Source organism: Aquarana catesbeiana, linkage group LG05, assembly GCF_042186555.1.
Source record: "Aquarana catesbeiana isolate 2022-GZ linkage group LG05, ASM4218655v1, whole genome shotgun sequence".
Lineage (NCBI taxonomy): Eukaryota > Metazoa > Chordata > Amphibia > Anura > Ranidae > Aquarana > Aquarana catesbeiana.
In genome coordinates, this window is record NC_133328.1 from 113440751 (window position 1) to 113729108 (window position 288358).

A 288358-nucleotide genomic window follows, 5' to 3' on the forward strand; every position below is an offset into this window, starting at 1 on the left:
TCATTGTCCTGCTGCATAACCCAAGTACACTTGAGCTTGAGGTCACAAACTGATGGCAAGACATTCTCCTTTAGGATTTTCTGGTAGAGCTCAGAATTCATGGTTCTATCAATTATGGCAAGTCGTCCAGGTCCTGAAGCTGCAAAGCAGCCCCAGACCATCACGCTACCATCACCATGTCTGACTGTTGGTATGATGTTCTTGTTATGAAATGCTGTATAAAATTTTTATGCCAGATTTAACAGGATGCACACCTTCCAAAAAGTACAATTTTTGTCTCATCAGTCCACAGAATATTTGCCTAAAAGTCTGGGGGATAATCATGTTTTTTTGGTAAATGTGAGATGAGCCTGTGTTCTTTTTTTGTCAGCAGTGGCTTTGGAACTCTCTTTTCCCCAGTCTTTATTATTGTTGAATCATGAACTCCGATCTTACCTGAGGCAAGTGAGGCCTGCAGTTCTTTAGATGTTGTTCTGGGTTCTTTTATGACCTCCTGGATGAGTCGTCGTCATGCTTTTGGAGTAATTTTTGTAGGCTGGCCACTCCTGGGAAGGTTCACCACTGTTCCAAGTTATCTCCATTTGTGGATAATGGCTCTCACTGTGGTTCATATACATGTACATGTACATTACTCTTTTTCTAATCCGTTCTTAAATTTTTTAAATTGTGGCATGATGGGTGGCTTTTTGTGATCTGTTAGCGTGCTTCACTTCGTCAGACAGCTTCTATTTATCTGATTTCGTGATTCAACAGGTCTGGCAGTAATGAGGCCTGGGTGTGGCAAGTGAAATTTAACTAAGCCTTCCAAAAAATTGTGCCAACCACAGTTCAATTCATGATTCAGCATGGGAGGGGGCAATTACTTTTTCACAGGGCGAGGCAGGTTTGAACAGCTTCTTTCCTCTAATAAATGAAATCATAATTTAAGAACTGCATCTTGGATTTACTCGGGTTATCTGTGTAATATTAAAATTTGTTTGATGATCTGAATAATTTAAGTGTGAGAAATGTGCAAAAAAATAAATCAAGAAGGGGGCAAATACTTTTTCACAGCACTGTATATGCGGTGGGGGGTCTTTACGATGAAGAAAAACAGTACACTTCTCTGAACAGTGTCTGGGAGACTGTAGTTGCTGCTGCACAAAAAGTTGGATTGGCAACAGATGAAGAAACTGACAGACTCCATGAATAGAAGGCTTATGACTGTTATTGAAAAGGAGGGTGGCCATATTGGTCACTGTTTTTTTTTTAAATGTCAGAAATGTTAATTTGTAAATTTTGAGGGGTTTATTATTCTCACTTTAACAGAAGAAAAGAAACACGTGCAATGGGAAAATTTTAGTTTTTCATTTAGTTGCATAATTCTGCACACAAATACATAAAAAAGAAAAAAAAACTCACTCTTACATTCTTAAATATTCAGGTTTGAGGTTTATAAACATTTTGGAATGACCAAGAGCACTGTAGTTCAATAATGAAATGAATCCTCAAAAAATGCAACTTGTCTAATAATTGTGCACACAGTGTATATTGATTTCTCGTTTATACTTTGTTTATAGTCAGAGATATGTGTATTGAATTATTTAGATCATTTATATGGTCCTGATGAAGCGGGTGTTCCCCTAGACGCATAGACCAACGGAACGAAACCATATAACTACAATATGCTCATGCTCTGTACTTTGTGGTATACACAAATAATTTAATGGATGTTTTATTTATGCCATATAATAAATATTGATATTTTTACATCAAATCAGTTTGGGTGTGGTTCTCACAGGCATATACAAAGTTTCTCTGTGGCTCTAATCACTTTGTATGTGTACATGGGATGATGCCTATGGGAACCAAATAGAGTACTTGCATATGGCATCTCGCCTTCAATTTTCAAGTTAGCCAGCCCTAGCAATCAACAATGGGAATGATGACAGCACAGGAAGGGAGAACGCTGCACTAGCTTGTAGGGATGGGGGGTTTGAGGCCTAAATACTCAAATCTGTGCATAGTGAGGGTACGCCACTACCGGGTGCACCTGATCGGTCTTGCCTGTGTATGACCCGGTTTGTCCCCATCACTACTTGCCTGCCTGCTGTGAGCCTGCGCCTATATTCCTCTGGTGCCTGCCTGCTTCCAGCCTGTACCTGTCTGTCACCAGTGCCAGCCTGCTCCTGTTCACTAGTGTTCATTTGGCACTCCTGTGGCCTACTGACAGTCTTCCCATGCTTAAACCAGAGAGTCCGTCCAGCCCTGCTGCTAGCAAGACCAACAGGCACTCGTGCCACTCTGTACTCCTGCGCCTTCTGCCATCTCTATTAGGGGCCCTGAGTCAGAGGTGCAAGAGGGCCTTCCTCATTGTGTCAGGCTCTTCTACCAGGTAGGTGACACACTAAAAACACACCTAATGGAGTGCGGCTACTGCCTAGGAGGATATCTCCTGTCTTTTGCCAGTGATCAATCATCTGAAGGTGGCCGCTTAACCCCATCATAATGAAGACAAAAATACTGTGTTCTAAGATATACGATACAGAAACTACTTTTGTTAATTTCACAGACAACACGCAAACAATGCAATCACTTTAACATATACATTTTTATTATTATTTCAAACATTTTGCACCCAACATTGGTGCATCTACAATTCAAATAATTTTTAAAGATAAAAAAAAAATTACAAAGCTGTATTCTTTTTAAAAATTTGTTTTTTTTTTAAACCTTTGTGAAAGACAGGACTTATGAAAAACAATCAAAAAACAACATTGTGTTTAGAGAAGTCTTGACCCCACAAAAGGTCCCTGAAACAATACATGAACATATATTTGTGTTTAGGTTTTACATCTTACTTATAATAAAAAATAAAAATAAAAAAAGAATACAATTCAGCAGGTATAATAACATGTAACAACACGCGGGTTATGCTCCACATCAAAGCAGCCTTCACTGTGATTTTTTTTTTTTTTGCGCAGGACTCAACTTTTTTTTTTTTTTTTTTTTTTTTTTTTTACATAGTTAAACAACATTTTAAAGTGTCTAGGTCACCTACACACAATGGAGCCAAAAATTAGCTTGATAACAAATCCAAGCCTACTCCAATTTCACTAGGAATGAAAATCAGCCATGTTGTGGTGATGTCACTGGTTCCTATTGATGTTGCAGGCTTCTTTTGATTGGTTATCCTGACATAATGACTTCATTTTATAGAAGTAACAGCTACACTTTAAAATATCTCTTGTGCTAGAAAACTGTGTAATTTGTAAATGGCAAAGTTAAACGCAAACATTGAGTACTATGTACAAGAAAACTCTAGGATGAGGTCATGATTATGTTGTTTGCTATTTTAATATATAAAAATGAACAAAAAAGTCTTGCATTTGGGCATTTTAGTGTAACAGGCCTAGGACAGAGCTACGTTCATCTTAAAGAGGCTCTCATGACAAACAGCAACAACAAACAGTGCTTGAAACACAATTAAACTGAAGCTTGGAAGATTTTGCATACTATATGCAATCAGGAATCCTTCATTCCAAGCAAGCAAGGACTCCAATAAGTGCAATTATAGTGAAGGTTCCATATCTTAAAATTTCCACAATAGATTGCTGCTTTCGAAAAAACAAAAAACAAAAAAAAAAAAAAAAAAAGAAACTCCAAATACATAACACAATGGTTTACTTTCATTCTTTACACTCTAACCAAAAGAAAAAAAAGTCAATACTGTTTCATTTTCTACTGTACAAGCAAACCCTAATGCATATACCGTCCTTGATGACTGGACAAGCTGACATGTTGAAAAACATTGCATAGAGTCATAGAGATATAAAATAAAATAAAAAAAAATATTAATAAAAACACAAGATAAGGCACAGGTTGTTTTCCTAGTGCTTGGAAAGACGGTCACTATATCAATGTAATATTTGGCTTCCCAGGCTGACAAGGAGAAACAAGCAAGCACAATATTAATATATTACACAACTTTGCTTTTCTTACTGCAAGTCCTTAAACCTTGCATTGTACAAACAAAGCTAAATGAACACAATCTATACATGAGGGAGGATTTCACTGGGATGAACAGGTTATCATATTAAAGATAAACAATTTGAGTTTTACTTTTGGGGAATACAATGGTCAATGAGATTTTTTTTCTCTATATGAATGGAGAACAAAGGGGTTAAGACGGATTCTGTGCCTCAAGCTTGCCTCTCTGTGGTTAAAACAAACATATTCATATCTCACAGTCACTGTGGAAAAACACGGGGACATCTATAAAATTAGTGCAATCTAAAAACAGGACATTATTTGAGTTATTTGTGTTTTTGCCCCCTGACATGTATGCGTTTTATATACCCAGTTTGGTTTTTCTACACTATAATCCTAGTAATCCAAAATGCAGAACTACAAACTTTCCAAATTTTGTAATTTGTGAAAATATTTTGGGTACCATTGCTAAAATGAAAATGCTAGTTGTTGATGAGCACCTGGCTTCAATGTTTTCTTTTTACTGATCAGCAAGTAAAGTTGCATACTTGGTGATCAGAAAGCAATAAATGGCAGAGAATCAAGCATGACCACTAAGGAAGCAGCATTCTCAAAGGCAATAGCAGCCTAGGTATTTCATGCTTTCCTTTAAGCTTTAGCAAGTTTCATAAATGGCCCCCAATGTAGTGCCATGAGCACTGTCGGAAACTGTTAAACATAACAAATCATTGACTACCTGTGCACATTTTAGCACCAGATTAATGGGTAGATTTAAAAACTGCAATCTTTCACATGATAGTTTGAAACATATTTCTAATAAACAATTTTAGTGATTCAGTAATTTATAATCAGAGGATGGCTAGAAAAGTGCAAAGGCCCCTCTGGGCCACTCTTGAGTGACAAAGCCTCATTGCATTATACATTGTGACTTTAAAAGGGGTACTGTACAGCTGTTTAATGGATAGCAACGACCCATACTGACATTTACTTCACAGATTTTTCTACAGCACTGCAGGACAGGAAATCCTAAGAATGGCTTCTCTCCAGAAAAATGGATTTGCTGAACCACCACGGAAGCCATTTCTTCCCATTTCAAATAATCCACTACTGCATATGCATTTATACATCATGAACCACACAGCTCTTCCTGTTTTCTGGGCTGCTGGAAGACAGCCTTCCACTAGTTCATGTCCACCAATGCAGACTTCCCTTTTTCATGGCAAAAGCATTAAAATGGTAAAATATTAGCTAAAAGAGTAAGCCGCGTCGACTGCATTTATTACGAGACACATGTTCATAGTTCACTGAATTGAAATGCATTCAGGAGTTGCTGCATTTAAATACTCCACAGAAGATATAATAACATGGGTGACACTAAGCCCATAAGCATGCTTCACTCTTCACTCATTCGCTGGCACAAAATTTGTTCAGAACAATTTCCTAGTAACAGGACTCAATTGTGAATAAAACTAGACATCTAGAAAATATATTTCCTTTAATGACCAGTCACTTGCTTTCCATTCCTGTATCAATAAAACTTACAGCTGCAAGCGGACTGTTACCTATGGTCATTTTATCAAATCCAGTTGTCACACCCAAGTAAGGATCAGCATATTATTTTTAGTTTACAAGCAAAGAAATTAGAGTATGTGAGGCAATTCATAGCAATCAGATGTCAGCTTACATTAGCATGCTTACCAGATCCTTTCCAAAGAGCAGAAAATACTCTATACCTGGACTTCACATTAATAATCAGGTTAGCATCCTGTGGGCTTAGTTGATTTTGGGTTGGGCCCCTTTCACACTGAGGCGATTTCGCACTAACAAAAGCACCCGAAAACCTGTTCCCATTAAAATCAATGAATGCTTTCACAATGGGGCGGTGGAAAATCTCCTGCAAGCAGAATCTTTGGAGCTCTAAAAAAAAGCGCCTCAAAACCATCCCTCTCATTAAAATAAATAGAAAGCACCTCAAAAGCGCCTCTAAAGCACCTCAAAATGCTCAGTGTTTTCCTGGCAGTTTAGAAGCGCCTCAGTGTGAGTGCCCTTAGGGTTTTTTTTTGTTTTTTTAAAATGTCAGGTGCATGTAATCAGGAACAGATATATCTTGATATTCTATATCTTATGGAATTGGTTATTTTGGTCAGGAAGAGTACGATCTGCTGCTTAGCAATAAACTGATTTATTTAAATTTAGTACTTGCCAAAGAAAATCACTGTTTGCACCAGGATTATCTTTAGACAGTTGTACGAAAAACGATAGCAAGCAAGCTTTGGTAGGTTGCCAATGAACTGACCACAGAGTAGAAAAATGATCAACTGGAGAATTCAAAATGACTGGTCTTCACACGACAGTTTAAAAAATGATAAAATGCCTTATAACTAAAGTGTAGAGAACAACTTTAGGCAAAAATTTGGACTGGATAGCACATGGCCAGCTTTAGTGATTGTCATAGGTTTAGAAGAAATCAGCTGAATATAGCCAATAAAGTTAAGGATAACAGTGTACTTGAAAACAAGTTCACACCTTAAACTACACACTGGTTGATAGAACCCAACTGTCCAGTTAATGTCTACGAATCAAAAATTCAGTAAATCTCAAGCTAATGTGCTGCAATACTATATACTAATAAGCATGTAGTCTTTAACTGTAAAGGTTGTTCTCACATATTTTAATGGGTATTAACAGGTTTGTGAACATAAAAGGTAGAAGATGGCAAATATAATCATAAATTGTATATTACTGCCACTAATCAATCGTTCTAAACAAACCAGTGAGACCAACAGTGATCCAACCTGAGAATCAAATGCCTTGATCCATCTAGCAACCACATGTAGAACCTGTCCCTTGGCCAAAACAAAGGATATACAACCAAACTGTTGATTTACTTTGGTCTAAAAAGTAAACCATTAAAAACTATGAACTAATAGTTTAAAAGAGGGTTTTAAACTTTAAAGAGGACATTGCATATGCTCAATGTCTGGGTTCAGACAGCGAAGACTGCTTCTAGATAAGAAATCAGTGAAATAAGTGCAGGTCCTTCAATCTGCAGCATATCCAAAACTCAGCCTTTTCCCGAAGGAGGGATGACCTGGGATTTGATAAGGCAAGCAGCCATTTTAGTGTTCTTGTCTTGGCTGATACTGAAGAGTAATGAGCCACCTCTATATTTGACCAATGTCAGAGTTTATTCTAAACGAAGCATTATGTGAGGATGAAAACAGCAACGTCAGATTTCTCCATGAATTCGCTCGGGCTCTGGTAGACTTTGATCATGGACTGAATAGCAGCATAAGGCAGGATTGTACTGTTTTAATGCTGGCCAAGTTCCCATGAAAAAATTGGTGTTCTGTCTAACCAAATCCTATTACGGAATTATCTTCATTTTGCTGAATTATTCTGTAAGTGAATATCCTAAAGGGATTATAAAATCAGTTCAGAAGCTCTGTTTTCTATGGATTACATTTACATTTTCAGTGGCCCACTCAGATGTAGGTACACCCACTTTTATAAGCGTAGCTCTAAATCCACATCCATGATGTGCAGATGGTCATGAGGAAAAATATGCACACTGACATGAAAAAATAGAACCTAAGGTTCATCAATAAACCTTATACAGAGAATGGAACTGACATTTTAAGTGCTTCTGTTACATGTTTTCTTTGTAGAATTCATAAAATTATAAAGGTAAGCAAAATTTATATAAAACTATATATCATGCCATAGTACTCAAAGGGTTTAAGTGCTCTATTAAGAAACATTTTGATTGTACAGCAGTGGAGAGGTAAATAAAATTTTGCCTTATCTTGTTGCTTATGATGTTATATATTCTAGAACTGGATAGCAAAAATACGATGACTTAATATTTCACTAAAAATAACATGAACTTTGAATCATGGGAAAAGCAGAGCCATTCTGCTTAATTCCATAATATGCTCTACTTCCATGTATGGCCTGGCCAGCCCTGTCCAATGTGTAAGCCACTGGAGGCCTACAAAGTGCAAATAGCCCAAATAAACGCTTTAGGATGTAATGTGGCTTTTAAAGCATGTTCAGCATTAAGTCTTCTTTTATTGAGGCCAACAGAAGCACACCTTAAGTTTACTATACACATTACAATTTGACCATACAAACTTGGTACAATCAACTTTAGATATACCAAAACTATGTAATATGAGGACCTACCCAAACTATCCAAACAATATGTATGCAATCAGGCAGGACCTTGAACTACATAGCTATTGGTAGATCTAAAGGAAGTTGTATAATCAGACTGCAGTGTGTGTGGTGTTTTACGGTGCGCACAAAGGTGGTTCTCCTCACATTAATCCACTTGACGGCATGTCTGGAAAAAGTTTGGAGCTTGCAGGAAGATGATGTGATGGTAAATGTGGAGCGGTTTGGGTGCTGTTTACCATTTCAATTGGTGCTGTATAGGTTTCATTCAGGTTACCTCCGACAAAACCATTTTGGAACTGCTAAAATGAATAAAACAAAACATGAACATATTATGAATATATACAACAAATAATTAAAAGAAAAATGCATTAAAAACACAATCTTTCATTTGGTAAAGAGGACAACACTTACAGTATTTATCAAAGAGCAGTGTTGTCTCTAGGACAGGAAGTGTGTTGGGGCTGCAGAACACTTCTTCCTATCCTCATCTCTACAATCTGCCTATGCATCCACCCTCCGCCAACTTGTATGCCTTTTGTACACACCCAACCTACAGTATAACTCCCAACATAGGGGCCTAAAAGAGCAGATGAGGACCAGGATGATAATAATAATGGTATGGTGTGTGTGTGTAATGTCCCGTACACATGGTCGGATTTTCCGACGGAAAATGTGTGATAGGACCTTGTTGTCGGAAATTCCGACCGTGTGTAGGCTCCATCACAAATTTTTCATCGGATTTTCCGACACACAAAATTTGAGAGCAGGATATAAAATTTTCCAACAACAAAATCCGTTGTCGGAAATTCCGATCGTGTGTACACAAATCCGACGGACAAAGTGCCACGCATGCTCAGAATAAATAAAGAGATGAAAGCTATTGGCCACTGCCCCGTTTATAGTCCCGACGTACATGTTTTACGTCACCGCATTCAGAATGATCGGATTTTCAGACAACTTTGTGTGACCGTGTGTATGCAAGACAAGTTTGAGCCAACATCCGTCGGAAAAAATCCTAGGATTTTGTTGTCGGAATGTCCGAACAAAGTCCGACCGTGTGTACGGGGCATAAGTGTTGGGGGGGGGGGGGGGGGGGGGATTGGTTACTGGACAACAGGTGAACAGAATTTCTCCCATTACTGTTTGTGTTATATTTATGGTAATATTTTTATTAATATTTTGATCATAGGAGAAAAAAAATACATAGTGGCTGGGATTGTATTTACTTCCTGTATTCCTATAGTGCTGACACATTCTGCAGCACAGTAAAGAGTAATAATAGATAACCATGGAAAAGCAAAACATCACTTCCAATTATTTATTTCCTATTTTCCAAAAATACAATACAAAACCACCTTCAACCCATAAACCAGTGATAGATATTGAAGGACAACTCCACAAAATTCAATGAAGCAATTAACAATGGAGCAGGGGCATGTGAGCATGGTGTGGAGCTTCTGGGATGCGGTCTCTTGGGCTTCTTTTACGCTTGTGATTAAGGTTTGATGGAGGATTTCTGTGGCTGGAATCACAGATGTGGGCAAACAGCTGCAGTCGGGAATCCTGTTCAAAGTAATGGCTGTCCGCCGCTGTTTTCATGTATCCGCACATTGGTTAAAACGTGCTTGGGACAGATGATGGGTCCTGGGCTGATTATCTGTCCCTAACTGCTGGATATGTGGTTATATGCAAACAGCTGCCTCCGGGTACTCTAGTTTCCTCCACACTCCAAAGACATGCTAATAGGTAATTGGCTCCTGTCTAAATAGGCCCTAGTACAGTGATGGCGAACCTTGGCACCCCAGATGTTTTGGAACTACATTTCCCATGATGCTCCACTACACTGCAGAGTGCATGAGCATCATGGGAAATGTAGTACCAAAACATCTGGGGTGCCAAGGTTCGCCATCACTGCCCTAATATGTGTATGTATGAATGTGAGTAAGGGATCTTAGATTGTAAGCTCCTGGAGGGCTATGAGTAAGCACTCAGTTCCGAGTGTGAAACGCGTCAGCTGATCCTGTACATCCTGCATGATTGTCTTGTACTTCTGATGGTCCCATTTTAATAATAAAGACAAGTTTTCTACTTCATCCGGTGTGTGGCATCCAGATCTTTCTTTTCAACATTTTCTCCTGGAGGGCAGGGACTGAAGTGAAAGTATAATATATATGTATATTGCTGCGTAAAACTGACAGCACTATACAAGTATCTGTAATAAAATAAACTAGAAATAGAGTGGCCACACTCCATAGCAAAATGCCAACATCTGTGTTTATTGATAGATTTGATGCACAGCAAAACACCAAAACTCCTCCCACTGATGTGTTTTACTTCTAAAGTGTATGTTTCCCTAATTTGTTTTTTCTATGGGTATGTTCACATATGAGTATTAATAAATCATAGTCATTTTTATGCACTTGTTCCAGCTGAAGTGGCTGGCTGATCCCGCCAGTCATCTTTTTTTCTTGTTCTAAACTGACCACGCAAAGCACAGACGCTGATCTGTGCTTGCATGGTCAGTTTGCGTCTTTTGGCTGGCCATTCAGAGGTACAGGATGCTGTGCAGACACAACACATGCCTGTATTCCATAGACCATCTGGTTGCCTTGCCTCTTCTCTCAATTACAGCCTGCCTCTGGCACATACACCCAGCGCAGTCACAGCATGCATCTTGCTTCAGGCTGAACAGCCTATAGAAAACAGGCACACTGTGTCTGCACAGTGTCCTGGAACTTCAAACGGCCAGCAGGTGTGATGTATTAAGTGACCCACCTTCTATCAGGCAGAAGAGATGCATGGTCACGTGGCAGAACTTTTTAGCCTTGTAAAAAAGGTTAAAAAATAAAATTTCTGAAGCTAACCAAATACATTTTTGGTGCCTTCATAGTTATAATTGTATTAAAAAGTGTCTATAACATTGTGTTTTCACAGCTACTTTAATGAGCTTATTAAAGCTACAAGTAAGCTTATCATGAGTGAAAAGCATCAGCAGGAGAAGTTCTTGGGGTCTGCTGTGCATCAGAAATATCAAACACAGGCTACGGCCTTTTACTTTCAAATGTAGCTACTCTTCTTTTCAGCCACAGGAATCCACTGACAGTATATTTGTACAGTGCCTTGAAAAAGTATTCATACCCCTTGACATTTTCCACATTTTGTTATGTTACAACCAAAAAGTAAATGTATTTTATTGGGATTGTATGTGACCAACACAAAGTGACACATAATTGTAAAGTGGAAGAAAAATTACTAATTTTCAAAATATTTTACAAATAAATTATCTGGAAAGTGTGGCGTGCATTTGTATTCAGCCCCTCTGAGTCAATACTTTGTAGAACCCCCTTTCGCTGCAATTACAGCTGCAAGTCTTTTATATCTCTACCAGCTTTGCACATCTAGAGAGAGTAAACTTTTTGCCAATTCTTCTTTGCAAAACAGCTCAAGCTCTGTCAGATTGGATGGAGAGCGTTTGTGAACAGCAATTTTCAAGTCTTGCCACAGATTCTCAATTGGATTTAGATCTGGACTTTGACTGGGCCATTCTAACACATGAATATGCTTTGATCTAAACCATTCCATTGTAGCTCTGGCTGTAGGTTTAGGATCATTGTCCTGCTGGAAGGTGAATCTCCGCCCCTGTCGCAGGTCTTGCAGACTAAAAGGTTTTCTTGTAAGATTGCCCTGTATTTGGCTTCATCCATCTTCCCATCAACTCTGATCAACTTCCCTGTCCCTGCTGAAGAAAAGCATCCCCACAACACGATGCTGCCACCACGTTTCACGGCGTGGGGTTTTGGTGTGTTCAGGGTGATATGCAGTGTTAGTTTTCCGCCACATTTTTCTTTTAAGACAAAAAGTATAATTTTGGTATCATCTGATCAGAGCACCTTCTTCCACATGTTTGCTGTGTCCCCCACATGGCTTCTCGCAAAATGCAAACTGGACTTCTTATGGCTTTTTCAACAATGGCTTTCTTCTTGCCACTCTTCCATAAAAGCCAGATTCGTGAAGTCCACAACTAATAGTTGTCCTGTGGACAGATTCTCACCCCTGAGCTGTGGATCTCTGCAGCTCCTTCAGAGTTACCATGGGCCTCTTGGCTGTTTCTCCGGTTAATGCTAGCCTTGCCTGGCCTGTCAGATTAGGTGGACGGACATGTCCTGGTAGGTTTACAGTTGTACCATACTCTTTCCATTTTCAGATGAGGGATTAAACAGTACTCCGTGAAATGTTCAAAGCTTGGGATATTTTTTATAACCTAACCCTAACATCTCCACAACTTTATCCCTGACCTGTCTGGTGTGTTCCTTGGCCTTCATGATGCTGTTTGGTCACTAAGGTTCTCTAACAAACCTCTGAGGGCTACTGAGATTAAATTACACACAGCGGGACTCTATTTACTAATTAGGTGACTTATGAAGGCAATTGGTTCCACTAGATTTTAGTTAGGGGTATCAGAGTAAGGCTTCATGTACACTGCTGCTGGTAAATGGACGTTTAGGAGCAGTTGGGTGTTTTTTTTCAGCTGCCCCTGAACTCTCCTCTATGTTATCTTATCAGTACATGTACACAGGGTCGCTTATAGTCATCAGTTGAGTTTAGAAGCATTTTTTGGAAAGCAAAAAAATGTGTTCGGGACGGATGTTCAGAGGCATTTGAAATACCAAATGCCTGTAACAGCTTGTAAACGGTAACTTATGTTTAGCCACGTTCTTCGTTTACAGGCGTTTTTAATAGGAGATACATTTTTACCTAATTTAAAAAAAAAAAAAAACACACTCCTAAAACGCAAACGTGGCTAAACGCAGCATGTAAACGCGGCAAAACGGAAGTTATTAAACGTTGGTTACTATCTGACAAGTTAAATTGTTCAGGAGAGGTTTTGAAATGCCCCGTGTATATTAAGCCTAAAGGGGGCTGAATACAAATGCACGCCACACTTTTCAGATATTTGTAAAAATATTATAATTCAAAAACCATTTATCATTTTCCTTCCACTTCACAATTATTTGCCACTTTGTGTTGGTATATCACATAAAACCCCAATAAAATACATTTACGTTTTTGGTTGTAACATGACAAAAAAATTGAAAATTTCAAGAGGTATGAATACCTTTTCAAGGCACTGTAAATACTTTGCTTCTCCAATTATTCATGGCCACTGCGCATCTGGATATATTTGGGAACCGCTTATTTTGGTGTGCCCACCCTTCAGTATTTAATAACTATATTAATCCATGCAATCATGTAGGCAGGTACCGTTTTCCCTTTGCATGTCAGGGGGAGCTAACCGTTGGTGCCCTTTTGTGCGCTGGTCTGATTGGACTCATCGGGTAAGCCAATTTTTTCCATTGACTCTAATCATTTTTCTAATTTGATGTTGGTTATAGAATTTTGTTCTGCATTATAATCCACTATTTTAACAGATAATCTACTCTTTAAAATACTCCTGAAGAATTGGATGATCCACGAAACATGCTGAGAAAAACTAGATTATATATGTTCAAAATTTGACCATTTGCATTTTGGTGTTTGATAATATTGTTTTACCGACGTTGGTCCTGTTTTTTTGAGATGGCCATCAGTGTGCCCCTTTTTGAGGCATAATAATTGTATATGTTTTTAAATATCTTTTATAATAAAGATATTTTTTTTAAACTGTAATGTCTATGGTTGTACCATGAAAGTCCATATTGCCTCCAATTTTTTCCATTACATAGTACCTTGAAGGATGTAGGTACCGTTTATCAGTACACCATTTTTGGCACAAGTTTTCCATTAATTTTGACTTGCCTGTAAATTCCAAATCTTGGAGTACGGTACACGACACAGGCAGAATATGCATACATCATGGATTATAGGCACGTGCCTTCAGGTGATTGGACACTGGCAAACATTTTGAGGACACGTCCCCTGGGCACCATCCCTATAGCCCTACCCTAGTCTGAGTCCTCAGTTTTGTAGCAAGCATGGAAGAGTAAACCAAGGAATAGAAGGGAGGTGGCCTGTATCCTGTACTGTACTCCAAGATATGGAATTTACAGGCAAATCAAATTGTATACTATAAGACACAAGCAGAATGTTCATACTCCCTATTCATTGCTTGGTGACAGCCTATGAAGGGTTGGCACGTAGAACTGTACCAACAAGCTCAAAAAGGACAAGGCGACCCAACCTCAGAGCCGCTGAAAGAACTTAGCAGCCAAAAGCTGCATCAGCAGAAGATTGGACGTCTATCTGGTAAAAATTTGAAAAAGTGTGAAGAGAAGACCAGGTGGCAGTCTTACAAAACAGAAGCTTGGTGATGATATGCCCAGGACACGCTCACTGATCTGATGAAGTGTAAAAGAGCAGGGGGAGATTTTGCTTTGGGAATGTAGGCTCTTGCATTTAGGTTTCATATCCATCTTGCAATGGTGGACTTTGAAGCAGTGTGTCCCCTTTAAGGTCCAGAGAACAAGAAACACAGGGAATCTTGTCTGTCTGAATGGAGCAGTACCTTGAGGTATATACTAACTGACTGACTATGTCCAGGCAATGTAGAAAGATTTCCTTTGGATACTTAGGAGCAGGGCATAAGGATGGGAGGACAATGTCCTCATTGAGGTGGAATGCTGAGACCACCTTCAGGAGAATGGATTTTCTTGGGCTTTTTTTTTTTTTTTTTTTTTTACAGAAAATAGTGGCCAGTTCAGAAACACATCTGGCAGATGTGATAGTGACCAAAAAGGGTACTTTACAAGATATAACCTCTAGGGGGATATCCCTGATTTCTTTAATGGGTGGTTTCTGCAAAGCACAGAGACCCAAGCTGAGAGCTCAAGGAAGCACAGGGTGCTGCAAGTGGGGTACAATACGAGACACACCTTAAATTAAGGTTCTTACAAGGGAAAGTAAAGTCAGAGGCCTTTGAAAAGGGATAGATAAGACAGGGACCTGACCTGTAAGTGTACTTAAGGACAAGTGTGAAAAGGCCAGAATGCAAGGTACAGCGTAATCTCTAGGAATGGGGCGCTTGTTTTCAACACCAGACAAAAAAGGAATCCCAAGTGCAAAAATTATCCTTCTCGAATGGGCTTTCCTTGCTTTTAGCAAGGTAGGAATGGCACACTCAAACGCCTCTTAAAATCTAATTTGTACCCTACCCTTGGACAGTCTTTGGTTGATTTGACAGAATTAATCGGTGAAGAGATCCAAGGAAAATTGACATAGGTGCAGAGAATTCTGCTTTAGTCAAATAGGCCGCTGGTTGCGTGCCTGAAACAGAGCTAGAATCAGATGCTGAGACCAGTGTTAGAGCCCGTTCTTGTTCCAGTGCAAGGGACAAATCCTCACTCTGAAGCTGAATGTTGTGCAGACCTTTGGCAAAGTGAACGTTCAGCTGCAATTTTGTATTGGCTTCCTTTCACCTGGTGCCCGTCATAGCTACAAGTGAAGGCACTCCCATGTAGAGAGTTCAAGGAATAGGGTAAAGTATAGGGTAAATACTTAAGTCCATAAGGAATACGAAGTAACCCAGGAGTAGCCCATCCTGTAACGAGTCCATGTGGTGAGAGGGTGGAAGGAAGCACCTAAGTCCCTAACAAGGGCTCAAGGTGAAAGTGGAATTAAAGTATGTGACCAGTAGTGTGATGTAACACCTAGTCATTCTTCTTAGACTAAGCTCCAAGTGGCTGACTTTTAGCATCAAGCTTGAAGAGTTTACACTGTGCAGTGAATACAACTAAAACATAGCTCTGTTTAAGACAGGATGACCCTGTCTTACTTGTCCATGATGCTGGACTGTAAACAAAGTCCAGGCTTTGCTTGTCATCGCAGGCATACCGACGAAAGGCTCTTCAGGGATCCAGGGCCTAAAGCAACATTGCAAGTTGGCCCCACAGTGTGGAGTCCCAGGTACTGCTCCCAAGGCTTTACCGAGGTTGCCCCAATCCACTGCCTCTTTGCTGGCATTGGAAGACAGTAGCTGCTTGATTGAAGATTAAGAATACAAAATAGTAAAGAAAAATAATAAACTAGTTAAGCCAATGGTGGTCTTCTTTGTGAATAAGAAACAGTCCATCACCTTCAGACACTAGTGCATAAATTAAGAACTTATGGAGTTGGGTTATAGAAGAAGCATCAAGGGAGTGTGTCCTCTAAAGCTTTGCTAGTGCCCAATCACCTTTAACTCACAATGTATGAGTATTTGTCCTGTGTCTTGAACTGTACAATTAAGATAATGAAATGCAGACTGCATGATCCCGATTAGGATTCATAGGGTGTTTTTCAAACTGAACAGCTGAGGACACAAAGGATAGTATAATTTACACACTACAATGACTCCACTGATTAATGAATTTGTGCAGAGATGTTCATTAAAAGCCAAAAGAAAACCCACTCATCTTGAAACAAATACATGCTTATGTTAATTCAAGATATTGGTCTATGTTTAAGCATAGCTGTTCCACAATTAAATACAATAAATCTGTAAGAAATAAGTACATTTCTATATATCTAGACATGTATGCTTACTTTATTTATTAACTGCTGCTGTGCTGGCATGACGGCATTATATTGCATCTGATTCATACGAGATGGCTGGGGTTCCTGGAGGCACTGATACATGGATACAGCACCAGAGTAACAAGGCTGGGCATTCATTATTACTGTCTGTGCATTTACACCACAGTCTTGCATTTCAGGAGCCTGTGATAAACATTCCATAAGACCATCCAAGTTTGTGGGCGCAGAATACACTGCCTGTTCCACATTTCCAAGATCAAAGTCCATCTGTGTAACGCTCGATGGCAGTGGCACTGAGGGTATTGTCTCCTGATAAGGCATATATTCCTGTTTGCAAGCAAATGTAGTACTCGTAAGTTCAGATTTATAATAGTCTGGGGCTATACTGTTGAGGCTAGGAACATATTGCTCAGCTGGTTGACCCCGATACGTTAAAGGGACACCACTTATAGAATTCCAATTTGGAAGAACACCATTAACTTGCATGTGTTTCATTTTTTGACACAGCTGCTGTGGGATCATATGGTTGGGCTGTTGTGGACGCATTTGTGCTGTGTTTAAGCTGCTTTGTACTACATTGCTGGAGTCCTGTATGCAAGGTATTTGCTGAACAGAGTTCATAAACATGCAATCTGGTTTCCTGTTTAAAGAATCCTGAACATAATTTAAAATTTCATCCGCCACATCGATTTCCCCAATATCTGGATAATCAAATTCATTTCTGAAAAACTCTTCATCTTGCTGTATCATCTCAAGGTCCTCAAAATCAATCCCCAGGCTTCTCATAATGTTGTAAAGCTCATTGTTTTTGCCCTCAGAGAAGCCTTCTGCACGGTCTGACAACACCACTGTACCCTTTCCCTGGAAAAAGGCTGCTTCCCCTTGCTTTATATTGTTGTTTGTAGCAGGTAGCCGATTGTCCTGACAAGCACTGGGAAAGCTGTTGCTCAGTTCATTTCTGCCATCTTTGAAAACGTTCTCAAAAGAGAAGGTGTTTGGAGCTGGAGGACAAATGTACAGAGGCTCATCCTGTTGTCTCAGCATGGCACCAAGAAGGGAGGAAGGATTGACAGGTGCCTCGTTTGCTGTTGCTTTGGTAGAGGAGCCTTTACTTGAAGAACTTTTAGGTTTATTTTGCGAGGGGCCCATGAGGCCTGGAAAGGGAAATGAGGACTCATACAAAACTGCCTCGCCAGTCGCAAAAATGAAAGGCAGCTGTGTGCTTCGCTTTCTTAAGTGCTCTGCTCCTTCTTCCTCTCTGAAAACAAAAACAAACAAAAAGCACACTGAGGATGTAAAATTCATTTTAACAAAAGTTCTTTTAGCAAATCTTTGGTTACAAGTTGTGTATGGAATACTCTCAGACTTGGATGTAGTCTCCATTTCAACGTTGACATATATAAAACACATTCATTATGGGTTACTGCTGCAGCATGGTATATGATGTACCTCAGGTGCTTGTATAAATGCAGATTAACTTGGAAAGAGCAGAATACAATATAGCTGTACAAACTTTGTTTTGTATGAATTAAAATTTGGTTACCACAGTGGTTTCTTCTTGCAAAAGTTGTGAAAGAAACTTATCACTACTTTGTGTAGCTCTTAATACAAACAATATTCAGTTATAAAAATGCTGCCATAGTTTACACTGCTTCCAACCTCCTGACATGCAGAAGTTTGGCCAGTACTGCTGTGGCTGCTGATGGGAATCTTACACTGTAAAAATCAATCCCACCATGTACAGATTTGGGAAGGGGAGTGAAGGTGACCCCCTGACATGCCACATTTGGCATGTCATTTTTTTGGGGGGCGGGTGGGAGAGGATACCCTCTTTTTAGAGGTGTCCATCTGCCACTTCCTCCTGGGGCTCTGCGGTGCCGGAAGGAAGTTCACCTCTTCCCCCTCCCTCTGTACAATCATCTGGGACACGTCACAGGTCCCAGAAGATTGCCCGGCCAATCACAGCACGCAGCACGGCTCACGCATGCGCAGTGCATGCCCGGCTGTGAAGCCACAGCCAGGTGCCCACAGTCAGAATGCCGGCACCACAGAGAGGAGGGGGAGAGGAGCGGGGCTTCATACGCTTGCATCGCTGGACTGTGGGACAGGTGAGTGTCTGATTATTAAAAGTCAGCAGCTACACTTCTTGTAGCTGCTGACTTTTATATGGGTGGAACTCCGCTTTAAGTTACACTCACTGCTTATACGAGTGGTTACCAGCCCTATTTACATATCCAAAATTCTTTTACTGAAATGTCAAACACCCCTAGAGAATCAAATGCAGGCTGCAGGTTCCAAATATCTAGCTTGGCATAGTCAAAGGAAAGGGGTAAAAATAATTTACACAATATATGTCATGTTATAGGCATTTAACATTTAAAGAAAAACTGCCATTCTAAAAACTATCCAAATTATTTTCTACATAATGTAAGAATTATCTGCTTTTAATAATAAATGTAAGGATTAAAGCCATATTAAACCCAAAAGCAAACATTATATTGCAGCTTAGATGTGATAGCTGAATTTGTTTTCTTTCCCATGCTTCTTTCTATTTTCATCTGGTGTTTCAGCCAGTAAGTCTTTTTCAAAATACAAATTCTCTTGCATATGTATCAGTTACAGGGATGGGACAAACCATTTAACAATGGCAGGGGTGCTTACAATGATCAGCTTCTATTTATTCATGCAAAACCTTTATCACAAAAGGAAAAACAAAAACTGTTTGCTGTAACTGCTTATAAAGTATTAACTGGAGTTTAGCTTCATTTTGTTAGTGTATTTAAATGTGCTATTACATCTAAAACTTCCCTCCCCCCAGACTGACAATGCTGCTGTCCAAATGTGTCCCCTGAGCTCATTTATACCAGAGCTGGGGCACTCTGAATCAGGAGGTGCGCTTTACTGGTCAGATCATCAGAGGGAAAAAATAAAGAAAAAAAATGCCTAACAAAACAAAACTAATGCATCCACCACATCTGATAAGCTGCAGAAATTACATTTTTGGGTTCAATACACCTTTAAACTGTACCCAAATATGGAACAGAGGTGTAAAGTCCTTACTTCTAACAATGTAGCAAGCACCTCCACAGTTAGGATCTTAGATAGATCACCCCCAAATCAATGAGTGCTCTGGCGCACAATATGTAACTAGCAACTGCAAAGAATTCGGTATAGCTTTCTGAAGATATTTAGCTTGCATCAGTAACACTTTAATCAAACCACACACAACCTGACACTTAGGCCTCATGCACACTGGACGTTTATACAGCGGCTGTTTTTGGCTTCAGATGTTTTTCTCTACAGTCAATAAACTCCCCACCATGTTATCCTATGTGTCCATGCGTTTTTTGGCTTTAAAAAAACCCCAAAACTAGTGGGTTCTGAGAGGAGTTTTTCAGCTGTAAAAATGCTCTAACGTCAAAAAACGCTGACAAACGCTCACCAACGTTTAACTTTTTTGATCCATTGAATTTTTTTTTTTTTTAAACGCAAAAAAATGCTAATGTGGAAAACCGCTAAAAAACGCAATTGCAAAAATGTTAAGCGTTGAAAAACTCACTGCAAAGCTACTGGTGTTTTTATAACGTTATTTTAACATCCAGTGTGCATGAGGCCTTACTGTAAAAATATTACCAATTGAAAATAGCTTGGGGATAATAAGGGTCTGAAGTATTTGTTACCGTACAAGGATTTTGCATCAAGTTGCAAAATGTTATAGTTTAGCAACTCTGTCCTTTTCATTACTGAAAAGAGAATAGTCTTGTATAATTGTAGCTTATAAACTCTGGCTACACTTTAAATAAAAGCATTGGCAATGTAATGTCATGATGATATGAAGAAGCACTGGTAGATGTGGCACTACCTCTTATTCTGAGTGAGACATATGCCCATATGTGTGGTCAGACTAATTCAGTAAGTGCAAAGTGCAATAATAGAGAAGAGAATATACCAAGTAATTCTGCGCTGCCCAGAAAAACAAAACAAATAAGCAGCTAACACGGCCAATAGGATATATGCATATGGAAAGAAGACAAAATAAGTGTAGCGCTAAATAATCTTAAATGTCCAACATAGGGACGATATAGTCCAACGGGTGAAAACATCTAAGTGAAACTTAGAAGGAAGTTCTCCATGTTTATAAGAATCATAATAACTAATAGTCCATATAAATTGCGTGACTTCATGTGAGGAACAAATTAATGAATGCGTAACATCTGAAGTGAAGACAAAAGAAGCACACCACCACCGACAATAAGAAGGCTTACCGGATCTACTGGACCCAAAAAGACATACGCCCAATTGGGTCAAAACAAGCTTGGGTGGTGGGTGGTTCTAGGTAGTCCACAGGGGTTGTGAAGATGGAAGTCTTGGAATGGTGTGTCCCTCAGAATGATGTTAGGAAGCAGATGGCAATAGTATAAGGTGGAAAGGAAGAAAGGAAGGCCACATAGTGTAAATCCATAAAACAAGTAGCAAATTTATTAAAAAAAAGAGATACACTCACATGTAAATCTTTAAAATCAGCGCTGTAAATGTGTGGCGGCAGTGGGGTCCTACCCTAAGGGCCCCCTCTGCCGCCACACATTTACAACGCTGATGGGACCACCCAAGCCTGTTTTGACCCAATTGAGCGTAAGTCTTTTTGGATCCAGTAGATCCGGTAAGCCTTCTTATTGGTGGTGGTGTGCTTCTTTTGTCTTCATTTCAGATGTCACGCATTCATTGATTTGTTCCTCACATGAAGTCACGCAATTTATATGGACTATTAGTTATTATGAGTCTTATAAACATGGAGGACTTCCTTCTAAGTTTCACTTAGATGTTTTCACCATCTGTTGGACTACCAACATATCATCCCAAAGTGCAATAATAATGTGCAAAACTTTAAGTGCTCATTCACACCATTAAAACGTCCTCCAGATCCATTCCAAATTAGTTTCTGCATGTACGTTTTTGATGCATTTTGGTATGTATTCAAGATGCCTTTTTTCCTGTTTTTTTTTTTCCCACTGTACTGGAGTTTGGTGCGTTTTTGATGCATTTTTTATGCTTTTTACCACGTTCCAATACAGTTCTGTGCAGGAAAAAAGAAGCATGTTGTACTTTTTTCTGGAACTGAAAAGCACTGAAACACACTGCCCTGATGTAAACTATGTCATTGGAACCCATATATAAACTACTTTCCATACGTTTTTGATGCAGAAAAAAAGCACTGCATGTGGTGTGAACAAAGATATCATTTTACTGTAGTCAGCTGTATAAAGGGTGCCTTCTGACCGGTTGTTTGCTGCACATAAGGTTTGCTGCAGCACACTTTTCTGGTTGGTGTTTGCTGAATGATATGACCATTGACATGAGCGGAGCATGACTTATTAGTCTGGGAATAACATCTAACAAGAACGTTCTATTATTAGCCTGCAGAGCTACAGAAATCCCACATGACATGAAATGCTGGTGACAACCCCAGCCAATATCTCAAAAACAAGAACTCACGTAAGAGGTCTTTGTGTTGCAATGATGTAATCTGGTCGCCCATTTTTATAAACGAGACGTGCATTTGCTTGTACCCAGATCCATATGTTATTTTTTCCGAGAAGTCTGAACACAGTCATACCACTCTCTCCAGTCTTGATCACTGCAATTAAGGAAGTGAGTTGCATTGGTAATCATGGTAAAAAAGAAGTCTGTATTAGGAAACACATTTCCAGCAGCTATAGTGAAAGTAACAGTACAATTCACATTCATGAAAACAGGAAAACAGGGAAACGTATTCACCTTCCACTGACTAATCTTGTCTGTTTTTTCAGAACACCAAATATTATTTATGTATTATCTTTGGGAACACACACTACATCTCCTCCCTGATAAAGTTCTTAGCTGTCATAATATCAACACCCATTATTAAATTTATCTTGCGTTGACACATTCACATGTGACCTCAAAACTGCAGTTTGGTCTTTCACCTAACTAGCGAAATTGTACAATTTGTGCAAAGCTTATACTTTCAATACTATGAGGCAATAAATCCTCCACTAGATCTTTAGAATGGTACACAAAAACAATAAATTATGATTTGTTTTAAAGCCCCAACACTCATGTGTTTAATGTGTGTGCCCGATTATTGATTTATAAACGTAGGAACTTTAGTATTACAGAAATTCAAAGTCTAAGATTCCATCAAATTGTGGTAAACAGTGAAGGCAAACTAAAAAGCCCAAAAAGCGATCCACAAAAAAGCACCTGGTCCCAACCATGAGGAATGCTGAGAAGGGGGGGGTATTTATTGCTTGTGGCTCCAACGACCATTGTAGGTGGCAAAACTCAGGATTTATAAGCTGGAACATTTTTTTGGTGCATATGCACACTTCATGATCACCTGGTGAGAGGAGTTAATAAAAAGAAATGCTTACTGGGCAATTTAGGGAGAGTGTACCCCATTATGTGAACACTGGTTAGCGATGCTTGAAAAGATCAAGAGGATTTACAAATAAATTTGGTTTCTGGTAGGCATCCTAGTAAAGGCTAGGCAGAGGTAAGGAGAAATCACAAAAGCAGTTGAAATGTTAAAGCAGAACTCCTTTCCCTCTCCTGTATTAAAAAATATTGCCAAGTTCTTCTCTCCACCCTTCAGCGCGGTCTCTGGCTACCTCCTTGGCTACAGCCAAGCGTCACCAGTACTTATGTAGATAAACAGTCATAAACAGTCATATAATTCTCCTTTTTCCTGTGATGTTCACCATTACACAACATTATGCAGGCTGGGCTTACAATACTTCATGGCTAAGCAACACCTACAAGATTTTTATTTATTTTTTTTAAAGTTTGAGGGGTCCTTCAGGGAATGTGAAGTGGGCAAATAAAGTGATACTAAATTCAATATTTCTTTTTAAAATAACAAACATGTCATACTTACCTGCTCTGTGCAATGACTTTGCACAGAGCAGCCCCGATCCTCCTCCATGTCCCCCCTGCCAGCAATCCTGGCCCCTCCCCCCGCTGAGTGCCCCCATAGCAAGCGACTTACTATTGAACAGTCGTGCATGCATCGTGCAATATGAGTAAACAATGAGCAAATCTGAATCTTCAACATCAAATTAAAACAAAAACAAACTGCTCTATATAACAAAAATGATTGTTCTAACATCTAATCTAATCGTGGAAAAAAGATGGTTGCCCTTTAACACGAAAACAGGCTCTTTGTGTGAGTAGCAATAGCCCATTTAACGCTATGATTGCAGCCATTTCATCCAGGCATGACAAAAATTACAGTTTATTTTCTGTGTCTTACTTCGAACATGATTCTCTGCACAATACAGCATATCTGCAGCATGAATAAACTGATATCCAGTTCCTCTAATGCACAGCTCAGATTCTGTGTATCCCAGCACCACACTTCCTCTGTGGAGAAAATTAATAGGGTTAATACTATCTGATACATAAAGGAAAGATGAAAACAAAACAAAAGCAAAAGGAGATTGTAGGATGCAAGCAAATATCTATATATCTATATAGATATATAGATATATATATCTATATAGATATATATATCTATATATCTATCTATCTATATCTATATATCTCTATATCTATATATCGCTATATCTCTATAGATATCTATATATATTATAGATAGATAGATAGATAGATAGATAGATAGATAGATAGATAGATAGATAGATAGATAGATAGATATAGATATCTCTATATCTATATCTCTATATCTACACATATACACACACACGCACACATCCCGTAAAAGGTGGTGTAAATAAAACAAACCTAACCACCTATAAAATGTGTGGTCAAAATGTACCCAAACCCTTTAAATTATCTGTTTCATTTAGTAATATTCTCAAATGTAATTAGAGGTCTGCACACTTCTGAGCATATCTGCCCCCAGCCACCCACCAAGAGATAGTAACAGGATGGATGAGGTAAGTTAGTGCATTGTGGTTTACTCCTATACAACCTAGTATATCATCAGTCAGTGTCACCCAAGAACAAGGTTCTAAAGGTCCTGCCACACACAAAACAAGGTCCCACGGGGGCCACATTCACTGGACATTAGTGTAGAGATTAAAAGTAGCTCCTCTTCATATCTTACTTTGCATCACACCCTATTGGGGTGAAGTCTAGTCTGTGCTTTGTTCTGAAGATAAAGTTTTTGGTTCGGATCTCCAATATGGAAGGTGATTGCAGCGGTGTAGCCAGGGTAAAGAGTGCAAGCTGAGGGGGTACTAGCGCTCCGTCTTTCCCTTTCTTGTTTTGTCCATGGAGATACTTCAGACGTCCTTGAAAATTCATAGCCTGGAGCACAACATATAAGAATATACTCACTATTACGAGAAACATTGAGAGGCTCATGAACAGTAATTCTATTTTACCCATTTCCTGTAAATTGTCTGCCAATTAAAGGAAAACCAAAGAGGTCATAGAAATTGATATGAAAAGCACATTCACAGATTTCTGCATACTGTGTACTAAATTAACAGTCTGGCAGTTAAAAAAAAGGCTTTATCTTATTAATTTTGTATCAGCAATATAAAAGATGCAGTTAAAGCTATGAGGACCGGTCATAAGAACTTCTCCACATAAAGGAGTAATGTGGAGGCTCGCAATTCTAGGGAGAAAAGCTGAAGTCATAGTGCAATACGTCATCAGGCTGCATCCAAGACAGCACCCAAAGTTAGTGTCAAGTAAAGTATGGAAAAACAATATAGATTACTGATCATGAACAAGGTGTAGTTTTTAACGAACAATAAAAAAAAAAACTATTTACATATTTTTGTTATTAAAAATGTTATTTAATGATCTGTTTGGTGGCCCAATTGGAAAGATCACATACCAAAAATCCAGAGGAATTATCTAAAAGACATCTTAGCCTGCAGACAAAGTTCCTTTCCATGAAGGATGAATTCTCAGGTGGAAGCTGGTCAGGATTATACAAGTTTGTCATCATGGTGAACCCATTGTCACCTGGGCAGAGAAAAAACAAAACAATATTTTATTATTCTACGAGTAAAGTTGTAATCGTAAGGACATTTTTTTCTAGAAATATACACAGATTTAAAAAATAAAAATTGTACAGGGCAAATTATCACTTCTTCCAACAAGAACTCGACAGAACATTTAGAAGTTTCTAGTGGCATACCTGTTCACACATTTAAAAATGACCTACTACTACTTTTCACAGTTTCTAATGTTGGGAGGGGGGTTCTGATGTGTAGATTAGAAGATCTAAAAACACCAGAATAATTTGTCTGTGGCCATTCTGAAGAAAGATTACTGAGAAATAATGGAAGCCATGATGTGGCTGCATACTGTTCATCCTTCAAAAGCAATGACAAACTGAGGTGGAGGAGGAGTCAAGCACAGCTCCTCTTCACTCCTTAGACAAATAAATGACCAAACCATTATAATTTTAACATGGACAACATATTTTACTGCAATTTCAAAAAAAATTCCCACAAAGGAAACCTGTGCTTAACTTATTCTTGGCTAAGGCCTCTTGCACACTGCAGCGTGAAAGCTCAGTACAGCTTTTTTTTCTTCTGTGCTAAAATACAGCCCATTAATTGTAATGTGCCTATGCATGCAGATGCGCAAACAAGCACCGTGTGTTGTTCAGAAAAGAGAAAAAAAAAAAAGAAAAATCTGCATTTTTGGTCAGTAGTTTACATCTCATGCATGCAAGTGCACGAGATGTAAACTCAACTCCAACTCAAAAAACCGAAAATAGTCATTTTTGACTTGTCTGCAAATTCCTTATCTTGAACAGTATTCACAGACCATGGAAAAAACGCTGCTACCTTCAGGTTATTGGAAACTGGCAAAAACAATTGCTAGGGCCACCCCTAAAACATACTCAAATTAACACCGCCAATCCCACAAGACTTTTGATGTTTTTAGCAAGCAACATGATCGAGACACTTGAAATGCTTTCAAGATAAGAAATTTGCAAGCAACGCAAAATTCCTAAAATTTTAATTGCATATAACAGGACACAGGACTCGTATTCATAGATCATGGGATACAGCCAAGCAATAAACTGAGAGGTGGATAACAACATAGCAAACAGAACTACCAACAATAAAATTAAGGGTTATAGAACACAAACAAAAACACACCTGAGGCATCTTGCAGCCGAAGCTAACATCACCTGAGGCCTGAACATCCACTTGGTAGAACTTGCAGAATGTATGAAAATTCTTCCAGGTGGAAGCCTTCCAAATCTGGGAAGTGGATACTTAAAGTGGTTGTAAACCCCATTCATGAAATCTGACCACATATATCTGTAGTATTTAATTGTCTCTCTCCAAAGTTCTAAGTTCCGTTTGTCTCTGGTGCCGACACATGAGATAACAGTAGCTAAAAAATTTGTCAGGGAGGGAACTTAGAAATAGATTAGCAGAGAGCTTGTCTACTCAGAATACAGGTCTGCATGTTCCTTTGTTCCTCTGCCTATGTAGAGGGGGTGTGCCCATTTCCTGCAATCAGCTCTCACACAATGTAAGCCCATACTCCCCACCCACTGTTGAATGAGGAAAAAAGATTTCTAACACGATCTGCACTTTTCAAAGAGTGTAGAAAAGGGAAGACAGCAGATATACAAGTAAAACTTATGTAGGAGGATTTGTTTAATGTCTGTGTATCATCTGAGGCTGTTCCCTTCACTGGGTGTAAGTGAGGGTTTACATCCACTTTAAAGCAGTGCTCCGTCCAAAAGGGGAAGCTCTGCTTGTCTACCATCACCCCCCCTCCGCTGCCACATTTGGCACCTTTTGGGGGGTTGTGACAGGTATTTGCTTCCCACTTCCAGCTGAGTTTGCTGCCCCTCCTCCTTCCCCCACAGCCGGCCCATTCACATGCGCAGTAAGGAACCGGCTGTGAAGCTGCAAGATATCACTATCAGTTTCCCTTAGTGGAGATGGCAGCGGCAGCACCCAATTGAAAAATCAGCTCAGGTAAAGACACCACTGGATTCCTGGACAGGCAAGTGTCCTAATATTAAAAGGCAGCAGCTACAGTATTTATAGCTGCTGACTGCCGGAGCCTGGAGCTCCTCTATAATGCTGAAAAGTCTAAGACAACACCAACCCTGCTGAAATGGGATCTGATAGGAATGGAGGATCTCCTAAAAGCATAAGCCCTGGAGATAATGTACATGATCCACTTGGCAATGGTGGATTAGCCAGCAGAATGCCCTCTACAAAGGCCCACAGGCAGGACAAAAATGGACTCAAGTCTTGCAAACAGAGGCTGTGGCTGTCAAGTATACCTCGACAGCCCTGATTACAATTAGGCAATGCAGGGCAGATTCCTTGTCAAGTTTTTGAGTAGGAAAAGAAACACAATGTCCTCAGTGATGTAGAAAGAAGAGACCACCTTAGGTAGGAAAAAAGTTTCAGACGCAAAACCACCTTGTCCTTGTGCAAAACAAGAAATGGCTCTTTACAAGAAAGCTGCCAACTCATAAACACCGCTAACGAATGGAATGGCATCCAAGATGGTAATCTTAAATGTAAGGTCTTTCAATGGAATGTCTCCTATTAGTTCAAAATGAAGACCAGAGAACACCAGGTTAAGATCCTCAAGTGACACAGGAAGCCACATTGGGGGATTAACACAAGCTAATCCTTGAAGAAAAAAAAAAGAGGAATTTTTAATTACCTTATCTTGGAGTACAGTACAGGACACAGGCAAAGTAGTCATAGAAAAATTGTAAAAAAAAGGAAAAAATTGCACATAGAGAACAAAATAAGCAGCCAACACGTCACTGGACATACAGTGTAAAATGGAAATAAAAAACAAAAGTGTGGCGCTAAGTGAGCAAGTAAATAGTGTGTGAACCTGAAAAGGTGAGGTAGGCAATGCAAAATTGAATGTGAACAAAACCAAACCATAAAAGTCCAAAGTGAATAAAAAACATCTATGGAAGATCCATTAAAGTTCAAAATAATGTGAAAAGGTCTTTCTTGGATAATCTGGAAGGAATCTTGAAAATACAGTCAAAATGGTAAAGTATTCACACTTACCAGATTTGATGGACACACGTACCGTATAGCACGTGGGTTAAACAGTCTCTTGAGGGAATGACCTCAAACAGGAACTCCTGCCACTGGAACAACGGTAAAAAAAATTCCACCCATTGCTAAATGGGGACTGCCAGGTATCCATGATGGACTCCAAAACTCAGATTCATCGCATGTTTTGGAGTCCATCATGAATACCTGGTCCCCATTCAACATTGGGGGAATCTTTCTTACCATTGTTCCAGTGACGGGAGTTCCTGTTTGAGGTCATTACCTCAAGAGTGCCTGTTTAACCCACGTGCTATACAGTATGTGTGTCCATCGAATCTGGTAAGCGTGAACACTTTACCATTTTGACTGTATTTTCAAGATTCATCCCGGATTATCCAAGAAAGACCTTTTCACTTTATTTTGAACTTTAATAGACCTTCCATAGATGTTTTTTATTCACTTTGGACTTTTAGGTTTTGGTTACATTCAGTTTTGCATTGCCTACCACACCTTTCACACGCTATTTACTTGCTCACTTAACGCCACACTTGTGTTTTTATTAGAGTATTCATAGACCGTGAGTTATAGGTTCATACCGTCAGGCAACTGTACACTATAAAAAGTTTCTTCTAGGCTGGGCATATGGGATGCAACTTGAGTAGAGATGATGGTGCTGGGAAAGAAGCCTGGCGTTTGGAACTCTGGACAGAGATTGCCATTTTAAAGTTGTTGATTGTGCGAGGAATTGTGGCATAGTTGCAGAAAAACGTGCCTTTGATTGAAGTGTTCTTTAATTCATCTTAAAGTTAGCACAGAGCTGAGCTTCCATCTCAGTCCACACTTTTTTTTATACAGTGCCTTGAAAAAGTATTCATACCCCTGGACATTTTCCACATTTTGTCATGTTACAACCAAAAACGTAAATATATTTTATTGAGACTTTATGTGATAAACGAACACAAAACAGCACATAATTGTAAAGTGGAAGGAAGATGATAAATTGTTTTCAAATGTTTTTACAAATAAATATGTGAAAGGTGTGGCGTGCATTTGTATTCCACCTTTCGCTGCAATTGCAGCTGCAAGTCTTTTTGAGGATGTCTCTACAAGCTTTGCACATCTAGAGTGAAATTTCTGCCCTTCTTCCTTCCAAAATAGCTCAGGCTCTGTCCGATTGGATGGAGAGCGTCTGTGAACAGCAATTTTCAAGTCTTGCCACAGATTCTCAATTGGATTTAGATCTGGACTTTGACTGGGCAATTTTAACACATGAGTAGGCTTTGCTCTAAACCAGGGATATGCAATTAGCGGACCTCCAGCTGTTGCAGAACTACAAGTCCCATGAGGCATAGCAAGACTCTGACAGCCACAAGCATGACACCCAGAGGCAGAGCATGATGGGACTTGTAGTTTTGCAACAGCTGGAGGTCCGCTAATTGCAAATCCCTGCTCTAAACCATTCTATTGTAGCTCTGGCTGTATGTTAAGGGTCGTTGTACACATAAAATACATTTACGGTTTTGGTGGTAACATGACAAAATGTGGAAAATTTCAAGGGGTATGAATACTTTTTCAAGGCACCGTATTTCACTTCTCAATGGAAGTCAAGTTATTCAATGGTGAAGCAACAATAAGTGTAAACATCTCACTTTACTGGTCATAATGAAGCCATTTTATGCAAGCCTCAGAATAATAACTGATTACATGAAGGGAATGGCTTCAGTTTGGTTTTGTTGCATGTAAATACCCAAATTTGCATAGAGGCTTTCATGTCATTCAGCTAGTGCACAGACACAATATTATAAATATGCTTACTACCCTTGAACAAATTTGCTTCCCCTAAATACTGTATTTCCTTATAATCTTGCAATGTATAATTAAAAATACACAGTATGTCACACCCAGACCTATTTAAAATACACAGTGCTTGTGGAAAACCACCTAAAGGAGCTCTTGATGCACCTCTTTCCACCAAAGAAATCGCAACTGTCACAAGTTGCCCAGGCCAAAGCTCCAGGTACTGATGAGTTAGCTCTCTACACGCAGTACAGTGCAACCTTGATTCCCAGACTATGAACTCTTTTTATGAGCATATTTAATCTGTCTTCTCTACCTCTGAGAGAAGCATGTATTGTCCTTATTCCCAAACCCAGTAAAAACCAGGAATACTATTTTCCTTATTACATGTTGATAATAAAATCCTAGGCAAAATCCTTGCCATCCGTCCCAATAAGGTTATCCTCTCACTAATACACCCCAACCAAACAGGCTTCATGCCTGGCAAAAACACCACCTTTAATACCAAAAGTCTCTTTATGAATCTTCAAGCCTCTCATGATTTAATTGGCACGAGAGTTATAGTCGCCCTAGATGCAACCAAGGCTTTTGATGTGGTGGAATGGGGTTATTTAATGGCAATTTCTGAGGGGTTTTGGTTTCAGTCTACACTTTATTTAAATGGGTGCAACTATTGTACTAGGCCCCAGAGGCTTGGGTGTCCACGAATGGCTGGGTTTTTACCCATTCCCCCTTAATCTGGGTGTGTGTCAGGGTTGCCCACTTTTCCCACTCCTACATGCCCTTGCAATATCCCTTACAACCAATTCATCTGTTCGGTATTGGCAAATGGGTTCCTTAGTAGACACCACTGGACTTTATGCTGACAACATGCTATTATCCATTGCAGTGCTGCATGGATTGAGAGGGTCAACAGTGGCCAATTCTTGTACCAACACAAACACCTCTGGAACTTGGCCTTGACCAAATCGAACACACAACAAATTGCTGTCTGAACTTCTCACAATTGTTAGTCCAGAGAAATGGGCCTCTAAAGATATTATTTGCATCACCTCTATACCCTAGATGGTCTCAAACCCTTTCAGCTATTGAAAGGAGGAATTCTTGCTTCCTAATTCCATGTTTTTCAGATACCTACAGTTCAGATACCTACAGTTGAGACACGCCTTCAGAACCCAGTTCTCCAACACCCTCCTGGATGTTGACACCTGCCCCTCTACTGATTGTGGTCTGGAGCCGCAAAAGTGAATCTCCACATTCTACAATATGCTTATTACACCCTCAGCCACAAAACTTGCCCACCAGACTAAATCTCACTAAAAAGTGGATGTAAAAGATATGAATGATGAAGATTGGAAGGAAGCTTTAGATGATTGTAAGCAGGTATCTCCCAGACTGTCAGATTGCTTAACACAACTATATATAATCCATAGGGCCTACTTAATCCCGTCTAGATTTACAAGTGTTACTCAACACATAGCCCTTTAGGCGCTCAGCTGCCCCTGGTACTTTTTTCATGTATTATGGGCCTGCCCAATAATTCAGGGATAATGGCAACAAAGAGTGCGGTTCCTTCACGACACCATGGCATCTCCCCTCTCTCTAAACCCTAAACATTGCATACTTGGGATACTTTTTGGCTCTGAAGTAAATACATTCATGACTCCATGAAACCCTATTCTGTGCAAAGAAATTGATAGCCAGGGGCTGGGTTTAAGCAAATTCCTCTCACTTTCCAGGCCTGGCTTAAAGAGATCAATGCTTCCCTGCCCAACAAAAAATGTATTTATCTTCACAGGGTGTCCCTTCAAATATCATAAAATATGGGACCATTGGCTACAACAGGCCAACACTTGCATAAAATCACCAATTTAATTTACCCTGACCCAAACTCAATGGCATTAGTGTTCCATCCACCCAGCTTGTTCTTCCTAAACTAACCAACTCTCCTTACGATGCCATTTTAACTACTTAGTAGAAGCTGTAATTATATTTATGGAATATGTGCTATAATGCAATGATGCCTCCTCATTGGAGGCCTATTCACCTGCATGAGTCTACATGTACTGCTGCTCTGACCCCTATAAGTGCATAGCTGCAGGTATAGGTTTATCTACCCCACATTTGTAATAATCAAATCCCAGGCTGTTTTTCTCATATACTTGCACATTCTTTTTTATGCTGTATATTCTGTGCTGTTGATACTTTCAATAAAGAATGACTCTCAATGAAAAAAAAAAAAAATACAACTACTGAAGAACAGGGTGATTTCTGTACCTGGTGATCTCTGGGCATCTGCTGAAGGCAGAACAGGATCCAATGCCCAGTGCAGCTGACGCTGAAATTCGCTTCGATCTTCTGTGTGAATCAGCTCAAAAACACTTTGGTGAATTACATCAGACTAAAAGTAAAGATAAAAAAAAAACATTTTAATAGAAAGGTGCTGTATTATTAAAAACAGAGACAAAACATTTTAAAACAATTGGATGGACAGTACCATGGTAAAAATCTTTCAAGGCAACACTCGTTCTTGTAGGTTTGTACTATACAACTACTAAATTAAAGCTCACAATTTTCTAAGGTGGGTGGCACAGTGGTGTAGTGGGTAGCACTCTCGCCTAGCAGTAAAAAGGGTTGCTGGTTCGAATCCCAATCATGACACTACCTGCCTGGAGTTTGCATGTTCTCTCTGTGCCTGCGTGGGTTTCCTCCGGGTACTCCGGTTTCCTCCCACACTCCAAAGACATGCTGGTAGGTTAATTGGCTTCTGTCTAAATTGGCCCTAGTATATGAATGTGAGTTAGGGACCTTAGATTGTAAGCTCCTTGAGGGTAGGGACTGATGTGGATGTACAATGTAAAGCGCTGCGTAAATTGACAGCAAAATATAGAAGTACCTTAACCCTTTCCCGCCGAGCGTACGCAGATGTGCGTACTCGGCTTTCCGGGGTTATACCGGGATGATGCCCGCAGCTGCAGGCATCATCCAAGTACCATGTTGTAGAGCGGGCGATTGGCTATCCATGTATAACAACCGATGCGGCTAAAAGCCGCTCGGCTGTTATACCAGAGGAGCAGGAGGGGACCCCCCCCCCCCCCACATACGGAAGTCGCGCCCGCATATGTAAACGGTGTTCAAATCACACATGTGAGGTATCGCCGCGATCGGCAGAGCAAGAGCAATAATTCTAGCACTAGACCTCCTCTGTAACTCTAACCTGGTAACCATAAAAAAAAATTTAAAGCGTTGCCTATGGAGATTTTTAGGTACTGTAGTTTGTCGCCATTCCACGAGTGCGTGCAATTATAAAGCATGACATGTTTGGTATCTATTTACTCAGCGTAACATCATCTTTCACATTATACAAAAAAATTGGGCTAACTTTACTGTTTGTTTGTTTTTTTTTAAATTCATGAAAGTGTCCCTTTTCCGAAAAATTTGCGTTTAAAACACCGCTGCACAAATACCGTGTGATAAAAAATATTGCAACAATCGCCATTTTATTCTCTAGATTCTTTGCTAAAAAAATATATATAATGTTTGTGGGCTCTAAGTAATTTTCTAGCAAAAAATACGGATTTTAACTTGTAAACACCAAATGTCAAAAATAGGCTTAGTCATGAAAGGGTTAAATAATAAGAAGAATAATAATAAGGTGAACCATGTATTGCAGCACTCAAGGATGTGAAGGAGACATTCTGGTTGTTCAGATGCATTTTATACAGCATAACAGGCAATGCTTACTATAAGGCTCTGTCTGGTTGAAATCTCAGACTAAAGCTAGCTATAGATGGCTCCTTTTTTGTTGTTTTTTCATTCAACCTGCGGGCTGAATAAAAAAAAATTGAACAGGTTGTTCAATCAATACAAACGAGCACACAAACTGGTCTTTCCCCTGTAAGATCCCATTTCTAACACAGACACACACCGGTCTTTTCCCTGTTTTTCTTCTCCAGCACACACACACACACTATTTTTACAACCAGAAGCTCCTTAGTCTGCAGTCACACACTCCCACCACACATACTGAATACTGTCCGTGACCTTCCACTAAACATTGCTCAATGAGCCCAGACATACAGTCAGAAGTTTCAGCATCAGTCTCTGCCCCCTACGGAGATGTGTTGTTTCTGATAACTTGCAACTGAGCTGTCCAGGATTGTGGATCCATACCAGCATTATGATAGCTCTCACGTACACTAGCCAGTCAGTTCTCTAGCCAGTCTTACACCAGCAGAGTATGTGCAATAACCCAACAGTGACCATTCTACAGTGTATGTGCAACTTTTCAGTGATCAGCCGCCAGAGAGGAGGGGTTAACCCTTCAATCCCTGAGCTTCAGGGGGTCACACTCAATTACAGTGTCACTACTAATAAACGGGTTACATTTTGGTATCTTCATTTCATTCTCCATTGTCCTCAATTCCACTGACATACTCCTATTTTAGTTTCTAGGACACTTCTGTTTGTTAGATCACCAACCCTTTCAGCTCTGGAATGGACACATTTCTTAGCTTGTTGTACAACGTCAATAATTTGGACGCTGTGTAAAATCTGCATAAAAGCAGAATGCAATACTTTCATAGACTCATATTTTATCCATTACAGAAAATAGAAAACATCAACTGTTTTAATTTTGAAATTATTGGCAGCAACTTGTCTCAAAAAAGTTGGGACAGGGCAACAAAAACCTGGCAAAGTGGTACTAACAAGGAAGAGCCGAAGAACATTTTGCAGCTATTGACAACAGGTCAGTAACATGTATGGGTATAAAAGGAGCATCTTAGAAAGTCAGAGCGTCTCAGACGTAAAGATGGGCGAAGGTTCACCAATCTGTGAAAAGCCGCATCTAAATATTGTCTAAAGATTTCAGAATACTGTTCCTCAATGTAAAATTGCAAAGACTTTAAATATATCGTTTAATGTACAAAATATCAGCAAACGATTCCAAAAATCTGGAGAAATCTCTGTGCGCAAGGGACAAAATGCAGTATTGGATGCCCACGATTTTCCGGCCCTCAGAAGGCATGATTCTGTTGTAGACATCATTGGATGGGCTCAGGAATATTTCCAAAAATCACTGTGCCATCAAAAAAAGACAAGGTAAAGCTCTATCATACAAAGAAAAAGCCATATCTGAATATGATCTAGAAATGCTGCTATCTTCTCTGGGCCAAAGCTCATTTAAAATGGTCTGCTGCAAAGTGGAAATCTTTTGGGCAACCATGGGTGCCACGTCCTCCAGACTAAAGTGGAGAGGGACCTTCCAGCTTGTTATCAGCACTCAGTTCAAAAGCCTGCATCTCTGATGGGATGTGATGATTAGTGCATATGAAATGGGCTTACACATCTGTATAGCCACCATCAATGCTGAAAGATACATCCAGGCTTTGGAGCAGCATATGCTTCCATCCAGATGATGTCATTTTTTAAGGAAGGCCTTGCATATTTTAGCAGAACAATGCTAAACTGCATACTGCATCCATGACATGGCTTTATAGGAGAAGAGTCTGAGTGCTTAACTGGCCTGCCTGTAGTCCAAACCTTTCATCAATTGAAAATATTTGGTCCATCTTGAAACAAAAAATACAACAAAGACCCCGGACTGTTGAGCAGTTAGGATCCTATATTGGGCAAGAATGGGACAACATTCCCCTCCCAAAACGCCAGCAACTGGTCTCTGTTCCCAGACGTTTACAGAGTGTTATAAGAAGAGGGGATGCTTCACCATGGTAAACATGGCCCTGTCCCAACTATTTTAGATGTGTTGCTGCCATCAATTTCAAACCCAACTTATTTTATTTTTTTCTTAAGATGGTAATTTTCTCAGTTTAAATATTTGATATGTTTTCTGTTTTCTATTGTGAATAAAATATGGGTTTATGAGATTTGCAAATCATTGTATTCTGTTTTTATGTACATTTTACACAGCGTCCCAACCTTTTTTTGGAATTGGGGTTGCAGAGTTTCTAAGGAAATTATAATTGGGCTGATCACACACACAAAGACTATTGTTCCCCTTTAATAAAAATGTAGCTTTCACATGTTTTGTTTCAAGCATCTAGCAAGCTCTGGGGAACTGAGTTGGCAGACACTTAAGCTGGCAATAGATGGATCGAAATTCAGCCGGTTTAGCAGGGACGTGTGGCTTTGCCTGATCAACTTCTAACGGGCTTATTGGGAAATTTTGTACTCAGCCAGCCAAAAAGTCCTGCCATCAGAATGCAAATGTCCCAGTGGAGAGAATTCTTCCATCCATCTCAAATTGTGTGGATGAAGGAATGTTTTTTTTTTTCTCATTCAGCCAGCTGGCTGATCACAAAAAAAAAGTCACCAATAATAAAGCTTGCTTAATGCCTGTTAAATACTCTTGTTAAGACTAGCGTTTGCAGGGTAACTCCTGCTTAAACATCCTTTTAATTCTGCTAAAAAATACATTTAGAGACAACTTGATTTTTGTTTGGATGATCCATTTATGATAGCTTTAAAAACAAATTACTGTAATCTCCAAAGAACCCAGTTAATAAAAGTTTCTTTTTGCATCTAGTGACCATTGTAAACAAACTGGAAGATTAATCATTTCTTTTATCTATATTAGCTTGCTTTTACTTAGAAAAAGCCCAGGGAATAATTCATGCCTATATGCTATAGCTGCATGATTCTGGCTAAAATGAGAATCACAATTTTTATGTTTTAAATAAAGATTACGATTCTATCACGATTCTCCTGGCGTAACATCAGCTTTCATATTATACAAAAAAATTGGGCTAACTTTACCGTTTAGTTTAAAAAAAAAATTCATTAGTGCATTTATTCCCTGAAAAATTGCGTTTGAAAGACCGCTGCTCAAATGCAGTGCAACAAAAAAATATTGCAACAACCACCATTTTATTCTCTAGGATCTCTGATTATATATATATATATATATATATATATATATATATATATATATATATATATATATATATATATATATATATAGTGTTTGGAGGTTCTAAGTAATTTTCTAGCAAAAAAATTATTTTAACTTGTAAGCAACAAGTGTCAAAAAAAGGTTTACTCTTAGGTCAGTTTAAGAGGTTAAACTGACCTCATTTGCAGACCGAAGTTCATTCCTTTGATCCAAAATAACTAAATGATACTTTATTTATTAGTTATCTCCCAGCCTGACAATGTTGTGATAAACTTGGCAGGCTGCCTGTTTTTTTTTGCTTTTGACAGCTGTCAGCAGAAAACTCTGCACTGAATCGAAGAAATGCTGTATTAAGATAGCGAGGGGGGTTGAATCGAGATCGCAATTTTTTAACGAATAATTGTGCAGCTCTACTATATGCCATTACTCTCAATTTGTGTGATTAGTTTTAGTATAAATCTGTTGTCATTTACATATGACTAGTGCAGTATGATACCTCAAAGGGAATCGAAGGTTGGATAAATGGGATTGACCACTGCTCACCTGTTTTTGCTTAGGCCCAGGGGCAATTTCTAATGGTTGATTCCCTGCACAGTAATGCTTGGTACACACAATGAGATTAGACAAATTATTATTTATTTTTATTTTTTTTGCATGCTAGTCTCATATCGAAAATAGAAGAGGTTACAAAAGCTACGAAAATTCTCGTACAACAGAATAAAAATTCAGAAGGGGTGTAATGTATTGTATTCGTTTGTATTTTCGGACAGCAGCTGTACTGATTAAAGGAAAATCGTATGATATGGTATTGTACGAGGAAAACATTATCGTACGATCATCTTCTGAATAATGGGGTGCCTTGTGAAGGCCTCCACAGCTTACGCATATATTTGCAAACTAAACCCCTGTTTTTAAACGCAAACTGTTAGACAGGTTATCTTGGTTGGTAGCAGGCTGGCTGACGAGTGGAGCTGGGAATTTTCTTTGGTTTTGTTTTACATGCAGGACCCTCTCTGTCTGGACAATGCTGATTGGCTCTGTGCTGATCACATGCAACCCCCCCCCCAAGAAAAAAAATAAAAATTCTCCAGCAATACACACACAACTGAGCATGTGCAGATTGTCCCCAAGGCTCGGGTTCTATCAGGAGATTGATTGGGGACTGTGAAAGGAGGGGAGTACCAGAGAAGACAGGATCAAACAGCCTTTTTACAGAATGTGTAGGATTAGCCCCTTAGCTACCACAGTGAGTATACTAAAGCCTACTTTATGGCATATACAGACTGATTTTACTGTTGTGGGTTTAGTAACACTTTAAATCCTGAGAAGACTGGTTCAACTACTGTAAGTGAAATCCAAACGTAAAAATATGGTGAAGTGATCGTTTAAAATCTCCCCAAGGCTGCTATTAATTAACATGAATAAGAAACTGGAAGACATCCACTGACATGGCTCAGGAATGCTGGCATACTGTGCTGGTTTTACCAGTACTAGCAGGGTTTTATCCAATATCCTAAATGTCTGTTTACTTTACTGAGCTGCTCTTACCACAAAGAGCAGTTTGTAATGTTACTGACCTTGTTTCTGCTCTGCATTTTTCCTGTAACTAGTATTGCGGGTAAAAGAGAATGTTTCACTATTTTCTCGACTACGTTTTTTTTCTTTAGCATGCTTTATTGCTTCATTATCTTCAGTTTTTTTTTTAAATTTTTTTTTTTATTATTGTTTAGACCTCCAACCTAGTGATTGGGATTTGTTGCTTTAAGAGTTGCTTCAGATGGAATTACTATTTTGCATACGGTATAATATTTCAATCCTGTCATTCTACTGACGCCATCTAATATAATAGAAACAAAAACCCTGAAAAAAGCTCTATGTTTTACTTGGCCTGTGAAAGCATCAACTGTGCCAGCTGATACTGAGGAAATACCAAAGCAATCAAAGTCATAGGTTTTAATTAGAACTTCACACGCAACTTTTTCAAGGCTTGGACGTTCCTGCCGGAAGAAAAACAGGGGTACTGAGCTCTTTTAACCCTATGGGTGCATTGAGCAGCACAATTTAGTCAGTGATTAATTACCCTTCTTGTACAAAACAGCTTCAAGTATTATTACTTAATGCATAATCTTTTCAAAAAACATCTGTAGTATTCTAACCAGAGTGCTGTCTAGTGGCTAATCTACAAATCTCTATATTCAAAACTTTGACAAAAATATGGAAAAGCGAGTCTGCAGGAATGTGAAAGCCATATAGAAAGTTTTTGTTTATTTAAAATACAAATCGCAATTCCAAAAAAGTTGGGACACTGGAAAATCTACATAAAAACAGAATACAATGATCTGAAAATCTCATTAACCCACCTTTTATTCACAATAAAAAGTAGAAAACAGATCAAATGTTTAAACTGAGAAAATAGGGTAGGTTTAATATTGATGGTAGCAACACATCACATCTCAAGTTGGGACAGAGTCATGTTTACCATGGTGTAGCATCCCTTCTTATAACAACGCTCTAATCTTCTGGGAACTGAGACCCCTTGCTGGAATTTTGGGAGCGGAATGTTGTCCTATTCTTGCCTGACATAGGATTCTAACTGCCCTACAGTCCTGGGTCTTTGTCATATTTTTAATTTTAAGATGCACCAAATATGTGTTAGTTGGTGAAAGGTCTGGACTGCAGGCAAGCCAGTTAGGCACTTGACCTCTTCTACTATGATGTCATGCTGTTGTCAGAGATGCAATATGCAGTTTAGTATTGTCCCGCTGAAATATGCAAGGCCTTCCCTGAAAAAGATGTTGTCTAGAGCAGTGGTTCTCAACCCTGTCCTCAAGTACCCACCAATAGGCCATGCTTGATCTTGCACAGGTGCTTTAAATCAGAGTCAATGGCTTGGTATTTTGGACAGCTATTTGATCTAAGAGAAATTCCCAAAACATGTCCTGTTGGGGGTACTTGAGGACAGGGTTGAGAACCACTGGTCTAGAGGGAGCATATGCTGCTCCAAAAACCACATATGGGAGTAAGTCACATATGTGCAAGTCACAAGCAAGTCTCAAGTCTTAACCTTCAAGTCACAAGCAAGTCCCAAGTTACTGTGGCAAAAAGCAAGCAAGTCAAGTCGAGTCCCTGCTAGAAGTCAAGCAAGTCAAGTCATCATTTATTTTGGTCAAGTCACAAATTAAGTCAAAATACTGATCTACCCCATTTCCACCTTTAAATGAGTTAAAAGTCAGTTTTCAGGAAAGTTTTTGTTTTATTTTCAACATTAACAAAACTGCTTAGTGCTTTTTTCTTGGCATATTAAAGAAACACTTTGAATGCCCAAACAGCAGACAAGGAGCAGAACACTCGGCAATTAAATGGCCAACAAGCCTGAAAAAATGTAGTCCTTGCTGAGGGGGAAAATAACTAAGCTCAAAGTTTGAACTTGACACAATGCCAACATCTGGACACTTGAATGGTGATGAGAATAGCCACTTAAAATGAATTTGCATGTGCAAAAAATTAAATTGGAAAGTACTTTCTCGCTCAGTTGTGAGCTATGGGGTTGCATTATCACCCCACCATGGCTGAACACACGTTCAACAGGTGCGCTTGATGCAGGGACTGACATAACTCTTACCGCTACCCTGAACAGCTCCAATGGCATTTGGCAAATGCTGATTGGCTCAGAGGCGGTGGTGGGCGGAGTGTGTGGGTAATATTTTCGGGGGGCGGGGGGGGGGGGGGCTGGGTCGTGCCAAGTCATTGCAAGTCAAATAGCCCAAGTCAAAGTCAAGTCGCAAGTCATTAGTGACAAGTCAAAGTCAAGTCGAGTCATTTATTTAATTTTGTCAAGCAAGTCAAGCAGGTGACTCAAGTCTGACTTAAGTCAAGTCATGTGACTCAAGTCCCCCACCTCTGCCAAAAACTGGATTTATCTTTCAGAATTGATGGTGCCTATTCAGACGTGCAAGCTGCCTATTCCATGCACACTAATGCACTCCATATCATCAGATATTCAGTCTTATGAACTGAGCGCTGATAAGCAAATCTGCCCAAAGATAAGGAAATTACCATCTTGGGCAGTTATCACAGGAACAGGTATCATTTAACTGCCTTAAAGTGATTGCAAAGGTTCGTTTTTTTTTTTTAAATAACAAACATGTAATACTTACCTGCTCTGTGTAAGGGTTTTGCACAGAGCACCCCCGATCCTCCTTTTCTGTGGTGCTCTGGCAGGGCTCCTGGCTCCTCCTCTTCATCGGGTGCCACCACAGAGAGCCGCTTTCCACGGGGGCTCCCGTGCGGGCGCACTCACGATTCCTGCTGCTGTTTCCATTGACACAGAGGGACTTGGCCCTGCCTCCACGTCACTGGATTTGATTGACAGCAGCAGGAGCCAATGAGGATCCAATGAGGAACCCGAGACAGTGGCTTGAGCCGCAGGGTCATCCTCATCGCTGGAGCGATCGGGTTTAGGTAACAAAAAAGGGGTGTCTGGGAGGCAGCTTAAGGTGAAAAACCATGAGACTTTACAACCCCTTTAACAAATTGAAATTTCAGATTTACATTCCCATTTTTTTTCCCCATGACTGCGGTCACATCACCACATTTTTTGACCTGACAGAGGATTTTACCCTTCTCTACTCTCATAAAAAAAAAAAAAAAAAAAGTTTTTTCCTTTACATACACTTTAAAAGAAAACTTGTCATTGAGGAAAAACAGAAGATGCCTAATCTGACCCCTTTGTAAAAATTGTAGTTACCCAAATGTCATGTTGATTCAATGCTTCAATACTTCTGAATCACGAACACAGAGCAAGTATGCAAACCAGAATGTATGACTTCAATGGCTGCAAAGTATATTCGGAACAAGCACTAAGAAAATACTGAAGCTAGTGAACTACCAACACAGCCAGGCAATTGGCATTTTTAAAGGGAAATCAGCAATGACAGCTTTCTGTCATGGCAGAATTCTTTTAATAGATATTAGCTTACATAATTGGGGTGCACTTTATAAAATCATAATTAATCAAAACACTGCTATTAGTAGACTGAGAAATAATGTGTCATAAATCAAAAAAGGTTGTGTCAAAGGTCCACACATTTCAGGTTTCAGTCTTAGGCTAATAAAGTTTGGTTTAAATTTTACACCAAATAACCGGTGGGAAACTTTTCCACGCTCTGAACTTAAAACTGAAAACAAGAACAAAGCCCAACCCAACATCTCTACAGTGCGATTCTTCAATGCACTATCACTCCTGTGCAGCTCTTGTATAAGCCTGACACATGACTAAAGAGCGGACATAGGTGACCTGATCTGTTGCCCGAAATGACACTGGAGTGAGGATCAGGTCCTTTGGGGTTACCTTAGGGGATGATCATTTGCACTTCTGATTGTCGGAAGTGCTTGTTATGGATTACAGGGATTTTAGAGCTTGTTGGAAAATCTCTGCGTGACCTGACAGATTCTTCCTTCTTCTGAATGAGAAGAGAAAAGGCAATCTGTCAGGTAAAGTGCAAAAGAAACAGCGGTAGCTCTCCCACTGCTAGGTAACTCCCATGATATTCTTAGAGAGACATCTGCCTGTCTTTGCCTAGCTTAAATTGGACCTTATATTAGATCACAACAAAAATCCATATGCTGATAGTAAATGTAAATGACAACTGCCTCAAAGCAAAAACTGATTGATATAAATGTTGCTGTGCAAAACAAGCTGCTGATGTCAACTGGGGATAGAAGCAAACACAGTTTATGTTTAGGGACAGCTCTCTAAAAACAGTGGCAATTCCAGAAGATAGTATAATTCTGGTCACTTTACTCAAACCTCCAAAAAATGTAAAGAACAATGGGTGCAAACTGAAAGAGCAGGTTAACATGAATAACAATAATATGGGAAGAAAACATACTTGCTGAAACCCAAGATAATCCTGAACGGTGGATGAGGCAAAGAAGACAAGGCCATCTGCAGTAACCACCAAGACAAATCCATTGAGTGCCTGAAAGAGATGAAATCATAACATGAATACTTTGCTACTTTTTTATAATTCTCAAAACTGCCAAATGTAAAGTAACTTACAATGTGTGACCTGACTATACAGTACACAGAACTCACAGATGTTTGTTTCGTCTTAAGAAAAGCAGGTTGTGCCCCACCGAAAAGTCTATGCGTGTTAAAGTTATGTTCACAAACACCACTCCTACATATTGTATTTCTGTGGGTACATCTTTTAATCGAACTGTACATACTACATAAGCTAAACACAAGTTTGTTGATACTACGTAATGGTGCATCAATAACCTGTCTACCATTATTACAGTATGTAGAAGATATATAGCTGCATAGGCCAAATGCCAACACCACCCAAAAGGATCTGATAACTATGAGAACCTAGAATTATATGTTGGCCTCTTTCTTTTGTGGGCTCCAGTGTTAGGATTTACCCACCAGTTATGCTCAACAACTGGGACACCGCAAGGATGTGCAATTCTTCCTCAAGAATTCCCCATTAAGGAAAATGAACAAATAATGTGGAAACTTAGTTAAAAGAGTGAGACATTTTCCTTGAGATCTTGGAAGAGGGGGGTGCTCAAACCAACAGTGCCAAAGTGCAGGAAAGTGTCTTTCATAAATATCAAATTCATTTCAGGGCTCATCAATAAAAAGAAATAATCAGGAGCAATACGATCAATGTTGTCAGGTGCCACCGCTTATTAATAAGTGGACGCTTACCAGAATTCACAGGGGTTTCAACTTATGCATAGACCACAGGTTGAAGGTAAAAAAAAATGCTTGAATTCCCCCCCCAACACAGTCAGTGTTAATAGGGGAATCCCTTCTGCTGCACCAGTGTATCCTAATAGCGCGTGGTTTCCCTGCCGTCAGAATGAAAATTATTACTGCTGGTGGCTATAACTGCTGGCTGTGAACAAATTTAAAAAAAAAAAAAAAAAACCCCACAGGCTGGTTGCACTGAAGTCTATCAATCCACAGTACAACCAGCCTGCCAAAAGATGGATCAAAATATGGCAGGTTCAGCAGTATAAAGTTATAATGTGATCATCTTTTTTTTCCAATCACTTTCACCAGCATCACAGAAAGACAAAATTGTTACATGAGGGGGCTTATCCCCCTTCAAACTTGCTTATGAGGGGGACAGAAAACACATTGCATTAGGAATCTGATAAACAAAAAACACATACAACGCAGAACCAGCTGGTATGGTATTATACAGGAACATTTTATGCCACTTTTATCTTCATATTAGGTGTAGGGTCACATATTTGCTCACTTCCCACAATATGGATGCGGAGAACAATAGTGGTGCAATTCCAAAGATCCCACCAGATGTTAGATTTGAGAAATGCATAGTACCCTTGTGGGAGATATATGACCTCTATGCAATGTTTCAGAGTGTAGATAGGGGTTATGGCGCTCCCTTATGGGAGGTATATAAGTGAATACAGTGATTACTAATAAAGATATTATAATGAATAGTAAATACCATACACAAAGATTAAATTAGTGCAATAAATCTTGATGCTCATATATTAATACCATCAAAAAAATGAAAAAAGTGAAAAAATGAAAAAATGATGAAAACATCCCATTCGCATGTAATGGGCAAGTGTAAAGTATTAATCAGTTGCAGGTGCTAACCTATAGGTGCTAATAATATATATAGTGCATGTGCAACTCTGTATTATTCCAACGTGTCCCAAAAATAAATGACAAATACAAGCCAATAGGAGAAATAAATATAAAAGGAGAAAATGAGATAAAAAATGCGGGAAAGCTCTTCCTGGTTTCGGCTTCACCCATGGTGTAGTGTTTGCGGTTTTTATTCTTGTTCCCAGTCGGGGATCAGTATATTTTAATAAAGCCTTTTAAATTATACTACACTATGAAGTGACATCTTTTCTTATGAGGATTTCTCTGGCGATTCCCCTTCTTGGACGTGGTGGTGTAAGGTGTTATGGATGACTGACCTGGGAACTCTGGGACAGAGGATAAGCATATTTCAGCAACCACGGGATACCAACCAAGAGGACGGCATTGGAATCTTATAGTGTCTGTCACCCCTGCAGGGGTATTGGGAGCCGGTGAGTGGGGAGCCAAAAGGGGGAGCACAGAAGTCACGGATATCCTTCTCTGTGGGCACCACAGTCACCAATGCAGTTGGAACTTTGTTATGATATATATATTTTTGAATATATCACCTTTGATTAGACTTTGTGTATTTTACCCCATTTGGATTTTTTATCTCATTTTTTCCTTTTATATTTATTTCTCCTATTGGCTTGTATTTGTCATTTATTTTTGGGACACATTGGAATAATACAGAGTTGCACATGCACTATATATATTGTTAGCACCTATAGGTTAGCACCTGCAACTGATTAATACTTTACACTTGCCCATTACATGCGAATGGGATGTTTTCATCATTTTTTCACTTTTTTCATTTTTTTGATGGTATCAATATATGAGCATCAAGATTTATTGCACTAATTTAATCTTTGTGTATGGTATTTACTATTCATTATAATATCTTTATTAATAATCACTGTATTCACTTATATACCCCCCATAAGGGAGCGCCATAACCCCTATCTACACTCTGTTACATTCGTTAGCCCTTTGAGGGCCTAACTAGGGGAGGCAGCACACCTTTTCCTTAGTCCTTCCTCCCTTTTCTTTAATATTTCTCCTCGCTGTCCTCTTCTCTTTATAGAGGGTTCTACTTTCCCTTCGCCTTGTTTCCTTCATCCCCACCTTCCCCCCTCTCTTCTTTCCTTTTCTCTCTCTTTTTCTCTGTCCTAAGTGCAGAGATTTTGTGGTTTCTATGCAATGTTTGGCTTATCCTTTTTTTTTTTTTTTTTACAAGGTTTACATATGGATATGTTTATATATAATCATCTTTTTCCTGATATATATTTATATTGATTGTTATGTACTTTGTAGGTGGTGCATCCCATGCTGGATGTTAGGTGGGATAGCTGTTATGCTTGGCACAGAAAGCCCCTCTTGCTGCAGTATTGCGGGCTTGGGGGGCTCTATATCAGTAGACTTTGGCAGCAGGCTGTGCTGGGTGCTACATTTCTGTTGACACATTCATTCTGGTGTGCCAATGGGCGTCTGCCCACACTGTGCCCCCTATACTTGCTGATATATTGCCCGCATTGGGAGTTCCAAGATGGCCACAACACGCAGTGACAATTTTTAGTCTGTCAATGTCGTTTATAATGCACATGATGGTGGGGTGTCCAATTGAGGACAGAATTTTAGGTGCACACATACATGGTATCTTAACTGACACTCCGCTCGTTTCCTATGTAATTTATGATATTTTTAGTTTCTTCTTCAGCAATTTCCTGCTTTGTGCCATATAAAAGGGAGATCCCTAGAGGCCTGGTTGCCTGTACCTTCCATGGTGTTTGAGTGTTGCAGCCGGCCATGTTCTTGGATGGACCCATTTTGGGCCATGGTCAGGGTCAGTTTGTTTGCCTCTTAATTATTTTTGTAATATATTTATTTCTTTTTTATGAGTCCTATGGTTAGCATGTGTACACATACACTAATTATATATATTTTACAGATCTTTCAGCTACCACATGGATCTCTGCATTTACAGTGGTCACTTTTCCCTTCTTGGGAGCCTTTCGCCATAGGGATTGCTGCACCACAACACCAGGCTTATTGTTTTTGACTTTCATCTGTAGTCTTATAACTGCTAACCTCTTTATGAGCTTGTAAAATGCTTTTTATTGTTCAGTTTATTATTGTTATACTTTATTCTTGTAAAATCAAGTATATTTATGCCCTTGAGGAAGAGTGATACTTGAAGTGTATCGAACAGTCTAAGGCTAAACCTACATGAAGTGTTTTTTGCTCTGTAATAAAGATGTAATAAACTGAGAAAGTCCTATACAGCCATGACACAATTTTTTGGATGGACAAGATAAAAGAAAAACTTCTCTCACATGTGTGTTTATTATTCCAAGATGCAACAATTTTATTAATTGTGTTACTTAGACACAGCGCATTTTATAAACCACAACATAATAGTTTCTTCTACATTACACACATGGGTCTGATGCATGAAGCTGCAGTATCATATTCTGCCTGCTAATGGTGACATTTACAGCATTACTGGACATAATAATAATAATACATGATTCAGATAGAATATTCAAGGGCTGGGAAATAAGGGGTTTCCCAGCTAGAAATGTTTTAATTGAGCAGGGAACATATTTTCCAATTCTGTGCACGATAAGAACGATCATAGTGGCAGTTCTGCCACTTGATCGTTCTTATAGGCGACAGGAAGGGACGACCCCCCCCCCCTCCTGCCGCCATCCGGTGCTTCTCCGGGCTCTCCCGTGCCATCGGGGGCCCGGAGAAAGAATCGATCGGCGCCGGATGACGACGATAAAGATTTCCGGTGACCAGGTGGTCACCAGTCATCTCTATGACCGTCGGAGGCCCGGGCGCGACGTTATGACGTCACGCCCGGGTTCCCAGAAATAAACAAAGCCGCGATCACGGCTGTCAGCATGAGATCGGTGATTTTTTTTTTTCGATCTCATGCTTTCCAGCCTGGAGGAGAGATGTGGGGTCTTATTGACCCAGCATCTCTCCATAAAGAGGATCTGTCACAATAGATTCCTATTACAAGGGATGTTTACATTTCTTGTAATAGGAATAAAAGTGATCAAAAAAATAAAAATTTAGTAAAATAAAAAATTTAAAACGCTCCTGTCCCCGGTAGCTCGCGTTCAGAAGTGAACGCACATGTAAGCCCCGCCCACATATGTAAACGCCGTTCAAATCACACATGTGAGGTATCGCAGTGTTCGTTAGAGCGTGTGCAATAATTCTAGCACTAGACCTCCTCTATAATTCTAAACTGGTAACCTGTAAAAATTTTCAAAGCGTCGCCTATGGAGATTTTTAAGTAATGAAGTTTGGCGCCATTCCATGAGTGAGCGCAATTTTACAGCGTGACATGTTAGGTATCTATTTAGTCGGCGTAACATCATCTTTCACATCATACAAAAAAATTGGGCTACCTTTATGGTCTTGTTATTTTTTAATTCATTAAACCGTTTTTTTTTCCCAAAAAAAGGCGTTTGTAAAATTATTGCGCAAATAAATACTGGGCAAGATAAAAAGTTGCAATGACCGCCATTTTATTCCCTAGGGTCTCTGCTAAAAAAAACATATAATGTTTGGGGGTTCTGAGTAATTTTCTAGCAAAAAAGATGATGATTTTTACATGTAGGAGAGAAGTGCCAGAATAGGCCCGGTATCGAAGTGGTTAAAGGGGGATATGATCAACATGTACAAATATATAAGGGGTCCATATAGTGAACTTGATGTTGAGTTATTCCCTTTATGGTCAACACAGAGGACAAGGAGATTTCATCTCCAAATACGGAAAGATTTCTTCAAGAGCTGTCAAAATGTGGAATAGACTCCCTCCAGAGGTGGTTATGGCCAGCTCAGTAGATTGCATTAAGAAAGGCCTGGATTCTTTCCTAAATGGACACAATATAACTAGGTACTAACATTTATAGGTAAAGTTGATCCAGGGAAAATCTGATTGCCTCTTCAGGGTCAGGAAGAAATTTTTTCCCCTGCTGTAGCAAATTGGATCATGCTTTGTTGGGGTTTTTCGCCTTCCTCTGGATCAACTGTGGGTATAGGATTGGGTATATGGGATTGTTTGATATTTTTTATTTATTTATTTTCATGGTTGAACTAAATGGTCTTTTTTCAACCTGACTAACTATGTAAAGATGACAGCTTCCTTGGCTGAAAACAATAGGAGGGTTTACTTACACTTAAAGATCTAAAAATGAAAGCTGCAAGCTGGTTGGGTGCCATGCACTGCTGCTCCAGACTCCGGATGCTCCAGTCTTGGTACATTTCCTTCACTGTAACTAACTGAATTTTAGCAACTTGAGTGAGCTGCGTGCAAACATGCTGACAAGGATAGATATATCGCTGACAAAAAAGAGCAGACTGAGCAGAGAAATGACTTCATCAGTCTACTGGTACAAGTCTTCACTGTTCAACCAGCAGGCTGGCGGCGAGGTGGTGTCAGCAGTGTAATGCTTAGCTGTGACAGAATGCTGTGCCATCCATGAGGCTGCACTGTGTTGCAGGGTTGTGCACATGTCATGACAGATTAATAAAAGGCAGGCAAAAACAGCTCACATGTAATTTATCTGCATATTTAGATATCTGCCTAGAGCTCATAATGCCTTAAGCACAGTAAAATCAGCTTCATGGTTTTTAATTTATAGGTACCCAGAAATGAAAAATTAGCATGTGGTATTCCTTATTCTCATATACACTGACCATCCAACGTTAGACTCACTAACAGGTAACGTGAACAACGTTGATTATCTCATTACCATAGCATCTGAAAGTTTATGGGATATATTAGGCAGCAAGTGAACATGTTATCCCTGAAGTTGTTGTGCTGAAAGTAGAAAAACATGGGGAAGCAGAAGGATTTTAGTGACAATCACAACTGGGCCAGAGAGCAATGGAAGAAGGTGGCCTGGTCTGATGAATCGTGTTTTCGTTTACATCATGCGGATGGTTGGGTGCGCATGCGTCGCTTGGCTGTGGAAGAAATGGCACCAAGATGCACTATGGGAAGAAGGCAAGCAGATGGAGGCTTAAAGGATCTGCTACTGACAGCCTGGTGCCAGATACCACAGCATAACTTTAGAGGTCTGGTGGAGTTCATGCCTCAAAGGGTCAGGGCTGCTTTGGCAGCAAAAGGGTGACCTAATCAAAATTAGGTAGGTTTCCATAATATGTTATGATGGATGGTAATAATCTTATGGCTTATCGGTATACTGTATACTACGTGCAAAAAAGAACAGTGGAAATTGTGAACTGATCTGATACATTATGATGATTACATGAATTCTAGGGATGCACCGATACCATTTTTTTTACAACGAGTACAAGTACTGATACGTTTTTTAAGTACTCGCCGATACTGATTAGCGATACCTACCGCAACTGTTTTGTTTTAACTTCAGCTGTCAACAATGGTACAAAGCATTGAAAAGTTATCTACAAATAAAATAATTTTTTTTTTTTTAATTTAGCGCTTTTTCAAAGTGAAATGTGTAAATATATGTTAATATATGTTTAAAAATATTCACCAACAAAGCAGACAAAAAAAAGTTAATTGTTTATCGTTTATAAAATAGACGTGAAAAAAAAAAAAAAAAAAAATGCAGGAAAACAATTAAATGGTGGAGAATAGGATAGGGAGTTAATTAAGGCTGATTAGAGTAAATTGAGGGTTATTAAGGGGTTAAACAGAGGACCATTTTTGTTCATCCCTTTGATCTGCAGATGAAGAAACATAAATATACAAAAAGAAACAATGTTTCTTTTTATTTTAGTGTTTCAGGGCGGAGCAATGTTGTTAAACATTGCCGCCTGCTTTTTTTTTTTTTGACAGCTCCAATTACCAGACTTCTTTAACAATGGGGAGACCCACTGACAGCTCAAAGAAGCGAGCCTGAAAGTATCGGTTTCAGGTATCGGTGCATTTGCACGAGTACCGATACTTGTGCAAATACTCGGTATCGGCACCGATGCTAGTATCGGTGCAACCCTAATTAATTCCCTTTTAAAAATGTAATGCTCAGATCCATTACCTACTATAACTTCCACATATTCACTGCAAAATTTTAGTTACTAAGCAAAAGTAGTAAAAACACTTTGTGCAACCGTTAATTTGTATTAAACGTGATAATTCAGGTTAGACTGGCTTTAAAAAAAACACAAAAGAATGCTACTATGCAAAGTTTTTCCATAAATGCCGATGTAATATAGCCTCATTAGACTTTAAAAAAAAAAAAAATCTAAAACTGTGAAAATGGGAAGTACAGATACAGATATAGCAGGGGCTTGACAATTTTGCTTTGAAGAGAATACATGGAGGTGCTGGTATGTGAAGGGAAAAAAAAAAAAAAAACAAACACTTTAACTCTGCTGCGTGGATCAAAATCACACTCAAAGTCGCATTAAAGTCATGTGACTTTAAGTTGCGCATGTGTGAATTATAAAATAAATCCCAAGTTTAAAGCAGTAAATACAATTAGTAAGAATATATTTTTAATACAAAACACTCTGAAAATGCAGTTCATGTATGCAAATACTTGCACATGTGTTACGCCTTGCATTATATAAAGGTCAATTTTATCCACTTGCCATCTTGCCTAGTCTGTTATGCAGCACTACTGGGAGTCACAGCTAGGAACTAAACTGAATAAAAATGAGTTTTAACAAAATGCAGCATCAGCAGCCAGAGATGGAGCACACATTTTTACTATACAAATCTACAAAAATAGTTTTTGGACATACTTCAGCTTTAACGGTTTTGAAAAATGCAGCAGTCAACAAAAGTGAAGGTAGGACACAGGTAGGACTTGGAGGAGCCACGTTGTTCTCTGCAGTAATGCTCCTGGCCACTTATGCAACTACAGGAGGAGAGGTGTGAAAATCCTATGGCCTCTATGCTTTGCAGCTAGAACAGCTGAGACCAAGAGGTCAAAGAATCCCAGTTCCTATACTGTGCCTACACATCAGCTGGCAGACCTTCTGGATAAGCCACAAAGCACACTGGGGGAAATTTACTAAAACTGGAGCATATAAAATCTGGAGCAGCTGTGCAAAGTGATCAATCAGCTTCTAACTTAAGCTTGCTTAGTTAATCTTTGAAAAATAAAAGCTAGAAGCTGATTGGTGACCATGCTGCTCCAGATTAGGTCTGCTCCAGTCTTCGTATATTTCCATCATAGTTTTTCAAGTGTGCAAGACATAGCTTTAATACCTTGTCTACACAGTTTAGTCCATTCGTTTGGGGAAAAAGTAAAGAACAAAGTTTAATTTGCTCAATAAACACACAACAGAAAAATCTGATTTGGATAGGGCCGCCTCTTAGTAAACAAGTAGACAAGACGGCTCCTTTTGTGATAAGTCACGGAAAGTGCATTTATCTGCACATACAATCAACATAGCCTATGCCTTGTTGATAACAAACAAAACATGTAAAAATTGGCAGTACATCTACTTGCTCAGATTAACTTCCAGTAAGAAGTAGTAACAAAAGCCAAAAAGTACTTGGACAGCTTTGTGATCCAGTTTTATGCCTGATACAATGCAACCTTAAAAAAAAGGTCTCTCTGAAAAGCAGCGGCATGATCATTAAGAGTATGAACTTTTTTGCAATGAACGAAGTAAATATAAAATGTGATGAGCTGAGTAAACATAAAATGTGTAAAATGTAGCTTGAACTTTTGGCTGCTAGACCAGGATAGGGGTTGAGTGTAAGCAAGAACGGGGTTGCTTTCATGTGACACATTTTCCAAAGCACACTAAGGCTGGGTTCACACTAGTTCCGGATGCGGCTCGCAGCAGGGGTCCCGTTCTCCATTTCATGGACTAATCAGGCAGAATTTTTGCCTGAACTCGGACCTGAAAACAGAGCCAAAGATGCACAGGACTCCAGTGCAATCCACTCCGCAGCCGCCCCAGAGATAGTTGAACCTGCTCCATAGAGAGCCAGTTACAATCTCCTGTCATGCGAATTGGATGTTGGGAAATCTGCATCCTATTCGCACTAGTGTGAACCCAGCCTTAATGTTTGTAAAGTACTGTAATCTGTTTTAGGAGCCTCTGGTAAAGCTATTTTGGGGCTCATAGAAGCACGTGCAGCATTTTACCCCTATTGTGTTTAAAACTGACCATGCAGCCAGCACTTCCTGGGCAACACAGGAGAATAGGACTATTCTCCACTATATATAGCCAGACACTGCAGGCTGACCACAAAGGAAAGCAATTCCTTTTTCAGCACTTGAGTTTATTGAGCCATCTGGTCCTGGTTTCAAGAAGCTTATACTAGCATTAAAGGAGAAGTACAACCAAAGCTATAGATCACAGGAGTGCAATTCGTTTTGCACTCCTGAGACTCATTTTCTGAAGTCCGCTCTCTGCTGATATCACAGACGTCGGCCCAGGGACCGCGTCATCATGACAATGGAAGTTGGGAACCACCAGGTCCCTGGACTGACACCCGGCTCAGCCTCCCAGCAAGCTGCAGAGAGTCCGAGATGGCCGCTTCACCCCTTCCACAGATCAGCGCTCCAGTGAGCGAGGAGGGGGCAGGGCAAAGCAGAGAGCTGCTGACTGCAGCTCTCTGTTCAGGGAGCTGTCAGAACCAAGCAATCTGCAATGTTCGATCGCTCGGTTCTCAGTGCAGAGGCACCAGGGGACAGAAGCAGCATCAAACCGAAGCTGCATCTACCTAGGCAAGTATGAAGCTTCCCTCCAACCACTTTGCATATTATTTTAATATATACTGCAATTCTGTACTTGCCAAATATGCTGCAGAAATCTCCCTCCACCAAGTCTGGCTGCAGCCATTTTAACTGTGGGCAGCTGAAGCCTCTGCCTGTTCACTTCCTGGATTTACACAGACACACACCTCTGCAGCTTTCATAGGCCCTCTTATGTCCCCCTCCCTTCCTGGCAAACTCTCATGAGAGTGAGCGAGAGAGCTGGGCATGTCGTCATAAGTCTAGGCCAATGCCCATACAAGATACAGAAAGTGGGTTGTATAAGGTATTTACTGGCAGAAAAAAAAAAAAAGTTACACTATCTAAAGTTAAAACAACAAGGGTGGAAGATTTAATAGATGGAAAGATAAAAACATTACTGAAAGTCCACTTTAAGGATGCATGAGAAGAGGCCCTGATGGCCAAGATCATACTGCATAGATGTGTCAGTTCTAACCTGCCAACTTCCATCTACAACTGCCAGCAGCCTTCTGAGAACTCTTGAGTATTAGCTGTGGAGATCTACTAGATCTGCCCCAAGTCCTACAATAAAAATGTTCTTATAAAGTAAAGTTTAACCACTTGCCGACCACCTCACGCAGATATACTGCGGCCGAATGGCACGGGCAGGCAGAGTAACGTATGGGTACAATACTCCCCTCCCGCGGGCGTGATCGTGCCCCCCCCCCCCCCCCCGGTGCCGAGGTGGTCGGCATCGTTCCAGGAGCGATCCGTCCTGAGGGGGAGGCCACTGATTCATGGCCTCTCCCTCACAATCCCTCCTGGCAAATGAGAAGCTTCCTCTGCTTCTGTAATATAAACAGAAGCAGAGGAAGTGATGTCATCTCTCCTCGTGAGCACTTTTCGTTCCGGCTTCCGAGGAGAGAAGACATCTACTGTGAGTCTGCACCAACACTACAATGACACTAGCACACATAGGCACCCCCCCCCGCCCCTGTCACAGTGACACCAATAGCAGCCCCCCCCTCACCCCCGTCACCCCCTTTCACAGTGACACCAATAGCAGTTTTTATTTTTTTTTACTGATTACTGCATTGGTGTCATTTGTGACTGTTATAAGTGTTAGGGCAGTTAGTGGTAGGCTCCTTTAGATCTAGGGTACCCCCTAACCCCCCCTAATAAAGGTTTAACCCCTTGATCACCCTCCAGTTAAGCCTTTCATCCCCTGTCGCCAGTGTCACTAAGCGATCTCAGCTAAGTATTTAAGTTCACTGTCAGCTTTTTATAGCGTCAGGTACCCTCATATACTACCTAATAAAGGTTTTAACCCCCTGATTGCCCGCTAGTTAACCCTTTCACCAGTGATCACCGTATAAGTGTTACTGGCTCTGGTTAGTTAGTTTGTTTTTTATACCCGCCGTTTATTACCCAATAAAGGTTTAACCCCCTGATTGTCCGGCGGGTGATATCAGTTAGGTTTTAGGGTCATTTAGGGTCAGTTAGGGTCTGCGTCGCCCCAGGCAGTGTCAGATTAGTGCCACTACTGCTAACACCCACGCACGCAGCATACACCTCCCTTAGTGGTATAGTATCTGAAGAGATCAATATCTGATCAGATCTACACTAGCGTCTCCAGCAGTTTTGGGTTCCCAAAAACTCAGTGTTAGCAGGATCAGCCCAGATACCTGCCAGCACCTACGTTTTGCCCCTCCGCACAGCCCACCCAAGTGCAGTATCGATCGATCACTGTCACTTACAAAAAAAACAACACACAACTGCAGCGTTCGCAGAGTCAGGCCTGATCCCTGCGATCGCTAACAGTTTTTTTTGGTAGCTTTTGAATCAGTCAGGAGCTTTTTTTACCTGTGAGTCTCACTACTGTACCAGTAAATTTAGAGCCAAAAATGGAAAATTGAAGGTACACTAGTGAAGAGGCCTACGTTTCTGAGCATGACAGATAGTGAAGAGGAAGTCACTCATCTATCAGATTCAGGCTCAGAATACGATCCTGTAGACGACAGCGGCTCCATGACAGATAGCTCTGACGGAGTTGTGGTCCCTGCCAAGGTCAGGCGTACCAGACCCCGATCTTAGAGAAGTACTAGTGCTGCTCATCCTTCTGGTGAACTGGCAAGCACCAGCGGCCTAGTACACCCTGGTCGTAGTCAAACCAGCACTGCAGTAACACATGGTGAGTCCCATAAGTGCAGTTCAAGCTGGTGAGGTGGCAAGCACAAGTAGTGTCCCGCTGCTGCCAAGAAGACAAAGACAGGCCCGTCGAGCCCATAGTGCTCTTCCTGCTGCATTCGCCAATCCTAATTGGCAACCCACCACCCGTACGTTCCCCATTCACTGGCCAACCCGGCATTCAGGTGGAAACATTTGATTTTACGTCACTTGATTTTTATTCACTGTTTTTCACCGAAGAGCTCTACAGATCTAGTGTGGACCAAAGTAATTTGTATGCTGGTCAATACATCGCCGCTAATCCCCAGTCCTCCCTTGCCAGAGATTGGAAACCAATTACGGTTTCCGAATTTAAGACCTTTCTGGGCCTATCCCTCGACATGGGCATAGTTAAAAGAGTATGTTGCGGTCATATTGGTCCACAGGGGTACCATTTGTATGTGGACAATTATTACACGAGCGTGCCACTTTTTAGTCACTTGTTTGATCATCAGATTGAGGCATGTGGCAAGGTGCGATCTAATCGCCGGGGCTTTCACCAGTGGTTTGTAGATTTCAGTCTAAGGCTGGGAGAGAGAGCATGCTTCAAGTATAATAATTTGCTCGCTGTGAAGTGGAGGGATAAAAAGGAGGTTTTCGTTCTTACCTCCCTTCATGCAGACACGAATGTCCAAATTCCTACGGTGACTGGTGTTGTGGAGAAACCCCTCTGTGTCCACGAATATAACCAAAATATGGGAGGGGTGGACCTCAACGACCAGTTGTTAGCACCGTATCTAGTTGCCCGTAAGGCCAGACGCTGGTACAAAAAAGTATCTGTTTATTTCAATTGGCTTTGCTGAATGCTCATGTGCTATACAGAGCTTCAGGACGGACTGGATCCTTCCTTAAATTCCAGGAAAGGATCGTCAGAGCCCTTCTGTTTCCAGACAGTGCTCCACTTCACCTTCCCAATCCAAATGCAGTAAGCTGGCTGCATGAGAGGCATTTTCCGTATGTCCTCCCGAGTACCCCTACCCAACGAGCCCCCCAAAGAAGATGTCATGTCTGCAGCAAGCGCGGATATAGGCGTGACAACTGCTATTATTGTCCCTCCTGTCCTGACAATCCTGGTCTTTGCATTGGTGAATGTTTTGAGCGCTACCATACACTAGTTGAGTATTAGCGTAGGGTACAGCACTGCAGACTAGGACACACTTTCACAGGATCTCCCAAGATGCCATCGCATTTTGAGAGACCTGAACCTGGAACCGTTACAGTTACAACTGTTACAAAAACAAAAGTGTAAAAAAAAAATATATAAAATAAAAAAAATCAAAAATAGTTGTCGTTTTATATTGTTCTCTCTCTCTCTCTATTGTTCTGCTCTTTTTTACTGTATTCTATTCTGCAATGTTTTATTGTTATGTTTTATCATGTTTGCTTTTCAGGTATGTAATTTTTTTATATTTTACCGTTTACTGTGTTTTATTGTTAACCATTTTTTGTTTTCAGGTACGCCATTCAGCTGCAGTGCGGATTTATTTATCTTGACAGCAACAGCGTTTGCTCCCACGATACATAAACCCGTGACTCCAGCGCTGTTAGAGGTGATTTCACCACCACATTTAAAAAAAAAAAAAAGAGCATATATGCCAAAGCATGGGGGCAGCAGGGGTGGAGGAGCGATTTGCTCCTAACTTTTGGGGCGGATGCCCCCATGCTTCGGCATATATACATTTTAGGCACAGATTGCTTTAAAAAAATGTTTTATTTTTTACTATGTGTTTTTTGTATTTGCTTTGCAGGTGTGGTACTGTAATGTTACTTTGTTTTATTGTTAACCATCATTTGCTTAGCTGGTACGCCATTCAGTTGCAGCGCGGATTTATCTTGACAGCAACAGCGTTTGCTCCCGAGATACATAAAGCCGTGACTCCAGCGCTGTAGGAGGTGATTTCACCACCACAGTTAAAAACAAAATGGTGCATGTATGCCCATCATTAGAAGTGGGTGGATGAAGGGAGGTATTTTAATGGTGGGCATACCCACCAACCAATCTTTTTTTCGTTCAGCCCACAGGCTGCATGAAAAAAAAAAAAAAAAAAAATTTCAATATATGCCCAACAAGGACCAGCAACGTACTGGTATGTTTGCTGGACTTTGAGTGGTTATACCAGAATGATGCCTGCGGGTTTAGGTATTATCTTGGTATCCTTTTTAGCCAGCGGTCGGCTTTCATGTAAAAGCAATCCTAGTGGCTAATTAGCCTCTAGACTGCTTTTACAAGCAGTGGGAGGGAATGTCCCCCCACCTCCCACCGTCTTCCATGGTTTTCTCTGGCTCCCCTGTCCCAACAGGGAACCTGAGAATGCAGCCAGTGGTTCCGCCAGCTGACCATAGAGCTGATCAGAGATCAGAACGGCTCCAATCATACCTATGGCCTAAGAAACCAGAAGCTACGAGCATTTCATGACTTAGATTTCGCCGGATGTAAACAGCGCCACTGGGAAATTGGGAAAGCATTTTATCACATCGATCTTGGTGTGGTCAGATGCTTCAGAGGGCAGAGAAGAAATCTAGGGTCTAAAGGACCCCGGTTTTTTGAAAAAAGAATACCTGTCACTACCTATTGCTATCATAGTTGATATTTACATTCCCTGAGATAATAAAAATGATATAAAAAAAAAAAAATGAAAATAACAGTTTAAAAAATAAGATAAAAAAAAAAAGCACCCCTGCATGTGAGGTATCACCGCGAAGGTCAGATCGAGGGCAGTAATTTTAGCAGTAGACCTCTGTAAATCTAAAGTGGTAACCCGTAAAGGCTTTTAAAAATGTATGTAGTTTGTCACCACTGCATGTTTGTGTGCAATTTTAAAGCATGTCGTGTTTGGTATCTATGTGCTCAGCCTAAGATTATCTTTTTTATTTCATCAAACATTTGGGCAATTAAGTGTGTTTCAGTGCATTAAAATAAAAAAAAAGTGTTTTTTCCCAAAAAAATGCGTTTGAAAAATCGCTGCGCAAATACTGTGTGAAAAAAAAATGAAACACCCACCATTTTAATCTGTAGGGCCTTTGCTTTAAAAAGATATATAATGTTTGGGGGTTCAAAGTAATTTTCTTGCAAAAAAAATATTTTTTTTTTTCATGTAAGCAAAAAGTGTCAGAAAGGGCTTTGTCTTCAAGTGGTTAGAAGAGTGGGTGATGTGTGACATAAGCTTCTAAATGTTGTGCATAAAATACCAGGACAGTTCAAACCCCCCCTCAAATTACCCCATTTTGGAAAGCAGGCACCCCAAGCTATTTGCTGAGTGGCATGTTGGGTCCATGGAATATTTTATATTTTGACACAAGTTGCAGGAAAACGACATTTTTTTTTTTTTTGCACAAAGTTGTCACTAAATGATATATTGCTCAAACATGCCATGGGCATATGTGAAATTACACCCCAAAATACATTCTGTTGCTTCTCCTGAGTACGGGGATACCACATTTGCGAGACTTTTTGGGAGCCTAGCCGTGTACGGGACCCCGAAAACCAAGCACCGCCTTCAGGCTTTCTAAGGGTGTACATTTTTGATTTCACTCCCCACTGCGTATTACAGTTTCAGAGGCCATGGAATGCCCAGATGGCAACCCCCCCCCCCCCCCCCAATGACCCCATTTTGGAAAGTAGACACCCCAAGCCATATGCTGATAGGTATGCTGAGTATTTTGCAGACCCCGCTTTTTGAAAATTGAAAAAAAGAAGAAAAAAAAATTTTCTTCTTTTCATTCTTCATTTTCAAAAACAAACGCGAGCTGCAAAATACTCACCATGCCGCTCAGCAAATAGCTTGGGGTGTCTACTTTCTAAAATGGGGTCATTTGGGGGGGGGGGGGGGGGGTTGTGCTATCTTGGCATTTTATGGCCTTCAAAACTGTGATAGGTAGTGAGGAGTGAATTTAAAAATTTACACCCTTAGAAATCCTGAAGGCGGTGCTTGGTTTTCGGGGCCCCGTACGTGGCTAGGCTCCCAAAAAGTCCCACACATGTGGTATCCCCGTACTCAGGAGAATTCCACATATGCCCATGGCATGTTTGAGCAATATATCATTTAGTGACAACTTTGTGCAAAAAAAAAAAAAAATTTAATTTTCCTGCAACTTGTGGCAAAATATAAAATATTCCATGGACTCAACATGCCTCTCAGCAATTTCCTTCAGGTGTCTACTTTCCAAAATGGGGTAATTTTTTTTTGGGGGGGGGGGGTTGTACTGCCCTGCCATTTTAGCACCTCAAGAAATGAGATTCATAAACTAAAAGCTGTGTAAATTCCAGAAAATGTACCCTAGTGTGTAGACGCTATAACTTTTGCACAAACCAATAAATACACGCTTTTTGACATTTTTTTACCAAAGACATGTGGCTGAATATGTTTTGGCCTAAATGTATGACTAAAATTGAGTTTATTGGATTTTTCTTCTAACAAAAAGTAGAAAATATCATTTTTTTTTCAAAATTTACGGTCTTTTTCTGTTTATATCGCAAAAAAAAAAAAAAAAAAAATCACAGAGGCAATCAAATACCATCAAAAGAAAGCTCTATTTGTGGATAAAAAAAGGACGCAAATTTCCTATGGGTACAACATTGCATGACTGCGCAATTACCAGTTAAAGCAGCGCAGTGTCAAATTGTAAAAAGTCCTCTGGTCTTTAGGCAGCCAAAAGGTCCGGGGCTTAAAGTGGTTGTAAACCCTTACAGACCACTTTGACCTACAGGTAAGCCTAGATAAAGGCTTACCTGTAGGTCCAAGAAATATCTCCTAAACCTACATGGTTTATTAGATATTTGCAAAAAGACAGACACCGCTGGCGCGCAGGCGCACTGAGCATGCAGCTAGCGGCGGCTCCCGTGCGCATGCGCGGGAGTGACGTTATCGCGGCTCCGTCCAATCACAGCGCCGGGGCCATGATACCCGGAAAGAAGATGGCCGCTCTGTAGCAGAGGTGACATCGCAGGCTCCTCTGTCAGGTAAGTGACACATAATGGGCTACTATGCGATGCATAGTAGCCCATTATGCTTTACCTTTGGAGGGAAACAAAGAGGAAGTAAAACCCATAGGGGTTATCTATAAGGATATACATGCCTCCTGCATATATCTTTACCTGTCAAATGTCTCCCCTCTGTCTGTTATGAGACCCGAGAAACTGCAGTTTCTGTGGGTGGGTCTGTTGTCTGGAGCTCGGTGGGTGGAGTCGTCATGTCAGTAGACTCCCCGCCCACCTCTACACTGCCCTTGTCAATATGCATTTTTTTCCTGTGTATTTCTTACACTGAACTTCTGCTATGATCTCTAACATCCAGTGAAAAGACAGGAAAGTAACCACATGACTTCAGCATATCAAATCATGCTGAGGTGTGGAACAGCCAATCCTTGCAGAGCTGCTGAAGAAAGGAGTGGGGGTGGGAATTAAAAAATAATGCCTGTGTCTTAGGCTAGTGCACGAGATATGTAAATCACCTGTCACTCACAGCAAGGGGGAGGATTTGACAAAGTTTTTCTCTGTTTGTCAAGATTTATCTCACTGAACAATAAAAGAGGATTGCTCAGAGATGGATTAACTCTTTGAATGACAATTGTGCAGTCATGCAACGCTGTATCCATATGAAATTTGTATCATTTTGTTCACACAAATAGAGATTTAATTTGCTGATATTCAATCACCACTAGGTTTTTCATTTTTTGCTAAACAAAAAAAGACTGGAAATCTGGGGAAAAAAAAGCTTTTCTTTGCTCTGGTTATAAAATTTAGCAAATAATCTTTCTTCATAAATTTAGGTCAAAGTGTATTCTGCTACATTTCTTTGGTGAAAAGAACTCAAATCAGGTGTATATTTAATCTGTAGGAAATTTCACAAACCCATGGCATATATCTGAAAATCCAATCTCATTTCTCAAGGCCAGAAAACACTAGGGCAGTATAAATATACCTCAAATTATCCCCTTTTGTAAAGTAGACAGTCAAAGGTATTTAGTAAGAGGCATGGTGAGTTTTTTGAAGTTGTAATTTTTATGGAAAATACGGTCACCAGTACAGTACAAAGTCATCATATAACTGGTGTGGCGGTGATCAGGGACACTGACTGGTGACCGTATGTAACATACAGTGACCAGAGCAATACCGTGTTACCATAGTAACACACTACCACTCTGGGGAAGTGATCAGGATTTTTATTTTTTACACATTACGATTGCTAATCTAAGTTCATTTCACTGGTATAAGCAACCATTTTTACTGAAACTGATCCATTCAGTGTCTTTGGTTGTGATCAGCTGTGACTGGCCAAAGTTAATCACATGGTACAGATGGGCTGATCACTGTCACCAATCACAGCTAGCAACACTATTGTATACAATGGATGTGGCATGAAAGGAAAATGTGATCTGCTGTAATTGGTCACAGTGATTACATGACACTGGCAGGGTATATCGATCAGTTATCAGCTGTGTTCCGCAGACACAGCCGGTAACAGATCATGAAGCTGTGCATCACCTTCTGAGAGGAAGTCACATGATATCCACTTATGGTTGCCACCTCATCCCTTTAAACCCGAACACATATTAATTACACAGGTTCTGTGGCTGATTAAGGTGGTAATTAAACTCACTTGGTGCCTTATCTGCATTTAATTAGCCTCAGAACCTGTGTAATTCATATGTGTTCAGGTTTAAAGGGATGAGGTGGCAACTCTATATCCACTCCAGAGGAGAAAAGTCCCCCCCGGCCATCAATCTGCTATAGGCAAGGCAGGAAGGTGTTAATGAATGACAGATATTATACAATCCCTTTTTTCCCCATTCACAAATTAAATATTTAAATTGCCACCTATACACTACATTATAAACAATGAGACCAATTTAGAAAACAAAAAAGAGTGAAGCTGTGGTCTGAAACCAGTTAGATTCATGTTCTATATACAGTGTATCCAGACCCCCTTCACTTTTTCAGTTTTGTTATGTTGCCGCCTGATACTACAGTTGCTTACCATTATTTCTTCTTTTATTAATCTACACTTAGTACCCCATTATGACAAGGTGACAAACAGAATTTTAGAAATGTTTGCAAATGTATGAAAAGGGAGAAACTAAAATATCATATTGGCATAAGTATTCAGGACCCTTTGCAACAACACTTGAAATTTAGCTCAGGTGTCTTCCATTGCTGATATGTTTCTAAACCTTGATTGGAGTCCACCTGAGGTAAATTTAATTGACTGGACATGATTTGGAAAGGCACATTTTTACCTCTTTATAAAAGTCCTCACAGCTCACAATGCATACTGTATCAGAGCAAAAGCCATGAGGTCAAAAAGAACTGCCTGCAGAGCTCAGACACGATTTTTTCAAGACACAGATCTGGTGAAAGCTACGAAAAAATTTCTGCTGCGCAGAAGGCTCCCAAGAGAACGGTGGCTTCCATACTTCTCAAATGGAAGAAGTTTGAAACAACTAGGACTCTTCCTAGAGCTGATCGCCCAGCCAAACTGATTAATCGGGGGAGAAGGGCCTTCATAAGAGAGGTGACCAAGAAATCGATGGTCGTTCTGACTCAGCTTCGGAGATCCTTTGTGGGGATGAGACAAAGTTCCAGAAGGACAACCATCACTGTGGCCCTTCACCGATCTGGGCTTTTTGGCAGAGTAGCTAGACAGAAGCCCCTCCTCAAACACACATGAAAGCTCACTTGGAGATTGCAAAAAAGCACTTAAAGGATTCTCAGACTGAGGAACACGATTCTCTGGTCTGACGAAACCAAGATTGAATGGTTTGGTCTCAATTCTAAATTGTTGTGTGAAACCAGGCACCGCTCGTAGCCTGCCCAATACCATCCCAACAGTAAAGCATGGTGGTGGCAGCATCATGCTGTGGGGGCATTTATCAGCAGCAGGGGCTAGTCAGGGTTGAGTGAAAGCTGGATGAAGCCAAGTACAAAGATACCCCCAATGAAAACCTGTTCCACAGCGTTCAGCACCTCAGACGGGGCCAAAGATTCACCTACCAACATGACAATGATCCTAAGCACACAGCCAAGACAACACAGGTGTGGCTTAGGGACAACTCTGTGAATGGACAAGAGTGGCCCAGCCAAAGCCCCGACTTGAACCCTATTGAGCATCCCTGGAGAGACCTGAAAGTGGCTGTCCATCGACAGTCCCCATCCAAACTGACTAAGCTTGAGAGGATTAGCAAAGAGGAATGGCAAAAAATCCCCCAATCCAGGTGTGCAAAGCTTGTCGCGTCATACCCAAAAGGACTCAAGGCTGTAATTGCTGCCAAAGGTGCTTCAAAGTACTAAGTTAAGGGTCTGAATACATAAACACGTGAAACTTAAGCTGTTTTTTCTTTTTAATAAATGTACAAATATTTCTAAAATTCTGTTTTCAGTTTGTCATTATGGGGTACTGAGTATAGATTAATGAGAATGAAAAATGAATTTAAACTGTAGTATTAGGCTGCAGTAACAAAATTGAAAAAAAAATAAATAAGAGGAACTGCAGTCTGCTCACATAATTTGTAATAAAAACATCTTTGCCATTCTGAAGCTTCCCTCCAACCACTTTGCATATTATTTTATGTACACTGTTATTCTGTACTTGCAAAAATATGCTGCAGAAATCTCCCTCCACTAAGTCTGGCTGCATCCATATTAACTGTGGGCACCTAAGCTGCTGCCTGTTCACTTCCTGGATTTACACAGAGGCACACCTCCAGCTCTGCAGCTCTCATTGGCCCTCTTATCACCCCTCACTTCCTGGCAAGCTCTCGTGAGAGAGGGGGCTGTGCATGATGTCATAAGCCTAGGCTAATGACCAGACAAGAAACAGGAAGTGGGCCGATTAAGGTATTTACTGGCAGAAAAAAAAATGTTTTACTATCCAAAGTTAAAACAACAAGGGCAGAAGATTTAATATATGCAAAGATGAAAAATGACTGAAGGTCTGCTTTAAGGGGGTCTGAATAATTTATGAATGCACTATAGTTTCTATGGGCAAATCTACTATTTTTCAACTTGCCATTGATGACAACATCATGGCTGGCAAAACTATAATAGCTTCTAAAGCACAAAAAAAAAAAAAAAATAGTTTTAACATAAAATCATTGATAAATAATACCATTTTATATTTTATTACTACATCCATATGAAAGAGTCTTCAGCATCTTTAATGTATGAGAACATTTATACAGAAGGATGTAAATCTCTAATCACATTGCTATGTGAAAGATGGCAACAAACTTCACTGGTGCTTTTAAAAAGAAATCGTTTTTCTAACCTTAGCACTGTAATAGACATGGACTCGGAATGGAATGGAACTGTTACACTAACATTTCAGCAACTATTCACCATTCAATGTTCAGGTCAATGATTTTGCCAAGCTGCCAGTTGTCATGTGTTGATGCAGGGTCAAGCACTGAAAAGGACCCTAATCAATTAAATGAATGGAATCCATGTTATGGCTTCAAAAATGCATGTATTTAGCCACGGATCTGATATACTTTTCTTGTTCAGTATAGGGCTGAGTTTTGGAACAGCCAATTAACTCATGTCAAATGCATTACTACACATGCACATTTTTGAAAGTCTGTCAAGGTATGTTTAAGTATTCAGCACCAAGTAAAAAAGAAATAGTTAAAGGAAATAGTCAAGAAAAAAAAAAAAAAAAACACTTCCTATAGTCAAAGAATAAAATACTTTTTACATGGGATGACTTTCTACGATAATGAGATGATGTGCTGATGACCAGATCATGGTCTAATGACACTCATGTCTTCAGGAGACACCCCCAGGAGATTGTTCAAATAACTAGCTACTACTATATTACTACAACACAAAATGTCTGACCGGTTTAAAGAAAACCTGTAGTGAACAAAATATGTAAGATGCCATTGCGGAAGTCTCCTTATGAAGATGCCAATTGTCCAACACCAATGTTGCCACTTGGTAGTGTTAAAAAGTATAGCTTGTACTTGGATGGTCATTTTTATGTGTTAGGTGTTTTATACTACTGGGTTAAGGTTGTGGTTGCATCTTTTGTTCTTTTTTCCCCATGGCCATCTTGAGGTTTCAGTTGTTTTATGCTGCTGAGTAAAGGTTGTGGCTGTGCCTCTGGGCTTGTCCTTATGAGGATTTTGAAGTTTAGCTGGGCATTATGGTACATGCCTAAAACCACAATTGAGTCTCAGGAAGATTATATACAAGAGGAGGAGTCCTGAATGTTGGAAAGAATGGTGCCATATTATGGTATTATGATTTTGATATGAGCACTAGAGGACTTTTTTTCTCACGTGGATTTTCATATTTGTTTGCATTTACATATATTATATGTACAGTACTATTATTATACACATATTTGGAATTGTTTTCATATATTCTATTTTAGCGCAGCTCCATGTATTGAACTTGAAAATTGTAAGTAGAGGTTGACCGATATATCGGCCGATATTTGGCATTCTTTAATTAACGGCTTTGGCCGACTGTGCTGATAAAAAGGGCAGATTTAAAACTTCAGCGCGACTATGACGTAATAGAAGTCAATGCAAGTTGCCTGAAATCTTCCAGTGGAGACTTCACTCTCCTATCTGGGCAGTCTGCCAAGTCTGAGAAAAGAAGCAAAGAGATACAATGTTTATACTGATCAATGGACTGAACTCTGTGTGTAGGAGTTTTCAGTTTAACCATTTAGACTAAATCTTTTCTGACACTTATTGCTTACAAGTAAAAATCCTGTATTTTCTGCTAGAAAATCACTTAGAACCCCCAAACATATATTTAGCAGAGACCCTAGGGAATAAAATAGCAGTTGTTGCAATATTTTATGTCACACGGCATTATTTGCGCAGCGGTCTTTCCAACGCAATTTTTTGGGAAAAAATACACTAATGGATTAAAAAAGATAACTAAACCAGTAAAGTGAGCCCATTTTTTTTCGTCCAAAAGTTTTGGTTACCTGTTTTTGTGTATTTAATATATAGTTTTTTTTTTAAATCTAAATTATACATACAAGTGAGCTGATTGGAGGTTTGTTTTGTTTAACCACTTGCCTACTGGGCACTTAAACCCCCCTCCTGTCCAGACCAATTTTCAGCTTTTAGCGCTGCCACACTTTGAATGACAATTGCGCGGTCATACAACACGGTACTCAAATGACATTTTTATCATTTTTTTTCCCACAAATAGAGCTTTCTTTTGGTGGTATTTGATCACCTCTGCGGTTTTTAGTTTTTGTTAAAAAAATTGAAAAAGACTGAATTTAAAAAAAAAAACATTTTGGTATTTTTAAAATATTTTGTTATAAAATTTTGCAAATGGGTAATTTTTCTCCTTCATTGATGTACGCTGATGAGGCGGCACTGATGGACACTGATAGGTAGCAGTGATGGGCATTGATTGCTTACACTGATGGCAGCACTGCTAGGTGGCACTGATTGGCACCACTGGTGGGCATTGATAGGCGACACTTGTGGGCATTGATAGGTGGCACTGGTAGGTGGCAATGGCAGGTGGCACTGGCAGGCACGGATGAGGCATATGTGCCTCCTTCCTCTTCGGGACCGATGTCCCTTTAACATAAGTCGGTGATCGGCTTTTTTTTCTCCTCACGCTGTCAGCGCGAGGAGAAAAAAAAGGGATTACCGAGCTTTTGTTTACATCATGTGATCAGCTGTCATTGGCTGACAGCTGATCACATGGTTAGGGGCCGGGATCTGCGATCATCCGAGTCTCCGTGACTCAGTGATCACAGGGAGCGCACCGCGCGCCCTGCAGGGGAAGACGTCCCATGACGGCCTCCCGGAAATTGAGGCCCACGCTGTGGCCGTCATTGGGCTATGGCCCGGACCTCAAGTGGTTAATAAATGTTTAAATGTAAGAAATTTCTGTATCACTTAAGGCTACTTTCACACACGAGCGGGCAGGCATTGTTGGTAAAACGCTGCTAGTTTTAGTGACGTTTTACCATTATTTTAGCGGCGCTATTCGGCTGCTAGCGGGGCGCTTATAACCCAGCTAGCGGCCGATGAAGGGGTTAAATGTGCCCATGTAGTGCCGCTGCCAAAGCACTTTGCAGGTGCTTCGGCAGCAGTACCCATTCATTTCAATGGGCGGGAGTGGTGGAGGAGTGGTATACAACGCTCTATAGATGCTGCTTGGAGGACTTTTTTTTTTTTAACATCCTGCCAGCGCATTGCCCCAGTGTGAAAGCACTCGGCTTTCACACTGAGACTGCAGGGGAGCCGTTTTGCAGACACTTTACTGGCGCTATTTTTAGCCCAAAAGCGCATGAAAAATGCCCCAGTGTGAAAAGGGTCTAACTATTAGATTTTATGAGATGAAGGGGAAAAAAATAAAAATCTGCCTAACATATCGGGCCAAAAAAAAAAAAAAAAAGATCGGCATCATATATCGGCCATCAGCCGCTGCGATTTCTAAATATCAGCATTAGCCAGAGAAAAACACATATCGGTCGACCTCTAATTTTAAGTAGTATTATACAATAGTAAATCGTTTCAGGTGAAAATTATTTTACATGTATATCACAAACTAAAAACATAAAATGACTTAACTCAAACGAGAACATTATCACTACATAATTAAACTCTGATTAAACTGAGCCCTATAATGCAACTTATCACAATATTCAAATAATCCCTAAACCTACTACTCAAATCCTTACCATATTCTCTGTCTAGTTCCTGATTAACCAGTCAAAATTTGCTTTGTGGGTGGCCCTGTTGGCACCTTCCCATCCGACATCCTTCCATTGAAAAGCCAAAGGTGCCAGGTGGGAAGCTTTTCAAACGAATAGGCCAATCAGCCAGGCCCATCAGAGCTGTCAGAATACAAGAGCCACAGCCGAAGATTCATCCATCCATTCGTACATATAGAGTGAACAGAGGAAACTGTTTGATTTTTTTTTTTTCTTGCTCAGCCGGCCTGGCTAGCCTTAGCATTTGCATTCTTGTAAACCCCATTAAAAAAAAAACAAACATTAAAATAAAAGCATGAGAGTTAGGCCTCCTGCACCCTGGACGTTTTAAAAAAGCCAATAGCATTAGTAGAATAGTAGAATTAGTTGTTCAGCGTTTTTGCAGTAGTGTTTTTCAGCTGTAGAGTTATTTTAGCTTTTTTTTTTGCAAAACTATACTCCCACAAAATCTTATGGCTCAAAAATGCTGATAAACGCAGAATAGCTGTATTTTTCAGTGTTTTTACAGCTGAAAAACTCCACTTAAAACCCACTAGTTCTGGAGGTTTTTTTCTAGCCAGAAAACGCCCCTGCCAAAAAACGCTGATCCATTACTGAATTTATCATGGATAGTATTTGCATAGATTTAGAAACAACCCCAACTGATTTGGACCTGTCAGTTTTTATTTAGCGGTTAGGTACTATGCGCCTACTACTATTGCGGGAAGGCATATCATTTAGGAAAGACAGAGAGCAGCCTGATCTGCATACATTCGCTGAGTAGGTTGCCGAAACTACTGAATCAGTGTGACAGCCAGAAAATTTTAGAATAAGAGGTGGCAATGAAAGCCTTTGCCTTGAAAAAGTATTCATACCTCTTGAAATTTTCCACATTGTGTCATGTTATAACCAAAAAAGTAAATGTATTTTATTGGGATTTTATGTGATAGACCAACACAAAGTGGCACATAATTGTAAAGTGGAAGGAAAATAATAAATGATTTTCTACATTTAAAAAAAATAAATATGTGAAAAGTGTGGTATGCATTTGTATTCAGCCCCCTTTAGTCCAATACCCCGAACTAAAATCTAGTGGAACCAATTGCCTTCAGAAATCACCTAATTATTAAATAGAGTCCACCTGTGTGTAATTTAATCTCAGTATAAATACAGCTGTTCTGTGAAGCCCTCAGAGGTTTCTTAGAGAACCTTAGTGAACAAACAGCATCATGAAAGCCAAGGAACACACCAGACAGGTCAGGGATAAAGATGTGAAGTTTTAGACAAGGTTAGGTTATAAAAAAAAAAAAAAGATATCCCAAACTTTGAACATCTCATGGAGCACTGTTCAATCCATCATCCAAAAATGGAAAAAGTATGACAATTGCAAACCTACCAAGACATGGCCGTTCACCTAAACTAACAGGCCGGGCAAGGAGAGCATTCATCAGAGAAGCGGCCAAGAGGCCCATGGTAACTCTGGAGAAGCTGCAGAGATCCACAGCTCAGGTGGGAGAATCTGTCCACAGGACAACTATTAGTCGTACACTCCACAAATCTGGCCTTTATGGCAGAGTGTGAAAATATATAAACTAAATATACGTGCTCACGCTAATGGTGTATCCAGAAAATATATATAATACAAAATGCAGCTGCTATACACAAAGTTCTAATCACTTGGGAAACATATATACATATAAATATAATGCTCGCAAACACAATGGGTGAAAATACAATAGATGATGAACAAAACAAAGTCCAAATAAAGCGACTAAAGGTGCTCCAATCCAAAGTGAAGGAAATATAAGGCGCTTCAGAAATATTCAGGTGTACAACACCCCCTCATGTATCCCCGCTCACAAGATCAGAACGACCCCCAGTTTGTCAGTCTGGTGGGTCACTTAAAGCTTGGTAAAGATATCCTGGGATGGCAGATATGGTGTCAGGTCATCAGGTCCAGAATTCCTTTATGAACTTTCTCAGCCAGAGAATAGGTACCCTTCCTCTGCTGCTTCTTGTTTCTCCTCTCTACTTCCTCCTCACTCACCTCTCACCCAGGAATACTAATGTACACCACACTTTTAACATATTTGAAAAAAAATTCGAAAACCATTTATCCCAATCTTAATCTTCACAATTATGTGCCACTTTGTGTTGGTCTATCCACAGGGGTAGGCAACCTTGGTACTCCAGTTGTGGTGAAACCACGAATCCCATCATGCCTCTTTCCTCTAGGAGTCATGCCTGTGATTGTCAGTTTCTTGCAATGTCTCATGGGACTTGTAGTTTCAAAACAGCTGGAGGGCCAGGATTGCCTACCCCTGGTCTATCACAAAAAAATCCCAATAAAATACATTGACTTTTTTGGTGGTAACATGACAAAATGTGGAAAATTTCAAGGGGTATGAATGCTTCTTCAAGGCACTGCATCTGCTCTGGTGCATTATAAGAACTGCATGAGGGCGAATATACAAAAGATGTCGGCACCTTTTTATCCCAACTCAGTACACAACAACATTGCACTGTAACTACGACTGTTGGAACTAGAAAACACTGTGCCAACCCTGGTCAGGTTGCACTGAAGAATTTCCTATGCACAGAAATACTAAGTTACTGGTAATTCATTTTTATTTATTTTTTTACCAGAGATTTCATATTAAATGGTAACTCAGACCACAGCATTCATAGTTCATAGGACCTGATCGGACTCTTTATGTGATATGTGAAAGGGGCCTAAAAGTGTAACACAGCTATGAAAAACAGTAAACAAATAATTAATGAATTCAAAACATGCAACAACAATTTAAAATCTGATAATGAATATTGTGAATCAGAAATAATGTGTATAGTACAAGACACGGGAATTGATTCATAGACCATGGGTTTTATGGAGCTATTTATCAACACCATGCATTACAAATTTTATTCTGGTGTAGGGAGGGGGCAGTTGGCCCCATCCTTTGAGACTCACATGGCTGCCTATGAGTGCAATGTGATAATGTGGGGCTTGCGTTTCCCTGTTTGGAAAATACCTATGAGTGCGCAAATATTCTGGGGGTTTTCTATGACAATACTTATCCCTAATTTGCTGATTCTGAGACAGCTGCTACATTGGAAATACTGAATTACATAAAATTTGGTTAAAAACCATCTGAAGAAACATCTGAAATAATGTTTGGCCCAATTTCAAATAATCTTTCCCTTCCCTATTTCGGTGTTGCACAAAAAACTTGGGCAGATTGCATATTAACCAATGAACAATATGTAAAGTCTAGGGCACAAAAATTAAATGTGTATGATCAGCTTTAGAATAACCAGGTCAACTATTCCAAACTGGCTACAAACCTTACTATTAAACAGTGCCATCTAGTAAGTTTTGGCTGACACAAATTGAATAACCCTTTATATTAAACTATATTATAACCCTTTATATTAAACTTCCACTGAATTGTATGTTTTAATGTGTGTGGTGGCACTGCATGAATTACAACACTGGAAAGAAAATGTACTATAAGAAATAGAAAAAAATCATGTCGTATCGAACAGTCTGATCACCATAAAGGCTACTGTAAATTTTAAACATACATACTTGTAACAAAAGTTCTCCTTCAAATGAACGCAGATCTTCTCCTGGTTTAATGGCTCTTCGATTGTCACCGATTCCATTGCCGTCTGTCTTAGAACCTTGTAGTGCAACTGTGGAAGAAATACAGAAAGAACATCAATATGTGCAATACAATAATTACAGCAACTATAAAGAACATATAATACAGAAATAAAAGAATATAAAACTATAAATATAGTAATCAATCATAATCACACAGATTTCAGGAATTATACCCAGCTCAAAAACAATCTGCGCAAACAGTAGACAAGTGAAGTGCAAAAGGAAATATAGATATACTTCAGGGGAAACAGACACCATGAACAATGGTCAAAACTGATATTTCAGTATAGTCAGTTGCTGGGATTCTAGCAGCGAGTCCTGTGGCTGTTCTCCATCTCCTACAAAGTGGGTGTTACCAAATGTTCCATTGCATCCTGTTAAAGTATTCATAACAAAAATACATTCAAATCTTCCAGATAGTGGAAGCCCAGAAAAACTACAGAAACTCAAAAATTTAAAAAAGAGAAGTTTGGGTTATTTATTTTTTTTTTTTAAATCATACCTACCTAGGTGGATGCAACATCGGTCCGATGCTACATCCATCCAAGCTCTGCCCTGGCCGTGTTGTTTACTCCATAATGAGTATTGTATGAGCCATTCATAAAATGCAGTGTCCTTCATAGCATTCTCTACATAATGCTCTGCAGAACATTGCATGATAAGCAGCGAGACCGGTCGCGACTGAGGGGCCAAATGATCAACAGGCTTTCCTCTTCCTGTGATTCCCCCCCCCCCTCCTCTAATTCGTTGGGCTTCACTTGTTTTGGAGTAGTCTGCAGTAGTGACTTTGTCGTTACCATGATAGCTGGGCAGACAAGGTCTCCATTACAATGAAATATACTCTGTAAAAAAAGGAAAACAGTCACAATTATTAAAAAAAAAAAAAAAAAAAAAAATTGCTCCACAAACCATAATGTCATTTTATGTCCATTCTTTTTTACCCGGCTGATTTATCTTCTCTTACAAACATACAGAATATACAACATGAACTCCATCAATTTCCTATAGTCCTATGCCATGAACAGCATAAAGAATATAGCCATCTATTGATTTCTAAGGTTTTGAACTGGCAAATGTACAGTACACTGTAAAGCCAACCTTATGATGTACAACACATATCTTGCACATGTCATTTTAAACACAGTGAAAAGCTTTTGCGTTTTTTTTTTTTTTTTTTTTTTTTTAGGGAAAGTGAAAATGGTATAAAAAGCTGCGTGAAAAAGGTGTAAAGTGAAATTCACTGTACAATTAAGACTAAAAATGTGTGAAGTTTGCCTCCCCTGTGTAAACTGAAATACAATTCTGATTTCACAGAAAATAAAGCAGTTGGTTTGGTCAAAGAATTCAAGGTCTACAGAAAATAAACAGAATGAGAAGGCAAAACTCAAATATTTGCCTTTACATCTACTGTAGTGAATCTCTCCCAGAAATAAACAATGGCAGCGTGTAAGGTATTCGTTCTGATATTTTTATTTTTATTTTTGTAACTGCTTCATAGTCCGGATATTAAATGCAATAGAGAAAAAAGCCCACAGAGTTAAAGCCACTTAATGCTTTATTAATATATGCAATAGTCCTCCGAAAGTTCGCCCCTGCATCTGTCTGTATGGCAAGAAACTAGAGAGAACTGTGCTCTGCTAAGGGATCATCACATGGGTTTTTTCCTGAATAATCAGTGCTGCCGGCTATAGCCAACAACACTGATTACTGTGTTCTGACAGTGGAAAAGGCTCCCCAGGTCCCTCAGAAAAAAAGTGAGTAATGTATGGGCAGCTTAAGTGAGAATTCATCATAAGGAAATGGCAGGGTTCTCCTTTGCAATCATCTTTCTTTAAAATGCTTGGTTTTCTCTGGTTCACACTAGCCCACGTGATAAAACGCAGCGTTTTACCATGCAGCCAGCTGCCAGTTTAAGTTTCAGCATGGAGTGATGCGATAATCATTTCAGCGCATCACGTGGTTTAATTTATTTTCTACCTTTAAATAAAGTAGCAAATGCACTGCAATACCACCGTATGTCTTAAAGTTGCACCAATGCCGTATTGGTGCCAATATAAAACATTTGCATGAGTAATTGTACTCGTGCAAATCCGATACCTGAAAACGATGAATGGGCTCAAATCACACTGCAAAGAATCGAATGTGATTTGAAAAGGAATGCAGTGTGATTCCGGTCTGAATCACATGTGCTTTCACATACCGCTCCTGTGTGAACCCAGGTTTGCACCAGATTCCTGTTCAAATTGCATGCAATTCTTTGCAGTACAGTTTGAGCCCATTAATTGTGTATGGGCTCAAATCGCACTGCAAAGGTATCATATTCATCAGTATTAGTACTGGTAAAAAATGATACCAGTGCAACCGTAATATATTATGTAATATATATATATATATATATATATATATATATATATATATATATATATATATATATATATATATATATGTATATGGTCTTGTATTGAGGCGGCTATACCAGGATCCAGCAGGCGATTCCCTTTCAGGTATATACAGCCACTATCACTGTTACATTTGGTAAAAGTGTTCCAACCCCTCCCACACACCTGCTGCCTTTACTGGGCTTTCCATCGCACCAGTGGGCCCAGGACCGGTGTGAGTGGTTGCAATGGATGCCATGCACAGAATGAGAGAAGATTCTGTAGTTCCTCCCCCCTCTGTGATGTCAAAAACCAGAAGAAAAGAGGATTTGGGCACTTCCGGTTTGTTTGTTTACAAGTCTTTACTGGCTTATAAAGCATATTGGTTTGATTAGATGTTTTGGAGGCCAGAGAAGAGATCTCTCGATATAGAGGAACTGTCACAGCCCATGCGATCACAAGTGATGTTGTTCATTCCCTGTGCTAGCAATAAGGTTGATAAAAAAAATAAATTTTTTGAAGCGGCCCCGGCCATTCGTGCAAATCTGCCCCCCGTAAGCATATGAAAACGATGATCACACCACACGTGAGACATCGCGAACGTCAGAGTGAGAGCAATAATTCTAGCATCAGACCTCCTGTGTCTCTAAACTTGTAACCTATAATGGCTTTTAAAATGTTGCCTGTGGAGATTTAACGGGTGAATACAATTTTAAAACATGACATGTTGGGTATCTATTTACTTGGCATAACATTAGCTTTTATGTTTTACCTAAAAATTGTCTATTATATTCCATTTATGTGCACTAAAATTCATCTTTTTTTTTTTTTTTTTTTGAAGATTTGTGTTTGATAAACCCCTGTGCAAATATCATGCAACATAAAAAATTTACAACAGCAACCATTTTATTCTACAGGGACTCTGCTTTATATATATATATATATATATATATATATATATATATATATATATATATATATATATATATATATATTTTGGGGTAATTTTCTAGCAAAAAGAAAAAAGCGAATTTTTACATGTATGGAGAAAAATGCCAGAACTGGCCCAGTTTTGAAGTGACACTTTCAGGTCTCAGAATATTGCACTGCAGTGCGGTGACATGAAGTGCCACCCAAGTGCACTGCAGAAAAATGCGAACATGCTGCATTTTTCCACACTGCGCTGCACATCATCTCCAGTGTCATGATGTGATTGGGGTACACAAAAAACAATTGGTTTTCTTTGTGCCACTGTGGCGATTTGCATGTATCTAGTGCAGGAAAATCGCCAGTCACCACACATATTGCGACCAAGCCCTAAATATTCTGAGGCACTGGAACAAGCATAAGGCATATGAAAGTGGTTGTAAAGTCAGAAGGTTTTTGATCTTAATGCATTCTATGCATTAAGATCAAAAACCTCCTGAGTGCAGCAGCCCCCCTCAATACTTACCTGAGCCCCATCTGTGTCCAGCAATGTCCACGAGTGCCTCACCCGTTCGGGACTCTCCCTCCTGATTGGCTGAGACACAGCAGCGGGTGCCATTGGCTCCCGCTGCTGTCAAAGTCAGTTAGCTATTTAGGAGAGGGGGCGGGGCCGAACCGGGGCTCCGTGTTTGAATTGATATAGGGAGCTGTGGCTCTGCTCAGGCGCCCCCATAGCAAGCTGCTTGCTGTGGGGGCACTCGACAGGAAGAAGGGGCCAGGAGAGCTGAAGAGGGACCCAAGGAGAGGAGGATCTGGGCTGCACTGTGCAAAACTACTGCACAGAGCAGGCAAGTATAATATTTAAATCAGGAAGGCTGGCAACTCGGATGCTCTTGAATAAAAGTACTTTATTAGTTACATGGGTACAGGCTATACTCTAACGCATTTCAGCTAAGTAGCCTTCATCAAAGCATACATTTGTTACCAATACCAATTTTTAAATCAAAGTAAGCCCTCCAAATGGGGCGGGTGCATCCTGATCAGAAACAATCAAATCAATTAAAAACACATGGAGAAAAAAAGAAAGACACAGCAGGCATATGAAGGACATACCATGAACAAATAAAACATGTTCTGCCAGTATTCCAACGAATATATCAAAAGAGTGTAGTTATGTTAAGAAAAGATTTATGCCCATCCTATCATTCAAGCCATATGGTTTTCTAGTATTTATGGTATGGATCCACCACACTTCACGTTTAAGCAGAATATAATGAGTGTCATCTCCCCTTTTTTAACCTGTTCAGCACCAATAAAAGGTGTCAAGATTGCCATGGTGTACTTCTCGGAAATGTTTTGACACATTTGAAGTGTCATTCACATGTTCTGAAATTCCAAGATTCTAACTCTCAACGGGTGTATAGTACACCCAACATATTGCAGGCACCACATTGAATTACATAAACCACTGATTTAGAATTACAAGTAATATACTGTTTGATGGTATATGTTTTCTTAGCAGAAAAGGAAAAAAATGGAGGTACTTTTTTTTATGTCTATGGCACTGCCTGCAGGTATTATGGCCCCATATATATAGGATCCTATAGTGGAAAGCCAAGTCTGTGGTTTGTTTGGCTCCTGAGAGCTAAACAAACCGCATTGAAGAATCTGCAAGCAGAATCTGAAGGAGGATCTTTTGGGATACAGAAATCTAGCATTAATATGAGGGATAAATCTTTTTAACCCTCATATTTTATGAGGGATAACAGAAGTGACATTGTGGATTCTTTTCAGAATATTGTGGAATCGGAACTGATTAAATTGCAGGAATCATGTCAGCAACATAACATTAGAAACAATATCAATTTGACCAAGAAAGAAACCACAGCCCTAAATGAAAATGAGATCTGACTTAGTGATTCGCCAGGCAGATAAGGGGGGTACTGTAGTCAATTTAGTAAATCAAACCCTTTATATCTTGCTTGTTAACTACCGACTACCTGATTATTGCTTAATAGCATATGAGTAATTTAATGATATAAAAAGGAACAACCTTGGGACCTTCTGAGCACAACTACTGTAACTTGCAGGCTCATAATTATTGTTAAAATATGAGAAAGAGCGCATATACATTGACTAAAAAAAAAAAATATATACTGTATATGTTTTGGCAGAGTTCTACTCGATAAACAATTGTCTTCATAACAGCTATTATACTACACGAGTATAAAGGCAGGCATTATCCAATAACCCAATATCTAAAATCTCTACAAAGCAATAGTACAATTACCACGCTCGCAATTATGGCATCACTTAAAGTGCATCAGTTTCACATACATTTTACAAGCAGGGAACAGAATTCACTAAATATGGTGTACTGTGAGAAACACTTCAGTGAACAAGGCTCAAGCCTGACTTATAACTTCTACATTAGAAAAACCAAAGCTAAAATTGTTCAGAGGCCATTTTGTCAGAGAGGTCATGGAACATGCATTTATGAAAGGATTTGATTGTTTTTATAAGGTTATGGAAATTCCAGAGCTAAAAACTTGAACTAAGGCAACTGATTTTTACCTTCATTATGACCACAAATTAACAATGTCAATAAAATGAAAATAGAGGTTTGCCATTCAGACTATCAACTGTTCATTTTGTGTTTAAGAAAGCATCACATAATGCTTGTACTTTAACTGTTAGTTTTTCTTCTCTGAGAGTTACATTTATTGTAAACCTCAGACATGAAATATGAACAAAGCATATCCCTCTATAGTGTGTACTAAATTAAAAGTAATAAGTGTCATTTCTGTATGCTGCTTCATTCCTATGCTATCAGCATGAGTCAGCTCTGACAAGTTGACACCAAGAGAAAATTAGTGACAGGGGAGGAACCTCTGAGTGAAAGCCTCAGCTCTGTTCCTGTGTGCTGTTTAGGGAGAGTGTGTCCTTTCCCTCCAATCAGCTGTCAGAGCTCCCCTCCCTGAGCTCTGCAAAGTGTAAATTCAGCTCTTCGTCCCCCTTTTTCTGAATTCTCAGAAATGTATAAGAGTATTTACAACCACTTTATGGGAGAATACTAGTCCATTCACACTGGGCTGCCTTAAAGAAAAGAAAAAAGAAAACCATAACAAACATGTCTGTACAATGTTGCACAGAGGGGCCCCAAACCTCCTCTTCTCAAGACCCCCGCCGGCATTCCTGGCCCTTCCTCTCTGTCCAGCGTCCCCCATGGGAAGCCCACTGCTGCATCCATTGACACAGACAGCGGGACTCAGCCTCGCCAATGGCCCCCAGTGCCCCAGCAAAGCCAGTGAAACGGAGAGAAAAGCTGCTGATGTGCACAGCGTTGGACCGAATGAGGGCTCAAATAAGTAAAAGGTAGGGGGTGGGGTGGGCGGGGTGAGGGGGGATGCTAAGAACAACTTTAATGCAACGCAAAGCGTAAATTAGCCCCTCACCCTCTGTCAAAGTCGGTGACTTTGAAATTGTTATATCAATAGGTTTAGTTTCCGCTTTAACACCTGCTGATAGTCATTTGATTCAGATGCATGGCCAGTAAACAGTAAAAGCAAGTGGTTGAGCTGTGGTTTTGCTGCCCACCTAAACAAAGACATATTCAGGGTTATCTACATGCTGCATCAAAAATTAGACCCCACTGCATTTGGCAGGAAGTACCACCACTGAACGCGACCCATTAGGGGCAACATGCAAGAACAAGCCCTTATTTACATTCACAAAAACACATGCAAAAACATGAAAAGCCGAACCAATATCACAGTTAAGCTGCATTGTTTTTGTCCAGTCAGACATTTCTGACCCCGCAGTAATCGGTATCGCGCACAGTGGTGTCTGTAAGACGCTACTGTTCTAAAATATCAAACTCATGATTAGACTTTTAAAAAAAAAATGTTTAATACATGTAAACCTTCGCTAGTTGAATTGGTCTTTATTGAGTTCAGATAGTACCACAAATGATAAAATATAGAAAACGGGAATAGTTTTACACAAATGAAACATTATAGGAGACAGACTCAAAATACTTGTAGCAGAGGCCTGTAACAGCAGCAGTCTCTTAATATTGTTGTATCAACACAATCAATTATTTATCTCTTCAGGGAATAAAGCCTGGCTTAGCAATTCGCTACATTTTCAACAGCATATTCCACTCACTGGAAAAAATGTACCTGCACACCCGAAAAAAAGGACAAATGTAAAATAAATAAGCATCACGGTTGCCCAATATGAATTCATTCTAAAATGGATGCAAACCCAGATAGAATTTATTTGCAAAAGCATTGTGTATTATAAACTATCATTTTTGGCATAAAACACTTTTTTCCAACTTGATGCTGCAGATCTCCAGTCTCCCGCTTCCGGTCTGCATACACTTGCTCCACCATTGATTGCACATCATCACTCAGCTCCAACGCCCTGATGGAGACAACAGTAAACCAGGCCTACATACTGTGTGTCTGCACAGCCAATAGTACTCTCCACCATGGGTACAGGTCGCAAGGTGAACAATGCAGCAGAATAATTGGGAGTCAGTTGTTACCCCATAACAAATGCCTGAACAAAGGCCTTCATTGAAGATTCAGCAAAGGTTAAAGTGACTTAAAGTAAACATTTTTATTAAAAAAAAAATAACAAACATGTTATACTTACCTGCTATGTGCAGTAGTTTTGCACAGAGAAGCCCCAATCCTCTTCTTCTCGGGTCCCGGCCAGAGCTCTGGGCCCCTTCCTGAGTGCCTTCATAGCAAATTGCCTACTGTGGGTGTTCACTTGTGCGAGCTCGATCCCAAGCCAGCTGTGTCCGTAAGACAAAGAGCACGGCACAGCCCCGCCCCCCGGCTCATTGGCTGCAATTGACAGCAGCTCCTGCATCTCAGCCAATCAGGAGGCAGAGACCCAGGAGAGCCTTGGGTCTCATACACATCGCTGGATCAAGATTGGGCTTAGGTATTAGGTGGGGCTGAGGCGGGAGCTGCACACTGAAGGTTTTTTACCTTCATGCATAGGTAAAAAACCTTCAGCCTTTAAAACCACTTTAATTTAACAAAGCTGCAGAAAAAAAAAAAAAAAAACAACATTAACATGTGGCTGGGTTTGATCATCTTTAGGCTCCATGCACACTGGACGTTAAAATAACGTTCTAAAAACGCCAGTAGCGTTGCAGTGAGTCTTTCAACATTTTTGCAATAGCGTTTATTAGTTTTTTGTTTTTTTTTCAATGGATCAAAAACATTAAAAAATGCTGGTGAGCCACGTTTTTGAGCGTTTATCGACGTTTATCAGCGTTTAAGTTTTTAAGCATATTTTGTGGTCAGAAAAACAGTTCCTGAATGCAATTTTAGGGCGTTCAGACAACTGCCCATAAACTCCACTGCTGATAAATGTCCAAAAACATCCAGTTGTGCATGGACACATAGGATAACAAAGGGGAGTTTATGGGCTGTTAAAATAAATAAATAAATAAATAAAATGCCCAAACTCCCAAAAACGGGCGTTTATGAGCTTCAGTGTGCATGGAGCCTATAGATGTAAAACAAGCAGTACATATAACCTTAGAATCCAGATATGGATGGCTCACATTTACTACACTTCTCCCTTTTTGTTATAACTCACATCTTCATGGTACGAAAACCCCAACCTCAGGGATAAGGTGATGCAAAGTGTTATTATTATACAGGATTTATATAGCACCGACAGTTTACGCAGTGCTTTACAACATTAGGGCAGACAGTACAATTACAATACAATTCAATACAGGGGGAATCAGAGAGCCCTGCTCGTTAAAGCTTACAATCTAGGAGGGAGGGTCAAGTTATACAAAAGGGTAATAGCTGTGGGGGATGAGCGAATGGAGAAAATAGTGCAGTTGTTAGATGGAGGCAGGATAGGCTTCTCTGAATAGGAAAGTTTTCAGGGAATTCCAGAGGATGGGCGAGGCTCGGGAGAAGTCCTGGAGGCGGATATGGGAGGAGGTGATGAGAGAGCTAGAGAGCAGGAGGTCTTGGGAGGAACGAAGAGGGCGATTAGGTTGGTATTTTGAGACTAGGCTAGTGATGTAGCTGGGGGCAGAGTTGTGGATGGCTTTTTAACTTATTGTTAGTATTTTGAATTTAATTAGTTGGGTGAGTGGCAGCCAATGGAGGGATTGGCAGAGAGGGGTAGCAGACACTAAGCGGTTTGTAAGGTGGATGAGTCTGGCAGCAGCATTCATGATGGACTGAAGGGGGATAGTCTATTTAAAGGTAAGCCAATGAGGAGTGAGTTGCAGTAGTCAAGGCGAGAGATAACCAGGGAGTGAATCAAGAGCTTTGTGGTTTCATTGGTTAGAAAGGGACGTAGTTTAGAGATGTTGCGGAGGTTGAGGCGGCAAACTTTGGAGAGCGATTGCATGTGGGGCCGAAAGGAGAGTTCAGAGTCCAGGATAACACCTAGCACGCTGACATGTGGGGATGGGTAGATGGTTGTGCCATTGCTCTTGACAGATAAGTCAGGGGAAGAGGCACGTGGGGGAGGAAATATTATAAGCTCGGTTTTGGACAAGTTGAGTTTGAGGAAGTGGTGTGACATCCATACAGATATGTCTGTTAGTAAGTTATTGATCGTGAGGAGACTGATGGAGTGAGTTGAGGGGTGGGGAGATAGATTTGCGTGTCGTCAGCGTAGAAATGATATTGAAGCTGACCCAGGGAAGAGGTGTAGATTGAAAATAAAAGAGGTCCAAGAACAGAACCTTGGGGGACCCCAACGGAGAAGGGAAGAGGAGTGGAGGAAGTAGAATTGTAAGTGACACTGAAGGTGCGTTGGGATAGGTAGGATGAGAGCCACTGAAGAGCACAGTCACGGAGACCGAGGGAGTAAAGTTTTTGGAGGAGGAGGGGGAGGTCAACCGTGTCAAAGACAGCTGAAAGGTCCAGAAGTAGGAGTATAGAATAGTGTCTGTTGGTTTTTGCAGTTAGTAGGTCATTTGTGAGTTTTAAAAGAGCAGTTTCTGTGGAGTGTTGAGGGCGAAATCCAGATTGAAGGGGATCAAGAAGGTTATTCTTAATGAGGTGGTCACTCGGTTGTAAACCAGGCATTCAAGGAGTTTAGAGGAAAAGGGGAGATAGGAGGGCGTAGGTTAAGATTGGTAGGGTCCAAGGACGGCTTTTTAAGTATGGGGGTGACCAGTGCATGTTTAAGAGCAAACAAGCTTAGAGATGGTGTCGTGGAGAGTAGAAAGAACTAGCAAGCAAACATGCCATCCTAAAAGCACCATAAAAAGGTGGGTGACAAACCCATATATAAAAGAAAAAAAGGTTTCTGTGTTCCCAGGCAACCTCTGAATCCCAGTATAGTGTATATAGTGACAATGTAATGTGGATGCACAAAGCACCAGTAATGCATTGTGGGGCTTTGAGGCCATCTTAAGTTCTGCACTGCCTTCAGAGTGCACCTGGGTTTTAGGGTTCCTCAAGCACATACAAGCCATTCAGACACAGGTTTTATATGCACATGCCTGTTGGGACACATTCAGCATTATGTCAAAAAGTATAGCAATTTATTTTCTTGCCAGGTTGCGCAAGCAAAATAGTAATTTTGGTGGTAACAGATTCTATGCATTGGCAGGTTACTTCTTTTGTCACTAAAAGAATGTCTATACACTTTGCTGCCTGAAAAGTTTCCAGATAGCATGATGGCTCCCTCGCACGTTAATATACCTTTGGTCATATAGATATTGGGTACAGGAACATAAAAAAACTGGTGACATGGAATAAATGTCATGAAATGCTATTTTCTTTGCATGAAATTCACGAGCTGCATATGGTTGCCTATCTGAGCATTAGGGTGCATTCACTCAGGCAACTAGCCACAGTGCTAATGACCTGCAGGAATTGCTGCCAATTTTGTTACAGTGAGCGGCTAGCTGCGGCCGCCGAACCCAGTACACTTCAATGACAGCCCACCAGTGGTCACAGCTATCTATAGCTAACTGCCCAGCAGCGTTTACCGCAGGTCATTGCAGGATGTGTGGACAGACATTGATAGCTGTGGTCACTGGGGACCTTTCATAGAAGTGAATAGGGCTCAGTGGCCATGGCTAGCTGCTCACAAGTGGCAAAAGCAGCAGAAGGATTTGACAGATTCCTGCCGCTGTCATTTGCACCAGAGCTAAATCGCCTGTACGAATGTAGCCTTATATTTCCAAGTCAGTTGTACACATTTCAACCTACTACATGAGACTGAATCGGCATATACAGAAATAATGTGAAAATGGCGTCTGTGCAGTCTGGAAACAAAGCACATATTCCAAAACAAGGACACACAATCAGGTTCTTGTGTCAATAGAAAAAAAAAAATCCTAGGTGTGTTTCAATGTATATTTCCAGTTAAAAGTAGTAGATAAGGTGTTCACAGTACTATGAAAAGACAAAGTAAACATTCAGACATGCTGTGAGAACTGGAGACACTTTAGATGCAGAAGAGGTTAAAGGTTGCTCTGCTGCACTTTGAAGGAATCTATTTCCTGTAGTGTAACCTATGTACAGTAAAAATATAACAACTACACAGCTATCAAGGTAAACTCACATTTCCGAGTTCCGATTTTAACTCATTTTCTCTCAACACAGCAAAGAATGATTTCACATGACAGATATTTCCTCCAGCTCTGCAATTCATATTTCCGCTCATTTTCCAACAAGATGACAAATGAATGGCTTCTCTAGGCTTACGTAAGCAGCAAAAACATTCACATCTATTAACAGGATCTTCCATTTACATTAATATTTTTTGCTCAATCATCATGCAGACATTTAGATATAATTATGTGTATAACATGCGCATAATTATGAAGGATGACACATATCAAAGAGCATGGATAGTAGATGTACTTTAGAAATGCATTGTAGTTTACTCATTCACAGATTGCTGTGAATAAATGACGCGGCTGTGTGAATGGAGCCCCACACAGCTGTTCTGATTTTAATATGTGACAGCAGGTTTAGGGGGAGAGTAACCCTCGCCCGCTGTCACAGGGGAGGAAGTGCTGGAGCATGTTATACCCTTAATACAGGTGTAACATGTTCAAAACATGAACTTATCCTTTAAATGCAGGTACTGCTGCAAGTCAAAGAAAATCATACCAAATGCATACAACTTGATATTCAGGAAACATGTCTACCTGACATTAAAGCGGAGTTCCAACGACATTTTTTTTTCAAATTCATATATACAACATAATATAGAATAATGGAAAGCATTATTCCTATACATTGCCCCGCTAAAATTATTTTAGATCAAAAATCACCTTAATTTTTTTCTTTCTTGGCATTTCCCATCTTGTCTGTGGGCTGCGAAGCCCACAAGCATAATCTTCCGGGATTTGGTGCTGCTGAAAAACCAGCATGCACCACCCGTTCTCCCGCATGCGCAGTATGCACAGCTCGCAGCGCAAGAAACTTATCAGGTTGCCATCACAATGGGCGGAATCGTCTGAAGTACTCACCTCTGTTATGGCAACGAAGATACGGTTTTCAAATCTCGCAATGATGAGTGTCAGCGGCGAGCCACACTGACTCCTGGGAATTATGACACAAAGCTCCCAGGAGACAGGGCGCCGCAGGAACAGAGATATCCACGGGTTGGAGCAATATGGAAAAGCTTACAATCATGGTAAGCTAAAAGAAAAATGAATGCTTATTGAAGAAAACAGTGATATATAGATTGAGATAACGTTTATAAAGTGGGTGGAACTCTGCTTTAAGGCCCAAATAAGTTGGCATACCATTTTGGTTCTGGGTGCAAAAGTGTGTCCAGTTCTGGTTAAATGGTATTTATACCCCAATTTCAGTAAAAGTGGTAAACTCCTAGTGTGGAACAGAGGCAAAGAAACAAATGTCTGGTAGAATGAAACATGGTCTGATGGCCCACAGTGCATTGACTGTTCTGGCCATCAAATGCAACAAACCGGTCTTTCATAACCTAAAAAAAAAAAAAAAAATGACCATAAACTAAAATGTCTAAAAATAACCAAATAAATGGAGAAATTATATGCATAAATTTTACTATTATGTTAAAAAAAAACAAAAAAAAACAAACGCCATACTTACCTGCTCTGTGCAATAGTTTTGCACAGAGTGGTCCTGATCCCCCTCTTCTGGGCTCCTCTGCTTCTCGGTGTGCCATAGGAAAACGCTTCCTATTAGCCCACCTTTACAGAGCGTACAGCTCGGCCTCGCCCAGCCCCCCGTCACAGGATTTGATTGACAGCAGCAGGAGCCAATGTCACTCTCGGGCACAGCACTGGATCGAAGTCAGGCTAAGGCAAGTTTGGGGGGGGGGGCATGGTTATCCTGTGCAAAAGAATCTTTTTTAACTTAAAAGTGTTACTAAACCCAGGACCCTGCATTCACTATATTTGGTCTCCCACAGTACATAGAACATGGAAATAGTTTTAGTAAATATATACTGCTAGATACTTTTTCTCATCAGCAGTTAGAGCAGTCTTGTGACTTCTATCAGTGTCTAGTTAAAGCTTGTAGGAGGAGCCATCTCCTCTGACTGTCCAATGAGGATGCAGGACCCCTGATTTTCTGCCTGGGACAGTGCTGATTGACCCTGTGCTGATTACATTCACCCTCCCAAGAAAAAAAAAAAGAAACTCTCTAGCAATACACACCAAACTGAGCATGTGCAGAGCGCCCCCTAGACTATGTGCTATCAGGGGATGGATTGGGGACAGTGGAAGGAGGAGGATCAGAGAAGACAGGATCAAAGAGCTTTTTTGCTCAATGCAGAGGATTAACCCCTTAGGCACCACAGTGCGTATAACAAGCATGCTTTACAGACTGATTTTACTGTTGCAGGTTTAGTAACACTTTAATGCATATAATGCATTAAAGTAAAAAATCTTCTGCTTTTAGAACCACTCTGTGCGTTTTTTTTTTCACACAGCTTTCCAAAAATTGCTCTCCAAAACCTTTTAGTTACATGGCCCTGAATGTTTTCCCAAACAGGCTGGAATATTAACATTACCAACTATACGCAAACAATTTCATAATCTAAGAGTCAAAAGTTCAATGTATCCGAGATTAATCACGCAAGCTTCTCTAGTTTGTTTTATGTAGTCATCGTGTAAAACTCGGTTGCACCCATTATTGAAGAATGGTTATCAAAAAAAAAAAACATATGTAAAATTAACTTTAATTATTATAACTAGTTTATTGTAAACATTTAGAACAGTTGCTGTAATAAACCATCTATGCACAATCATCTTTTGCCGAGAATTGATTATGTTTGTTTTTAGTTCACGGAGGCCTCATTTGCACTGGCATTGACAAACCTGCAATTATAAGCATTTATAGGACATTTGTAAACTCATATACATGTATATAATTAACCTTAGAGAAAGGCTTTTGTTTAAATTACTGGTTTGGTGACAGGGTCTCTTTAATCACTTAAGGACAAAGCCTTTTTTTGAGATTTGTTGTTTACAAGTCCGCCCGCTCGTGGAATGGCGACAAACTTTTACCCTTTAAAATCTCCATAGGTCGAAGGTTAAAAAAATTCTACAGGTTGCATGTTTTGAATTGCAGAGGAGGTCTAAGGCTAGAATTATTTCTCTCGCTTTACCGATCGCGGCGATACCTCACATGTGTGGTTTGAACACCGTTTTCATATGCAGGCGCTACTCACGTATGTGTTCGCTTCCCAGGAGCCAGTGCGCCACAAGAAATTACGTGCATCTCCGCGGAGGGAGGAAAAAGGAAGAGATAGAGAAAGCCTTGGAAACAAGGTAAAGCAAAAGAAAAAGAAAAGAAAAAAAAAAAAAACTCCCAATGCTGTTTTAATCAGAAGCGGATGATGTGCAGATTAAAAAGTGAGTGAAACTTTGCTTTAATGAAGAATTCCAGGTATGGATATCTTTGCATAGTTACTGGAACAATGCCTATTCTATAGATGTGGAATCCCTCTGGAAGCTGTACTACGGATACAAACAATAAACATCATACAAAAATGTGGTATCGTTGCGATTGTCAGGAAAGGAAGAATTTCTTTTGGGTGTTCTTTGGTGGCAGGTTAAGATCAAATGAAAGCCCAATTTGTCCTGAAAAAAACAAAAGGTATAATTCACCTGGATGCACAAAGTATTGTTTTACGGACACGTGTCAAAGTTGCAAAATTGTGCTTCGGCATGAACATTTGTTTAAGCTAGCTAGTATACACTGAGAATTTTTCCCATCTTGAAATGCTACAAACAAGAGTTTTAAGATTAAAAATACAGTAAAGAAAAAAAGTTATGCAGACCTGTCAGGACTTCTTTGCCTGGCTGGCTTATTGTCCAACATTAATTGTATCCAAATCTATATGGAGAATGGAATTACCCATTTTCTATCAAACCAATAGGATATCACAAATGCTGGGGTAAAAATTACTAAGATGTAGGACAGAATGGGTAGAACATAATAAAAAAAAGCTCTATACCATTTTACACAATTTCCAATGCAATTTGATCTGCATTGAAAATGAATAATTTACAGAGTCACTGACTTTTAGTTAATCACTATTGTTCATGGTACATTTTACATGAGAGCGGTGAATTTCAGCCTTCTCTAATAAAAGGGACGTATGATGTTGGCTCATATCCTCTACTAATAAACACCGTTTATTCTGATCGTGTACAAACCCTTGTAAAATAGAAAAACAAACAAAAAAAAAACACAATACAAGATTTCCAGCTTGGCAGAAATGCAGCAACAAAAGTGCTCAACAATTGAATTTGTGTACGTGAGCTTTTCATTCCACCTCTCATCGGTGCTATTTTTGATGGCAATGGAACAAATGTTTAGAACAGTCTTTTCTCTGTAATGAATTGCATTGTTTTTTTTTTCAGGATTGTACCTTCTCCTGAGTTGCTTCCTTATGGTGTGCAGTAGGGGATTGCAAGGGAAATGGGCTGTGTGTGTGCGCACGGTTTTTGTGTATGATTTTGTATTTCAAAACTGTTTAGCAAAGAAATTTTTCTAAAAGACAAGGGCCTCATGCACACAGGGCATTTGCCAAGCTTTAGATACCCTAAAACTGTTCCACTGGAACCATTTTAAAACCAAGGATGAAAACTTTTAAAATGAATTCTGCAATTATTATACATTGCCTTGCAAAAGTGTTCACCGCCATTGAATAGTTTTTCCTGTTTTGTTGCATTACAACCTGAAATTAAAGAGGTTTTTTAATTCACCCCACCCCCTAAAAAAGGGGTAAAAAGGCCGATACCACCGTAATTTTAGGGGCATGTATTTGTTAGCTTACCACAATCATGGCGCAGATTCTCAACTGGATTGATGTCTGGGCTTTGACTAGGTCATTCCAAGAAATGTAAAAGGTCTTCCTTTAAAACCACCCTAGTCCCTAGTACAGTCTTAGGCCCCTTTCACACTGGGGCGGTATGCAGGCGTTATTGCGCTAAAAATACCGCCTGCAAACCGCCCCAAAACAGCCTCCGCTGTTTGTTCAGTGTGAAAGCCCGAGGGCTTTCACACTGAAGCGGTGCGCTGGCAGGAGAAGAAAAAATCTCCTGTCAGACGCATCTTTGGAGCGGTGAAGGAGAGGTGTATTCACCGCTCCTGCCCATTGAAATCAATGGGACAGCGCGGCTATACCGCGGCTATAGCCGCGCTATACGAGTGGTTTTAACCCTTTTTCGTCCGCCAGCGGGGGGTTAAAACTGCACCACTAGCGCCTGAATACCGTGGTAAAACAGCGCTAAAAATAGCGCTGTTTTACCGCCGACGCCCCCTACCGCCCCAGTGTGAAAGGGGCCTTAGTGGTATGTTTAGGGTTATTGACCTGCTTCCAGCAGGTGGACCTCAGATATCTGGCAGAATGAAACAGGTTTTCTTCAAAATTTCCCCTGTATATTGTGCCATCCATCTTTCCGTCAATCCTGAAAACTTTCCCAGTCACTGTTGGGGTGAATACTTTTTTTTTTTTTTAAAGAAATAATTCAACTATATTTTAATATCAGCATATATAATATAGCATCTGCACAGTGTTTGTTTATATGTTGAATGCTCATTTAAATAAGATATGACAGATCATATGTATGTTTGCAACATTGCCATGCCTTAGGAATTATCTCCAAGGAAATCTCTATATTTTCTTTCTATACACGATATCATTGGTCAGTAGTAAAAATGTAATTTGAGATGACAAGTTGCGTGTCACAAAAGGTCTTTACGCCAACACACCAAAGATAACATCTTACTCAATGTAATCTTCTATGTTATAAGATTTAGGAAAATAATGTTGTTAAAGTGGTGCTAAAGGCATTTTATGCATTAAGATAAAAAGCCTTCTGTGTGCAGCAGTCTCCACAATACCTACCTGAGCCCATCGTGATCTAGCGATGTTGCATGAGAGTCTCGGCTGCCCCGCTGCTGTCAATTAAAGTCAGTGAACCAATGAGGAGAGAGAGGGGGGCTGCTCTGTGTCTGAATGGACACAGAGCAGCGGCTTGGCTCGCATGCCCTAGCAAGCTGCTTGCTGATGGGGCAGGAGAAATGGGCCAGGAGCGCCGGTGAGGGACCCAAGAAGAGGAGGATCTGGGCTGCTCTGTGCAAAACTACTGCACAAAGCAAGCAAGTATAACATGTTTGTTATTTTTAAAAGACAAAAAAAATGAGACATTAACCGCTCCCCGACCAGCCGTCGCAGTTATACTGGCTCCCCTGTGCGAGCTGTAGCTATACGTCGCTATACACTTGCGGGGTCGGGATAGCAGGCGCGCCCGCTGCACAGTGGGGGTGCCGATGCTGGTGGCCGACGGTCACAATGACCACCAGCCACGAGCGATCGTGAGCAGGAGAGACAGAACAGGGACAAGTGTGTGTAAACACACACTTCCCTGTTCTGAGTGACAGATCATGTGTCCCTATTAGCTAGGAACCACGATCCGTCACTTCCTCTAGTCAGTCCCCTCCCCCTTCAGTTAGAACCACCTCCCAGGGAACACAGTTAACCCCTTGATTGCCCCCTAGTGTTAACACCTTCACTGCCAGTGACATTTTTACAGTAATCAATGCATTTTTATAGCATTGATCGCTGTATTAATGCCAATGGTCCTAAAAATGTGTCAAAATTGTCCGATGTGTCCGCCATAATGTTCATGATAAAAAAAAAAAAAAAAAAATCGCAGATCGCCGCCATTACTAGTAAAAAAATAAAAATGTTATAAATCTATCCCCTATTTTGTAGACACTATAACTTTTGCGCAAACCAATCAATATATGCTTATTGTGATTTTTTTTTAACCAAAAATATGTAGAAGAATACATTTTGGCCTAAACTGAGAAAAAAATTGCTGCTGCTGTGTCTCAGCCAAATCAGTAGGGAGAATCCCAGACGACCAAGAGACTCAGCCAGACCTTTTAGAGATTTTACTATCTCTGGAGGAGCTACAAATAGTGACCAGGTAATCCCCAAATCAAAGCACCTGGAGATAATGGGATACAAGTGGAAGCACGCAGATACCCTACTCCCCAAACTGTTGTGGTTTTCTAGAGGCGATACAACCGGAAACTCTTCCAGAATCCAGAGTCGATATAAGATTTTTATTTTGTGAGCTGGAAAAAAACTCTGCAGACCCACATTCATATAGACCCATTTCTTTTATCACATGATGTTATGTTTTTGGCGTATAGGCTTTACAAAATCATCTATAATCCACTCAGGCAGGCTTTGTGCCCCACAAATTCAGACAGTGTATATAGCTGCCTGTTCGACAGAAGCGAGTCTCATACCCGGCTTCTGTCAAACGGGCATGTTGGAAAACCAGCATCCAATCAACCCTGGGAGCCAATGGCTGGGTTGGCAGTCCCCCTGTCAAAAAAATAACAGCACAGCGGGGGAGATCACCACACTAACATCGCTTAGTACGGCAGCCTCTTTTTTTTTCTTAAGGAAAAAAACCTTAATGTGTGTACCCAACTTTACATACTCTCGACATTTGCCTCTATGTCAACTGCCTGACTTTGCACAATTTTCTCGATTTCCAAGTCTGCTATGTATAAGGCCATGCAGCTGTCAAAGCAGGAAACGGCAAAATGCAGAAAACAGACTTTCCATAAGATTTAAAGTAAATTTCAGCTCAAATAAAATGTGCCTGACCAAGGAGATTTAGAGAAGAGGCTGTGCAATGCAGAGCCAAGATTTCACTTAATCGGTGTCAGGTGGTTTAGGTTGGTGTAGTTGCATTTTAATATTTAAAATCATCTATTAATTTAAATATAGGTTTACTTTTATATTTCAACTAATTTTAACTACAAAAAAGCCCCTACATGATAGTGCTCTATGTAGACATCAGTGGTATAATACACCTCTGATGTATCCTCTGCTTTCACCTAGTACAAATTGAGGATGAGTTCACTTGCTTACCTGGTGCTGCTGTCTGTATTGAACAGCTCTGAACCCAGAAGTGCTCAGAGCCTGGCAATCTCTGGTCCAGCCAATGAAGACCAGTTAACAGAGCTCACTGATCTACACCCAATTTCCTTCCACATTCTTCCTGCCTCTTCCTGGGCTCACAGTGCAGAAGTGTGCTCTACAGTTTTGTTTTTTTTTTATTCTCCAAGCAAAAAACAAATGTGTGCGTCTCTCGCTCTCTAGCCATCTATCTGATTGCTGTAAGAACTGTAGAGCTTGGAAATTCACTTTGATTTTTTTCCACTGTTTTCGTGGAAATGCATTGTTGCAATCCATTTAATTTGCTAGAAATATTCTATAAGAATAAGCTTGTAAACGTGGATATTCTGGGCATTTCTGTTATGCCAGTATTGCATGCTTTAACAACAGTATAAGTCAGTGTTTCTCAACTCCAGTCCTCAAGGTGCCCCAACAGGTCATGTTTTCAGGATTTCCATTATTTTGCACAGGTGATTTGATCAGCTTCACTTCCTTAGTAATTACCACAGCCATTTCATCTGAGGGAAATCCTGAAAACATGACCTGTTGGGGCGCCTTGAGGACTGGAGTTGAGAAACACTGGTATAAGTTACTTGTGTCAATACCACAAATCCTGTTTTTTACTTAATTGCAGTGATCCAATTAGAACTAGAAAAAATAAAAAGGATGAGAGGGAGACCATAACTGTACCTGAAAATAATTTGTTACAGAAATGCAAAATAATAAAGAAAAATTAGAGTAATAAAAGAACATTTAGAATCAGTAGAGTTCCATGTCCGTGACTTAAGTATTGAAACTGAAAACTAGGTTCATCCTAAAAGTTTGTCACATAAACCACATAAACCAATATTTAAAATCATCTATTAATTTAAATATAGGTTTACTTTTATATTTCAACTCATTTTAACTACAAAAAAGCCCCTAACTAACCAGTTTTGTGGCAAAATTTTACAGGAGGAGCTGCCAAAGTTTACTTTTCCTATTAACAAGCTGGAGATTGGTTGCTTAGATTCCCTAGCAACCAATCACCAGCTTGTTAATAGGAAAAGTTAACTTTGGCAATTTCCGCTCGCCTGTCCAGTGCTGTGCTCCGCTGCAAGTCTCTCTACATCCTAAATCAGGGAAAGTGTCATTCATTGGGTTTTAATTTTTTAATACTATAATATAGCATTAAAATATTTACTTAAGGCAGTAATAAGGTGTGCAGTGCCTATAGTAAGCCAATCATTGTGTCCCTATTTTATTTATGACAGTCCGATCAATGACATATGCTTATTGTTAAAGTTGTTAATATTTTTTTGTAATGTAATTCTACATAAAACTTTTAACAGTGTAATTTCATGAGATAATTTACGAGGGCGTGTTTAGGGGCAGGGTAGGGGTTGGATGGGGCAACTGGTGGCGAGTAGCTCAGGACTTGAAATTTTGAGCCCTGTTAAATGTATTCAACATTTCATAAAAATATTTCCAAAGGACACCAATAACTTGCTATATACAGTCTAAATGAAAATGTGCCTAACAGTAAGGTACAGACATGAAGTGATGTCATACTCCCAGCCAAAACATAAGCAAAAGACTATGAAGGGTACTAGTTTTGTAATAATTGAAGGTTATCTACTAAAAAAAACAAGGCATGCTTGCTTTGTTTAAATATTTACATAAGCTAGACATTGACATCTGACCACAAAAAGGTCAATAGGCAAACTACACAAAACCATAAAATAACCAGTACAAAAAAAAAAAAAAACCTACAAAACTATGCTTCAATTTCAGAATACAGGACAAATATTTAGATTACCAATGGCTCATCATTGCTATATGTGATGCTGCTGTTTTGTTATTTGGTTTTGAACAAATATTCAACTGAATCATAGGTTATGCAGTAAATATTTATCCCTGAATGTGTTTTAGCACAAGAACTACTACAGCATTGAGAAGACATTGCAGAACAGGAAGGCAGAGTGGCTATGACAGGGCCTGACTCACATTTAACCTCAAATTGCATAATATATAATTAAAAAAACATTGTAATAAAAAAAAAAAAAAAACAAACATTGGTCTTACGCACTCGTTTTTTGTCAAAATTACCATTTTCTGACCTAGTGATTAGACTGACTTTTATAATCAAATGTTTGATTACACACACAGTGCCTTTAGTGCCGGTTCACACTAGTGTGATGCAAGAACCCTGCAAATCCATTGTGGGTTCCCACATTGCACCTGAATCGCACAGTGGTCCACACTGAGATCTGCAAACCACTGCGGGTGTAAAGTTAACAGCACCCCCAGATTGGTCAGCAGATCGCAGTGCGAACTGTGAAATGGTGCAAGAATTGGATTGCATAAGTGTGAACACCCATGTGATCCAAATCCAGTGCAGACCAATAAAAGGGTCCTGCACCATTTTGGTGCAAAAGTGATGCAATTTCAGCCATACAGTTTGTATGGCTGAAATCGCATCGCATAGATATTACATGTGATCTGACCAGCAATGCGGTGCGAATCACATGTGACGTCTTGCATCACACTAGTGTGAACCGGGCCTCAAACAGGAGGAATGTGTCTATCGCTGCATATGAAGGAAACCTCTGTTACTGTAATCTGCCTTGCTGTGTGCTCCATGTACTGTGCCCTGCTGTGTCCCATTCCCATGTAATTTGCCCTGCTCTCGCCACCATGTAATGCACCCTACTGACCCCCATGCAGTGTCCTGCCTCCCCCCCCCCCCCCCAGACTAGAGCATCTGTGCAGTAAAAAGCAAGCACAAGTTTCACATTAAATAGGTATGTCTTAATACTAATTCTATTCTATACATCAACAGCTCGGTGACACAAATGTTCTGTGAGCTGTAGATGTGATTATTTCAGGGGTTCCCCCCAACACCTCAAACTTTTTGCCAAAGTAAAATGTTTGAGAAACCCTTGTACGCGATCAGCAGGACTGAGATGCATACAAAGGATGAAAAAAAATAAAAAACCTAAAGGCTGCATTCACACTTGAACGGTGTGATTTTCAGGGGTTTTCCCACTTTTTTTTTTGCATATACAAGTATTTTAAAAACATTTTGAGCATTTTACATGTGTATTGATGCTTCAAGTGTTTTATTGTAGCCAATTTACAATAATTATTGGTAGTAGGAGAAGGAGCTGAATCAAAGGGTAAAATGTACTAAATAATCCACAAATAGTCCATGATTAGTCCAATAATCCATAAGGGGTATGCATATGCATATGAGTCCGTATTGAAATTAAGAATAGGAGGCGGCAGCTAACCTCCGAGTACAGCCAGCTCTGCATAAAGGACAAGAAAAGTGAAAAAAAAAAAAAAGGGAAGCTTCGCCTAAGTGTAGAGGTTAAAAATTAATTTAATATCCATTAATAATGCTTTATTTTCTCTTTGACAATTTATTAGTCTTAGATACATATTCTCCAGTTCAATATATTGATTGACAATATATCTATATGCTGATTATAATCAATCAACGTTTGTTTAAACAAAAGCTGCTGTTATCGCTTTAAGATCTTATGAGGATATGTTAACTGATCCTGTTCAATTGTTATACCATTTCTGAAAATATCTTGTGTGGTATAATATTGTGAATTGTTTTTTAAAAAATCTTTAATAAAAAATATTTGAAAAAAAAAAAAAATGAATTTAATAGCACAAGGTTTAAGAATCACTTACAAGATATTGTCGTATAACAGGCTCATCAAAATGAGCATCCGCAATGTCCTCACGCAAAGCAGACTCTTCCCTCGGCTCCAGCATCTTCAGTAGGGGAATCAGGAAGTGAAGCTTTGCAGCTTCACAGCCGCAAAGGGATGTAAACATCCCTTGTAATAGGAATATGACATGATCGGTCCTCTTTACAGTGAGATATGGGGTCAATAAGACCCCACATCTCACCTCTAGGCTGGAAAGCCTAAAATAAAAAAAAAAATAAAAAAAACGATCACCGCTTCCCAGCCGAGGCGGCGCCGTTTTTTTTTTTTAATGCAGAGGCCGGGCGTGACGTCATAACATCGCGCCCAGCCTTCGAACGATTATAGAGACTCCGGCGGCCATCTGGTCCACCGGAAATCTCTATGATCTACATCCGGCGCCGATCGATGAGGTGAGTCGTAGAAGCACCGGAGGGCGGTGGGAGGGGGGGGTGTCCCCTTTCGCCGCCCGTAAGAACGATCAAGCGGCAGAACAGCCGCTATGATCGTTCTTATGGTGTACGGAATCGCCGGCTGAAAATGCCGATATCTGAATGATGTCTGTAGCCTCAGGCATCATTCAAATATAACCCCGGAAAGTCAAGGCTGTCATATGACGGCCTAAGGATATCAAGTGGTTAAATACTGTAAGTTGCAAGGTGGGGTCTCCATGGATCGGACTGGTTTTTCCAGATCAACCTACAGATGCTCAACTGGACTGAGATCTGGAGAATTTGGAGACCAAGTCAACACCTCAAACTCGTTGTTTTCCTCAAACCATTCTGCAATTCATCAGACCAGTCCACCTTCTTTCGCTGCTCTGTGCTCCAGTTCTGATGCTCATGTGCCAATTTTAAGTGCTCTTGGCTGTGATCACGGGTGAGCATGGGCAAGGATTGGCTGTGGCTATGCAGCCCCATACACAATAAACTGAGATGCACTGTGTGTTCTGACAGCTTTCTATCAACATTAACTTTCTCGGCAATTTGAGCTACAGTGGTTTTTCTTTTGCAATGTTTCTCAACTCCAGTCCTCAAGTACTCCAACAGGTCATGATTTCAGGCTCACCATTATTTTGCACATGTGATTTGATCAGTTTTACTGCCTTAGTAATACCACAGCTATTTCATCTGAGGGAAATCCTGAAAACATGACCTGTTGGGGGTACTTGAGGACTGGACCTAAGAAACATTGTTCAATTGAATTACAATACCCAGCCCAGTTTTCACTCCTCATGTGCATCATATCCTATGGAGGGAAAAAAACTGCGCTAGTCTGAAATACATTAAGGGTGGACAAAACCCCCAAAAAGCTGCAATTAATGTGAGTTAAACACAAGCAAAATAAAAAAGATGAAATCGCGCTAAAGTCCACAGTGAAGAAAATGAATAAATTAAATATATGAAAAAAGTCCCAATATTGCACCAACGATGTAGATGGTAGTTCACCAATCAATTGAATCAGCATAAAATTAACACCATGTGAAATACAAGCTTACCAGATAGCAAGCCAAAACTTGCAGATGGCCGTAACCCCAGCCTGAGTTGTAGATCTTGTACTTTGAACCAAAACGAGTAGAATTCACTCAAAGCAGGTACGCGGATATCGGTATAAATCAAAGAATGAAATATATCATAGTGTGATACTATAAAGGCTATGTAATAATAGCATGAAACAAAGAGAAGCTATCATTTGGAATAAAGTACCTGCATTCCTATTCATTTTTCAACTGCAAAGAATATATATCGTACATTCACTCTTAAGCCCTTTACACACAGACTGAACGTCAGGCGGCATCGGCCAATTCCATAGAAACCGGGGAGATTGTTGTACTAACATCGGATAGTTAGTACAGCAGCTCCGACCTGAGCGATCAATTGTTTTTAGTTCAGCCCACTCGGTTGAATGAAAAAACTAGCAGTGTGTACTAGGCTTAACACTGAATAGCAATAGAAAAAGGAAGAAGAATGAAGTGCAAACAAATGGGTTCCCTGCAAAGAAGATAGTTACTGCTCCCGACAACCCGTATGTTACTAGAGGACACAATAGTGACATAGGAGTTTGTAGACTGAACAACCTAGCTTCTGGAAGTGTTGGATTCTGATAGTTCCTCGGGCAACAATTCTCTTCAATATGGTGGAGATTGTGGTGCAGGGAGGTGGGAGAGGTGAGGACTTTTACTTTACCAACAGAGTCACTAGAAAGCATTCTTAATAGAGAGAAATGTCTTTTATCACCTTTATGAGATTATGCAAGTTAAAGTGGTTCTAAAGGCAGAAGTTTTTTTTATCTTAATGCATGCTCTGCATAAAGGTAAAAAAAACCCTCTATGTGCAGCTCTGCACGCCAAAACTTAAAAAAAAAAAAAAAAAAAAAAAAAGAACCTTGCAGTAGAAAACCCTTTTATTTTCTCAGAGATTTAAGCCTCATACACAGGATCGGATTTTCGTCCGGGAATTGTGTGATGGCAGACTGTTTGCCTAAAATCCGACCCTTAGTACACTCCATCAGACAAATGTCCAACTTTCCGCCAACAAATGTTGGATGGCAGGCTAGTAAATTTTCGGCGGACAGCGGTCTGTTGTCAGATTTTCCATCGTCTGTAAACAAGTCCGTCACACAAAAGTCCAAAGTACAAACACGCTTGCTTGGAATCAATGCTCACCAAACACGACATTAACAGAAGATGCCCAAAGGGTGGCGCTCAAGAGCTGAAATTTCACGTAGTACGTCACTACGTTCGTGTTTGTTGGCATGTTTGTTTGTTGAATTGTGTATTGTTTGTATGCAAGACAAGTTCCCGGCACACGCCCTTCGGACAAAAGTCTGACGTTTGGTCTGCTGGAAATCTGATCGTGTGTACGAGGCTTAAGAAGAAACCAGGTCGCTTGCATGATTAGAGACCAACCGTGTGGAGACCAAGCTTTTTCCAGAAACATATATTCCAGAGTTACAGCTTGAATTATAAAGAAGACACATGGTTTAGTAAGAGAGGTATTACAATCGAGCACAGTGCACTGTCATGACGAATGTATAAAACTACATTTACATTGACCGTCATTATTATTTAGATTAATATATAGTGCCAACTGTTTGTGCAGCACATTACAAAATAAAATGAGTCAGTAGTTACAATACAATTGAAGACCAAATGGTTAGGGGTGCCCTGCTCGTAGGAGCTTACAATCAAAAGGGAAATGCAAGTGGTAAAAAAGGTAACAAAAACAGGTATTACAAAATAGAAAAAGAAAACCTATTTTAATACTATAAAATATATATTAAGTTTACAATACATTAGTACATTCCTTGCTTCTGTACAGTCTGAACCAATGTACTGTTCCTGACCTTGGGAATACTTGCACTGCAGATATCTTTATCTTAAGGACAATTTTATGTTCTCAGGGAAAAAAAATAGCAACAGCTAGACAGTACACTGAATCAGGAATTCTATAAAAAAAATTCCCATCCAACGTAAGAGATTGCATTGGCTGTGTCCTATAAATAATAGATGCATTTTTCTACTCCAGTGAACTCACTCGACCTACATTATATGCCGTTACTAACCTTGCCAAGGTTAGAGAGTAACCTATAGCATCTCTGCTTCCCGTTCTTTATATAGACTTTTAATAGATTTCCTTTTCTATTCTAGCATCAAAGGCCAGGAAAATGCATCTTCCCTTAAGGTTTCATTGCACACTACTGAAACTGATTTTTTTAAACAGGTACAAACTGGTATAAAACATGAGTGACATGGAAGTAGGGAGCAAGAAAAGCCTGGCCAGCCTTAAAACATACCCATTTTACCCGCAGCAGAAAGCTTTATACTGGAAATGGTTTTGGAGAACATTAAAAGGGACAAATTCCAGAACACATCATGTTTCCCTATACTCCAGCTGAGAGCAAAAGGAAATATATAGCATCTCCTAATAAAACGATCTATACAAGCTCTTTATCGGCCATTAAAAATGCAGTCTGCACAAAAAAAAAAAAAAAAAAAAAAAAAAGAAGTGTGTACACTCCTAAGCAATAAAACATGGGATAATCCCTTCCACTAGGAAACAATAACTGTTACACATATTTCAAAAGATAAATCTTTGAAACAACATATAGTATTCTTTATTTTACTGTAAACAGAAACCACCATGTGCTGGGTGATAGACTGACATTTTTACAAGCGGGATTATGGCACCATTCACTCGGAGGTCACATGACATCATTCTCAACCAAACGGAAATGTCTTAAAAAGGATTGCTGACTCCGTGCAGTTTTAAAGCATGTGAGGAAATGAATACAATGGAGTACAGAAGAAAAGCTTCCCTACAGACTCACCTACTCCGTTTTTTTTTTTTTTTTTTACAAAACAATTTAAGAAATTATGAGTTACAAATTGATATATGAGCTTCATCCTACCCAGGGGGGGTATCAACATTCACATTGGTCCAGTCTAAAAATCCATGGTTTAGGAACAAACAATTCTATTTTCAAGCATTTACATAGAATGAATATATTGTATAAGGATAATAAGGTTAAGAGTGTAATTCACTCAAAGATTGCTTATAAAAGCTGTATTTTAGGTAGATTTAGGGTATGGATTTTATTGCATAGTTATGCCCCGTACACACGGTCGGACTTTGTTCGGACATTCCGACAAAAAAATCCTAGGATTTTTTCCGACGGATGTTGGCTCAAACTTGTCTTGCATACACAAGGTCACACAAAGTTGTCGGAAAATCCGATCGCTTTAAACGCGGTGACGTAAAACACGTACGTCGGGACTATAAACAGGGCAGTGGCCAATAGCTTTCATCTCTTTATTTATTCTAAACATGCGTGGCACTTTGTCCATCGGATTTGTGTACACACGATCGGAATTTCCGACAACGGATTTTGTTGTTGGAAAATTTTATATCCTGCTCTCAAACTTTGTGTGTCGGAAAATCCGATGGAAAATGTGTGATGGAGCCTACACACGGTCGGAATTTCCGACAACAAGGTCCTATCACACATTTTCCTTCAGAGAATCCGACCGTGTGTACGGGGCATTACACTGGTCAAGCTTGGATCAATGAAAAGTGCAACTGCATATGTCATTCCTGCGCGGTTGGTGCGGGTAGTCACTGCTACAGTAATAACAGCAGTTTTCCAGGTCAAATGCAGAGTGGCTGCCCTTCTGCATATTATCACAGGGGGTCAATCATCTACTGTCATTCACAGATTGACTTTTGACATATTAATTTTTTTCAATGAATACAAAGCATTGAACCAAAACCTTTTACCTTAATGCATTCCCTGCATTAAAGTTAAAAACGTTTTGCCACTTGCGGTGTTGCAACCCCAGCTCCCCTCCTCCCTCTTCCCTCAATACTTACTGGAGTCCTCTATTGATCCAGTGCTGTGCCCGTCAGCTGGTCTTCCCTACTCTCTCTCTGCTTTCACAAGCTTGGCTGAGAGCAGCAGGAACCATTGGCTCCCACATATGGTTTTGTGAGGTATTAAAGGGATTGTGAAGTCTTGTTTTTTTGGGTTTAAAACAAAGCAGCATATTATACTTACCTGCTCTGTGCAGTGGTTTTGCACAGTGGCCCAGATCCTCCTCTTCTCAGGTCTCTCCTGGCCCCTCCCTCCTGTTGAGTGCCCCACAGTAAGCAGCTTGCTATGGGGGCACCTGAGCCGAGCCACAGCTTCCTGTGTCCATTCAGACACAGATCCGCAGCCTGGCCCCACCCCTACTCTCTCCTGATTGGCTCACTGAATTTGATTGACAGCAGCAGGAGCCAATGGCACCATGCTGCTGTCTCAGCCATTCAGAAAGGAGAGTTGAGTTAGCCGAGACACTCCTGCAACATCGCTGGATAGAGATGGGCTCAGGCAGGTATAAGGGGGGCTGCTGCACACAGAATGCAATTAAGATAAACAAACCTTCTGCCTTTACAACCACTTTAAGTTGTGAATGGTGAAATTACTCCAACACCTAGTCATGAAAGTACAGCAGGTTATTGCAGAGGGAACAGACTCTTTCAGTGCTGAAATGTTTGTGCAGGCATCAACATGTGCATACTTCCTCCAGAAAAAAAATCTGCATCACCAATGGCATAAATAAAGAGGCCCAAGCCCCCCCCCCCCCCCCCGTGGCCAACATGCTTAGAATACAGCAGAAATAACACTTACACAAAATGGCCACAAAACTACAGATTTTACTATAGAAAATACAACATAGGCAGCCCCAGTAATTTAAAAACTCAACCTAGTACAAGTCTGCTAGGAGCTCACAACAGACACAGGGACAGAAACACTGCCTCAGCTCTCTACTAGGCTGCAGTGGTGAGCAGAGCGTTCTGACAGCGGATGAGTCCCGCTGACACACTTCTGCTGTCGGAATACAATGCCACAGTGGGTAGGATTTCTGCATCCACCTCGAATGTGTGGATTGGGGGTATTGATTCAATTTTTTTTCCCATTCAGCATGCTGGCTGAACAAAGAAAAAAAAAAAAACCGAGCCATGTATGGCCAGCTTTAGAGAGGTCTTCCCTGTTTGGTGGGATTTTCTCTCATTTCCTGTTATGTTTCCAGGACAGTGAAAGAGAATGATGTAACTGGCCTCCATCCCAAATTTGAACAAAAAAAAAAAAGAAAGTTTGGTCGGCGGGACTTTGAATAAGGCCAATCACTATATAGAGTAAGCATGTGGGATTTTTAAAACACAGTATTGCTTTTATGGGTTCCAACAAAAAGGGGGGAGTTTTTTGGGGGCTTTGAATGAGAGATGTATACCAAAGAGCAGTCTTGGCAAAGAACATTTTATTAGACCTTATGAAATCACGTGCAGCATTCTGAATGACACACAAAAAAAAAAAAAAGCATACATAGAATCACATAAACGCAGGGCATGCTAAAAACCACATATAAATATTGATGCCATGGTACTTGGCATATCATGGGGTAAAGGCAAGTCCTGCACAACATGGGCCACTGGAAGGGCTGGATGGTGTTGGAAAATCTAGAGTAAAACAATATAAGAGACATAAAATCATCTGTATGGACATCATGCATCTATGTAAGCCAGACGCGTTTCGTTGTGTTATACCAACTCTTCAGGAGGAACGCAATGGTGATCTATAAAGAAACATAACCATATGGTATAATATTGTAGCTGAATAATAGGAATAAGTAATGGGTGTAAGGGACAGCATGGATATCCCTATAAATACTCACCTCAACTGCAAAAATGTGAACAGAGGATCAGAGCTGTTAGAAAGCTCTGGCATGGGAGCTGAGGTAGAGACACGTGGACAAGCAGGGAGCACTGTGGATTCACCAAGGTCAATGTGCAAATGTAGGTGACAGTGAGCCAACACTTCTATGGATTGAGATCAGTAGTATATATTGAATGTATAATATTAGAGGTCGACCGATATATCGGCCGGCCGATATTTGGCGTTTTTTACTTAATCGGCATCGGCCGATTGTGCTGATAAAAAAGGCCGATTATAACTTCAGCCGTGACTTGCAAATGACTTCTGTAATAGAAGTTAATGCAAGTTTCCTTAAAGCGGCGTTTCACTTAAAAAAAAAAAATTAGATGTCAGCAGCTGCAAATACTGCAGCTGCTGACTTTTAACATAAGGACACTTACCTGTCCAGGAGTCCAGCGATGTCGGCACCCGAGACCGAGCCGTCCCTCGATCCTCGGGTGCTGCCGCCGCCATTCACACTGAGGGAATCAGGAAGTGAAGCGTTGCGCTTCACTGCCCGGTTCCCTACTGCGCATGCGCGAGTCGCGCTGCGCTTTCTCAATGGTCCCCGTTGTGTTGTGGGAACTGTGTATTTCCCACAACACAACGGGGGTGGGCGGGGTGTCTGCGGCTAGCTGCGGCTAGCTGTACCCGGAAGTGGGTGCAGATACCTGTATTATACAGGTATCTGCACCCCCCTCCCCCCTGAAAGGTGCCAATTGTGACACCGGAGGGGGGGAGGAATCCGATGAGCGGAAGTTCCACTTTAGGGTGGAACTCCGCTTTAAGTTATCTGTGGAGAGGATTCTCTCCTCCTCTGGGCAGCCTGCCAAGTCTGATAAGAAGATACATTGTATCTCTTCAGGTTATTTTATCAATAGACTGAACTCTGCGTGTAGAAGCTCTCAGTTTAACCATTTAAAGACTAAATCTTTTCTGACACTTGTTGCTTACAAGTAAAAATCCTGTATTTTCTGCTAGAAAATCACTTAGAACCCCCAAACATAATATATATTTTTTTAGCAGAGACCTTAGGGAATAAAATGGTGATTGTTGCAATATTTTATGTCACACGGTATTTGCGCAGTGGTCTTTCAAACGCAATTAAAAAAAAAAAAAATACAGTAATGAATTAAAAAAAAAAAAACCTAAGCAGTAAATTTAGCCCATTTTTTTTTCGGCCAAAAGTTTTGATTACCTGTTTTTGTGTATTTATTATTTAAGATATTTTTTTTTGTTTTTTGTTTTTTGTTTCTAAATTATACATACAAGTGAACTGATTGAAGGTTTGTTTTGTTTAATGTTTGAATGAAAAAAAATTTCTGTATTACTTAAGGCTGCTTTCACACTGGAGCGGGCATGCGTTGATGGTAAAACGCTGCTAGTTTTAGCGGCGCTTTACCGTCATTTTAGAGGTGCTATTCGGCTGCTAGCGGGGTGCTTATAACCCAGCTAGCGGCCGAGGAAGGGGTTAAATGCGCCCCTGAAGCGCCGCTGCCAAAACGCTTTGCAGGCGCTTCGGCAGCGGTGCGCATTCATTTCAATGGGCAGGAGTGGTGGAGCAGCGGTATACACCGCTCCAAAGATGCCGTTTGCAGGACTTTTTTTTACATCCTGCCAGCGCATCGCCTCAGTGTGAAAGCACTCGGGATATCACACTGAGACTGCAGGGGAGCCGTTTTACAGGCACTTTACAGGCGCTATTTTTAGCCCAAAAGCGCCTGAAAAACGCCCCAGTGTGAAAGGGGTCTAACTGTTAGATTTTATGAGATGAAGGGAAAAAAGAAATCGGCCACATATCGGCCACCGCGATTTCTAAATATCGGCATCGGCATCGGCCAGAGAAAAACCCATATCGGTCGACCTCTATATAATATTATTGATAAGAAGTGTGATAAGTCCATACACCAGGTCGGATGAAGGGAAGAACTGAGCATAGATGAAAAAACATACTCAAAAAAAAAAAAAAAAACACCAAATATGAAAGAGGAAGAAAGAAAAGAAAAAGAAAAAAGAAAGAAGAAAAAAAAAGAAGAAAAAAGAAAAAAGGGTAAAAGAAAAAGAAAGAAAAATTATATCCTGGGTGAGATAGTGAAGGAACCAAAGAGAAAGATGAACAAAGTGCTAAAAGTATAGGTGAAGCCTATGGTGATTTACCTTGTTGGTTCACATGCAAATTGGGAACCAAAATCACAAGTGAATGCTTACATATGAGGTGTTGCCAAAGAGACACAGACACCAAGTGAGGCAAATTTAAATGCTCCCAGCTGATACAGCGTGTCCTGTCCAGCGTCACGTGGGCTCAGGTACCTCCCCAATGTCAGCCTAGATGGAAAGAAAAACCTGCTCATGCGGTGTGACATCAAAAGGTGCCGCACACACAGATCGGTAACGTGGCGCTGATGTGGTAGGGGGCACCCGCCTAAGCCACCACCTCCATCCACCACAAACAGGGAGGAAGGGAACAGGCGGAAGAGGGAGGGGCACCAAAATCGCATCGCAGCTCCCAGGGGACAGACGAGCAAACAGCCTAAAAATCCATGTACACACTAAACAAACCCTACCATGTGGAACAGGGTACTAGGAACACAATATGGTGGATTGAAATAAAAAAAATAATATATATACACGAGTAGGTCAAGAGAATCAAAAGAATATAAAGTATAATAAAGCCATGATGGGGTATATCATGAATTGCAAAAATGCAATTGAAATGTGCTTTGCAGACTGCTGCATGGTAAAATACACCTCTCCATCCCTATATAAATATATTAAGAACAGTTTGGAACTTAGCATAAAACGTTTTATGCCAAGTTCCAACAGATGATTTTGTGTCTCTTAAATTGTTTTACTCTAGATTTTCCAACACCATCCAGCCCTTCCAGTGGCCCATGTTGTGCAGGACTTGTCTTTACCCCATGATATGCCAAGTACCATGGCGTCAATATTTATATGTGGTTTTTAGCATGTCCTGCGTTTATGCGATTCTGTGTATGCTTTTTTTGTGTCAGCACGCTGCACATGATTTCACAAGGTAGAATATAAAATGTTCTTTGCCAAGACTGCTCTTTGGTATACATCTCTCATTCAAAGTCCCCAAAAAACTCCCCCCTTTTTGGAACCCATAAAAGCAATACTGTGTTTTATATCCCACGCACTTACTCTATATAGTGATTGGCCTCATTCAAAGTCCTGCCGACCAAACTTTCTTTTTTTTGTCTCCAGGACAGGAGACAGCTATGGGAAAATCTCCCCCCAACAGCGCACACACACAAAAAAAAAAAAGTGTAGTAAAAACTCTTCTTAAACTCAAACCAGCTGCATGAAATTAAAGGATTTGTGCGTTTCAAATCTAGAAGAAGAAAAAAATACAAGTTTTGATTCTGATGAGTTTTGGTGAGTAAATATCAAAATGATTCCTTCTTTCTAAGGAAAATCATCATTTACAGTAATTTCTTCTTAAAGCCAGCCAACTGCCTTTTAATCTGCTTGACTTTTCTGAATATTTTACAAAGCTATTCCGTCTCTTCAAAGCTTTACCACACCGTCATTAAAATAAAAAAAAATAAACTGAACATGTGGCTTTCATACAGTCAATTCTGGAAAATGCCAGAAAAGTTTCCATTTTTTATTTTTTATTACACAAAAGCGAATGGAAATGGCCGTAGGTTCTATGTAGGTTTTTATGTGATATTCAGCACTTGTCATTATGTAAATGGATGACCTGAACCTGCGCTTTTACTTCAATGGCCCATTACTTCCATGAGTTGTCAGATAAATAAAATAAAAAAAGTCAAACAGATAACTACAATTAAAAATCATTTAATGTTCACACTGTAAAAAAATAAAAAATAAAATAACAGGCATTGATATCTAGGGTAATATTCATGTACCATTTATGAAATACAGGAAGCATTCATCACTTTTCTATCAGTGCTATTATTGCCATTAAAGTGGCTGTAAAGGTTCAAGGTTTTTTTTTTACCTTCATGCATTCTATGCATGAAGGCAAAAAACCTGTGTGCAGCAGCCCCCCTATACTTACCTGAGCCCAATCATAATCCAGCAATGTGCACGAGAGCAGCGTCTCTCCTGGGTCTCTTCCTCCTCACTGGCTGAGACAGTAGCGGGAGCCACTGGCTCCCGCTACTGTCAATCATAGCAAGTGAGCGAATAAGCAGAGAGTGGGGGCGGGGCTGAGCCACACTGTGTAAAAGGACATACAGAGCGTTGCCTCGGGAGCAGGCCTGCTCGGGTGGCCCCATAGCAAGCTGCTTGCTATAGCTGCACTCATCAAAATCTTAATACTATTTTTCACAGACTCCCAAGTGAAAATTGGCCATTCTTCTTGAACCCCAAAACAGGATAATTGATGAGCAGCCTCATGCTCTCTAGCTCCCTCATCACCTCTAGGACTTCTCCAAAGCCTCTAGCACATCCTCTGGAACTCCCTACCCCAATCTGTTTAACCATTTCCTACTGTCCACAATTTGGAGATCACTAAAAACTCAACTCCTCAATGAAGCCTATCCCAAGTCTTCTTAACAACTGAACTTTTCCTTTCTCCATCAATTAATTCCCACACAGTTACCATTCGTATTGCTTTCTCCTCCCTTTTAGATTTTAAGCTCTCACAAGAAGGGCCTTCCCAATCCTCCTCTCCTGAACTGTATTGCAACTGTACTGACTGCCTTTATATTGTAACTTGCAAACTGTTGGCAGTATATAAATCCCATGCTTTAAGTATGAGACATGTGGCTCTTCTACATGCAAGTTATAACATCTTTTAGATGCCCCTACTCTTGTCCTGGGCCATTTACAGAACTACTTTTTATTTTGGGAATTATTTTTTACAGAATATAAGCTGTTCTGTGAAAGAACAAAGGAAGAGGGGGTGGCTACTACACAATCACTTCCCTGTATGACAGCTGCAGCTCCGATATCCACAGCACACAAGAAGCACAGCAATCATTTTAGTATCTGGCATGAAATAAAAAAAAAAAAAAAAGAAGATTTTACAGTACACAGCAGCTTTTTTTCCCCTTTCGCACAAAAGAATTCATGGAGACGTCTATGTCAGGATTTCAGCTTTAATTCATTAAGGTAAAGAGCAATGTGCACTTTAGACATATCAACCAATCATCTTTCATTATCCTCTGAGGAATGGAATGTATAAAAATGTTTCCATAGGTTATTGACCACCACTGCATGATTAAAAATATTGAATGTGAGGAGGTTTTGTGGAATGCTTTCAGCCATTGCTAAGTAAGACTATTTATATTTAGCAAACAATGAAAATTGTGAGGTTCATGATGACAGGGGAGGTGCTGTGTGCAAGTCCCCCATCGAGTACATATTTTGGGTCTAGGGTCCATGAATAGCAAAAGGAAAACAAAATCTTTCTACAAACAACTTCAGACCTTAAAACTACAACATTTTTCTATCATCAAGCTATAATTACATGCAGGAAGCCATAATGACCATCCCTTCAAAGCAAAGAAATCCAAGTACAATTTACAAGGACTGTATGGAATACAGGATAGATTTTTCAATTCCTAACCCTACTCCTTCTACTCCTATTTTTTTCAGGAAGAAGATGGCCGAAACTCTGTGCTTGCCGCTCACTACTATCACTTCTAAACATAGAAGCTCGGCTGCCGTTTTCAGAAGTGGCAGGCTCCTCTCCTGGCGGCAGCACTGAACCCTCCCTGCCCGGCACATACCTCTGAAAGCAGAGGAGGGGGCAGGGAATGCACACAACCACGCCGGTCTGGCGGCAGCACCTACTAAAGCCTGTGCCTGCCGCGCAGCCACATTCTCCTTCTGAGGCAAGCTGTAGATTGTGATCTATTAGGTACTATTAAGGAGGGGGGTTTGGGCTTGAGAGGAGAACTCTCTGCTGGAAAAAAAAGGGGACAATTTGGGTGGAGGAGGGTAACTTTTGGATTAAAGTGGCCAGTGAGATACGCTCTCTGCACGCGGCGCAGTCCTGAACTGGGACGAGGCGGTTTTGTTGAGGTCCTGCACCTATTCTCTGAGGGAAAAGAAAAAACCCTGAAAAAGTAAATCTTTAAAAGTAATCTTACTTCTTATGTTACCCGGGCTGTATAATAAGCCACAAGCAGAAATATATAGTAATCAGATTTAACAAAGAACAACTTTGTTTAATAAGTGAAATTAGCCAGTAACTAGCTAATGCTGTCTAGAAAACACTGCTGTCCTGCTAAAGACCAAAAGACCACTCCAGTTCTCCTAAAAAGCATGCAAACCCTAATATGATCTTTTCTTATTGGTTTCCTTTTGGCCTGTTAAAATTGTTATATCCATTTGAAAAGTACAAAAAAAGCTTTGGAAGAAAGGATTCGGGTTACTCCTCCCTCCAGCCTGCAGGTGGCAATAGATAGCGCTATACAGTGAGGGAAGGCTGCCGTTCTCCCTCCGTCTCTATCCCCTTATCACATAACTGGAGGAGGACGAAGATGTTTGACAGTACCTGCCATTTCCCTGGATGTATAACCACCCATATGGAGAAGACCCTTCTATGAAGGCTTTGAGGACTCCAATCACCGCTGGCTTCCAAGGCCCCTCCTCCATTGGTGGGCAATATAAGCTGGTTTGACCCATAAGAACGTATGTTATTTTGGGTTCAAACTTTCTGGTAAGCCTCCGTTTCACTCTGGTGGTGGTACTATTATATTGGCATTTTCATCTTTCATCTACCATATCGGCCATTCACACGGTGATCAGAACTGTCTTATTCCAAATTGGACTGCGATTAATCACCATACACGATTAATATTTGGAGATTCTTAGAGATTTTATCGCTTTGCTATTTATTTTTCCACTGTATATGTTATATTTAATTTCACCATTATGATTATTTAATTTGTCACCACAGCGTTACACTTTGTTACACTTGTTGTGTTAGCTGCTAAATCACCGAGCAAGCGCAGAGTTTTTGGGTTTATTCTTTCCTTACACGTTGTCACAGCATAAGGAGAGGAGATCCGGTAAGTGTGACAGGAGACATTTACACTGGTAATCAGGACACCGATCTTCAGTGTCACAATCATCAGCCCACCAGTGCTCATCGGCGCGGCTTAACAGTGCACATAAGCCAAGGAGAAAAATTGTTTGCAAAATTTTATAACCAAAACTTTTTTCTTCCAAAGCTTTACGTCTTTAGTCTTTTGTTTAGCAAAACATAAAAAACCCAGTGGTGATTAAACACCACCAAAAGAAAACAGTCTTAAAAAAATTATACAAATTTCATTTGGGTACAGTATTGCATGACCGCGCAATTGTCAAAGTGCAACAGCTCTGAAAGCTGAAAATCGGCCGGACACTGATACTGGCTAAAGCTGGCCATACATGGAACAAAATTCAGCCAGTTCAGCAGGGACTGGCCAAATTTCAATCCATGTATGGGCTAGCTGGTTGTACACCAGTCGATCTATTGATTGACTTGTGTGTAATCAGCCTGTCGGGGTTTTAGGGAATGATCAGCACTGAATGCTATAGCCGGCAACCTTGACCATTGTATGATCATGACATGTATTGCCTATTTTATACAAGGGTTATAGTGCTGTAAAATGTCATGTCACGGGCAAACCTACCAATATCATAAAATATGCCGATGTACCTATTGTTACTTTTAAAATATTTAGAGGAAGTTGGACGTGTTTTACAGTGTCTTGCAAAAATAAAGCCGCTATAGATCAGGCATTTTAGTGGTCCTAGAGACAAATAAAACCCTGTAAAGAGTCTCATGGATGAACAGGAACATGCTACAACTTGCAGTTACTGTATGAGAAGGAGGAATGTTAAACAAAGCATTCTTTGTAATGACTTCTACACACAGACAGAAATGCATGCAGCTCACTGCCAGCATTAAACAACTCATTTTTGTTTGCCTAGATTTCTCATATTTCTATGATGCTGGTATGAGAATATCTCTGCCTGAACACAGGGCTGATTGTAAAGCATGTAAAAGTATTGTGCACAGAGGCCAATAATTCCATATTCTTCTTGCTTTCCTTTAAAAGCATTCCCCAGACACAATCACTCAGGCCTTCTGGTTCACTGCACAAAGTGCTCCTCCAGCAACGCATTCTGTATTTCTGAACAAAGCCATGTGGTTTCCGAAACTATCTCATCATGTGTCCGAGACTAGAGATTGTAATATTAAATTTATAAGCCAACCCAACAATCATTTAATACAGGAGTTGGTCAGCACATAAAAAGAAAAAAAAAAGAAAAAAACAAAAACAAAACTACTACAACTAAAAAAGGATAATATAAAAAGAAACTGAACACAGGCTTTAAAAACTGGGCCAAGGCAACCAATGTTCTGAATAAGAACTGTGCCCAAGCACTAAAAATACAAAAAAAAAAAAAAAAAAAAAAAAGACTGTCTAGGCATGCACCTTAAATATAAGCACCAACAAGTGCCAGCACAAAAAAAAGTGCTTCACATTCCCAATAGAAAAAAAATAACCATAACATGTAATCTAAAATACATAACCACTGAAATATTAGCATAAAGATAGTAAATCAGAATGACAAAAAAATATAAAATTGCAGTCCTAAAGTGCAAACAGGTGCCAAAATAATTGTGGGCTCAAGCACTGGGTTTCTAAAACAAAACAAAAAAACACTAATCTGAGAATTCTAAATTGCTTTATCAATACCCAGCAATGCAAAATAGCAATCTAGACCACAAATAGGGAAGTAAAAAGTTTTGCAATGTGTAAAATGCATGCCAAATGGTACCAACAAAACTGTATCGGTTCCCCATAATGCAAAATAACATTAGACACACAAGAAGTTAAGCAGTTTAAAACCCCCAAAACAAAAGATCTATACATTGCAGCTATTATTTAGATGTTGTGGCTACATTAGTTTCCTTTTTTTAAGCATTTTTTTCCTTCATTTTTACCTGGTTTACTGGCCAGTAAGGATGGGCTCGGGCGTGTTCGCACACTCCACGTGCAGAGCCCGCCAGGAAGTCGGCACGCCGCTGCGCTAATCACAGGCAGTGAGACATTTTCCCGATGTGCAGCTGCAGAGATTGGGAAATGTCACTGCCTGTGATTAGCGCAGCGCCTTGACGACTACCTGGTGGGCTCTGCACGTGGGGTGTGCGAACACGCCCAAGCCCATCCTTACTGGCCAGTTAGATTTGTTTCACATGGGCTTGAGCTTGCATTAAAGCAATGTCAACAGCAAGCATTTGCAAAGGCTTTGCAGAGCTTTCAGCAAGCTTTGTTGAAGCTTTTAAAGTAGGATTCAGCTCCAGTTTAGAAAAGTTGTGCACAGATCCTAATGGGATTGTCATTTTAAACAAGCTGCTAGCAGGCTTCATCACTATTTGAAGCTTGTTAAAAGTCTGCTAGCAGCTTGTTTAAAGTGACCGTTATCACTCCCATTATCTCTGTATAACAATTCCAATAAAGAGCTGAAGGGCGCTTTAAAGCCTTAGATAAAGCTGCTTAAGCACTTCAGCCCCCGGAAGATTTGGCTGCTCAATGACCAGGCCATTTTTTGCGATTCGGCACTGCGTCACTTTAACTGACAATTGTGAGGTTGCGCGATGTTGTCCCCAAACAAAATTGACATCCTTTTTTTCCCACAAACTGAGCTTTCTTTTGGTGGTATTTGCTGGTTTTTTGCTGGTTTTTATTTTTTTGCGCTATAAACTAAAAAAAGCGACAATTTCATGGAAAAAAAAACCCACAATATTTTGTACTTTTTTTCTATAATAAATATCCCCAATTTAAAAAAAAAAAAAAAAAGATACATTTTTTCCTCAGTTTAGGCCGATATGTATTCTTTTACATATATTTGGTAATAAAAATCACAATAAACATATATTGATAGGTTTGCGCAAAAGTATAGCGTCTACAAAATAGGGGATAAATTTATGGCATTTTTATTATTTTTTTTTTTACTAGTAATGGCGGCGATCTGCGATTTTTATTTAGGGCTGCGACATTATGGCGAACACATCGGACACTTGACACATTTTTGAAACCATTAACAATTATACAGCGATCAGTGCTATAAAAATGCACTGATTACTGTGTAACTGTCACTGGCAGGGAAGGGGTTAACATTAGGGGGCGATCAAGGGATTAACTGTGTTCCCTGACTGTTCTAACTGTGGGGGAGGGGACTGGCTATATGAGATGACAGATCGTTCCTAGCTATTAGGAACTCAAAATCTGCCTCTCCTCAGCTTACAGAACAGGGATTTGTATGTATCAATCTGCTTAAATGAGGAGAGAGACAGCAGCAAGAGCCGCTGTTCTCATGCACATCACTGGATTGGGCTCAGGTAAGAATAAGCGAGGGGGGGGGCTGGGGGGCTCCTGCAGCAAAGAAGTTTTAGAACCACTTTACCTCAGCCTGGGTGGTCAAAGAGACACTGTTTCCCCATCAGATCCAATCCCTTTCTGATTGACAGCAGGCAGTGGGAAGAACCACAGCCAACAGCCCCCTATTCGATATAGAATTTCCCCACTGCCTGCTGTCAATCATAAGGTGAGAGCATACCTAATGGGGAACTAGTCCTTCAGCTTCCCCATTAGCATCACTGGTTGCTAGGAGCCCATCAGCTGTGTGAGGTAGAGAGCGTCTGTTTTTATACTTACCGCATTTGATCCAGTGCTGTTGGCTTCCACTGCTGTCAGTAAAATTCTGTGATTAAAGAGCAGGGGGCGGGGCCAAGCCATGCTGTCTGTCTCTGGCTGCAGGCAGCGTGACCCGGGATCTAGCCCGTGGGTGTGCCACAACAGGAAGCGGCATCCTATAGTGGCACACTGAAAAGGAGGAGGAAGTCAGGAGTACCGGCGAGGGACCCGAGAAGAAGCGGTTTGGGGCATCTCTGTGAAATTCAGTTGACTTTACAATCACCTTAATTTAGTGCAGAGGAATCGCAACTTTGAAAAAAGAACTGTGGCTCGTGTTAGTAAAGCTACTGAACCTGGCAGAAGGGAATTTTGAATCTAGAGGCAGCCATACAGCCAGGAATGTGTTGTAAATGCTTTATTGAAATACTCTCCTGACTGGTTTGTTCTCAAATACAATCAATAAATCAATGAGAATGAGCAACAGTATGTGAGGAAAGGAACTGGGTGAGAAAAGGCCAGGCTCTACTGAAAAGTTAAGGTAACTGAAGGCAGTAAGATATATAAAAAAAAAAAAAAAAAAAAACACCTTATACAATGGCAACACTGAGTAAAGCAACAAGAGGATGTTCTTACACTAGCAGCAAGGTCTCGCACAGGCAGAAATTAGAAGGAAGACAGGCATTTTCAGATGTGCTGTCCAAGCTCTTTTGTTGAAAGCTCAAACAGGCAACCTTTAGGACCAAAACAAATGCAGTGCTCAGCCAAGAAAACTTGAAGACACATCATGGTGACTTCCCTTTACAAACAGAAGATGTCCAGTGGCACCGTCTGCTCAGACTTGGCAGAAACCAGAAGGACCCTGGTATACTATGTACAAATTGGGGAAGCCTAGTCAGAAGTGATCTTTGTAGAAGAATTGCAACTAAAAAGCCATAAGTCAAACTTGGAAGCAAGGCCTCCTATGCACAAAAATACAAGAACTGGCGTGCAGAAAAAAATGGAAGCGGATGCTCTGGATTGAGGAGTTCAAATGTGAAATACTTGGATGTAACAGAAGGTAGTTTGTTTGATGAAGGCATGGACAGTGATACAAGGGTGAGTGCCTGAAGGCAACAGTAAAGCATGGTGAATGTTCCTTCAGGTTTGGGGCTGCATTTCCACACATGGGTTTGGGGGATTTAAACAGAATGCATGGTCTCCTCAATGTAGAAAATAAGCCTGTGCCCGTACTGATTGAAACTTGGGCAATTCAGTAGGAATCAACCGAATTTCAATAAGGGTGTGGCTGTTCCTGCTCGACAGAATTCGATCAATAGATTGACTTCTGTCAAAGCGTCATGTTGGAGATTTTTTTCTGGATCAGCAGCTGCGGCTATCTTTGCATTTGGTCATTTGACCTGCAAAGCGACCACCCGAACAGGATAAGTAAAGCAATCCTATCACTATAGTACAGTATATTATTGTAAAGTAAAAAAATTATAAAATTACTAACACCTTGTAGAAGATGATGCATAATACCTTTCCAACTGGCTGGGTTGGGGTCTGGAGTCAAAGTTTTATTTTATAGTTACATAGTCAATCTGGTAGAAAAAAGACAAGTCCATCCAGTTCATCCAACAGAGGGAAAAAAACACACACACACACACACACACACACACACACACACACACAGAAACATCTATCTATCTATCTATCTACACACACATACACATACACACAATCCTATACCCACAGTTGATCCAGAGGAAGGCAAAAAAAAGCACCAATAAAACATGATCCAATTTCCTCCAGCAGGGGGAAAAAATCCTTTCTGATCCCTCATTATCTTAAAGCACTACAGGTGCTGCTGGAATATGACACTTTTGTATTCAAGATACCTAGTCCCCCTCCAAGCACTGGTCCGCCAGCCCCATTTTACTACAGGACGTAGTGATATAACTTCCAGCAGGAGGAAACATAGTGACCAATCAGGGACCAAGTATCTAATATCAGTCTTTTTCCTTCGTTTTTAGAAATCAGTCCCAAGCAGATGGACTCTTTACAAGTACATAACAACCATTTACTTTGAAAGCATGCAAAAATCAATGATTTTAATATTATGCTGAATCAATATGGTCTTAAAATTTTACCAAGTAACTGGCTACACTTTGATGCAGGGGAATACCTTGACTCGGTAAAAGCTTGCAGCACAGCACCGAATTAAGCTTTCATTGATAAATACTTGGACTGTACTTCAAAGCATATGAAACGCCACCAGTCTGTTTCATAGCTCTCAGCAGGAGAAAGAAAACCAGGTCATATATCCTCTGGAGGCTGTAGCTAGGAGGCAGCTGCTTCTAAATTAAAATGTGGTAAGCTAAAGGAATATGGATGGAAAATGGTTTCTTTTTTCCCCTTCAGCCTTAATTTTACTAACTTTGCCATTTTAGTGAAGGAGTGAAGGATAGTTCAACTTTCAAAGGATCAAAAATAAATGTGTTTGTTAAAACTGTTTGCATTATATGTAAGGCACTTCCTATTGATAGCTAACAAACAAATGCAGAATACTTTGTAAAATTCCCATCGCTACTTGTATTGCACAATCCCTGCTTCGAATAAAGAATTCACCAAAGACAGCAGCTGACATTACATTAGCTTCTAGCAATGGGGTGCTGTAGTGTAGTTTTGAGTATGGGGCTGTTGGTGGCAAAAATAACTAATAATTAAAAAAAAAAAAGATATGTTGCCCAAAATCTAAAATTTACCCCATCTCTTAAAGCAGAGTTCTGCTAAAAAAAAAAAAAAAAAAAAAAAGAAAGAAAGAAAAGTCAGCAGCTACAAATACTGCAGCTGCTGACTTTTAATAATTGGACACTTACCTGTCCCAGGGTCCAGCGATGTGGGGGAGCGAAGACCCACTCATCTCCCCCTTCTCTCTGCGGCGCCGGCATTGTAAGTGTGGGCGCCCGGGTGTGGTTTCACAGCCGGGCACCCACTGCACATGCACAAGCCGCGCAGCATCTGGGACCTGTGACGTGCCCCAGATGATTGCCGAAAGGGAGGGGGGAGAGGTGATCTCCCTTCCGGTGCCACGGTGCACCGGGAGGAAGTGGGAGTTGGGACCCTAACACCGCCCCCCCCCCCAAAAAATGACATGCTAAATGTGGCATGTCAGGGGGTCACCTCCCTTAAAGCGCAAGTTCCATTTTTTAATTTGATGCTAAAACTTAAAAGACTTAAAGTGGTTGTAAACCCTTACATATACCCAATGCAGTGAATGGCCTCAGGTCATGCACAGAGATGAAACAAATCCTCCTACATATGTTGTACCCGTCTATCTGCAGTTTTCTTTCCTCTACATCTATTCAAAGCCCAGAATTTATAAGTTTGTCTGAGAGGTTAGAAAAAAAAGGGAGCAGAGAGCCGAATTTACACTCTACAGAGCTCAGTGAGGAGAGCTCTAAGAGCTGATTGGAGGGAAGGGACAAACCCCCCTCCTCACAGCACACAGGAACATAAGCTGAGGCTGTCAAATCAAAACTGCAAGATTCCTCCCCATCACCATTTTTTCCCTTGGTGTTAGGAAAACGTGTCGGAAGTGATTCATGCTGATAGCAAAGGAAAACAAACAGCAGATAGAATTGACACCTTTAACTGAGACAAGTACACACTATAGAGATATGCTTTGTTCATATTTCATGTCTAAATTTTACAACTACTTTAACCGCTTTAGGTCCACCCTGTAGCAGTTTTACCGCCAAAGGGCAGCACCTGTGCGCCAGATCACAAATTTCCGGGTAGGGGGCGCATATGCGCACTGTCGCTGGCTCACCTCCGCTGATTACACACAGCGGAAGTCGATCGGCAGGTACAAGGTACTCGTTGTTCTCTGCCAACTGCTGATCATCAGGCAAAGACAGAACTGCGATCTGCCTATGTAAACAAGGCAGAATTATAGCACAAAAATAAAAATGTAGAGGTAATCAAATACCACCAAAAGAAAGCTTTATTTGTGGGGGGAAAAAGGAAATACATTTTATTTGGTTACAGCATCGTATGACCGCGCAACTGTCAGTTAAAGCAACGAAATGCCGTATCGCAAAAAAGGCCATTGACCCATGTTGGGTCATAAACCCAACAATAAATATCAAACAGAAAAATGAAGAAAATGGGCATTTAAAGATGACCAGCCGATATTTGATCTATACATCACACCAAATTAATAATACATACCATATTTTATTACAAAATCACATAAAAAGTATCCATAAGGGGGCAGCCCCAAAATGATATCACCATACAGAGTATATATATATATATATACATACATATATATATATATATATATATACACATATATATATATATATATATATATATATATATATATATATATATATATATATATACACACACACACACACACACACACACACACACACACACATACATACATACACAGTGAGGGAAAAAAAAAGTATTTGATCTCCTGCTGATTTTGTACATTTGCCCACTGACAAAGAAATGATCAGTCTATAATTTTATTGGTAGGTTTATTTTAACAGTGAGAGACAGAACAACAAAAATATCCAGAAAAACGCATTTCAAAGTAGTTCTAAATTGATTTGCATTTTAATGAGTAAAATAAGTATTTGACCCCTTCGCAAAACATGACTTAGTACTTGGTGGCAAAATCCTTGCTGGCAATCACAGAGTTCAGATGTTTCTTGCAGTGAGCCACTAGGTTTGCACACATCTCAGAAGGGATTTCGTCCCACTCCTCTTCGCAGATCCTCTCCAAGTCATTAAGGTTTCGAGGCTGACATTTGGTAACTCGAACCTTCAGCTCCCTCCACATATTTTCTATGGGATTAAGGTCTGGAGACTGGCTAGGCCACTCCAGGACCTTAAAAGAGAAGTATAGCCAAAGCTGGTTATGCTGTACGTCTCTTATGGATCACAGGAGTGCGATTCACTTTGCACTCCTGTGACCCATTTTCAGCAGAGAGCAGGCTGAAGTCCGCTCTGCTGACGTCACAGAAGTCGGTGCCTGGACCAACACCAGGCTCAGCCTCTCAGCGAGCCGCTGAGGGACTGAGCCAGCTGACACCGCCCCTGCACAGCTCAGCGCTTCAGTGAACGAGGAGGGGGCAGAGCAGAGAGCTGCAACTGACAGTCTGCAGCTCTCTGCTGGGGGAGCTCTCAGAACGATGTTCGATAGCTCAGTTCTCAGTGCAGAGGCGCCGGGGGACAGATGCATCATCGGACCCATGCTGCATCCACCTAGGTAAGTATTAATCTAAAAAAAAAACCCAAACCAATACTGCTCTTTTAATGTGCTTCTTCTTGAGCTACTTTTTTGTTGTCATTGTCATGCTAGAATACCCATCCACAGCCCATTTTCAATGCCCTGGCTGAGGGAAGGAGGTTCTCACCCAAGATTTGACGATACATGGCCCTATCCATCGTCCCTTTGATCTGGTGAAGTTGTCCTGTCCCCTTAGCAGAAAAACACCCGCAAAGCATAATATTTCCACCTACATGTTTGACGGTGGGGATGGTGTTCTTGGGATCATAGGCAGCATTCCTCCACCTCCAAACACGGCAATTTGAGTTGATGCCAAAGAGCTTGATTTTGGCCTCATCTGACCACAGCACTTTCACCCAGTTCTCCTCTGAATCATTCAGATGCTCATTAGCAGACTTCAGACAGGCCTGTACATGTGCTTTCTTGAGCACGGGGACCTTGCAGGCACTGCAGAATTTCAGTCCATCACAGCGTAGTGTGTTATCAATTGTTTTCTTGGTGACCATAGTCCCAGCTGCCTTGAGATTGACAAGATATTCCTGTGTAGTTCTGGGCCAATTCCCCACCGTTCTCATGATCATTGAAACTCCACGAGGTGAGATCTTGCATGGAGCCCCAGACCAAGGGAGATTGTCAGTTGTTTTGTGTTTCTTCCATTTGTGAAAAATTGCACCAATTGTTGTCACCCTCTCACCAAGCTGCTTGGCGATGGTCTTGTAGCCCATTCCAGCCTTGTGTAGATCTACAATCTTGTCCCTGACATCCATGGACAGCTCTTTGGTCTTGGCCATGGTGGAGAGATGGGAATTTGATTGCTTCTGTAGACAGGTGTTTTTTATACAGGTAACAACCCGAGATTGGGAGCACTCCCTTTAAGAGAGTGCTCCTAATTTCAGTTTGTTACCTGTATAGAAGACACCTGGGATCTTACTGATTGATAGGGGATCGAGTACTTATTTCACTCATTAAAATGCAAATCAATTTATAATTTTTTGGAAATGCGTTTTGCTGGATATTTTTGTTGTTATTCTGTCTCTCACAGTCACTATATATATATATATATATATATATATATATATATATATATATATATATATATATATATATATATACACATATACACACACACACACATAAAACTTCAATTGCAATTGTCATGAATCCAACTGTCAATGCGTTTTAAAGTCAATGCCCCTTCTGCAGGACTTCACATGAGACACATGAACAGGGGGAGGGAGGGAACACAGACACCAAAGATCCCACCATACTTACAAAATCCAACAAACCATCTCTCCTGTCACATCTGTTGGTTTTGTAAGTATGGTGGGATCCTTGGTGCTTCTGTATTCCCCCACTCTCTCCCTCTTTCATGTGCCTTCTCCCCAGCTGGATAGAATAATTTACTTGAATGTGAATAATTTTATTATAATTGGTGAACGCATGTATACAAACCCCTTGCATCAACCTGTGCAGCATATTCATGCTTGTGTTTTTGATTTATAGATTCAAAATGATATGTAACAAGGCATCTGTCATTTGGAAATGTGAAATCCTGAAGAAGTCCTGAAGTTATATCCATGTTAGAGGATGTTGTGATAAGCATTATTTCTAACTTTGATGAAAATCGTTCAATTTATGATTATGTGTGTCCTGTCAAATTTTTTTACAACTTTGAAATATTTCCACGGTGGCCTTGATGAAGCAGCTGAGGACTGTGAACTGTGTCGGCAGTTACACAGTAAGATATACCATTATTCATGCATCTGTATTGATTTTAATATTTGGTGTATGATTATATTTGTAAATTTTACATGGTTACTATACATTAGTCTACCATTCATTTTAATCAAATTGAATAAATACATTGTTTTAACTGTGTTGTTGACTCTAGAATAGTCCCTTTATTTCTGAAGGGGATCCTTCAAATGTTGCTTCTATGGCATTTGAAATGTGGCACTATATGCCTATTCCCTGAGATGTGGTAAATTTGGTTATAGTTTTTTTTTTTTTTATTTCTGTTTGTTAACCTACTAATTAAGAATGACCTTGTCTTGGGCACCACTACACACCCATTGTGTAATTTTATTTTCCTATAGGTTTCTAAGAAGCGTGCAATGATTTTGTATTATTATATAGTGCATAGACAAGTCAGTATATGATTTATCATCCAACATCTCTATCAGTTTTCCTAATTAGGTTGCCTTTTGTGAAATCAATTTATCACAAAATCTAAACTGGGCGCACATGAAATGGTTAAATAACAGCCTTCAACTTATTTCAACTCAGATTAAAATGTTTTTCTTTCAAAAAGATATCTATTGTTACTGGCAGAAAAATAGGCTTCCTTCCAAACCAGATGATACGATTGCACATTTATATTTTACTTTCCTCAGGAATTCACACGCCCCCTGTTCGCATCCTGTTATTCACAGACCGCTTCATCTTAGCTCGAGCTATAGTTTGAGCAATAAATAGAGCCAGTCAGTCAGTCAGTGAGTCCCCGCATCCTAGCCAACAAATTACAATTGCTGTACAGTATATACTTACACAGGAGGTTACATAACAAAGTAGCTTCAGGTAATTATTCCTGAGAGATTCCATTTTTTTTCTTCAACCTAATGCAAACATCTTGAACACCTCGATTATAAACACAAAAGTCTAAACAGTTCCGCCCTACGTTTAAGTTGAACTGCCCATAGTATTTGGTCCCTGCGCAGGGCAGCTACATTGCCTAACAGTGTACATTACTGCAGTTCAACAAGTCATAGGGAAACTATAAGTAATTTCCTCCACTTCCTTCATATTTCATCTAAGTGTAACATGGGGATGATAAAGGAAATGTTAAAAGATGTTTACAGATTTAATAGGTTGTGTTTGGGAGGTGACCTACAGGCATGGTACAAAGCTGGAGCTGACAAGGTTATAAATATTGGTTGTAGTTAAATATATCATATCTTCCTGAGCTAAACGGGGTCAGCTGGTACCAACGGCCTGTTAGTATCAGCTGACCCTTTTGAGCTCAGACAGATATGATATATTTAACTACAACCAATGTTAAGCAATGTCCATACCAATGACAGCTCCAGCTTTAAGTTCAAACTGACCCTGTCACTGATCTAAAGTGATCCTGGGAAATCATTTTCTGAAGTCCGATGGGAAATGGACATTTCCAAAAAAAAGTGATTCTCTTTTCAACCCCATGTAGAAAAGCAAAGTTAAAACACAAAAACCACCAATTAGGAGAAAATAAGTATTTTCCTTCTTTCCTAATGTTTAATATAGAAAAACAAAACATAATATCAGAATAAAACATTACTCAGATCTTACCTTCAAAAAAGCCCTTGGCCCTGAGAAAACTGACACTTAGCCTGAGCACAGAAAGTTTATCAAGTTTAGATATGATCTCCTGCGAGAAGGGCAAGAGGCTGGCTAATCTGTCAAGTTCGGTATTGAGACGGTCCCTGTGTCTCTTTGACGGGTTCGACTTGACTCCATCAGGCGGTGTTGGCTTGGCCCTACCAAGAAGAAAAAAAAAAATTATAAATATCTGATCAGTAAGAATATGCTTTACATAAAACACCAAATGTCTCCCCCTACAGTCTAAGACCTGCTTATCTGATATATACACACACACACAAACACAACTAGAATGGCATGTAAATGATCTTTTGACTGTACAACCAATTCCAGAAACATTAAATATGTAATATCTTATCCCTGAAAAAAAAAGAAAAAAGAAAAACTGTCACAGAAGTCTTGCCACATTACAACACAGTGGGGTTGACTTAAAGGAAAAGATTGTGTTTACCCAGTAAACTAGTATTACTAAACAAAGTTCACTATGAATACCCAATCAAGTGCAAGCGAAAAAATAAAATAAAAAATTGTTGACACATGATTGGGCAGTCAAAGTGAACAAAGCTTCATCCTTTCTATCAACTTTTCTTAAAGAGGAAGTAAACCCTGATGGGTTTTACGTCCTCTTGTGCTTCCTGTATAGCCTGCAAATTAAAAGCATAATGGGCTAGTATGCATCACATACTGGCCTATTATGTGACACTTACCTGCAAAAGAATCCAGTGATGTCCCCTGTGTAGGCAGCGTCCATCTTCAAGCCCCTCTTCCTTCCGGGCTGCGGACTCCGGCTCTGTGATTCGCCGGAGCCGCGTGACGTCACTCCTGCACATGTGCACAGTAACGGCACACGCTAGGAAAAAAACAGCACGTTTCTTCCCCGCGCATGCGTCGTTCACTTCATCGGTGGACTACAAGTGAAATATCTCCTAAACGGTGCACGTTTAGGAGATGTTTTCAATACCTATAGGTAAGCCTTATTATAGGCTTACCTATAGGTAGAAGTCCCAGAAAAGGGTTTACAACCACTTTAACCCCTTGATGCTGACAAAAGACATATATGCAGTCTGACTGGACTGGGCCTTTTGCCGTGGGGCCTCATATCTATGTATCTGTCTTTTTGCTGGGAGTGAACCACACAGCGTGCTCCCAGCACAGAAACCGAGGTCTTAACGGGAAACCCCAGTTCCCATACAAATGATTGGTTGGCTACCACAGTGATCAGTCACTGTGAAGCCTGCCCAGTGTTTCTTTCTCTGTGAATGGAGAGGAAAGCTACATTGCATCTTTGTCTCTCCTTGTAGAGAGGAAAAAAATAAAAAAAGAAAGAAATGTAAAACAAATAAAAGAAAAAATACATACATCAAGGTTTGATCTAGGTTAGTGCCAGGGTTAGTGTTTGGGTCAAGGTCAAAGGTCAGGGTTAGTATATTTTGGGCAGGATTTTTTTTTTCAAATTAGTATTAGCATTAGTGTGTTTTAGGTAGGATAAAAATAAGATAAAATGCACAATTCGCACTATTGATTCTGGGCTGTACTATGGGTACAAACAACAAATAACATACACATATGTGGTATCTCTGCGATCATTAGGAGCAGGAGAATTTATTTGGGATTGTTCTTTGGTGGTAAGTTAGTTATGGTACTAACAAAAAATATACAGCTAAATTAAAAAAAATGTTTTACTATTTTGGGCCAATTTTCCTTTACTAATAAAAAAAAAAAAAAAAAAATCAGGAGATATCCATAACCATTTACAACCAAACTAAAGCACAATTATCCTGAAAAAAAACAAGGTATAATCCACCCAGATATACAAAGTAGTTATAATGATATGGGCGGCACAGTGGTGTAGTGTGTAGCACTCTCGCCTAGCAGTAAAAAGGGTCGCTGGTTCGAATCCCAACCACAACAAAACCTGCCTGGAGTTTGCATGTTCTCCCTGTGCCTGCGTGGGTTTCCTCCAGGTACTCCGGTTTCCTCCCACACTCCAAAGACATGCTGGTAGGTTAACTGGCTTCTGTCTAAATTGGCCCTAGTATATGAATGTGAGTTAGGGACCTTAGATTGTAAGCTCCTTGAGGTTAGGGAACGATGTGAATGTACAATGTATATGTAAAAGCGCTGCATAAATTGACAGCGCTATATAAGTACCTTAAATAATAATAAATAATATGTACAGTTTTATGAACACGTTAAAGTTGCAAAATTGTGCTTTGGCATGAATATTTTTCTCTTAGGTGTGAAAGGGTTAATGAACAGCCTATGCTTCAGTGTTTCTGTACACCTTCCATACAAAAGCTTTTCAAAAAATACCAGTTATACATCACCTTGATTTTAGGTTTTAGAATGCAGAAAATCCTGTTTCAATGTGTCAAAAAAACCTAGTCCTGTACCCCTATTATTTTGTTTCCATACACCCAATGAGTATTTATAGAGCTGGTTTGGAACCCCACTTGTTATACTCCTATAAAAAAAACACCTGTTTAAACAGGTGATTGAACAAATACTGGCAAATTAATGAGCAGATACTTATAGGGAATATATAGAAAATTAAGGAATGCAGCACCTTCAGGATTTAAATGTATAACCAGTAAATGATCTTCCACTTAAAATATGAACTATTGCTACAGCAACTTGTGTGCATAGTCTCCCCGCTAACATTTTGTTCTCTTAGTGCTAGCTCACATCAGATGCAGTTCCATGCGCTTTTTTTCTACACTAAGACCCCTTTCACACTGTGCCGCCCATAGCGTCGGCGGTGAAACGCCACTATTTTTAGCGGCATTTTACCGTCGGATTTTACCGTCGGCATTTTGGCCGCTAGCGGGGCACTTTTAACCCCCCCGCTAGTGGCCGAGAAAGGGTCAAAACCGCTCCGCAACGCGCCGCAATAGCGGCGTTTTGCCGGCGGTGTAGCCACGCTGTCCCATTGATTTCAATGGGGAGCAGCGGTGGAGGAGCGGTAAACACACCACTCCTAAGAAGCTGCTGGCAGGACTTTTCCTGACAGCGCACCACTCCAGTGTGAAAGCCCTCGGGCTTTCACACTGGAGACAATGGAGCAGCTGTTTGAAGGTGGATTGCAGGTGCTATTTTTAACGCTATAGAGCCTGCAAAACACCCTCGGTGTGAAAGGGGTCTAAAAATGCATGCAGTGTTTTCCATGTGTTCCAATGGCTCTGGTTCACAGCAGTGCAGTCAGTTTCCGGTCAGTTTCTGGTCCATATTTTTTCTGCACAGAACTGAAACCTAGCAAATTGTATCAAAAGCGCACTGGAACTGCGTGTGGTGTGAACTGTAAGCAAAAACTAATCCGGAAAGTATGAATGCATTTTTGTGGTGTGAACTGGCCCTAAAAACACAGAGCATCTGGACCAGTGTGCGGATGGACCGGAGGAGTCAAGATTTCTAAAGGTTTCCTGCACTACAGTTGCATCAGCCATCAGAAGGAGTGGCGCGTTGTGACTGCACCAGCTCGGAACGGACTGAGACCACGGGAGAGGAGCCTTGAAAGCATCTGGACCTGTGTTGGTGAGTGGGCACTTGCCCAGATAAATGGGGCACTGCTGCTATTTAAGCTAGTTCCAGACTGTTGCTGGGATCTGTAGTCCCACAGGAGTGAGTTCATCCAGACACAGGCTGTGTACAGTACAACTTTAAGGTTGTTTTCTCTGTACTGCAAAGTAATTATAGAGTGGCAACCTTTATTAAAGAAGAAGCTCTGCAAGTGTATTCTATGTGCAAACTTTCAGTTACCAGCACATCAGTTCAATTATTAATTTACTACCTGCTTGTTTCCGTACCTGGATTTGCAAACACCACAGTATAATATAATTAAGCTAGCTGAAGAGGAAGAAGAAAAGAGACTTTGTCATTTCCTATACAGGATCATCACTCCAGGTTCACAGAGGTGAACAGTGTACTTCAATCTAGGGGGAGCCTTTGAGTAAATTATATGGACAAATGTATTGTGTTTCACTGCTGCATGGTGCTTAATGATTTTCTGCAGGTTTGGTGTGTGCTCTGAGGTTGGAGTGGGAAGGTGCTCAATATTAGGGCCTTATATTGAGCATAAGTCCTACTTTTTGCCTGTCTGCATATGCTCCTCAAGTGACCATTGAGTTTTGGTTTTCACATACACCTCGATTGTTACTACCTTCATTCTTTATATTGGAATGACCCCTGTGTTTAATGAGCAAAACAAGTTTCTTTCAGTAAACTGTTTATGTGGTTAATTTACAACTTGTGTGAGACTATTACAAATCAGCTGGTGGAGTGACGAAGACCAAGGTGACTGTAAATATACAGTACAGTGTTTTATTACTGTGTTTCTCTTTGCCATTGGGTCTTATACTAATATTACCATACAGTTTTGCCAAGGGGGTCGAGAGGCAGAGTGCAGACCCAATCAATTATCATCAGCTCCTTAGGGGGTGAGTGCTAATATAAATATATATATATATATATATATATATATATATACACACACACACACACACACACACACACACATATATATATATATATATATATATATATATATATATATATATATATATATATATATATATATATATATATATATATATATATATATATATATATATATATATATATATATATACACACACACACACACATACATAATATATATATACACACACACACACACACACACATACATACATACATACATATATACACAGTGGGGACGGAAAGTATTCAGACCCCCTTAAATGTTTCACTCTTAGTTATATTGCAGCCATTTGCTAAAATCATTTAAGTTCATTTTTTTCCTCATTAATGTACACACAGCACCCCATATTGACAGAAAAACACAGAATTGTTGACGTTTTTGCAGATTTATTAAAAAAGAAAAACTGAAATGTCACATGGTCCTAAGTATTCAGACCCTTTGCTGTGACACTCATATATTTAACTCAGGTGCTGTCCATTTCTTCTGGTCATCCTTGAGATGGTTCTACACCTTCATTTGAGTCCAGCTGTGTTTGATTATACTGATTGGTGGACTTGATTAGGAAAGCTACACACCTGTCTATATAAGACCTTACAGCTCACAGTGCACGTCAGAGTAAATGGAACTGCCTGAAGAGCTCAGAGACAGAATTGTGGCAAGGCACAGATCTGGCCAAGGTTACAAAAAAAAATTCTGCTGCACTTAAGGTTCCTAAGAGCACAGTGGCCTCCATAATCCTTAAATGGAAGACATTTGGGATGACCAGAACCCTTCCTAGGTCTGGCCGTCCGGCCAAACTGAGCTATCGGGGGAGAAGAGCCTTGGGTAAAGAAGAACCTAAAGATCACTGTGGCTGAGCTCCAGAGATGCAGTCGGGAGATGGGAGACAGTTGTAGAAAGTCAACCATCACTGCAGCCCTCCAACAGTCAGGGCTTTATGGCAGAGTGGCCCGACGGAAGCCTCTCCTCAGTGCAAGACACATGAAAGCCTGCATGGAGTTTGCTTAGAAACACCTGAAGGACTCCAAGATGGTGAGAAATAAGATTCTCTGGTCTGATGAGACCAAGATAGAACTTTTTGGCCTTAATTCTAAGCGGTATGTGTGGAGAAAACCAGGCACTGCTCATCACCTGTCTAATACAGTCCCAACAGTGAAGCATGGTGGTGGCAGCATCATGCTGTGGGGGTGTGTTTCAGCTACAGGGACAGGACGACTGGTTGCAATCGAGGGAAAGATGAATGTGGCCAAGTAAAGGGATATCCTGGACAAAAACCTTCTCCAGAGTGCTCAGGACCTCAGACTGGGCCGAAGGTTTACCTTCCAACAAGACAATGACCCTAAGCACAAAGCTAAAAAAAGAAGGAGTGGCTTCACAACAACTCCGTGACTGTTCTTAAATGGCCCAGCCAGAGCCCTGACTTAAACCCAATTGAGCATCTCTGGAGAGACCTAAAAATGACTGTCCACCAATGTTTACCATCCAACCTGACAGAACTGGAGAGGATCTGCAAGGAGGAATGGCAGAGGATCCCCAAATCCAGGTGTGAAAAACTTGTTGCATCTTTCTCAAAAAGACTCATGGCTGTATTAGATCAAAAGGGTGCTTCTACTACATACTGAGCAAAAGGTCTGAATACTTAGGACCATGTGATATTTCAGTTTTTCTTTTTTAACCCTTTCATGACTAAGCCTATTTTTGAAATTTGGTGTTTACAAGTTAAAATCCGTATTTTTTGCTAGAAAATTACTTAGAACCCCCAAACATTATATATATTTTTTTAGAAGAGAGTCTAAAGAATAAAATGGCGATTGTTGCAATATTTTTTATCACACGGTATTTGTGCAGCGGTGTTTTAAACGCAAATTTTTGGAAAAGTGACACTTTCATGAATTTTAAAAAATCCAAACAGTAAAGTTACCCCAATTTTTTTGTATAATGTGAAAGATGATGTTACGCCGAGTAAATAGATACCAAACATGTCACCCTTTATAATTGCACGCACTCGTGGAATGGCGACGAACTACGGTACCTATGAATTTCCATAGGCGACGCTTTAAAATTTTTTTACGGTTACCAGGTTTGAGCTACAGAGGAGGTCTAGGGCTAGAATTATTGCTCTCGCTCTGACGATCGCGGCGATACCTCACATGTGTGGTTTGAACACCGTTTACATATGCGGGCGCGACTTCCGTATGCGTTTTCTTCGCTGCGCGAGCTCGCGGGGACGGGGGCGCTTTAAAAATTTTTTTTTATTTATTTATTTTATTTATTTTTGTACTTTTATAAATTGTGTTTAAAATTTTTTTTTTTTTTTTTACTTTTATTGCTGTCACAAGCAATGTAAACATCCCTTGTGACAGTAATATGTGGTGACAGGTACTCTTTATGGAGGGATGGGGGGTCTAAAAGACCCCCCATCCCTCCTTTACACTTCAAAGTATTCAGATCGCCGAAAACGGCGATTCTGAATACTGTGTACTTTTTTAAATTCGGCGCCATTGGCAGCCGAGTAAATGGGAAGTGACGTCATGACGTCGCTTCCGCGTTTACAATTAGAAGGCTGGAACGAAGCCGCTCACAGCTTCGTTCCAGCCCGCCCCCAGCCGCCGGAGATTCCCGAATGGACACCGGGCCTCCCGATCGCACGGGAGGCCCGGTAACAGCGGCGGGAGGCGGCAGGAGGGGGGGGATGTCCCCTCCCGCTCCTCCGGTATAACAGCCGAGCGGCTTTTAGCCGCATCGGTTGTTATATTCGGGTAGCCGATCGCCCGCTGAAAACAACGGTACCGGGATGATGCCTGCAGCTGCGGGCATCATCCCGGTATAACCCCGGAAAGCCGAGGACGCATATGTGCGTTCGGTCGGCGGGAAGGGGTTAATAAATCTGCAAAAATGTCAACAATTCTGTGTTTTTCTGTCAATATGGGGTGCTGTTTGTACATTAATAAGGAAAAAAAAGAACTTAAATGATTTTAGCAAATGGCTGCAATATAACAAAGAGTGAAAAATTCGAAGTTCAGAAACCGCATTTCTTTTCTGTAGTGCTGCACATGTCACAACGCAAACATTCACGTTTTAGTAATGCAAAGGCTATATTTAGTAAAACAGATGAAATGAGGTTCCATGGGAAAGGGGGAGTTTGTAATTTTCATCAGTTTACACTTTATTTAGTGTACAAATCTGGTTGTTATAGAAACTCCATTAGAGGGAGGCAGGTTCTCAAATTTAGAGGCTAACTGCAAATTGTCTTACGTATTTCCTTATTCTACTCAACATGACTGATGTCTGGGCCTTTGCCAAATCTGGCAAACTGAGATAATGTTTACAGCGGCCTGGCAGTGGTTTCTCCTCATTACCCTGGCCATTCAATTCTATCCTGATCACAAAAAAATAATCCAGTTTATATTTGAAGTTATCTCAACCCAAAAAACAAAGTATACACTGCATTTTAGCAAAAAGAATGCTGGCAACTCGATTGCTTCTTCTTAATTCTTTATTGGGCACAAACAGCAGTGCGACATCAAAACACTAACATGTTTCGGCAAAAGCCTTCCTCATAGCATACAAATTTACAATAAAATCAAGTTTATTTAGGAAAAGGTGTCCATTCCGACAAAAAAGGGGGGTGGTACAGTCCAATTTAAAATCAATTAACAATTAAAATCATGTGAGGTTGGTAGAACCAGAGAAAAGGGGGAGGAAAGAATGGAAACACAGACTGAAAACTCTAGGGCAAACAATTATTAACCCCCTGTGGAATCAAATTATATTATTTTTAAAACAAGTTCACATCCATTCTACTGTTCATACCACTAGGAAATAGAGTATTCAATCTGTGTATCCACCACACCTCCCGCTGAAGTAGGGTATGATGTGTATCCCCCCCCCCCCCCCCAACAGATCTCACTTTTTCCAGACCGCAAAAAGAAAGACTCCAGATTACCACCAAGGACTGTTCTAAAATGTTTAGATACATTTTAAATATTTTTTGCATTGCTATTTAAAGTGTCATTGTAGTGTTCTGATATTCTAATACGTAGATTGCGGATAGTGCATCCCACATACTGTACAAGTACTGCAATCAATTAGGTAGACAATCATCTTTGAGTTACAATTTATAAAACTTTTTACTGGATATATTCTACCTGTTGAAAAAGAAATAACAGTCCTTGCTTTTTCTATGTCTTTTACACTGTTTACAGGTGTTATAACCACAGGGATAGGAGCCCACTGTCCCCAACCATGAAATGGAAGGGAAAGTGGAACGAAATAGAGAAGGCGAAAGCACAGTAGCCTAAGTAGGAGCTTTCCTGCTGGAAAAACTGCACCCCTGTCTTAAAATACAATGCAACGTTTTATCCACATATAGGACAGGGAGGCAGTGTTTTATGATAGAAACAATCTGATTGTATTGTTGTGAGTAAGTGGTCACAAAGTGAACACCTCTCCTCCCACTGGACCGTTGCTTCTACTGAAGAGGAATTCCCAATCAGATCACCACGTTCTCTATTTTCTGCCAATCTTCTGCCTCTATATATTAAATGTCTGCTATATCCTCGCTCTCTCAACCTACTGGAAACAATGTTACATTCATCAACAAAATCCTTATCAGAGGATCAATTTCTCCTTGCTCTGATGAACTCACCCATTGGCAATGCCCGCACTGTATGTGCTGGATAACAACTCGATGCCAACAGAAGCGAGTTACCTGCACACTGTTTCCTGTAGGTTCTGGTAGAGACTATTCCACTATCCACACTTCCCACCAAAGTCAAATTATTCAGCTCATCATCCTATAAACATGCGGTAGAGCTTGGGTGAGTTTTTGTCTATATTAACACTGCATTTTACCAGTTCTTGAGATGTGAGTCTAAGACCCCATACACACTATTTGATTTTCACCTTCAGATTTACCAAAACCATGTAGTGCAAGGGCCTGCCGATTGCATACAATTTGAAACTTTTAATGTTTGTATTATATGGTTTTGGTAAATCTGAAGACAAAAATCTGCAGAAAATCTAATAGTGTGTATGGGGTTTTAGGCTAGGTGCACACTTGTGTGGGGGTTGCGGTTACAGTATAGTGAATAAATCATACCTGTTCCCGCACCAACCCGCAGCCAAAACGCACAGGGCTGCCATTCGTTTCCAGCTGTGGGAAGTCACATGATTCAAAAGAACCATGCGATTTCCCCCTGGCTACAGTAAAAGGCACAGGAACATTTTTCCTGCATAAAATGCAGGCACAGCAGCCTATTCAAATAAACGGGGCTACCGTTCCTGTGCAGTCACGGCTCTCAGAGCCACTAAGTCTTTTTCTCCTTTATTTTTCACCTAGTTATCCTGAAAACAACATTTCCTGTCCCTTGATGTCTATATCTTTTTCTTCACTGTATCTATGGAAGCAGCCAAGGCTGTCATACAGCCTGGACTTCAAACATGTTTACCTTCGTTCATCTCCGTTACAGAGTGGATTGATGGGACTAGTGGATTACAAAATAAAGAAGGTCTTTGTGTTTTTATTTAAGCTCACAATAAGTGGCAAGGAAACTGCATTTCTGGCAAGATTAACAGGTATATTCCTGTACATGCAGAGAATGTCCTTAGCCTGCAAAGTGAAAATGAATGCAGCCACCACATCTAAGGGGCTGTTTCTGAGTTTAGTTATGCATTAATTATAGAAAATCAGTGCTTACATAAGTACATTTTTAGCAGCCACAGTTTCAGAGGAGAATATTACGATCTTCCCTTTGTCACTCCTTAGTAAGAACAGTCTGCAGAAACTATTAATGTACATACAGTGGCCCTCTTTTTGCTTATAACACAAGCTAGGTAGTCAATGTGCCCAGATAGTTACAGCTAGTACCTCATTTTGTAAGCAAATCCCTTCCGGCACCATTTCTAGTTTCCTCTGAAGCTGGCTTGACAGGCTCCTGAATTCTATATGAATTTGCCCATCCCTACTATTAGATAACGGCAAGGAGGAAGACTGCATATGTAAAAATTGTATTAAAACGTCAGCAGTTTAACCCTATGTTAAAAAAGAACAGAGAAAGCTTGATCATTTACTACACACTGATTTTCAGCTGTTACTGTAGAAGGCAGAATGCACTTACATAAAAAGGAAGTCAGATTGTGCAACTTACTTGATGATGAAATATTTACTTATGCATATTTATTATAATAGTAGCTCTACAGAAGCAACTAGCAAAATAGAGTGTAGGCGTATATTTGAGCAATAGAAATATCTAAAGTATATATGTAAAAATAAGAAACAACTCATCGACACAAATACAACTGTGTAACAGTGGGACATAGCTTTTCTGGGATTTTCTATACATAAATTATGACATCCCAAACAAAGCACTTGTTGTTTAAGAACATAAAAGGCAACTGAAGCGCAAAACAGCTCTTTGGTATAGCATTACAGCATACGGCATCTGTCATAGAAGAAACGGCTGTGCTCTAACTTACAGTCTTGTGAGCTATGACACAGCAATACATTTTGTTTGAACAAAGATTAAGTCCTGTTTTATGTTTGTAATGTCCTCCAATTAAGTTCAAAGGAATGTTACTATACTGGGGAATTCCAGGAGCCAATGCCTGGAGACTGTATAATGCTAGTTCAGATTTGTGGGGCAGAAAATTTTGACATTTAACAGCTATTAAAGTGGAACTAAACGTTTTCTTTTAAAAACTTGCTTGCAGGTAGATTGTCATGACACATAGGCTCTGTATGTCGTTTCAACCAAAAATGTTGATTCTCCGAGTACTAGCACAATTCTGCAGCACACCATGAGTGCCTGGAAGTTACGTCATCTCCGGATGGCCAATCAATACAGCTGAAGATTTCAAACTAGAAAGAATGGGAGAAGATGGAAAGAATAGGGTGCCAAGGGAGAGTATGGATGTCTCATCATCAGATGGGGGCGCTGTCTGTGGTAAGTAACCCATAATGCAAACATTTTCTGTGCATTTGCGGTTACATGTGTTCCCAACACATTTAGTGCTACTTTAAACCAAAGTATTACATTATGGCCTGTAGTGAAATTTTAAGATAAATCTCCATTAAAATTATACTGTTCTCTATAAAGTATTTAGCGTACATATGCTAAATAAGCAATAAAAGCATTCAAAGCAAGCCCTCATTCATCTCTGTATCTATAAGCATTGTGGAGAAAACTATTTTTCACCATTTACAACACAGGCAGTGAAAGTTCCACTTTTATCCATGACAGCAGACCTAGGCATTGTGCCAGCCCTCTAATGTAAACACACAGTGGGCTGCAGGTCTCATTCACATGGGCGCAAAGGCTCAGAGCATGAAAAACCTTTTTTTATGTTTCTGGAGAAACATGGAGCTCCATACAGGTAGTCTGTGTTAGTCATTGGAAATGCAGTAGTTATAAAGACTCTCACACATAACTGAGCTTACCAGGTATGCAGCAATGGGTGCATGGCCCTGGACGCACAGACTGTCTGCATTCAGGACCGTACGCCTGTCTCTGCGTACCTGTCAAACTCAGATATATGTATAGCTACTGCTTCATTGTTAAAGAGGAGCTCCAGTCTCTTGTGTAAAAATTAAGAGTCAACATCTACAAAAACTGTAGCTGCTGACTTGTAATAAACAGCCACTCACCTGTCCCATGATACAGCTCTATGCTCACCCGGGCTAGTTCTTCAATAGTCTTTGGGTTCCCGACACCGGCATCTTAATTGTGGGCACCTGGCTGTGACAGCTTGTGGCTTCACAGTCGGCTGCCCACTACACATGTTTAAGCTGCGCATTCTTCTTAGACATTGGACCGGGGGGTGGGCTTTCGGAGTGCAAGTGGGAGTGCGTACCTGTCAAACCCCCTCCCCAAAACTGCCCTTCTTGAAAGAGGGGGCAGGAGGCCTTAAAGCGGAACTTCCCCCTTTGGGTGGCGTTCTGCTTTAAGTAACACAGGCTACCTGCATATACCTCCAAGCTACTCTAGTCACTTACGGCTCTTCATACTCCACAGGCCTCTGAGTCCATAAGTATGAACTCTTAGAAAGTGACTTTATATTAATTAATATGTTCACATTATGGGCACAGGTGCATTATAAAGTGTACCAATTAGTGATTTTAACCAAACATTCAAAGTGTCCCAAAAGCTGCACATCAAGACAGACCCTCTGTGTAATGGTTATTGGCAGTCTCAGCCTGGACCCCCCGCAGGTCATGTAACCAGCACGTTTCACTCCGCCCCCTGGAGCTTAATCGTGGGGGCGGAGCAAAACACATTGGGGGGGTGGCCTGGTGGGATCCAGGCGTAGACTGCCACTCACCACTACACAGCGGGTCTGTCTTGATGTGCAGCTTTCGGGACTATCTGGATGTTTGCTACGATTGTTTGGAGCATAGACGAGCTCCCTTCCCGGCCAGTACCCACAGAAGTGAGCACAGGATTAGTGTTCCTGCATAGCCTGGGCAGGTCACATTCACATCTTTTGGTTCGCAACTAGTAATTTTAAACAGAATAATTATTCGGAATAATTATTCAAAAGACACATAATTCCACCTTTTACAAAAAATAATACACACACACTAACAAAAAAAAAAAAGTGCATTTATTTTTATTTTTTTTTGCCACTAGAGCTTGCAAAGCATTGCATCCACAATCAATGGATCGTGCATGCAATACACAGGCTTCTGCAGACTATTCCTCCAGCTGCAGATCCACAGGGCTGGAAGAAGTTATCAATGGACTACAATTGCAATGACTGCCTCAGTGGCAGATGGGACTTTTAATCACTCCATTTATAGATCTCTGAATAAAAATGACAGGATAACACCCCAAGGTTTAGTAAGGAAAGGAGGGGGGAAGTTAGGGGGTGAGGAATTGTGGAATGAGTCTAGGTTTATGTTACACCCTAATTATGGGTGTAACATGAAGCATGGTCAGAAAGGTGGACTTAGCCGTAGTCCTTCAATTCTAATCATGTGACTATGCTTAGGCTAAAGAATGATGTTATTTGTTTGCTGCAAGAACGAGAAAAGCATTTCCTCCATCTCCCATCGATGTCATTGCCAATAATATTGTAATTTTCTGGCAACTCACAAGATGAAAGGAGTTAACAGGGCTTTGATCTATGTGAGACATGTATGCATACAGCCCAGCACATCACTACTGCTCAGGACCACTCTCCTCATATGAAGTAGTTTAAATGGTTAGTTCACCTTTACCAAAAAACTGCCTATACAGATAAACAACCTCTTTAGAAGAACAAACTGTGCACCTTTAACTAAAGTTGAACAATGCCCTTGCTATAGGTTTAGGCAATTTACGTAATTCACGAAGCCTGAGTGAAAAATTTCCAGGACAATGCTAAGAGAGGCCCAGCTATGACTGTTCACCTTCAGCATCACAGAAGTAAGCTTTAAAACTCTCAGGGCATCAGGGGAAAGAAAGCACATGTGAGGGGGTTTGAAAGAGAAACCCAAATCACTATGTGTGTGCCAATAGGAGCTAGCATTAGGGCATCTACCTAAGCTATCAAAACTTTGACATTGAGAGATTATGGAATTATGCAAGAGTGTGATGTGATGTGATGTAATGTATAATGTGAGAAGACGATTAACAAGGAAATAGATTAGTGTTTAAACTCTGGTTAAAAAATGTCCAATTCAAGTAGAGCAGAGGATCAGGTACAGAAACCTTTTATTATTCTCCAAGACTAACGGCCAATGCAAGGAATAGGTTTTAAGTTGCCTGGGGGTGGGCTTTAGGTTATTAGCAAGAACCCCCATAACTAAAAAAAGATAAATAAAGATGGAATATTTTTATACAATCATGCTGTGGAGTTTAAAACCATTTGTGAGGATCTTATCCTCCATGATTAGTAGAAGCATTTCCATTTAGATTTGGAGAGTAGATGGACGAGGATTGTGATATCTAGGTGACAGATTTGAGCCGTGTAGATGCTGACCTGACCATAGAGCAGGGATATGCAATTAGCGGACCTCCAGTTGTTGCAGAACTACAAGTCCCATGAGGCATAGCAAGACTCTGACAGCCACAAGCATGACACCCAGAGGCATGATGGGACTTTTAGTTTTGCAACAGCTGGAGGTCCGCTAATTGCATATCTCTGCCTTGCCCAACGTGTCACTGGTCTTCTGGAGAAAAAGGAAGATGATAGCAATGACAAAAGGACTACTATAATCCCTGAGAGAGGAAATAAAATAACCTGCATATGTTACATTTAGACACTGCTTAGCCAGCAACATGACAAAATAGATCTAAAGATAGGGTTGCCTTATAGAGAAACCTACAAAAAGGTAACATGGTCAAAGCTGCCCTAGTTGACTTTTGTTCTTAACCACTTCCATACCGGGCTTATTCTGGCACTCCTCTCCTACATGTAAAAATCATCATTTTCTTGCTAGAAAATTACTCAGAGCCCCCAAACATTATATATGGTTTTTTAGCACACACCCTAGGAAATAAAATGGCAGTCGTTGCAACTTTTTATGTCAGACGGTATTTGCGCAATAATTTTTCTAACGCCTTGGAAAAAAAAAAAACTGTTTCATGAATTAAAAATAACAAAAAACAGTAAAGTTTGCCCAATTTTTTTGTATAATGTGAAAGATGATGTTATGCCTCGTAAATAGTAGGGCTGAAACGATTAATCGATAATAATCGATAATGAAAATCGGTGTCAACGATTTTCATTATCGATTAGCTGGTCTATCGGCATGCACCTTCCTCTCTGCCAGTCCCGCCTCCGTCCCCGTGTTAAAATCCCATGTACAAGCCAGTGGCGCCGCAGTATTCTCATGAGAATACAGCGGCACTTATGTGACCAGGCACGTCCGCCTCTCTCCTCCTCGCTGACGTCAGCTTCGGGAATAGAGAGAGGCGAGAAGCAGCCGTGAACGCTGAGCTGAACCTGAGATAGCTACTTTGTTGATATTCGTGGCCCGGACAGGACGTCATAACTTCACTCCCGGGCCTCCGACGGTCATAGAGATGATTGGTGACCATATGGTCACCGGAAATTGCTATGCTCTTCCTCCGGCAGCAGTGGATTCTTTCTCTGGATCCCCGATGGCACAGGAGAGACCGGAGAAGCACTGGAGGGCAGCGGGAGGGGAGGACGCCCCCTGCCATCGCCTGTAAGAACGAGCAAGTGGCGGAACTGTCGCTATGATCATTATTATTGTGCACAGAATCACTGGCAAAAAAGAATGATATCTGAATGATGCCTACAGCTGCAGGCATCATTCAGCTATCCCCACCGAAAGTCAAGGATGTCATATGACGTACTGAGAGCGGGAAGTGGTTAAAGAGGAGCTCCAGTTTCCCCCATAAAAATACAAATGTTGCAGCTGCTGACTTTTATTATAAGGACACATACCTGTCCAGGGATCCAGTGTTGTCCTCACCTAAGCAGATTCTTCAGTCGGCATCAGGTCCAGGCGCTGGCATGATAAGTAAGGGAAAGCGGCAGTGAAGCCTTGAGTCTTCACATCGTCTCCCACTGCATATGCACATTGTGAATGGTCTTGCAGTCTTCTGGGACCGGTGATGGGCCCCAGAAGGCTATGGGGAAGGAGGAAGGGCGGACTTCCTCTCAGATAACTGAGGCAATCTGACCTTAAGTTGGGGCATGTACCTGTCAAAACCAGGTACCTGCTCCCCCCCAAAGGGTGCCAATATTTAAAAAGGAAGGCGGGGGGAGGTCCCCTTTTGGATGAAGTTCCACTTTCAAAGACAAAGGCTCCAGGGCTGTCCTTAGGGCCACTAATTTGGTCCTGAAATAGTCCCGTCACAATAGGGTATTAGTCTTATGGCTTCGGTTCAGTTGGTGTGTGCTTGGAAAGAGAAAAAAAATAAATAAAACAAACAGGACATATTGCATTTTTTGCACAGCATGTTCCAGCATGCTGCAGCGCATAATAGAAAAAAAAATGTGTGCATGTGCCCATGCAGGCACTATGGTGTGAACAAGTCCTTAAAGTGAAACTAAGCACTATCTTTTCCAATCAAGGAAGCAGGTATATTAACCCGTTTGATCTTCAGTTGCCATGGTGCTGCACATGTGATCTGCTAAGACACAGCCATTTGAGGGCTTGATAGAACGGTTGGAAGCCAACATTGGCACACTAGCAACTGTGACAGTTACCACCAGAGGCATGTCTTAAAGGGTTTGTACACCCTCGTTTTTGTTTATTTTAAATAACAAACATGTCATACCTCCACTGTGCAGTCCATTTTGCACAGTGTGGCCCCGATCACCATCTTCTGGGGTCCCCCGGCGGCTCTCGCGGCTCCTCCCTACATCGGTAAACCCCCTGGGAGAAGCGCCTTTCCCGGGGGTTACCTTGCGGGCGCGCTCCTGAGTCCAGCATTTGCGTTTATTGACACAGAGTACCGGACTTGGCCCCGCCTCCCGGCGCCCGCGTCACTGGATTTGATTGACAGCAGCGGGAGCCAATGGCTGCGCTGCCATCAATCTATCCAATCAAGAGCGGAGAACCCTGGGAAGAGAGGTACAGCGCGTCGCCACCAAGGGATCGACCGGCTCAGGTGAGTAAAATGGGGCTGGTCACTGTCAGAAGTTTTTTCACCTTAATTCACAGGATGAATTAAGGTAAAAAATCATGAGGGTTTACAACCCCTTTAAGGCAGTATTAAGCCCAAAAGCAAAACATTATATTGCAGCTTATCAATTTTTAGATGTGATGGCTGCATTGGTTTAATTTTTTTAGGCTTTCTACCATTTTCATCTGGTAACCTAGCCAGCAAGTCTGCTATTCAACAGCACAAGCTCTCCAGCAGAATGTATCAGTTTACATGGAGCAACCCATTTAACACTGGCAGGGGTGCCTAAAATGATCAGCTTTTATTTATTCTGGTAAAACCTTTAACCCAAAAGGAAAACAACTGTTTACTGTACCTGATTATAAAGTGTGAGCTGGAATTTGGCTTCAATCTAAATACACTAGTCAACAGGGGTGGTGTGACCCCCGTGCTCACATTATGTGTTTTTTGTTTTTGTTTTCATTTAACCTAGTGACGGTAATGGGAAAATAAAGGATTTCTAATTTCATAGTATATATAAAGAAATTCTTTGGTCCATTTTTTAGAGACATCATATGTCATCAGAGTACTTTTACGTTATCTTAATCTGATCTGCAGTCTCGTGTATATTTGACACTGAAGCTGTTAGCATGTTCATCAGCGGCAAATCATGATTGGCTGTTTTTTAATATCATTGACTTTTAAGACAGATCTCTTAGTCTCTGAGCTGATGGTAGCCTTGATTTTTTTGCTTGGGTCAGTGGACAGACATTCTTCCTATCTGGGCCGTCAATAAATCTTTATTCTTATTTTTAATTACTTAGTTTAAGTCCTTGGTCGCCCAATTCAAACATGGCGGCGACGGCTTCGGAGATCTTGATCTCAGAGGGGGGCGTTACCTTTGCCTTATTTACCCATTTAGGTGGTGTGTCAGCATGCCGCCCGTACCCCAGGAAGATGACAGATTTGTCGAAACGGCGTAGGGAGGAGCGGCGTGCTGATGTCACCACCATACCACGCTGATCCCGGAAGACACGGGCAGCATCTGAGAGCCGGCCGGCTTGCATTGTTTTTAATACGCTTTTACACTGTAAGTGCATTTCTTATATTTTTCATTTTAATAAAGTTTAACTGTATTACGCTATGGAGCATCTCTTTTTCTATTTTTGGGATTTGAGCATTAATACCCTAATCCTGTGAACTTCGGAGTGGGAACTTTGCAGAGACCCAGTGGCTGGGGGACACAGCCACTTGCTTGCATGATCTCTTTGACAGGAGATCTAACCATCTGGTAAGGGGCGTTTTTGTCTGAGGTGGAGGAACTTCATATATCACCACGCTCCCCAGGGAGATATGTTTGTGCATGCCTCACTCTATATCAAGATTGGTGCTATCTTCCCTTACCAATAAGTTATTTCTCGCATAAAGACTGTTATTTGAAAGTATGGACTTTGCAGCATTATATGATCCTTGATTCTGAGTTTCTACTGTTTTATTTATTCATCATGAATCGTGCAGTCTGTGGAGTTTAGTCTATATTGTTTCAACAATATTCACATCAGTTTTTTTTGTATGCATTTTTTATCCATTTTGAGTGTTATTTATCACCAGGAATGTTCTTGGTATAATCACGTTCACTTATTTAGCAGCGCAGCCTATTCCATTTAGCTATTTGAGGTGGGGGTTGTCTTGCATTTGTGGTTGCAGCAGCACTATTATTTGTTTTTCACAGACACATTGAAGATTAATTAGAGGGACAGCGCAGTATAAATTTTTTTGATTTTAAATACACTAATACATCTAACAATCCCCCCCAGACTGACAATGCTGCTGTTTGCTGTGCCTCATTCCTCCAGAATATTGTCTCACTAATACAGGAGGTATGTTCTGGTGAACATAGTGGGGGGGGAGAAAAGGAAACTAATGCAGCCTCCACATCTAATGACTGGTAAGCTGCAATGTAACATATTTGTGGTTTTGGGTTTAATACTGCTTTAAATGTAACAGTTTTGCAAAAAAGTTAAAGGCCAAGTTCCCCTTTAAGAAAAAAAATGAATACAAATAAATGCACATATTCTTGCAGGGAAAAAAAAATGTGCATTTATCATTTTTTCCTACAGGAGTCTGCAAAGCATTGCACCTGTGATCAGTGAATCGTGGGTGCAAGGTCAGGCTCCTGCAGACATGTCCTTCAGCTTTCTGCCTGTACCCCAGTACAAACTTCCAGTGAGAAAGCTGGAGGAAGGGTCAATGGAATAAGAGTTCGCTAATCAGCGCACTTGTAGTCCACTAACAACTACAAGCCCTCTGCCAAGGTGGCAGACAAAACTTGATTTGCAAAGAGAATTTTCCTTTAGCTAAGTGACTGAGGTGAAGCTCTGCTGACCTCCATCATCCAATCATGTGCAAGCAAAAATACAAATTTCACCACATTCACAAAGCTAAGGGATCATTTCCTTTGCAAAGTTAGCAGCCTATTTGCCTTTAGCAAGTCCCTATGCATACAGGACATTTAATACTAAGAAGACTTCAAGTCAGTTAGCCTTCCGGAACAACATCAGCTCCCTCCAACCTTAAGTGCCAACTTGGGCATGCAGAGACAAAATGAAATTGACGTGTTTTTGCAGGCAGCATTAGGCTCAATTCACTGAGATGGAGGAGTTATCTTAACTCTTAGCTTATGTATCTCATAACTTTCTTCTAAAAATGTTCAGTTTACACAATATTTCGTTTAGATGTGCAAAAAAAATTTTCACATGAAACAAAGCCTCCTTTTCTCACAGTTTTTTTTTTTTTTTTTTAATCTCACAACTTATTTCATCACCACCTGAAAGTTTTATTTTTTCTTCTCCCCTTAACCACTTACAGAGAGGAAGATTTGCCCCCTTAATAACCAGGCCAAAAAATGCAATAAGCTTATATTGATTGATTTGCTTAAAAGTTATAGCGTCTACAAAATAGGGGATAGATTTATGGCATTTTTATTATCATTTTTTTTTACTAGTAATGGCGTCGAACTGCAATTTTTAGTGGGACTGCAACATTGCGGTGGATAGATTGGACACTTGACACTTTTTTGGGACCACTGACAGTTATACAGTGATCAGTGCTATAAAAATGCACTGATTACTGTATAAATGACACTTGCAGGGAAGGGGTTAACACTAGGGGGAGATCAAGGGGTTAAATGTGTTCCTAACTGTGGGAGGATAGGATTCACTGGAGGAGGAGACAGATCGCTGTTCCTAATTACTAGGAACAGACGATCGGTCTCTCCTCTCAGAATGTGGATTTGTGCGTTTACACACATAAACACACATCAGCGTTCTGGCTCTAGTGCCCGCAACCGCCAGCCACGCGCAGTATGCGCCCGCTATTGCCCTTAGAGGTGCTGACGTACACCTACGGCAATTCGTGGGATCGTGCTGACCTGCAGCAGTATAAGGACGGCGGCTGGTCAGCAAGTCTTTAAAGTGTTGTACCCATAAACAAAAAAAAAATGGATCCTGTTCCCTTAAAGCATGTTACACAGCACATTGCTTGTGCTGTGTAATTTAGTCCCCTGTATCACCTGAAATACATGGCTGATCCTGCCTGGTTCTGCCCTCCTCGCAGTAAACTGACCATGGTATATCACAGCTGCTGAGCCCTGACACCGTGGTCAGTTTATGTGCCTCCGTCATCCGCAGATGATCTCTGTAATCCTCCCCCCTCACCTCTCTAACTGTCAGCTCTTACTAGCGCTGCTCTGCTCCCCTCCCCACTGCTACAAAACTATGTGAAGTTTATACCATCCCCATTGTTAGAGAACAACCTGTGTCCTAGTGCCTGTGCTTTATATTAAAAAAGAAAAAAATATATATATGTTCTACCCGATTTCACAGTGCCTCCCGGCTCTCTCCTCTTCACTTCCCCAACTGACGTCAGCGGGAGTTCTCGGCCCCACCCACTGGAGCTGCCAGATGGTGAGAGGAGAGCGCCGGGAAGTGTTGTGAAATCAGTTAGAAATTGGCATTTTTTTTTATAAAGCACAGGCGCTACGACACGACACAGGTTGTTCAACAATGGGGATGGTATAAACATCACACAGTGGCTTAACAACCACTTTAGTCCCTGAAGTCATTTTTTTTCAAATTTTGTGTTTACATATTTCAAAAATCATTTTAGGCCTGAAGATTACTTAAAACCCCAAACATTTAATATTTTTGAAAGCAGACACCCTGAAGAATAAAACAGTGGTAGTTCCAATTTTTTTATGTCACGTGATATTAGCGCAGCAGTTTATGAAATGCAAACTTTTAGTAAAAAATACACTAAGGTTAATATTAGGGCATATAAGCACAACAATTTCTTGTTTGTGAAATATAAGAGACGAGGTTGCGCCGAGTAATTAAATACCCAATGTGTCAAGCCTTAAAATTGTGTCCATCAAGCGAGGAAAAACCTTTAATACCCTACATTTTGCAAAAGCAACGCTTCAAAAGCCCTTACAGGCCACCAGTTTAGAATTACGCAGGAGCTCTGGTGCTAACATTTTTGATCTCACTCTGGTGTGTGTGGTGATATGTAATATGTGTAGAGCAATCACCATTTTCATATGTAGGCACCCTAACGCATGAGTTTTCAAATATCTGTGCGTGTATGTGGAGGTGGAGGAGCTATTTTTTATTTATTTTTTTGCTTTTTCTATATATGTCCCTTTAAATGTTATAAGCTTTTTTTCCCCAACATAACTTTTATTGAGCAATAGCCCCATATGTGATAGCATATAGGTGACAGGTTCACTTTATGAGACATGCGGGGTCTATTAGACCCTGGATGTCTCCTCTGTACTCCCTGACAGAACACACTGCACTGTTTGTGGAAGACATGCAAGCACACCCCCAGCCGGTATAACAGCCAGGAGTGTGTTTAAAAGCACGTGTTTCCAGTGCGGGGAAAAACGCTACAGTTTTGCCAGCCTGACACCAGTGATATTTCAAGGAGTGCTAACCTTCACAAACTTTTTTTGTTACCATCAAAATATCCCAAACCAACAACATAATCTGCATGCAGTAAATTCAGCCAATCCAAATGTAACGCCTTTGGGGGGAAAAAAAAAAAAAAAAAAACAAACAAGATCAATTGTACAATTAAAAGCAAATAGAGGTCATGAAAACACAGCATGCATTATGCTTTTGTGAATTAATCATATTGCCTGGGTGACATACAAGACACAGACAAGAATAAACACATGCATGTAATTGAATACATGACCACATTACCATATTAATATACTGGATCTACTTGTTATTTAAGCACTTAATGCACAATTAAAGGATTAAGTAATAATAAAGCTAAGAAGGACATTAAAAGCTTCAAAACAACTATATTAAACAAATGATGGCATTAAACAGCAAATTACTACGGTTTTTCAGGTTTCACCATTTTTGCTTTAGAAACACAAAAACACCTCGCCATACCATATAAATAAGGGAACTAATCTAAGACACTTAAATTAGGATAGGATACCACGAAGGTACAAATTCTAGCCAAGGCCTCATCTACATTCCACGCATTTGACTGAAAGACTGCACAGGTAATAGATACTGATGCTTATATTTATGCTGTGGTGTGCACCTTTACAAATGTTATTTATGAAAAGCGATTCTCAAGAAATTGATTCCTACAAATACAGTATATACTGTATGTCTTACCTCACTGAAATAGCACTATGAGTCCTCCATAGGAATAATTTAACATGGCTCCTTCGCTTAAAATCGCGGAGGCCCTACTGACCCATCTGATGTGTGACTGTAGAAAAAAAATGCACCCTGAATGTGCTTCCTTAGCCACTCCTCTCCCAGCCAAACAAAAGCTCAGCTTTACTGGGCCCTGTTCACACCTGAGCGATCTATAGCTGATAGTTTACAGATCAAAAGCGCTCAACAAGCAAAAGCCTATTGTTTTCAATTGCTCTTGTTCACATCTGAGCATCCTGTTGCTTGTAGAAAAAAACGCCTGACATTCAAAAAAAGTACATGAGCTACTCTTCAAGCAGAATTGAGTGTTTTGTCCCCCGTAGACCTCAAAAGAAACACCTGAAAAGCGCAACATGAGATTTTTCAAGTTTTTTTTTTTTTTTTTAAGCGATTTGTTGCAGATTTTCGCCTCTTTTTTTAGCAACACGCCATACCTGTTAGTTGAAAAACGCCTGACAAAATCTGCAAACACATGCAATTCTGCTCCAAAAAATGCTCAAAAAAAAAAAAAAAAAAAAACACTGAAAATGTGGCGCTTAGGTGTGTGTGTGTGTATATATATATATATATATATATATATATATATATATATATATATATATATATATATATATATATATATATATATATATATATATACACATATACATATACACACACACATATACACACACACATATACACACACACATATATATAAAAATTTATTTTAGCCTCCCTAGAGAATAAAATGGCGGTTGTTACAATACGTTATGTCACACCGTATTTGCGCAGCGGTCTTGCAAGTGCAATTTTTTTTAAAAATACACTTTTTTGAATTAAAAAAATAAGACACCAGTAAAGTTAGCCGAATTGTTTTTTATATTGTGAAGTATAATGTTACACTGAGTAAACTGATATGTCACGCTTCAAAATTGCACCCGCTCCTGGAATGGCGATAAACTTTGACCCTTAAAAATCTCTATAGGCAACGTTTAAACATTTCTACAGGTTACCAGCTTTGAGTTAGAGGAGATCTTTTTTGCTAGAATTTGCCCAGGGCTAGCATTTTCAGCTTCCCACATTGCCATTTTATTTCAAAGTGATCACTTTTTATCTGTGTATGGTGTTTTACTTCAATAAAATCCCATTTGTTTGATCTACACCATGTGGCGCCCCCCTTTTTCTTTTTCACGCTAAACCATCACCTCCGGATCATCCCCCCTTGGATTTTGAGGGACAGTCGTTCAACTCTCGCTTGTGTCTATCATCATCCATCGGGGCTCGCGGCCTACAAGACATCACATGATCTGGATACCACGGGAGATCCTCCCCATGCCTTTCTGATGTACTGCCATAAGGTATGTGCGTCCTACGGATCCGGTAAGGGTACCCTCTCATTTTTTACTGAATATCCATACATCGCCTGATGTTCACCGGCATCTTCCAACTTGAAGAGATATCCCTTTAACACTTTTCATATGGACTTTTCATTTGCTGTTTCATATTTCACACAGGACATTTGATTATAATTTGATGTTCACAATTTTTCACATCTGCAAGGGTGTTCATTTTAGAATTATATGTTTATTATCACATGTTAGATACTTTTAGCGCTGCACTTTTTGTTATTTCTCATAAGATTGTAGTGCTGGCTGCTATTGTTTTTTTATGTGTATAGCGCAGTATTTTTATATTAATTCCTAATCAAAAAAGGAGCAGAAAGGAGAATCATGGGACATGTAGTCCCGAGGACTGGCAAACCCATTACAATACTAAAAAGAGAAACTGCTGCCCCCAGCATGCTCAGCTGAAGGGGAGGGAGAGAGAACCATGGGTGGCAAGTGACATGCTGCATCTGGTGGCAGGTGACAGATGCAAGTGACACGTTTAGGGCTGAAACAACTAATCGATTAATTTCATAATCGATTAGTTGTCGATTAATCGATTACTATTTTCATAATCGATTAATCGCCCAGTAACATAATGGAGTTAAAAAAAAAAAACTAAAATGAGCCCTTTATAGTACAAAAAGAGCAAATAATCGCTACTGTAAATATTACTTCCACAGTTCTACAGAAAAAAAAAAAAAAAAAATGAACCTCTTACAGTAGTGATTATCTGCTTTTTTGTACTATAAAGGGCTAATTTTCGATTTTTTTTAACCCTATTATGTTATTAAAGCGGAGTTCCACACAAAAATGGAGCTTCCGCTTTTCGGAACCCTCCCCCCCTCCGGTGTCACATTTGCCACCTTTCAGGGGGGAGGGGGGTGCAGATACCTGTCTAAGACAGGTATTTGCACCCACTTCCGGCATAGACTCCCATGGGAGTCTATGCCTCTTCCTGTCCCCACCGCGCTGTCTCCTGGGAAACACACAGCTCCCAGGAGATAGCGGGGGCCACTCACGATGCGCAGCGCGACTCGCCCGTGCGCAGTAGGGAACCGGGAAGTGAAGCCGCAACGCTTCACTTCCCGATTCCCTAAGCTAGGATGGCGGCGGCAGCTGCCGAGAACCGAGCGGGTTCTCGGCGTCGCCTGCCGACATCGCTGGATCCTGGGACAGGTAAGTGGCCATGTATTAAAAGTCAGCAGCTGCAGTATTTGTAGCTGCTGGCTTTTAATATTTTTTTTTTTTTGCGGTTTGGGTGAACCCCCGCTTTAACGTCTTAGACCTGGTTCTCATCTATGTGTTTTTTGCAGAAACGCACTACAGTTCATTTACATGGTTTCCTATGGGACACGTTCACATCTATGCTTTTTTCAGCCGCTGCGCATTTGGAAAGGGTCAGGGACTTTTTTGGTTTAATATACTTCAATGGAGAAGCTGCAGAAAAGCATGTAATGCGTTTTTTGCAGCAATGTTTTTTTAATCTGTCCAACAAATTGGCCAAAAAAAGCAAATCGCAGCAAAATCACGTGCGCAAAAATCAAAAACGCACAGCAAAAAGCACTACAGAAACAAATCAAAAGCAAACTGCATAGGTGTGTACCGAGCCTTATGCTGGCCACACCGATCAATTTTCAAACAAGAATATTCTGACGAAAAATGTTTTTACATTTGCTGAATGAAAGAATGTTGTTTGAAATTTTCACTTGTTTTTAACATTGTTTTTAAAATGAATGTAATTTCTGAACGAAAATCACATACACTGTCTGAAAATTCCTTTGACCAAGAAATTTTCTATTATTTACAAATTTTCCTGTCACTGTGGTTGAAAACGAACGTCGATTATAATGATTAGAAAATCGAATGAACGTTCTTAAAAATTGCATTTTTTTTGAAGGAAGACATTGTTTTGTTTTTTAATAAAAAATTTTGATCTGAGTCTGATAATATTTACCAGATTCACCCTTTAACAGTATATATCATCTAATAGTATATACAGTACATCTCTTCCCTAATAGTTTAGGACCGAGCCTCTGAGATTTGTTGTTTACAAGTTAAAAACAGTTTTTTTTTTTTTTGCTAGAAAATTACTTAGAACCCCCAAACATTATACATTTTTTTCTAACATCCTAGAGAATAAAATGGCGGTCGTTGCAATACTTTCTGTTACACCGTATTTGCGCAGCAGTCTTACAAGCGCACTTTTTTGGAAAAAATACACTTTTTTGAATTAAAAAATAAGACAGCAGTAAAGTTAGCCTAATTTTTTTATATTGTGAAAGATAATGTTACTCTGAGTAAATTGATACCCAACATGTCACACTTCAAAATTGCGCCCGCTCGTGGAATGACGACAAATTTTACCCTTAAAAATCATCATAGGTGATGTTTAAAAAATATTCTACAGGTTGCAAGTTTTGAGTTACAGAGGAGGTCTAGGGCTAGAATTATTGCTCTGGCTCTACCGATCACGGCGATACCTCACATTAGAGCTGCACAATTAATCGTCAAGAATCGTTATCGCGATCTTGACTAAAGTGTTTCACAATTCTTTCTATGCATAGAATTCTCTCTGCTCTTCTGAAGCCATCAAAAGAAAGGAAGAGAAAAACTGGTCAGTCTGCCAAGAATCACAACATTCTTTATCAGTTGAACTTAAGTATAAACATTGTAACAATTTGTGAATGGTATAGACTTGGTGTGTAAGTGAGGAAAGTTTAACCACCTAAACACTAAACCTTTTTCTGACATTTGTTGAAGTTAAAAATCATTTTTTTGCTAGAAAATTTGAATCCCCAAACATATATACATACATATTAGATATCTATCTATATCTATCTATCTATATTAGTAGAGACCCTAGAGAATAAAATGGTGTTTGTTGCAATATTTTTTGTCACGCTGTATTTGCGCAGCGGTCTTTCAAATGCCTTTTTTTGGGAAAAAATTACTTTAATGAATTAAAAAAACAAACAAACAAAAAATAAAAAAAAACCAACCAGTAAAGTTAGCCCGTTTTTTTTTTTTTGTATAATGTGAAAGATTTTACGTTGTGAGAATCGTGATCTTTTTATTCTAAGCATAAAAATTGTGATTCTCATTTTGGCCAGAAACGTGCGGCTCTACCTCACGTGTGGTTTGAACACAGTTTTTATATGGGGGCGCTACTCACGTATGCGTTCGCTTCTGCATGCGAGCTCGTTTTGACGTCGCTTCCGCCCTGCAATGTCATGGAGACGGGTGGGGGCCATCTTACCCTTGCACAGCCAGTGAAAGGACTGGATCGCCTCCACCGCTACCAGGGGCTCCGGTAAGCGGCGGAGGGCACCGAAACACGGCGGCCCTCTCCTGTCATCCATAAAAGTGATCTTGCGGCGAATCTGCCTCAGAGACAACTTTTACCTTGTAGCCGACCGCCGAATACGAGGATACCGGGGTTATGGCAGCTAGCAGCTGCCATAACAACGATATCTGTCCTCAAAGTTAAGACGTATATTGGCGTGCGCTGGTCGGCAAGTGGTTAAACAGTATATCTGTATATACTAGTATAATAGTATATACAGTATATCTCTTCAGTCTGTTATTCTCAGAGTGGAGTCGATATTTTGCTCCCTAACCATATAGTTGGTTATTTATATTTACCACTACATAGAGATATTTAAGAATAAATTGCCTTTTTTTAAAACTTTACATATTACCTAAATTATATACCACACTTTTTTTTAAGGTCATTAACCAATTAATAGAAACAATAAAATCAGTTAACTAATCGATTATAAAAATAATCATTAGTTGCAGCCTTAGACACGCTGCACTTGGTGGCAGGCGCCAAGCTCAGGGTTCCACCGATTCTGCATTATAGGAAGTTGAACTATTTCATTATATATTACGATGTAGTAATAGAAATAAATTTGATTCAAGCATGGTGTTGGGATGATTTAAGTGCCAACACCTCCTTTGGAAGGATTATTTATTTTTCCTTGATCAGCGTTAGAAATGTTGAAGGAGCCAACGGGAGCTGCAGACTTTTACTGCATTCAAGTTATTTATTTCTTGTTTCCAAATCCCTACATTGCTAAGTAGTAGATTTGTGAATGCTGGTAAAATTCAGGATGCAGTTGGCATGCTTGCAGTTACTTACTGAAACAAGGGAAGACCATCACCAATCGAAAATATATATATATTTTATATATAGATTGAAAAAGTCGAAAAATTGACTTGAAATTAAACAAATGTAAACTCAAGTTTAGAGTTATCCTCAGGTGTTGTCCCATTGACTCGTTGCCATAGAAACATTTATAAAGGGGAGGAGTTAGTAAGATGACCACGCCCATGTGGGGGATCCAGAAATATTTCTGCACCCAGGTAACAGTGACCCTAGGATCGGCCCTGCTCCAGGGGGCCCGTGCAGCCTCCCTGTCCCATTCTGTTTTACACTTGGACAGGAGGGGTGACAAGGGCAGCATATACAGGAACTGATCCTCTCCATTTTCCTCCTACAGCCGCTGAAATCCGGCTTCTCCTCCTCCCCCTTCTGCTGACATTTAGGGGCTGTGGGAGGAAAATGTTCATTATGTTATTCAAAATAAAGCATTCGAACCATTTCATTGGCCCAGTCTTCAAAAGGTTGCACACCCCTGTACTAAACCATCTGATAAGGGACAAGAAGGAATATTATGGAGCAATGTAAACCATGTAACTTCTTTCTTCACAGCTGAAAATGTAAAAAAAGAATTCTAGGAGATCCATTTCCTGGTTGGATATTAGGCTGTAAAATATTAAATATGAAGTATTTATAATTTACACAAAAATGATTACACATTATAGTCCTAGATATAATAAAAAAAAATAGGTACAATAAGACAGTATATGTGAACTATAAACACTGTGTACAGTGCATAGAGCAATGGTATCAGAAGGGGTGGACCTGAGGAAATATATAATCATTATAATTAGAAGAAGCTTAGTAACTATTACAGCAGAGCAGAAACCAATCCCTTGATAAATAGGAAATATATATTCCCTATAGACAGTCCATCTAGCAACCCTGAAACAACAAGTGAACAACCATATAATTTACTCTATAGGCAGAATCAGCACACAGATCTGTAAGTAATATTATGGCATTATTTTATTAGAGGAGAATTGTAGTGAGAGTCTGAATGACCCTTTATGAGTGAGCCAATAAAAAAAATGCATTGCCCTAAGCCCAATATTTCCTTTCATATTCTAATCTACAATCTTCATCCCATATTCTAATTGGCACAAGAAAAAAAAAAACTCTGCAGCATCTCTGTTGGTTACAAATAATAAAGCCCAACTCCAGGCACAGGAAGAAAAAAAAAATGACCCTTGCAGAGGTACCCCTGGGAAGACACAACTTATCAAAGTCCAGTAAAGAGACACTGTCAAATTTTTCTTTGGCCATGTGTTTGCCAAGTGAAAATGCATTTTTACAATTTTAAGTTTACAATTTTGTGTTGGGCTGCATTTATAGGTACCTTTAGCCATCAAGTTGGACACACTTGTCCTAAATGAATGACAGTGAGCTAAAGCACCATGCATCAAACTGCCATTTTTTTGTAAAATATTTATTTTCTCATTTTTTCCCCTTGTTGCGGCCTCTTGCAGCCACCGCCTGTCTACTTGTACTTCAGCGATTGCTGCATAACAGGGCAGGTTTGCCAATAGTGACGACAGTGGAGCACGTCAGGCACGTAAGTGTGCAGGAAGAATTTTTATCATCTTCATAAGAAATCAGTGTGATGATGCAGGAGTCTGAGCCATACCTTGTCACCCTCCAACAGGAAGTGACTGCACAAGGACTTTCACAGCAGGACCCCCACACACAAACACACACACACACACACTATCTGCAGATTTCAAAATATAACTTGGGGGGGGGAGAACATGCAGCCACTGAGAAAACAGTATTTTAATTCCACATGTCTATAGTTCACAATACACAGTGCTTTATTAAATGTATCATTCAGTGAAGGGTTACATCTATTCTAACAAGAGCGGATACAATGTTTCTAAAACATTCGATTCATTATAACTTCCATCACTTATCCTGTAATTAAAGCTAACTGAGACCATTCTAGACACACATCTGACAAAAACAGAATATGGAATTTTGTTTCCATCAGACTGGTACAGTATTGGTGCTAGTTATCCACACTCTACAGAACAATTTGTGCCCTCAATTAAATGTCCCAATTTATTCTGTACACTTTTTTCTATTTCTTTTTTCACAGAGTACTTTAAGAACAATCAAAACTGGCTACTGAGAGCAAGAGTCAACCAAGCGAAAACATAATTAAAGATGAAAAGGCTTCTGATAAGAACAAGCCATTTCAAATGCAGCTATTTATGATCTTTGAAGTGTAATTTGCAGAGCCCAAAAAGCTCTGTGATTTGCTTAACTGGTCAATTAAATAACCCAAATTAATAGCACCACACTTCTTTGATTGGATAACAGATTCAGAATAAAATGGTCTCCTTTAGCTGCATGTAAGTCAATGACTGTATAAAGCTAAACCACAGATGTACATTTGAATGAGGTCATCACCACCAGAACACTGCCATGGTTGTCTCGTCCAAAGGCTTACATCGTGTCACTAATATTAGTTCCAACCCATTTACCAGCACATTATATCAACAAATATGCCTAAAATAATCCTTGAGAAAAAAAAAAAAGTCAAGACCAATTCAAAAACGTAAACACGCATTATTTCTGCTTCTTTTGTACTGTGTCCTGACTAACCCTAGGAGTGCTATGCAATTTTGTTTATTCAATGACACAAGCTTAAACATGGCTTGCTGCCTTCACACAAGTGCACGTAATCTATACAATGTTACAAGCAATATGTAAACAAAGATCACATTTATTGTGTGAGATACAGCTGCACCGTTGATTCCATAACCTATCCTGTGCCCTGAAATTTATGCCCTGCTCTTAGAATTTGATGACCTCCAATACCAGCTGTACATCCAATATCTGGCCTACCTCTCTCTCTCTCGCAAACCATTTGGAGTTTCCTTTGTCGCAATTTGGACTCCCAGGAGAATGTTTTAAAGGATTTTGCCATGTTTTTTTGTGATGCTTTTCTAAGCAGTGTCTACAGCAAGGGTGATCAACCTTTTGAACAGCGAAGGTCACTTAAGCGATTTGGTAAACAGTCGCAGGCCGCAATGCATTTAAATGGTTCAGAATTACATTTTTTTCATTATGAATAGCATAATGAACATGTTCCTCCTGCAGCCAAGAGGGAGAGAAGCAGAAGCCAGCATTCAGCAGTTGCAGGAAGAAAATGGAGAGAATTAGTTCCTGTACATGCCAGCCCAGTCGCCCCTCCTGTTCCAGTGTAAAACAAAATGTGACAGGGAGACTGCAGGGGCGCCCTGGAGCATGGGGAGGGGTCATTGCGTCCCCTGATGCTACACCAGTGGTTGGGGGGGTGTGGTAAAAACACACCTCAACTATACTGTCTTGAGCCCCCTATAAGGCTGTTTTCACACTAATGTGCTACAATTTACCTGGGTGTGGTGCACTTTCTGAAATTGCACCAATACACCAGGATTCAGGAAATTTGAGGGAAAAAGGGGGGTAGCCCCATGACTAAGCTCCAAGGGGCAGAGCGATACACATTGGGGGCATGGCCTGGTCGGGGTCCAGGTGGAGGTTGCCACTCTACTCACCTCTATAGGATACTATAAATGTGCGACCCCCGCTCACCGTTTCACCTTGAATTAGTGCTGACAGGATGGAGCCCATCCTAGCTCATGCGATAACAGCAGTTGCACCATCTACAAACACCCTCTCTACCAAGCCTGAGTGGCATACATACATTTCCCACATTCAGGAATTTTGATGTGCTTTCAGAAAGTCCAACACACCTGCAAGATATATTAGAAGTCTATGGCAAAGCGCAGCTAAGCCGCAGGTGAACTGTGTTGCACCTGTGGATCAGCGTGAAAGCAGCCTAATAGTTGTTAACCCTTTTAAAAGGTATGCCCATTGTAAAAGTACACCATGTGTGTTTAATACAAGGACTTTCTTTTTTTCCACCTTCTGCTGGCATCGCTCTCCAGGCTACTAGAAAGGACCTATGCAAAGTGCACTCCACATGGGACAGGAGCCGGCGCTACAGAGGAGACTCGATGCACTCTGATGCTCTGGGATGGCGGATTAGCAAGCCCAGATCCTGATCAATGGGTTGCCGACCCTGGGCAAGCACTTCCCTGGTTTGAGATTGATGGCCACAGCACCCCTGGGTCTACAGTAACATCTCTTTTAAGCCCCAATTGAACTTGCAGTTTAAAATCAGCTAAATACTTTTAAAGGTGCACCCAAACACAAGGTAGAATTCATACAAACTTCCATAGGCACCCCTTGGATCAGTGTCTCCCAAACTTTTTTCACCCTTTTAAAAGGTACCCTTTAAAATTATGGACAATCCCGAGGCACCCCATTCTAAAATGAAATTAATAGTTTTACATAACGCAGCAATATCCAGACATGTAGGGCACCCAACATTAGAGGTGATGGATTCTTTCAAAGCTAAATACACCTGTGCAAACTTGTGACTGACCATCATTCCAGCATTTCTCTCCTCACTCAGCTAATGTGACCCCAGTACTGAGAGTGGGGCAGGAGAGGGGAAAACAAGGATGTTGTGCAGGCACCCGATGCCCCCTTATCAACCGGTATCATTGGTTGTTAGGAGGCCGGTAGCTGGAAGGTTTTAATAGTTCTCAATGAAAACCTGTGGCTTTTTCCAAGCAGACCTGATCCACCTGCTGGCTTGTATACAATTCTTGGGCAATTTTTATGCTTTTTTTTTTTTCAAAAGGTACCCTGGTTGAAAAAGACTGCTTTAGAATTTTGTTGGGCTTCTGCGCCAAAATTGGCAGTGCTTATGCATGCAATAAAGCATGCTTGTTATACTCATTGTGGAACCTAAGGGGTTAATCCTGCACATTGTGTAAAAAGGCAGTTTGATCCTGTCTTCACTGATCCTCCCCTCCTTCCAGAGTCCCCAATTTGCTGACAGTACAGAGCCCTAGGAGGCACGCTAACAACACACATCAAACTGGGCATGTGCAGAGAGCTTTTTTTTTTTTTTTTGAAAGGGTGCATGTGATTGGCACAGGACCAATCAGCACTGGCCAGACACAGGGTCAGGAGTCATGCAGCCTCATAGGACAGTCAGGGGAGAAAGAAAACTCCTCCTACAAGCATTAACCAGTGCTCAGCTGGACACTGCTAGAAGTCACAAGACTGCTATATACTGCTAAACAGAAAAGGTATTTTGTTTATATTTACGAATAATTGCCTTCCATGTTCTGTGGGAGACCAGACATATAGTGAATGCAGGGTCCTGGGTTTAGTAACACTTTAACTCGGCCACCACATCTAAAGTCTGGCAAGCTGCAATATATTACATTTCTGTTCTTGGATTTAAAAATGCTTTCATGTCAAGACCACTCGCTAAGGTCAAATCAGAATTTTTTTTTTTCAAAATCATGCTCTAGCAACTTTGCAAATGCGTGTTCTATTTGTTAAATGCATGTAAATTAAGTTTTGCTTAAAAAACTTGAACACAAAACAAACAGCAACATATTTGCAAACAGACTGAAAGCAGAAAACCCAATGCTATGCAAACCAGTAATACAACAAAATAACTCTTGCTTGTAATATATTAGGCCTCATGCACACTGAGTGTCTATTTTAGCCCATCTGAACGCTAGAACTCCTGGCGAGAAAAAAAGCTTCTTAAAAAAAAAAAAGGCAGTAAAAGCCACATACTGCATGCGCGTTTAGGCGTGTCTGGATTTCAGTGCTAATGCATTCAATTGGCCAATAATAATTTATTCTGCCCAATGAAATGCATTGACGCTCAAACACTAGATACATCTAGCATTAAGGCACGTTTAGGTTTTTTCCTGCTTTTCAACTGCTCTCCTGAACTTGCCTTTGGTGGGGGGTTTTTTCAGCCTGTAAACGCTTCTGGCTCCTTCTGCCTTCAAAGTGCCCCTATAGCAAGCCTCAAACTATAGTATATAGTGCCCCTATAACAAGCCGCAAACTATAGTATAGAGTGCCCCTATAGCAAGTACAGTGCCCCTAGCAAGGTAAAAAAATTCTGCCTTCAGAATTTTTTTTTCTGCCCAGGACTACATGTCCCATGAAGCATTGCTTCTCGCACATTCACAAGTTCTCAGGCACCTACTGACATGTATGAACTGTATGTTGACTGTTCCTACCCATACTGGAACGCTTTTCTGTAAAAATACTTTTGAAGATTATTTTGAGCTTTCCTCCTGCTATTTGTCCATGTGTTCTTGATCTTAGCCCCCTTCACATCAGCGTATGCCAAATCGCAGCCTATTGCCGGCAACGACACTGTCCCAATTGGTGCGACGCCGACTTTGCAGCACCGCAACGATTACCAAAAGTAGTTCCTACACTACTTTTGGCAACTTTGGGGGGCGATTTCGATAGACATCTGTGCATGAACGCGCACAGATCTCTTTCAAATTGCCCCCAAACTCGCACTCAAATTCAGGTCTGAAATTGCGGGTCTGAAACTCGCACGATTTCAAACCCGCATTCAGTTTGAACGAGGGCTCAGCTACAGATTTAATCCCTTAATGACCAGGCTATTTTTTACAATATGGCACTGCGTTGCTTTAATTGACAATTGCGTGGTCATGCGACGCTGTACCCAACACAAATTATGTCCTTTTTTCCCACAAATAGAGATTTCTTTTGGCGGTATTTGATCACTTCTGCAGTTTTTTGTTTTTTTTTTCTTTATAGCACAAAAAATAAAAAGTGCCAATTTTGTATTTTACTTTTTGCTATAATAAATATACAAAAAAAAAAAAAAGTTAAAAAAAAAAAAAAAATGAATTTCTTCATCAGTTTAGGCCAATATGTATTTTATACCCCTTTAATGTTTGGTTTCAGTCATGTCCCCCTTTCCCTTCTTTTCTCAAGGCTGTACATATTAAGAACCTACAGTTTCTTCTGATATGTTTTATTCCTCAGACCTTTCACCATTTTTGTTGTCTATCTCTTGACTTCTTTTTTCTCATTAATATCTTTTTGTAAGTGAGGTCAAAAACTAGACACAGTGAGGTTGATTTATTAAAACTGGAGAGTGCAAAATCTGGTTCAGCTGTGCATGGTAACCAATCAGCTTCTAACTTCTGCTTGTTCAATTAGACTGACAATAAAACCTGGAAGCTGATTGGTTTCTATGCAGAGCTGCACCAGATCTTGCACTCTCCAGTTTTAGTAAATCAACCCCACTATTCCACATGAGGTCTCACTAAGGCCGGGTTAACACATCTGCGAATTGGATGCCGGTGTGATCGGCTCTCAATGGAGCCTGTTCACACATGTCCAGGGCGGCCACGGTCCGGATGGAAAAAGGGTCCGGTGCATTTTTGGGTCTGGTTCAGGTGCGAATTCAGGCCAAAATGCGGACCTGAATCACACCTGAACCAGTGTACAGGAACGCACTGGACCCCCAGGCATGAACCCGTGGCCGCACATGTGTGAACCCAGCCTCCTGATAGGGATCCCTCTAGTGATGACTAAAAGATCTTAAAGGCTTACCTATAGGTAGAAGTCACACAAAAGCGTTTACAAGCACTTTAATAGGGGTAACAGAACCTTCTTTCATCAGCTAGAGATCCATCTAGTGATGCATCCCAGAATTCTACTCGCTTTTGCTAATGCATGGCCATAATGTTTGCTCATTTTGCAATCATCTGGAATAAGCACCACACACTCTTTCTTCCTCTGTATTTCTAAACCAACACTGGATCCACAACTTCGTATTCTAGCAGATGATTCCTTTTCCCTAGGTGCATTCATTTGCATTTAGATATATGAAAACGACAGTTTCCACTGCTTTGACCAATCTTCCGGCACTGCCAAATCATGTTCCATGTTACAAATAGTACACCTTTATGTCATCAGCAAAAAAAGACATACCTTGCCTACTAGGTCTTTAGTTGTACCACTTACAAACATTAAGAATGAGGCCTGGAACAGAGCCTTATGGTACATGGCTAGTGACTGGTCTCTGTTCATTTACCACTATACTCTGGCATCTATCCTTTAGCCAATTGTGCATTCACTGAACCATCAAAGGGTTATGTCCTGCTTGTACAACTTTTAAAAGAAATGATTATGTGGAACTGTACCAAATTCTTTACTGAAACCAAGATAGACTATAGACTGTGTCACTCTGATCTAAAACAGAGTTTAAAAACTAAATCAGATTAGTCGGACATGATTTGCACAGGCAGGCTGCTGCATCTGATGGGCACAGACACTGGTGAGGCTGCATGACGGGCGCAGGCAGGCTGCTGAATCTGATGGGCGCAGGCAGGCTGCTGCATCTGATGGGCACAGACACTGGTGAGGCTGCATGACGGGCACAGGTAGAGTGCTACATCTGATGGGCACAGGCACTGGTGAGGCTGCATGACGGGCACAGGCAGGCTGCTGCATCTGATGGGCACAGGTACTGGTGAGGCTGCATGACGGGCACAAGCAGGCTGCTGCATCTGATGGGCACAGGCACTGGTGAGGCTGCATGACGGGCACGGGCAGGCTGCTGCATCTGATGGGCACAGGCACTGGTGAGGCTGCATGACGCGCACGGGCAGGCTGCTGCATCTGATGGGCACAGGCACTGGTGAGGCTGCATGACGGGCACAGGCAGGCTGCTGCATCTGATGGGCACTAGTGAGGCTGCATGACGGGCACAAGCAGGCTGCTGCATCTGATGGGCACAGGTGAGGCTGCGTGACAGGCAAGCTGCTGCATCTGATGGGCACAGGCACTGGTGAGGCTGCATGACGCGCACAGGCAGTCTGCATCTGACGGACAATGGTGAGGCTGCACTGATTACTTGTATGACGTGTGGAGTCTCTGATCGTCTCCTGTAGCATGTCTGCTAGAGGTGCACCGAATGAAAATTTTGCTAATACTATTAGTAGTGTGTTTAAGTTTAAATAAGAGACTGTGGACATGATACAAGAGATGGTTAGAGACTGTGGACATGATACAAGAGATGGTTAGAGACTGTGGACATGATACAAGAGATGGTTAGAGACTGTGGACATGATACAAGAGATGGTTAGAGACTGTGGACATGATACAAGAGATGGTTAGAGACTGTGGACATGATACAAGAGATGGTTAGAGACTGTGGACATGATACAAGAGATGGTTAGAGACTGTGGACATGATACAAGAGATGGTTAGAGACTGTGGACATGATACAAGAGATGGTTAGAGACTGCATTTTTTCTTGAGCTTTTATTGCACTAAAAAGGTGTCAATAATAGCCAACAATAAATTCATAATAATTTAAATTGATATTAAAAGGTCAAATATAATACAATTATATATAAAAATATAAATATTTTTTAAAAACTGTAATTTTCGGTTTTCGACCAAGTGCATCCTTCATTTTCAGTACCAAAATTTCTATTCAGTGCACCTTTAAAATCTTCTATAAAAATCAGTATAGGTATATTTTCTATTAAAAACGCCATGGCAGAAATGCAGGGGTTACCATTGTGGACCTTCTTCTGAAAATGAAACTAAAGTGCCTGAAATGCTGACTAAGGATGAGCTCCGATGTGTTCGCAAACAGCACGTGCAGAGCCCGCCAGGAAGTCGGCACTGCTCAGCGCCAATCACTGCCCTTATGTTGTAAAGCGCTGCATAATGGTTGTCGCTATATAAATTCTGAATAATAATAATCTTGCTCCCTAGATAGCCTTAAAATGTGTAAGCACTACATCTACTATTCCTCTTAGCAAGATTAATTATAAAAAAAAATTAGGAAGAACAAAAAAGTAATAAACTAAAATAAACCAAATCATTACAATAGCAGATGCCAGACTAATATTTTTCCTTTGCTCATCTGAGCAAGTTCCTAGGCAGGGAAAATGGATTACTGTCTGCTGGGTCCCAAGAGTCACCCATTAAAGTGGAACTACATTGCATCTGAGCAACACAAACCAAAAATGCTATTTACTTGATTTTTAGGCTCCATCTACACTAGCAGCTCTTAAACTTGAGTTTAGGAGCTTTTGGCATTTTTTTTTTGCCAAAGCACCTAAACTCAACTCCATAAAACCTATGTGTCCATGTACACATAAGCTTTTAGGATTGATTAGAATCTCGTTCAGGGTAGGAATGTTTTGACCGTCGGCTGCAAAAGGTGCATTTTCCCGCGGCCGGCGGTCAAAGTAGTTTAAGTGTACATGAAGCCTTATATTTAAAGCACAATCAATGATCCATCCATGTCTCCATGCTTTATTTTGCAGAGGAATCACTTTGAAAAACACCCTCTGGAATTTCTGACCGTGGCCATCATGAGTAAAAGGTAGATGATTTATGTGGCATTTACTTCCAGGAATCTATCTGCCCTTAGGTCAAGCATGCATACAGGAGGGTGTGCTTAGCTGAGAAAACCCCTCCTGAAGACTCCTAAGATGTTTGACATCATTTGCCTAGGCCAGGAAGTAACTGAAGAAATGTAAAAAAAAAAAAAAAAAATGTTTAAAAACAAATAAATAAGATGATATACTTTCCTATCCATTTACTAATGCTATCAGCATAAGGATTAAAAAAAGTCAATGTTGATTGAGAAAGTGAAATTCCGCTTTAAGTACTGGAAAAAATCATGGAGCACAATGATCACAATGGTTTTTTTGATCTGCAGTTCCTCCATTCATAAAAACATTTTGTATTCTTTTTAAAGAATACAAGGTGTTCTGTAATTGGACAAGTGGAAATTGCAAAGCTTTGTATTCTTTGAAAGGAATACAAGAAATTGTAGGAATGAAGGAACTGCACAGCGAGCAACCTGCTGTGAATGTTAACCTCCAGTCCCAACTGTCAGATTGAACACTGGAACTTTAGCAGTGTCATCATTGTCAGATGCTGCATCTAAGTAACATTTTTCAAGAAAGAAGCAGCAGCCCCCACAGCATGAAACACATCACAATGTACCTTATCCACACTTCAACTTTAAAAAATGTGATCCCCAAGTGATTATTGATTAGAATACCAGTCATGAAATATGTTGCTTGCAAATGCGAATTCCCTCCTGAAAATTCAAGATCCCTGGCAATTATGCCGACTCTCTGGATTTAATACTTTGAGTCACTAATTGAAAAAACACATATGCAGAGCAGAAGTTAGGACACCACTTTCAGCATGCTTGGCTTGAATCAGTTACTCAAAGATTTTTAAAAAGTATCAGATCCAAACTTGGAACCCAGAGTTTACTGATAATCCCACCGGTTCTTCTGAAATAAACTGTACTGAATCATATGGGTCCACACCAGGATGGCGTTATGTTGTTACAAACACGGACATTCAACTTCACTTCTATCTCAAGTCAATGTTTTCAGCCTCAACAAAACATTATTCAGCAGACATTCCTAAACACACAACACATTCTTCCAAGGATAATGAAACTGCTTCTGTCTCTTCTAAGCTGCTATGGAGCAAATTAGGGCAAGTGAAGAGTTTCATGGGGCGAGAAGCAACATGATTTTTTTCTTCAGCCTACAAAGCTCTTATTATCTAGAGAAACCAGGATTAACACATTAAAGAAAATAAAACCAACTAAAGGAAAGACAAACTTGAAGGCTATTTAAAGGGACAGAAAACCCTTAATTCCTGAAGTCTCAAATCATACCTGAGACTAGGATCTTATTGCACAGAACAAGTTCTGCAACACAGCTGTAAAAAATGTGAAAGAATCAGAAAAAAAATAACAGTACAACACAAAATTCCCATGCAGCTGCAGCCACTAGAACTGGCTCATTCACACATGCGGTGTGATCTGTATACCAAAGCAGAGGGTCGGGCTCATCTCCCTGGGACGGATAGGTGGCCGGTGCAACCAGCCTTTTCAAATCTATGGCAGGCTGATGGCTGGACAGATCTTCACACACATCCCTGTCTGTACTTCTGTGCGGACCAATGCAGTCTCTGTCTGCATTCAGAGGCATGCATCCGTCCTGCACAGGTATACACACAGGGATGTGCATAGTAATTCATGCAATTGTCAGCCTGTCACTGATCTAACAGACTGGCTGCAGAGACCAAATGTGCCTCCCAGGAGAATAAACATGTCCCTGTGCATGAGTGTACAGATCTGTGCTCCCATGTGAATGAGCCCCGACAGCAGTTCATCTGCCCGTTTAGCAGTAGGGCTCTACATCAACTCCTTATAACACCTTGTACACTTGGGACTGTCTTCTTCTTTGCGATGCATGCACTACGCTAACACAGCCTACTAAAATTATTGAGTAACAAATACATCCTACCGTGCCAAAAATCAGACGTTTTATATATATTTTTTAAACACAACATGCACAATGATAGGCACGCAATGCAGTAATACACGTGTATTACTGTGATGTGGAAGTCCAAATGGACCAAGAACCTTTGTTGAGAATAGTATATGTGGTTGGATAATGTTGTTTACCAAAATATGCTGAGAACCAATTAAAGTGGTGTTCCAGACGAAATTATACTTTTTAAATAAAAATACCCCTATAATACACAAGCTTAATGTATTCTAGTAAAGTTAGTCTGTAAACTAAGGTCTGTTTTGTTAGTTTATAGCAGTAGTTTGTTATTTTATAAACTTACAGCAGGCCGTGGCCATCCTAAGTGTGGGCATCTGAAGCCAGACTATTTCTTCCTGGATCTCATCCTTGCAGATCTCGCACATGCTCAGTGCAGCACAAGCAGTGTAATAGGTTTCAGGTCAGGTTTCCATAGCAAGGGCAGTTTGAGAAAGTTGCCACCCCCCTTCCCAGAAGGCATTGCAAACAGGAAATGATGCGATGGGCCGCGGCCAGGGAAGAGGAAGTGAAAAATGAATACAGCAGATATACAGTAAGTGCTGAGAAAAAAAAATTAAAAAATATCCAATTTGTTTACAGTGCACAGTTTAGTGAAGGATGCTGAAGAGTTGTAAAAGTGGGTGGAACTCCACTTTAAAGTCTCACTAAACCCACATCATAAAAAAAAAAAAAAAACTATCAATAAATGGTGTATTACATGCTGTTCATACTCACTCACTGAGATTTGTTTTCTGTATTCTGCAAAAAAACAGGTTTATCCTGCTGCTCTCCATCTCCACCTTCTGTCTGTGTCCCCATTTCAACTAGGGATTTTGCAGCTGTGGTAGCAACTCTGCACATGCTCAGTTTTCAGTGAGTTTCTATGCTGAGCATTTCCTCCCTATCACATCCTAGCAGCCCATGTGACTATAGTCACAGATGTGGGCGTATACACAGTGGTAAATTACAGCCCACTCCCTCCATGCCCTCTAACCAACTAAATCAATGGGGGTGGGATATTACACGTAGATTAATGGAGGCTTCGCCTCCCTCACATCATGGTATTGCCAAAAAATAATCAATATATATTTGTATGACAATTTAAAACAGTTCATTGATATTTATTTTATTCTGTATTCCAAACGCTGGTTTTTGTTTTATTTTGAACATGTGACCAGCAGCAGAGGACTAGAAGCCCTTCCTGCTTAGGTTTCCCTGCAGACAGGCTGGGAAAAAGCCGAGACATATGACAGCCGTATATCGTCTTTTTTTTAATAATTACAGTGCCATCATCCATATACAGAAATAGAAGGGATTGTAAATTAAATATTGTGGGTTTATTATCACTTTAGGCCTCGCTTGTCACTGAATGCGGCTTTTAAATCACGCTACTTCAGCGGGATTTAAAGCCGCCAGTCAGTGCAATTTCATGTGCGGCTTTCCAACATCTGTGCAACTTCATGCACAGATGTCAATGCAAGTTGTACATGAAATCGCAAAAAAATAGTGCAGGAAATTTTTCAAAATTGGTGCAAGTTAAACTCACTCTGATATGAATGGTTCCATAGCCAGAAATAGGGTGTGACTTGCCATGCGATCTGTAAAATGACAAGTCGCACTGGTGTGAACAGGGGTCATCACACACATGAAATCTAGGTGAGCATTAAAGACCCTTTATTATTTTTATTTTATCAGCATTAGAAGCACTTTCCAAAGTCTTATTTTTTAGATAGATAAAATGAGGTGAACAGTGTGGAATGCTTCATAAAAAAACAAAACCGTTTTCCTTAAAAACTGTCAGGATTTTATCAAGCAAAGTTAACTGTGGCAGAAGCCTCAGATGGAAGCGGCCGATCTCACTCTCCTGGGCTCGCAGGGGTGCGACTTCACTTGCACTGAACCAAAGTAGGCTGAGACTCATGACTTCTGTATTGATATGTAGCCAAAAGCTGTGGTAGAAGCTCCTTGTTTGAGAGAATCTAGAACCCTTGGACATGTGATGTACAACCTCCCTTCTGAGCCTAGCTCCAAGATTTATGTGACCATGATGAGTTAGGTAGACTCCTGGCCAAGAGGAAGACTTACTTTATCTTTTTTTTTTTTTATATACTGATTTTCTCTTACCCTTTTACTTTCCTTTCTTTCATTTGCTATGATAACCTCTTTTTGCTGATCTTGGAACTTCGGATATGTTTACAGCACATATAATTGTAGAATACTACAGAAGCAATGTTTCATGGTTTATTTCGGAAGAGATCTTGAGCCTGTGATGCTATTCCTAGGCCAACAGGCCTCATTAGAATTGTCTTGGCACTTCCTATGGAGCTAGATGAATAGTCGGGTATCAGCACCTAATCTGCGCAATTCACCTCTTTTTGCTGGCCTTCCATGTACACTACAAAAGTTATTACACATTTCTGTTTTAGATAACAAGGTTTCATAGCTGCCAAATCAAGAGACACATGCCTGGGTGTTCTCTTATTTTTTTATTGGAAAAAACCCACATTAAAAAATATTGTTACAGAGTGAGATTTTCCCCCCACTTTCTGTCAGTATAAGAAATCTCTCCAAAGGTAACACAGACAAATACAAAAACATCTTCAATAGATCATTGAAGTAAGATGTTATTACTAGAGGTCGACCGATATATCGGCTGGCCGATATATTGGCCGATATTTGGCTTTTTTTACTTAATCGGCATCGGCCGATTGTGCTGATAAAAAAAGCCGATTATAACTTCAGCGGGACTTGCAAATGACTTCTGTAATAGAAGTCAATGCAAGTTGCCTGAAAGTTATCTGTGGAGAGGATTCTCTCCTCCTTGGGCAGCCTGCCAAGTCTGATAAGAAGAAACATTGTATCTTTTCAGGTTCTTTTATCAATGAACTGAACTGTGTGTAGAAGCTCTCAGTTTAACCATTTAAAGACTAAATCTTTTCTGACACTTGTTGCTTACAAGTAAAAATCCTGTATTTTCTGCTAGAAAATCACTTAGAACCCCCAAACACTATATATTTTTTTTTTAGCAGAGACCCTAGGGAATAAAATAGCGGTTGTTGCAATATTTTATGTCACACGGTATTTGCGCAGCGGTCTTTCAAACGCAATTTTTTTTTTTAAAATACACTAATGAAATAAAAAAAATAAATAAGCAGTAAAGTTAGCCCATTTTTTTTCATCCAAAGGTTTTGATTATCTGTTTTTGTGTATTTAATATTTAAGATATCGTTATTTTTTTTTTTTTTAAATCTAAATTATACATACAAGTGAACTGATTGGAGGTTTGTTTTGTTTAATAAATGTTTAAATGTAAAAAATTTTCTGTATTACTTAAGGCTGCTTTCACACTGGAGCAGGCATGCGTTGACGGTAAAACGCTGTTAGTTTTAGCGGCGCTTTACCATCATTTTAGCGGCGCTATTCGGCTGCTAGCGGGGCGCTTATAACCCAGCTAGCGGCTGAGGAAGGGGTTAAATGCGCCCCTGAAGCGCTGCTGCCGAAACGCTTTGCAGGCGCTTCGGCAGCAGTGCGCATTCATTTCAATGGGCAGGAGTGGTGGAGGAACGGTATACACCGCTCCAAAGATGCCGCTTGCAGGACTTTTTTTAAACATCCTGCCAGCGCATCGCCTCAGTGTGAAAGCACTCGAGCTTTCACACTGAGACTGCAGGGGAGCCGTTTTACAGGCACTTTACAGGAGCTATTTTTAGCCCAAAAGCGCCTGAAAAACGCCCCAGTGTGAAAGGGGTCTAACTGTTAGATTTTATGAGATGAAGGGGGAAAAAAAAGAAAAAAAAAAAAAAAAAAATCGGCCTAATATATCGGCATCTTATATCGGCCATCGGCCACCGCGATTTCTAAATATCGGCATCGGCCAGAGAAAAACCCATATCGGTCGACCTCTAGTTATTACTGCTGCCCAGGTCTTTCTGCCCCAGTGGTAATAACTCCCATTCCTGTCCTGTCACAGACAGAAAACATAGCACACCCAAACTGAAATGTGTGAGCTAATAACACAAACATCAGGCAGACAACCAACAATTTTGGGGCATTCACCCCAAAAAAGGGGTATAGTATGCAAGAGTAGGTCGCCAGACTAATATTTCTGCACTATGGACTTGGCATCTTATCATATTTTGAATAAACTTTACACTAAGACTCCTTTCACACTGGGGCGTTTTTCGGGCGCCTTTCAGGCACTTTAGCGTGAAAAAAGCGCCTGTAATAAGCCTCATCTGCAATCCCAATGTGAAAGCCCGAGTGCTTTCACACTGAGACCCCTTTCACACTGGGGCGTTTTTCAGGCACTTAAGCATTAAAAAAAGTGCCTGTAAAGCGCCTGAAAGAAGCCTCATCTGCAATCCCAATGTGAAAGCCTGGATGCTTTCACACTGGTGCGCTGCGCTGGCAGGGCGTCAAAAAAAGTCCTGCAAGCAGCTTCTTTGCAGCGCTTTCGTGTTTTTGCCACCAGGCTGGGTGCGCCGATGGACCAAGCCCTTTCACACAGCCAGCGCCCGAAAAACGCCCCAGTGTGAAAGGGGTCTTAAGTGGCGCTTTACCTGCGTTTTCGGGCGCTGGCAGTGTGAAAGGGTTCGGGCTTTCTCATTGGGGATTGCAGATAAGGCTTCTTTCAGGCGCTTTACAGACGCTTTTTTTAACGCTAAAGTGCCTGAAAAACGGCCCAGTGTGAAAGGGGTCTAAATGTTCTCTAAATATTAGAAGATTAATAACACTGCTATTTTTTTGTTCCTTTTTATTGGAGGCATTATTGAGAGTTACACATCCACTTGCACGTTATGTGTGAATATTTATAGTTATCTGAATGGGGGATAACCTTAACTTTTTAGCATTGTATTTCATGTATTGTGCATTATTACCGCAGCTTAGAATAGTTGGTAGGAAACAAGAGCAAGGAAGACTATATACAGTGTGTGTGTTTTTTTTTTTTTTGCAAAACATGTCTTATTTATACTAAAACATTGCTATTCCTTTTTAAAGTGAAACTTGAGTCAGAAAATTAAGTCAAGCTATATCACCTCAGGCTGGCCCCTTTTGCAGGTTGCAATTGCCTAAACGGTTTAAAGTGGTTCTAAAAAGGCAGAAAGTTTATTTTAAAGCAGTTTATGCATTACTATAAAAAACAAAAACAAAAACAAACAAACACACACACACACACACTTCTGTGTGCAGCAGCCCCCCTCCCTCAGCTTCCCTAATATTTCTCAAACCAGCAATGTTGCATGAGAGATACGATGTCTGGGGACTCTCCATCCTCATTGGCTGAGACAACAGCGGGCGCCAATGGCTCCCACTGCAGTCATAGGTCAGTGAGCCAATGAGGAGAGAGGAAGGGGTGGGGCCCAAGCTGCGGCTCCTTGTCTGAATGAACACACAGGGCAGCGGCTCGGCTCAAGTGCCCCCATAGCAAGCTGCTTGCTGTGGGGCCACGAGCACAGGCGAGGGACCCGAGAAAGAAAGGATCGGGGCTGCTCTGTGCTAAACCACTGCACAGAGCAAGCAATAATAACATGCTCGTTATTTTTAAAGGAAAAAAAAAAAAAAGAAGAACTTTAAACCACTTAAAGCAGAGTTCCGGTCCCCCAAATAAATTATAGTCTTAGAAAAAAAAAAAAAATTAATTGTGATTAAAAAAAATAACTTGTTCCACTTAATATGCACTCTTTAGATCAGGGGTCTCAAAGTACCGGCCTGTGGACGGGTTACAAATGGCCCGCAGGCAGGGCCGATCCTAGGCAGGTATGACATGTGGCAGTACGCAGCGGCTGGGAGCTTTTTCTCTCCCCGGCATGCTGCTGCAGCCCAGCATGCACAACACAGGAGAGCAGAGCGGAGGGAGGATCCACCCATCTCCCCGCACACAAAGTTCTATCGAGAAGTGCCTGCTATTGCATAGTGCACGGGACGAACTGCGCATGCACCGTACGTAATACCACAACAGCTGACTTTACGATCAGCTGTTGTGTCGGCAAGACGGCGCCTACGCACAATAGCCAACTGAAGACATTTTTCGGTCAGATGCAGAGGCACGTTCATGAAGGTGAGGGGCAGAATTTAACATGAAGGGGGTGGATGTTTTCATTGATGGCAAGTGCTGATCTAACATGAAGGGGGCAGATGTTTTCAAGTATGGCCAAAGCTGCAAAGATGTGGCAGAATTTTTTTTAAACGTTTAGCTAGCTAAATAGGCCCTCCAGGAAGAATAGCAGATAAAGATTTGTTTAGCAGATTTGTTTGGGCATCGTTAAAAATTCCGTCCCCATCTTTGCAGCACTGGCCATCATTGAAAACATCTGCGCCCTTCATGTTAAATTAGGCCCCTCACCTACATGAACACTCCTCAGCAGCGCGAGGCACAATCTGACTGAAAAAGGTCTTCAGTCAGCTATTGTGCGCAGGCGTCGTCTTGCCAACACAACAGCTGATTGTAAAATCAGCTGTTGTGCTATTACGTACGGCGCATGCGCAGTTCGTCCCAGGCACCATTCGATAGCGGGCACTTCGACAGAACACCGGCCCATCCAGGGTCCTGCTGCCATCTCAGGGCGGAAGATTGTGGTGTTCTCGGGGTGCCCTGCCACTAGGCCTGCGATGAAGCCAGGACCTGACCGGAGGAGAGGACTCGGGAGGCAGAAGATCAGGCCACCAGCTGACTGCCAGGAGGAGAAGTAAGTGAGCTATCACACAGAGGCTGAGCAAAGTCCTTAGTTACATGACTGGGGTTGAAATTTGTGAATAGGGGGTATTTGTGGAGTGTGTGTGTGGGGGGGGCATTTGTGGAGTGTAGGGGGTAATATGCTGGGGGTTAATAGGGCGTCCACAGACACCAATGCTGGGGGTTAATAGGGCGTCCGCAGACACCAATGCTGGAGGTTAATAGGGCGTCCACAGACACCAATGCTGGGGGTTAATAGGGCGTCCGCAGACACCAATGCTGGGGGTTAATAGGGCGTCCGCAGACACCAATGCTGGGGGTTAATAGGGCGTCCGCAGACACCAATGCTGGGGGTTAATAGGGCGTCCGCAGACACCAATGCTGGGGGTTAATAGGGCGTCCGCAGACACCAATGCTGGGGGTTAATAGGGCGTCCGCAGACACCAATGCTGGGGGTTAATAGGGCGTCCGCAGACACCAATGCTGGGGGTTAATAGGGCGTCCGCAGACACCAATGCTGGGGGTTAATAGGGCGTCCGCAGACACCAATGCTGGGGGTTAATAGGGCGTCCGCAGACACCAATGCTGGGGGTTAATAGGGCGTCCGCAGACACCAATGCTGGGGGTTAATAGGGCGTCCGCAGACACCAATGCTGGGGGTTAATAGGGCGTCCGCAGACACCAATGCTGGGGGTTAATAGGGCGTCCGCAGACACCAATGCTGGGGGTTAATAGGGCGTCCGCAGACACCAATGCTGGGGGTTAATAGGGCGTCCGCAGACACCAATGCTGGGGGTTAATAGGGCGTCCGCAGACACCAATGCTGGGGGTTAATAGGGCGTCCGCAGACACCAATGCTGGGGGTTAATAGGGCGTCCGCAGACACCAATGCTGGGGGTTAATAGGGCGTCCGCAGACACCAATGCTGGGGGTTAATAGGGCGTCCACAGACACCAATGCTGGGGGTTAATAGGGCATCCGCAGACACCAATGCTGGGGAAAAGGAAAGTTTGCATGTGGCCCCCATTGGATGTGAAAACTTGTCCTGTGGCTCTCAGGCAATTTGAGTTTGAGACCCCTGCTATAGATAGTGTTATGGCTGTAGTCCTTTTTGTTTAAAAATTTAATAAAATTACCTGGATCTCGTAAGCAGGCAGGGTCCATCTCCACTGTGGGCATCTGAAGCCCTCCTGTATCTATTGCCGGGAATTAGTGCAGCTGGTTACCCAGCATGCACCTCCCGATCTCGCGCCTGCGCAGTAATGCCATCTCGTGACGCTCGTTACTGCTGACACTTTAATAGTAATGTGGTCTTGCGCAATTCCTCTAATGATTTATTGTGTAATCAATCATGAACATTAAAGTGGTTGTAAGCCCTTTACAACCACTTTATACTACAGGCAAGCCTATAATTAGGCTTACCTGCACGGTTTAGGAGATATCCCTGTATGTGCATGTGCCGACGTCATCGGCGCACTTAAGCAAACTGAAGCAATGGCACGTATGTGCCAATGTTTCAGTTGTACTGTGCTGTTACCGTCGGCTCCCGCGCGCATGTGCATGAGTGACGTCACTGCGGCTACGGCCAATCACAGGACGGGGCCGCGATACCTGGAAGTAACCACCCAGGGAGTTGTCGGTCGCCGGAGCGGTGAACGAGGACAGCTGCAGGGGCTTCGATCTCAGGTAAGTAATTCATAATGCATACTAGCTCTTTATGTCTTTGTCATGCAGGTTTTTTTTTGGGGGGGATTACAACCACATTATTCATAATAAATAATTGACAAAAAGTGAATAAATCAATAAGCCAAGCTGAAAAATTAAATGAACAAAGCGTCCCAGTGATCAATATAATAAGTGTATAGTCCTCCTTATTTGAACTTCCAATGATCGCTGTGCTTTCACCAATCACCTCAGAGCTCTCAGAACTCTCACCTCATAGCTGTGAATGAAAGGCCTTAGGGTCAGATTAATGGGCTGGTGATTCTTCATGGTGTATCCCTTTCCTTATCGCCTCTATACGGTTCCAAGATCCAGGCTCTTGCAGTATTGCTAATGACTCCAAACCACATAAGGGAATGAAATAGATCGAATGCCTCCCATAGTGTGAAATCATTTAAAATATAGCCATTTATTAAAAGACAATTGGATGCTTACATCAAAACAAGGTTAAAATAGCATAAGAGCTAATACAACGATGTTTGACTGCCTCACACGTCACTTCCGGTCCGCTGTTCACTGCAGCAACGCCCTACGTCACGTGACTTCAACACCATGAGGAAATCGATACCAAACATGTCACGCTTCAAAATTGCACCCGCTCGTGGAATGGCGACAAACTTTGACACTTAAAAATCTCCATAGGCGACTTTTAAAAATTTCTACAGGTTACCAGTTTTGAGTTACAGAGGAGGTCTTTTGCTAGAATTATTGCTCTTGCTCTAACAATCGTGGCGATACCTCACTTGTGGTTTGAACACCGCATTCATATGCAGGCGCGACTTACATATGCGCTCACTTCTGTGCGCAAGCACGGAGGGACGGGGTGCTTTAAATTTTTATTTTTACACTGTCACTTAAAAAAAAAAAAATTTGGATCACTTTAATTTCTATTACAAGGAATGTAAACATCCCTTGTAATAGAAAAAAAAAAAAAGCATCACAGGACCTCTTTAACCACTTCAGCCCCGGAAAGGATTTACCCTCTTAATGACCAGGCCATTTTTTGCAATACAGCACTGCATTACTTTAACTGACAATTACGCGGTTGTGCTATTTTAAAAATATTTAAAAAAAACAAATTTTCTCATCAGTTTAGGCCAATATGTATTCTTCTACATATTTTTGGTAAAAAAAATCCCAATAAGCGTAAATTGATTGGTTTGTGGAAAAGTTATTGCGTCTACAAAATAGGGGATGGATTTATGGCAATTTTTTTTTTATTTTTTTTTTTAATAGTAAAGGCAGCGATTAGTGATTTTTAGCGGGACTGTGACATTGCGGATGGACAGATCGGGCACCTGATATTTTTGACATTTTTTTTTTTTGGGAACCAGTGACATTACTACAGTGATCAGGGCTAAAAATATTCACTGACATTGTACTATTGACACTGATAGTGAAGGGGTTAACATCAGGGGCGATCGAGGGGTTAAATGTGTTCCCCGTTTGTGATTAATAACTGTATGGGGGACTGTGTGACTGGGGAAACACACAGATCTGTCTTCCTGCTTATCTCAAAGCAGACCGCCCACCATTGAAGAAAATGTTGGGGTATTTAATGTCAAAGGACCGACATATATCGACAGCAGGTGGTCCAGAAGTGGTTAATATCACTTTAAAATCCAGTAATAAACTGTCCCACCCTGCTCTGCACATGCTCAGTTTCTTTCTATTTTTAGGCACTGGCTAGTTTGTAGAATCTGATCTGCTGACAGCCTTAGGCCCCTTTCACACTGGGGCGGTTTGCAGGCGCTATTGCGCTAATAATAGCGCCTGCAAACTGACCCGAAACAGCCGCTGCTGTCTCTCCAGTGTGAAAGCCCAGAGGGCTTTCATACTGGAGCGGTGCGCTAGCAGGACGGGAGAAAAAGTCCTGCTAGCAGCATCTTCGGAGCAGTAAAGGAGCGGAGTGTATACCGCTCCTTCACCGCTACTGCCCATTGAAATGAATGGGGGAGAGCGCGGCTATACCTCCAGCAAAGTGCCTCTGCAGAGGCGCTTTGCGGTGGTTTTTAACCATTTCTCGGCCGCTAGCGGGGGGTAAAACCCCCCGCTAGTGGCCGCATACCGACTCCGCCCCCACCCCAGTGTGAAAGGGCCCTAAAAGCGAAGTTAAACTCTCCTATCCTTTACAGTAAAGGAAACTGCTTCTGTTTGATCTGCAACTGCCATGGTGCTGCACATGTGATCAGTCATGACACCAGCCATTTGATGGTTTGGCAGTTTGGTTGAGGAAACATGATGAGTTTAGTTCTGCTTTATGATTTACTGCTGTTCAGGGGCTCTGTGCTTCAGCAAAAAGGCAGCGTCCAGCAAAAGTTGTTATGGGTAACGTTCCACTTCAAATCTCGGTTTACACTGATGCGGTGCAAATCTGATGCGATTTCACAGTGTAATTTCTGTTGTGACAGGTGCAATTCTAATGCAAATGAATGTGATTTCTGAGAGGACTAGGCATAGCTGGAGATAAAATTCACACCAAACCAACACAGGACCCTTTTTCTGTTTTTTTTCAGATGGCATGCAAAACTATGCCTTTCGGGTTTCAGATCTAATTCGCTTCAGTTTGAACCGGGGCTAAAGCTGAAATAAACTCTCAAATCAACACTATCTTTAAAGTGATTCTAAAGTCTCTTTTTTTTGTTAAAAATAACAAAACATGTCCTACTTGCTTGCTCCATGCAGTGGATTTGCACAAAGCAGCCCAGATCCTCCTTTTCTCTGGTCCCTCGTCGGCACTCCTGACCCCTTCCTCTTGTTGAGTGCCCCCTCAGCAAGCAGCTTGCTATGGGGGCACCCGAGCCAAAGCTCCCTGTTTCCATTCAGATACAGAGCCACGGCCCTGCCCCCCCCCCCTCTCTATCTCCTCACTGGCTCACTCACTTTGATTGACAGCGAGATCCAATGGCGCATTGCTGCTGTCTCAGCCAATGAGGGAGAGCTGAGTCTGTCCTGCAATACTGCTGCACTGAGATGGGCTCAGGTAAGCATTGGGGGGGGATTGCTGCACACAGAAGGTTTTTTTATCTTAATACATAGAATGCATTAAGATAAAAAAACCTTCTGCCTTTACAACACTTTAATCCTTATGCTGCTAGCATTAGTAAATAGATAGCAAAGTATATCATATTTACTTGTTTTAAACTGTTTTTTTTTTTCTTAATTTCTTCAGTTATTTCCTGTTTTGCAGGATTAGACAAATGATACTATACATTCCAGGAGTCTTCAGTAAAGGAGGAGGGGTTTTCTCAGCTAAGCACACCCTCCTGTTTGCATGCTTGAGCCAACGGCAGGTGGATTCCAGGAAATAAATGCTACATAAATCATCTGTCCCTTACAGATAACCAGAAATGCCAGGGAATGTTTTTCAAAAGAATTCCTCAACAAAATAAAGCATGGAGACATGGAAGGATGGGTGGGTGAGTTTACCTTGAATAAAAAAATGAATAAAATAGTTTGTGGTGCTCAGATACAGTTTACTTCCAATTTAATTAAGAAATCCTACTGCAGTTGCCATCAGATGACCTTCACCTCAGCACAGGTCACGTGACCTACTGTCATGAACTGAAATCACTAGAGTCTTCGCTCAAAGCTGCTGCGTCTCACTATGGAGAAAAATATCAGTTCTGCCTAAAAACTGCGGCCACATTGGAGGACAGATTGTCTTTTCTTAATGTGAATGGTGTACGATTCTAAGCTTATAATGAGCTATATGAAGACTGCATATGCCTTGGAATGCTGAAGCCTCCATGCACTGGGGGGGGGGGGCAAAAAAATGTGCCCTAAAAAACAAAAAAAAAAAAACAAAAAACAAAAACACACCTCTATCACAACTGTGTCCCTTTCAGACCTTTAACATTAATAAGTCAAAAGCCCAAACATTATTAAAAGTCAATATGCATATCTAAATAGACCACACAGCATACCCTCAACCAAATTTCACCACAACCACAGCCCTGTAACAATATGTTTTATCCCCCATTCCCCACACCAAATACATTTCAGTTCCTGTTCAAATTTCAGTTCCTGCCTGTGATCCCCTCCCACTTCCTGCTCTGACCCTGTATGAACCAAGCACAATGGTAACATCATATAGGAAGGTGTCAACTGCTCTCCAGTCACAATGTAACAGATAATGCTTATTTTTAGATTTAAAGGGACAGAGAAAGATATGAATGAATCTTACATATAGCATGTTGATGATATATAAATAGTATGAAACTATTTATTTAGAATAGTTTCAACAGCTCTACATTATAAAACAACCCTAAAAACCTTCCCAAGTTTTATATGTATTCATAACCACAGCTGTGCAGGTTGGATTTGTAAATGTAACCCTTGTACGGTCTGCTCTTCAAAGTAAACCTGGCAGTTTAAAATAGGTATATTAAAAATAGCATTGGTAAAAAGTTACCTTCAGGAATACTCACTTACCAAAAAGATCAGTAGAGAGATATAGATATATATACATACCTCTGAGTTAAATTGCAAACCTGGGACATTTCCTGTAAAAACTTGAGCCTACCCCTGCCAAGACTCCCCATTAGTTAATGAGGCAGTCCATTAGAAGAAAAAAAAAAAAGGCAGACCAAGCCTGACTTTACAGGACTGCATACAAAATCAGCTACTTAAAGCGGAATTCCACCCAGAAGTGGAACTTCGGCTCATTTATCTCCTCTTCCCCTCCGGTGCCACAAGAGGGGGGACAGGATACCTGACAGGTATCCTGTTTCCACTTCCGGGAGTCCGGCCGCAGCCCGTGACATCACCGCGGGGCACCCTCCTCCTTTCTCCGTCGCCAGGCCAGTAGGGGAGAGGTGCTTCCAATGTAAGAACTCTTCTCTCCCCCCCAGCCTTGTTTGGCATATCATTCGGGGGGGGGCTTGGGGGGAGCAAGTAGCTAAGTAACTAGTTCTGACAGGTACCAGCTTCCACTTCCACTCGGATCATCTAGGCACGAAGTTCTCCCCCTCCCCGCAAGGACACCTCACGGGTCCCAGAAGACTGTGGGACCGTTCACAAAGTGCAGTGTGGCTTATGCATGCGCAGTGGGCAGCTGGCTGTGAAGATTTTTTTTTTTCACTTCTATTTTTTAAACTATTAATAATTAAAACTATATAAAAATAATAATAATTAAAAATAATTAGCGGAGCTGATCCGCCCCGAGTGGAAGTGGCTTAAGAGAAATTCCCAAAACATGGCCTGTTGGGGGGACTTGAGGACAGGGTTGAGAACCACTGATTTAGGGGATATTTGTATTGTCTGGGCATTTTTAGGCCTCAGGATTGAGCTTTATACCATATTTTGTGGGCTCTAACTTTTCTGCAGACTAAGGGCCCTTTCACACATATGGACCGTTCAGACCCGTCTGTCAGTTCTTTCAGCGGATCTGAGCGGTCGCTCCATACATACTCTATGGAGCGACGGATGTCAGCGGTGACATGTCCGCTGACATCTGATCCGCAAAATCCAGATGGATGGATGTCCTTTTTCCCATCTATCTGGCAGATTGGATGAAAACGGACAGGCAATCCGTAATCATCCGATCCCCCCATAGAGGAGAGCGATCTCTCTGACAGTTCGTCCCTGCACAGTGTGCAGAGACGGACTTGTCATCCGCCGGCTCAGCAGGGATCAGCGGAGCGGTCCCTGCTGAGCAAGTGGATGGCTGGATACGGATCCGCATGTCTGAAAGGGCCCTACAATGCACTGATTTAAGTTATTTTCACCAAAGAAATGTAGCAGAATACATTTTGGTCTAAATTTATGAAGAAAGATTATTTGCAAAATAATAACAGAAACAAAAAAAAAAAAAAAAAAAAAAAAAAATTATGATTAAATACCACCAAAAGAAAGCTCTATTTGTGTGAAAAAAATTATAAACATCTCATTTGGGTACAGCGTTGAATGACCGCACAATTGTCATTCAAAATGTGACAGCGCTGAAAGCTGAAAATTGGCCTGGGCAGGAAGGGGGTAAAAGTATCTGGTATTGAAATGGTTAAAAGCAATATTCAATTTATTTGTTTGAATAAATCCCCGCTCTTTAAAAACCTGAATACCTCAATAATTCTGACATTGTAAATTCACATGTGTTAAAATGTACATCATGGCAGTGTATTTAATAGGGGTATCGAATATAATCGCAGCTTCAAAGCATCGCGTTTCGGACGTTCGCAATGCCGCGAGTCGGCCGAACCGATTGTTAATGACGTCATCTGTCGCTCCGCTCCGTGCAGTGCTCTGCCTCTCAGGGAGAAACCCAGAGGCAGAGCCTGCATGGTGGCTAAAGCCCCCTCCCTCCCCTTCACTGAAGAAGAAAGTCAGCTGATGAGCCGACAGCCAGTAAAGTGCAGGGGGAGGGGCTCGAGGAGACCCAACATGAGGAGAGCCTTCACTGGAGGCACCGGAAGGGGGAAGACACACTGAGCATCATGGAGAAGGGGGAACTGACTGACACTGAGAGCAGGTAAGTGCCAGTGTCATTGATCCCATCCCTTAACTACCATCACCCCTCTGCCTGATCTCTCTGATCCCAGCCACCCCTCTGCCTCTGGAGAAAAATCGAGGAATCGAAACGTGGACAAGATAACCATATATCGAATTGAATCATGAGAACAGTGAAGATGCGCAACCCTAATATTTATACTCAATTAAACGGTACATTTCTTTTGTGTAACGCCTGCTGTTTTCCACATCCAGATGAGCCAGTTACAAAGCAAAGCACAGCTAATTGAATATAAAGAGACCTTGGCACTGAATGAGTTCAGAATAACTGATGTCATGTACAATGTCAAAGCAGTAAATAAATGGAGAACAGGAACTGCTGAGCAGAAGGAGAGGAGGGTCTATAACCAGTTGATTTAAAGCAGCCGTTGATGTTCTGGAAAATTAGAAGATTTCCCCCACTTGCTGCAAGAAACAAGCTCTCTGTCCTGTGCCATAGTGAAGCGTCATGCTTTAAAGGTTCAAATTCCCGAAGATCCTTCTAAATAAAGGTCTTCTTAATGTCCTTTAAAACATTATTTGGCATTCAGCCCACTTGTGCGGCATTTTCACATCCTGCTATGCAAAAAAATAAAACGCCCCCTGCACTTATCAGTAAACAATACAAATGTTCCTGGGACCATGTGTGTCAAATATACCTACCTTGTGAACTCAAAACAACTATAAAAAGCAAAATGTTTTTAATTTGACTATGGCTGATCAAGTTTCATTAAACTGAATAAAATATTCACAATCCTTCAGAAGCCAAAATCCAAAAAAGTCCAGATAAATTTATGCATAACTGCCAAAGCAAGCCGAATCATATACACTTGCAGGTAAGAGACACAAAACACACATTACTCCCATCCTAAAAATTCACAAAAAAAAAAAAATGCAAATTTTCCAAACCAAAGTGAAAATATGTATGCTGGGAAGTTTCTGTGATATAAGTGCCAGAGGCAACTGAAATTATGTGTCAGCCAGGGGTCCAGATTAATGCATTAGAGTATCTATATGCAAATTGTTTTTCTCGTTTGGGATGGATTTAGCAGAAGTTCGAACTCACACTAGCAAGACTCAAAGTGATTTTGAGTGCGACTTTACTTTCTCTGGCACTCAAGTCACAAGAAAGCTGCATCAAAGTAGTGCAGGAAAATTTTCAAAGTCGCTGCGACTTTAAATTGCATAGATTGGAACAAGTGCCACTGAAGTCGATGGGCAGCGACTTGTCATGTGAGTTTAGATGTCCAAAGTCACATGACAAGTGGCACTAGTGTGAACAGAGCCTTACTGCTATCTGAGGCCCCCCGTGAGAGAGATGTCCCCTCACTTCCTGTCCTAGTGACCTCCCCCTCCAACAAGAGCAAGGGAAAATTTGCAAAAGGGGTACACAGACAACACTATAAAAACTGAGAGAGGTTTTAGCCTTTCCCTTCTAACTTAAAAACAGCACCTGTATTGCTGTAAAAGAGTTCCCCTCACTTCCTGTCTGGTGTCATCAGAACAGGAAGTGAAGGGAAATCTCTCCAAAAGCACCAGGTAGCAGTAAAACCCAACAGGGGTTCTAATCCTTTTCCCACTCGATCCAAAACTAGAAAACAAAAATTAGCTACAAACTTTAACTGCACAAAAAAAAAAGCAAACAAAAGTAGTACAAATTTGACCAATCACCAAGCCTATTTCTGACATTTGTCGCTTACAAGTTACAATCCGTATTTTTTGCTAGAAAATTTTTTTTTAGCAGAGAATCTAGAGAATAAAATAGCGATTGTTGCAATATTTTATGTCACACTGTATTTGCGCAGTGGTCTTTTAAACGTAATTTTTTTTTTTTTTTAAAAAGGACACTTTCATGGGCTAAACAGTAAAGTTAGCCCAATCTTTTGTATAATGTGAAAGATGATTTTACGCCGAGTAAATAGATACCAAACATGTCATGCTTTGAAATTGCGCACACTCGTGGAGCGGCGACAAACTACGGTATCTAAAAATCTCTATAGGCGATGCTTTAAAAAAAATGAATAGTTACCAGGTTTGAGTTAGAAAGGAGGTCTAATGCTAGAGTTATTGCTCTCGCTCTGATGATAGTGACGATACCTCACATGTGTGATTTGAACACCGTTTACATATGCGGGTGCGACTTAAGTGTGCGTTTTTTTTGCTGCGCGAGCTCGCGACAGGTACTCATTATGGAAAAATCCCTCCTTTGTACTTCAAAGTATTCAGATCGCCAAAAAAGGCAATTCTGAAAAACTGTCATTTTTTAAATCGCCACCATTAGCAGCCAATTAAACCAGAAGTGACATTGTGACGCTGCTTCCGTGTTTACACATAGGAGACTGGAAGGAAGTTGTTTCGCACTTCTTTCCAGTCTCACTCTATCCAGCAGAATTGTCGGATCGTGGCTCGGGTCTCCAGGTGGGACGGGAGGCCAGGGAAGAGAAGCGGGATGTCCCCTTCCACTCCACCAGGATAACAGCCGAGCGGCTTTTAGCCGCATCGGTTGTTATCCCTGAAGAGTTGACCGTCTGCTCTAAAAAAATGGTACCAGGATGATGTCTGGCACTTTTTTTTGGGGGGGGGGGGGGGGGGGACACCTGAATTTGACAGGTACCCGCTCCCACTTCCAGTCGATCTGAGCTGGAAGTTCGCCCCGCCCTTCTGGGACGCATCCCAGGCCCTAGAAGACTACAGGACCATTCATAAATTGCACCGAGGCTCATGCATGCGAAGTAGGAAATCGGCTTAGAAGCCGCAAGGCTTCACTGCCAGCTTCCCTTACTTATGATGCTGGTGCCTGCACCCCGAAGCCGATTGAAGAGCCAGCTTAGGTGAGGACATCACTAGATCCCTGGACAGGTAAGTGGCCTTATATTAAATATCAGTAGCTGCAGTATTTGTAGCTGCTGACTTTAAAATGGTTTGCGGGGAGCTTAGAGCTTCTCTTTTAAAAGTGGATTTAAACACGATTCCTGAAATTTGATCTGGGCACATATATCTGCAGTGTTTTCTTTCTCCAAAGCCCTAAGTCCCATGGCTTTCTCCTGCTCTGTTCTGAGTCTGATAACTTCTGACATGTGTGATAAAACAAAGGTTGAATTTTGTGTCAGGGTGGGTGCTATAAATAGATTAGCAGATAGCTGGTCAATTCACAGCACAGCTCTGCAAGTCTCTGCCTATGAGGTGTGTGTGTGTGTGTTGGTTTCAACCCTGTGTATCATCTGAGGCTGTTCACTTCACTGGGTATATGTGAGGGTTTACATCCACTTTGAAGTTAAAGTTATTGTAAACCTTCCTGCTTTATTTTTTTTTTTTAACAAACAAGTTATACCTAACTCCACTGTGCAGCTCGTTTTGCACAGAGTGGCCCTGTGAGATCCTCCTCTTCTGGGGTCCCTCAGCACCTCCTCCTCGCATCAGATAACCCCCTAGGAGAAGCGCTCTCCCAGGGGTTACCGTGCAGGCGTGCTCCCGAGTCCAGCATTTGTGTCCATAGACACGAATGCCGGACTCGGCCCCACCCCCTGGCGTCCGCGTCATTGGATTTGATCGACAGCAGCGGGAGCCAATGGCTGTGCTGCTATCAATCTATCCAATCAAGAGCCGGGACCCCCTGCAGAAAGGGAGAGCGTGTCTCCGCCGAAGGGATTACGGAGCTCAGGTAAGCAAAAGGGGGGGGGGGTAGCCTGTCACTGCCAGAAGGGTTTTGCTGAGGGTTTACAACCCCTTTAACTAAGAAAAAAAAAGTTCTTTGTGGCAGTAAAATATCACTGTTTCTGTAAGGCTTCATGCACACGAGACGCCGATGCAAACTCTGCTGAACACGTTTTTTAAAGCTGAAACCAGCGTTTGCATACCGCGTTTGCGTCTAGAAGCGACTTTGGGGCCCCATATCTTGGGGTCACTTGGTGCTAGGAACCCCATTTGGGGTGCTAACACAGTGGACCTAACACTACAACATATCCAACATACGGGTCGCAAAATGTCATTCTCTGCTGCAGAAAAGTGCTTGACATCTTGTGACCCGAATTTGGGAACCCAGTATCTCGGGGCCACTTGGTGCTAGGAACCCCAAATTTGGATATGTTGTAGTGCTAGTTCCACTGTGTCTGCACACCAAATGGGGTTCCTAGCACCAAGTGGCCCCAAGATATGGGGCCCCAAAGTCGGGTCGTAAAATGTCATTCTCTGCTGCAGTTTACCATCATAAAATAGGGTTTCTTTAAAAACACTTATAAACGCAAACGTGGCTAAACGTGGTACCGGCGTTTAGCAGCGTTTGGCGTCTGAAACGTGGAAAACTTTTGCGTCTGAACCCATTTTTTTGCTTCTGGAAAAACAAGGTTAAAACACAACTGACTAAAACCGCCAAAAAACGAGACACATAGGATAACATTGAATGAGTTCAGGGGCAGTTGAAAAAAGTGTCCAACTGCCTCTGAACGTGTGTTTAACAGCATCTCGTGTGCATGAGGCCTAAGATACTCTGCTATATTTTGGAGAGTTGCAACATACTGGATGTGTTGTTGCATTTGGCTAAATTTTATTCTGTGTACAAAAAAAAAAAAAGTAACATTTCTAAAGCTATGAGTGCACAATAGCAAAAGGTTAAATTCAATGGAAAACATTATTACTCTTATGAAAGCTCAAGGCCAGGGCATTTCTTAGCTTTACTAAAAATACCCGATTTTCTCAATTTTACTTACCATCATGTTAAGGAATATACAGATGTGCACTAAAAATAACATAGCAGGGAAAATGCAAGCACTCCAGAGAAAATACCATGCTTTTAGTTCTGCACAAAGTTTGTTATATTCTAAGAAGATCAATCTCCTCTACTACAAATATTGCACTGTGCATGACGCCTAATGAGGTATTAAAAGGGGTTGTAAAGGTAAGTGTTTTTTCGGCTTAATGCATCCTATGCATTAAACTGAAAAAACACCTGGCAGTGACCAGCCCCCAGCCCCCCACCCCCCGTTTTACCTACCTGAACCCTCGAACCTGTCCAACGGGGACGCACCATCTCTCGGCTTAGGGGGTTCTTGGCTGTTGATTGGATAGACTGATAGCAGCGCAGCCATTGGCTCCCGCTATCAAATCCAAGGATGCGGCCGCTGGGGGGCAGGGCCAAGTCCTTTATTCGGCGTCTATGGATGCCAAATGCTGGACTCAGGAGTGTGCCTGCAAGGTAACCCCCGCTTCTCCCAGGGGGTTATCTAATGCGGGGAGGAGCTGAGAGAGCCGCCGAGGGACCCCAGAAGACCAGGTTCGGGGCCACAGTGTGCTAAATGAGCTACACAGTGGAGGTAAGTATGACTTTTTTTTAATGTCAAAGAAACCTTTAGTATCACTATAAAGTTAAAGGGGTTGTAAGGCTTCGTGTTTTTTCACCTTAATGCATCCTATGCAAAACACCTTGCACTCTCCGGTCCCCCCCCCCCCCCCTCAGCCCACGTTTTACTTACCTGAGCCCCAAATCTCTGTGGGCACGATCTCCAAAACTAACTGCACAGTGGGAAGCAAGTATGACTTGTTTGTTATTTTTAAAAAATAAAAACTGAACCTTTAATGTCCGTTTAAATACCAACAGTTTCCTAACTTAATAGACTTTGAAGTAAATATTTAGAAGGAGAACCAACACACACAAATATTTGTTTTCCCTTATAAAAGGGGATCCACAAAGTCTAGATGAGTCATCATGACTCGCATTATAAACTCTGTGAATGGTCTCCATCCCCTCATTATATTCATTGTTTTGCAAAGGCATCCAAATTAAAGTGATGGAGTTAAATTACAATGTTTTGAAATGTTCCCGTCAGCCCACCCTCCCAAGTACCGTCACACAGAAAACTGCACAAGATCTCTAAACATCACGATGAGACTACCTGAGTAGTATCATCCTACATGCACCAACATGCAACACTCCCACCACTGTCTGTAACGGTGGCACGAAACACATTGAATTTGATAATTCATGGAGACTATCTATAGACCCGTCTGAGTCTCGTACTGTATAGCATTATATCACAATTCAGTTAACACGTTAAAATATTGTTATACTTTAAACATCTAATGACAACCGGTTTGGTTATAAAAATCACAAATATAAACAACTCAAGAATAAAATGCAAAAATGCGTAAAGGATGGGGGGGGGGGGGGGGGGTGGAGGGAATAGACACAAGCAGAAAGAATTTACAATCCAAAGAATATGAGAGAGGTGAATCATGAAGATCAAGAGTTTGAATTTGAAAAGAAAGGTAGGACACGAGACATGGAGCAAAAGCTTGCAATCTATAGGGGCTCAGGAGACATGAGCAGTCAAAGATCACAATCTAAAAGACATACATGAAAGTGACGCATCAAGAGCAGGGTCCAATTCTGTGCTAATCACCTTTTATACACCTTTAATTCTTCTTTTATTCAAATTACAAGAACCAGATTCTGAAGAAGTATATGTTGATAAAAGGATATATCGGTCACAGCTGTCAATTTACAAGCATTATTTTTTAACAATTTTTTTGTCCAATGTGTTAATCAGAGCCAATAATATTACTAAAGCTTATAATAAAAAAAAATCCATCAATCCATATTTTTCTTCTATTGAAAGTGCATACAAAGAAATCCACTATACAGCTTCCTTTTAAACTGTGCCTTTAATAATAAAATAAATAAATAAAAACAAACACACGGGTTTCTTTCCAGGCTCTGGTTGTATGTAATCTGAGCCTGGAATGGATGCAGTCTCTAAACTATAGACAAAATATGTGTGTACATTTCACAACTATTTCATAACCTCATTGTTCTGCTATTTACATTATTCATCTTCCAGTTCTACTAGAGAAAAAAAAAAGGGGGGGGGGTGAGGCATTTTAGTAGTCATATACACATGCTCCAATTTGAACCTATAGTAATTGCAAAAGAAAAGGACACATGAAGCAGCCAAGGAGAAGACCTCATGACACAACCACCAGAACTAAATAGCAAATCACAGGTAGCAACATTCCAGGTGTGCAATATGCTAAACAGAACAAATCAAAACAAATATTAGCTGCTTTTATGGGAAAAAAAGTTCTACTAAGAACACTTTCACAGAGAAGCCACATAGAGTACTCATAAATTTGAGTTAGAGTAGAGCAAGGTCTCTAAACTTTCGAAGCAAAGGGCCAGTTTACTGGCCTTCAAACTTTAGGGGGGCTGGACTATGGCCAGTGGGAGTAGAAAATGCACTGGCAACGATGGGTGTGAATGCCACAGGCTTGGTGGTCAGTGGGATTAAAAAAAAAAAAAAGGACATTATTGGTGTCAGTGGGAGGAATAATACCCCATTAGCTGGTGTCAGAGGAAGGAATAGTGCCTAGTATCAGTGGAAGGAATAGTGCCCTCAAGGGCCATAAAAAGGCAAGCAAAGGGCCACACCTGGCCCAGTTTGGAGACCCCTGGAGTACAGCATGAACACAGGAAATAGCGTAGTGTGGAGAAGAAAATATTCTACAGCTTCATATATTTTTACCTTTTGGGTCCATGCACAGTGAGCTTAGAAAAACACCAGTTCTCTTGTCAGAAAACAAAATGCTCATTTAGAGCATTTTTTTTTTTAAGCCATTTAGGAATATATATATATATATATATATATATATATATATATATATATAATAAATAATATTATTATTACATATATATATATATTTTTTTTTTTTTTTACACATACACACAGTATCTCATAAAAGTGAGTACACACCCCTCACATTTTTGTAAATATTTTATTATATCTTTTCATGTGACAACACTGAAGAAATTACACTTTTTGCTACAATGTTCTGCCGCTTGATCATACTTACGGGAGGCGAGAGGGGACACCCCCCCTCCCGCCGCCCTCTGGTGCTTCTACCGACTCACTGCTACGATCGGTGAGTCAGAGACAGGATCCGCCGGCCCCAGATGTTGATCATAGAGATTTCCGGTGGACCAGATGGTCGCCGGAGTCTCTATGCTTGTCAAAGGCCAGGCACGATGTTATGACGTCACGCCTGGCCCCTGCATTAAAAAAAAAAAAAAAAAAAAAAAAAAAACAAAAACAAAAACAAAAAAAACAAAAAAAACACAGCGCCGCCTCAGCTGGGAGGCCATGATCGGTTTATTTTTTTTTTTTTTACTTCAGGCTTCCCAGCCTATGTGGGGTCTTATTGATCCCATATCTCACTGTAAAGAGGACCTGTCATGTCATTCCTATTACAAGCGATGTTTACATTCCTTGTAATAAAAATAAAAGTGAACAAAATTTTTTTTTTTTTTTTTCAAAAAAGCGTCAAACTAAAAAAAAGAAGCGCCCCTGTTCCCATATGCTCGCACGCAGAAGCGAACGCATATGTAAGTCCCGGCACACATATGAAAACGGTGTTCAAACCATACATGTGAGGTATCAACATGAACGTTGGAGCGAGAGCAATAATTTTGTCCTAGACCTCCATTGTAACTCAAACCATGCAACCAGTAAAAAAATTTCAAGCGTCGCCTATGGGGATTTTTAAGTACCGAACTTTAGCGTCATTCCACAAGCGTGTGCAATTTTGAAGCATCACATTTTAGGTGTCTATTTACTCCGCGTAACTTCATCTGTCACAATATGCAAAAACATTGGGCTAACTTTACTGTTTTGTTTTTTTCCCAAAAAAAACGCATTCGAAAAATTGCTGTGCAAATACCGTGCAAGATAAAAAGTTGCAACAACCTCCATTGTATTCTCTAGGGTCTTTGCTAAAAAAACATATATAATGTTTGGAGGTTCTATGTAATTTTCTAGCAAAAAAAAATATGATTTTTACATGTAGGAGAGAAATGTCAGAATTGGTCTGGGTGGCAAGTGGTTAAAATTACGGTGTGCCTCTAAAGTCCATGTTTTTTGCTCTTATCAATATTCTCAGTAATGGTTGTGTGTTGAGTTATTTTGAGGGGACAGCAAATTTACACTGTTATACAAGCTGTACAATCACTACTTTACATTGTAGCTAAGTGTAATTTCTTCAGCGTTGTCGCATGAAAAGATAATAAAATATTTACAAAAATGTGAGGGGTGTACTCACGTTTGTGAGATTGTGTATACACACACATATACAGTGCTGTGAAAAAAGTATTTGCCCCTTCCTGATTTTTTATTTTTTTTGCATATTTCTCACACTTAAATGATTCAGATCATCAAACAAACACATTTTAATATTACACAAAGATAACCCGAGTAAATCCAAGATGCAGGTTTTAAAATTTAATTTATTAAGGGAAAAAAATCTGTTCAAACCTGCCTGGTCCTATGTGAAAAAGTAATTGCCCCCTCTGATGGTGAATCATGAATGAACTATGATTAACCACATTTTTTTGGAATTTTTAATTTCACTTGCCACACCCAGGGCTGCTTACTACCAGACCTGTTGAATCAAGAAATCACATAAATAGAAGCTGTTCTGACAAAGTGAAGCATGCTAACAGATCACAAAAAGCCACACATCATGTCACAATCTAAAAAAATTCAAGAACAGATTATAAACAAAGTTATGTACATGTATTGGTCTAGGAAGGGTTTCAAAGCCATTTCTAAGGCTTTGGAACTCCAGTGAACCACGGTGAGAGCCATTATCCACAAATGGAGATAACTTGGAACAGTGGTGAACCTTCCCAGGAGTAGACCGCCTACAAAAATTACTTCAAGTGCATGACGACTTATCCAGCAGGTCATAACAGAACCCAGAACAACATCTAAAGAACTGCAGGCCTCACTTGGCTCAGGTAAGATCAGTGTTCATGATTCAACAATAAAAAAAAAAAGAGACTGGGCAAAAATGGCATCTATGGGAGAGTTCCAAGGCCAAAGCCACTGCTGACCAAAAAGAACATAAAGGCTCATCTCACATTTACAAAAAAACATCTTGATTGTCCCCAAGACTTTTAGGCAAATATTCTGTGGACTGATGAGACAAAAATGTAACTTTTTGGAAGATGTGCGTCCCATTACATCTGGCATAAAACTAATACAGCATTTCATAACAAGAACATCATACCAACAGTCAGACATGTTGGTGGTAGCATGATGGTCTGGGGCTGCTTTGCAGCTTCAGGACTTACCATAATTGATGGCATCATGAATTCTGAGCGCTACCAGAAAATCCTAAAGGAGAATGTCCGGCCATCAGTTCCTGACCTCAAGCTCAAGTGCACTTGGGAGGCAGGACAATAATCCGAAACACAACAGCAAGTCCACCTCCAAATGGTTCAAACAAAGCAAAATTTAGGTTTTGGAGTGGCCTAGTCAAAGCCCGGACTTAAATCCAATTGAGATGCTGTATCATGACCTTACATAGGCTGTTCATGCTGGAAAACCCTCCAATGTGGCTGAATTAAAACAATTCTGCAAAGAAGAGTGGGCCAAAATTGCTCCACAGCAATGTGAAAGACTCATTGCCAGTTATTGCAAACGTTTGATTGCAGTTGTTGCCGCCAAGGGTGGCACAACCAGTTATTATATTAGGTTTAGGGGCAAATACTTTTTTAAATAAAGCCAGGCAGGTTTGGACAGATTTTTTGCCTTAATAAAAGAAACCATCATTTAAAAACTACATTTAGTATTTACTCGGGTTATCTTTGTGTAATAATAAAAATGTGTTTGATGATCTGAGTGCTTTAAAAGGAGAAGTCCAGTCTGAGCTTTTTATGCTGGGCTTCTCCTCTGGGTCACAGGAGTGCAATTCGTTTTGCACTCCTGTGACCCGTTTTCAGCGGAGAGCGGTCTTTAGTCCGCTCTCTGCTGACGTCACTGCTATCAGTCGAGGCAGCGCGTCATCCCGACTTCCAAGGTCTGGATCCGCCAGCTTCCTTGACTGATGGCAGTATCAGCGAGCCGCTGAGACAGCCCCTCTCCGCCCCTCCACAGCTCACTATTTTGTAAGTCTCAAATAAAAAAAAAAAAAAAAAAAAAAAAAACAACCACACACACACACACACACACAATACTTCTAAGTATGACAAATATGCAAAAAAAAAAAAATTTAAAAAAATATCAGGAAGAGGGCAAACACTTTTTCACAGAGATAGATAGAATATATATATCATTTCTATATCTTACAAACAGAGTAGATGCAAGAGGTGACAATGATGTATGATGCTTTGAACAACTACTTTGTAAGTCTCAAAAAATTAAGATATTAGAAAAAAAAAAAAAATAGCTTCCACAAAGTCATCTGTGTAGTCCTTGACTAAAGGAGTCAACGCCTCTATCAAGTATGGCAGACAAGGATGTTGCAGTGAAAAGGGCTGACCACATGAGATAGACAAAACAGATAATATCTGGGTCTGCAGTTTCAAAACACTCAGGGAAAAAAAAAGTGGAAAAAAAAATAAAAATGCTGTGGTTGACTGAACCACCAGAATTAAAATAGGAGAGAAAATGAAGGTATGATATGCCATGGTAGTAGCACTTGTGAAAAGGAAAGAAGGAAAAATTCATCTACAAACAATAAGGGGTGGAGCAGCCCGACCAAAACACATAAAATGTTCTAAACTGTCAAGTGCTTCTGTAGTTTAAACACAATACATTTAGAATAAGCTTCTATTGGAGGATAAGCAAACATGGCCCCCATCGCTGAATTCCTATTACGTATTTACAGCACAAGAGTAATCTGTTTCTGGCCACGTTAACGATTCATATATCCATACAGTAATGCCTTATTTCCTTCCTAAATTAAGGGGCACTTGTAATGTATATGACCACTCACTCCATGTTATTTCCACTAGAGTGCAGCTTGTAAACATTAACCCCTCACCATCTCCCAAGGTGTTGCTCAAGATCTTATTATATAACAAGATGGTTCATCGCAATACTGCATACGCAGTAGGATCCTTCAGCTCAGAATAAAGACTTACGAAATACTAAAAATAAATAAATAATTAAAAAAAAAATAAAAATAACAGGGTTCTATTTTTCTGAAATTGCCAGACCCAAAATCTAAACCAATTTAGAAAGAAACACAAACCTACTATATAAGGTGGATTTCTACAATTAAACATGATCCAATTATCCTTTGTTATATACGCACAGCATTAGAATGGAGATCTAAAAGTCACCATAAAGACCTCACATCTGTATACAGACCCAAAACTTTTGGGAATCTTTTAATTATGGCTACTAAAATAGGGGACTAGAATAAAAAAAATTTATGTATGTATGTATGTATGTATGTATGTATGTATTTCTTATGAAGAAGATTCCCAACTGCAAAACAAAAAAAAAAACACTTTTACTTTGATAGGCAAAGCAAGGATTAGGGGGTGAAACATTATATAAAAAATGTGGAAACACAACAGCAAATACAAGCGAGTATTGTTCATCTCTAGCTGTAAGATGAGACTTGCTCTAAGTAGTTCTAACTTCATGTCACCAGAGTGAATCACATCTTGAAGCAGCAAAGCTGTAGGCAAGTCATTATGATAGTCGGTGTCCTAGCTGTCAGTGCTATGTGACAGACTCAGGTCAGGGACACATGCTCCCCACCCATCAGACCATGACCACACACACCAACACACAAAGATACCATTTTCACTGTCACTGTACATGACAAACTTTATTTCCACCAACGGTTCAGGGTGAGCCAATAGTATGTAAAATGAGGACCTAATATATCTAATCCATTTGTATGCAGGCCTGAGTACATCTAATGGAGATCATACAGAACTGTTGGTGTAAATACAAAACTATTTCATGATCACTGATATAATTAAAGGCAAAACATTATTCATTTACTTGGATGGGGGGGGGGGGATTTGAACCCCCCTTCTTACAATGATGTTCTCTCTCTAATTATCACCGGCAATACAAGTGATGGGGAACGAAACATCTGGAGTGGCCACCAGAACAGGAAGAGAGGAGAAATGTTCCAATGTTCCAGGAACTACTAAAAGGGAAACTGTCCCTCACATCTTACTGAATCCACAGGACAGGAGATGAAGGGAAATCTCCTTAAAAAAAACTCGGAGGATAAACATTTTTTTTTTAAATGACATCGGTTTTAACCCCTTCCTACGCTATACATATTAAAAAAAAAAAAGTCTAGCCATCTATATAATGTACTTTAAAGCAGATTTCCACTTTTTCACCCTCTTTATTTTTGTTATATGTTCCCATTCACACAGCACAACAAAAGAGAAAAAAAAAAAAAATGGTTGCTTACTTTTTAACTTGCTTAAACAATCAGACTTGGCTCCCCCCTTCTATGTAATGAGGGTGCTGGAAAGGTGTGTGTGTATGTATATATTTATTTAAAAAAAAAAAAAAAAAAAAAGAAGAAGTGTGTGTGTAATATATATATATATATATATATATATATATATATATATATACATATATACACACACATATACATATATACACACACACACACACACACACACACATAGATTCTTCAAAAAAACTTTCTACATTTTTTTTCTAACGCCTTTAAATGTAAACAAGTGTGGAAGCTTTCGGAAGAGTGTGTGTAATATATTAAAAAAAAAAAAAAAAAATATATATTTTTTTTTTTTTTTTTAACCCTGTCTGTGCTGGCAGATCTCATCAGTTGATAACTAGCTGTGCACACTGTATATTCCAACAATAGGGTAAAAGATTCCCTTTAGTCCATTGTAGATTAATAAATGGACTTTTAGAAAAAAAAAAAAAACTCCCTAAAATATGTCCCCTGATTGCACTTGTCTAGAAAAGCGAGCACACTGCCCACTGCCCATAGAGCCTGGAATATGAACCTGCCCCAAAAGGGACAACTAGAATGGAAGAAATGTGTTTCTATCCCTTTTGTTTGCATATATATTTGGGGGGGTTCTTTAATTTGATTAATATAGTCAACTTTTTGTGTTTTTATTCTGAAATTGGCCACAACTGCTATCTCTACCCAAATACAAAAAATGCTGCAGATATATATATATATATATATATATATATATATATATATATATATATATATATATATACACACACACACAAATAAAATTTCCCCCGATCCCTTGGAGAGAAGGGGCCCCTGCTACATAGGAGCCTAGCAGGTTACACTTGATCATCAGGGGCCTCTGGTGTCCCTTGTGAGGCTCCTATGTGAAAGCCGCCGACCCCCCCTGCTGTCACCTGCGAGACTCCATGCAGGAAGAGTCCCTGGTGTCCCCTGTAGACAAGGGCCCCTGCTATCACCTGTGAGGATTTTATGCAATAGGGGCCCCCCTGGTGTCACCTGTAAGACTGCTATACATGGAGGGGCCCCTGGTGTCACCTGTAAGGATTCTATGCTGAGGGGCCCCTGGTGTCACCTGTGAGGCTGCTATACATGAGGGGCCCCTGGTGTCACCTGTGAGGATTCTATACATGAGGGGCCCCTGGTGTCACCTGTGAGGATTCTATACATGAGGGGCCCCTGGTGTCACCTGTGAGGATTCTATACATGAGGGGCCCCTGGTGTCACCTGTGAGGATTCTATACATGAGGGGCCCCTGGTGTCACCTGTGAGGATTCTATACATGAGGGGCCCCTGGTGTCACCTGTGAGGATTCTATACATGAGGGGCCCCTGGTGTCACCTGTAAGGATTCTATACATGAGGGGCCCCTGGTGTCACCTGTGAGGATTCTATACATGAGGGGCCCCTGGTGTCACCTGTGAGGATTCTATACATGAGGGGCCCCTGGTGTCACCTGTAAGGATTCTATACATGAGGGGCCCCTGGTGTCACCTGTGAGGATTCTATACATGGAGGGGCCCCTGGTGTCACCTGTAAGGATTCTATGCTGAGGGGCCCCTGGTGTCACCTGTGAGGCTGCTATACATGAGGGGCCCCTGGTGTCACCTGTGAGGATTCTATACATGAGGGGCCCCTGGTGTCACCTGTGAGGATTCTATACATGAGGGGCCCCTGGTGTCACCTGTAAGGATTCTATACATGAGGGGCCCCTGGTGTCACCTGTGAGGATTCTATACATGAGGGGCCCCTGGTGTCACCTGTAAGGATTCTATGCTGAGGGGCCCCTGGTGTCACCTGTGAGGATTCTATACATGAGGGGCCCCTGGTGTCACCTGTAAGGATTCTATACATGAGGGGCCCCTGGTGTCACCTGTAAGGATTCTATACATGAGGGGCCCCTGGTGTCACCTGTGAGGATTCTATACATGAGGGGCCCCTGGTGTCACCTGTAAGGATTCTATACATGAGGGGCCCCTGGTAGGCTCGTATGGTGAAGTGTCCCCTGTGGGGCCCCTGTGGGAAGGTCGGTGACTTACGCCTTCTGGACGGGTTTTCTCCTCTTCCTGCTGGCATACATGATGTTACTGTTCATCTTCTCCTCCAGCCTAGGAAAACCTCCTAAATATTTAATATCTTTCCTCCTCCTCGCCTTCCAGGCCAACAACGCTTTTAAAGCAAAAAAGAAATAATCCGGATAGGAGCGGTGAGCGGAGAAGGTCGGGCTCCGGTCAGTAGATGGGGGGCGGCGGACTTCTATCGGAGTGTAGCGGAGACGGGGGTGTGGAGAGGCGCCGTGTCTGTGGTGGTGGCATTAGATACGAGTCCTGCCCAGCGCTCCTCTGTCCCCCTGCCTCAACTCTTCTTCACTAGTGCAAGTCCAGCCACCGACACACTCCGAGAGTGCAGTGCGCAAGCGCGGCCCACACTTCCCGGCTCCACCCACCACTGTGCTACGCATGTGCGGAGGGGCCCCTGTCACTGGTAATTGCGGGGGACGTAAGAATGTTCGGCGCCTGCGCAGAGAGGTGTGCGCGCTCCCATTTTGTGTTGTGTGGGAGTGTAGATGGAGGGAGGGAGAGGAGGAGGTCGGTGTGTGTGCGCAGTATGATACACCGGGACACGGATATTCCGGGATCAGAAGACATTGCTGTGACTGTACTGTGGATCTATGAGTTCCAGCTGTCATCACATACAGATCGTACTGTGCTCACCCCTCCCCCCAGATGGAGGCCATTGGAGATTTCACTAGTCGGTCATTAGTTCCCCTCTGTAGTCCTCACAATTCCCTCACATCATGTCCTCAGATGTCCTCCTAATCTGGGTCACCTAACCTCCCTCCTCATCCTCCTCCTCCTCCTCTGTCATGGTGATAGATCATCCTCCCAGGTCAGCCCAGTCATCTCATCACTGGATTCATTGGGTGGTCCAGCCTGTCATTCCTACCCCTCAGCTTCACATCCCAACTGTCCCTCATTTCCAGGGACTGTCCCTGATTTGGAGCAATGTCCCTCTGTCCCTCATTCCGGTCTGATCCATATAGTTTTTATCTTTCAAAATGTGTTTCCCAGTGCTAAACCTTCCATCCAATTTCTAAATTGCTGCATTTGTAAATTTCAAAACCAGTATAATGGAATAATAGTAATAAAAAAAGTACTTGTGGGTTAACTAATCTTCCTTTTTTTTTTTTAACGTATAATTCTCCTTTAAGGGGGTGTGGCAGGGGGTGTGTCCTATGCCTACATACATTTGCTAATAGGTGTCCCTCATTCCCATCTCAAAATGTTGGGAGGTGTGGCTTCATCCACCCGCTTCACCTGACCCATCCTTTCTACCCACCTATCTGTTTCCTCCGACCCATCCATCCCCTTCACCTTTCTCATTTATCCAACCCATCCATCCACTTCACCCAACTCATCCATCCACTTCACCCGTCTCATCGATCCGCTTCACCCGACTTATCCATCCGCTTCACTCGACTCATCCATCCGCTTCACCCGTCTTATCGATCTGCTTCACCCGTCTTATCGATCCGCTTCACCCGACTCATCGATCCGCTTCACCCGACTCATCGATCCGCTTCACCCGACTCATCGATCCGCTTCACCCGACTCATCAATCCGCTTCACCCGTCTTATCGATCCGCTTCACCCGACTCATCGATCCGCTTCACCCGTCTCATTCATCCGCTTCACCCGTCTCATCGATCTGCTTCACCCATCTCATCTATCTGCTTCACCTTCACCCCAATCATCATCTTTACCCAATATCCCCAATCATCACCTTCACCCCACATCCCCGATCACCACCATCCAACACCCCCAATCATCACTTTCACCCCACATCCCCAATCATTTTCACCCCACATTCCCAGTCATCATCTTCACCCCACATCCCCGATCACCACCATCCAACACCCCCAATCATCACCTTAACCCCACATTCCAATGTGATAGACTCACCCGGGACAGAGGCTTTTTGAGGGGCTTGACCGCCACCTCCTTACCCTGGTCCTCCGGAACTGCCGTGGTTGTGGGGCGGAGGTCTTGGACCCTCTGTCCAGTAGTCAGCGCTTCAGCTGGAGGAGTTTCTTGTAACGCCACAGATGCTGCTGGCAGGAAATCCCATGTCCCTGTCACTGTTGTGTGGGAGAAAGGCCGGCTGCCTCTTCTCTCAAGATGGCTGAAGCTGTTGGTGCTGGGCTGAGCTCAGTTATGTTCTGCGCTGATGCCAGCTCTTCTGCTGGAGGCTCACCCGGTTCTTCTTCCTCAGCAGAAAAGTTGGTTAAACCCCTAGTCTCTGGTATTGCTGAAAATCCAGGGCACGGGTTGGTGGCACTTGGGCCTAGTGCCAACACTTTGGCAGGTGACTCATAATCCATAACATTTTCCGATAAAAAGTCAAATAAATCCATACATTCTGTGGCTGGAAAGATGAGCCCAGTGCTCCATCTCCCGTACCCTCATTCCGGCTGCTAGACAGACGCATTAATCCATCCAAGATCATCCCGTGCAGAAACATGATTGTCAAGGTCAGTCAACACTTGCTATATCCACCATAAGACCTGCGCGTACATAACTGCAGGTAGAGATGGGCAAAGCACACTTGTCACTGCGGTCAGGTGACACCAGTCCATGGTATGCCCCTTACTAACTGCATTGGGAAATAGGAGACGCCGGCTTCACCATTACACGGCTTGCATGTCATGTCTGACTAACGCAACTAGTCCTGCATATCCAGCGGCTCTGTTCAGAGGGAATGGGATCGTCCCGCCACATGCGAGCCGCCGCGAAGACATCAATGTAAAGGGACCTTGATCCGTACCAGGATGAAACAGGACATCGAAAGACAAAGCCGAGTATGGTAATGTACTGAAGCCTTACTTCCTTCTCTCCTATTCACCCGAATCACAAAGATAGCGCTTGTTGGGATAATCTGTGCAACAAACCAACTGTTTGTCTGTCTAATAAAAAGACTGCCGAAACGCCCACCATTCACCTGGGTAGAACTTTGTATTAGCAGCCCATTGATGGTCATATGGCAACCATGTTATTAATTAAATTCCTTGGACACTATTTACAAGTCTGTCGGATTTGAAATACTGCCAGTCTTTCAATTTACAGGACATTTGCAAACCAGCTGAGATATAGCCGTTCTTACAGGATGTCTGAACTGCTACATTGAAATACACTCTTCAATAGTTTGTTTATTCATCGGCAGAAGTCATAAAATATTAATGACTCTAACTAAAGAACATAACGGCAAATATTCCAGTTAAAGACGATCATCAATCATGGAGTAATATCCACTATCCAGATAGTGGTGCCTAACTTCATGAGTCAGCATTACTTATTCAACCTTTCCAGCAATAATAGTATATAAATTAACTTATGTGATTCTATGCTCTATAAGAGCCCCCCGGGGGGCCATTCACAGTGAAATTGTAAGAAGGTTTTTGGTGACAGTTGAATTTGGGTATACCTTCTTCCTTTTCACAAACATGCACTGTCGCATTAATGCGAGTTTATTGCACATCAATTTTACTGTGGATGGTAGATTGGTGTCCGGACTATCTGTGTTGGGTTTTTTTTTAATATGTTTTTGCATGTCCTTGTCTTTATGTGTGTTTTTTTTCTTTTCTTTTTCTGAATGTGTTTAGTACATTATTCTCCAATAAGGCATCTCCCTTTGTGAGAACCTTGAGGAGGTTATAATGTGTAGCTATTTCATTAATCAAGGTGCATTTTTATTAATTTTTGTAGCACGTTCCCAATATGGGTTTAATACATTTTGTATTTTTATAGAAACACACCCAGGTCAGACTTTTTGTTGCCGAAGTAGCCGCTTTTTGATCCTGGTAGGGATACCAGGATCTGCTCGTTTGTATGCATTTTCACGTACCTGGTGGTTGAGCCCAGTATGCAGGGAGCTGCCTCTCGTATACCTTTGACTCGAGAACCCCTGATAGAGCAGACAGGGGCTCAGGAGTGCAAAGGGGCACAAGTGCCTGACAGGTAGCTGATGCAGGGCGCTGGTCTGAGAGGAGACTGGCAGCAGGTGGCAAGCAGAAGTGGCTGGCAGCTGGAGGCCTTGAGAAGAGACTGGCAGCTGGTGGCAGGCTGAAGCAGTAGTCAGGCAGGAAGCAGGACACAGCAGACGGTAGGGAGGTGTTCTCTAGTTCAGATCACAAGCAGGTGCAGGCAGGTCGGGTCAAACACTGGTGGGCAGATCAGGTATAGGAACAGATGCCAAAGATGAGTCAAGGTACTAGCCAGGTCAGTAACAGGCGGGCAGCAAATAGGCCAAGGAGCAGCAGAAGAGTAGTCAGAACAAGCCGGGATCGGAGACGGGCAGCAGGCAGGGTTGGTCAGGAACAAGCCGGGTCAACAGGAATCAGATGTACAAAGTAACAAGTAGCAAGGGTCTCAGGAAACGCTGTAGACCAGACAGCAAGGCGTCAGTAACCTTTAAATAGCGCATCTTGGCGCCAAGTGCTGTCACGAAGAGTGCGTCCCTGTGCGCATCCACGCGCTGTCAGTTGTGCCCTAGCACGTGCGCCGGACGCCTCTTCTAATAGGGATCCTGCACACAGGTAATCTTCTGTCACTCTGGTTGCTGGAAAGCCTTTCCTGACATTTGCCCCCTCCAATGGGCAGCCTGCGGCTGCCCAATTAAACCATCTTTTTTGGGTGGGACCTTTTAAAGGCTAGGATCAGTTTCTCAGCATGGCTATTGGACTCTGGCTCCCAAGAATTCTCCTCTGGGCAATACTCTCTCCATTTCACCAGGTACTGGACCTTGTTACGTCTCTTCCTACAATCCAAAATGGATTCAACCTCAAATTCTTCTTCACTATTGTTGAGTACCGGTTTAGGAGGACTGGTATTCCGGTTGGCGAAGGAGTCAGGAACTGTGGGCTTAAGTAGGGCTACATGGAAAACTGGATGTATCTGAAACTATTCTGGTAGCTTTAATTCATAGGCCACATTATCTTCCTTTTCACTGGGAAGGGACCCACAAATTTAGGGCCCAATTTTTAAGGGTCAAGCAAGCTTCAAGTTCAGGGTGGACAACCAAACTTGATCTCCGGGTTCTAAATTAAGCTCCCCCTCCTCTTCTTGTCAAACACCTCCTTGTTATATTCCTGGGTCCTTGTCATTGTCTCCTGCAGTAATTTATTACTTGAGTCAAAGAAATTCTGAGTTTCTTGGGCGGCTGGTACTGAGCACCCAGGGATGTTGTTGGACAGGAACAAAGGATGAAAGCCGTAATTCGCAAAAAACGGAGATTGCTTTGTGGCAGAGTGAACAGAGTTATTATATGCAAATTCAGCAAGAGGTAGCAGGGATGCCAAATCATCCTGGGAAAATGACGAAAAACAACGCAAATACTGCTCAAGCGTTTGGTTCGTTCTCTCCGTCTGGCCATTAGTCTGGGGATGATAGGCAGAGGAGAAGGAAAGGTTGATCTTCAGGGATTCACATAGAGCTCTCCAAAACTTAGAAGTGAACTGTACCCCTCGGTCTGATACAATATTTGCAGGGATACCGTGGAGTCTCACTTAATTAAGATCCTCGCTGTTTCAGGGGCAGAGGGTGTACCCCTCATTGGCAAGAAGTGAGCCATGTTGGATAGTCTGTCTACCACCACAAAGATGGTAGTGCAGTTTTCTGAAGGTGGCAGCTCAACAATAAAATCCATGGAGATCATCCTCCATGGCCTCTCTGGGACAGATAGTGGCTTCAACAGACCCCATGCCTTGGACTTGCTGGCTTTATTCTGGATACAGATGGTACATGATTCAACATATTTCCTGCAATCCTTCAACTGTGGCCACCAAAACGTGCGCTAGAGAAGTTCGGAAGTCTTGTGCACACCGAAGTGGCCCGCCAACTCATGGTCATGGCAGGAACTGAGGACGGCAACTTGTGAATCTTGAGGTACATAAATTTTATCCCTGTACCACAATAGGTCATCTCTTGCCTGTAGGGTGACATCAGATGGAAGAGAAGCCCCTATGGAAGCTTGTTTGATTTGGGACAGCAAGTCCCCTTGGAGCATAAGAAAGTTCCCCGAGGATAGGATGGTATCTGGAGGTAAGGGGGCTTTGGTCTCACTGAACATCTGAGAAAGTGCATCGGGCTTCGTATTCTTCGACTCTGGCCTGTAAGTGATGTGGAATGAGAATCTGGTGAAAAAGTGCCCACCTGGCCTGACGTGGTTTCAACCTTTTGGCAACTTCCAAGTACTCTAGATTCTTATGATCCGTATAGATAAGAATCGAATGTGCTGCTCCCTCCAACAGATATTGCCACTCTTCAAGTGCCTTAATTACTAATAGTTCTCGGTCACCTACATCAGACAACTTGCGAGAGAAGAACGCAACTGGGTGCAAAAGAGCCTTGGGCCCCTGTCTCTGGGAGAGTACTGCTCCGACTGCTATTTCTGATGCGTCCACCTCCAAAATGTATGGCAAAGCTGGATCAGGGTGCTTTAGAACTGATGCCGAAATGAACAGGTCCTTTAGAGTTACAAAGGCAGTTTGGGCTTCAAAAGACCAGTGGAACCGAGTGCCTTGCTTAGTCAGCCTTGTGATGGGGGAAATGATGGTAGAAAATCCTCTTATAAACTTCTGGTAAAAATTTGCGAACTCAATAAAACATTGAATTCCTTTTTTATCAGTAGTGACTGGCCAGTCCAGGATGGCAGAAACCTTCTTGGGGACCATCTTGATACCCTCCACAGAGATGATCAACCCCAGGAACTGAATGCTTTGGCGTTCAAACACACACTTCTCAAGTTTTGCGTACAGGCCATGAAGTCGAAGTCGTGTTAGCATATTTCTGACATGCTCACGATGTTTAACCAATGAGGGAGAGAAAATCAGGATGTCATCTAGGTATATTATGACAAACAGGTCAAGATAGTCTCTGAAAATGTCATTCACAAAATGCTGTAATGTGGCAGGGGCATTGCATAGACCAAAGGGCCTCACTAAATATTCAAAGTGCCCGAACCGAGTGCGGAAGACGGTTTTCCATTCGTCTCCACTTCAAAATAAACTAAGAACTAAGTTGTAGGCTCCACGAAGATCCAGTTTTGTGAATATTACAGCAGATCCAAGTCTCTGAAACAGTTTGGGTACCAGAGGAAGAGGGTGCCGTTTTTTTATTGTAATTTTATTGAGCTCCCGATAATCTACGCAGGGACATAGAGAGTGGTCTTTCTTTTCTACAAAGAAAATTCCTGCTCCTGCTGGGGACGTGGAAGGATGAATAAACCCCTTTTCCAGGTTGTCATCTACAGTCAGGTCCATAAATATTGGGACATTGACACAATTCTAATCTTTTTGGCTCTATACACCACCACAATGGATTTGAAATGAAACGAACAAGATGTGCTTTAACTGCAGACTTTCATCTTTAACTTGAGGGTATTTACATCCAAATCAGGTGAACAGTGTAGGAATTACAACAGTTTGTATATGCGCCGCCCACTTTTTAAGGGACCAAAAGTAATGGGACAACTGGCTGCTCAGCTGTTCCATGGCCAGTTGTGTGTTATTCCCTCATTATCCCATTTACAAGGAGCAGATAAAAGGTCCAGAGTTCATTTCAAGTGTGCTATTTGCATTTGGAATCTGTTGCTGTCAACTCTCAATATGAGATCCAAATAGCTGTCACTATCAGTGAAGCAAGCCATCATTAGGCTGAAAAAACAAAACAAACCCATCAGAGAGATAGCAAAAACATTAGGTGTGGCCAAATCAACTGTTTGGAACATCCTTAAAAAGAAAGAACGCACTGGTGAGCTCAGCAACACCAAAAGGCCCGGCAGACCATGGAAAACAACTGTTGTGGATGACCGAGGAATTCTTTCCCTGAGAAAACACCCTTCACAACAGTTGGCCAGATCAGGAACATTCTCAGGAAGAGGTAAGTGTAGGTGTACATACAAGTGACGGTCAATTCACCTTAAGGATAAATTCAAATAAATGTGTAAACATAGAATTTATATATATTGTATAAATTACCAATATATAAATAAATAAATGGCAAATAAATAAGTCAAACATCAAAAGTGAAATCTTAATGTGCAACAGTGAGCAAAATATTTGTGTGAGTCCTTATGTGATAACATGATAAAACACCCAGGTGTTGATTAGAATAGGATGGAAGTCCTGCTGGATGAGGACAAGGTGCTTTAGTCCACCACCACATACAGAGTAACTGGCCGCTTACCAGAAACTCATGACCCCTCGTTACAGAGGGTCTGAGTGAGCTGTTAGATCTGATTTCTGCGGACCACCACCGAAAAACCGAGATTGGCACTGGGATGGAACGTCAGGGACCTTGGTGTGGATGGATGGATCAGCAGGAAGTCAGGCTCTCAGCAGAGTGATATGATCATATACGGAAAAAAGGGGGGGCTCCAATAGTGTAAAATCTTAAGGCTTTATTGAGTTAAAATAAATATATACACTCACATGTAAATACGAAAATGAGCGCCTTTGGAAAGAGGCCTGGAGCCCCGGCTGGATGCTCACAGACAGCCCGTCCTGCTGGTATAACAACATCGGTGGGAGGTGACGCGAACATGTCGCTCAGCCCTACGCGGCGTTTCGTAAGCAAATTACATCTTCCAGGGGCACGGGCGGCGCGTTGCATCACCTCCCTAAATAGTACAAAAACAACCAAGCCTCACTCTGAGTTCTGCCACATCAGCGGACTTACGTAATGGGCCTGAATCGCAAATAATAAGTGATCCGAATGCGCGCCCGTCATCCAAGCCTCACTCCGAGTACCGCTGCATCGGCGGACTTACGTAGTGGGCCTGGATCGCAAATAATAAAACTTCGGATGCGCATGTGCGCCTATAAACAATGAAGATTTGATAGAACCCACAGATCCCGCAGACTTCTGAGCTCAGAGGAGGGGGTAAAGAGTCCGAAGTCGGTGAAGCGTAAGGCACATAAAGAATATGGATCATAATCATAATCAGAATGCCCTACAGATATTTCGATACCCGATGATGATATCGACAGCCCTTTTAAAAAAAAATTAAATTGAGAATGAAATAGAATAAAAACCAAAGATTATATAAATGTTGTGTCATCGGAATGATGTGTGTCCTGGATCTTGGAGAGGTAATATATTAGATCCGGACAGGGACAGACACAACAGGGTCAGGGGTAATAAAACTCCAATACCTGGCTTAGTCCGTGACACAGACCAAAAAAGGGTCAAAAATAGGTCAGAGGGGACACATTCAAAAAATAGTCCCCTAGTGGCCATCATAACAGTTGCAAGCAAGAAATATACCCGGAACACACCGGATCATATTCATTGGATGCAAGAGTGACTAGCGAAAACAAAAATTTTAAATGTAATAAAAACAAAAATATATAAAACATAACAGAAAAGGGGGAGCAATAGGTAAAATATATTTTTATAGTGGTATACCTATGTATAACATAACAGGTCTAAAAAATATATAAAATATATTTTTTTAGTGGTATACCTATGTATGACACTCTAGACAAGACCAATATAAATCTCCACGCCCCGATTATTACTCACGCCCCTATGACACCCCCCCCAATGACTTGGGAGAATCCATCATGGAGGCCGAACCCCCAGAACTACAATGAGGGGTCTGCCCGGCACTACGGTGGTCAACTCCCGGATGGTCCAGCAAATCCGGTTCCATTACAGAACCGTTTTTACCCTCTGTCGGACCTGGACATCCCTGGACATCGGGGAGTGAGTGCAGAGGGATATAGGCAGGGCTACCCTGAAAGGAACCAAGGTGCCCACTATCCTAATAACCCCCAACGGGATTATACCCACTCTGGCCCACCACAATCTCATGGCCCTCCAGGTGGGATTAATAATCAAAATTGGGGTTTTCCCAGGGACTTACGAGTCACCAAACGTCCTGGAGACCGAAAAGAGGAACCAGAGGGGGGAGGCGAGTCCAGGCACTCAAAAAGAAGAAAAACTTAGGCACTGGAATTTTTAATGTATCCAAGCAGACTCTAACCAATTCTGAAAAGAGACTGTTGGATAAAGGTTTGAAATTTGCCTAGGAGCCTGAGCAAGTTTCAAACATACATGGATGTGCACAAGTTTACACGTAAACTGAATATCAAATGGTATATGCTATCCAACCCTATCAACAGGGCGGATGGTGCAGTTGGAGGGGAATATCAACATACTAACCTTTCAAATGCCTCCCTCTTCAACCCCCCCGGGCTCCCTGGCCCCAGCCATTCGGGTATTTAGGGATATTGTTTTACGAGACCTTGAGCAGATTAAGGTCAGGAAGGTTAAATTGCACAGGGATCTACAGATGGGATTGGAATCCCTTTGCAACAACAAATCCCTAGTCATTAGGCCAGCCGACAAGGGCGGGGGAATAGTGGTGTTGGACCGGTGTGACTACCAGAAGGAAATGCACCGCATAGTCGATGATACCGATACTTATACTGTTTTGAGTAGAGATCCCTTAGTCAAATACAAAAAAGAGCTTGAGTCAATCATGGATGTGGGCCTTCGGAGAGGTATTCTGAATGACAAGGAGAGACGATTTCTGGTCCCCATTGCCCCCCCGACCCCGGTCATTTACTACCTCCCGAAGATCCATAAGGATTTGGTTTGCCCCCCGGGACGTCCCATCGTGAGCGGGATTGATTCAATCACATCCCGGGTGGGCAAATATATTGATCATTTCCTGCAACCATTGGTTTGTAGAATACCATCTTACATCAAGGATATCAAGCAGGTGATTAACACACTCTCGAATATCACCCCCAGGGAAGGCCTTTGGATGGTAACCGCAGATGTGTCATCCCTTTACACCATTATCCCCCACCAGTTAGGCCTGCAGGCGGTAGAACTATTCCTCACTCGTGACTCTGGCCTATCTTCCATACAGATCAATTTCATTATGGAATTGCTACAATATGCCGCCAGTCATAACTACTTCTGGTTTGAGCACCAGTTCTACCGGCAGGACCGTGGCGTGGCCATGGGGGCGAAATACGCCCTAAGCTTGGCCAATCTTTTTATGGCCAAGTGGGAGGAGGACGTCGTTGATACACCCAGGAGACCAGAGGTGCTCCTGTGGGCTAGATATATCGACGACGTCCTCCTCCTATGGGATGGTTGTGAATTAGAGCTACATAACTTCATGGCAGCTCTTAATGACAACAACAGAGGCATTAAGCTAAATTTTGAAGCTAGCCGTGATACCATCCATTTTCTGGACTTGAAGATCCAGATTGTGGGCGATCGGTTCGTGACATCTACTTACTTTAAGGCGACCGATAGGAATTCATACATTTCTGTGGATAGTTGCCATCACGAACCTTGGCTCAGGGCTATCCCCCAAGGCCAATTTTTGCGCCTTAGACGCAATTGTTCAGGTGTTAATACTTTTGACCACCAAGCATCCATCTTGATAGACAGGTTTTTGGAAAAGGGGTATGACCAAGTCTCTCTCTCCCTTGCTGTTAAAGCGGCACAAGACAGAGACAGATCCTCACTCTTGTCCGATGCCCCTACACCTAAGGCTAATGCTTCTGATGCTGTGCCGTTTATCACCACTTATTCGGTGCAGCATCGTACGATAAAACGATTAATACAGAAGCACTGGCATGTATTGGGTAGCGACCAAACCCTCAGTACCATTCTACCACCTAGACCCAGAGTGGTTTTTAAGGGAGCGGCCTCCCTTGGGAGCAAAATAGCCCCCTCGGTCCAGGACCCCCCACGGGAAAACAGGTCTTTTTCTTCAAAACCTCACTGGCTACTATAAATGTGGAAAATGCCGGGTTTGTTCTCTCAGTGCCAATAGATCAAGACGGATTGCCACATTTACATCCACCAGTACCCTGCGATCATACGAAATTGAACCTTTCATTACTTGCAGTTCCGAAGGAGTAGTCTATCTCCTACAATGCCCATGTGGGCTTCAGTATATAGGGAGGACCAAAAGGGCTTTACGTGTCCGCCTGAATGAACATATAGGGAATATAAGGAGAGGCTATGATAAACACCCTGTTTCTAGACAATACGACCAAGTCCACAGAAGGGACCCCTCCAATACATTATACGTAGGCATTGACAAATATAGACCACATTGGCGAGGCAGTTCGTTGGTCAGGGAGATCTCTAAGCAAGAGATGTCCTGTATCTACAGACTAAAAAGTTATGTGCCATTCGGAATGAATGTTGACACAGACGTGAATGCCTTCATTAATAATGCCTAATGTGGGTGTTTAGTTTGCCCCCCATCTTTGGTTGTCCACATAGGCACTATGTTTTGTCTCTTGAATTTATCATGTATTATGAGTACTACCATTACATCAGGAGTATGCCAATTAAAAGAAACTCATTGTGAAAGCCACCACTCTGGGTTCCTACCCATCTGGACCACCGGGATAGTGAATGCGTGGGGAGGGTTTGGGATTTTCACCATCAATTTGCTGTGCGTGGCCTTTTTGTTCATAACAAATCGTTCTTGGGCTTTTTGGCTGTTAATAAAGAATTTTTTTTTTTTTTAAAACTCCTAAAATCCTTTTAAGGTATGATATGGACACCTATGCGAGGACCTAATACCTCTATGTGAGGACTTAATATTCCTCCATATGTTCTTGAGACCCAATTAGGCCTCGTATCATACATAGGTATACCACTATAAAAATATATTTTATATATTTTTTAGACCTATTGCTCCCCCTTTTCTGTTATGTTTTATATATTTTTGTTTTTATTACATTTATAATTTTTGTTTTCGCTAGTCACTCTTGCATCCAATGAATATGATCCGGTGTGTTCCGGGTATATTTCTTGCTTGCAACCGTTATGATGGCCACTAGGGGATTTCTATTTTTTGAACGTATCTCCTCTGACCTGTTTTTGACCCTTTTTTGGTCTGTGTCACGGACTAAGCCAGGTATTGGAGTTTTATTACCCCTGACCCTGTTGTGTCTGTCCCTGTCCGGGTCTAATATATTACCTCTCCAAAATCCAGGACACACATCATTCCAATGACACAACATTTATATAATCTTTGGTTTTTATTCTATTTCATTCTCAATTAAAATTTTTTTTTAAAAGGGCTGTCGATATCATCATCAGGTATCGATATATATGTAGGGCATTCTGATTATGATTATGATCCATATTCTTTATGTGCCTTATGCTTCACGACTTCGGACTCTTTACCCCCTCCTCTGAGCTCAGAAGTCTGCGGGATCTGTGGGTTCTATCAAATCTTCATTGTTTATAGGCGCACATGCGCATCCGAAGTTTTATTATTTGCGATCCAGGCCCACTACGTAAGTCCGCCGATGCAGCGGTACTCAGAGTGAGGCTTGGATGACGGGCGCGTATGCGCATTCGGATCACTTATTATTTGCGATTCAGACCCATTACGTAAGTCCGCTGTTGTGGCGGAACTCAGAGTGAGGCTTGGTTGTTTTTGTACTATTTAGGGAGGTGACGCGCCGCCTGTGCCCCTTGAAGACGTAATTTGCTTACGAAACACCGCGTAGGGCTGAGCGACGTGTTCGCGTCACCTCCCACCGATGTTGTGATACCAGCAGGATGGCTGTCTGTGAGCATCTGGCCGGTGCTCCAGACCTCTTTCCAAAGGCGCTCATTTTTGTATTTACATGTGAGTGTATATATTTATTTTAACTCAATAAAGCCTTAAGATTTTACATTATTGGAGCCCCCCTTTTTTCCGTATATGATCATATCATCTGCTGAGAGCCTGACTTTCCCGCTGATCCATCCATCCACACCAAGGTCCCTGACGTTCCATCCCAGTGCCGTTCTCGGTTTTTCGGTGGTGGTCCGGAGAAATCAGATCTAACGGCTCACTCAGACCCTCTGTAACGAGGGGTCATGAGTTTCTGGTAAGCGGCCAGTTACTCTGTATGTGGCGGTGGACTAAAGCACCTTGACCTCATCCAGCAGGACTTCCATCCTATTCTAATCAACACCTGGGTGTTTTATCATGTTATCACATAAGGACTCACACAAATATTTTGCTCACTGTTGCACATTAAGATTTCACTTTTGACGTTTGACTTATTTATTTGCCATTTATTTATTTATATATTGGTAATTTATACAATATATATAAATTCTATGTTTACACATTTATTTGATATTATCCTTAAGGTGAATTGACCGTCACTTGTATGTACACCAGTTTCCCATCAGCGCAATTCAATAGTGTTATATGATTTTATTTTTGTGTTTGTGTTACATATAGGAATCCGCAGCTTTTTTAATTTTCTCATTGATTACACAATCTCACCTATGCGTACTTAATCCCCTCTTTTTTTCTAAGTGTATGTGTGTCACAGTCAACAATCAAGAGAAGACTTCACCAGAGTGAATAGGGAGGGTTCACCACAAGATGTAAATCATTGGTGAGCCTCAAAAACAGGAAGGCCAGATTAGAGTTTGCCAAACATCTAAAAAAGCCTTCACAGTTCTGGAACAACATCCTATGGACAGATAAGACCAAGATCAACTTGTACCAGAGTGATAGGAAGAGAAGAATATGGAGAAGGAAAGGAACTGCTCATGATCCAAAGCGTACCACCTCATCAATGAAGCATGGTGGTGGTAGTGTCATGGCGTGGGCATGTATGGCTGCCAATGGAACTGGTTCTCTTGTATTTATTGATAATGTGACTGCTGACAAAAGCAGCAGGATGAATTCTGAAGTGTTTCGGGCAATATTATCTGCTCATATTCAGCAAAATGCTTCAGAACTCATTGGACGGCGCTTTACAGTGCAGATGGACAATAACCCGAAGCATACTGCGAAAGCAACCAAAGAGTTTTTTAAGGTAAAGAAGTGGAATGTTATGCAATGGCCAAGTCAATCACCTGACCTGAATCCAATTGAGCATGCATTTCACTTGCTGAAGACAAAACTGAAGGGAAAATGCCCCAAGAACAAGCAGGAACTGAAGACAGTTGCAGTAGAGGCCCAGCAGAGCATCACCAGGGATGAAACCCAGCGTCTGGTGATGTCTATGCGTTCCAGACTTCAGGCTGTAATTGACTGCAAAGGATTTGCAACCAAGTATTAAAAAGTGAAAGTTTGATGGATGATTGTTGATCTGTTCCATTACTTTTGGTCCCTTAAAAAGTGGGAGGCATATATACAAACTGTTGTAAACACCCTCAAATTAAAGCTGAAATATGCAGTTAAAGCACATCTTGTTTGTTTCATTTCAAATCCATTGAAGAGAGAAAAAAAAGTGTAGCGCTGTATTATACTTATAAACATCAGTGTAAACCTTTGTGTCAAACACCCGTGTATATATCTATACTCGGTCCTGCTGATCCAGCAGAAAAAATTTAAATGAAATTAAATTAAATCTTAAAATAACACCATATGTGCAGAAATCTGATGGTATAAAAGATTAATTGCACCACCCTACTACATAATAAAAGTTGATAAGAACTGTGTGATCACAGTGAAATGATCACAAAAGCCTCAAATAAAACACAAACGTGCAATCAAACTTAGGGTGGGATAGATAGCAAGTCTCTGGGATATTGAACAGTTCATCCAATCAAACGGATATTTCCTGGAGCATAAATATGAATCTCACTGTGATATCTATTCATATCCACGGTAGACTTTTCAAATATTCAGCAAGGCAGGAGGTAATGTAAAATGCCCTTACCAGACGTGGTGGACTCACAGGCCGTTGGCGGTGAGTCGTATAGGCTTTCACCGTTTTGACGGTAAGGTTATAGCTGAACAGGTGTGTGTGTCGTCTGTGATGCAAAGACTAAAGTTTAGTCTTTGCATCACAGACGACACACACACCTGTTGATTCACCTGCCTAGACTTACCAGACTCTCCTACTTCCACCAATTCCAGGGAGACTAAGTGATCACCGTAAGAGGAATCCATAGTACTGTTCAAGATCGGGGACCCATCCAGGACCTTCCATTATGGATCAAGGACAGCTATAACCTTACCGTCAAAACGGTGAAAGCCTATACGACTCACCGCCAACGGCCTGTGAGTCCACCACGTCTGGTAAGGGCATTTTACATTACCTCCTGCCTTGCTGAATATTTGAAAAGCCTACCGTGGATATGAATAGATATCACAGTGAGATTCATATTTATGCTCCAGGAAATATCCGTTTGATTGGATGAACTTTTCAATATCCCAGAGACTTGCTATATATCCCACCCTAAGTTTGTTTGCACGTGTTTGTGTTTTATTTGAGGCTTTTGTGATCATTTCACTGTGATCACACAGTTCTTATCAACGTTTATTATGTAGTAGGGTGGTGCAATTAATCTTTTATACCATCAGATTTCTGCACATATGGTGTTATTTCAAGATTTAATTTAATTTAATTTAATTTAATTTTTTTCTGCTGGATCAGCAGGACCGAGTATAGATATATACACGGGTATTTGACACAAAGGTTTACACTGATGTTTATAAGTATAATACAGCGCTACACTTTTTTTTCTCTTCATTTGTATACACAATTAGTCTAATTGGTAGTGTTGGCAGCTTGATATATTGAGTTGGCGCAGCAGTTTTTCTCTATTTCATTTCAAATCCATTGTGGTGGTGTATAGAGCCAAAAAGATTCGAATTGTGTAGATGTCCCAATATTTATGGACCTGACTGTATGTAGGTTTTTAGAGTCCCTAATTCCAGTTCGGTTAAAGGGAAGATTCTCCCAAAAGGAATCTCTGCTCCAGGGAGGAGTTTGATCGGGCAGTCTTAGGGCCTATGTGGGGGAAGAGTCTCTGCACCTTTCTTGCTGAAAACATCCAAGAAACTGTGGGACAGCTTGGTGGGTTTCACCATCTGATTCCAAACAAAGCAAGGGAGACGGAACATCAACAGTCTCCTGTAAGCAGTTTTGGTGGCAGTAAGGAGAGACAAAACTGACTCTCCCTGGGATCCAATCAATTTGTTGGTTGTGAGCCCTCAGCCAAAGCAAGCCTAGAATGATGGGGAACAGTGGGGATTCGATGAGATCTAGAAACAGTAGTTCTTCATGGTTACTGGCAATGGTAGTGTTTAGAGGAACAGTTTCTTGGGTGACTGGCCCGACTTAATAGCTGATCCAACGGCCAGATGTACAGAAAGTCCCTTTACCTTAGGCCGCAGGGAAACTTGGTATCGGGTGGCAACAGATAAGTCCATAAAGCAGTTGCAGGCTCCTGAATCAACTTTAGCGGGGACCGGAGTATTCCCTCCTGGAAGCTGTAAGGAAATGGAGGCAGCCAGCTGAGGGATGTTGTTTAGCAGAGCAGGTGTAAGAACAGGAGAGATGGAAAAGCACTTACGGAGCTTTGCAGGGCAAGTCCTTACGCAATGTCCGGGTTCCCCACAATAGAGGCAGAGGTTGTTGACCCACTGGCGTTGACGTTCCTTAGGTGTAAGTGAGGGACGAAGCAAGCCCAACTGCATCGGTTCAGAAGCATCGGAAGTGGTGATCTCTGGGGCTGAGGAAGCAGAGTGAGGGAAACTAGGTACGCGTGGAAGCACCCATACTGGACGAGAGGGACCGGATGTTCGCTCTGATCTTCGTTCTCTTAGACATCCGTCTATTTGAATAGACAGGTTGATGAGGGCGTCTAGAGTCTTGGGAATGCCCACTCGAGCCTGTTCATCTTTTGGTGGTTCGGAAAGACCCATGCGAAATTTATAAAGCAGGGCGGCGGCGTTCCAGTTTGTGTCGGAGCTCCAACGCCTGAACTCAGGTACATAGTCTTCGGCCGCTCTGCGGCCCTGCTGAAGGGTATGTAGAGCCGCTTCTGCGGTAGCAGTCTGTTGCGGGTCCTCATAAAGTAGAGACATGGCTTAAAAGAAGGTGCTCAAGCTGTTGAGAGAGACATCCTTCTGCTCCAGCAGGCGGTGAGCCTATGACTGAGGCTCCCCTAACAGGCAGATGACAAAGCCCACTTTAGGGGCTTTGTCATCAAGACTCAAGGGAAAAAGTCCTTAGTTGCAGAGCAAAGAAAAGTTCACAGGCATTGCGAAATGCCCTGAATTTACTGCGTTCCCCAGAGAATTTTTCAGGTGTGGGGACCTTGGGTTCAGGTGGCATCATCACCACTGCGGGCGCAGTGCACCTTCCCAATGTGGAGGGAGCAGAGAAGAACAGAGCCTGAACACATTCCTCAAGGCGGGTATAACCCTCTTGCAAGTCTTTAACAGCCTGGGTGAGTCCAGCAAGATGACGGCAAAGTTCGTCCATTGGAGATGCTCCCTGCATGGGCTCAGACATGGCTGTCCGGTACTGTCACGTACCTGGTGGTTGAGCCCAGTATGCAGGGAGCAGCCTCTCGTATACTTCTGACTCGAGAACCTCTGATAGAGCAGACGGGCTCAGGAGTGCAAAGGGGCAAGTGCCTGACAGGTAGCTGATGCAGGGGGTTAGTCCGGACCTCCGATGCAACTGAGTGGAGACTGGCAGCAGGTGGCAGGCAGAAGTGACTGGCAGCTGGAGGCAGGCAGAAGAGACTGGAAGCTGGTGGCAGGCTGAAGGAATAGTCAGGCAGGAAGCAGGACACAGCAGACGGTAGGGAGGTGTTCTGTAGTTCAGATCACAAGCAGGTGCAGGCAGGCCGGGTCAAACACTGGCAGGCAGATCAGGTACAGGAACAGATGCCAAAAGAGGAGTCAATGTACTAGCCGGGTCGGTAACAGGCGGGACGCAAACAGGCCAAGGAGCAGCAGAAGAGTAGTCACAACGAGCCGGGATCAGAGACGGGCAGCAGGCAGGGTTGGTCAGGAACAAGCCGGGTCAACAGGAATCAGATGTACAAAGTAACATGTAGCAAGGGTCTCAGGAAACGCTGTAGCCCGGACAGCAAGGCATCAGTCTCCTTTAAATAGCGCATCTTGGCACCAAGTGATGTCATGAAGAGCGCGCGCGGTCAGTCATGCCATTGCGCATGCACCGAATGGCTCTTCTAATAGGAATCCTGCACACAGGTAATCTTCTGTCACCCTGGTTGCTGGAAAGCCTTTCCTGACAACACTGTTACTCTGCCACATTGCCGACTCTTCAGCTGGGATTTCAGAACTGTCAGCTGGTACTTCTGGATAGTCCCAAGCAAAGGGAGCCCAGACCTGCTACTGAGCAGAATCTAACAGCCGTCTGTAGGCAATCTCCAGCTCCCATTCCTGATTGGCTAGAAACTACAAATCTTCCAGTGTCCAGAGAACTTCAAAGACATTCAGCATCTGTTCTCTGTATTCCAAGATTTCCTCCAAATCGCTCCCAAAGTCAGGATCCTCAGACAGCCTCTCTAATAGCAGCCCCAGGCCGTCGTAGCCAAAGCCTTCTGTTGGGGTGTTGTCCGCTGGCTATAGGAACACTTGGGCTACATACCACCGGAGGACTCTGTAGCTGTCGTCCAACCACATCGCTGCCTGGACCAGTCTGCTTAACTCAGCTTTCTATTCCTTGTGCAGTTGTTTTCCCAAAAACGCCATTTGCACTTCGTACTGTGACCAGTACCTTACCTGGAAGGAGGAGAGAATTTTTCCCTGGTGTCGCTGCTCACGGGCTAGTGCTTGCTTCCAGAGTTCCCAGCAGACAGAATCATACCATCCTAGCAGGACCTGCTTTGACACTGGTCCCTGTGCTGTATTTGCATCTCTCGCAACCTCCTTCCGAACTCCTCTTCCATGGCAGATGGTATCTGTACCTCTCCTCTCCTGATCTCCGGACTTTGGATCCTGGTGGAGGTTTGGATGTCCCAGACTGCAGAAAGCATCCCACTGCTGCCACCAATGTAACGGAACCAGTTCCACACTCAGTGCTTCTGTCATATACCGCTTCCTCCTGTCTGAACATTGATATCAGATATTATAGCCACCTATTGCAACCACGAACTAAGCAGGACTCGTTTGGCTGCAAAGTTGTAACTTATTTTATTTGAACAAACTCACACAAAATATATACACCACAGGAGAACATCCCCTACTGATCATATTACCCTAATAATACAAACTGTACACAGGAATATAATTACAACAACCGACATGTACTATAAACATTACATTAATTAGCCACCTGGATGACTCAGAAGTCTCATTCCAGGTCAGACTTGCCGACTTCAAGTTCACTAAAAACAATATACATTATTACAAGTACAAACACAAACCACAATGGTTTGCTAGTAGATAGACAATAAGTGAGTTAATTTGCACAGTTAACAATGGGAGAAAGACCATTAGGAGGCACACCTACTTGCAATAAACACAGTATAGCCTACTTAATAATGTCCTTTTGCATTACATAACAGAACATCTTCCTAAATGCTTGTAGCTCCCTCAAATACCAGGACCCTTAGTCAGTAGGCAAGAGGCTAGCATTCAGTCCCCACCAAAAGCCTCTGTCCCCGGTGAGTCTATCACAGTTCTCCCCCATCAAAAGTCAACTAATAAGGTCCCAGACCTCCACCTGGTCTGTACATGCATTAGTCGGGCAAAGTGAATTCACTTAGTCCGCATGATCTCCATTCCTGGCTGCAAGGAATAGTTGTCATCAGTAGGTGTGGGGCAGAGGTCATTTACTCCAGCTACCAGTGCTTCAGCTGGGTGGTTTATAACATTCCGGAGGTCGGTCTGCTGCTGGGAAGTGGGGCCGACTGCCCCGGCTCCCTGAAGCTGTGGAGGCACTGTAGGTACTAGACAGAGGCCAGCGGTGCTCTGCCCTGTTGCCAGTGATTCAGATGGGAGTAGAAGATTCACTACATCAGTCTGGGGCTCGGTCTGCTGCTGGGGAGAGGGGCCGATCACCCCAGCTCCCTGAAGCTGTGAAGAAACTGTAGGTGCTAGGCAGAGGCCAGTGGCGCTCTTCCCTGTTGCTGGTGCTGGGCAGAGGTTGGTAGCACTCTGCCCTGTTGTCAGAACTTCTGCTGGGGACTCCACATCATCTGCTCCGGCTAACAGTTGGGGAGGGAAGCTGGCTTCCTCCACTCCCAGACTGTGGATCTGGTGCTGCAGAGGATAACCTCCTCTCCCAAACAGTGTAGCTGCCATTAGGGAGATGAGCCGGCTGCTTCATCTCCTGTTCCCTCATCTGGCTGTTGGGGTGACATTTCTCTGCCACTGTCTCCCAGGTGCACGGATCCTGGTTGGGAAGGGAAGACAATTTCCTCCACTCTGACTGTTGAGGAGGGAGGACGACAGCCTCCTCTTCGTTCTCCCACTTTATCTGCATCTGCTGCTGGGAAGTGACCGTCTCCTTCTCACCCTGGGCTTCCAGAACTGCCACATGTCACTGGCCCATTGCTCTGGAGTTGGAATGTACTTGCCCTAGTGTATACCAGCCACCTGGAGGGCTCCAATACAGAGCCCCATCCAAATCTGTCGCCTGAGCTCCAGGTATTTATCCACAGACACAGTCCTGGAGTATGCTGATAGAACAAACTGCATCAGCCCTGGGAACTCTGATGCCAGGTCCATATGTCCGCTGGGGTGACAAAAGTCTGCTATCCAGATCTTGGATCCTGGTGGAGGTTTGGATGTCCCAGGCACAAGGAAGCATTCCACTGCTTGCCACCAATGTAACGGAATGTACCACACTCCACTTGAGTGCTTCTATCAACATACCGCTTCCTCCAGCCTGAACATAGATATCAGATATTATAGCCGCCTATTGCACCCAAGAACTAGGCATGGCTCGTTTGGCTGAAAAGCTGGAAATTTTTATTGGAAACAGAACTCACACAAAATATATACACCACAGGAGGACACCCCACTCCTGATCATATTACCCTACACACGATCGGAATTCTCGTTGGAAAAAGCTATGATGGTTTTTCTGAGGGAATTGCGCTCAAGCTTGTCTTGCATACACATGGTCACACCAAAGTCCAACCGTCCAGAAAGCGGTGACATACAACACAAACAACGGGACTAGAAAAGGGAAGTTCAATAGACCGTTTTGAAGCCATGTTGCGGGTACGTGCTTGTAGAGTTCGTGCTGTGCGGGGGTTTGGTGTAATAACCCTAATTATGTTGCCTCAGTTGGGCCTGAGGCCGGACTTTCAGAAACTCCAATGACGGCCCTGGAAGCTGGCCGTCCTGGCTTGCCCCCCCAAAGCGCCCGTGAAGTGTGAGAAATATATATAGAATATTTTATGGTTAGGGGGGCCATTGCTATGCCAGCACATTTTGAATACATTTTCTCTTTTATCAGATCAAATCTCGATTTTCATTTACCGCTTGGGTTTCTTTTAGCTGTCTCCCAGGTTCTCCTAGTGCACTTGTAGTGCCAAGTGGTTTTTCCATTATTAAATTACACCCATTGTCACTGTAAACACCAACTTAACACAAAAAATGGTAGTGATCAGTGAAAGAAGAAGCCACACGTTACTTTGTGCACATTCACATGTGCGTTTTATAAAACATTTGGCGGTAAAAAAAAAAACACTTTTTTTTTTCAAAGTTTTACCTTGAAATTTCTGAAAAAATACAGAAACAGGGATGTTTACAAACATAACATACACAACTTTGGAACTTACAAAGTTCAACATTGCAAAAAAGAAGGCAATATTAGACATTTTTAGTGTGAAAATGGTCTTGATCTTGCCTTCATTAGATGGGATGATGTCACCCCTGTAAAAGCCAACTTTAGAAGATGCACACAAATTGTGAGTGAAAATGGGGATTTCCTTTCTGATCCCATACCTAATGTCAGCGTGTGCTATCTCCCATCATGGGGGATCAATGGACGTGTTTTGGGGATGCAACCACTTCCTCTCACCTACTAGAGTTGGGAGGAAGGGGTTGCACCCACAAAACGCGTACATTGAAATCCCCTGATGGCAGATAGCACATGTTGTCACACTGTGTGCATCTTCCAAATTTGGCTTTTAAACTGTATTAAAACTTTAGATAAAATTATTCTAAAGAATAAAAAAAAATTCCAGGAATCTTTTTTAGGATTTAAATTCTCCCTAGTACATCAATCATGTTCTTCAGTCTTTGTTCAATCTCCTTGGTTTTTTCTTTGATAATGTCCAAATCAGGACTACAAAACATGATTTTCTGGATCATCCGTGCACTGTCACTGGTGAAATGACTGGATTTTGGTACCACAACCTGAGCATCACCTAAAATAAAAATACACACCATGTATTATAAATATGCAGGCAAACATCTATTACCTGCATCTGTGGTGTCTGACACTGACCTGTTGTGGTGACAATCTCCACCACATCTCCTTCCTCCACATCCTCAGGTTGTGACCTTTGTTCCCCTTCTTCAGGAGGTGGGGGAGGGGTCCCTGCTGTCCTCATATTTTCCGAGTCTTTGTTCCCCTATGAGAATGAAACAAAAGGTATACTTAGCACACAGATATTTGAGTCCAGAAATAGGAATATGAAACATTGCTTGGAAGTGGGGTAAAATTGTCTGTTTTGGCAGAGTTCAAAGCTGAAGACATGATTTTTTCCCTTACCAAATCTGGAATACTTCCCTTTTTTGGACAATTTTCACACATGTAGACACCCCAAATATCCACTGGAGCACCTGTGTGGGACACCCTAAAAAGTTTGTTTTTGTGTCCCACACTAGTGCTCCAGAGTCCAGATGTGTAAACAGCTGCTGAGTGTCCTCTCCTTACATTACACTGAATCAAGTTTGCAATTCATTCTAGTTTGAAACACATCTAGACAACAATGTCCTAAACTTCTTTGAATACAAATTATCTTGACCAAATGTAGTTAACCCTGTATTTAGCAAAAACAGCGTATTTATTTGCAAACAAACAATGTTTACTACGACTGATTACTGTGCCCACGAACATGAAAGTAGCAATTTTAAACTTTTTAACAGTAAAGAAAAGCACATGGCGCAGCATGCAAGTAATAATAAGAATAGGAACACACGACAATTACTTACTTTTTAGAAGCACTTTCTTGATCCTTCTATACTGATCCTGCTCCCTTAATTTGAGGTCCGACCAGCGTTTCCTCAATTGCTCCTTGGATCGTCGTACCCCAAAATTCCGGCGCAGACTTTTCACAACTTTAGTCATGATTTTGGCCTTTCTCTCATTTGGGTTTAGGTACGGTCCATACTTCCCATCATAGTCGGCCCTCTTCAATATGTCGACCATCTCCACCATCTCTTCAAATAACATATTTGAGGCCTTAAATCTTCTCCTCCTGCATCGGGAGGTTTCTTGCTCCAGGCTTTCCCCCTCGTTACTGCTATTAAGCACCTGCTGTGTCTCTGCCATGTCGTCTCCCACTGCGACGAAAGAGACGGGGAGGGGAAAATTCTAGAAAGAACGTCAGGGGTGGGCGACGCGGGTGGAGTTTCACGCAGGCGCAGTGTATTTAAAGCGTAATACGCGTGCGTCGTACGTACAATCTGTGAGCGGAGGAAGGTGTAGTGGAAGCGCCGATCGTTATAACGAAGGTACAATTTTAAGTTGGTGCATCAGTGGCCTATACTGCTTATAGATTGAGGCCTATATTGGGTCAAGATTAGGAGAGTTTCGCCTGACATTAGGGTTTGTCTTGTGTTGTGTCTTGCAGAGAAAATGGATCTATTCAATGACAAGGACTTTATGCCCATATTCATTAATATTTACAGGGAGCTGCCCTGTCTGTGGCAGGTAAACCACCCCTATTATAACAATCAAACAAAGAGGAAGGCAGCGCTGGATCAATTAGTGGAATTTGTGAAGCCGGTGATCCCCACGGCAGACATCCCCTATTCGAAGGCCCTAATTGGTGGCACGAGGAGCACTCATAATAGGGAGCTCAAGAAGGTCCAGGATTCCCTGAGATCAGGAGCTGCAGCAGATGACATTTATGTCCCCAGGCTGTGGTACTATGACATACTGCATTTTCTGGCAGGCCAGAATGAACCCAGGACAGCACTCGCAAATCTTCCTTCCACACTTCCTTCCCCCCCAGCTGAGGCTTCTGACGTCCAACCTGGGGCTTCCAGGCAGCAACATGTGGAAGAGCCCAGCTTGAGCTTCAAAATATTTCTGGTTGTCAAATTAATGATGTTAAATATATGCTAATTTTGATCACTAATTTCTGATTTCACAAAGTGGTTTACATATCAATAGACAGTAGTGGCCACAAATGATTGGGAGAAGAATGAAAAATGCTGGGGTCAGAATGATAGTCTTTTCTATTTATTAACATTACATTTGCAACAGTCATGAGTTGAAAATTGTGTGTGATTGATGAACCAAAAACTAAAACGATGTCCCTTTTTCATACACAGGAAAGCCTCAGCCAGGCCGTGGAAAGTGGCAGCCAGGAGGTGGCCGGGCCCAGTAGCCTGCCAGAATCGCAGGTCACTCCCCTCCGCCTTCCACCAAAAGGTGGCAGGAAGAGGAGTAACGTGAAGTAGGCAGCAATTGGCCTATTTATGAAGGCTACTGCAGCACTCATAACCCCCCACAGTGTTCAAGAGGACTTTGCATACATTACAGCATGCAAAATGCTGGAAATGGAGGAGGGCCAACGCCTCTTATGTGAGGAAGTGATGTTACAAGCCCTAAACAAGGGCTTGAGGGGCCAACTCAAAAGTCAAAGGCACATTTGTGAGTTGAACCATGGTCCTCCTCCTCCTCCACCTCCTGCCACACCTCTAACACCACAGCCACAGCCTGGAAGGAAGTGTCTAAGGAAGACCAGAGAGTGATGGCCTGAGTTCAGTCTGGTCTGGCAAAAGATGCAGGCTGTGGTATGACCACAGCCTGGGGACAGATGTCATCTGCTGCTGTTCCTGATCTCTTGTAGTCCTGGACCGGATTGTGCTCACTATTATAAGGACTCCTCAGGCCACCAATTTTGACTGTAAAATTATTGATGTCTGCCCTGGGGTACAACTTTACCAGTTTCTCCAGCGTTGCCTTCCTTTTTATTTTGTTATGACCCAGAATAAATGGATATTTTGTTTTCAGAAATACTTACCTATGTGTTTCACTTCAAAAAGGACAGTTTTTTTTTGAGTAGGCAGGTACATTTAAAAAATACAATGTCAAATTAACAAGGGACACCAACCAACCTCATTGAGATTTACAAAGACAAGATAATAATGGTGTTGTGGAAATGTGACATACAAAAAAAAAATGGAGATCACTATAAAATAATAAAAAAAAACAAAAAACAAATGGAGATCACTTTAATAGGGATGAGCTGAACACCCCCCTGTTCGGTTCGCACCAGAACATGCGAACAGGAAAAAAGTTCGTTCGAACATGCGAACACCGTTAAAGTCTATGGGACACGAACATGAATAATCAAAAGTGCTAATTTTCAAGGCTTATATGCAAGTTATTGTCATAAAAAGTGTTTGGGGACCTGGGTCCTGCCCCAGGGGACATGGATCAATGCAAAAAAAAGTTTTAAAAACGGCCGTTTTTTCAGGAGCAGTGATTTTAATAATGCTTAAAGTCAAACAATAAAAGTGTAATATCCCTTTAAATTTCGTACCTGGGGGGTGTCTATAGTGTGCCTGTAAAGGGGCGCATGTTTCCTGTGTTTAGAACAGTCTGACAGCAAAATGACATTTTGAAGGAAAAAACTCATTTAAAACTACCCGCGGCTATTGCATTGCCGACAATACACATAGAAGTTCATTGATAAAAACGGCATGGGAATTCCCCAAAGGGGAACCCCGAACTAAAATTAAAAAAAAAAAATGACGTGGGGGTCCCCCTAAATTCCATACCAGGCCCTTCAGGTCTGATATGGATATTAAGGGGAACCCCGGCCAAAATTTAAAAAAAAAAATGACGTGGGGTTCCCCCTAAATTCCATACCAGACCCTTCAGGTCTGGTATGGATTTTAAGGGGAACCCCGCGCCAAAAAAAAAAAAACGGCGTGGGGTCCCCCCAAAAATCCATACCAGACCCTTATCCGAGCACGCAACCTGGCAGGCCGCAGGAAAAGAGGGGGGGACGAGAGTGCGGCCCCCCCTCCCTCCTGAACCGTACCAGGCCACATGCCCTCAACATTGGGAGGGTGCTTTGGGGTAGCCCCCCAAAACACCTTGTCCCCATGTTGATGAGGACAAGGGCCTCATCCCCACAACCCTGGCCGGTGGTTGTGGGGGTCTGCGGGCGGGGGGCTTATCGGAATCTGGAAGCCCCCTTTAACAAGGTGACCCCCAGATCCCAGCCCCCCCCCCTGTGTGAAATGGTAAGGGGGTACATAAGTACCCCTACCATTTCACGAAAAAAGTGTCAAAAATGTTAAAAATGACAAGAGACAGTTTTTGACAATTCCTTTATTTAAATGCTTCTTCTTTCTTCTATCTTCCTTCATCTTCTGGTTCTTCCTCCGGCGTTCTCGTCCAGCATCTCCTCCGCGGCGTCTTCTGTCTTCTTCTCCTCGGGCCGCTCCGCACCCATGGCATGGGGGGGAGGCTCCCGCTCTTCTCTTCTTCTCTTCTTCTTTTCTTCTTTTCTTCTTTTCTTCTCTTCTTCTCTTCTTCTTCATTTTCTTCTCCGGGCCGCTCCGCAATCCATGCTGGCATGGAGGGAGGCTCCCGCTGTGTGACGGTGCTCCTCGTCTGACAGTTCTTAAATAACGGGGGGGGGGGGCGGGGCCACCCGGTGACCCCGCCCCCCTCTGACGCACGGTGACTTGACGGGACTTCCCTGTGACGTCACGGGGAATGCCACAGGGAAGTCCCGTCAAGTCACCGTGCGTCAGAGGGGGGCGGGGTCACCGGGTGGCCCCGCCCCCCCCGTTATTTAAGAACTGTCAGACGAGGAGCGCCGTCACACAGCGGGAGCCTCCCTCCATGCCAGCATGGATTGCGGAGCGGCCCGGAGAAGAAAATGAAGAAGAAGAGAAGAAGAGAAGAAAAGAAGAAAAGAAGAAGAGAAGAAGAGAAGAGCGGGAGCCTCCCCCCCATGCCATGGGTGCGGAGCGGCCCGAGGAGAAGAAGACAGAAGACGCCGCGGAGGAGATGCTGGACGAGAACGCCGGAGGAAGAACCAGAAGAACCAGAAGAGCCAGAAGAACCAGAAGATGAAGGAAGATAGAAGAAAGAAGAAGCATTTAAATAAAGGAATTGTCAAAAACTGTCTCTTGTCATTTTTAACATTTTTGACACTTTTTTCGTGAAATGGTAGGGGTACTTATGTACCCCCTTACCATTTCACACAGGGGGGGGGCCGGGATCTGGGGGTCACCTTGTTAAAGGGGGCTTCCAGATTCCGATAAGCCCCCCGCCCGCAGACCCCCACAACCACCGGCCAGGGTTGTGGGGATGAGGCCCTTGTCCTCATCAACATGGGGACAAGGTGTTTTGGGGGGCTACCCCAAAGCACCCTCCCAATGTTGAGGGCATGTGGCCTGGTACGGTTCAGGAGGGAGGGGGTGCCGCACTCTTGTCCCCCCCTCTTTTCCTGCGGCCTGCCAGGTTGCGTGCTCGGATAAGGGTCTGGTATGGATTTTTGGGGGGACCCCACGCCGTTTTTTTTTTTTTTTTTGGCGCGGGGTTCCCCTTAAAATCCATACCAGACCCAGGTCTGGTATGGAATTTAGGGGGAACCCCACGTCATTTTTTTTTTTAAATTTTGGCCGGGGTTCCCCTTAATATCCATACCAGACCTGAAGGGCCTGGTATGGAATTTAGGGGGACCCCCACGTCATTTTTTTTTTTTAATTTTGGTTCGGGGTTCCCCTTTGGGGAATTCCCATGCCGTTTTTATCAATGAACTTCTATGTGTATTGTCGGCAATGCAATAGCCGCGGGTAGTTTTAAATGAGTTTTTTCCTTCAAAATGTCATTTTGCTGTCAGACTGTTCTAAACACAGGAAACATGCGCCCCTTTACAGGCACACTATAGACACCCCCCAGGTACGAAATTTAAAGGGATATTACACTTTTATTGATTGACTTTAAGTATTATTAAAATCACTGCTCCTGAAAAAACGGCCGTTTTTAAAACTTTTTTTTGCATTGATCCATGTCCCCTGGGGCAGGACCCAGGTCCCCAAACACTTTTTATGACAATAACTTGCATATTAGCCTTTAAAATTAGCACTTTTGATTTCTCCCATAGACTTTTAAAGGGTGTTCCGCGGCATTCGAATTTGCCGCGAACACCCCAAATTGTTCGCTGTTCGGTGAACTTGCGAACAGCCAATGTTCGAGTCGAACATGAGTTCGACTCGAACTCGAAGCTCATCCCTACACTTTAAAATAAAAAAAGAATAAAAAACGGGAGATATTGATTCCCAAAAACATAAAAAATGACTATAAAAATTAATTATAAACATTATTAGGGAGATCTGGCTTTAAAAACCAAAAAGATTATTCAGGAGATCACGAGAAATAATAAAGAAATATGTTTGTGAGAAATATGTGTGAACATGAGCAGCAAAACAACTTCATTCTTCTAGCATTATAAAGAAGAAGAGAATGCGCTGCATTGAAAGATTTAAAAATTTGCAGTGTGAAGAATGTGCCATCTCCATGGTCGTTTTTACCAGACTGAGCGGCTCCATCTCGTACTTGATTCTGAGGATGCGTGTTTTTTGCGCGTCGTAATTGCATACACACGAACGGAATTTCTGCCTGGAAAATTGAGAACATGCTGTCATTCTGTTGCTGGCGGAAATTTGGCCAGCAAAAGTCCAATGGAGCATACACATGGTCGCATTTTCCAACCAAAAGCTCTCATCAGTCTTTTGCTGGCCGAATTTCCGATCGTGTGTACGCGGCACAACAATACAAACTGTACACAGGAATATAATTACAACAACCGACACATACTATAAACATTATGTTAATTAGCCACCTGGGTGACTCAGAAGTTCCATTCCAGGTCAGACTTGCCAACTTTAAGCTCACTAAAACAATATACAATATTACAAGTATAAACACAGAACACCTTCAGACAATAGTAGGAGACCTCCAGTAACAGACTGTCAGGCTCCTACATGGAACAGAGGTGAATTTGACCAGTTCTTTTAATGAACATATATAGTTCAGAATCAACAAACCAGGAATAGTCTTTATTTCTTGAGGGTTATTTTTGATAAGTATTACTGTCCTATCTGAAGTAATCCAAACCACATTCTCAGCGTCCATTTAGTAGTTGTCCATTATTGCTTCGGTCACCCTGTGCCCCTAATAGACACAGGGTTACTTACACATAAGATGGGCATGGGGAGCCAAGACAGGTTTCCCAACCTCTCTAAAGTAAGCTAGATTCCATGAGCCCCCCCACCCAAAGTGACTCCCGTCACTTCCCAATCATCACCTTCACCCAACATTCCCAGTCATCACCTTCACCCCACACGCCCAATCACCTTCACCCCACATTCCAAATCATAATCTTCACCCAACATCCCCAATCATAATCTTCACCCAACATCCCCAATCATCATCTTCACCCAACGTCCCCAATCATCATCTTCACCCAACGTCCCCAATCATCATCTTCACCCAACGTCCCCAATCATCATCTTCACCCAACGTCCCCAATCATCACCTTCACCCCACATCCCCAATCATCACCTTCACCCGACAACCATTAAGTAGTTGTCCATTATTTCCTTGTTCACCCTGTGCCCCTAATAGACACAGGGTAACTTAGACATAAGAGGGGCATGGGGAGCCGAAATCATCACCTTCACTCTGCATCCCCAATCATCACCTTCACCCCACATCTCCAATCATCACCTTCACCCAACATCTCCAATCATCACCCTCACCCAACATTCCCAATTAGAGGTCGACAGATATATCGGCCGATATTTGGCGTTTTTTACTTAATCGGCATCGGCCGATTGTGCTGATAAAAAAGGCTGATTATAACTTCAGCGTGTCTTACAAATGACTTCTGTAATAAAAGTCAATGCAAGTTGCCTGAAGTTTTCTTCTCCCCTCCTCTGGGCAGCCTGCCAAATCTGATAAGAAGAAACATTGTATCTCTTCAGGTTCTTTTATCAATGAGCTGAACTCAGTGTGGAGGAGTTCTCAGTTTAACCATTTAAATACTAAATCTTTTCTGACATTTGTTGCTTACAGGTAAAAATCCTGTATTTTCTGCTAGAAAATCACTTAGAACCCCCAAACATTTTATATATATTTTTTTAGCAGAGACCCTAGGTAATAAAATAGCGGTTGTTGCAATATTTTATGTCACATGGTATTTGCGCAGTGGTCTTTCAAACGCAATTTTTTAAAAAAAATCCATTAATGAATTAAAAAACTAAGCAGTAAAGTTAGCCCATTTTTTTTCGTCCAAAAGTTTTGATTACCTGTTTTTGTGTATTTAATATTTAAAAGTGCCACTGCTTTGTCTCCAGTGTGAAAGCCCCGAGGGTTTTCACACTGGAGCGGTGCGCTAGCAGGACAGGAAAAAAAGTCCTGCTCGCAGCATCTTCGGAGTGGTGAAGGAGCAGAGTATATACCGCTCCTGCCCATTGAAATCAATGGGACAGCGCGGTTATACCGCCGGCAAAGCGCCTCTGCAGAGGCACATTGCGGTGGTTTTTAACCCTTTCTCGGCCGCTAGCGGGGGGTAAAACCGCCCCGCTAGCGGACGAATACCGACGGTAAAGCGCCGCTTACAATAGCGGCGCTTTGCCGCCCCCGCCCCAGTCTGAAAGGGCCCTTAAGGTTGCTGTCACACTGGAGCGGGCATGCGTTGATGGTAAAACGCTGCTAGTTTTAGCGGCGCTTTACCCTCATTTTAGCAGCGCTATTCAGCTTCTAGCGGGGCGCTTATAACCCAGCTAGCGGCTGAGGAAGGGGTTAAATGCGCACCTGAAGCGCCGCTGCCAAAACGCTTTGCAGGCGATTCGACAGCGGTGCGCATTCATTTCAATGGCCAGGAGTGGTGGAGGAGTGCTATACACCGCTCCAGAGATGCCACTTGCAGGACTTTTTTTTAACATCCTGCCAGCACATTGCCTCAGTGTGAAAGCCCGAGTGACTGCAGGGGAGCCGTTTTGCAGGCACTTTACAGGTGCTTTTTTTAGCCCAAAAGCGCCTGAAAAACGCCCCATTGTGAAAGGGGTCTAACTGTTAGCTTTTATGAGATGAAGGGAAAAAAAAAAAAAAAGGAAAAAAAAAATTGGCCAAATATATTGGCCCAAAAAAATCGGCATCATATATCGGCCATCGGTCACCGCAATTTCTAAATATCGGCATCGGCCAGAGAAAAACCCATATCGGTCAACCTCTATTCCCAATCATCACCTTCTTCACCCAGCATCTCCAATCATCACCTTCACCCCACATCCCCAATCATTACCTTCACTCCACATCCCCAACCATCACCTTCACCCTGCATCCCCATTCATCACCTTCACCCAACATCTCCAATCATCATCTTCACCCCACATCTCCAATCATCACCTTCACCCAACATCTCCAGTCAACATTTTCACTCAACATTCCCAATCATCACCTTCACCCAACATCTCCAATCATCATCTTCACCCCACATCCCCAATCATCATCTTCACCCCACATCCCCAATCATCATCTTCACCCCACATCCCCAATAATCACCTTCACCCGACAACCATTAAGTAGTTGTCCATTATTTCCTTGGTCACCCTGTGCCTCTAATAGACACAGGGTAACTTAGACATAAGAGGGGTATGGGGAGCTGAAATCATCGCCTTCGCTCTGCATCCCCAACCATCACCTTCACCCCACATCTCCAATCATCACCTTCACCCATTATCTCCAATCATCACCTTCACCAAACATTCCCAATCATCACCTTCACCCATCATCTCTAATTATCACCTTCACCGAACATCCCCAATCATCACCTTCACCCAACATCTCCAATCATCACCTTCACCCAACATCTCCAATCATCACCTTCACCTAACATCTCCACTCATCACCTTCACCCCACATCCCCAATCATCACCTTCAATCAGCATCCCCAATCATCACCTTCACCCCACATCTCCAATCATCACCTTCACCCAACATTCCTAATCATCACCTTCACACAAAATCTCCAATCATCATCTTCACCTCATATCCCCAATCATCACCTTCACCCCACATCCCCAATCATCACCTTCACCCCACATTCCCAATCATCACCTTCACCTGTCAACCATTAAGTAGTTGTCCATTATTTCCTCTGTCACCCTGTGCCCCTAATAGACACAGGGTGACTTAGACATAAGAGGGGCATGGGGAGCCGAAACGGCTTTCACAACCTCTCTAAAGTAAGCTGGATTCCATGAGCCCCCCCACCCAAATCATAATCATAATGTTACTGGTTTCTCTTCAAAAAATAGGAAATTAATCAAACACCCCAATCATCACCTTCACCCAACATCCCCAATTATCACCTTCACCCAACATCTCCAATCATAACCTTCACCCCACATCCACAATTATCACCTTCACCTAACATCCCCAATCATCACTTTCACCCAACATCTCCAATCATCACCTTCACCCAACATTTCCAATCATCACCTTCACCCAACATCTCCAATCATCACCTTCACCCAACATCTCCAATAATCACCTTCACCTAACATCTCCACTCATCACCTTCACCCCACATCCCCAAACATCACCTTCACTTAGCATCCCCAATCATCACCTTCACCTCACATCTCCAATCATCACCTTCACCCAACATTCCTAATCATCACCTTCACCCAACATCTCCAATCATCACCTTCACCCCACATCCCCAATCATCACCTTCACTCTGCATCCCCAATCATCACCTTCACCCCACATCTCCAATCATCACCTTCACCCAACATCTCCAATCATCACCTTCACCCAACATTCCCAATCATCACCTTCACCCATCATATTTAATCATCACCTTCACCGAACATCCCCAATCATCACCTTCACCCAACATTCCCAATCATCACCTTCACCCTGCATCCCCAATCATCACCTTCACTCTGCATCCCCAATTATCACCTTCACTCTGCATCCCCAATCATCACCTTCACTCTGCATCCCCAATCATCACCTTCACCCAACATCTCGAATCTTACCTTCACCCAACATTCCCAATCATCACCTTTACCCCACATCCCCAATCATCGCTTTCACCCGACAACCATTAAGTAGTTGTACATTTTTTTTTCCTCGGTCACCCTGTGTCACTAATAGACACAGGGTGACTTAGACATAAGAGGGGCATGGGGAGCCAAAATGGCTTTCACAACCTCTCTAAAGTAAGCTGGATTCCATGAGCCCCTCACCTAAATCATAATCATAATGTTACTGGTTTCTCTTCCAAAAATAGGAAATCAAACACCCCAATCATCACCTTCACCCAACATCCCCAATCATCACCTTCACCCAACATCCCCAATCATCACCTTCACCCAACATCTCCAATCATCACCTTCGCCCAACATCCTCAATCATCACCTTCACTCTGCATCCCCAATCATCACCTTCACCCCACATCTCCAATCATCACCTTCACCCAACATTCCCAATCATCACCTTCACCCAACATCTCCAATCATCATCTTCACCCCACATCCCCAAACATCACCTTCACCCCACATCCCCAATCATCACTTTCACCCCACATCCCCAATCATCACTTTCACCCCACATCCCCAATCATCACCTTCACCCGACAACCATTAAGTATTTGTCCATTATTTCCTCGGTCACCCTGTGCCCCTAATAGACACAGGGTGACTTAGACATAAGAGGGGCATGGGGAGCCAAAACGGCTTTCACAACCTCTCTAAAGTAAGCTGGATTCCATGAGCCCCCCACCTAAATCATAATCATAATGTTACTGGTTTCTCTTCCAAAAATAGGAAATCAAACACCCCAGTCATCACCTTCACCCAACATCTCCAATCATCACCTTCACCCAACATCCCCAATCATCACCTTCACCCAACATCTCCAATCATCACCTTCACCCAACATTCCTAATCATCACCTTCACCCAACATCTCCAATCATCACCTTCACCCCACATCCCCAATCATCACCTTCACTCTGCATCCCCAATCATCACCTTCACCCCACATCTCCAATCATCACCTTCACCCAACATCTCCAATCATCACCTTCACCCAACATTCCCAATCATCACCTTCACCCATCATATTTAATCATCACCTTCACCGAACATCCCCAATCATCACCTTCACCCAACATTCCCAATCATCACCTTCACCCTGCATCCCCAATCATCACCTTCACTCTGCATCCCCAATTATCACCTTCACTCTGCATCCCCAATCATCACCTTCACTCTGCATCCCCAATCATCACCTTCACCCAACATCTCGAATCTTACCTTCACCCAACATTCCCAATCATCACCTTTACCCCACATCCCCAATCATCGCTTTCACCCGACAACCATTAAGTAGTTGTACATTTTTTTTTCCTCGGTCACCCTGTGTCACTAATAGACACAGGGTGACTTAGACATAAGAGGGGCATGGGGAGCCAAAATGGCTTTCACAACCTCTCTAAAGTAAGCTGGATTCCATGAGCCCCTCACCTAAATCATAATCATAATGTTACTGGTTTCTCTTCCAAAAATAGGAAATCAAACACCCCAATCATCACCTTCACCCAACATCCCCAATCATCACCTTCACCCAACATCCCCAATCATCACCTTCACCCAACATCTCCAATCATCACCTTCGCCCAACATCCTCAATCATCACCTTCACTCTGCATCCCCAATCATCACCTTCACCCCACATCTCCAATCATCACCTTCACCCAACATTCCCAATCATCACCTTCACCCAACATCTCCAATCATCATCTTCACCCCACATCCCCAAACATCACCTTCACCCCACATCCCCAATCATCACTTTCACCCCACATCCCCAATCATCACTTTCACCCCACATCCCCAATCATCACCTTCACCCGACAACCATTAAGTATTTGTCCATTATTTCCTCGGTCACCCTGTGCCCCTAATAGACACAGGGTGACTTAGACATAAGAGGGGCATGGGGAGCCAAAACGGCTTTCACAACCTCTCTAAAGTAAGCTGGATTCCATGAGCCCCCCACCTAAATCATAATCATAATGTTACTGGTTTCTCTTCCAAAAATAGGAAATCAAACACCCCAGTCATCACCTTCACCCAACATCTCCAATCATCACCTTCACCCAACATCCCCAATCATCACCTTCACCCAACATCTCCAATCATCACCTTCACCCAACATCTCCAATCATCACCTTCACTCTGCATCCCCAATCATCACCTTCACCCCACATCTCCAATCATCACCTTCACCCAACATTCCCAATCATCACCTTCACCCAACATCTCCAATCATCATCTTCACCCCACATCCCCAAACATCACCTTCACCCCACATCCCCAATCATCACTTTCACCCCACATCCCCAATCATCACCTTCACCCGACAACCATTATGTAGTTGTCCATTATTTCCTCGGTCACCCTGTGCCCCCAATAGACACAGGGTGACTTAGACATAAGAGGGGCATGGGGAGCCAAAACGGCTTTCACAACCTCTCTGAAGTAAGCTGGATTCCATGAGTCCCCCACCCAAATCATAATCATCATAATGTTACTGGTTTCTCTTCCAAAAATAGGAAATCAATCACACCCCAATCTGCATTCAGCCATGAGACCAGTGGTACATGATGACAATCTGCCAGTACCAAAAGCACAGGATAAATGGAGCTTAGATGAAACAGACAAAGATGCTGCAAGGCACCTGCCAAGCTTGGACAGTGACAATAATCTGGTGAGCCTCATCTCATAACACAATCAAAATTAAATGACCTGGTCAGGAACTTAAGGTTGTCAAAAACAAAAGCAGACTGCAAGGATGAAACCTTTAAATAAATCAAGGAGGTGAATAAGGTTCAGGAAGGCGTTTTTTTCAATATGCAACCAAAATCATGAACATGGGGACGTGACCTCAAACTAACTGGAGAAAAGTTCAAAACTGATCTTAGAAAGTATTATTTTACTGAAAGGGTAGTTGATGCTTGGAACTACTGAGACAGTCAACAGTAAATGGCTTCAAACATGCTTGGGACAAATATAGATCTATGCTCAGACATTAAAGTTAAAGAAAACCTAACAAAAAAAAATGGGCACACTCAATGGACTACTCAGTCTTTTTCTGCCGTCACTTTTTTATGTTTCTAAGTTTTTTTTCCCCAGGTACAAAAATGTCTGTTTTTTTTTAGAGTTGCCAGGATGATTTATCAAATTTCTCACTGCAAGTTGACTCTGATGGCTTGTTCTGAGCTTTGGGTTTGTAAGAATGACTCACTAGAATGGCATTTATTTACTGATTCATCAGAGTTGAAGGGGTTGTAAAGTCTCATGGTTTTTCACCTTAATGCTTCAGCTGCCCCTCAGATCCCCTCTTTTTCTTACCTGAACCCGATTGTTTCAGCGATGAGCATGAGCCCAATGGCTCCGGCCGCTGTCTCGGGTCCTCATTGGATAGATTAATAGCAGTAGGAGCCATTGGCTCCCACTGCTGTCAATCAAATCCAGTGACATGAGAGCCAAGGGCGGGGCCAAGTCCTACTGTCTGTTTCAATGGACGCAGCAGGTGGACTTGTGAGCATGCACGAAAGGGTGCCCCCATGGAATGCGGCTCTCCGTGGGGGCACCCAATGAAGAGGTTGAGTCAGGAGCACCACCGGGGCACCCCAAAAAAGGTGTATCAGGGCTGCTCTGTGCAAATCCCTTGCACAGAGAAGGTAAGTATAACATGTTTGTTATTTTTTTTTAAAGAAAAAAAATGAACCTTTACAATCTCATTAACCTCAAGGCTGTTTTGCTACACAATGGCATTGTACACCCTTTAATAGCTGTTGGTTATGCTGCACACATGAAAGAAACATACAAAAACATATAAATGTTGTTAAAGCTCATCCAGTACACCAAGTACGACTACAATATATATGGAGAAAAATTAGTGGCTCTGATGCTGGAATGTAGCTCGAATATACCAAGTACTGTTGTTACATATGCAAATGGGACAGTAATGTAATAGAGTTGCACTACATTAACAAGACATGGCTGAAAAAAAATGGTTTCAGAACAGAAAAAAGTAGCATTTGTTCACCCAACAAATATATTTTTGCCTCCGCTTAACATAAAGCCCAGACTGATGTTAATTTTTGTGAAAGAGATGAACAGGGTAGGTGAAGGTTTTCATTATTTGGGACAAATGTTTCCAAGAATAACTGATGCCAAGATTAGGCATTTTTTGTTGGCCCACAGATCAGATACATCCTCAGTGACAAGTGGTTTGAAGATCTGTTAGTGGGGACAGAGAAAATCGCCTGGAGAGTAATCAAGGATGTTGGGGAAAATTTTCATGGCAACTACAGGGCGCCAAACAACATTCAGCTGGTCGACAAACTTCTTATAGCATACAAGACCATGATGTGCAAGATGTCCCTAAAGATTTATTTTTTGCATTCACACTGTGACAAAAATCTAGGTGTAATCAGTGACAAACATGAGGAAATGTTTCACCAAGACTTTGCTACAATAGAAATACAGTATCAGGGCAACTGGAGTTTATCAATATTGGCTGACTATTTTTAGATACTGCAGCAAGATGCACCAGACAGTGAGTACAAATGAAAATCAGCAGCAAAACACTTTTAGCCCTGTTGAACACATGCAGAATGTCGGAAACATTATACGATTAAATATATTATTGTCCTTAAAAGTTAATTTAATCATTCTCAAGATTCCTAGGTGATATGGCCGTTCTGAAGTCGTAGTTGTTTTCAATTTGAAGGGGTCTGTCATAATTACCAAAAAATGTTGAGGAAGAAAAACATTTGAAAAATTGTTGCCCAGTGTATAATCCTTATTCCTTCTGGTCATTCTTCCACCTCGTTTTTATTACACTTATCTTTTTTCTGCACCCCTTTCCCCTCACATTTATAATAGGTCATACTTATCTACAATCCTGCACCATTCAAGTGTTCACTGTGTAGCTTGCCTGGATCCTCATATCTGTCTGACATCTCCAGAATTCTGTAGAACAGTCAAATCAGAAGAACAACCCTCTTGTGCTCCAAAAAATGCTCTAGCCATGGAGTGTCACAGTTTTTCTGCTATTTCCAAAAATAGCGAAACTTTGCAGCCTCTTACAGGACAGGGAAGCCCAGACGATACACCAAAAAAATACACACAAAAGTTGTGTATACCCCCTCAAAACACGTCAGCCATTTTGAAGGTTTTCTTGTGTTTGGGACATGTTGGAGAAATCCTAGCTGTTATGTGACACTATGAGTACTGAAATGCTTGATTTTTTTTATGACGTTTTTGAGTATACGTCTGTTTTATTCATTCAATATATGTTATCGCAAAGGTAATGCGCGAGGCTGGTGTGTTCTCCTTTTCTGATTCTTCTGTAGAGCAGTACTAGAGGCAGTAGATAACAGGATGTGCAGGTAATGCTCTGCAGAGCGCTGTAGCTCTTACGTAGAGGTGGTGCAGTGCACATCGTGGAGGAGTGGCCTTGTAGGTATGTTAAACTCATTATGATTGTGCTAGAGAACATGCTAAACAGAATAAGTGCACGTATCCTTTAAAGCCCAACTAGGATAGAACTTCCTAAATTCCCTTTTCACTAACCAAAATCCTCAGTCTCCTCCAACACCCAAACTCTTCTCTTCGATTACTTCTTGTTGGGGTCCTAGTTTCAGATGGCCACATCGCTGCCTGTGTGTCAAGGACAATTTTCATTTGGCTTTCCAGCAGAGAGGTTGTCTCAGGATTCAGAAGAGAACTGATGTCAACCTGAGGGAAGTGAAAGGATCGAGCAGTTTCAAGTGTGGTGCTGAGCTAGAAGTCCACATAGGGAGGAACCTGGTTAATTTTTTGGGTTCAAATACTGTATATCCAACCCCTGACTTGTTTCTGAATTAACAACTGCATTTCCGACCCCTTCTAGGTCCAATGAGGGACTAGACAGGGCTGTCATCTCTCCCCCTTCTGTTGGATCTAACTATAGAACTGCTAGCAGAACTCATTCAGACTTCACTGTTGTTAAAAGGCGTCCAGGTGCATTAGATGAGCGAGTCTCTTTATATGCAGATGTCATGCAAATATACTTGATGGATCCATAACATACTTTAGATGAGATGCTATGTTTTGTTAAAAACTTTGGCAATTACTCTGGGTTCAAAGTTAATTGGTCCAAATTACATATATTTTCCATGGATCCAGATCTCTCTTTTAGTATTTAGTATTTAGTAGTACTGCCTCTTCTGCAACCACAGTGTGAAATCCCAAGTGCTTTCACACTGGGGCGGTGCGCTTGCAGGACAGGAAAAAAAGTCCTGCAAGCAGTATCTTTGGGGCGCCCCTACCCATTGAAATAAATGGGCGCCACTTTCAAAGCGCCTTAAAAGTGCTTCTGGGGGGTTAAAAGCGCCCCGCCAGCATTGCCAAAGTGCCGCTATAACAGCAATAAAGCGCCGCTAAAACTAGCGGCGTTTTACTGCTAACGTTCGTACTGCCCCAGTGTGAAAGGGGTCTTAAAGTGATTGTAAAGGCTCATTTTTTTTTTAACCACTTCAGCCCCGGAAGATTTGGCTGCTCGATGACCAGGCCATGTTTTGTGATTCGGCACTGCTTTGCTTTAACTGACAATTGTGTGGTCGTGCGACGCTGTACCCATACAAAGTTGACGTCCCTTTTTTCCCACAAATAGAGCTTTCTTTTGGTGGTATTTGATCATCTCGGCGGTTTTTATTTTTTGAGCTATAAACAAAAAAGGAGCAACAATTCTGAAAAAAACACAATATTTTGTACTTTTTGCTATAATAAATATCCACATTTTTTTTTTAAAAAAGCAAATTTTTTCCTCAGTTTAGGCCGATATGTATTCTTCTACATATTTTTGGTAATAAAAATCGCAATAAGTGTATATTGATTGGTTTGCGCAAAAGTTATAGCTACAAAATAAGGGATAGATTTATGGCATTTTTATTATTATTTTTTTTTTTACTAGTAATGGCGGCGATCTGTGATTTTTATCGGGACTGCGACATTATGGCGGACACATCGGACACTTTAGACACATTTTTGAAACTATTAACAATTATACAGCTATCAGTGCTATAAAAATGCACTGATTACTGTGTAAATGTCACTGGCAGAGAAGGGGTTAACACTAGGCGGCTATTAAAAACTCATGATCTGCCTCTCCTCACAGAACAGTGATTTGAGTGTTTACACACACACACGTCTCTGCCAGCCACGAGCATTGGCACCCCCGCAATGCAGCGGGCGCGCGCACATGCCTGCTATCCCGTTTAAAGGAGCCGACGTACAGCAACGACGGTTCGCGGGATCATGCTGACCTGCCGCAGTATAATGACGATGGCTGGTCAGCAAGTGGTTAAATAACAAACATGTTATACTTACCTCCTCTGTGCAGTTGGTTTTGCACAGAGCAGCATGGATCCTCCTCTTCTCGGGTCCCTCTTTGCTGCTCCTAGTCCCTCCCTCCTTTGCGTGCCCCTCAGCCAGCAGCTTGCTACAGGTGTCACCCAAGCCAAGTCAGGGCTCCGGTTTATCAGTTCAGACACGGAGCCCCGACCTTGCCCCGCCCCCTCTCTCCCCTGATTGGCTGACTGACTTTGATTAACAGCAGCGGGAGCCAATAGCGCCGCTGCTCTGTCTCAGCCAATCAGGAGGAGTTTACTGGATGACTGAGGGGATCGTTGACATCACTGAAGAGAGAAGGAGCTCAGGTAGAATGCATTAAGATAAAAAACCTTCTGCCTTTACAACTCCTTTAAAACCATTTGCGGACCGGCTCACGCCGATATACAGTCAGGTTCATAAATATTGGGACATCGACACAATTCTAATCTTTCTGGCTCTATACACCACCACAATGGATTTGAAATGAGGGAAAGTGGGATGTTATACAATGGCCAAGTCAATCACCTGACCTGAACCCGATTGAGCATGCATTTCACTTGCTGAAGACAAAACTGAAGGGAAAATGCCCCAAGAACAAGCAGGAACTGAAGACAGTTGCAGTAGAGGCCTGGCAGAGCATCACCAGGGATGAAACCCAGCGCCTGGTGATGTCTATGCGTTCCAGACTTCAGGCTGTAATTGACTGCAAAGGATTTGCAACCAAGTATTAAAAAGTGAAAGTTTGATGGATGATTGTTAATCTGTCCCATTACTTTTGGTCCCTTAAAAAGTGGGAGGCACATATACAAACTGTTGTAATTCCTACACCGTTCACCTGATTTGGATGTAAATACCCTCAAATTAAAGCTGAAAGTCTGCAGTTAAAGCACATCTTGATTGTTTCATTTCAAATCCATTGTGGTGGTGTATAGAGCCAAAAAGATTAGAATTGTGTCAATGTCCCAATATTTATGGACCTGACTGTACGTCGGCACTTTGAAGAGGGATATCGATGTTATGGCTGCAGCTAGCTACCATAACCCCTTTAGCTACCATAATCCTTTTCTTCAGTGAGCTGTCTGGTTTCAGATAAAGGTAGTCTCTGCGGCGGATTTTCCGCAAGATCAGTCCGGTGCCCTCTGCCGCTTACTGGAGCCGTCCCATTACCGATTACCAATTGGGTCTTCTCCCTGGCTTGGTATGGAGACGAGTGAAGGGAAGATGGCCCCCACCTGTCTCCATAATTGCAGTTTGGAAGCAACGTCAAAACGTCATTTCCGCCAATAGCTCTTAACCCCTTGCCGATATACGTCGGCACAATTGCATGGCTGGGCAAATGGGCAGATAGGTATGTCTCCTTTAAATGGCGGCATAGCGGGTGAGCGTGCCCATGGGTCCCACGGACTCGATGTCCACCGGGGCCCGTGATCGTGTCACGGAGTGGCAGAACAGGGTATGCCTATGTAAACAAGGCATTTCCTTGTTCTGCCTAGCAACATGACAGAGATCTACTGCTCCCTGTCATCGGGAGCAGTGGTCTCTGTCATGTTCTAGTGAGACAATTCCCCCTACACTTAGAATCACTCCCTAGGACACACTTAACCCCTTGATCGCCCCCTAGTGTTTAACCCCTTCCCTGCCAGTGTCATTTACACAGTAATCAGTGCATTTTTATAGCACTGATCACTGTATAAATGACAATGGTCCCAAAATAGTGTCCGATGTGTCCGCCATAATGTTGCAGTCACGATAAAAATTGCAGATTGCCGCCATTACTAATAAAAAAAGTAATAAAAATGCCATAAATCTATCCCCTATTTTGTAGACGCTATAACTTTTGCGCAAACCAATCAATATACGCTTATTGCAATTTTTTTTTACCAAAAATATGTAGAAAAATACATATCGGCCTAAACTGAGAAAGAAATTCGTTTTTTTATATATTTTTTGGGGATATTTATTATAGCAAAAAGTTAAAAAATATTGCTTTTTTTTTAAATTGTCACTGTTTTTTTGTTTATAGCGCAAAAAATAAAAACCGCAGAGTTGATCAAATACCACCAAAAGAAACCTCTATTTGTGGGAAAAAAAGTACGTCAATTTTGTTTGTGTGCAACGTCGCATGACTGCGCAATTGTCAATTTAAGCTACGCAGTGCCGTATCGCAATAAGTGCTCTGGTCAGGAAGGGGGTAAATCCTTCCAGGGCTGAAGCGATTAAAGAGACATTTTTTTTTAATGACATTTAATTATTTTTTTTTGTTATTACATTATAGTGTAAATATGCGATCTGAGGTCTTTTTGACCCCAGATCTTATATTTAATAGGTCCTGTCATGCTTTTTTTCTATTACAAGGGATGTTTACATTCCTTGTAATAGGAATAAAAGTGACACTATTTTTTTTTTAAAAGAACAGTGTAAAATAAAAAATAAAAGCTTTGCGTGCAGAAGCGAGCGCATACGTGAGCAGCACCCGCATATGAAAACAGTGTTCAAACCACATATGTGAGGTATCGCCACAATCGGTAGAGTAAGAGCAATAATTCTAGCTCTAGACCTCCTCTGTAACTCAAAACATGCAACCTGTAGAATTTTTTAAACATCGCCTATGGAGATGCGGTGGCAACTTTGAAGCTAAAAATTGGGCTAACTTTACTGTTGTCATATTTTTTAATTAAAAAAAGTGTATTTTTTCCAAAAAGGTGCACTTGTAAGACTGCTGCACAAATACGGTGTGACAGAAAGTATTGCAATGACCGCCATTTTATTCTCTATGGCAGGGATCCTCAAACTACGGCCCTCCAGCTGTTGCGGAACTACACATCGCATGAGACATTGTAAAACTCTGACATTCACTGACATAGTTACATAGTACATAGTTACATAGTTAGTCAGGTTGAAAAAAGACACAAATCAAGAAGGAGAGGGAAGTTAAATTAACAAAGCTTCTATCAAAAATCCAACATTTAGAGGCACGACATAAACATGCCCAGACCATAGAAGGAGAACGAGAGCTATTTAAAGCGGGGTTCCACCCAAATTTTGAACAATATCTGTATGTATTCTCTTACTTGCCTAGATGCTGACATGCCGTTTAAAAAAATTTAAATCGCCGTAATTACCTTTTATTTTTCTATTCTTCTTTGCACTTCCTGGTTCTCCTACCGTGGGAGTAGGCGTGTTTCTAGCCTCTCACAGACTCCTGGGAGCTAGTCTCAGGCTTCCCAGGATGCCACTGAGCTTGTGCGGGAACGAGCGGTGAATGCTGGGAGCACAGCATTCACCACATCCAGGAAATAAATGCTTGTGGGCTTCAAATGCCCACAGTGAAGATGGAAACCGCCTGCAGTGAATAATATAAGTTATTCTTTCCGACGAAATCTGACACAGGCGGACATATTACACACAATATGTGAGTATGTAATGCTAAGAAGAAAAGTTTGTGAATGAACTCAAAAAAAAAAAAAAAACGATAGATAGGTGGACACTATTGGACACACTATTAATGCACGCAGACAAGTGACAGATTTACTACAGTATAGAGCAAAAATAGCATTACAGATAGGACATAAATACAGTTACGAGTTGGGCAATAAATGCGGTAAACAACTGGCGAGAGCACTGCGTGAAATACACTCAAGAACGTTTATACCCTCAATTAGGAAAGGGGATGGAGAGGAAGTACAGTTACCCGGACAGATTGCGGATGTGTTCAGCGATTTCTACTCCTCACTTTACAATTTGAACCTGAAGGTCCCAGACCAGGCAGAGATGGAAGAGTATTTAACATCAAGTGGAATGCTGAGTTTGACAACTATTGTGCAGGAGGAGCTGGAATCGCCGATCACATTAGAAGAAGTACAGACTGCAATAAGGCTAGCAAAAACCGGGAAGGCACCAGGACCGGATGGTCTTTCGGTACAGTTTTATAAGTCACTTATGCCGGAACTGGGGCCTTATATGGTTAAAATATTTAATAAACTAGGGGATACAGCCTCGTTCCATTCAGAGACAGTGAAAGCTATGATATCGGTGATACCAAAAGAGGGTAAGGACCCAAAGCAATGTGGAAGCTATAGGCCAATATCTTTATTGAATGCCGATTTGAAAATATTTAGTAAGATGATAGCCATGAGGTTACAACAGCAACTCCCTTCTTTGATCCATCATGATCAAGTGGGATTTGTACCAACAAGAGAAGCAAGAGACAATACCATCAAAGCCTTGAACTTGATGCATATAGCCAAATCGATCGGGACTCCCTGTGTGTTCCTTGGAACAGACGCAGAGAAGGCTTTTGACCGGGTGGGGTGGGGGTTTATGTTTGCGGTCCTTCAACATATAAAATTAGGAGGGAAAATGATCAGATGGATAGCAAGCATGTATAAAGGGCCTACAGCCCAAGTGAAGGTAAACGGAGTAGTCTCCCCACCCTTTGCAATAATGAATGGGACAAGACAGGGATGTCCGTTGTCCCCTTTACTGTTTGCGCTGACCCTTGAACCCTTCTTGTGTTTACGGCTTAATAGGGACATCTGGGGAGTAGGTATAGGAGGAATTCAATATAAAGTAGCAGCATATGCAGATGATATGCTTTTTTCAATGTCCAATCCTGTTATTTCACTCCCAAATCTTTTTAAGGAAATTGAGCTGTATAGTACATTATCTTGCTTTAAAATAAATCTTTCCAAGTCAGAGGCTTTGATGGTAGCAGTCCCGAAGGAAATTATGAAGTCAAAATTAAATTACAAATTTAAATGGGCGGACCAGTGTCTGAAGTATTTAGGGACCTGCATTGCAGTAGATCCCACTAAAATATATGAACTAAATTTTTTGTCAGTACTACTAAGTAAAGTACGTGGACTACTGGGGGGCTGGCATAAGGGAATACATTCCTGGTTCGGAAGAAGTAATATAAAAAAATGACTATCTTACCAAAATTCTTATACCTTTTTCAGGCACTTCCAATTTCAATACCGAGGAAATTCTTCAGAAATATCCATACACTATTTACAAAATTTATCTGGGCGCATAGACAGCCAAGGATTAGGAAGACATTATTGTCACTACCAAAAACAATATGGGGGGTTGGCGGTACCTGATATGCATAAATATTATCAGGCAGTACATCTAGGCCGACTGTTGGATTGGTGTCGACATGGAGATCTGAAAATCTGGCCTAGTCTAGAGCAAGCACAGTGTAGGGAGTTATTACATAGAGCACCTTGGTGCTATAGAAATCTCGCATCTGATACTAAGTTGCACCCAACAATAGGACCTACACTACAGGTATGTTATAACCTCTTATCCGTGGATAGGATGTCTACACAGAACTCACCTTTGGTACCTATATTAGGTATCCCGCAATTCATACCAGGTACACGGAAAGGACCTTTTGAGGTACTGATTAAACGAGGATTATATCAGGCTTCGCACTTTATGAGATCAGGTAAATGGCCAATACTGCAGGAATCGATGGACAGAAACGGTCCTTTTCAATTAGATTTCTGGGAAGCGGCGCAATTAAGACACTTTTTAAATACTGAGATACTACCAGGTCTTTTGGACCGTAGTTTTACGCCATTTGAGAAATGTTGTATGTAAAAGGAGCCAATCACGCATGCAATATCTAAAATGTATGCGTTACTGTCTAAACCACCAGAGAGCTTTCAGTTGCCCTTCTTTCGAAAATGGGAAATAGATCTGGGGAGGACCTTTTCGGAGGATCAGAAAACAAATATGATACAATCCATATTTAAAACAGCGACATGTACAAAGTTACAGGAAACAAATTTTAAAATTATCTCACAATGGTATAGAACCCCAGAAATACTTCAAAATTGTTTCCCGAACACATCAAGTGAATGCTGGAGATGTCAGAGGGAACAGGGAACCCTGTTACATGTGTTTTGGTCCTGCCCGAGAGTTGAGAAATTCTGGAAGGAAGTACGGGAGATCATTCAAAAATTTAGTGAAGTAGAGATACGCGAAGACCCAGCGTTATTTCTTCTGCATCTGTCAGAGATCCCGAGGAAAACATATAGGAATTCCATCCTGTGTCATTTAGTGAATGCAGCCAAGGCATGCATACCCCTTAGGTGGAAACAGACACAACCACCTACTGTGAGTATGTGGCTTAGGAAAGCGGAGGAAGTGAACAGGATGGAAGACCTAGTATGGACAGCCAGGAAAAAAAGAGAAATATATTTGGAAATCTGGACACCATGGAATTGCTATATTTCTTCAGAGGAAGGAAAAAAGAAAATTGATACAATTTAGAGAGGGGGTGGGGGTGGGGGGTGAGGAAGAGATGAAAATGGGAACTTGGGGTTTTCTTTTTTTTTTTGGGAGGGGGAAGCAAGGAGAGGAATGAAAATGAACTACAAATAATGGTTGAAGTTGAAATACTAGAAGGTATTAGCCACATACCGGACAGATCTTGGTACAGTGTTGTCCCAGGACCGGGCATAAAATAACAGCACTGGAGGTGGATTTTAGAGGGGAAAATTTCCCCATTTAATCTCCTGTTCTGTTTTGTTTTCTTGTGTTTTTTTTTCCCTCCCCCTCCTACTTAGTATTTTTTAGCTTTATTGGATATCATTATAGGAAAGATCAGGTATAAAGGGAATCGAATGTTTTGAATTATTGTATTTTGTGCTGTATATACACAGGAATGGAATGTTAAGCTATGGAAAGATTGTTCATTTAAGTTTTTTTGTCCTTGTTTAAAAAAAAAAAGAAAAATAAAGAAATTAAAAAAAAAGAAAATTGACACAAGTCCATCCAGTTCAACCATAAAAATAAAAAAAAAATTAAAAAATATCGTACGATCCAATAGACCCAATTCTATACCCACAGTTGATCCAGAGGAAGGCAAAAAACCCCAGCAGAGCATGTTCCAATTTGCTACAGCAGGGGAAAAAAATCCTTCCTGATCCCCCAAGAGGCAATCGGATTTTCCCTGGATCAACTTTACCTATAAATGCTAGTACCCAGTTATATTAGACATGACTAGGCATGATGGGAACTGTAGTTCCTGAACAACTGGAGGGCCATAGTTTGAAGACCCCTGCTCTACGGTGTTAGAAAAAAAATATATCATGTTTGGGGGTTCTAAGTAATTTTCTAGCAAAAAAAAAACTGTTTTTAACTTGTAAACACCAAATCTCAGAAAGAGGCTCGGTCCTTAAGTGGTTAAGGACCGCGCCCATTTTTGACACTTGTTGACAAGAAAAAAATCAGTATTTTTTGCTAGAAAATTACTTAGAACCCCCAAACATTATATATATATTTTTAGCAAAGACTGTGGAGAATAAAATACCAGCAGTTGCAATATTTTATGTCACACGGTATTTGCGCATTAATAACAAATAACAAATAACAAATAACAAAATAAGAAAACAGTAAAGTTATCCCAATTTTTTTGTATATTGTAAAAGAGGATTTTACGCTGAGTAAATAGATACTAAACATGTTATGGTTGAAAATTGCGCACACTCGTGGAATGGCAACAAACGACGATACTTAAAAATCTCCATAGGCGATGCTTTAAAACTTTTTAACAGTTACCAGGTTAGAGTTACAGAGGAGGTCTAGTGCTAGAATTATTGTTCTCATTCTGACAATCGTGGCGATACCTCGCATGTGTGATTTGAACACCGTTTACATATGCGGGTGTGACTTAGTTATGCGTTTTCTTTGCTGCACGAGCAGGGGGGGACAGGGGCGCTTTAAAATTAAAAAAAAAAAATCTTATTTATTTTATTTTATTTTATTTTTTTTAACACTGTCCCTTTAAAAACATCCCTTGTGACAGTAATAGGCAGTAATAGGTACTCTTTATGGAGGGATCGGGGGTGTAGTGCTAGAAGTAACAAGGGAGCTAGAAAGTAGACATGTGCACTGCAGAAAAATTTAAGTTAAGTTATTATTAGTTAGGTAATATTTCAGATTTTCGGGTTTTAGCATTTACGAATTTTCCAATTTACGAATGTACAGATTTTAGAATATTTGAATTTACGAATATTTGGAAAAATTTGTTAAATGGATTTTCGTTAATTCGAACATTTCCCAATTAACGAATTTGTCGAAATTTGTTAAAAAACTAATTCAGAATGAAACGAATTGCACATGTCTACTAGTGAGCAGGAGGTCTTGGGAGGAGTGGAGAGGACGATTTGGGTGTCATCTGTAGATGAGGCTAGTGATGTAGCTGGGGCGATGTTGTAGATGGCCTTGTATGTTGTGGTTAATATTTTGAATTTCAAACAGTGGGGTAAGGGAAGCCAGTGAAGGGATTGGCAAAGTGGGGCAGCAGTCACAGATCGGTTAGTGAGGTGTATGAGTCTAGCAGAAGCATTCATAATAGACTGAAGGGGGGATAGCATGTGTAAGGGTAGTCCAGTGAGGAGAGAGTTGTAGTAGTCGAGGGGGGAAATAACTAGAGGGAATAAGTAGTTTTTTGTGTGTTGTTAGTCAGGAAGAGGTGAATTCTGGAAATGTTGTGGAGGTTAACGCGGCAAGATGTAGCCAGCTTTTGGATGTGGGGGCTAAAGGAGAGGTCGGAGTCTAGGATTACACCCAGCACCCTGGCATGTGTGGACGGACCATTGGTTGTGCCGTCGATCTTAATGGTAAAGTCATAGAGAGGGGATCGGGGAGGAGGAAATATTACAAGCTCAGTTTTGGAAAGATTGAGTTTGAGTGGTGTGACATCCATACCGATATGTCATTCAGTAAGTTTGTGATGGAAACACGAAAGGAGAGGCGCCTCTGGGTGCAATAGTTTGAACAAACGGCTTTAATCTTTAAATAAAAACACTCCACATATATATGGCTGGAAAAGATGTATATAATGGTATGGTATGGATCAAGTGAATGAAAAATTAAAAAATAAGATAAAAAATAATAAAAAATAAATAAATAAATATATAAGGGCAGAAGGGTCTATCAATAATAAATAAATAAATACGATGTTTATGGGTAATATAACATTGGGAGGATCTGTGTGTGTATGAAAAAAGGATATGTGAGACCTCCAGTGGAGGTGATAATTTGTATGCTTTTGTATGTTATGACAGGTGTGACCATCTAATGGAACATGTCAAGGAGGTATGACAAGTGATGGTCTGCTGGCATCTGGTAGTGGTATCTAGTAGCATAAATCACAAAACAGGAAAAAACAACAAGGGAAGCATATATACATGAGCTGGACTCCTATATGCACATAAACATATCTATGAGCATATATGTGCGCAAAGGAAAAGGTGAAGGTGCTCTGGAGCGGGACAAAAATGAAAGATGATGTTATAAAATTTCTTCATTTATCCTGCAAGGTGAAAGGACATCTAAAGTGAATCCACCTGTCGGAAGAGCCACTGTCCTCAGCAGTGATCAGCTAGAATATTCATGGCAAAGAGCCATCCTGACTTCTGTATACCATGCTTGTCATTTCCATCTAAATGTGAGTGTTTTTATTTAAAGATTAAAGCCGTTTGTTCAAACTATTGCACCCAGAGGCGCCTCTCCTTTTGTGTTTCCTTCACAGCCTTTGGAATATGGTTTCTGTCCTACTCTGATGGCAGCCCTGCTTGCATCTCTTGGACGGCTTTCCCACCCCTCCAGCGCTAATAAATAGACTTTTTAGCCTGCTTTGCTTTATGGACCAATCACCTCTATCATAGAACAATTAAATCATTACAGTTTTGCACTGGGAAATGTATGATTCCTGAGTCATTGCGCCTACACTTGTTACCAAGTAAGTTTGTGATACATGAGGAGATCAAGTTGAGGACTGGAAGGATAGATCTGGGTGTTGTCGGCATAGAGGTGGTATTGGAAGCCATGGGAGGTTATCAACTGGCCCAGGGAAGAAGTATAGAGAGAGAATAGGAGGGGCTCAAGGATAGAGCCTTGGGGTACCCCAACAGAAAGAGGAAGAGGAGGGGAGGGGATGGTGTTGTATGTGACACTGAAAGTTTGCCCAAATAGGTAGGAGGAGAACCAGGAAAAAGCAGAATCATGGAGGCCAAGGGATAGGAGTTTGTTGAGGAGGAGCAGGTGGTCAACTGTGTCGAAGGCAGCAGAGAGGTCCAAGAGTATGAGTATGGAGTACTGGCCGTTGGTTTAAGCAGTTAGTAGGTCATTGGGGAGTTTTAATAGGGCAGTTTCAGTGGAATGTTGTGGGTGGAAGCTTGAGGGGGATCGAGTAGGTTGTGGTCAATGAGGTAGCAACTCATATGGTTGTGGACAAGACATTCAAGGAGCTTGGAAGCAAATGGAAGCAGGGAGAATGTTCTTAATTTATTCAAACAGGTGGGATCCAGTGAGGGTTTTTTTAGGTATTGGAGTAACCAGTGCATGTTTGACCAGGGAGGGAAAGGTGGGAGAGGTTGAAGATGTGGGTTAGAGAGTTTAGGATAGAGTGGGAAGGTGGTCGCTGTAAATGTGAGGGGACAGGGGACAGGTGGTGAGGTGGGCCATAGAGAGAAGTTTGTCAACTTCCTCAGTGGTAACAGGGCTGAGGGAGGAAAGTATTTAGTGCTGTGTTAAGTGCGGCGTTGGACCTGATGTGTTGGTTGGGGGAGGAAGTTGGATTCTGGATATCTCATCACCAATTGTGTTGATTTTGCTTTTGAAATGATTGGCAATCTCCTGGCCAGTAAGCAAGTTGGTGAGTGGAGGCGGGGGGGTGAAGTAAGGAATTAAAGGTAGAAAAGAGTTGAGGAGGTTTGGATGAGAGGGTTTTGATGAGAGTGTTGTAGTAGGTTTGTTTAGCAGTGTGGAAGCAGGAGTTGTATTTGAGAAGAGTATATTTGTAGAGGGTGAAGTCTTGCAGGGATTTAGATTTACGCCATGCTCGCTCAAGAGCACGGCTGCGTCTCTTGAGACTTCTGGTGTCGTCTGTTTGCCAGGGTGGTAGCAGACGAGGCTTTGTTCTGTGTGTAGACAGAGGAGTAAGTGTGTCCAGGAAGGATGACAGTGTGTTGTAGATGGAAGTGGTCAGGTTTGGGCTGGACGGGGTGTGATTTTATCGTAAAGGCCATCAGTAGCAGAATGAAGAAGGGAAGGGTTGAGGTGGCGAAGGTTCCTGCGGGTAACAGTTTGCAGGTTGGCAGCATGGGAGGTAGGAGACAGGGAGAGTGTGAAATGGATAAGGTTGTGATCGGAGAGAGGAAAGGGAGTGTTAGAGAGGTTGCAGGGAGTGCAGAGATGAGAGAATATGAGATCAAGAATGTTGCTATTGGAGTGAGTTGTGGTTTCAGAGGAGAGAAAGTAGGGTAGCCATGCGGAGAAGTCCTCCAGAAAGCGTGACAGTGAGTTGTGGTTTCAGAGGAGAGAAAGTAGGGTAGCCATGCAGAGAAGTCCTCCAGAAAGTGTGACACTGGTCCAGGAGGCCAATAAATGACTGTGGCTCTCAGACAAACTGGAGAGAAAGGACGAATGCAGTGCACTTCGAAAGAGCAGAGGTAAAGAGAGGGAGGTGCAGGAAGAACCTGGAAGATCCACTGGGTCTGGGTGAGTGAGACCAGAGGAGGCCACTGTGAGAGAGGGCGGCTGGAGAGGTAGTGTCGGATTCCTGGAGCCGGGTTTTGGTAATAGCAAATAGATTAAGGGAGTTGGAGAGGAAAAGGTTGTTGACAGAGGGAAGTTTGTTGAAGACTGATGCAGCATTCCAGGTGGCACACAAAAGGGGGGGCTGACTCGTGGAATCAGGGGAATTGGCATAAGAGAGTGGGAGTTACTGTTGGAGGAGGTAGACTGCCAATTTTGCAGGTGAGAGTTGGAGGAGGGCCAGGTTTTGGTGCAATGTCTCCAGACATTAGACGTAGTAGGAGGGTCAGGGTGGTGAGGTAGGATTGGGATTTATATGAGGGCAGATGCTGTAGTGAAGTGGGAGTGGTGACATTGCGTGGGCTCAGAATGAGCAGGAGGTGATAAGTCCAGTAATATTGAGTGGTCAGAAGTGAGGGAGAAATGTACAGGTTGTGTGGACAACTGGTGATAATTCTTTAATTCCTACTCTGATACTGTTATATCTGCTAGTGACAAACTTATTCAGTTTGGATACTTCATAAAGTATACTGTACACAACAACATTTGTTTAAAAGGCATAAAAGAAACACGCCTACTTGCCATGAATGTCTCAAAGAAGCTGGTGACTTTCTACTTACGGTTTAGAATTGTGTCAATATTAGACCCTTCTGGTCTCAAATGAATGCCTTAATTTCTACTGGGATGATATTGGGGTCCAGTAGCAGATATAGCAGGTAGGGACTAAGCAGACGTGTAGTCAGTAAACAAGCAAAAGGTCAGTAACAAGTGGTTGCAGGTTGGCATCAAGCAGAAGCATTGTCTAGGAACAGGCCAAGAGTAGTAGCGAAGATACTGATGGCAGCAGGTGCAACAAGAGCAAGATATTGACTGGAGAGGGTACAGTCATCTGGAAAACAAGAAGTGCAAAGGAATGGTTTAAATCAGGAAGTTATCCAACCAAAAAAGTATACCGCTTAGGTGAGTGTATTTGTTAAAGCCCTGTGCAGGTGCTCGCTAGACATGTGCGGTTTGTTTCGTTCCGAATTAATATTTGGACAATTTTTTTGTTATTTAGAGAATTGGATATATCCAAGTACCCGAATTACAATAAAAAATGAATTTTACTGAATGCTCCGAATAACATAACGGAATTCGTCTGAATTTCAGAAATTCGTACTGAAATTCGAATCAAATTATACATTGAACTCCTTTCAATTTCTAACTACACATATTGCTGAAATCAAAGAGTGTGGGGGTAATTTACTATAGCGCAGTTAGGCTAATTCGCCCTAATGTGCGGCTAATTAGCGCTAATTTGCGGCAATTAGTGCGAATTAACGCTAAAACGGTATTCACTATAATGCTGGTGAGAAGATACTCCCAAAATCGAATTTACTATAGTTTCCTGAAACTAAATAGCGCCCAAATCCTTACTGTGCTAAAAGCTGGAGAATTGCACATGGAAATAATGTTTAGAGCATGATAAAATTGCCTAAATGGTACTGAAATATGCGGTATATCATTTAAAGATAATCTGCTTTTAAACTGTGTGAAAAGTTGATTTCTACACTGAAATATCTTTAAAAGTCTGAGAAGAGATAAATTCCCAGTTTTTGTACAACTAGGTGCCAACACAACTGAGCATGCTCAGACCTGCAAATAGCTCTCATTTTAGCTCAGGTGACTTTTTTTACCAGGCACTATAGTAAATACCAAAATTAGCGTTTGGCTAAAATGCTTTTTTGAGAATGAAAATCGGCGCTATGATAGTCCAATGCAAGTTTCAGCCATTGATTCTAATGGTACAATAAATAAATACTTTTAATGTTGAAATGAAATGTATCTTTCTCTGAAATAAATGTTCCTTGCAACAATGTTGCTGCTTCTATTTTGTTTTTTTCTTATCTGTTTTTGTTTTTAAGATTACTAGAATGTGGAATGTTTTGATGTTTTGGTAAAATATATTTTTCTCTGTCACTTTAACTTGTTACTCTCCATCTCACAACAATCTTTACCCAAACTCACACAGTGTCTTTACAAAGCACAAACAATACCATTGCTGATGCAAATTTAAATGAGTCACAATTTTTTGTGCTTTTTATTATTTTAGAATAATCATAATTTGAGCCCAAAAATGTGATATGTGTACCAACATCAGAAATAAAAATGTAATTCCCAAAAATTTGAGGATAATATCACTATTCACTACTAATATCACTATATACACTCACCCACAAAGAACCACCAAATATCACAGAATAAATCAAGAAGAATAACTCTTGAGTAATGTAATTCCATCACCTATATGTCCAAAGAAATGCAGCATTTATGTATATTTATGTGTAGGAGATTTTCACATGTGGCAGCTCTGTTGCTTAGAGGTTAGACCTTCTGCTTAGGATCCCTGAGTGTCTGGGTTCACATCCCAAACATGCTGCTTCATGTAGAGAAGTTGTCTCATCTCCCAGGGTCCCAAAACTATGTCTAAATGTAATACTTATGTGTAGGACGGTTCCACCACCATTGTAAAGCTTGCCAGATAATCTAGCCAAAAGTATTGGAACACCTGCCTTTAGGCACACATGACATTTAATGGCAGCCCAGTCTTATGCTGGCCATACACTATACAAAAAATCAGCCGAAATTCGGTCATTTAGACAGTTTGTTCGTTTTTCGGCCAGTTAATGGGCACAAAATCGATAATTGTTGGGACATTTTTGAGCTGAAAAAACAAAGGACAAGTTTGGAAATTTTTTGCCAAATAAACGATAAATTGGAAGGTTAATGTGTTTCCCGTCCGAACTGACTGCACTAGGTATATGTAAAAAACCGAACAAATAATGCACTCATTTATGTCCACTGAACGATTTATCAATCATTACATGATGGCACTATTGTTTGCGCTCATGGCCGAATGTTCATTTTTCGAAAATGGGTTTAGCCGATTTTTTTTTCTCTACTCTAATTCAGCCAAAGGGTGTTCTATCGGGTTGAGGTCAGGATTCTGTGCAGGCCAGTAAAGTTCCTCCACCCCAAACTCGCTCATCCATGTCTTTATGGACCTTGCTTTATGCACTGGTGTACAGTCATGTTGGAACAGGAGGGGGCCATCCCCAAACTGTTTCCACAAAGTTGGGAGCATGACATTGTCCAAAATGTCTTGGTATGAAGATGCCTTAAGAGTTCCCTTGAAAAACAACCCCACACTATTATTCCCCCTCCACCAAATGATTTGGACCAGTGCACAAAGCAAGCTCCATAAAGACATGGATGAGTGAGTTTGGGGTGGAGGAACTTGACTGGCCTGGACAGAGTCCTGACCTCAACACAACAGAACACCTTGGGGATGAATTAGAGTGGAGACTGTAAGCCAGGCCTTCTCGTCCAACATCAGTGTCTGACCTCACAAATGCACTTGGAAAAATGGTCAAACATTCCCATAGACACACTCCTAAACCTTGTGGACAGCCTTCCCAGAAGAGTTGAAGCTGTTATAGTTATAAAAGGTGGGCCAACTCAATATTGAATGCTACGGACTAAGACTGGGATGCCATTACAGTTCATGTGCGTATAAAGGCAGACGTCCCAATACTTAGGCCAATATATTGTATATTGCTTGTGACACTGAGCATGGCTATGGACTTAGGGCTCATTCACACCACAGAGATGCAGGGGACATGTGTGAGGCTGCCTGCTGGCTAAGTGGGTAGCAATTCTGTCTGGCAGCACTGGGGTTACTGGTTCAATTCCCCAACATACTAATGCTTGTGTCGAAGTTTATATGTTCTCCCTCTGTGGGTTTCTCACCAAAATCCAAAGATATGCTGGCATTTTATTTGTCTCCTGTCGAAATAGTATCTAATGTAAGAAAGTTAATTTTGGACTTTAGATTGGAAGTTCATTGCAGCCAGGGACTGATGTTAATGGGGTTATTTACGAAAGGCAAATCCACTTTGCACTACAAGTGCAAACTACAAGTGCAAAGTGCATTTGAAATTGCACTGAAAGTGCACTTGGAAGTGCAGTCGCTGTAGATCTGAGAGGAAGATCTGAAATGAGGGGAAGCTCTGCTGATTGTATCATCCAATCATCTGCAAGCTAAAATGCTGTTTTTTATCTTCTGTGCATGTCCCCCTCGGATCTACAGCAACTGCACTTCCAAGTGCATTTCCAAGTGCACTTTGCACTTGTAGTGCAAAGTGGATTTGCCTTTCGTAAATAACCACCTATGTTTGTTAGCACTAATCATGCCCAGGGACTTGGACATTTAAAATTGTAGGGTTTACACTGCACAGGTACATATGCTTAGAAAACGGTTGTTACTATAATATTAATGCCTGAAGTGCAAAACATTAGTAAATGTATTTTCTCTGTAGGGATATGCTCAGCTCTGTAGCATAGCAGTATGCCATGCTGCCCTCAAAGGTTCAAGCCATGAGTTCAAATCCCACTGACAGCATCACCTCCTGAAAGTGTGCATTATATTCAGTTGCATAATTAGCCAACGCACATCAGTTTGGTCTATTCCATATTTTAACTCTTCAAATGCATGCAATGGTATGTACTTATTCAATTATATTATGGTGTGGAGTTCCAAAAATAAAGGAAAAAAACATTGTAGGGTCCCCCCCAGTACATACCAGGCCCTTCGGGTCTGGCATGGACTTTAAGGGCAACCCCACACCAAAATGTAAAATAAAATTGATGTGGGGCCCCCCAAAATCTATACCAGACCATTATTGGAGCATGCAGCCTGGAGGTCAGGATAAGGGGGGGGGGGGCGAGCGAGCACCCTCCTGTTCTGAACTGTACCAGGCCACATGCCCCAAAGCACCTTGTCCCCATGTTGATGGGCACAAGGGCCTCTTCCCACCAACCCTGGTTGGTGGTTGTTGGTCTAAAGGGCAGGGGGTTTATCAGAATGTGGAACCCCCCTTTAACAAGGGGGCTCCCAGATCCTGCCCCCTATGTGAATAGGTATGGGGTACATCGTACCCCTACCCGTTCACCAAAAAAAAACTGAAATGTAAAAAAAATCAATAGCCGGTTTTTGACAAGTCCTTTATTGTAAAATAGCTCCGAGCTGTCTTCTTCACTGAGCCATCTTCTCCAGACGCTGTCTCTCCCTCCTCCATCTTCTCCACCGAGCTGTATTCTCCCAGAGCCGTCTTCTCCATCTGCTGTGTTCTTCCGCACCACTGGTTATCTGCTAATAAAAAAGCCACTCTTCTTCTGTGGCGGTCTTCCTCCACTGTGTTGTCACCTGCTGTGTGGCATCTCTTACATAGCCATGGAGCGGACTCTCACAGAAGATCGCCACAGAAGAAGAGAGGCTTTTTTTTTTATTAGTGGGTAACTGGCTGCGTGGAAGAACACAGCAGCGGGAGAAGATGGCAGTGGCAGGAGAGACAGCTCGGGGAGAACAAACATCAAACACTAGTAAATGTATCTTCTATGTATGATTGTGCTACGCCCAATAGGCTAGTGGTCAGCACTTCTTCCTTGCAAAACTCAGGCTTTGAAGGACTCATGTGTTCAAATCCCACAGAGAGATGCTAAAAGATTGACTTGGTGAAAAAAGGCAAATGACAATTAGCCAAAGCAGTATATGCTGAAAATAGTTAAATGCCAATTAGCCAATGCACTTTAATTTGGCTGATTCTATTATATTAACTATTCAAATGCATGCAATGGTATGTAAGTATTCAATAATATTATGGTGTGAAATTCCAAACACCACCCACTAGCTAACGGCAGTTTACATTTCGTTGTTTGTTTATTTTAATTCGCTTGTGCACTGAAAAATTAAACAGCTGGTGGAAAAAATAAATAATAAAAACACGAAAAAAAACCCAACATACATCAAATAGGTAATCTAAATGTTTAATACATGAAACTTTACAGAATAGCAGACATTACTGTGTAATAATCATTCATAACTGCATTCGTTAGCAAAAGAAGGAAAAATACTAGGAATACAAATTGCAATATACACCAATAGATGCACACGAGGTAGAGCACAACTCACATAAAAATGTTTCTTTCACATACAGTCAGGTCCATAAATATTGAGACATTGACACAATTCTAATCTTTTTGGCTCTATACACAACCACAATGAATTTGAAATGAAATGAACAAGATGTGCTTTAACTGCAGACTTTCATCTTTAATTTGAGCGTATTTACAAATCCAAATCAGGTGAACGGTGTAGGATTTACAACAGTTTGTATGTGTGCCTCCCACTTTTTAAGGGACCAAACGTAATGGGACAATTGGCTGCTCAGCTGTTCCATGGCCAGGTGTGTGTTATTCCCTCATTATCCCATTTACAAGGAACAGGTAAAAGGTCCAGAGTTCATTTCAAGTGTGCTATTTGCATTTGGAATCTGTTGCTGTCAACTCTCAATATGAGATCCAAAGAGCTGTCACTATTAGTGAAGCCAGCCATCATTAGGCTGAAAAAAAAAAAAACCATCAGAGAGATAGCAAAAACATTAGGTGTGGCCAAATCAGCTGTTTGGAACATCCTTAAAAAGAAAGAACGCATTGGTGAGCTCAGCAACACCAAAAGACCCGGAAGACCACGAAAAACAATTGTGGATGACCGAATAATTATTTCCCTGATGAAGAAAACACCCTTCACAACAGTTGGCCAGATCAAGAACACTCTCCAGGAGGTAGGTGTATGTGTGTCAAAGTCAACAATCAAGAGAAGACTTCACCAGAGTGAATACGGAGGGTTCACCACAAGATGTAAACCATTGGTGAGCCTCAAAAACAGGAAGGCCAGATTAGAGTTTGCCAAACATCTAAAAAAACCTTCACAGTTCTGGAATAACATCCTATGGACAGATAAGACCAAGATCAACTTGTACCAGAGTGATGGGAAGAGAAGAGTATGGAGAAGTAAAGGAACTGCTTATGATCCAAAGCATACCACCTCATCAGTGAAGCATGATGGTGGTAGTGTCATGGCGTGGGCATGTATGGCTGCCAATGGAACTGGTTCTCTTGTATTTATTGATGATGTGACTGCTGACAAAAGCAGCAGGATGAATTCTGAAGTGTTTGGGGCAATATTATCTGCTCATATTCAGCAAAATGCTTCAGATCTCATTGGACGGTGCTTCACAGTGCAGATGGACAATAACCCGAAGCATACTGTGAAAGCAACCAAATAGATTTTTTAAGGGAAAGAAGTGGAATGTTATAATTCCCACCTGATTCACACCTCTGATTAGCCCCAATTCCTGCACCTTCACACCTCAGCTCAGCCCCAATTCCTGCACCTTCACACCTCAGATCAGCCCCAATCCATGCACCTTCACACGTTTGATCAGCCCCAATTCCTGCACCTTCACACCTCAGATCAGCCCCAATTCCTGCACATTCACACCTCAGATCAACCCCAATTCATGCACCTTCACACCTCTGATCAGCCACAATTCACGTACCTTCGCACCTCAGATCAGCCCCAATTCCTGCACATTCACACCTCAGATCAGCCCTAATTTCTTCACCTTCACACCTCAGATCAGCCCCAATTCCTGCACCTTCACGCCTCAGATCAGCCCCAATTCATGCCCCTTCACACTTCAGATGAGTCCCAATTCATGTACCTTCACACCTCTGATTAGACCCAATTTATGCACCTTCACACCTCAGATCAGCCCTTAATCACCTGCTCATCTGTCTCACCACTGTACCCCCTGCACATCTGCCCCAGCACTGTAACCCCCTGCACATCTGCCCCACCACTGCACTACCCTGCACATCTGCCCTACAACTGTACCCCCCTGTTCATCTGTCCCACCACTGTAACCTCCTGTACATCTGCACTACCACTGTACCACTATGCTCTTCTGTCCAACCACTTTAACCCCTTTCTAATCTGTCCCACCACTGTAACCCCCTGCTCATCTGCCCCACCAATGTACCCCCTTTCTCATCTGCCCCACCACTGTAACCCCCTGCACATCTGCCCCACCACTGTAATTCCCTGGACATCTGCCCCACCACTGTAACCCCCTGCACATCTGCCCCACCACTGTACTACCCTGCACATCTGCCCCGCCACTGTACTACCCTGCACATCTGCCCCACCACTGTACCCCCCTGCTCATCTGCCCCACCAATGTATCCCCTTTCTCATTTGCCCCACCACTGTAACCCCCTGCTCATCTGCCCCACCAATGTACCCCCTTTCTCATCTGCCCTACCACTGTAACCTCCTGCACATCTGCCCCACCAATGTACCCCCCTGCTCATCTAAACCACCACTGTACCTCCCTGCACATCTACTCCACCACCATACCCCCATGCTCTTCTGTCTCACTGCTGAACCATCTTCTCAACCATCCTAGCACTGAACTTATCTGCTCATCGGCCCCACCACTGTAACCCCCCTTTCTCGTCTGCCCCACCTATGTACCTCCTGCACATCTGTACCACTTCTGTTCCCCCTGCTTTTCTGCCCCACCACTGTAGACCCCTGCTCATGTGTTCCACCGATGTACCTCCTTTTTCCTCTGCACCCCTCTGCACATCTGCCCCACTGCTGGACCCCCTACTCATCTGTCCCACCAATGTACCTCCTTTCTCCTCTGCCCCGCCACTGTACCCCCTTGTACATCTGCCCCACCTCTGTACCCCCTGCTCTTCTGCCCAACCACTGTAACCCCCTGCTCATCTGTCCCACCAATGCACTTCCTTTCACATCTGCCCCACTGCTTTACCTCCTTGCTCTTCTGTCACACCGCTGAACCCCCCTCTCATCTGCCCCAACAGTGAACCCCCCTGCTCATCTGTCCCACAATGCACTTCCTTTCACATCTACCCCACTGCTGTACCCCCTTGCTCTTCTGTCACATCGCTGAACCCCCCTCTCACCTGCCTCAACAGTGAACCCCCCTGCTCATCTTTCCCACCACTGTAACCCCCTGCTCATCTGCCCCATCACTATACCCCCTGCTTTTCTGTCCCATCACTGAACCACCTTCTCATCCCTTCCATCATTGTACCGCCTGCACATCTGCTCCACCACTGTAACCCCCCTGCTCATCTGCCCCATCAATGTACCCCTTTTCTCATCTGTCCCATGACTGTACCTCCCTGCACATCTTCTCCACCACCGTATCCCCTTGCTCTTCTGTCTCACTACTGAATCACCTTCTCATCTGTCCTAACACTGAACTTATCTGCTCATCTTCCCCACCACTGTAACCCGCTTTCTCATCTGCTCCACCAATGTACCTCCTGCACATCTGTCTCGCCTCTGTTCGCCCTGCTCTCCTACCCCACCACTGTAACCCCCTGCTCATCTGTCACACCAATACACCTCCTTTCACATCTGCCCCCCTGCTTTTCTGTCCCACCACTAAAACTCCTTCTCATCTGGCCCAACACTGAACCCCCCTGCTCATCTGCCCCATCACTGTACCCCCCCTCTCTTCTGTCCCACTGCTGAACCCCCTTCTCATCTCTTCCACCACTGAACCTCCCTGCACATCTGCCCCACTGCTGTACCCTCCTGCTCTTCTGTCCTACTTCTGAAACCCTCCTGCTCATTTTCCCCATCACTGTATCCTCCTGCTCATTTTCCCCATTGCAGTATCCTCTTCTCATCTATGATATGCAGAGTAGTGAAAGGAAGCAGTGATGAGACACATCTACCTGTCCTGGCACACCCTTGCAAACGCCAATCCTGAGGAAGGAACCCCAAAATACCACCAGTGGCCCGGGTTATGGCGTTATCCAATTTGTTGCCAAAAAGGGAAGACCCTTCAAAAGGAATTCGGCACCACACCTGTTTAAATGCTGGGTCAGCCAGCCAAGAATGGAGACACAAGGCACGCTTGGCGGTGACAGCTGAAAGCATGACCCGAGCCACCAGCCGGATGATAACGATCGAGTCCTCCCCCAGAAAGGCAGATGCTAGCCTCAGCTCCATGGCCTTGGACATTGCAGCCAGAGCTAAAGCTGGCTTGCAGGCATACCTGCTGTAAGGTAAACTCTCTTCAGATCAGAATCGATCCGTCTATCCAAGGCATCCTTAAAGAGGAGCTCCACCTTAAAAAAAATTATTAAAAGCCAGCAGCTACAAATACTGCAGCTGCTCACTTTTAATAAATAGTCACTTACCTGTCCCAGGGTCCAGCGATGTCGGCAGCCGAAGCCGATCAATCGCTCAGCTCTCGGCTGCCCCCGCCGCCATCCTCGGTCAGGGAATCGGGAAGTGAAGCGCTGCGGCTTCACTGCCCGGTTCCCTACTGCGCATGTGCGAGTCGCAGAACACAACGGGGGCGGGGGTGGGCATTTGCGGATATTCTGCGGCTGTCTAAGCCCGGAAGTGGTTGCAGATACCTGTATTAGACAGGTATCTGCACCCCCCTCCCCCCTGAAAGGTGCCAACTGTGGCACCGGAGGGAGGGAGGAATCCGATGAGCGGAAGTTCCACTTTAGGGTGGAACTCCGCTTTAAAGGAGACTGTATCTTCCAAGGGAAGGGTCACATGTTTTACCAGCCTCTTCACGGCTGAATCCACCAGCGGACCTCTTCCTCTTTGAAGGGATAAAGCCTCAAAACCTTAGATAGCATGGAATTCTTTTTCTCCACCTTGCCCCATTCGTCTGTGATGACTTCACCAAGTTCAGCAAGGAATGGAAAGTTGACACGTTCCTTCATCAATTGTTTGAAGTATTTCCTTTGTTTGAAAGGGGTGGCCACAGGATCTTCCCAATTTAAGGCTTCTCTAATGGCTTTAACCAAGGGAGAAAGCAGAGCAAAATCAAACCCCACACAAGGATCTTCCCCTTCAGAGTCACTATCCGAGGGAGCAGATGATGGGTGGCTTGGCAGAGAGGACTCCCAAGTGTCCTGAATTTGTGTCTCCCTTACTGGTGCCCCGTGACCTACACCCCCAGCAGACACAAACAACTGAGCGGCTGGAGTTAGCCATGGAAGGGCGAGACAGGTCCTTGCTACTGTGCCCCGATCTTGAGGGTGAACCGTGGTGTTTAGATCTGGAAAAGGAGTGCTGGTGATGCGATTTTGAAGAGTCACTTCCTCTGTGAGAGCTGCACCATTGTTCGGATCTATAAGGGCTGACAAAAAAGAAAAAACAGGGAACACAAGAGTTAGGGGAAACAGTGGTCAGGACGACCAATAGCAATTCCCCCCCACCCCCCCCAGCTGGTTACCCAAGAGGGAAAAAACACCTCCAATTACCTGCTGCGAGAGGACTGGCCACAGGCAGGCGGTGGAGAATCCATGTCTCCAGGGGCTTCCATCAGAGCTGCAAAAGATAGATAAATGAGTACCAGGAACAGAGTAGCATCTGCTTGCCTGTCCTCTGGGAGCCACCTACCAGGAACAGAGAAACAGGGACCAGGGGAAGTCGCCGCATTAGCCCGCAAGCATGCTTGCAGGCTTTTCCCCTGTTTAAATAAGGCGCCCTTGTGACATCACTGCCGCGCCGGACACAGCGCCAGTGCGCATGTGCGATTATCGTCATTTTGACGCTAATGCATATGCGCGAACCAAGCCTCGTTCTCGTACCGTACCCGCGCATGCGCAGAATGGCCACGGGAAAGAAGCAGGAAGTAAATGGCGGCTGGAACGCAGAAGGAACCAGCCGCCATGCCTGTAGCCACGCAAATACTGGAAAAGCATGAAGGGGAAACACACACAGGAGAAAGAGGAACAATCCTAGGAACAAAAACTGCTGCCATGACAAAAAGGAAAGATCTCACCACTCCCACCACGATCGTCTCCTAGGCCGAAGGTAAAATGAGAAAACCGGACTCTTGAGGGCAATAGGGTCACCTGCTAGTAGCTGGGCTATTTGACCAATAGCCTGCCTGCCAGTGGCTAGGTTTCTGGCTTCTTCCAGTGCCTCTTCCAGTGCCCACTAGATACCCCGCTAGTAGCTAGGGCTTAACGGAGTAATGCGACTCTTCATTCCCAGAGTCGCAGCTCAGACAATCCTGATCGTGGGAGAGAAAATCTTCAGGTAGGAAGACCATCACTAGGTCCTTCGGAGGAGGACAAAAAAATAACACGGCCGCTGGCAGGGAGCAAAGATTTATGGAAGTAGTGTCCTATAGGGTAGTAGAGGCGGGACTAAACCCACACGTTGCTGCCATGGAGTCTGTCAGGAAAAATGGTTTTCAAAATGTTTTACAAATAAATATCTGAAAAGTGTGGCGTGCATTTGTATTGAGACCCTTTTACTCTGATGCTTCTAACTAAAATCTAGTGGAACCAATTGCCTTCAGAAGTCACCTAATTAGTAAATAATTATTCCACATGTGTGTAATTTAATCTCAGTATAAATAGAGATGTTCTGTGAAGCCCTCAGAGAGTTGTTAGAGAACCTTGGTGAACCAACAGCATCATGAAGTCCAAGGAACACACCAGACAGGTCAGGGATAAAGTTGTTAAAGCAGGGTTAGGTTATAAAAAAAATATCCCAAGCTTTGAACATCTCACAGAGCATTGTTTAATCCATCATCCGAAAATGGAAAGAGTATGGCACAACTGCAAACCTACCAAGACCTACCAAGACATTAATATAATTCCTTCCACTTCACAATTATGTGCCACTTTGTGTTGGTCTATCACATAACATCCCAATACAATACATTTACATTTTTGGTTGTAACATGACAAAATGTGGAAGGAGTATGATATTTGATATGTTTTGATATGGCTTGTGAAATGCCTTTTTTTCCTCTAATAAACTGGGTAAAAAAAAAAAGATAGACATACCTTGGGTGAGTATCATTTACTTCATTCAGTTAATAAAAATAAACACCTGACAGCATAGGTTACAGGGGGATGGGACGGAGTTGCACACTGAAGCGCATAAACCGCCATTTTTGGGAGTTTGAGTGTTTTATTTTACAGCCCATAAACTCCCCTCTATGTTATCCTATGTGTGCATATACACATGGACGTTTTTGGATGTTTATCAGCAGTGGAGTTTATGGGCTGTTTTCTGAACACCATAAAATTGCGTTCAGGAGTCTTTTTTCTGACCACAAAAAATGCCAAACGCTCATAAACACTCATAAATGTCGATAAACGCTCAAAAATGTGGCTCACCAGCATTATTTAACGTTTTAGATCCATTAAAAAAAAGAAATAACTTTTTTTTTTTCAAAAAATAAAAAAAAAAATGCTAAAAAATGCTAACGCGGAAAAACGCTAAGAATACTAATAAACGCTATTGCAAAAATGTTAATAAACATTGAAAGACTCACTAAAAAAGCTACTGACATTTTTATAAAGTTATTTTAATGTCCAGTGTGCATGGAGCCTTTGGATCTAAAGGCTAAGTTCACCTTTTAGAACATGTTACAACCATACTCAGGCTCCATGCACACTGGAGCTCAAAAAAGCTTTTTTTGGACCCCAGATTGCTGGCAGAAAACGCTGGTTGAAAAACGTGCTTTTAACAGCGTTTTGTACTAGCGTTTTTAGCTTTAGCGTTTATGGGCATTTTTTGATAAAAATACACAGAGGACACTCCAAAAATGCCACAATGCATTCCCAAACTCCCACAATGCATTGAAAAAATAGAACGCCGAATGCTAATTAACGTGCGTCAATGCGCGTTAATGCGCATTTATGTGCGTTTATCGGCATCTGGCGTTTTTTGTGGTCAGAAAAACGGCACTTTAAACGCGATTTTATGGTGTTCAAAGAACAGCCCATAAACTCCACTGCTGACGAAAGCTAAATGCATGCATGGACACATAGGATAACATAGAGTGGAGTTTATGGGCTGTTAAAAAAAACGCCCAAACTCCAAAAAATGGCCCTTTATGAGCTCCAGTGTGCATGGAGCCTCAGGCAGTAACATGTTCTTGATCTGCTCTTCTCCCCCTCACTGCCCCCCTAAGTTCTTCTCCCCACACCCACTGTCAGTGTTTGAAAACATTGCGGTTCCGGAATGGTTAACACTCTCTCAATTCAAACTTATGATCCAACTAATAACGGCTGCAAAACAAACAGTGGCCAAGGCATGGAAATCTCCTACATTGGTACTAGCAGAAACAATTCACAGAATGAATAATACAATGTCCCATGCTAAGGTGGTAGCCATCGATCAAAATAGAATTCCAAAATTTGAAAAACTTTGGCATCCTTGGATAAAACAACAGTTCCTGTCAAACTTCAATGACTCTGTCCTGTTGCCATGGTAACAGATTAAATGACTTACAGAGACACCCATTCTAAGGCTTCAAAGAGAACTAAAAAGAATAATAAACTGACGAGCGGGACAACCTTGTGGACCATACCTCTACCTTTCAACCCTTTTTCTTCTTTCTCTTTCCTTTTCACCACCTTACGATTAAAGCTCATTATCAGAATTTATTTGACCTATATACACTCTACTTGTAAACAATATGTATAGTAGGTATAAATCATTTAAATACCTACAAAAGTAACTAAGGAAATGATATATATCTTTAATTTAGGTTTACGTGAACCCAATGTTTAATATTTGAAATTTCATGATATTTACCTATATAAACCCTACTGTAAAACAATGAGCTTACTTTATAGATCCTTGTAAACTTACTTTATGTATCTTTATAACATTGTATACTCAATAAACTTCTTTTGACAAGGAAAACATTGCGGTTGTGTGGGGCTCTACCCACACAGCCATGTCATTCATTCACTGAAATCTCCCACCGTGGCAGACCCACCATGATTCCACCCACCGACACACGCTATGCCGGTCCTGGGTCCATAAGTGGGACAGAGTAGCCTGGGATACATGGCGAGGGCTGTCAGGCTGGGGGTGCAGTACCTTTAGCAGAATTCCACATTAAAGCCCATTGCCCGCTATACAGTCAGGAGTATAAAATCCCTATCTAACAGCTGGAGTTTATAAAGATGCAGTCACTGTTTGGGTATTCAAGCAACCATTGGAGCTGTGGCTGCTTTAAATACAATAGCTGGCAGTGTGGATTCCTCCATCCACGCTGTTTAACATAGATGAAGCGTTTAGCTCGCAATTCAAACAAGAGATATCTAGCTGTGCATGGCTAGTTTAACAGCTGAGGAATATTCTACATCTACGGATTAGGAATGAAGTTTAGGTGAAACTAAAGAGCACAACTGACTGAAATTCAGAGGATTATGCCAGACAAATGGCTAAGCTTGGGAGAATGACTAAGTTTCATGAGTGATTGAGATATGGAGCTTGTCTGCAGTGGAAGACTGAAAGGAAGCCAAGGTTCAGAGAAGGAATGAGGGGGTGGATGTGTAGAATAACTGACAGATAATGGGTTTGGAGATGTAATGAGAGATATGACTGATTAGGGTTTGTAGGAGGAGAGTGAAAGACATGTAGAACATTCATCTTAAATTGTGAAATGGGACACTGTAGGCATGGAGGCACTGTACAGAAAAATAGCCAAAGCTGCCAATATTAGATAATCAGCCTGGAGCATTTGCCATAAGATACCATTTCTATTTTTCATTTTTTGTTATACATCTTATTCTTTCCATTATTTGTCATCTGTACTTGGGATTTTGAAATAGTACCCAGGACTGCCTGAACTTTTCCTCAATATATGTTAGAATTGAAATTTAGGAACTGCTATTCCCAACTTGTTTTGGGTGATGTAGGCTTTAGGACTGTACTTATTATCCCTGCTTTACTAATTAAAGTGATTTTACATGATCACCTTGTAAAACAAGTAAAACAACTCATTCAGTTTAAATTAGAAATGAAAGGCAAAACATTTGTGTATAGATTTAAAAAAACATTATAAATTCCTTTTTTCCCCTTTTTTATAAGTCATTCTCAGCTGTATAAGAGCTGGGGGGATGAGATACAACAGTACACTGAGAATCCCAGTAAAAGGCTATGCAGGGGAAGCTGGTCATTGGAGGAGAGCAGGATGAGTTCCCAGCATAGCTAAAGAACTGAGCACGGTGTGCTCTCCTGCTTAGTGTGGTCAGTTTTTAATAGGAAAGCAGAAGTAATGGCAGGAACACCAGGGATTTCACACAAAAGAAGCAATACAAAGATAACAGGATAATTTTTCATACAAGTACATGGCACAGCAGGCACATATTTTAAGAATATGAAATGTTGGGGCAACAAACACATGATCAGAAAATCGTACAAAAAATACCACTTTTGAAGCTATCATACGAAAATCTGATCTTTAGTACACAGCTTACGTCTGAAATTATTCAAAGGGATAAACACGAACATTTTTCTCGTACGATACCATATCGTACAATTTTTGTTTAATCAGTACAGTTTTTGTCCTAAAATACAATACAAATACAATACAACACATTACATTACATTACTTCCAAATTTTTATTCTGTCGTACGACAATTTTCAAACTTTAGTAACCTTTTCATTCTCAATATCCTGCAAAAAAAAATAGGATGATCATTCGTCCGATAATCTCATTGTGTGTACCAGGCTTTAGCAAATTGCTGACCTGGAACAAACATATGGGCAGTGAAGTAGGAGGTCTTGACCAGCATATCTCTGCTGACTCATATGGTAGTGAAGTCAGGATGAAGATTAGCTTGTGCCGGTAGGAACAAGTCAGCGGTGTCACCACCTATGTTTTTTTATTAGCATTGGTGCTTTTTTTTTTTTTTTTTTCTTGAATCAATTGTTTAATTAAAATTCTTCATTAAAGAGGTTGTAACGGTTAGTGTTTTTTCACCTTAATGTATCCTATGCATTAAGGTGAAAAAACACCTGTCAGTGACCGGCCTCCCAGCCCCCTGTTTTACTTACCTGAACCCACGAACTTGACCCACGGGGACGCGCTGTCTCTCTGCTCGGGGTTCTCGGCTCTTGATTGGATAGATTGATAGCAGCGCAGCCATTGGCTCCCTCTACTGTCAATCAAATCCAATGACGCAGGGGGGCGGGGCCGAGTCCTGCATTCGGCCTCTATGGACGCTAAATGCTGAACTCGAGAGCACGCCCGCAAGGTAACTGGTGCTTTTTCATTGTCTGACATTTATAAATGTGTTCAGAAGGAAAGGTAAAGTTTTTGTCCCCAGAGTTTAGCTTTAAAGGAGAACTATAGCCAAAGCTTGTTTGGCTGTACTTCTCCTATGGATTACAGGAGTGCAGTTTGTTCTGCACTCCTGTCACCCGTTTTCAGCAGACAGTGGGCTGAAGCCCGCTGTCCACTGACATCACAGGGCTGGGAAGGATCACGACCATATGGTTGGGCCCCCTCCACAGTCCAGCGCTCCAGTGAGCCCGGGGGGGGGGGGGCAGAGGAGAGAGTTGCTGACAACTCTCTGCTCAGAAAGATCTGAGAACTGAGGGATCGACGGTGTTTGATCACTCAGGTTTTCAGTCTTAGAGGTGCTGGGGAATGATGCTCTCTCGTCTCCCCCTCTTTTCCTGCTGCCTGCCAGGTTGCCTACTTGGATAAGGGTCTGGTATGGATTTTTGGGGGGACCCCACGCCAATTTTTTTAAATTGTTGGCGCGGGGTTCCCCTTAAAATCCATACCAGACCTGAAGGGTCTGGTATGGAATTTGGGGGGACCCCCACGCAATTTTTTTTTTTAAATTTTGATTTGGGGTTCCCCTTAATATTAATACCAGAGGAACTGGTAATGGACTGGGGGGATCCAATGCCATTTTTTTCAATTACTTCTTTTATCTGTATTGCCGGGACCGACAATTCATTATAGCCACGAGTAGTTTTAAATGACTTTTTTTCCTTTAGAAATGTCATTTTGTGCAGGGACTGTTCTAAACACGGGAAACATGCACCACTTCACAGGCATACTATAGACACCCCCCAGGTATGAAATTTAAAGGAACATTTCACTTTTATTGTTTCACTTTAACTATTATTAAAATCACTGCTCCTGAAAAAACGGCCATTTTTAAAACTTTTTTTTGCATTGATGCCTGTCCCCTGGGGCAGGACCCAGGTCCCCAAACACTTTTTATGACAATACCATGCATATAAGCCTTTAAAATTAGCACTTTTGATTTCTCCCATAGACTTTGAAAGGGTGTTCCGCGGCTTTCGAATTTGCCGCGAACACCCCTAATTGTTCGCTATTCGGCAAACAGGCGACTCGAACATCGGGCTTATCCCTAGTGAAGAGCTGGAGAAAGGCTTGAAACACTTCCTGGATCGCAGTGCTAAAGGGGATGACCTCACAGTCTTGATCGTGACATGTTTCTAGGCTGGCATATCCAGGTGGTGGGAGGAATGCGCGCTCCTTTTTCGAGCTTGAAAAAGGTGCGCGCATTCCCCCCACCACCAGGGTGCGCCAGCCCAGAAACATGTCGCGATCAAGCCTGTGAGGTCATCCCCTTTAGCACTGCGATCCAGGAATTGTTTCAAGCCTTTCTCCAGCTCTCCACTATCATACCATCTTCCTGCCGGCCGGGAGAGCCCACAGAGCGGCTGAGACAGCATACCTTCTACTGGCCAGTGTGAAGGATGCCCCACAGAGCATTTACCTACAGATGTACCCTTCCTGAGACAGCATACCTTCTACTGGCCAGTGTGAAGGATGCCCCACAGAGCATTTACCCACAGATGTACCCTTCCTTGTTTACCTAGATGTAAGTTACTATGTGTTTTTATTAATACACACTTTACAGTCTAAAACATGAAGTAGTACTTAGTGAAGAATCTCTTGTTGGCAAACACAGATGAAAGACGTTTCTTGTAGTTGGTTACCAGGTTTGCACACATCTCAGGAGGGATTTTAGTCCACTCTTTTTACAGATGTTCTCTAAATCCTTAAAGTTTCTTGGCTATGGCTTGGCAACTTGAAGTTTCAGCTCCCTCCATACATTTTTTTAAAGAATTAAGGTTTGGAGACTGGCTAGGACACTCCATGACCTTAATGTGCTTCTTCTTGAGCCACTCCTTTGTTGCCTTGGTGGTATGTTTTGGTTCATTGTCATGCTGGAATACCCATCCATGACCTGTCTTCAGTGTTCTGGCTGAGGGAAGAAGGTTTTCATCCAAGATTTTACAATACATGGCCCCATCCATTGGCCCCTCAATGCAGCAAAGTCGGCCTGTACCTTTAGCAGAGAAACAGCCCAAAAGCATAATGTTTCCACCTCCGTGATTGACTGTAGGGATGGTGTTCTTATGCCGCGTACACACGGTCGGACTTTCCGGCATACTTGGTCCGGCGGACCAGAGTGTGCCGGACAATCCGCCCGTGTGTGGGCGGCGGCGGACTTTTCCGGCGGACTTCTTCCCAAAAGCCCGCCGGACCTAGATTTCAAACATGTTTGAAATCTTTCCGTCGGACTCAGTTTCGGGCGGAAAGTCCGCTCGTGTGTGTGCTGGTCCGACGGAAAGCCCGCTCGTGTGTAGGCTGGTCCGACAGACCAAATACGACACGAGGGGATGGTATTGCATCTCGCGCTCGCTGCAATAGGAAAAACAAATCTTCCTATTGCGGCGAGCGCGGGGCATACCAGGCCCTTAGGTCTGGTATGGATTATAAAGGGGAACCCCGCTACGCCGAAAAAACGGCGTGGGGTCCCCCTAAAATCCATACCAGACCCCGATCCGAGCACGCAGCCTGGCCGGTCAGGAAAGGGGGTGGGGACGAGCGAGCGCCCCCCCCCTCCTGAACCGTACCAGGCCGCATGCCCTCAACATGGGGGGTGGGTGCTTTGGGGGAGGGGGGCGCCCTGCGCCCCCCCCCCAAAGCACCTTGTCCCCATGTTGATGAGGACAAGGGCCTCTTCCCGACAACCCTGGCCGTTGGTTGTCGGGGTCTGCGGGCGGGGGCTTATCGGAATCTGGGAGCCCCCTTTAATAAGGGGGCCCCCAGATCCCGGCCCCCCACCCTATGTAAATGAGTATGGGGTACATGGTACCCCTACCCATTTACCTAGGAAAAAAGTGTAAGTAATAAAACACACTACACAGGTTTTTAAAATATTTTATTAAACAGCTCCGGGGGGGGGGATCTTCCTCCGGCTTCGGGGGTCTTCTTCCGGCTTCGGGGGTCCCTCCGCTTCATCTTCTCCCGGCGTCCGGTTGGTTCTTCTCCGCTCTCCGGCCTCTTCTCCCGGTGTCGCAGGTCTTCGGCCGGCCCCTCCGCTCTCTTCATGTAGCTCTATTGCGAGCGGAGGTCCGGACTTCTGGGCTTCTTGGCTTCTTGGCTTCTTGGCTTCTTGGCTTGGCTTGGCTTCTCTTCTCTTCCCCCAGATGTTGACACGACGCTCTCTCCGGCTGGACTGGTTTCTGAGGGCTGCGTTGTGACTTATATAGGCGGAGACCCCGCCCCCATATGATGTCACAGTCCCTGGGCATGCTGGGACTGTGACGTTTTAGGGGGCGTGGTCGGGGGGCGTGGTCGACCACGCCCCCTAAAACGTCACAGTCCCAGCATGCCCAGGGACTGTGACATCATATGGGGGCGGGGTCTCCGCCTATATAAGTCACAACGCAGCCCTCAGAAACCAGTCCAGCCGGAGAGAGCGTCGTGTCAACATCTGGGGGAAGAGAAGAGAAGCCAAGCCAAGCCAAGAAGCCAAGAAGCCAAGAAGCCAAGAAGCCCAGAAGTCCGGACCTCCGCTCGCAATAGAGCTACATGAAGAGAGCGGAGGGGCCGGCCGAAGACCTGCAACACCGGGAGAAGAGGCCGGAGAGCGGAGAAGAACCAACCGGACGCCGGGAGAAGATGAAGCGGAGGGACCCCCGAAGCCGGAAGAAGACCCCCGAAGCCGGAGGAAGATCCCCCCCCCGGAGCTGTTTAATAAAATATTTTAAAAACCTGTGTAGTGTGTTTTATTACTTACACTTTTTTCCTAGGTAAATGGGTAGGGGTACCATGTACCCCATACTCATTTACATAGGGTGGGGGGCCGGGATCTGGGGGCCCCCTTATTAAAGGGGGCTCCCAGATTCCGATAAGCCCCCGCCCGCAGACCCCGACAACCAACGGCCAGGGTTGTCGGGAAGAGGCCCTTGTCCTCATCAACATGGGGACAAGGTGCTTTGGGGGGGGGGCGCAGGGAGCCCCCCTCCCCCAAAGCACCCACCCCCCATGTTGAGGGCATGCGGCCTGGTACGGTTCAGGAGGGGGGGGGGCGCTCGCTCGTCCCCACCCCCTTTCCTGACCGGCCAGGCTGCGTGCTCGGATCGGGGTCTGGTATGGATTTTAGGGGGACCCCACGCCGTTTTTTCGGCGTAGCGGGGTTCCCCTTTATAATCCATACCAGACCTAAGGGCCTGGTATGCCCCGCGACGGGGCTCGCAAGGTGTCAATCTAGCCGATAAAAGCGGCAAGATTGACATCCTTTTCTAGTCCCGTCGCACCTGAGTCACGTTCAAAATGAACGGACTTGTCCGTGTGTGGGCAAGTCCGTTCATTCTGAAAGTCCGCCGGAACTCCGGCGAAAGTCCGTCGGAAAGACGGGCGGACTTAGCCCGCCGGAAAATCCCGGCGTGTGTGGGCAAGTCCGTTCGTTTTAAAGTCCGGCGCACCTGGCGGACAAAGTCCGTCGGAAAGTGTGCCGGACCAAGTAGGATAGAAAGTCCGCTCGTGTGTACGCGGCATTAGGGTCATAGGCATTTTTCTTCCTCCAAACACGGCGAGTCGAGTTAATGCCAAAGAGCTCAATTTTGGTCTTTTGGTCTCATCTGACCACAGCACTTTCTCCCAATCCTTCTATGAATCATTTAGATGTTCATTGGCAAGCTTCAGAGGGGCCTGTGCATGTGCCTTCTTGAGGAGGGTGACCTTGTGGATGCTGCCGGATTTTAATACATGATGGCGTATTGTGTTACCAATGGTTTGTTTTGTGACTGTGGTCCCAACTGCCTTGATATCATTCACAAGCTCCTACTGTGTAGTTCTGAGCTGATCCCTCACTTTTCTCATGATCATCCTTACCCCATGAGGCAAAATCCTGCATGGAGCTTCAGACCACGGGCGATTGATGGTTATTTTATATTTCTTCCATTTGCGTAAAATCGCTCCGAAAAGTTGTCTCCTTCTCACCAAGCTTCTTGCTGATGGTCTTGTAGCCCATTATAGCCTTGTGCAGATCTACAATCTTGTTCCTGACATCCTTTGACAGCTATTTGGTCTTGCCCATGATGGTGAGGTTTGAACGGAAGAAATAGATTCTGTGGACAGGTGTCTTTTATACACATAACGAATTGCCGTTAGGAGCACCTTCTTAAATTGACAGGACTAATCTGTGTGCCACATTAGCACATACTGTAGCCAGTCTGTGGGAGCCAGAATTATTTTTGGTTGGTAGGTGATCAAATACTTATTTTACTGATTGCAACTTAATTTATAACATGTAAAACGGCTGTTTAAGAGCTCAAGTGTGCATGAGGTCTAAAAGTATTCAGGAAAAAACAATGTTTTTGGTACAATGACAAGAATCACCTCCTCTGCTCACCTGATACATGGTACTGAATTAACAATACTACTTACATAACTCAAGAGGAATGTATTACAGATTAGATTAAACATGCATTGATTTGAAGATCACGTAACATTAGCAACTTGTTTTCCTCTAGTCTCTTTTCTTCATTACACTGCCAGGTGAAAAGGGCACTGAGATGTGTATACATTCTTGTTATGAATTCCTGATGCATTTTTAACCTGCATTCTTAGAAATAAAAATGTACAGGCCTACAGACATTTTTGGAAGCCACAGAAATGACCGCTATTTTGTTTTTCACGAATGTTTATACCGAAAATAGCAATGCTTTACAATTATGATGGTACATACCATACAAAATTACAGAAATAGCATTCTAACAGAAAGTATTATGAGGGTCTTTCTAATTATAGAAGTTGTCAGATATAAATAGGTGCATTTTTATATGGGCTGGATAGGCTGCTGGTCCAAACTGGAAAGTTCAACTGTGGTAAGTTTGTTCAGTAAACGGAACACAGAGACTTCAAAGTAAAGTAAAAAAAAAAAGAAATGCAGTCTAAACATTACATGTATTAATACATTTACAGTTGAAATGCAGCAGTATGGCCCCTTTCACATGGGCTCATTGTGTCCGTCTTTCAGTTTTTTCAGTTTTTTATACAGAGAAGCAAGGCTCCCCCTTGTGGGATTTTAAAGGCCCTGATGGTTATAATACAATATAGATGATACATATAAAAATATAAATTTATTGTAGCATATACAGTTCAGAGATAAATAACAAACAATGGATAATCAATAAGAAAAATGTGGCTAATACAATTACACATCAATATGATACACTGGTTAGATGCTGTACGGGGTCATAGGACACCACATGGAGTGCAGGCTCAACATCCAACGCGTTTCAATAATTACTTCCTTCTTCAGGGGTGTATCAATGGATCAAAGCATTCATACTATTAATGCAAATAGATACAATTTAGACAAATACAGCATAATAAGGCATAAACAATATGGCCTTTGTCTATTATAGTGCCAAGCCAAAGACAGATTTACATGGTGATGATAGAAAATCACATATTAGCCACATAGAATGTACAAATTTAGAAACAGCCAGATCCAGCCAGGGGTAACCCATGCGCCAAAACCACTCACCATCACCGGGGCTCAACAAAAGGACACCCAGCGAGGTCAAACAGCGGAAGGAGCCCAGCAGGGCTGATGTGCAGCAAAAAGGTTCTTAAATTCTGAGTGGTGTGGCTGCTGAGCAAGAAAAACAAGTACAGTATCTCACAAAAGTGAGTACACCCCTCACATTTTTGTAAATATTTTATTATATCTTTTCATGTGACAACACTGAAGAGATGCCACTTTGCTACAATGTAAAGTAGTGAGTGTCTAGCTTGTATAACAGTGTAAATTTGCCATCCCCTCGAAATAACTCAACACACAGCCATTAATGTATAAACCGCTGGCAACAAAAGTGAGTACACCCTAAGTGAAAATGTCCAAATTGGGCCCAAACTGTCAATATTTTGTGTGGCCACCATTTTTTTCCAACACTGCCTTAACCCTCTTGGGCATGGAGTTTACCAGAGCTTCACAGGTTGCCACTGGAGTACTCTTCCACAGGTTGCCACTGGAGTCCACTGGAGACCTTGCTCTCCTCCAACTTTTGTTTGAGGATGCCCCACAGATGCTCAATAGGGTTTAGGTCTGGAGACATGCTTGGCCAGTCCATCACCTTTACCCTCAGCTTCTTTAGCAAGGCAGGGGTCGTTTTGAAGGTGTGTTTGGGGTTGTTATCATGTTGGAATACTGCCCTGCGGCCCAGTCTCCGAAGGGAGGGGATCGTTCTCTGCTTCTGTATGTCACAGTACATTTTGTTATTCATGGTTCCCTCAAAGAACTGTAGCTCCCCAGTACCGGAAGCACTAATGCAGCCCCAGACCATGACATTCCCACCACAATGCTTGACTGTGGGCAAGACACACTTGTCTTTGTGCTCCTCACCTGGTTACCACCACACACACGTGACACCATCTGAAACAAATAAGTTTATCTTGGTCTCATCAGACCACAGGACATGGTTCCAGAAATCTGTGTCCTTAATTTACTTGTCTTCAGCAAACTTTGTGGGCTTTCTTGTGTATCATCTTTAAAAGAGGCTTCCCTCTGGAACGACAGCCATGCAGACCAATTTGATGCAATGTGCGGCGTATGGTCTGAGCACTAATAGGCTGACCCCCCACCCCTTTAACCTCTGCAGCAATGCTGGCAGCACTCATATGTCTATTTCCCAAAGACAACCTCTGGATATGACACTGAGCATGTGCACTCAACTTCTTTGGTCGACCATGGTGAGGCCTGTTCTGAGTGGAACCTGTCCTGTTAAACCGCTGTATGGTTTTGGCCACCATGCTGCAGCTCAGTTTCAGGATCTTGGCAATCTTCTTATAGCCTAGGCAACAATTCTTTTTTTCATATCCTCAGAAAGTTCTTTGCCATGAGGTGCCATGTTGAACTTCCAGTGACCAGTATGAGAGAGTGGGAGTGAAATTTACCAAATTGAACACACCTGCTCCCCATTCGCACCTGAGACCTTGTAACACTCATGTGTCATATGACACCGGGAGAGGGAAAATGGCTAACTGGGCCCAATTTGGACATTTTCACTTAGGGGTGTACTTACTTTTGTTGCCAGTGGTTTAGATATTAATGGCTGTGTGTTGAGTTATTTTGAGAGGACAGCAAATTTACACTGTTATACAAGCTGTACACTCACTATTTTACATTGTAGCAAAGTGTAATTTCTTCAGTGTTGTCACATGAAAAGATATAACAAAATATTTACAAAAATGTGAGGGGTGTACTCACTTTTGTGAGATACTGTATATTTGTAAGTAATATGAAGCCACACTTAGGCTGTAAATCACAGCAAAAATGCTGCTTGCAAAAATCACAAATAATCAGCAAGGGAAAAGGTTTGGTACTGGTCTGGGTGAGTAAACTCCCTGATCACCAGGTAGCCAAAGTAGGGACACATATACAAGACATGATTACCATGGCAACTAAAGGAAAAGATATATATGTGAATATAACCATAAAAATAATGAGAAATATATGGGCTCAGAGGTCAAAAAAGTAATTAAACTGTGTTCTGGATATATATGGTCTTATGCAGCGCAAATATACTGGCGATCCAGAAAAAATCAACTAAGAGCAAAAGAAGAGCATCAGATCGTCACTTACCAAGAAAGTTCATACATGAGAGCATCCCCTAGATAGTGGTAGAGACCACCCTGCCGAGTAGCATGTGGAGGTGACCGAGCAAGCCCAGCAGAGCACCTTAAATACCCCTTTGGGGTATCAGCCACTAGGTCACGTCGCCCTGTGGTGCATAGTGCCATGCTGGGCTAGTGTGCATTCCACTGCTGGCCCCCGGGCGTGCGGCGCGACCACGTCCCTGAAGGTGGAGGCGCATCCCGCACCCACCAACGCACAAGTGGGCGGAGCCAGGACAGCGCGGCCAAAACAGGCAACCCAGGGGAGAAGAGGCCACTGTCCGGCAACAAACTCGCCCAAGATGACAACAACCGCCACACACTGTAACTGCATGGGTGGCCTGGGTGCGCCGGGTGGGAGCCTAAAAGAGCTGAGGGATTGGAGCGGAGACGGGGCGAGTGAACCCTGGATGGAGGAGGCTGGAGCAAACCATGTTTAAAACAAAAACCCTTGGGAATTGCAGCAGACATGCAACCTACTCTTACAACACAGCACACAGGAAAGAACAAAGCAGACATGTGCACAACGGAAAATTTCGTTTAGTTTCGGTTCATTGTCATTCGTAAAATACATCATTTCGTTCTGTTATATTCGTTATGTTATGTTAATCTATTTTCGGATAATTCGTTATTTCTGTAGAGTGTCGATATTCATTATACTGAATCTCGAATCACGTGGAATTAATTTGTTATATGCGCTATAATTTCTTTCGTATTCGTTGAAATTCGATATTTATGTATGTATATATATTCGTGATAGTAATTCGTAGTTTGGAAAGTCGTTTGTTTATTGAATCTATTAACACACACAATGACAATATCTCTTCTCTGCTCAAATACAATACAACACCCTTCTCACTCAGTTCTCAGGAATGCACTTTGCCAGTAATCCAATCTCCAGCACAAAATTAATCAGCTGATTGGACTGTAAGATTTACTTTGAGATGACCTTTTGTTTCATTAGATCTTTAACGAATTACCGAATAATGTCAAATTCATTCGTTATATCCGCTATAATTTCTTTCGTATTAGTTGAAATTCGTTATTTTTTTATTTGGACATTTGGATGCATCCGAATGTCCAAAAGATGCAAAATGGTCGATTCGTTACGAAACTAATTGCACATGTCTACTAAATATGCAATGATCAAATATAATAACATGAATGGATGAACAATAAACATTTGGTGAAGACAAAAAGAGAGAACCGACATAAAAAAGGAGGAAGAGACCAAAGCAGAAAGGAAAAGGCAGGCAGAGAGATATAAGATAAATGAATGTATAAGTATGAGGATGGAGAGATATGTTTGTAAGATGTTCCTATTTGCTGTGGGGCAGGTTTAAAGCTGCTGCCATAATTGACATGATGTTGCTATAGCCCTAAGATTCCTACGTTCTATAATGGATTTTCCCCCCATATCTCACTCTGTCCAGTATAAGAAACTGAATCCAAGGGAATTTTTCGTTATGGGCGTCTCTGACATGCCTCCCCCATGGTAAGTCTGGGTTGCATGGTTTCATGCTTAAAATATGTCTGTAGGTGCGCTTCCAAAACTCCTGTATGGTTTTACCCACATAGAAGCAGCCACACTCACAAGTAAGGAGATAGACAACTCCCTGTGTTTTGCAGTTGGCCTAATGACAGTGTTTAAAAGTAGTACAATTAGGTAAACGTACTTGTTTAGCTGTTTGCATTAAAATTGACAATTTGATAATTACAGCCCCCGCACCGAAAGGTGGCGGGGTATTTACATGGGTCTTTTCTTCCGCCAACTGCAAATTCACTGTGGACCAATTGGTCCTTTATCGATTTGGACCTCCTATATGTAATGGAGGGTTGGTCTGAAACATGTGGACCAATCTCAGGGTCCATACTTAAGAGGTGCCAGTATTTTGCCATAATTCTCCTTACCTATGATTGCTGGCCACAATAGCGGGTTATGATACGTGTGGTTGTGTTGTCATTAGGTTTCTTAGAGGTGTATAATAAGGACTGTCTATTTGGGATGGTGGTGCGTCTAAAGTAGGGATGAGCTTCGTGTTAGAATCGAACGCATGTTCGACTCGAACTTTGCCTGTTCGGTCGTTCGCTGAATTCCGAACGATATGGACCGTTCGCGCCGATTCGAGTGGCGCGTCACAGCCCATAATTCACTGCAGCATCGCAGTGCATTGCTGGCTGATGATTGGCCAAGCATGCACTATGACCCGAATGCTTGGCCAATCACAGCGCCAGCTGTGCAGAGAGCCGTAATTGGCCAAAGCCAGGGTGGCCAATTATGGTTTAGGGGGTTTAGTACACGCCCCACACTATATAAGACCGCCTGCACGGCGGCCCTGTGTAGTGTGTTCAGGCGTTGAGAGAGAGATAGATAGACAGAGAGACAGTGTCATTTGATTTAAGTTAGATAGAGTAGGCAGGAGAGTCAGTTAGCTGCACTTACAGTGTATTGTGTATATATATATACATCCTAGGTGTTGTATATATATATATATATATATATATATATATATATACACTGTATTCAGTTTAGCTAGATCCGTTCCTGTTATTCCCTTCCTACTACTGACAGGCAGGCAGGTGTTTTTACAGTATTTACAGCTACCTGAAGAAAATTGCTGGTGTTCTTCTGATCCTATTAGTCCTATTAGCTACAGTATTTACAGTTGGTGTAGTGCGTCCTCTGCACAGTGTGCACCTAAAGCTACCTGAAGAAAATTAGTGTTCTTCTGATCCTATTAGTACAGTACCGCAGGCAGCTACAGTATTTACAAGTTAGTGTAGTGTGTCCTCTGCACGGTGTGCACCTAAAGCTACCTAAAGAAAATTAGTGGTGTTCTTCTGATCCTATTAGTACAGTACCACAGGCAGCTGTAGTATTTACAGTTAGTGTAGTGAGTCCTCTGCACAGTGTGCACCTAAAGCTACCTGAAGAAAATTAGTGTTCTTCTGATCCTATTAGTACAGTACCGCAGGCAGCTACAGTATTTACAAGTTAGTGTAGTGCGTCCTCTGCACGGTGTGCACCTAAAGCTACCTAAAGAAAATTAGTGGTGTTCTTCTGATCCTATTAGTACAGTACCACAGGCAGCTGTAGTATTTACAGTTAGTGTAGTGAGTCCTCTGCACAGTGTGCACCTAAAGCTACCTGAAGAAAATTAGTGTTCTTCTGATCCTATTAGTACAGTACCTCAGGCAGCTACAGTATTTACAAGTTAGTGTAGTGCGTCCTCTGCACGGTGTGCACCTAAAGCTACCTAAAGAAAATTAGTGGTGTTCTTCTGATCCTATTAGTACAGTACCGCAGGCAGCTACAGTATTTACAAGTTAGTGTAGTGCGTCCTCTGCACGGTGTGCACCTAAAGCTACCTGAAGAAAATTAGTGGTGTTCTTCTGATCCTATTAGTACAGCACCACAGGCAGCTGTAGTATTTACAAGTTAGTGTAGTGCGTCCTCTGCACAGTGTGCACCTAAAGCTACCTGAAGAAAATTAGTGGTGTTCTTCTGATCCTATTAATACCACAGTCAGGCAGCTACAGTATTTACAGTTAGTGTAGTGCATCCTCTGCCCAGTGTGCACCTAAAGCTACCTGGAGACAATTGCTGTTGTTCTGCTCCTATCAATACCACAGGCAGGCAGCTACAGTATTTACAGTTAGTGCACTGTGTCCTCTGCACAGTGTGCACCTAAAGCTACCTGAAGAAAATTAGTGGTGTTCTTCTGATCCTATTAATACCACAGGCAGGCAGCTGCAGTATTTACAGTTAGTGTAGTGCGTCCTCTGCACAGTGTGCACCTAAAGCTACCTGGAGACAATTGCTGTTGTTCTGCTCCTATTAATACCACAGGCAGGCAGCTACAGTATTTACAGTTAGTGCACTGTGTCCTCTGCACAGTGTGCACCTAAAGCTACCTGAAGAAAATTAGTGGTGTTCTTCTAATCCTATTAATACCACAGGCAGGCAGCTACAGTATTTACAGTTGGTGTAGTGCGTCCTCTGCACAGTGTGCACCTAAAGCTACCTGGAGACAATTGCTGTTGTTCTGCTCCTATTAATACCACAGGCAGGCAGCTACAGTATTTACAGTTAGTGCACTGTGTCCTCTGCACAGTGTGCACCTAAAGCTACCTGAAGAAAATTAGTGGTGTTCTTCTAATCCTATTAATACCACAGGCAGGCAGCTACAGTATTTACAGTTGGTGTAGTGCGTCCTCTGCACAGTGTGCACCTAAAGCTACCTGGAGACAATTGCTGTTGTTCTACTCCTATTAATACCACAGGCAGGCAGCTACAGTATTTACAGTTAGTGCACTGTGTCCTCTGCACAGTGTGCACCTAAAGCTACCTGAAGACAATTAGTGGTGTTCTCATACTAATAATACTACAGGCAGGCAGTTGATTCTGCTAGCTGCAGTATCAGTATATATATACATCCCAGCTTTGTGCAGCTACATCTCACTGCAGGCCATTAGTATGTCTGGAAGGCCAACAAGGAGAGGCAGACAGTCACAAGCCAATAAAAGAGGGCAAGCAGGAGAATCCTTTTCTCCACTCTTTGCTGTTGAACGTGCACAAAGGGTACCTACCCGCCCTCTACCTCCAGGCAATCACCCCAAGCCTTTCCTGTTCAAGTTGCTTAATTATAAAGACAGAGATGCAATACTATCTAAGGCCAGAGCACTGTCAGACAAAATGAAAATCGATAACTCCAGGATCTCTTTATTTCCTGACTTCTCTGCTGAACTGCAAAAAAAACATGCAACCTTCAACGAAGTTAAAAAGAGGCTCAGAGAATTGAATGTGCAATATGGCATGCTGTATCCCGCCCCCCGGCTCCGGGTAACAGCCCTTGGCACTACTCATTTCTTCGATCGACCTATAGCGGCTGCGCAATGGTTGGATCGAGAGGAGAGAGCCCTCAAAGAGGCCAGGAGACAGCAACCGAATCAGCACTGACGTTCCCCCACCTTTTATGGGATAGAGATTTATCCTTATTTACCGGGCGGAGAGAGAAGTACTTGAATCTTCTGACTTACAAAAAGCTAGCATCTGAGAAACCCCATTTACCAACTGGAAGTATTTCCCCCTCCAGGATGACTTATCCGGGAACAGTTTCTATGTTAGCCCAAGTGGCTAAGAGTACGGTTAGCTCCACGATCTTTGTCACTGATGATCTAAGTTTTATTGGGAGGCTTTTTCTCCTACCCTGCCCCTGTTTTTCCTCCCTCCTCCGTGTAGCAGATAGCTAGACACTGGATTACCTCCAGGGGTCCCTACCAGGCAACAATGGATTGACCAAGTTAATAAAATGTTAATATGTGAAAAATTGACATACCAACACAGAAAGGTACCTCGTAAGTTCTACACGTAATGGCAGGATTGGCTAGATATACCAGGCTTGGCACCACACCAATTGGTTAAATATAGATTGTTACAGGGATAAACGTCGGATTGAAATAACCGACCTCAAATCAACTGATAATAAAGTATTATGCAAAGTACAAAAAAAAAGAAAAAATGCTGTCAATATTGGGTTGGGTAGATACACCAAATGAGCAATGTTCCCAGTATATAGAAAATGGATCCTTTGTTATGCTACATATCATGCAATGAGCTGTAATCACGGTGATGTTCATTTCTTTTATTTGTTTGTTAGTTTTGTTCCACACTGCCATCACATATTTATATAAGTATATAGATGAGGTGATACTCAGATATTGTACAATTTTAATGGCTTAAAAAGAAGTTATATGTTGTTTCCACTGCTATATCACTGTTTTTGCATGACTTGTATATGGCTATGCGGAAATCAAAATAAAATTTGTTATCTGATTAAAAAAAAAAGACGGCAAACAGGCTCTGTGTCTAAAGGCAACAGTGCTGGTCATGGAGATGGTGCATCCTCATGCATTCGGCAACTGGCTGCGTTGAGCCGCAACATGCGGAAGACTTGGTAGAGTGGATGACCAAACTGTCCTCATCCTCCTCATCCTCTCTCACCCAGGCTCAGGGTACTTTGTCTGGCAAAGCAGCTACCAATGCGGCCTCTTCCCTCGGCTCAATGGCATCAGTCACTCCTTCCCTAGCCCCACCATGTCCTCCTGAGGAGTCCCCCCGAACTGTTTGACCACAGTGTTGGGTACATGCTCCAGGAGGATGCCCAGCATTTTGAAGGCTCCGATGATGGTACCCAGTTAGAGGAAGGCAGTAACATGAGCCCAGAGAGAGGGGGTGCCCAAGAAGGACAGCAATCTGGCAGTCATGTTCCCCCAGCTGCAGCATACTGCCAGCTTTGCTCCAGTGATGAGGAGGGAGGGGATGATGAGGTCACTGACTCCACGTGGGTGCCTGATAGGAGAGAAGAGGAGGAGGAGAAACATCACCAACGAGGCAGGATGCCCTCCAGGGGCCAGCTTAAGGGTAGCACACCGACTGCATCACACCGCAGAGCTCCGCATGTGCAGGTCGCTGCTGTCTCTGCGCATTATTCCTAAAGTTCTTTGGTGTGGGCCTTTTTTGAGACAAGTGCATCAGATCCCACTGCTGCTATTTGCAACATATGTCTCAAGTGTATCTCTTGTGGCCAAAACATCTCCCGCTTGGGCACCACATGCTTGACCAGACATATGTTGACCTGCTATGCAGTTCGTTGGAAAGCGTACGTAAAAGACCCACATCAAAGAACAAAGAGGACCTCTCCTTGCTCCTCATCAGCTGGGATCTCCAACCCCACTATACCTTCAGTCCTCTCTGAGACCTGCACTGAGAGGAATGAAGGTGTAGAATTAGGTGTGTCACAGCCAAGTACTTGGGGGCAATCTACACCGACGTCAGATTGTACCAGGCAAATTTCCCTGCCCCAGCTGCTGCACTTCCGAAAGAAGTTCGCTCCCAGCCATAAACATGCCCAGCAGTTGAATGCTAGCTTGGCTAAATTGCTAGCACTTCAACTGCTGCCTTTTCAGTTGGTACACTCTGCCCCCTTCCGTGAGTTTGTGGAATGTGCGGTTCCTCAGTGGCAGGTTCCCAAAGGCTACTTTTTCTCACAGAAGGCGATTCCGGCTCTCTACCGGCATGTGGAAGGCAATGTCTGGGCCTCGCTGGACAGGGCAGTCAGCGGTAAGGTGCATATTACCGCTGACTCATGGTCCAGCAGGCATGGACAGAGACGTTACCTATCTTTCACTGCGCACTGGGTGACTCTTCTGGCAGCTGGGAAGGATGCAGAACAGGAGGTGTTGGAGGTTGTTCTGCCACCACGCCTCCAAAATACTACTAGTGGTGATTATGCCACACCTCTCTCCTTCCCCCCCTCCTCTTCTTCTTCCTCCATGGCCTCTTCCTGTGCTGATTTGACTTTGGGAACCAGCGGTGCTCCGTAGGCGTTCAAGGGGCTATGCAAGCACGCAGGCCAAAAGATGCCATGCGGTGCTTGAGCTGGTGTGCTTGGGGGACAGGAGCCACACTGGGGCAGAGATTCTGTCAGCTCAGCAGGGGCAGGTTCAGAGGTGGTTGATGCCACACCAGCTTAAGGCAGGTATGGTGGTTTGCAACAATGGCACCAACCTCCTCTCCGCCCTCCGACAGGGACAACTGACCCATGTGCCCTGTTTGGCTCACGTCCTTAACTTGGTGGTGCAGCAGTTCTTGGGCAGGTACCCGGGCTTACAGGATGTCCTGAGGCAGGCCAGGAAACTCTGTGTGCATTTCCGCAGGTCATATAATGCCAGTGCTCGGCTGGCTGACCTCCAAAAGGAATTTAACCTGCCCAAGAAGAACCGCCTAATCTGTGACATGCCCACCAGGTGGAACTCAACGTTGGCCACGCTGCAGCGGCTGTACACGCAGCAGAGGGCCATCAATGAGTACCTGTGCGACTATGGCAACAGGACAGGGTCAGGGGAAATTGTTTTTTTTTTCCCACGCCAGTGGGCCATGATCAGGGATGCATGCACTGTCCTGTCATCATTTGAGGAGGCCACAAGGATGGTGAGCAGTGACAGTGCATGCATCAGTAACACTGTCCCCCTTGTCCACCTGTTGGAGCATACGCTGCGTGGAATAATGGACAGGGCACTTGAGGCAGAATAGAGGCATGAAGAGGAGGACTTCCTTAGCTCTCAAGGCCCCCTTTATCCAGACAGTGTTCCTGCGTGCCCGCCAATCACACAGGAAGAGGACGAGGAGGAGGAGGAAGAGGAGGATTGTGTCAGCATGGAGGGGGAGCCTGGCACTCAGCATCAGCAGCAGTCTTTAAGAGATCATTTACAGTCCCAAGAAACCTATGGACTTGTACGTGGCTGGGAGGAGGTGGCTGCGGATCATGTCGTCCTTAGTGACCCAGAGGACTCCGGACTGAATGCCTCAACAAACCTACGCTGCATGGCCTCCCTGATCCTGCAAAGCCTGCGGAAGGATCCTCGTATTCCTGGTATCAAGGAGAGGGATCAATACTGGCTGGCAAGCCTCCCTGATCCACATTACAAGGGTAAGGTTGCGGCCTTATCTTGCCATCGCAGAGGGAGCAGAGGATGAAACATCTTCGGGAGGCCTTGCAGAAAGGTCTGTGCAATGCGTCCCCAGAGACTGGAAGGTAAAAACTCCTCTTCCTGGGCAACGTGTTGCTGAGGCTTCGGTCAGTCAAAGAAGGAGCGGTGGAGAAGGTGGCCGTTTGACCGATGCGTTCAGACAATTTTTTAGTCCGCAGCCCCAAGGTATGATCAGTTCCAGCAACCTTCGCCAGCGTCTGTTTTACATGGTGCAGGAATACCTAGGGGCAAGATCTGACTTGGACACCTTTCCCACCGAAAATCCTCTGGGTTACTGGGTCTTGAGGATGGATCACTGGTCAGAGCTTGCACAGTATACAATTGAGCTACTGGCCTGTCCTGCATCCGGCGTTCTTTCGGAACGCACATTCAGTGCTGCTGGAGGTTTCGTAACTGATCACAGGGTGCACCTGTTCACCGACTCGGTCGATCGACTGACCTTCATAAAAATGAATCAGTCTTGGATCACCACCAGCTACCAAGCACCTGATGCTGATGTAACCGAATATTTTTTTTTGAAATGTCAGATCCCTTCAAGACTGCCTATGCTGATGCTGAGTGACTATCCTGTTATGCTGAGTGACAATCCTCTTCCTCCTCAATGATCATGCTGATAGGTTGTAAGAATATTTTTGGTTCTGGGCGCCGACACCAGTGGCTAAGGCCCAATTTTTCAGCCCCTGTTTAACAGGGGCGTGTAATTACAATTTTTGATGCAATACTTTGCAAGGAGGGTTCGTTGCTGCACTCAGCTAGAGTATTTGTGAGAGGTTGCAGTGTTGTGGCACCAGCACCAGTGCCTAAGGCCCAATTTTTCAGCCCCTGTTTAACAGGGGCGTGTAATTACAATTTTTGATGCAATACTTTGCAGCAGGGCTCGTTCCTGCGCTCCAACTAGAGTATCTGTGAGGGGTTGCAGTGTTGTGGCACCAGCACCAGTGTCTAAGGCCCAATTTTCAGCCCCTGTTTAACAGGGGCGTGTAATTACAATTTTTGATGCAATATTTTACAGGAGGGCTCATTCCTGCACCCCAACTAGAGTATCTGTGAGGGGTTGCAGTGTTGTGGCACCAGTGCCTAAGGCCCAATTTTTCTGCCCCTGTTCAACAGGGACATGTAATTACAATTCTTGATCTAATATCTCATAGCAGGGCCCATTTCTGCGCCCCCCAAGAGCAACTGTGAGGATTTACAGTGTTGTGGCACCAGCACCACCACCACCAAAGGCCCAATTTTTCTGCCCCTGTTCAATAGGTGCATGTAATTACAATTCCTGATCTAATATTTCACAGCAGGGCCCGTTCCAGCTCCCACCAAGAGTAACTGTGAGGACTTACAGTGTTGTGGCAACACCACCACCAAAGGCCCAATTTTTATGCCCCTGTTCAACAGGGGCATGTAATTACAATTCTTGATCTAATATTTCACAGCAGGGCTCGTTTCTGCGCCCACCAAGAGTAACTGTGAGGACTTACAGTGTTGTGGCACCAGCACCACCAACACCAAAGCCCCAATTTTTCAGACCCTGTTCAACAGGGGCATGTAATTACAATTCTTGATCTAATATTTCACAGCAGAGCCCGTTCCTGCGCCCACCAAGAGTAACTGTGAGGGCTTACAGTGTTGTGGCAACACCAACACCTAAGGCCCCAATTTCTGCAGAGTATATAGGGCAGGCCCCCTACTTTCAAACATCCAACTTACAAATGACTCCTACTTTCAAACGGAAGGAGACAACAAGAAGTGAGATGAAATCTACCCCTAGGAAGGGAAATTCTCTCCTGTAAGAGTTAATATGGGAAAAACGTGTCTCCTTTCCACTGATGCTTTATCACCAATCCTTGTTTTACTAAAAACCCCAAATTGTCAAAAAACATTTGTCATTTGGACAGAAAGTGAGGTAAAATCTTCTGAAGAGGTGCACAGACAGCAAAACAAATGTCACAGGGGTGACAACCCTTCCCTATGTTTTCCATAAAGCTTAAAAATAGATTTTTTGGCTGGAGCTACACTTTAAAAATGTACCAGTTCAAAATTACAAACAGATCCTACTTAACAACAAACCTACAGTCCCTGTCTTGTTTGCACCGCCTGTATACTGCTGTTCAGAGGGCCTGGGGCCCCACGCCTTTCCTTTTTTCAATTTGGGTGCGGGGTTCCCCTTAATATCCATACAAGACCCAAAGTGCCTGGTAATGGACTGGGGGGGGGTACCCAAGCCGTTTGTCTCACTGATTTTCATCCATATTACTGGGACCGGACATTACATTAAAGCTGTAAGCAGTTTAAGTTTAATTTCATTTTGTGCAGGGACAGTCCTAAGCACGGGAAACACGCGCCACTTTACAGGCATACTATAGACACCCCCCAGGTACGATATATAAAGGAATATTTCACTTTTTTTCACTTTAGCATCATTAAAATCACTGCTCCCGAAAAAACAGCCGTTTTTAAAACTTTTTTTTGCATTGATACATGTCCCCTGGGGCAAGACCCGGGTCCCCAAACCCTTTTTAGGACAATACCATGCAAATTAGCCTTTAAAATTAGCACTTTTGATTTCGAACGTTCGAGTCCCATTGACTTCAATGGGGTTCTAGCATTCGTGTGAATTTTTGGTCCGTTCGCAGGTTCTGGTACGAACCGAACCGGGGGGTGTTCGGCTCATCCCTAGTCTAAAGGCCTTCTTGAGACAAGTTTTGGAGTAGCCCCTAGCTCAAAGTCTGTCACGTAGAGCATTAGCCTCCATTTTAAAAGTAATGTCACTGGAGCAGTTCCTGCAAATCCGCAGGTGCTGGCTATAGGGGATGGAATTGATTAGAGGTCTGGGGTGAAAGCTGGAGGAGTGTAGGATGGTGTTACCTGCTGTTGGTTTGCGGAAAAGAGTACTTGAAATCCTTGGAAATAACAATGTCCAGGAAAGGTAGGGATGTAGAATCTGAATTTAGTGTGAATGTCAAATTTAATTTATTGGAATTCATGGCCTTCAAACAACGGTGGAGGCTCTCCACCGGGCCATCCCACACGACAAAGATATCATCGATGTATCTATGCCATAAATTAATATGGCTAGAGAATTCCAGAGAGTCATCAGATGATAGGAACCCTCGTTCCAACTCCCCCAGGTACAGGTATGCATATGACGGGGCACAACATGTCCCAATTGCCACCCCCTGCACCTGGAGGAAGTGGGAACCCTGGAATGCAAAAACATTATGAGTGAGTATAAACTCAAGCACAGTGACTATAAACTCATTGAGTTTCCACTCCGTCTGATTTGTCTGCTGGAGAAGACGTCTAATTACAGATATTCCTTTGTCGTGTGGGATGGAGCAGCAGAGAGCCTCCATGTCTATAGAAACCAACAGAGCGCCTGGGGAAATGTGTGAACCATACAAAATCTGAAGCAGGTGTGGGGTATCCCTGATATAATTTGGTAGGCTCACCACATACAGCCTGAGATATTCATCTACGTAGCAGCTAAGGCTCTCCGTCAGAGAGCCGTTACCCGATATGATGGGTCTGCCAGGAGGATTGTTTTTATTTTTATGCACTTAGGGGAGAGCATAAAACGTAGGAACCACTGGAAACGTGGTACGTACGAATTCCCAGATCTGTTTGGAAATTGTATTTGTTTTTTAGAAGGACCTGATTGGACCATCCACTGCCCTCTATGGAGCAGCAGATGCCAACGGACAGGTGTCCATTGACACCCCCCGACATGCGATCCTTTTTGCTAAAAACAAATGGATAGGGATTCGTTCTCCATCCGCCTAGAGCAGGGGTCTCCAAACTATGGCCCTCCAGTTGTTCAGAAACTACAATTCCTATCATGCCTAGTCATATCTGTGAATGTCAGAGTTTTACAATGCCTCATGGGATGTGTAGTTCTGCAACAGCTAGAGGGCCTTAGTTTGGAGATCCCTGGTCTAGAGGATCAGATGGCCATCGGGTGTAAACAGACAGGGGGTCTGTTTACATCCGACTGCCCATAGAGGAAAACGGGCTGTGTCAGTGTCCTTGCTGCATAAACAGAGTGGACACAGACCTGTCATCCACCTGCTCAGTGGGGATCAGCGGACAGATTTGCAGCTAAGCAGGCGGATCCACTGGCAGAGTCCGCCTGTCTGAAAGGGGCCTATGAGTCTTGGCCTGTGAAAGATAATTAAGCAGGTAACTAAATATCCAGCTAAAAACACACACATGGTAACTGTTTTACCTACCATAGTATTTGTAATCCTGTTTGGCCAGTCTTGTGATCCAGCACACCCCTGCAAGACAGCATATCTATGTCTTCAACTCACACTGCTGCAGCAGTACAGCTTTGTCAAGAACAGACTCCAGGCTGTTAACTCACTAGTTAAAGTGATTGTAAACTACCACTTCGTAAAATGACCCGTTCAGTTTAAAATAGAAATGAAAGGCAAAACATTTTTTTATAGATATAAAAAAAATTACAAATACCTTTTTTCCCCTTTTTTATAAGTGATCACATTCCCTCTGTTCTCAGCTGCATAAAAGCTGGGGGAGGAGAAGCAGCAGCACACTGGGCTTGCCAGTGAATGGCTGAGCAGCAGGGGCGTGTCTTGACATGTCTGATCAGTGGAGGAGAGTATACGGAGTTGCCAGCATAGCTAGAGAACTGACCATGGTGTGCTCTCCTGCTTAGGGTGGTCAGTTTTTAATAGGAAAGCAAGGGGACTAGCAGGAACACCAGGGATTTCACATAAAGGAAGCAATACAAAAACAACAGGATACTTTCTCATACAATTTCTCATCCCATTCCAATCCATGCTACCATTGCTGAGCAGCGTAGTCAGACAGCTTTCCCCTTCCCTTCCCCTACCGCTGTCCACAAACACTGATTGCCATGGGATAGAAGGGTAAGTAGCAAAGCTTGTCTCTGACAGCAGATGCCGCTGGAGAGGAATTCTGTCACACACCACAGCAGGAACAGGGGAAGCATGTCAGCAAAAGGCTCCTTGTGTGGAAGAAATTCCCCCTGCTAAGGCAAAAAAAGTGGATGAGCAGCTCAAGAAATTTGTAGCTCTTTAAAGTGCTGCTGATTCACTCTGATAGCTGTGGCTGCTAGAGATGGGTACGATGGAAACATTTGTTTTGTTTAATTTCTGATTCATTTATTAAGTTATTAATCGTGTTTCATCATACTCCTTATGTTAGAATGATTTGTTTTTGGACATGATTTCGCATTTTCAGATTAATTTTCTATATTCGTTATTTTCAAATCAATTCTATTCTGTTTTATTCTATTCTTTTCTTTTCTATTGTATTCTTTTATTTTCTATTCAGTTTTTTTCTATTCTATTTTATTATATTATGCTTTATTCTATTCTGTTCTGTTCTATTCAGCAACAAGTAACCTTTATCTTATTTCACTTTTATACTCAGTATTTATTGCAATATGTTTCCATTTCAAATTCAAATTCAAATTCATTTTTTAATTCAAATAAATTTTCCAAATCAGAAATCGAATTAATGTTCGAATTAGAATTCGGATAATTTGTTTCAAAATAATTTATTTTGGAATTTTTGAAATTCGTTACTATTCTGATTAAGAAATTCGAATACATCCGCATCTATGAATAACAAAAATTTAGTTCGAATTTCGATTTGTAATGAAACTAATTGCACATGTCTAGTGGCTGCCTTGAGAAAAGCGAAAGTGGTAATATCTGACGGTGAGCTCTCCTTCCGAATGTGAAGGGAGAGACAAAGCATGGAAAGTGACAGAGCAGTGAATATGCAAACAATGAGGGAGCAGAGAGGGGCCAGAACACTGATCTTGTTCTTATGTACAAGATCAGTCTCTGTACAGTTCATAACATAGTACAGTACACAAGTGCAGTACATCAATGTGCAGTGCACTTCTTGTATATAATACTTCTTGTATGTGTTCTGTGAAATGTGCCTATCATCGGGTCATTCAGAACAGTTCCATTGTTCATGATGACCTGATCCTAGGCACATAATTCAAAATAAGAAGCACACAGCACAGATGGAAAGGGCAGGGCATCAGTACAGGCTGTTCATCCACCTACAGGAATGCCCATAAATGTGGCTTCTGTCTGGGGTGAAGCCACAAGCAGCACAAACTGACATAAAAAATGTACTTTTATTTCCTAATGACAACATGGATCTACATGAGACCGAGCGCTCAATCCTCAATTTATTTTTAATTTCTAGTACAGTAGTACCTTGGATTACATTCCAGAAGCATGCCTGTAATCTAAAGCACTCGTATATCAAAGCGAGTTTTCCCATAGGAATCAATGGAAACTCAGATAATTTATCCCAGTGTCACTGCTAGTGTATACAGTACCGCAGGTGGCCAGAGGTGGGGGCACTGGAGACACTCAGAAATAGGGATGAGCCGAACACCCCCCTGTTCGGTTCGCACCAGAACATGCGAACAGGAAAAAAGTTCGTTCGAACATGCGAACACCGTTAAAGTCTATGGGACACGAACATGAATAATCAAAAGTGCTAATTTTAAAGGCTTATATGAAAGTTATTGTCATAAAAAGTGTTTGGGGACCTGGGTCCTGCCCCAGGGGACATGGATCAATGCAAAAAAAAGTTTTAAAAACGGCCGTTTTTTCAGGAGCAGTGATTTTAATAATGCTTAAAGTCAAACAATAAAAGTGTAATATCCCTTTAAATTTCGTACCTGGGGGGTGTCTATAGTATGCCTGTAAAGGGGCGCATGTTTCCTGTGTTTAGAACAGTCTGACAGCAAAATGACATTTTGAAGGAAAAAACTCATTTAAAACTACTCGCGGCTATTGCATTGCCGACAATACACATAGAAGTTCATTGATAAAAACGGCATGGGAATTCCCCAAAGGGGAACCCCGAACCAAAATTAAAAAAAAAAAATGACGTGGGAGTCCTCCTAAATTCCATACCAGGCCCTTCAGGTCTGGTATGGATATTAAGGGGAACCCCGGCCAAAATTTAAAAAAAAAAAATGACGTGGGGTTCCCCCTAAATTCCATACCAGACCCTTCAGGTCTGGTATGGATTTTAAGGGGAACCCCGTGCCAAAAAAAAAAAAAAAAAACGGCGTGGGGTCCCCCCAAAAATCCATACCAGACCCTTATCCGAGCATGCAACCTGGCAGGCCGCAGGAAAAGAGGGGGGGACGAGAGTGCGGCCCCCCCTCCCTCCTGAACCGTACCAGGCCACATGCCCTCAACATTGGGAGGGTGCTTTGGGGTAGCCCCCCAAAACACCTTGTCCCCATGTTGATGAGGACAAGGGCCTCATCCCCACAACCCTGGCCGGTGGTTGTGGGGGTCTGCGGGCGGGGGGCTTATCGGAATCTGGAAGCCCCCTTTAACAAGGTGACCCCCAGATCCCGGCCCCCCCCCTGTGTGAAATGGTAAGGGGGTACATAAGTACCCCTACCATTTCACGAAGAAAGTGTCAAAAATGTTAAAAATGACAAGAGACAGTTTTTGACAATTCCTTTATTTAAATGCTTCTTCTTTCTTCTATCTTCCTTCATCTTCTGGTTCTTCTGGTTCTTCTGGCTCTTCTGGTTCTTCCTCCGGCATTCTCGTCCAGCATCTCCTCCGCGGCGTGTTCTGTCTTCTTCTCCTCGGGCCGCTCCGCACCCATGGCATGGGGGGGAGGCTCCCGCTCTTCTCTTCTTCTTTTCTTCTCTTCTTCTCTTCTTCATTTTCTTCTCCGGGCCGCTCCGCAATCCATGCTGGCATGGAGGGAGGCTCCCGCTGTGTGACGGCGCTCCTCGTCTGACAGTTCTTAAATAACGGGGGGCGGGGCCACCCGGTGACCCCGCCCCCCTCTGACGCACGGTGACTTGACGGGACTTCCCTGTGGCATTCCCCGTGACGTCACAGGGAAGTCCCGTCAAGTCACCGTGCGTCAGAGGGGGGCGGGGTCACCGGGTGGCCCCGCCCCCCGTTATTTAAGAACTATCAGACGAGGAGCGCCGTCACACAGCGGGAGCCTCCCTCCATGCCAGCATGGATTGCGGAGCGGCCCGGAGAAGAAAATGAAGAAGAGAAGAAGAGAAGAAAAGAAGAAGAGAAGAGCGGGAGCCTCCCCCCCATGCCATGGGTGCGGAGCGGCCCGAGGAGAAGAAGATAGAAGACGCCGCGGAGGAGATGCTGGACGAGAACGCCGGAGGAAGAACCAGAA

General features: G+C 42.1%; 1 protein-coding gene across 2 annotated transcripts; it reads right to left on the bottom strand.

Annotated features, from left to right (window-relative positions):
• Positions 1-2571: 2571 nt before the first annotated feature.
• AHR (aryl hydrocarbon receptor) lies at positions 2572-193381 on the bottom strand. Of its 2 annotated transcripts, none has more exons than XM_073630081.1 (11): positions 192974-193381; positions 122207-122394; positions 72199-72305; positions 43281-43370; positions 32754-32877; positions 25502-25632; positions 24761-24963; positions 23945-24054; positions 22150-22291; positions 16666-17914; positions 2572-8444 (listed from the first exon to the last, which is right to left on the bottom strand). In XM_073630081.1, exons 1-11 carry the CDS (start codon positions 193027-193029, stop codon positions 8289-8291), a joined length of 2556 nt encoding a protein of 851 aa, XP_073486182.1. In that variant the 5' UTR covers positions 193030-193381; the 3' UTR covers positions 2572-8288. The 2 variants fall into 2 exon arrangements, with proteins under 2 accessions (XP_073486182.1, XP_073486181.1); XM_073630080.1 differs by having other exon boundaries at positions 2572-8447; positions 192974-193380.
• Between the last annotated feature and the right edge of the window lie 94977 nt (positions 193382-288358).

Bases quoted from the DNA above. Each gene is read 5' to 3' on its own strand.
- AHR (XM_073630080.1), bottom strand. From the start codon at position 193,029: ATGAACAGTAACATCATGTATGCCAGCAGGAAGAGGAGAAAACCCGTC. The intron at 32,878-43,280 runs GTATGTTTTCTT...CTTTACTTTTAG, and splicing joins ATTATCTTGGGTTTCAGCAA to TCTGATGTAATTCACCAAAG. The intron at 22,292-23,944 runs GTAAGACACAGA...CCTTAATTGCAG, and splicing joins TGCAGAGAATCATGTTCGAA to TGATCAAGACTGGAGAGAGT.